At 46.5% G+C, this 243793-nt stretch overlaps 2 protein-coding genes across 2 annotated transcripts; one reads left to right on the top strand and one right to left on the bottom strand.

Moving 5' to 3' along the window:
* Positions 1-2206: 2206 nt before the first annotated feature.
* Positions 2207-148935, bottom strand: PSMA1 (proteasome 20S subunit alpha 1). Its single transcript, XM_085648116.1, has 10 exons — positions 148749-148935; positions 132351-132395; positions 122530-122631; positions 119668-119771; positions 85484-85572; positions 60027-60097; positions 58870-58999; positions 45192-45271; positions 25309-25413; positions 2207-2451 (listed from the first exon to the last, which is right to left on the bottom strand). The coding sequence occupies exons 1-10, from the start codon at positions 148749-148751 to the stop codon at positions 2395-2397; spliced, it is 786 nt and encodes a 261-aa protein (XP_085504242.1). The 5' UTR covers positions 148752-148935; the 3' UTR covers positions 2207-2394.
* Positions 135836-137589, top strand: LOC146857559 (uncharacterized). Its single transcript, XM_085646747.1, has one exon. It carries the CDS (start codon positions 136510-136512, stop codon positions 137587-137589), a length of 1080 nt encoding a protein of 359 aa, XP_085502873.1. The 5' UTR covers positions 135836-136509.
* Positions 148936-243793: the final 94858 nt, after the last annotated feature.

The raw sequence follows: 243793 nt of genomic DNA, 5'->3' as shown, positions 1-243793 counted from the left end.
TGGTGCCAGCCACTTTCCTGAAGTTTGCAGGTTTCACATTCTATGTAGGTGCTTTTTCGACATGTATTTTTATTAAACGATAGGTCTCGCATTATTAAAGTTTAAGCTATTGGTGTCGCATTATTTAGCAATGCCAATAGCTCAAACTTTAATAATGCGAGACCTATTGCATTGCAAATGCTTGTTCCAAATGTTTCTGGGGGAACCACCCTGCCCTACCCTCAGATAACCCCCAATAGAATGTCAGGTTCACTGAAATCCAGGGCAAGTAGTACTCCTCACCACTTTCAAAGATAACAGATGCTACCAAGATAGAGTATGTGTTTTTCCTTATAAGAGTGAGGGGATAAAGCTGCAGTGCAAAGCCCAATGCCCTGCAGGACAAGCCACCACTGGCAAGAAGGTACTTGACGAATTAAGTGTTGATCTTAACAACTGGTTTTCTTTTTAGTTCATTATTCCACTGGATTTTGATGAACTTTTTGTGATCTTTAAATCCTCTGATACAGTGTGTGACTACAGGGGTACGCATCCCTCTTCCTACCATATCACTTAAATGGTTATTGGTTTACGGTAAGAATTACTGTGCATTTAAAAAACACCAATTGGCATCTGGTTTCATTAATATTTCACTTCTGCTTGCCGATATATGTCCTTCATAGTTACCACGTGTGTCAACATGTTTTTGTTTGCCCACAGCAGTTAGGCTTATGTGTACTGAGATAATCTACAATTGCTTGAGTTTATGGGTCACAGAGAAAAACGAGTGGGACTAGTGTCCGAAGTCACGACAGAGTTGCACGAATTTTGTGAAGTTGAAACCGTATGACAATGTATTCACGATTATGTATGTATGATTTGTTCTTTCCACAGGAACAAAAAGTGGAGATTGTCCACATACAATAGGCTAGTAAGCCTGTTTTCTGCATGCCTATATATCTTATGCTCATTTGTCCCCCATCTAAAAGTAACAGACAGGAGTGCAAAAAATCCTGGGCAAGATTGTGTCCGGACGAAAGCCCAAGGACCCTTAGTGGCCATCTTCTACGGGCTGAAACACATCAAATAGGCTAACAGGGCCATTACTCACTATTTTTACCCATCCTTTAGTTTTTAACCGTACCTGAGCAAACGATATTAAAAGGGGAACCTGGATCGCTAAAGGTACTTTTATTTTCCCCGACCCCGGCTGCTATCAATTACTCAAAGTGCTACCTGGAATATGGTTGAGCCCATCCTGGTTTTTTATGGCCCAGGGTGAGACCCGATGATGAAGCATGGCACTACTAGAGTGGGTGAGGGTCCTACAAAAGAAATAATTGTATTTCTTGAGCAGACGGTGATTAATCAGGTATTCCTGATGTAGAGTAGTGGGTGAGGATACCTATTAATGTTTTCTGATTGAAAGTGTTGGGAGAACGTATCGTTTCCCCTTAATTAATTAACTTGCACCTCCTGTGGGAGACTCATTATTCACCTCCCTATGTTCTCCTGGACAAGATCAACATCTACAGTTGCCAAAACACCAAATTTCTAAAAACTGAGATAAATACTTCCAATGCTAGAGTTTGTGTATTCCAATTCACTTTTATGCTCTAGTATGCATCATAAGGTCAGTGAAAAGGGAACTAAAAAGATCAGTGTTCAACTCAAAGGGGCCGCGAGCTGTGCCATGCACGAGGTACACTTATCACTGGGCTTAAATCAGATTGCAAAAATATGTTTGTTGTTCAGAAACTGAATGTATATTGGAGTCAGTACATTTAGGAAAGACATAACCTTTTCGGTTTTCTAGCATCATTGGATTTTAGTTTTAATAGCTTTAGCCACTGAACTCAAGGCAATTCAATGAACTAGGAATTTGATCGTTCTAAGAGCAAAAGAAACACTTTTACGTTCTGCAAAACAGCATAATGGTACAAGATATGCTGCAACATATGTTCATTTCTGGCATCGCTACTAGTGCAATATCTCATTGGTATTCAGCAAGTAGTTCCATCGTTATTATCAATCAATATCAGAAACACCCAAAATAAACGACACCCTCCCATGGCTTTAGCATAAGTATACCCCATATATACTTCATTATATAAGGTACGTTATTCAGTTCATATAAAAACATGTATATCACCACCTAAGGAGAATAGGAAAATATGTAATACTTATTATTTTTTTTTTTTAAAGGAGATAAAAAAAAAAAAAACAGTTCAAGAAAAACATTTATTCCACGATTTCCATTACAAAAAAGTAATATGCAGGTCAAAGAGAACGTGAGTAATTGGTGCATTTTTTTGCTAACTGAGAAATGGCCTTCAAAAATAAATGTGATATCATTAAATTGTAGTCGTCAGCGCTAGGATACTTTCTTCTGATACCACGCCTGTTGACTGAAGATTAGTGCTCCATTGGTTCTTCTGCCTTCTCTACGACTTCTTCAGCAGGCTGTGCAACCTTAAGCATAAAATAGTAAGACAATGCAATTAAAACTAAAATACTTACAATTACACATTCAAAATAGTTCGTATTTAACAGGACAAAATAGCTTCCAACATTCTCCTAACGGTCTTACAGATATTTCAACCGCTCAGCATGCAGTGCTATAAGGCTGCATCCTCATTGGTTGTGGAGTCGGTCAAGATCAACTTGTGAGAGTTTGAGTGCAGAGCTGTTGAAGCATTTCATTGAAAACAAAAAATGATAGGCCTACGGGAGAGAAAACTTTGAGGTAGATTGTGAAGCTTCAGCAACCCTGAAAACAACCTTGTTAAACTGCCTAGAAATGTACAGCCACTCATAGCTAAAGGTACACACTTTTCTTTATAAGTAATACTTTACAAAACTTTACCACAAACCTTTTGAATTACACCATGAAATTGAATCTCCTATGAAGCCCGGTTTGCTTTGATTTACCACGGTCATCCTACTCTCTATATCACTGTACAGAAGAATGACAAAGTAATATCATCCTTATTGGTAAGTTAAGGTCACACACTATGTTTTCTGGAAGCATACTCTAAACTGAGGGTGTAGCTGCCGGAATCTTGATATTCTTTTTCTACTTTGAAAATAGTTGTTTATGACGTCAGTTTGAAACAACCAATCGCCCTTCTCCAGTTATCTCCATGTGGGTCAAAAAAGTACAAGGCTTTGGACCCAAACTTAAATTTTTCAGTAGTCTATGTTCAGGGGGAACTGGACAACTCAAAATTTATATATAATAAAAGTCAAAAACAATTAGCTTAACCCCTTCAGTGCGGCGCGGATTTCCGCGCTGTGCTGAAGGTTCGGTGCGTGGGCGGGGCCATGACGAAGCGGTTCCATCATGCGCACAGCGCAACCGACGCGCATGACGGAACCGCTCCGTCATGCGCATCGAAAGGGTTAATGAAGCCAGGCAAAAATATTTATACATAATTGAGCATTTTTTAAGTCAGCTCTCCAAAACAAATCTAAAAGAACCTCCAAGAGGAATGGTAGTTTCCTGCGGGGTGTGCTGGGGCCCGCCCCATTGTGGCTCTGCAAACTGGGTCAAGTACAACTTCTTATGAACTTCTCTCTCAGGCTAATAAGGGTGAGCAGTCCCACTCTTCTCATGGGGGTGGGATGGGTGATGGGAGGGGAGATAGAGAAGAGATTCAGAACAAAAACTCATAATAAATCACTGCCTAGCCCAGTGTTGGTCCTTTAGTAAAACAAAGTATATTAACATCACAACAAAACAGAATAATATGCAATTATATGGGAGCATAAATGAAAGGTAAGTTATCGAACCCTAGGAATCTTAGCTAATCACTACACACTTTACAGTGACCCTCTCCTAAATCTATGATGAACCCCAATGTTTATGGTGACTTCCCGTGGTTCGTTCTCAGGCAAAATAAAGAGCAAGTTAAAGTTCAATAAGCCATCGCCACATTGGCAACTTGTAGGTCAGTCTGGATAGTACTTAAACCGAAAGAATTCTTTGATGGCAAGGGTAAGTTTCTACACGTATATATTTGTGCACTTGCAACAGTCTTCGAAGGGTAGCTGGAGCTGAATGATGCGATTGTCAGGCAACACTCTCAGGGTCAATCATTCGTAGCAGCATCCTTGCTCCTCGGACCAGGTAAGGGATTCAGCACAACAAGACAGTTTGACTGGTGCTATTCTTTAGAAGTTGGGGTGTCTGGTCCGAAGCAGGTCCCCCATTTCGGTAGCAACAATGGCTCCTCGGGGAACGAGTCCCAGATCTGCAGCGGACACACCATCCTCAAGCACACTGTTTGGCTTAAAGTTTCTTTACAGGGGTTGTCTGAGTCCCATTTGTATACTCGTTTTCTAGACAGGGGATGTGGAACCACAGTCTACGGTTCTGTTACGGTTTGGACGGTTGCCTTCAAATGTTTTTTGGCTGTAGTGCAGAAAACGTCTTTGTGAAAGGTGAAAGCTCTTGCAGCGGGTAGTGATGATACTGGTTCCAAGCAGGGGAATCCAAAATAGGGGCACAATGAAGTGTGAAATTTCTGCACTTGGCTTTCAGCAGCCTTCCTGAAGTAGCAATCAGGGAAAGAACAAAGGGCAGGCTTTGCCAAGAATCTCCACCTACGTTAACAGGATCTGCTGACTCGGACCCTCTCCCCAAAACTCCACCTGATGGCATTGCTATGGAAAATCTGATCAGCATTTCCTTGCTAAAGGGTCTTTATACAATTCTCTAGAAATGACCCTGTCTCCATTCTTCCTCACTTCAGTGTCTGGGACTCCACCCTAAAGGAAAGGGAATGCAAGCCATGTATTTCCACTGTCATGGGAAAACTGTATCCATCTTCACTCATGTGCCAAGCCATGCTAAACCAGCAGCCATCCAAAATTGATCCCACTGGTCCCAGCAAACACACTCACTGCACACTATCTGTCCCTGCAAATAATCGGCTACAAATGCACAATGTAGGCATACACTCGACATGGACACAGAATGTCACAACCACAAAGGGCAGTGGATGCCACACTGAAGCGGAAATTTCAGGTAGGTCTCATTCCTCAGACGTAGAAAAAGGTCTGTTCAGGACAATTGTTTTATAAAATAAAAAATATCCCACCACTGCTTCACGTCAACAACCCAGAACATGGACAGTAGTCCCAGGTCGACAAAAAAGAGCAAGTTTGGCGTGCTTTTAAAGTCACAGAACCAGTTCTGGATCTTGGCATTACTATGGGCAGGCTTAGGCCGCAGGGCGCTTGCTAGATTGGCGTATTAGCTGGGTTGGTAAAAAGTTAGGATACTTTACATGCATTTGCATCACTCATGGTAGGTTTGAACACCTGTATCCAATGCATGGGAAATTACCATCCCAAAAATGGCTTTACGGGTGCTATAAAAGAATCTACCTGGAAGGAACTGGAATAAGATATTTAGTGGCATGCTTAAACTTTCGATTTCCAGTGATCTTTACAGTTTGCATCGTCATCAGAACATCCCTCAAACTGAGGTCTTCATTAGGGAATTTTATTTATTTATTTTAAAGAGAAGCAATCAAATTATATTGGTAGAGAACTAAAAGACAACTTTAACCAAGGGTTTTTCATGGAGTTCCATTGGTTTTGTGTAGTTAGCTGGCACTTTTTATGATATATATTAAAAATCTGATATGCTGTGTAGAGAGTGCAGGGGTTCCCTTATGAGTCGACAGGCGCTTGCTATGCAATCCCAAAGTGCTCTGTTAGGGGGTAGTGTGGTCAAGCAGCCTTAGGCTTAATACAGAGGAGCAAGACATTTGCAAACACACAATAATCAATAAATAACATACACGACTCAAGAAGAAGATCCACACCAATTTAAAAAAATAGCAAATCTCTTTAAAATATGTTTAGGCATCAGAGAGAAATCTTTCAGTTATGTACGTTTTTATATATAAATTATTTTCAGATCAAACAGTTGACATGGCAATTTTTGGGTCTGCAATGTAATCCTACGGAAGGAAGAAAAAGTTTTGCAAACAGGTACAGTACAGCGACTTACGGGACCATCTCCAGGAGATAAGGTTAGTGGTGGGCAAGGTCCAAGGAACACCAAAAGTGCACCACCAGTGGCACAGGGGCAGCTGGGTGCAGGGTGCAAAACAGCGTCGGGAGAGCAATGTTTTTCTATGGAGATCGGTCACTGCGAAAATAGGCTGCAGGCTCTGGCTGGAAGGCCAGCCGGACTGAACCACCAGGGAGGCTTGGTCTTGCGATGCTCAGGGACGTAGAGACACACTTGGTCCTCTTCTCCAAGGCCCGGGGGCAATGGGTGTAGAGGTGACTTTAGGCGTTGGGTTTTCTTACCGGGAGGCCTGCATGCAGAGGCTGCAGGCGACATCGGGGAATTCACGAAGGGTGAAACCACAATGGACTCGAGCTCTAGTGGGCTGGGGGACCTTGTTGACACCGTTGGCCCACTTTGATTCAGGCTTGGAGGGACGGGTGCAGTGGTGGCTTCAGGTGTCGGGTTTTGGTGTTTTCTGAGGCCTCAGTCTTTGTTTCAGAGTTTTTTCAGGATGCAAGAGAACCAGTCAGCTGTTCACAGGAAGTCTTGGGTCTTTATCGAAGTTAAGCAGTCCTGCCAAGGTTCTGGAGTCAACAGCTGCAGGATGAGTCGACTTGTGTGCAGTTTTTCGATCAGGGATGAAGACAAGCCGGTAGGGCTGGTACCAGGTCAGCTGCATCTTCTCTTTTGCAGCTCTTCGGTGTCCCCTCTTAGCTTAGAGTTTCCCGTTCTGGGTCCTGGAACAAATGAACTTTGGCTAAGAGAAGCTCTAGTATATTCAGGTCGTCACGATCTGCTTCTCTGGTTCCAGTGACTCGCCTAAATACTGAATTTAGGGGCATTAGAGGAGTGTAGAGTAGTAACCAATTGGGCTAATGACCATTGGGGACATTACACCCCCTATATGACTACCTCTTGTGGGAAGTGGGCCTAACCCTGTCCCAGAATTTCTAAGCATGCGATCCCAAAGATGTCCACCTCAGGGGAGCCCACCCTAGGGGTGGTACTAGTCTGGAGGTGGCACGCCTAACTGACAAGCTAATTTTCCCACCTTTCCAGGTGCCATGGGGTCCTGGACAAAAGGGGGGGAGGGGGCGGTTTCCCCTCCTGCGAGGGGAACCAGATTCACATCCAAAGGTGGCAGATCTTTGAAGCTTGCCAGCCTATGAAGGCTAATCAGCATGTCAGTGATGCTGCCCAAATTCCCAGAGATTCCCTGCTCAGTTGGAGTCGCAAGGAGCTACTTGCCCTCAGACTTGCCACCTGCTGAAATCCAACTCTTCTTGCACATGGAGGTTCAATGCAGTCCTTTCCATGTCAGGGCTGTGGGTTTACCCCTACCACCAATCACAACATGGGGCGACCTAAGGGTCTTTGCGTTAACCTTGCTAAGCCCCCTCTGGTTGTGGACCTAAAAGCCTGCCTGATCAACTGTAGATCTCTGCCCAAGCACGCCTTGGACATACATCAGTCCCTAGTAGTTAACTGGGACCTTAAGTTTTTGACAGAGACTTGGCTACAGGAAGACTCCAATCCCACAGTAACACTAGCTATCCCCAAGGGTTATGGCATAGTTTGTGTTAATAGACAAAGCAAGAATCCAGGGGGGGGAGGGGGTTTAGCGATCATCCATAAAGTGATATGGGAGATCACCACTCCCAACTTTGAGCAGGTTGATAACATTGAAGGACTTCCCTCCTATATAAAACTCTCTGCCTCCACCTCCTGCTCAGGACTCCTGCTTTATAGACCGACTGTCTGCAGCCTTAAATCTACACCCTTCCCTCCTTGTGGACTATATCGCACAGGCCAGCACACGGTACTCTAACTTCACAATGCTAGGCGACCTTAACTTTCATGTGGATGATCCTACTTGCCCATACAGTACTAACTTCACTTCCTCTTTGGCCTGCTGCAATCTAACGCAACACGAGTTATTCCCTACACATAAGGCTGGCCATACACTAGACCTTACTTGCTCAAACCTCCCCCACCTGACAGTCCATCCTCCTGAACCTGTGATCTGGTCAGACCAATTCCTGATTCCGTTTGGGATACACTGGAAAAGAGAAGGGAGAACCCCCTCCATCCCAAAAGGTTTCTGAAGGAATTGGAGTAGGGTTACCGCAGAGTCACTCTAGGAAAACTTGCAGAACTCCCTTCCCTCCTTAAATAATTTAGAGACTAGCATCACGAATCTCAACAAATGGGTCAGTGATGCTCTCGACACAATGGCGCCTCTGAGACCAGTCAACTCTACAAGAACGTCCCCCTCCGTGCCCTGGTTTTCTGAGGATATCAGAGCAAAAAAAAAAAAAAAAAAAAAAAAAAAATCGGAATGTAAAAGATTGGAGCGCATCTTGAGAATAACCTACTCACAGGAAAGCAAAAGCGGTTATCGTGCAGCACTCAAAGATTATCATAAACTCCTTATCATAAAAAAAAGAGAATTATTCGCCGAACGTATTACTAATGCTAAGAACTCTTCTAGGGAAATCTTGAAAATAGTGAAGTCTTTCACGAATCCAGCCGCGCTCACTCACGCTTGTCCACCCTCACAGAAATTGTGTAACAAAATCTCTGATTTTTTCGAGGAGAGAAAAAAAAATAAAAAATAATAATAAATCGCTCCGATTTTTTCTTCCTTCCCCGCAGTTCCTTGTCTCTCTGGGATGACATATGCTCATAAACTTGAGCAGACTCCTAGGCCAGTTTTCTCAGATTTTGCTGGGATCTCCATGGCAGCATCACTGACAGAGCTTCAGAAATGCAAATCAAGGTCTCCGGGTGACCCATGGCCAGCCAAACTATACAGCTCCCTCGCTGAGTGTCTCAACCCCCACTTAAATACCATCTGGAATTCATCTATTAGACAGGGTGTCTTTCCCTCAGCTTGGAAGCACGCTTTTCTTCTTCCAATCTTGAAGAAAGCCAATGCTGACCCCAAAGTCACCAGTAACTATAGGCCGATTTCCCTGCTCCCTGCCCCGGCGAAAGTTTTAGAGAAACTAGTACACCAGCAATTGGCAGCGTTTATCGAGTCTAATGATCTCCTACATGAGTCTCAATCCGGATTTCGCCCAGGATTTAGTACTGAATTAGCTCTAATTGAAATGGCGGACTCCATACGCTGGACGGTGGATGGAGGCGCTAAGGCCATGTTGGTGCTGTTAGATTTATCTGCAGCATTCAACACTGTGTCTTATCCCATCTTATTAGACCGACTGAAGGACATAGGCATCCAGGGTACAGCTCTGAATTGGTTGACATCTTTTTTGCATGGCGGAAACCAACAGGTCCTGACCTACCCCTTCACCTCGCCCGCCAAACCTCTGAAATGGGGGGTACCCCAGGGTTCAGCCCTGAGACCGCTTCTCTTTAATGTTTACTTAACACCCTTGGCGGAGCTTACCACCAAAATGGGGATTAAGGTGACTTCCTACGCTGATGATACTCAGCTATTGTTCTCTTTTAGCGGAGTATCAGATTCCACCTTTGACCCACTAAAAGAATGTCTCAAAAACATCCCTGACTGGATGAACCGCAATTTCCTAAAACTTAATGCGGACAAAACAGAGGTTTTGTTTTTTAATCAACCGACCCCTCCCCCATCCAATGTATGGTGGCCATAGGAACTGGGCGATGCCCCTACCCCAAAGGACTCGGTCAAAAATCTGGGTGTGAGGTGGGTCAAAGATCTGTTCCTTACGACCCATGTACAATCGATTTCGGCGGTTTGTTTTGGCAAAATTAAAACCATCAGGAAATGTATTAACCTCCTGCCTGACTCAACCCGCAAAACCGTGGTCCATGCTTCAATCACTTCCCATCTTGATTATGCGAACGGCCTGTACATGGGTCTGCCGCTTGGACTGATCCATAGACTGCAGATCATTAAAAATTTTGCAGCCCGACTGGTCTGCGGGGTCCCGCTCCGACACCGCATCTCTCCGTACCTTAGACAACTGCACTGGCTACCGATAGCCAAGCGGATTGAATTTAAGACACTGACATTTGCCTTTCGAGCAGACAAAGGGAGAGGGCCTATCTATCTGAGAAGGAGACTCCGCCCGTATCAACAAGACAGATCTCAAAGGTCCAATCACTAACGCTTTCTCGTCACACCGCGCTTTGTGAAAGCAAGAATGAGAGGCAGAACATTTGAAGTGGGTACCACCAGATGTTGGAATAACCTCCCCCCTCACCTTCGCATGATGCAGTTCGAACTGGAATTCAGAAGGGCCTTGAAGACCTGGCTTTTTATTCGAAATGACTAGTCTAGCGCTGCTCTCTGCCTTGATCACTGTCTACTATAGCGCCGGGACACCCCATTTGGGGTAGCTGCGCGCTCAACAAATGACTTTTATTATTATTATCCTGTGGGAGGGGGTGTTGCACCCTCTTCCCGGACAGGCTTTTTTTCTGGGCGCCCTGAGAGCAGAGGCTCAGAAAAGCGTGGCAGGCTCAGTATCCAGCAGGCATGGCGACTGGCCACAATGATACTAGACATACGATACATCCCTTGTCCAAGGAAGGTACACAGTCCCCATGCATGCAGTTCATCAGACCACCGGGCCGGTCTGTTTCAATTTAAGACTACTGCTATCTTCAAGAGATTGAGGAAGTACGTTTTTTTTTCTCAAAGGTGTTTTTATTAAGATATAAACAAGGGAAGGGAAAAAAGGGGGAAAAATACATTTTAAAAAAACACACGCGGCAATCCCGCAACAATTCCCACGCAGGGGAAATACACAAATTGGGGCGGGGGGGCGCTTTGACTAGCAAATGTCCTGCTGTCCGGCCCAGCCAAGCTAGAAATTTAAAGGAGAATAAGAGGGTCCAAGTCCAGGCCTCCAACACAGATGCAATACGGCCGTCGGAATCCCGCCCACCAAGAATGGACAACAGCAGTGAAGGTACCGGGGCCAGACCAGCCAATCCCAGTACCGCGGACTCTCCCCTCTTGTCGTTTAGAACTGTCACAGTAACCCAAAGAAAAACTAAAATGAAACCGGGAGGAAGGGGAAACAACCCCCCCACCACCCCAACACCCTCCCCACCCCCCAGTGGTGGCAGCACACAATCACACTTCAGCGATCATCCAATAATATTCAAACCTGAAACAAATGGAGGGCTCGGACCGATGGTGGGCAAACAGCGGCCGGTAACCCGCCAGACAAAGCGCACCAAGGGCCCCCAACAAAAAAACAACATTTTTAAAGTCCCCCAGAAATATGTCCGCCATGCGCTCCATGCTCAACAACTTCCACAGCCTCGCATGCCACAGAGAAATCGCTGGGGCTTCCCTCTTTTTCCAGGCCGCCGCTAGAGTGACCTTGGCCGCCCCTATGCAGAGCCAAAGGATCTTCTTGTCCGCTCGAGTCTGATGTTCTAGAAGCGGGTCCCGAAGGCCCAACAGCACATGCTCCAGGGAATCCCTGATCGGGTACCCCAAGATGTCCCTAATATGGGACAGGATCTCTTCCCAATAAGGGCGGATGACCGGGCAGTCCCACCAAATATGGCGGAAGTCCCCCAACAAACCACATCCCCTCCAACATCTGTCTGAGGAGCCGGGGAAGATGCGATGGAGCTTGTCAGGGGAGAGGTACCAATCCATCATAGTTTTAACATGTGCCTCTCGAAGTTCCATCGAGTGATTATGTCTGGCCAGGTCCCGCCACAGATGGGACCACTCCCCATCCGTGATGCCACGCCCAAGGAGGCCCTCCCGATGACCCATGTATCGTGGCCGAGGCGAGACCGCAGTGGTCAGAAGGTGTCTATAGATGAAACAGATGGCCCCGCACATGGTCGTGGCTCGAGAGAGAAAGGCCTCAAAGGGGGTGGGCGGCCGAGTTGCCACCTCTCGAACCGACGGAGATAGGGCCCAGTGGAGCAACTGAGCGTGGTGGAACTGCTCCGTCTCGGCAATCCCATAGTCCCGCCCACAATTCGGGAAAGTCAGCGGGGCATGGCCATGGAACAGATGCGTGAGGGCTAGGCAGCCTCCCTCCCTCCAGGCATCAAAAGGGCCCTCCCGATGTGCAGGCGGAAAGGCCGGGTTGAAATGTATGGGTGTTAAAGGCGATGGGAAAGTAGTCCAGCGCTCGTCTCCTGAAACCGAGTCCCAGACCTTAAGGGTGGTGCCGGTAGGGGTGCTAATGTAAGCATTCTTGGGCCTATCCCCCTTAGGCTTCCACACCAGGTCCCAGATCGTGCGACCCGCCACACTCCTATCCATGTGGAGCCAATGCTTCTCCGAAAGGGGTTGGGTCCACTCCACCAAGACCCTCAATTGCACTGCTTTATAACAGAGATGCACGTCAGGGAGGCCCACCCCCCCCTCCGCTCGCGGTCGCCGAAGAGTGGCAAAGGATAAACGAGCCCAGCCCCCCTGCCACATGAAGCGGAGCATGAGGGTCTTTATGCGGCGGAAGAAATCCCCGTCGAGGACAATAGGGAGGGCCTGAAATAAATATAAGAGCTTCGGTAGGAGCGTCATCTTGATCGCATGGATCCTGCCCAGCCAGGAGATAAACAACGGCTTCCAGCGCTACATATCAGTTTGGATAGTCGCCAAGAGCGGGGGGAAGTTGGCGGAATACAGCTTACCAACCTTGGGGGTCAAACGAACCCCTAGATACAATATGGAAGAGCGGGACCACGGCAGGGGCGAGAGCGGTCGGAGTCGGTCCACCTCCACCGACGAGAGCGTGAGATTGAGGATACAAGACTTGCCATAATTGACCCGAAACTCCGCCACCTCCTCAAAGTGCGCCAGGGCCCTCTGCACATGGGGGATGGAGTGCGCCGGATCCGCAAGGGATAGGAGGACATCGTCCGCAAACAAGGAAATCTTGTGTTGCTCCCCTGTAAAGGGCAGTCCCCGGATATCCGGGTGTTCCCGGATCGCCATCGCTAGGGGCTCGATACTCAGGGCGAACAACAAGGGGGAGAGAGGGCAACCCTGCCGCGTGCCCCGCGAATGCGAGAAGAAGGGGGATAAATACCCATTCACCGCGACTCTAGACCGGGGGCCGCTATAGTTGGCTTTAAGCATGGTCACGAACCTGTCCGAGAATCCAAAGGCGTGAAGGGTCCGGAACAGGAACTGCCAGTCCACCCGGTCAAATGCCTTCTCGGCATCCAGGCCAATCAATACCGCCGGGCTGTTAAACCGGTTGGCCTTCTCAATAAGGTGGACCACCCTTCTAGTGTTATCATGAGTTTGCCGCCCCTTGATGAAACCGGATTGGTCAGGGTGAATCAACGCCGGCATCAGGTCTTGTAAGCGCAACGAGAGAATGGAAGAGTAAAGTTTAGCATCGAGGTTGAGAAGGGAAGTACGTTTGTGTTTGTGGACTAGGTCTAGACATTCATTTACTAGCATGAAGGACATTTGTTTTGGCCCAGTCAAAGTATTCAGGACCAATAATGAAACCTATTTTGAACCAATACTCTAAGCACCCTTTAACTGGTTAGAATTGTGGTATCCAGTGTTGGTTTGTTTAACAGCAAGTGGGCCAGACCATTTTTAATACTAAAAAAGTGCAACTATATCCAGGGATGTTTATGATCACTAGAAAATACAGGTGTATATAGGCAAAATACAAGGGTTATCATTATGGGATTCTGCATGGGTACAGTATGCGGAGTGTGATTGATGCTTCAAGGATTTTTCTATCTCTGGATAATGAGATTACTAGCCTAAAAGCGTGAAAAGTTTAAAATTTCATTTGGAGGACACATACTTGTGAGACGATTTCTATCTAGTACTTTAAGGTACTAGATAGAACGAATGCTTGACTTTGAAGAGTTCAATGCCAAACAGCATGGGGAGAGAAATAAAGATGGAAATAAAGAAGGATGTCTGTTGACATGGTTGATTCAGTTGATCGCAGAAGCAGGGATTCACCCACTGGACACCAGAGAGGGGGGGAGCGGCCCCTTGGGCAAGGGCCTTTGCTCCCCCCAATTGGTCTTGGGGATATCCCGCATTGGGGAAAAAAACCCACTAGATGCCAGGGATTATTTTATTTTTGTATTTAGGGGTGGGGGCAGTCCGAGATGGGCATGCCAATGTCCCCACCACCGCAAAATTCCAGTCTTTCTGCCCCCCTTGGGAGGCAGATGGAGGTAATAGCCCCCAATCTGAAAGCACACTAGGCACCAGGTATTTCTTTTTATGTATATAGGGGTGGAGGTTGCCTGAAATGGGCATGCCAATGCCGCCACCACCACCCTCAAACAAAATTCCAGTGTCTTTCTGCCCCTACCCCCCTAGGAGGCAGATGGGGGCAATAGTCCCCTATCTGCCCCCCCCACCCCCCTGGGGGCAGGGCAGAAACCCCACTAGGCACCAGGGGATTGTTGTTTTTTTTTTTTATACGTAGGGGTGGGGGCTGCCCAAAATGGGCATGCTACTGCCCCCACCCACACCCCCCAAAAAGTATTTCTGCCCCCAAAACAGAAGGCAAATTGGGACTCCGGAAACCAAGGGGAACGCTGGGTGGTAGGCCTTTTGTGCCGGTACAGTGATCCCATACAGAAATGTGTGAAAAATGTGATTTTTTTTCAGCTAAATAGGAGGTTTGCAGTGGATTCTGGGTAGGAAAATGCTGGGGCGGGTGTCCAGGCAAGCCATACCTCCCTAGACTCCCCCGGGTGTCTAGTTTTCAGAAATGTTTGTATTTGGTAGGTTTCTCCAGATGGCCGCCGAGCCCGGGTCCAAAAACCCAGGTGCCCCTCCCCCCGTTGCAAAACCAGATAGTTTTGTGATAGGTAATTTTGATGTCTCCACAATACGTTTTGTGCCCTTGCCTGTCACAGGTGCTTGGACCGCTCACACAAGTGAGGTACCATTTTTATCGGGAATCTTTTGAGAATGCGGGGTGGGTGGAAGCTTGTGGATCCATACAGATTCCAGAACTTTCCATCACAGAAATGTGAGGAGAATGTGTTTGAGATTTGCAAGGGATTCTTGGTAACAGAACCTGGTGAGAGCCACACAAGTCACCCCATCCTGGATTCCCCTGGGTGTCTAGTTTTCAAATATGTATAGGGTTGCTTGGTTTCCCTAGGTGACGGCAGAGCTAGGGTTCAAAATTCACAGCTAGGCACTTTGCAGAAAAGGGTCAGCTTTCACTGTAAACATGTGGTGTGTCCATGTTGCGTTCTGGCCTGTTTCCTAACGCGGGCACTAGGCCTACCCACACAAGTGAGGTTCTATTTTTAACAGGAGACTTTGGGGAACACAGAAATGTAGAACAAGTGTTATTACCAATTGACTTTGTGTGCATTTCTGCCTTCCAAATATAAGACAATTTGTAAAAAAATAAGTCATTTTGAAACATGACCTCTAATTCACATGCTTGTATGGGTACCCAGAATTTTGGAGATGTGCAAAAAAACACTGCTTATAAATAAACTCTATATGTTGTTCCCATTAACGAAATATATTGGTTTTCTTGGTACCTATTTTTCACTCCTTATATTTTACCAAATGAATTGCTATATACTTGGTACACAATGAAAAAACATTGCAAGACGCAGCTCAGTTATTGGCTCTGGGTTCCGCTGGTTCTTGGTGAACCTACATGTCCTATATATCCCCACAACCTGAAGGGTCCAGCGGATGCAAAGGTATATTTCTTTAAAAAATGTGTTATACTTCAAAGAAGTTACAGGTGAAAACGTTGGCACAAATGGCTGTTTTTTTCAACTCAATTTAAATATTTTCTATTTTCAACTGTTAGTTTCTATAGAAAAAAAAAGTCAAGGATCTACACAAATGGCCCCTTGCTGAATTCAGAATTTTGTCTAGTTTTCAGAATTGTATAGCTTTCTGGTAATCATTATTGGTTTCACACCCATTACTACCACTAACTGGTAGGAGGTTAGAAGGACATAAATAGGAAAAATCGGCTATGCCCCAGTAAAATGCCAAAACTGTGTAGAAAAGTTTGGTTTTCTGACAAACGTCTGCCTGTGCCTCAAAGCTGAGAAGATGGTTATTTCAGCACCACAAACCCTTTGTTGATGCCATTTGCAGGTAAAAAAACCAGACTTTTTTCTGCAGCAATTTTTTCCCATGTTTTCAAAAAACAAAACAAAATTTTGCTGTGTTTTGGCTAATTTATGGGTCCCCTCAAGGGGAATACACAAACCCTGGGCACCTTTAGAATCCTCAGGGTGTTGGAAAAAAAGGGCGCAAATCTGACGTGGATACCTTATGTGCACAAAACGTTACAGGGGACTAAGCGCAAACTACCCCCAAATAGCCACAAAAAAAAGGCTTCGCTCAGGATGGAAAAGTCCTAGCAGCGAAAGGGTTAAAGGCACGGTGCCAGTTTTATCTCTTATGGTTTCAATGCAGCCTATTGGCTAACAATGCCTTTGGATTTTCTTGTCTTTTTTCTTTTCAAATAAAGGATATGTTTGGCAATTAAATGTGTTCATATTCTATGTGGCAGATATGTTAAAATGTACATAGTGATTTTAACTGAAAAATTGAATGTGATTGAGGCATTTTTTAGCCTATATTTTTAGCCTATATTTATCAGGCTGCATGTTTGTATAGATGCATATTAATATATATGTGGGTTTATGTATATATTGTTATTGTTAATTGATTTTTATATAGCGCTAATAACAGACGGGTCTCTAAGCGCTTTTGAGAGAGTTACCAGATATCGTGAAACGGATGCATGGCAGCACAGTGAGGCACGTTTACAGGGCCTCCCTGAACAGGAATGTTTTAATTTTTTTCCTGAATGGGAGGAGATCCGATTCCTTACGCAAGTAGTCTGGCAATTGAATCCAAAGTTGTGGAAGCAGGACGGAAAAGGCTCTGCCCCCTTTGGATGCGGTATTGCATCCTGGGGTGGGCAGGCGGCAGGCTTCTGAGGACCGCAGCATACGGCCCGGAACATAGTTCTTCAGGCGTTCCTTAATGTAGGCCGGGGCTTTGCCGTAGATCGCTTTATGGGCAATGCAGAGACCTTTGAAGTTAGCTCTTTGCTTGATGGGGAGCCAGTGCAATTTGCACAACAGAGGGGAAGCATGGGACCGTCTTGGCAGCCTAAAGATCAACCTGGCTGCGTCATTCAGAACCTCCTGTAATTTATTGATAAGCATTTGAGGAAGGCCGATATTGAATATGCTACTTACCAGTATGCATCTGTTCTTGGCATGTAGGGCTGCTGACATTCATATCTGTGCATAGATCGCCGCCTAGTGTTGGGTCCGGATGTTTGCACGTTGTTGTCCTGGAAGAGTCTTCGAAGTATCCTGAGATAGGTGACTCCTACCCTGGACCACAGTGCGCATGGGCATCCTCTCCATCCTCAGATTGTTTTTCGCCATTGTGGCAGGGATGGAGTAGATACAGAAAGTGATGACCATGCTATACAGTAATTCTGAGAGCTGCAGCTGCTACAGGCGCCGGGGAGGAGGGTGGGCGATATGAATGTCAGCAGCCCCACATGCCAAGAACAGATGCATACTGGTAAGTAGCATATTCAGTTCGAGGCATGTGGGCTGCTGAATTCATATCTGTGCATAGAATACATAGCAGTACCTCCCATTAGCGGCGGCTACCAGTGCCAGATGCAGCGGTCTGAAAAAGAGTTTTGAGAACAGCCTGTCCTACAGCTGCCTGCTGTTTTGATTGCACATCTACACAATAGTGTTTGGTAAATGTATGTGTAGTGGACCAGGTGGCTGCTCTACATATATCATGCAAAGGAATGTTTCCCAGGAAAGCCATGGAGGCCCCTAACTTACGTGTTGAGTGGGCTCGTGGGGGAATCGTTAATGTGCGTTTAGCTTTTTGATAGCAAATTTGAATACATTTAACGATCCATCTGGCTATACCTGCTTTGGAGATGGCGTTAGCTTTGTGGTGTGGGGCAAAGGCAACGAAGAGTTGTTTTGTTTTCCTAAAGACTTTAGTCATGTCTATATAGTACATGAGGGCTCTCTTTACATCCAGTGTATGGAGTGCTCTTTCTGCGACAGTTTGAGGGTTTTGAAAGAAAACAGGCAGTTCAATGGTTTGATTCATGTGGAACTGCGATATCACCTTGGGCATGAATTTGGGGTTGGTACGTAGTACGACCCTGTTGGTGTGAACCTGTATGAATGGCTCTTGAACGGTTAGTGCCTGGAGTTCACTAACTCTCCTCAAAGAAGTGATTGCTACTAGGAAAGCTACTTTCCAGGTGAGGAATTGAATCTCGCATGAGTGTAGAGGTTCAAAGGGTGGACCCATCAGGCGTGTGAGGACCAAGTTGAGGTTCCACATTGGAGCTGGTGGGTGGCTTGGAGGAATTACTCTTTTGAGTCCTTCCAAGAATGCTTTGATGGCAGGCACTCTGAACAAAGAGAGGTGCTGCCTGTTCTGGAGATAGGCTGATATTGCGGTCTGATATTGCGGTCAAATGGACACGTATTGAGGTGTATGCCAGATTGCATCGGTAGAGGTGTAAGAGGTAACAAATTATGTTTTGGATGGATGCGTCTAGCGGGTTAATGTCATTATTATTGCAATAAATGACGAACCTTTTCCATTTGGCTGCATAGCAAGCTCTGGTAGTGGGTCTTCTAGCTTCCTTAATGATGTCCATACAGTCAGGTGGCAGGTTTAGGTAGCCAAACTCTAGAACTTCAGGAGCCAGATTGCCAGGTTCAGCTGTTGCGGATCTGGGTGCTGAATCTCTCCATGGTTCTGCGTCAAATGCGCGGGTTTGATCCGCAGCCTTTGATGCGGCACCACGGAAAGTTCGAGAAAGGTGGTGTACCATGGTTGGCGTGCCCATGTTGGAGCAACCAGGACGAGTGTCAGTGAGTGTTGTCTGAGTTTGAGTGCCACCAGTGGTATCAATGGTGCTGGGGGAAAAGCGTACGCAAATCTGCCGGACCAGTTCATCCATATCGCATTGCCCTGCGACTGCGGATGTGGGAACCTGGCGGCAAAGCTTTGGCATTTTGCGTTTTCGCTTGTGGCGAATAGGTCTATCTCTGGATGACCCCACTGTTGGAAGTACGGTTGGAGTACTGACGGATGTAGCTCCCACTCGTGCATCTGGTGGCTGTGTCTGCTGAGCAGATCCGCCATCTGGTTGTCCTTGCCGGGGAGGTGTTCCGCCATGAGGAATATGTTCCTCTGAATGGCCCACTTCCACATGCTCTGAGCCAGATGAGACAACTGTGGAGAGTGTGTTCCTCCCTGCTTCTGTATATAGTACATGGCAATCATGTTGTCCGTCCGGATCAACACGACTTTGTTGCACAAGTGTACTTTGAATGCTTTCATTGCCAGGAAGATTGCCATCAGTTCTAGAAGGTTGATGTGCATCTTCTTTTGCTGTATTGTCCATAGTCCCTGCACTGTGTAATTGAGTACATGAGCTCCCCATCCCTGGAGAGACGCGTCCGCTGTCAGTATTATTTGTGGAACAGGCTCTTGGAACGGTCGGCCCTTGCAAAGGTTTTGTGGATTCCACCAATGCAGAGAGTTGTATGCCCGACCGCTCACCAACACTAGGTCTTTTAGTTGCCCTTGAGCCTGATTCCATTGACGTGCTAAGCACTCCTGAAGCGGGCGCATATGTAGTCTTGCATGTGGGACTATGAAAATGCAGGAGGCCATCATGCCTATCAGCTGCATGAACACTCGCGCGGGAAGGGAGTGTTGGGGTTTGAACTTGGAAATCAGCATTTGCATGCTGTTGATTCTCACTAAATTTGGCTGAGCTGTGGCTGCCAGAGTGTCTATGGTCGCACCTAGGTACTGTTGTACGTGTGCGGGTTGGAGATGTGATTTTGGGTAATTTAGTGAGAACCCCAGACTGTGAAGAAGGTGAATGGTGCGGGACATGTGGCCGGCACATTGCTGGGCTGACTTTGCCTGAACAAGCCAGTCGTCCAGGTAAGGGTAGACGTGAATGTGTTGCCTCCGTAGATGTGCAGCCACAGTAGCTAGGCACTTTGTGAAAACTCTGGGTGCTGTTGTCACGCCGAAGGGAAGAACCTTGAATTGGTAGTGCTGCCCTTGAATAGTGAACCTGAGATATTTTCTGTGTGAGGGGTGAATGGGTATGTGGAAATACGCATCTTTGAGGTCTAGCGTGGCCAGGAAGTCTCCCTGTTTGAGCAGCGGGAGGACTTGTTGTAGGGTGAGCATGTGGAAATGCTCTGAGAGAATGTAGCGGTTGAGGGTCTCAGGTCTAGTATAGGTCTGAGTGACCCGTCCTTTTTTGGTATTAAGAAGTACAGGGAGTACACCCCGTACCTTGCTCGTGGACGGGTACGACCTCTATTGCGCCTTTTTTCAGCATACTTAGCACTTCCTGCTGTAATAGCGCTAAGTGCTCTGAGGACATAGGACGGTGTTTTGGTGGTATTGTGGGTGGAGTGGAGGTTAATTCTAGGCAGTAACCGTGTTTGATAATATCTTTGACCCACCTGTCCGTGGTGATGGAGTTCAACGTGGACAGGAACCTTTGTAGCCTTCCCCCGACAGGTGTTATGTGGTCGGGAGGAAGGGAGAGGGCGTCATTGTTTGTTCTTGGGGGAGGACCTGGTATTGCCGTATCCGCGTCCTCTACCCTTTGTGCTGGAGCCACGATATCCACCCCGGGTGTTTTTATCGTAAGTACTTTGTGTGTTGCCCTTGTTGAAGGTTTGCTGTGACCCCTGTCCTCTACCTGCTCCTCTATTTCCGGGGCGACGAAAGGAGCCACTCCGAAAGGTCTGCGTTTGGAGAGCCCCCATGGACTTTGCAGTGACTGTGTCCTTTTTTATTTTTTCTAGGGTGGTGTCAACCTCTGGTCCGAACAAGTAGTCGGGGTTGACCGGCTGATTGAGGATGTTATTTTGAACCTCAGGTTTGAATCCGGAGATTCGTAACCAGGCGTGTCGTCGTAACATGACGCTGGTATTTATTGCTCTGGCAGCTGTATCTGCGGCATCCAGTGCACACTTAATGGATGCGTTCGTGAGGAATTGTCCCTCCCTGATGAGGATCTCTGCTCCCTCTTTGTATTGGTCAGGGAGATGTTGGAGTAGGGTTTCTAATGTGTCATAGTGTGCGCGATCGTAGCGAGCTAGGAGCGCCTGGGTATTGGCAATACGCCATATATGAGCTGCCTGGGCTGCAACCCGTTTGCCGGAGGTCTCTAGCACCTTGGACTCCTTGTCCGGGGGAGGAGCTTCCCCAGTAGTCTGCGAGTGCGCCCTTTTGCGAGCATTAGCGACTACGATGGAATCTAGAGGCAACTGGCCTCTAATGTACGTAGGGTCCCCAGGCGCCGACCTATATTTTTTGTCGATCCTGGGGTTTATTACTCTTGCCCTAGTGGGTTCTTTGAAAATGTCCTTTGCTGGTTTAAGGACACCTTTCAGCATGGGTAGAGTTTTGATATTCCTTTCTGAGGATGCGAAAGTATCCATTAGAAAATCGTCCTCGATTGTGTCAGAGTGGAGTTGCACACCATGATTGGCCGCAGCACGTTCAATGAGGGCGTTGAATGCGGCAGTGTCCTCTGTGGGAGACGTTTTCGCGCCATATAGCTGCGTGTCCTGTGTATCCATAGGCGCACCCGGGTCTACAGGGTCATCCCAAGCCTGGTCAGGGTCCTGTTGGCCTTCAGGGTCCATCTCTCTGGGGTAGGGGACATCGTCACCCATGTAGTCCTCCAAAGCATCGGTTTCGGAGGGTGTCGGAGAGAAGGGCTGTGGATCTAGGTAAGAGGTATGGAGACGTTCGTAAAGAACTGGTTCCGAATCCGCTGGCAGCTTTTTCTTTAGCGGGATCCGGTAGGAGTCCAAAGCCTGCTCGGAAGATATTCTCCGCTTGTGGAGCATAAGTCTGCCGGTGTCGGCATCGATGATGTGGGACGGTGACGTCTCCGTAGGAGAGCGTTCGGCAGGTGTGATCCTAGTTTGGGTGACACGTGTCCTGATTTCAAACAGTTTGGGCGCCGTGGATGGTGGCAGTCCAAAAGTGATGTTGGGTATTGCTGGAGAAGCTTTTTGAGCTTTTTTCGGCTCGGAGCCCGACGTGTCCTGGAGGGCTGCCTTTTCTTTGATGCGTTGCAAGGACGCTGCAACTTGTCGAACCTGTAACGCTGACGGTTCTTTGGCGCCGAGCGGTTCTGTAGAGGCAGGCGTGGACTTCTTCGGGGCCACGGGGTCATCGAGTCGAGGAGAGGTAGTAGCTGTCGACGACGTCGATGATTGGGCCTTCGGTGCTACTTTTGAAGCGATGTGCGACGCAGCGGCCATTTTGACCTTCGTGGCCGGAGCCGATTGTTTCGGTGCCGGGGGCCGAGGCGGCTTGGCGGTACTGATGGCCTTTTTCCGTGTGTCGGCTCCGACGTCGGCTGCTGCGAGTTCGGCACCGAAGTCCCGTTTGGTGCGGTCGGTGCCGACGGGTTTGGCTGGCGTCGAAGGTGTAGTGGGCTTCGATCCGACCAGTGTCAGTTTCACTTTCGGTTTCTGTGGAACCGATACGACTTTTGGTTTTGGTTTCGAGGAAGGGAAACCAGTCATTTTGGGTACTAATGGCTGTCGCTGAATGTCCGAGGCCGGGCCAGAGGGCGGGGCCGAAGAACTGCGGGATAGGTCTTGGGTAAGGCCCGAAGGCGATCCCTCGACCGGAGCCATAGACTGACGCACTGGGATATCCTCCGTCTGTACGGGTAGGCCTTGCTCGTCACCGGAGCTACTTTCTTCGGCCCCTAAGGCCTCATCGTAGTCTCCTACCTCGGTGTCGGCTTCTTCCTTGTGAAAGAGTTGTTCTTCGATGTCTTCCGATCCGGAATAGTGTTCGGAAGCGGGGCTGGAGGGTAGGTTCTCCATGCCTTCCACATCTTTGTCCTCGGCGCTGAAGATGTTGGTCGGGGCCGGTGCCGCTTGCTGCGCTTCAAGTCTCGCTGCTCGTCGATTCCGGAGAGTCTTTTTGGATCGGAATCGGGCACAGGCCATACATGTGGATTCGTCGTGATCCGGTGAAAGGCATTTGTTGCACACCGGGTGGACGTCGACATGGGGATATTTCGCATTGCAAACAGGACACCGCTTGAATGGTGTCCTCGATTCCATCGTCGATGTAGGGTCAATGGTCGGATACGATGCGAAAAAGTTGTTGTTGAAGTCAGTAAACTAACAAGTAACTGTCGATACCGATCGGGAACAGTACCGACGCGAACGAAAGGCCTTTTGGCCTGAAAAAAAGTCAAGATAAGCACATCCGAACCCAATGGCGGAAAAAAACAATCTGAGGATGGAGAGGATGCCCATGCGCACTGTGGTCCAGGGGAGGAGTCACCTATCTCAGGATACTTCGAAGACTCTTCCAGGACAACAACGTGCAAACATCCGGACCCAACACTAGGCGGCGATCTATGCACAGATATGAATTCAGCAGCCCACATGCCTCGAACATAAGGCATTGCCGTCATCTAGTCTGGAGACAATTGTGGCCGATACGATAGTTTGTAGGGAGGCAGTTGAGAGGAGGAGAACAAGTTTCCGTAGCTGTCTCATGATCCCTGTACAAGTACCGGCCACTGTGGTGACTTGGTTAGCCATGGAGAGCTCGGAGTCGATTTTAATGCCTAGGTTTTTCACGGCATGGGCTGGTGTCGGGGTGGCACCCAGCTCCTGGGGCCAAAATCGATCGCTCCAGGGGTTGTCTTTGTAGGGATCACAGGAACCTCTGTTTTATCAGGGTCGATTTTCAATGCATTGGTGGTCATCCAATTTATAGTGAATCTAAGGTTGTTTTGCGCCACATCCTGGGCATAGGGGGAATTGTCAATCCGGAGGATGAGCTGGGTGTCATCCGCATAGTTGAAAACACGGCAGTCCATGCGACCTAGGGCTATCACCAGAGGCTGTAAATAGATGTTGAACAAGAGCAGGGACAATGCCGAGCCCTGAGGGACCCCACATGTAAGAATACCTCTGTCTGATACCCGCTCTCCTAACTGGATCCTCTGGGACAGCTCCGTCAGGAAGGATTCTAACCACTGGTGTGCCGTCCCATGAATACCCAGGGCCGTTAATCCAGCAGCCGGGAGTGGTTGACTGTATCGAACACCGCTGATAGGTCTAATAGAATCAGGGCGCTCAGATTTTTGTCAGCCATCATTCTGAGGTCATCAAGAACAGAAAGCATCACCAGTTCCGTGCTATGATGGGCTCTAAATCCTGCTTGTCGCATCTGGAGGAGTTGGTGTTCCTCCAGGAAGGATGAAAGTGTTTTGAGAACATGTTGTTCTAACAGTTTCGCCAGGAAGGGGAGCTGGGAAATATGCATCTGCTCCTGGTTTCTTTAGGAGGGGGTGACTCTGGCCTCCTTCAGGTTGGAGGGTAGGTGGCCGGTCTCCAAGGAATTGTTCAGCAATGCGAGGAGCTACTTTTCCAGGCCGGGAAGGGCCATTCGGAGGATCCTCGGAGGGCATGGATCTGCAGGAGAGCCCGATTTGATGCGATTCATCAGTTGTGTCAAAGACGTGGAGTCCAATATAGGGAGGGTCGTGAGATGCTTGTCGGGGAGAAGGGAGGGGGGGGGGGGGTCTGGTTTTCGGCTAGGGAGCTCTGAAAGATGGGGGTATTGTCAATCTAGGAGATAATGTCCTTGACCTTTTGAATGAGGATATATATGTTTTAGTGTACTTTGTAAAGTTTAAAGATACATATATATTTTATATGTTATGTGCTCAAGGCTCCGCACGTGGGTGAACTATTCAGTGCTTATGACTATTGAGGAGTATCCCCTGGAAGAGAACCCTTTCTACTGTAAGCAGACAGACATAAAAAACAAAAGACATTTGTTTTAAAGTACAAAACCCTGCATCAACATTCAAACATTACCCAATGCAAATGTAAAAAAAAATCACAAGCCAAGTTCACGCCACTAACACAGCCCAAATGAGGTTTTATTAAGTAGGCAGTGTTTTTATTAGCTTTTATTTATGCAACGGTCGTTATTGGCCAAAGGTGACGAAAAAACAGAAAGCAGAGTGGAGTATTGCAAAGTTGACTAATCAATAACTGAAGGCTTTTTTTTAAATGGATAGGCAACCTTTTAGTCACAATTTGCAAAATGCCTTGCAAAATGGTGGCTCTGGATATACTCAGAAACTTTCAAAACTCAGAGCCCATTAACAGAAACTGACAATACAGTCAACACTCTAGATCAATTACCTACAACAAGGAAATAAAGAAAAGTTTAAAACTAGAATCTAATCCAACAAAACTGTAAATTGCTGCACTTTTGTATTCATTACCTTTCTTTGTGGCCTTTCTTCAAGGCCTTCCAGGAATGTGGCTACATCATCATCATCATAGATTGCAAATTCCATTTCTTTACCAACGATGCCAACGGAAACATTCTGCAAAATAACAAAACAGACAATTGTTGGCCATTAGTGTTACTCTCGTTTAGGAAATATCAGCTGGACTAAGGTTTCCTACAATGGGAGCAGTATGCCAAACAGGAAGTTTTGTAAAGGAATAATGTTTCACTTGCAGTGCTTTTCCTTTACAACATATGGTTCTAGTACATAGAATTAACAATTCTGATCCATTAATTGAAGTTTGACCATATTTTGCAGCTGAAATGGATCACGACATGATAGCTAAAGACCATACTGAAGATTGAAGTCACATACTACTCTGCAAATGTACACCGTCCTGAATAGATCTATTCTATTTATTTCCAAAAGGCATGTATTGAGCATGTTAAAATATTCAAACTGTACCTATGAATTTTTTCTGGCAGTCATGTACCATGCATTTCAAAATTTTCAAAATGTACTCATGGAAACGGGCAACTGAGAAACAAAATGAGAACTACCAAATCTGTACCAAGTTGCCAAACCAATAGGAGCAGACCTTCTTTAACCACATTGTCTCTTTTTACCTTGAAATGCATTCATTACTGATAATGAAAGTGGAAGTTGTGTGGGAGGAAATTCTATGAGGCCAGGAGAAGGTCTCCTTACGAAAACTAGAAAGAGGAAGAATCTCTAGGAGCTAAGGAAAGTACTTGGCACACAAGGAGGTGTGAGGAGACTAGGGTGCCACAAGGTAGGCTGATTCACTCCTGTACTATCCGCGCTGCCCTTCCCTGTTAGGGTAGCAGCATACCAAGTTCTTAGTGTCTTTAGTGCACAGTGCCAGTCTGGTTAGGGTCTGAGCCACAAACCAATTTGGGTTTGTCCACCGTTACCCTTTGGCATCCTAATACTCCTTCCACAACATCTCTGCCTGGCACGTTACCATATGGATTAGTGGACCTTCTTGGATTAATTTATTTCTGATGTACAATACTTCAGCATATCCCTGGTGCCCCTATAGGTAATCTGTAATTGCCTCTATGGGTTAGCCCTTATTACAAATATAATTCACACATCTAGCCCTTACAAATTCTTACTTATTGCACCACCAGGCACTCCATAACATAGCAGCACCTAACTGGTCGTCACCCACGTCATGAAAATACTTCCCCCACATAGGCTCAAAGTAAAAACAAAAACTATACCCTTCCAAACACAAGGTGTAACTTCCTATCCATGAGGGCAAGTGCTTCAGCGCTTTATAAGTGCTGCAATACAATAATATAACAATATTTAAGAATTATTATTATTATGGAAATTTATAAAGCGCATGGTTACGTACACCGACGTGTCCCTGCGCTGAAAGGAAAAAGAGAGGCAGCTAGAAGCAAGGAGGTCACATCAGTGCAGAGCGGAAAAGGTGAGTTTTTAATTTTTGTCGGAATTTAGTCTGAGGGTTCGAGGCGCAGCTCCATCGGGAGCAAATTCCAATTCTTGGCCGCAAGAAATCTAAAAGATCTCCCTCCCATCCGAGCTTTACGAATTGTGGGGACAACTACAAGTCAGGTGTCTGAGGATCTGAGCCACCTCTCCGGTCTATAGGGAGTAATGAGACTGTAAAGGGGTGAGGGCGCCCTACTCATTATAATGCGATGACACATGCAGAGTGCCTTGAAGATAATCCTCTCCCTGACCGGCAGCCAGTGAAGGGACTTCAAGGCAGCTTTAGAGGGTGATCTTCTAGGAAGCCTCAGTACCAGCCGGGCTGTGGCATTTTGAAGTACCTGAAGGCGATTTAGGCTTTTTGCTGTGGCACCCAGATACAGGAGATTAGAGTAGTCAAGTCTAGAGGTGACCAAAGCATGAACAAGGGTCTGTCTGGCATTGGCTGGAATTATAGCAACTAGATACAACAACATCTAATGAATAAAAACAATTTGTCAACTAGGATACATTTTGCATTTTACAATCAAAAGGTTTTTTTCAATTCTCAACTTAATGGAAGCACTGGAGTGTAGCAACAGAACGGAAAAGGCACATGCTTTTCACCAGATACGGATGTGACCTAATGTATCGCCACGTGCAGATGAGTTTGGAAATGTTGAAAGGACCAAAGGGTACTGGCTATGATGATTAATGTTAGGTTGTATTTTATTATTTGTATAGCGCATCACACAGCTGGTGAGGACACAAAGTGTTCCAATTGCCATCAGATTCCTGGTACACCTGAAGTGTGTGGTTGGCAGGGTGTAATGTAGATGGCCCAACATTTAGTGCAGTGAACGGAGGAGCCACTAAGATGAGAGGCCAATTGACTGTAGTAGGTCACATGCTGCTCCACCAAACAACTAGATTTCAATTTTGGGTCTAGTGATACAGAGGAGGCCGTTATCTAGTGGAACGCATATGCCTGTTGCGCCTTGGGGGCACAATGTATAATACGGGTCCCGGAGGTTAACTTCATGTGGCTGAAAAAGATGGGCCAAGAGAAACACAGACACTGTAAAGCATGGAACATAAGGAGTACCGAAGAGGGCCTAATTAGCTTTTAATCTGATTTTAAGACCTAAAGAGGCAGCCTTCTAGAACACATTTTCCCAGATGATGAACTGCAAGCCAATTTTCCCTCTAAAATGGTCTTTACATGCTTTTAATGTTCAGCAATAAAGTCCTTAACTGATGACATCTAGTCACTGGCCGCCTTTTTCTGCAGCCATGTGAGGGCCTTCCCTTTCACGAAGGGCGTTCGAGGAAAATGTGTTCAATATCTTACAGTATTCCGATGTATCTCGGATTTAAGGCAGTGAATACAGTTTAAATGCGGTCCATTCACAAAAAGTCTTTTTGCCATATGAAGAACATGCACACAAGAAAAAGGTTTCTGGCAATTCAGCCACAATGAAAGAAAGGATTATGTTACTTTCCCTGTAAGCATCTGTTCTTGGCATGTAGTGCTGTAGATTCCATGATTAGCACAAGTCTGCCATCTAGTGTTGGGCTGGAATGATTGCAAATTATTTTTGTTCAAAGACGTTTTTCGAGTCACAAGGCTGTTTGACTCCTCCATTTGGTAATACTGCACCTAAGCATCGACTCCATTATTAGATTCTTTCGCCGCAGGCGGGTGAGAATGGAGTTAAAGTGTCAGTGATTTGAGGGCCATGCAAGTAATGTGAATGAAGGTAAATTTGAAAAGTAAACTGACCAACGCAGGAATCCGGGGAGAAGGGTGGGTGTATGCCAATCCACAGCACTACATGCCAAGAACAGATGCTAGTAGGGTAAGTAACATAATCCGTTCGAAGCATGTGTGGCTGTAGATACACAGGCTTAGCATAGCCTGTAAAGCAGTCCCTCTCCCAAAGCGGTAGCAAGACGGTGGGGCTCACAGTGATTTGAAAGAGAGTACATAGCACTGCTTGTCAAACCTGGATTGTTGACATGCTAATACATCCACACAGTAATGTTTTTGTGAAGGTGTGTGGTTTGGACAATTTTGCTGCTTTGCAAATCTCAGCAATGGGTATGGTCCCCAGGAATGCCATAGAGGCCCCTATTTTACGGGTTGAGTGGGCCTAAAGGAGAACGAGAAGTTTCTTACCTGTCGGTGTAGTTTTGCAGCTTGAAGATCTTTCTGGATTCACTATGCTGTGCATTATTCCGCGATCTTGTGGTTGGGTCCGGATTCGTAGTCTTTTCTTTGTTTTTTTTTTTTTTTTTGTAGCCCAGGTGGGCGTCGACGTCCACCATTTGGTGCACCTCCCGTGACGTCGTCGTGCTTCCTGCGGAAGTCCCACCTTTGGGGCGCCATCTTCGGGTTCTTTTTTCCCTGTTTTTTTTTTTTTTAACCCTAGGCGATTGATTAATCCTTTTGTCCATATTTCTGTACGTTTCCACTTCTTTGATCCTATCCATTTCACCCCCTCTTCCTCCAGCCTCATCTTCCTGGCGGAGGTGGGTGGGTTCGCTAGTGAATCCAGAAAGATCTTCAAGCTGCAAAACTACACCGACAGGTAAGAAACTTCTCGTTTTGCAGCGTGAATCTTTCTGGATTCACTATGCTGTGCATAGACTTTGTAGCGGTTTTCCTATTTTTGTGGTGGCTGGGTGGAAGATGATCGCTGGTCGTTGAAAATGTGTTGTAGCACCTTCTGTCCGACCTGTGCTTCCTTATTCATTTGAATGTCCACGCAGTAGTGCTTTGTGAACGTGTGCACAGATGCCCAAGTTGCTGCGAGACAAATGTCTTGGATGGGCGTGTTTGCCAGGAAGGCAACTGTGGCCCCCTTCTTCCTTGTGGAGTGAGCTTGGGGCCCCTCCGTTAGCTCCTGTCCAGCCTGTTTGTGACAGAATTGAATAGTGAGGGCAATCCACCTAGCGATGGTGCCCTTGGTCACTGGTCTACCCATGAAGCTAGTAGCAAAGGACACAAACAGCTGCTTCGACTTCCTGAGTTCCTTGGTTCTTTCAATGTAGTGCATCACCGCTCTTCTGGCATCGAGGGTGTGCAGGGCCTTTTCTGCGTTTGTAGTCGGGTTTTGGAAGAAACTCGGTATCTGGATACTCTGATTCATGTGGAACGCCGACACTACCTTGGGCATGAAGTGTGGGTCCGTCCTCAGGACTACCCTGTCTTTGTGAATTTGAATGTAGGGCTCCTGTAGCGTTAGTGCTTGAAGCTCGCTCACCCTGCGTAGTGAGGTTATGGCCACTAGAAAGGCAGTTTTCATCGTCAACATTTGTAGAGTGGCCTTGTGAATGGGTTCAAACGGCGCCTTCATGAGCTCCGTCAGAACCACGTTTAAATTCCATGCCGGCGGCGGCAACCTTTTCGGGGGTGCCATTCTTTTGGCTCCCTCCATGAATCTCTTCACCACCTGCGAGGTGAAGAAACTTCCACCCTTCTCACCTCTGGTGTAGGCAACGATCGCTGCTAGGTGTACCCTTAGGGAGCTCGAGCAGAGGTTACTCTTTAGAAGGTGTGTGAGGTACCTCAGCACAGTTGTCTCTTGTCATTCTGTTTTGCAGGCCCTTTTTCCTGCACCACACCGTGAATCTCTTCCACTTTGCGCTGTAGCACTTTCTTGTAGTAGGTTTCCTTGCCTCCCGTAGCACTCGCATAGTGCTCTGAGGTAACCTTAGGTGTGCGAACTCTAGGTCTTCAGGAGCCATGCTGCTAGGTTGAGTGTCTCTGGCTCTGGGTGCAGGACCTCCCCGTTTTGCATTGAGAGCAGGTCTTTTCTCCTCTCGAACCTGTACGGATTGCCTTGCGCCATTTCTTGAATCTGTGAGAACCATGTCTGCCTCGCCCACTGTGGAGCCACCAGGATCAGAGTCATGTTGCTGGTTCTGCACTTGTCGAGCACTCTGTGCAACAGGGGTATCGGTGGAAAGGCGTAGGCAAATGTCCTCCACCAGCTTATCCATAGGGCATTTCCCTTGGATTGCTGATCTGGTTGCCTGGACGCGAAGCTTTGGCATTTTGCATTGTGGCGTGTTGCAAATAGGTCTATTGTGGGAGTCCCCCATCTCTGGAAGATTTTCTCCGTTTCCTGGCCATTGAGCTCCCACTCGTGCGATGCTGAGGTCTGTCTGCTCAGCCAGTCTGCCTCCACATTGTCCTTCCCTGGTAGGTGAATTGCCAGTAGATCTATCTTGAGAGGTATGGCCCATCTCCAAATCTCCTGAGCTAGGGATGAGAGGGGAAACGACTGTGTCCCCCCTTGTTTGTTGATGTAGAACATCGCCGTGGTGTTGTCTGTCTGTACCAACACCCTCTGGCCGAACAGGTGTCTCTGGAATGCCTTCAGGGCTAACAGTATCGTTTTCAACTCGAGGTAGTTGATGTGGCGGACCGCGTCTGCTGGAGCCCATAGACCCCTCACTCTGAGGTTGTCCATGTGCGCTCCCCATCCCTTCTGCGATGCGTCCGTGGTAATGGTCATTGTTGGGCTTGGTGGTGTCAGGCTTCTCCCCGTTGTTATGTTGTCTCTGTTCCACCAAGTTATCTCCTCCTGCACTGCGTGCGTAACAACCACTAGATCCTCCCAACTTCCGTTTGCTTGTGACCATTGCTGCTGCAGCCATTCCTGGAATGGTCTCATGTGCAGGCGTACATTCGGCACCAGCTGGATACAGGACGCCATCATCCCCATCATCTTGCTCACCGCCCTCACTGTCAGAACTCGCCCCTTCTGGTAGAGCTGCGTCTCCTTCAGTAGAGCATCTGTCCTCCTGTCGCTGGGCACTACTGTACTGTTGAGGGAGTTGATCTTTGCCCCCAGGAAAATCTTTACCTGTTCCGGTTCCAGCGATGATTTTCCCCAGTGGATGGAAAATCCCAGATTTGTGAGGGTGTCTGTTACGCGTTTTGCGTGCCTCTCGCACTTCTCGCGTGAGTTTGCCTTGACCAGCCAGTCGTCCAAGTAGGGGTATACGTGTATTCCCTGCTTTCGTAGGTGTGCCGCTACCGCCGACAGGCATTTTGTAAAGACCCTTGGCGCTGATTTTAATCCGAAGGCCAGGGTTGTGAACTGGTAGTGTTCTTGTTCGATGTTGAATCTTAGAAGGCCCTTGTGCCTTCTGTTTATTGGGATGTGAAGGTAGGCATCCTTGAGGTCCACGGTGACCATGAAGTCCCCTTCTCTTATCTGTGGCAGTACCTCCTGCAGTGAAGTCATTTTGAACCTTTGCGTTCTGATAAACTTGTTTAGGTAACGGAGGTCCAGTATGGGTCTGAGGTCTCCGTCTACCTTCGGAACCACGAAGTAGTTTGAGTAGACCCCTCTGTTGCGTTCCCTGAACGGCACTGTCTCTATGGCTCCCTTTTGTAGGAGTTTCCTCGTTTCTTCTCTGAGTATTGCCAGTTCTTGGGCCGATCTCTGTCTTCCCTTCGGCTTCCTGTTTGGAGGTCTTTTCTCCAAGTCTACGCAGTATCCGTACTGCACAATGTTCCGTATCCACTTGTCTGTGGTTATACGCCGCCACTCCTGAAGGTAGAACCTCAGCCTTCCGCCTACTGGTGACGTATGCTCGTAGGCTCTTGAATCTTCTCTTCCCCCTGATGACACTTTTTTGCGCCTCACCCTTGGGGACCTTACGAGGGTAGGCGTCTTCTTGCGTGCTGAGTCACTTCGAGGAGGGCTGATCGCCCCCTCTCCTCCTTTGGCCACGTCCGTTCCCTCTCCCGCGAAAGGACTGGCCCCGAGGTTGATATTGCCAGCTTTGCTTCTGCTGACTTTGTCCGTGACCTTCGCCCTGCTGACCTTGTTGGAACGCCTGGTGCGACGTCCCCTGTTGGCTTCCACCCCTACCGTAGGGTCTCCTCGAGGGATTTCCTCGTCTCATTCCCCTCAGCTGTAGGGCCCCCATGGACCTCGCTGTCTCGTTTTCCTTCTTGAGCTGGGTGAGCTTTTCGTCCACCGTTGCTCCGAACAGTGTCTCTCCGTCGAAGGGGGTGCCAAGGATGTTGTTCTGCACTTCCGGTTTGAATCCCGAGATTCTTAGCCATGCATGCCTCCTCTCTGTGACCCCTATGGCCATGAGTCTTGCTGAAGTCTCTGCCCCATCCAACGCCGTCTTTATACAGGAGTTGGCGATGTTCTTGCCTTCATCCACCAGGTGAGAGGCTCTCTGGCGGTATTCTTCGGGGAGGTGCTTTACTAGCTCCCCCATCTCATCCCAGTGTTGGTATTGGTGTCTATTGAGGAGTGCATTCGAATTCGCCATGCGCCAGTGCATTGCGGCGTTCCTCTCGACCTTTCTGCCTGTGAGGTCGATCCTCCTGCTCTCTTTATCCGGAGGTGGGCCCGAAGTTGCTGGAACGTTGGCCCTTCTCCTGGCCGTGGAGGCTATGATGGAGTCTGCGGTGACGCTACCCTTGATGTAAGGTGGGTCCAGGGAGGAGTGCTTATATTTCTTCTCTGTCCTGGGCGTGATCGACCGGCAGGTGGCAGGCTCCTTGAAGGCTTCTCTCCCCTGGTTCATCACGCTTTGTAGCATGGGGAGGAACTGACTCCTAGTCTGGATGGGGAGCAGTGTTTCGACGAGAAAATCGGCTTTCGGCCTCTCCTCGTCGAGTTTGACGCCGAAGGCCATTGCTGCGCTCTTCACCACCATATTGTACACCCCGATGTCGTCGGGTGGCGAAGGCCTAGAGGGGTACGTGTCCACGGCCTCCTCCGGGTTTTCGGTGTCGAGATCGTGCCATTCGACGTCGTTGCTGGTAGATGCCGCCGATTCGAAGAACGACTGTTGGTCTTCTTCCTCGGCTTCTTCCTCATAATAGGGCTCCTCTTCTTCCTCGAGATCCCTTGTCAGCCCTTCGGCGTCGAACTCGTCTTCGACCTCGACGACGTCCGCCGATGAAACCGTTGGAATCTTGAATTCCTTCATCCTGGCGTCGAACTCCTTCTTCCTTTGAAGGATGTTCTCCATTTCGGCCTCGAGCCGCCTCTTCTTTTTCTCCATTTCGGAGATGCTTTCGGCGTCGACCGCGGGTCTTTTCGATGAAACTTGCGTCGACGTCGAACGTTCTTTCTGCGTCGATCGGCCCGTTTCATGGGATGATTTCGACGACCCTTGCCTTTCGGCGTCTTTCTGCACCAGGGAGTCCTTTTGTAAGGATCCGCTGGGCCTTTTGTCCGAAGTTCCCCCTTTGGGCGTCGAAGTTTTCGGCGCCGGGGCTCCCTTCGTGGACCTTGACTCAGTTTTTCTCGAGTCACCCTCGTGTTTTCGAGGTGTTTTTTGATTTGCGCTCGACGATTCTCTTAGCTCGTCTTCTTTTTTCTTGTCGGTCTCTACGACCGTGAAGTTTTCGGCTGTCTCGGCGACGTTGTCCTCGTCGTCCGTGTCGAGGCCCAGCTCGTAGAGTGTCGGGGGTTTCCCTTTGTCATCCATGTTGGCGTTGGCTCTTCTCTGCCTCTCTCTCACCCTGAGTGTCTTCGGCACGAAGGCTGAGCAGGCGTTGCAGTCGATACTCTGGTGATCCACCAGTAGGCAGAGGTTGCAGACCGGATGCTGGTCTTTCTGCGCGAACTTGTGGTGGCAGTTTGGGCAGAACTTGAATGGCGTCTTGTCCATTTCGCTCAGGGTCTCTGAGCGTGCATTCTCCAAGGCTGTCGAAGAAAAAAGGTTCGCTGGTCCTCTTTCTTCGCGCTCCTGATGAAATCTGTTCTATTCCTGATGTCTTCTCTTGATTCTATCGATGAAACTCGCTTTTCTTCCTTCTTCCTCCGAGTGAATTTCTGGAGCTTCCCGATGACGATCCAGACCCAACGGCGGAAAAAAGAATCTGAAGATGGCGCCCCAAAGGTGGGACTTCCGCAGGAAGCACGGCGACGTCACGGGAGGTGCACCAAATGGTGGACGTCGACGCCCACCTGGGCTACAAAAAAAAAAAAAAAAAAAAAAACAAAGAAAAGACTACGAATCCGGACCCAACCACAAGATCGCGGAATAATGCACAGCATAGTGAATCCAGAAAGATTCACGCTGCAAAACAGGTAAATGTCTTTTAGCTTTAGCAGAACAAGTTTGAATGCATTTGACTAGCCATCTGCAAATCCCAAATTTCAAAATTGGATGTCCGGTAAGGGGAGGTGAGAAAACAACAAATAATTGCTTAGTTTTTCCGAATGTTTTGGTTCTGTCAATATAATACATTAAAGCTCTTAACATCTAGCGTATGAAGAGCTCTCTTCCCAACAGAATCAGGTTGTGGAAAGAAGACCGGTAATTTCATTGATTGGTTAATATGGAAAGCCGAGACTACTTTGGGAAGTAACTTTGGGTGGAGTTGGACAAATGGTTTTTCTGAAGTTAGTGCTAGGAGCTCACTGACAAGTGACATGATCGATATTAAAAATGCTACTTTCCAGGAGAAGTATTGCAATTGGTAGGAATGTAGTGGTTGTAGGGGAAATTACTCTTTTAAGTCCCTCCATGAACACTTTAATGACCGGTATCTTGAATACAAGATACAGGTCTGTTTTGCAGATAGGCTGCAAGGTAGAAGCGTATTGGAAGTGTAGACCAGACCTGAGATTTGGTGATACAGGAAATAACAAACAATGGTTTGTACCTGTGCATCTAAAGGGTTTACTTTTTTGACCCTGGCAGTAGATGGCAAATAGTTTCCATTTGGCAGCATAGGACTTTCGAGTAGGCATACAAGCTTCTTTAAGAATATCCATGCATTGCTGTGGCAGGTTTAGATACCTGAATTCTACGACTTCAGGAGCCATATGGCAAGGTTCATTTCCTTGGACTTGGGATGTCTGATTGCGCCATGGTTCTGTGTAAGAAGGTCCTGGTTGAGGGAATGTTTCTTGTGGGGAACTTGTGAGAGTTCCAGTAGTGTAATGATCCATGATTGATGAGCCCAGGTGGGAGCTATTAGTACTAGGGTGAGAGACATGTGCCTGAGCTTTCTGACTAAAAATGGAAGTAGTGGGAGAGGTGGAAAAGCGAAAGGCAAATGTCCCTCACTAGTTCATCCAAAGAGCATTGCCCTTGGATAGCGAGTGTGTAAACCTGGATGCGAAAATGTGGGCATTTTGAGCTTTCTGGGGTTGTAAACAAGTCTATTTGTGGAAATCCCCACTTGTGAAATGTATGGTAGGAGGACTCCGGGGTGGAGTAACCCATTTGTGGACTTGCTGCAGGGTCCTGCTGAGGAGGTCTACAACTTGTTTGCTTATCCCTGGAACGTATTCTACGAGGAGATGAATGCTGTGATGTAATGCTAAGCACCAGTTGGTATAGGCTAGGTGCGATAATTGTAGAGAGTGAGTCTCCTCCCTGGTTTCTGCAGATATTACATGGTTGTCATGTTGTTTGTTCTGATCTGTACAACATTGCCTATTAGGTGAGTTAGGAACGCTTTCAAAGCTGAGTGAACAGCTTAAAGCTCTAGGTAATTAATATGGAGATCATGGTGTTTGGGGTCCCAGACACCCTGAACTGTAAGATCTTGAAGGTGAGCCCGCCCAACCAGTCAGGGAAGCGTCCGCTGTGAGAATGGTGTGGGGAACTGGGTCCATTGAAGTAAGAGCCGTTCTTGCATCTCATATCTTGGCAGGCATATTGGAATTCAGGACGCCAGCAACCCTAAAAGGCGCACAAGTGTCCTGTCTGCGAGTTGTTACCCGGTTTAAAACTGTTGGGCTAGTGTTTGAATGTTTTGTATTCTGGATGTATTTGGGTATGCTAACCCCAAGTGCACATAGAGGATGGCCCCTAAATACTGTTATATTTGTGATGGTTGTAGGTGCAATTTCTACATGTTGATAGTAAACCCTAGTTGATGTAGTAGGGCGAGTGTTTACTGGGTATGTTGGCTGCGAATGAGGAAGCTGTTGGCTTTTATAAGCCAATCGTCCAATTAAGAAAATACGGGAATGTTTTGCCGGCGTAGATGTGCTGCCACCACTGCTAGGCATTTTGGGAATACCTATGGGGTAGTCGTGACTCAGAAGGGTAGCACTTTGAATTGATAGTGCTTTCCTTGGAAGACAAACCGCAGGTATTTGCGATGTGAGGGATGGATGGGTATATGAAAGTAGACCTTTAGGTCTTATGCGGACATGAAGTTGCCTTTTTGCAACAGTTGAATTACTTCCTGAAGGGTGACCATGTGGATGCGCTCCGACAGGATGTAGTGATTTGGGGCCTAAGGTCAACAATAGGTCGAAGTGCCCCGTCCTTTTTGGAAATTTGAAAGTATAGTGAATATGAAAATTAGCTACTTACCTGTAACTGTGGTTCTCCAGTATTGGTATCTTTCATAGATTCACATGCGTGAATCATTCCCCATCATCGAATGAGAGCCCCATGGTACTATAATAAAGCAATGTATAAAATCACAAAAGGCCATAATGACAATGAAAAATTGGCTTTTTAAAAAATGTTAACCTTTTAAAAAAGGACCAAACTGCAAACTTTAACCAATCACACTCTCAAGAGAGACTGAATCCCTTACACACAAGTGTACTACAAGAGTCTTAGATTTAAAGGAAAAAAAAGGGAGCCTTTCAGAGGAGGAAGGTGGGTGGCATGTGAATCTATGAAAGATACCAATGCTGGAGAACCACACTTAAAGGTAAGTAACAAATTTTCTTCTCTAGTATTGGATTTTCCATAGATTCACAGATTGGCAGATGTGTTGGAGGCACACGAGCAAAAAGAGCTGTGGAGGTGGACACAGCTCTAGTGGAATGAGCCTTTACTTTAGCCTGCAGTAGTCTTCCCCCTTGTCCGATTCGAAACCGAATAGTGGATGCAATCCATCTCGAGAAAGTTTGTTTAGTAATCGGGAAACCCTAAGTTCTCTGTAAGCAATGAACAGTTGATCGGCCTTGCATTGTGACATGTCTGGCTCAAATAAAATTTGAGACATCTTTTTACATCTAAAGAATGTAAAGATTTCTCTACAACTGATTGAGGATTTCAGAAAAAAAGTACGCAATATTATAAGCTCATTTAAGTAGAAGTCCGAGGGGGCTTCAGGGATGAACTTAAGATTTGTTCGTAGTATTACACTGTCTTGCTTGAATTGCAGGAAAGGTGCTTTTATTGTTAAAGTCAATGTCGCTTACTCTCTTGACAGATGTGAGAGCTGCAAGAAGCGCTGTCTTCCAAATGAGATACTTCAACTCAGCTTTGTGAATGGGCTCAAATGGGGGTTTCATGAGCTGCCCAAGCAACACATTAAGGAGCCACGATGGAGGAGGTTTTCTCACTGGAGGCAATGTCCTGAAGAGGTCTTTGAGGAATTGTTTTATAATTCTATTAGACCATAACTAGGATGAGTTACTAGATAGTCTAAATCTATAAATTGCTGCCAAATGAACTCTGATGATAGAGTAGGTTAATCCAGATTTTGCTAGATGGAGTAAATATGGAAGAATTTGTTCTGATGTTTGTTATTGGCTGGCTCACCATATACTATACCAAAAAGAGATGTAGTGTGTAGTGATTCTAGAGGTTCTACAGGGACTAAACAGAGCACACTGATGCTCTATTTTGTGGCAGTGTGGGCAAGCTTATCAGAGGGTACAATGCATTTGTTGTACACGCAGTGATAACAAATAAGAGACACACTCAATGAATAAATCCAAGACCAATTTATAAAAATAGTACTTTGGTATATTTATTTACTAAGACCACAAAACCTTCATAGAACCAAATAGGTTTTTAAATAAAAATACTTTTCAGTTTCAAAAGCGGACACTGCAATGTTAACCTCAGGGTTACTTGGGAACCTTTTCTGTACCAGTGGGCCACCTGGACTCAGGCTGGAGGCAGTGGGTGCAGAGTGGTCACAGAGTGCAGTACCGGAGGGCACCGGAGTCCTTTGTCTTGGTTTCTTGTGGACAAGTCTGCTGGTTTTGGTGGTTGCTGGCTGCAGGACAGGCATAGTTTTCTTTGCAGGGTCTTTGAAGCTGCAGACAGACCGGTAGGACTGGGGTCAAGTCAATGGGTGTCTTCAGGCTTCTCTGCACAAAGTCTTCTTCATCCTTTCTCTTTTTAGGTTGGCAAGAACTGGTTTCAAGGTCTGGGGGGAGCCACCTAAATACTAGATTTAGGGGTGGTACAGGGGAAAAGCAGGAAGGGACCAATAATTCCTTACCTGGGGTGGTTATTATGCCACTCTCCTGTTAGAGGGGGCATAGTCCTAGCCCGGATTGGTTAAATCCTACAATCTTCAAGATGGAGGGCACTGAATAATGTGCTTTACTTTGCCTCCTGTGCCTGAGGGGTGGAGTCGGAGAATGGGGGGGGCACACCTCCTATTCTTCCTAGGATTTCCCGCTGGTTCTCCTGCCAAAAGTGGGGGTTTAAACAGGGGCCTGCCATCTGCTGCTAGCAGAAGAGGCTGGGTTTGCATTATAAAGGAACATGCCTTTGAAGCTTCCCTCTCGAGCACTCTGCTCATCCTGGGGGAGGAGGTGTGACTGCTCTTCCCAGGACGTGCTTTGTTTCTGGCCACAGAGAGTAGAGGTTCTCGACCCAGGGGTCCATAAACATGCCTGGTGGTAGCAGGCTGCCTAAAACCATTCAGAGTCCTAACCAGGGTTGGTAGATTTTTAGGGGACACCTCTGAGGTGCCCTCTGAGTACATGGTTTAATAAATCGAACACTGGCATCAAGGTAGATTTATTAAGAGGAGTCGTTTGGTACCAAACACTCCTGGGTTCAGCAAAGACATCATGGTGCTGGGGAACTCGAGTTGTCGCGATTCCAGCCCATGTACTCTATGGCTGCTCTGGCTCTTACAATATCTAAGAATAAACTTAAATATTGTAGGGGCATATCTGCTCATGTAGATTTTCCCACACCTGCGATATAGTGCGCCCTGCCTTAGGGCAGTAAGTTCTGCTAGAGGGGTGACTTACCTATACTTTAATCAGTGCTTGTTGGCATGGCACAGGCATTGTGCAACATCGACTTTGATGTTATTCACTGCACCAGGGCATGCCAGCTGCAGTGGCATGGCCTTGGTGAGGGGGTCCCTATGGGACCCTCTTCAGTTCCCATGCGCTAGATAGCAAGGGTACCATTTACTAGGGCCAAAGTTACCAAATGGGGAATAGTTTTAGGGAAGAAGCACTGGCACAGGGGACCCGGTTCGCAGGAACCCTGTGTACTACAATTGAAACATCATTATCCAGGCAAAACATGGGGTGCTAACAATGTCAAAAAAGGCACTTTCTTGGTGAAAATGCATGGTGCTGAGTTCAGTCTGAATGGAAGCACACAGAACTGGTAGTGGGTGCCCGCGGTCTTGAAATGCAGGAATTTGCTGTGTTTTTGGTGGAATGGGACAAGAGTACGCATCCTGGAGGTCTAGGGCCATCATATGATCTCCTTTGTTGAGAAGGTGCAGTACATCCTGGAGTGTCACCATGCGGAAAGTTTGCCTCTTCAGGAATTTGTTTAGTTCTCCGAGGTCCAAAATAGGGCGCCATTCTCCTGACTTTTTGCGGACCAGAAGTTCTGTAGTTTTGGAACCACTTCTATTGCCTGTTTTTTCAGCATGGTTAATAGTTGAATTAAGAGCTGTTTTAGGTGGGGTGAGAGTGGTCCTTTTGGCGAGGTGTTCAGAGGTGTTTTGGTGAACTCTAGGGTGTGTCTCCAGGTAATAACGTCGAGCACCCACCTGTCGGAAGTTATCTTGCACCACTGACAGACATGGTTTGAAATTCGGCCATTGAGTTGTACTGGGGATTAGAGAGGGGCAGCCGGCACCATGTATAGGTCACTTTCTGTTAAAAGTCTCTGCCTCGAAAAGCAGATTTTCCGCTAGCGTGTTTGTATGTTGTGGCTGGTGGAGGTTTGTACTGCCGCTATTGGTGAGAGTACTGTGGCCTGTATGGAGTTTTACTCGACTGACAATGTTGTTGATAGATCTGGTAAACTCCTTTAAAAGAGTAAGCCCTTCTGCCTCCTCAAAAAGTCTGCTTACGAAAATGAATGTTTCTGAAGGACTTGGCTGTATCCATGTCATCCTTGATGGACTGGAGTGCGTGGTCTATGTTTCCCAAACAGTGACTCACTATCATAAGTCATGTCCAGTACTTTGCTTTGGATTTCTTGGCAGAAAGAGGTAGAGTTGAGCCATCCCCGGTGACTGAGTACAGCAGCCCCTGGAAGCTGCCTGAATCCTGCAGAGGATATGTCGATGGGGGAATCTATGATCTCTGCCAAGATTCTTTTCCTCTTGTAGAATCTAAAGCTACACCATGCATGACCTAAGTATGACAATTGTTTGGAATGGCATGCCATTTCCTGGTCATCCACTGTACGAGTCTCAATCTGATTTACTGTTCACTTTGCGGCTATTATCTGGAGCCTTCCCTTGCACACAGGGTGGCTCTGATGTCTCGTGTGGTGTGTCCACCATATTAGGTAAGTTTGGATTTATTTAGCTAAAACTTCCAAGAAGAAATCAGTCAAAAGAGACTTAAGAACTAGGGATCTAATGTACGAAATGTTCCTGGAGCACTGCCTACACACTTACAAATTTTGATTTTAACACACATTCGTAAAGGGGACTAGGTCCGGTTGGCAATGTGTTTCTGCGCCAACTCAGCAGTAAGTAACTCTTCAATCTTTTGCGACCCAATTTCAATAGCAAAACATTGATACTTACAATAACGAATTGCTATTAGAAGGATGCCCTAAACACGCCCCTTCAAAACAGAGATTTTCTATGCCTTTCTAAACCCATTTTGCGATTCGGTAACTGTAGGAAAGTGCCACTTTGTCATCGCCACTCCCACTTTTTGCCACTGATACTGATGTGCACTGGATCCCTGCTAACCAGGCCCCAGTGCCAGTGCCCTTTCCCTAAAAACAAGGTAAAATGGTATAATTGTCACAGAATAGGCACACACTTTAGTACCCATGTAATTCCTAGGTAAGTGGTACCCCTGGTACTTAGGGCATGTGTACTAAGGAGGGTCTCTAAGGGCAGCAGCATATATTATGCCATCCTAAGGTACCCCATACAAATTACATGCAGTCTGCCATTGCAGACTGTGTGTTATGGTGCAAACCATGAGTGAAAACATGACATGGAACACTCACTGTGGGCCATAGCAAAGGCACTGCATGCAATATATGCAAGTCACCTTTACAGCATGCCTTGTAGCCCTAAGGCAGTGTGTATTATTTTACATGAGCAGCTATGCTCCTTTTCGGTCTAGTCCAATTACTAGATGGTTCAAGTGAACAGGAAAGCAATCTTAAGTATGTGTACTGGTCATTACGAGTTCCCCAGCTACATGATGGTTTTACTGAAACCTATGGTGTTTAATATCAAACACCACATCATAATAAGTCTGTACAGTTTCCAGTACTAGATTTATTATGACATGTACCCAGAGGCACCTTGGAGGTGCCTCCTGGAACACCGACCAGTATCTAGTGTGCTGGCTGATTGGAATCTACCAGCCTGCCACCACAGACAAGTTTCTGACCCCCCCCCCCCCCCCCTGCAGGTGAGCACCCATGCTCTGAGGCCAGACAGGATGACTAGCGATTTAGAATATCAACTCCAGGTGCTTCAAAGCCCCTGCCGCCTTTGATATGCCACCCCGGCTTCGCCCAGCCCTGGGAGATGCTACCTCCCTGCCCTGAGGTCCATTTGGCACCAGAACTCGCGGAAAACTAGCTATGCAAAAGGTTTGTTGCACCACCAGATTAGCCACACCCATATGGTGGACTACTTGATTTTCTCCACAAAAACAAGGATGCCATCATTTTGTTTTGTTGGAATTAGAACTGTGCAATAGGATTAAGCCCACTTACCACAGCAAGGGTAAGCAGCCCACTGGCTACTACCCGTCACTCTACTTAACGTCCCTAAATTGAATATATAGGTGGCCCCCTGACACCGGGAACTCAGATTTGCCAGACTGAAGGACAAAGGAGAGTCCAACTGTGGAGTAGCTTTACACTTGGCACCAAACCCTGCCTCCCTGCTCGTGTCTTGACAATTGCAAAAACTCGACTCGTCCTGCAGCTATAAATCCTCCAAAAGCTTCAGAGGACAGTCAGCATTTCACCAACCAGCCAGTATCTCCCTTGAAGTGGAGGAGTCACTTCACTGAATCCTGCAGGCACCGATCGCGCAATGCGGATCACCGACCTGCTGACCTATGCAGAGTGTCCAGGAGGTCAGCCCCATCGACCCATCCAGTCTTCAAGATGCTGATTCACTCCAGAGGCTCCCTGCACTAATACCCGGGTACCGGAGCATGATGAAAACACCAAGGCTTGTTTGTGTTCAGCCTGAATACCACTGTTGCCAAAAATCGACCTGCACGACCAAGGATTCCAACAGAGGCCAGCTCCTCACCAGAAGTAGTCTTGCTGTGTTTCTTCTCCCTCTTCTACAGGTGCACCAGAGAACTGAGAGAGCCTCAAACTAACCGACCCGCCAGAAAAGCACCTCACTTCCTTCTCTTCCAATGTGCTCAACTTTTATAAAAATTACAAAATTACTCTTAGGCACATCAAACATAGGGGATCATAGAAAGAAATGAAGATTTCTTTGTATAAAGAAAGCAAAGGAGATAGGCGATTTATGTGTAGGAAGTGGCCAGTTAAAATATATTATTAACAATGGGATGCAGAAAAATGAAAATGCTTTCAGGTAACCAAACAGCTCATTTTAAAAATATATTTGTGTCCGTGTCAATCAGCATAAAAAAATACTATCACAAAAAATTAAAAGGTATGCGTGCACTCCTACTCTAAGTAGCATCTTCAGCAAGCATGTTACAAAATGGGTGTTCACAATTTAAGAATTACACCAGTAATAGCCCCAAGACTGCAAGTGGGCACAATAATAGCTGAATCTGTTCTTTCAAAGTAAGAAAACATATTGTAAATGTAACAGAAAGACTCCAGAATTTTGGTCATTCATGCTTTTTCAGTTATACAGTACACCAATGAGAAATCCCGATATATAATTTTATTGTAATTGCATTTATATAGCGCTTACTACCCCTGTCGAGGCGTTGAAGTGCTTTTTCGGCGAGTAGCACGCTACTCTGGAACCCATAAAGGATTAGTGTTGAATTAGTATAGTGAAATATGAAAGCAATTTGAGTGGTGGATATTAGTCAGTTATTTGGATTGAGAAGGATAGCGGAGGGATAGAAGAGGGAAACAGGTTTGCATTTATATAGCGCTTGTTACCCCTGATGGGGTGTTGAAGAGCTTTTTTTGGTGAGAAGCACGCTACTCCGGAACTCATTAAAAGATTAGTGTTGAATTAGTATAGTGAAATATGAAAGTGATTTTAGTGGTGGGTATTAGTCAGTTATTTGGATTGAGAAGGATAGCGGAGGGATGGAAGAGGGGAAAAAAGGTTTGTATTTTATAGTGCTTGCTACCCCTGAGGTGTTAAAGCACTTTTTTCGGCGAGTATCATGCTACTCTGGAACCCATAAAGGATTAGTGGTGAACTAGTATATTGAAATATGAAATTTGATAAGTGGACATGTTAGTCTGTTGTTATGATTGAAAAGGATAGTGGAGGGATAGAAGAGTGAAGGATTTAGACTTATTTTTTAGGGAGGTCATAGCAGTAGTGGGAGGCTTGGGATATGTTTAAAGGGATGTGGGGGGAAGAGTCAGAGGGAAAAGTTTAGAAAGGCTTGTTTTGGGGATTACTATAATTAAAGAGGTATCAGATGGTGCAAGGAGGGGTAGAGTAGGGGAGAATCTAGAAAGGGCTATTTTGGGGATCATAGTAGTGGTCTAGAGTTTGAGATGAAAGAGAGTGGATGTAGAGGATATATAGGGTGAGAAATAGGGTAGTGCGTTGGAAAGAGTAGTAGAAAGAGGTTTGAGAGAAGATATATTGAATGAGGAATAGGGCGAGAAAAGGGTAGTGAATTGGATATGCTGAATTAGAAGAAAGTAATAAATATATAGATCCATAAGTACATGGAAAGTTTATAGATGCAAAAAGGTGGTAAGTATAAGTAAATTAAAGATATTGTTAGAAGTATAGGGTGAGGAACAGGGTAGTGAATTGAATATGCTTTTTTGTTGTTGAGGAAAGTAATAAATATATAGATCCAAATACATGGAAGGTATATAGATGCATAAAGGAAGTAAGTATAAGTAGATTAAAGATGCACTCGATAAACTCTGGTTTTCAAGTGTTGTACTTAAAAATGTATTTATTCTTTTTTTTTTTAATTATTCTACATGTTTATACAAAGCAATACATATATGGGTACATATCTATAGTACAAATAAATGCTTATGTAAGAGTCAATAACGTGTTCAAATGAGTAAATTTGACACTCTACCTTAGTGGTCAGGTCTTGTTCTGCTGGGAGGGTTTCTCTTAAAGCACGCAAGCCATGCTTCACCAATTCATTCAGATTGCCTGCAAGTCAAAAGAACAATTACTTTCACAGGATTAGTGAATTACAGTTCTAAACTTAAAGCTTGCAAACTCAAGGGGGGGGGGGTTTGTGGCCTGATTGGCCATGGACTAGGAAGTGCCTTTCGAAGCTCCTGTGTCCAACAGAGGCCCCAGGGTAAAAGTATCCTGTCCACCAGCAAGTTCTGCACCACTGCAGAGTGGGGCTGAAACCCGTGACATCAGAGCATAGATTGAGCAGTTTGGAGGCGCCCGCCGGCCGAGAGAAGTAGCCAAGCGGGCTTGAGTCCTCTGGAGCTCAGTGGCCAAGATGACGACCGCCGGGCTGCCCTGACCTGCCCGCGCACAGTGGCCGCCTGCAAAGGGGGGGTCATGGATAAGTAGCAGCTTGAGAAGAACAAGAGTGGGGCCGGGGGGCTGTTTTCACTGTTGAAGAGGGTACAGGTTGTCGGCATTAGTGAGTTACCCCCCCCCCCCTCACACTCCCTCCCCTCCCCCCAATCCCTGGACAGGTTATGGGGAGCTGAATGAACAGCCATTCAGGGGGCGGGGGCAACGGAGTATCAGCGCATGGTGTAGCGAGAAGACCTCACAGGCAGAGCTTGGCTTTGGCAACAAGGCCACCTGCCCCAGGACTGGTACAAGTACTGCAGAGCAGTTGAACACTGGTGAGGGGCTGGCACAGACGAAGGCCTGATATCATTGAAACACGCTGGACGCCTGAAAGTGACCACATGCTGGGTGGCTAACAGACACAGTATCTAACAGGTTCAGGTCCTGAAGTTAACAATGATATGCCTGCAGAGGCACTCGTGGATGTGCTATCTGCACAGCTTCAGGGAGGTCTGCAAACACAGACACTCCTCTCCCCACGCCCCCTGGCCCCCTTTAAAGCAGAGACACCGTGTTCTGCGGGACTTTTGGACCAGAGTCTACCTCACTGTAGAAAGGAATATGCTACTTACCAGTATGCATCTGTTCTTGGCATGTAGAGCTGCAGAGCCACACACTTAGGATAGTAGATCGCCATCTGGTGTTGAGCTCGGATGCTTGCAGGTTGTTGTTGTCTTCGGAAGAAGTCTTTGGTCACGAGATAGGTGACTCCTCCCTTGGACTACAGTGCGCATGGGCATCCACTCCATCCTCGGATTGTTTTTCGCCATGTTGGGAAATGATGGAGTTTGTAAAACGAGAGAGAGATGTCCATGTGTAATGTCTAAGTAAGACTATGCTGGAACAGATACAGGTCCCGGGGAGGTTGGTGGGCGTGCGTTTGTGGCTCTGCAGCTCTACATGCCAAGAACAGATGCATACTGGTAAGTAGCATATTCCATTCGAGGCATATGAGCTGCAGATCACACACTTAGGATAGACTATATAGCAGTGTCTCCCCTAGCGGTGGTCACCTGTATCAGTTGCAGCAGTTTGGTATAAAGTTTTAAGGACAGCCTGACCTACAGAAGCTTGTTTTTTGCTTGCACGTCAACACAGTAATGTTTAGTGAAGGTGTGTGTTGTAGACCATGTGGCTGCCTTACAAATATCTTCTATGGGAATGTTTCCTAAGAATGCCATGGAAGCCCCTATTTTGCGTGTGGAATGCGCTCTAGGGGGAACTGTTAGTGTGTGTTTAGCCTTGTGGTAGCATATTTGGATACATTTAACTATCCACCTGGCTATCCCGGATTTGTAAATGGGGTTGCCTTTATGTGGTGGAGAGAAAGCAACAAACAATTGTTTGGTTTTGCAGAATGCTTTGGTTCTGTCAATGTAGTAAAGTAGGGCTCTTTTAACGTCTAAGGTATGAAGAGCTCTTTCAGCTACAGAGTCCGGCTTTGGGAAGAACACGTAGCTCTACTGATTGGTTGAGATGGAACGGAGATATGACTTTTGGCAGGAACTTCGGATTTGTTCTAAGAACCACTTTGTTGCGGTGTAATTGTAGGAATGGTTCTTGTATAGTGAAAGCCTGGATCTCACTTACCCGTCTAAGAGATGTGATAGCGATAAGGAAAGCCACTTTCCATGTGAGGAACTGTAGTTCGCATTTATGCAGAGGTTCAAAAGGGGGTCCCATGAGCCTTGTAAGAACAATGTTTAGATTCCACACTGGAGAGGGTAGTAATCTGGGAGGAATAATCCTCTTAAGGACTTCCATGAAGGCTTTGATCGCAGGTACTCTAAATAGTGACTAGTGTTGTCGATTTTGCAAGTAGGCTGCTAATGCTGCTAGGTGGAGAAGTATGGATGAGTACGCTAATTTACATCTTTGCAAGTGTAGTAAGTAGCAAATGATGTTCTGTATGGATGCATCCAGTGGGCGTATATCATCGTTAGTGCAGTAAATGGCAAATATTTTCCATTTTGCAGCGTAGCAGGCTCTAGTGGTAGGTCGTCTGGCCTCTTTTATAATATTCATACAGTCTGGTGGTAGGTTGAGGTAACCGAACTCTAGGACTTCAGGAGCCAGATCGCTAGATTCAGTTGACCTGGATCTGGGTGTCTTATTTCTCCATGGTTCTGGGTTAGTAAGGACGGGGAGAGATGCAGTTTTTGGTGTGTAACTAGAGAGAGTTCCAGCAGTGTTGTGAACCAGGGCTGGCGTGCCCATGTGGGGGCTACTAGGATCAGTTTGAGAGACTGTTGCCTGAGCTTGCGTACCACGAATGGAATGAGTGGGAGAGGCGGAAAAGCGTACGCAAATCTGCCTGACCAGTTCATCCATATCACATTGCCCTTGGACTGTGGGTGGGGAAACCTGGCGGCGAAGGTTGGGCATTTTGCGTTTTCGTGTGTGGCGAACAGATCTATGTCTGGTTGGCCCCATTTTTGGAAAAAAGGGGAGTAGGACTTTTGGATGCAATTCCCATTCGTGGATCTGTTGAGTCTGTCGACTTAACAGGTCGGCAATCTGATTGTGAACCCCTGGAAGGTGTTCTGCAAGCAGGTATATGTTCTGGGGAATGGCCCATCTCCAAATGTTCTGTGCTAGCTGGGACAGCTGGAGAGAATGTGTGCCTCCTTGTTTTTGTATACAATACATGGCTGTCATGTCGTCCGTCCGGATGAGGACAGTTTTGTTCTGGAGATGTATTTGGAATGAGTTTAGTGCTAGGAATACTGCCAGTAGTTCCAGGTAATTGATATGGAGCACTTTCTGTTGAGTGGTCCATTTGCCCTGAGTGGTGTGTCCTATGAGATGGGCTCCCCATCCCGTGAGTGATACGTCCGTTGTTAGCACTATTTGTGGAAGAGGCTCGAGGAACGGCCGCCCTTTAAACAGGTTTATTGTGTTCCACCATTTTAGAGAGCGATGTGAGCGGCTGTCCACCAACACCAGATCTGTTAGTTGTCCGTGAGCCTGATTCCACTGACGTGCTAGACACTCTTGCAAGGGACGCATTTGAAGTCTTGCATAAGGCACAATGAAGATGCAGGATGCCATCATGCCTATCAGTTGCATGAACACTTTTGCTGGAAGAGAGTGATGGGTTTGAAATTTTATGATGAGAGCTTGTATATTGGCCATCCTGGCTGGGCTGGGATATGCTAGGGCTTTGGAGGTATTTATGTTGGCTCCCAGATATTGATGTATGTGGGAGGGTTGGAGATGAGATTTGGGGTAGTTTATTGTGAATCCCAAGTTGTGTAAGATTTGAATAGTTTGGGGAGTGTGTAGAACGCATTTGTTGAATGAGTTGGCTTTTATTAGCCAGTCATCTAGATACGGGAAGACATGAATTTGTTGTCTTCTGAGATGCGCTGCTACTACTGCTAGACATTTGGTGAATACTCTGGGCGCAGTTGTTACCCCGAATGGACAGACTGTAAACTGATAGCGTTGTCCGTCCACCACAAACCTTAGGTACTTCCTGTGAGCAGGATGTATGGGAATGTGGAAATAAGTGTCTTTGAGATCTAGTGTGGCAAGGAAATAGCCTTGTTGTAGGAGTGGGAGCACTTGTTGAAGAGTGATCATATGGAAATGATCTGAGTTTATGTACAGATTTAGGAGTCTGAGGTCGAGTATTGGTCTTAGAGTCTCGTCCTTTTTGGGGGATTAGGAAGTACAGTGAGTATACCCCTGTACCCTGATGTTGTAAGGGAACTGGTTCTATTGCGTGTTTTTGAAGCAATGAGAGAACTTCTTGTTTGAGGAGTGTAAGATGGTCTGGTGACATGGTACGCTGCTTGGGTGGTATGTGTGGAGGGGTAGTGGTGAGTTCCAGGCAGTAACCATACTGGATAATTTGTCTTACCCACTTGTCTGTTGTGATGGAGTTCCAGACAGGTAGGAACTGTTTGAGTCTTCCCCCGACTGGAGTGGAATAGTGTGGGGGTAGTGGAGGAAAGTCACTGTTTTGTGGTGGGGGAGGTACGAGTGTTGGTATTGCCTCGACCTCGTCCCTTGTTGTTGTTTCCTCTATATCCTCCTCTAAAATATCCTCTACTAGGGGATGTTTGTGTAGAGGTTTTGAACTTAGAGGAGGTGTCTGCTCCCATATTCTTGGAGGCTACTCTGTAGAAGGAGCATCGAAAGGAGCCGCATGGTTGTGGAGACTGCAATGCTCCCATGGACTTAGCAGTCTCGGTGTCTTTTTTCATTTTTTCAAGTGCAGTGTCAACTGCTGGCCCAAACAGCTGTTCTTGGTTAAAAGGTTGGCTAAATATGGTACTTTGTACTTCTGGCTTAAAGCCTGAAATGCGTAGCCAGGCATGGCGTCTAAGGAGTACACTTGTGTTTAGTGCTCGAGAGGTGGTGTCTGCGGCGTCAAGTGCACATTTAATTGATACATTTGAGATAAGTTTTCCCTCTTATATAAGGTCATTTGCCTGGGTCTTGTATTGGTCTGGCAGGTGTTGTAGCAGATTCTCCAACCGATCGTCGTGAGCCCTATCGTAGCGTGCTAATAGGGCTTGGGTGTTGGCAATACGCCAATGATTAGCAGCTTGTGCTGCTACTCGTTTGCCCGAGGCTTCTAATAGTTTGGATTCTTTGTCAGGGGGTGGTGTATCTCCCGTGGTTTGGGAGTTGGCGCGTTTCCTTGCGTTGGAAACGACCAAAGAATCCAGAGGGAGCTGTCCTTTGATGTAACAAGGATCTTCTGGGGCAGGTCTATATTTTTTGTCAATTCTTGGGTTAAGCACCCTGGCACGGATGGGGTCTTTAAATACTTCTGTGGCGTGTTTTATCACCCATTTAAGCATAGGTAAAATTTGTACTGACTTCTGAGACTGTTCAAAAGTGTCTAAGAGGAAGTCTTCCTCGGGTGCATCAGAGTGCATGGTGACGCCATGGTAAAGTGCTGCTCTGTTTACTAGTTGTCCAAACCCCAGGTGGCCATCTGGAGGTGATGGTTTGGAGGGATATGGTGTAGGGTCAGGTATATCTGGTAGAGGGTATGCCCAATCATCCAATGGTGCGGTATCTGGATCCGTGAACGGATCATTAGTATTATAAGGATCACCCCCTCCCCCTAGGTCATCATCATCATCCTGTGGAGGTGGTGTATGTGATGGAGATGGTAGAGGTAAGGGTGGTGTAGGCAGAGGGGGTGGGGTAGAGGGTCGTATGGGAGAGGAAGGAGGAATAGGTGATGTTGCCGAGTCCTTCTTTTTTATAGGAACTGGGGCAGGTGTTGTGTCCAGTTTCCGTTTCTTACATGGCACTGCAGTGACATGTCCAGTCTTTGGATTAATATAGATCCTTTTTTGTGTTGGATCTGGATGGAAAAGTTCTTGTTCTTCACGAACAGATTTTGGCGCCGATTTTTTCGGTTCCGATCGAGGTTTTGGTTGATCGGTAGAGTCTTTGGCTTTAGGAGGTGTATTATAGTCCTTAGCCGGTGGTTTCGGTGCCGATGAAGGTTTCGGTGCCAAAGTTGAGTCTTTCGGCTTGGGAACTTTCGCTGCAGGTTCATCTATGGGCCTCGATGTTTTCAGTGCCGAAGGTGTCGGATCCGATTTCGGTGCAGAGAGGTCTTGTCTTCGGTGCCGAAGGTACAATGACATGCGGCTTACTCGGGCCCGAGCCACCGGAAGGCTTATGTTTCTTCGGAGTCTAGCCCAGAGGCGGGGCTTCTGAAGGATGTTTTCGGTCTCGACTGAGGCCAGCTGGCGAAGTCTTAACCAATGCCTTTGGTTTTGGAGGGGTTGGGGCAGGGGCAGTGGTACTCACGCGTTGCCCCGGAGTAATGGGGTTGTCTGAGTCGTCTGTTTCTGAGATGATTTGAAGTTCCTCGGAATCCTCTTCCGGGACATCGGGACCCTCATCGAAGATGTTTACTGGTTCCGGGGCTGATCTGTGTGCCATGATAAGGCGTCGAGCTCTTCGATCCCGAATGGTCTTTTTGGATCGAAATGCTGCGCAGGCTGGACAGCTGGCTTCGTCGTGTTCCGGTGATAGGCACAGGTTGCAGACTTTGTGATGGTCACTGTGCGGAAATTTTGCTCCACACTGGGGGCATTTTTTAAATGGCGTCCTTTCCATGAGCCGAAGGCCTCACGGCGCGGATAGGCCCAGCAGCCCGCGGCGACGTCCGGAATCGAGCCGATGAATTCGATGTCGAGTGAAGGTGCTTCGATGTAGTTGTAGAAGTTTTTTCGCTTCGAAAAGCTTGTATTTGAGATTTTCAACCGGAGTTGGAAAAGTTACATCCGAACCCAATGGCGGAAAAAAACAATCTGAGGATGGAGTGGATGCCCACGCGCACTGTAGTCCAAGGGAGGAGTCACCTATCTCGTGACCAAAGACTTCCTCCGAAGACAACAACAACCTGCAAGCATCCGAGCCCAACACCAGATGGCGATCTACTATCCTAAGTGTGTGATCTGCAGCTCATATGCCTCGAACACTGGGTTTTTGTTGCAGTATACCGCCCCCACTCCCTTTTTACTTGGTATTTGATGCAACTTTGACTGAAGTGTACTGGGTCCCTGCTAACCAAGCTCCCAGTACCAATGGTCTCTCCCAAAAATGTACAATTATTTACCCAATTGGCAAAACCTTTAGCCCCCTCTGCAAGTGATACTTGTAAGTCACGTCTACAGCAGGCCTGACAGCCCTAAGGCAGGGTGCTTAGTACTACATTTGAGGGCATAACTGCATGAGCAGATATGCCCCTGTGCTGGTTAGATCCATTACTGCCAGTACAAGTGACCAGGGAAAGTGTCATGCCCAGGGATCCCGCTGGTCGCAGGAGCCGACAGTCTACTCTGAATGAGACTGAGAGGCAAAGGCCTACAGACTGCCGTGCATGTGAGGACTCGGGTTGTGTTCCAACGAAAGAAGCAAGAAACATTGTTGTAATTTTGTTTGGGGTCAGACGTACCATGAATTTGTGTGGGGGGGGAGGGGGGGAGCGGGGGGGGGGGTGGTGATGGTAGGAGGGGGAGAGTAAGTTTCAGGACCACAGCACATTAAGGTAGGGTGGTGGGTAGTTTATCACATTAGATCACCAGGGTATGCAGGGAATGATGACCTCAACACACATTTAGAGATTGGGCCTACAGGAAGGGAGGAAGAAACCCACCCACCATGACACAAGCACAGACACTGACATTGTTAACTTGGAACGTTAATGGGCTAGGAAACAAGGTCAAGAGGGGTCCGGTCACTAAGGCCCTCGGGAGACACAAAACAGCCAATTTTCCTACAGGAAACACACCTCACCAGAGGACAGCATTGCTGCATGGGGAAGGGCAAATACAAAATGGCCTGCGACAAAGTACACTTCGGGATCAAGGGGAGTGAAGATCATCATAAAGATGACCGTGCCCCACCATCTGTCCCACACATGGATAGATGCTAGTGGGTGCTTTGTGGCGTTATTGGGGGAACGCGAAAGCGAGACACTTCTGTTGATTAATGGACATGATCCTGTGGATCTTCAAGCTGCAACATTCCTGGGGAATATTTCAATGGAGGCTCCCCCAGTACTTACAATTATTGAAGGGAACTTTAACCTCGAACTAGATACTTGGTTCGATAGAATGAGCATAAGAATAGAGGGAGAGAATGTAGCGAGAAGATGGGAAGCGATAGAGCTACCAACAATAAAAGATTGGAAAAACGATCTAGGTTGGTTAAGGACAGGCAGAGCAGACAATATATAAAAGCAGGGGGTGTCCGAAGAAGTGGGAAAAGATATGGGGGGGGCCTGGCAGATCTACAGAGGCCTATGAGCAGGGTGGGAGAGAAACAGAATAGGTAGAGATTGCGCTGCAAACAGTTAATTTATCTGTGTTCATTTGCTTGTACTGTGATGCAATGTAACTATCTCTGGATGAATATATTGACTGAGTTGTTAATTAAAAGATTTATATATAAAAAAATAAAAAAAAAGAAGAATAGAGGGCGAGACGACCAGAGGGAAACTGGAGGCATCTGCACAGGCAATGGGGGTGTGTGATGTTTGGAGAGCTCTTCACAGGAGCGAGAGGGATTATTCCTATTATTTGAATGCACATGACAAGCATTATAGACTTGACTATTTTTTCACTCCCGGTTGCTGCCTGAATAAGTTCACAAAGGCAAAGTATCTACTCATGGGGTTAAGCGATCACTCGCCTTTACGACTAACCTCTTTCACTCCACTGGTAGATGGAGGGAAAAGGGAGCCTAGATGATGGGTATTTGGCGACTCTTGAATAGGCAGCGGTCCAATGGTTGGACACGACCACCAAACTCTACTTTGAGGAAAATAATGGGACGGTACAGAGTCCCGTCATGTTCCGGGAAGAGTATAAAGCTACAATCTGGGGAGTAATTTTCACTGTTGAGATAGGCAACAGGAGGGAAAGACTTAGCAGATGGATGCCCTGGAAAAGGTACAGACGCAGTTAGAGGGACAACGCGACCTTCCCCATGCCTTAATTGAAAACTGACATGGACTTGAAGAGTACATGACTGTGGCTGGACAGGAGATAAAAACACACTACCTAGCAATAGGTAAGCCGGAAATGGAGTTGGCAAATTACTGGCGTGGATAGGCAGCAAGGAAAGGGAAGGAATATTCGTTCGTCAACTTCGGGCAGAGTCTGGGGAAACGGTGAGAGACAGTCAACACATAACAGAGGCCTTCGTGAGTTATATGGAATCGTTCCACAGCTCACAGCTGCAGGTCACCAAGGAGAAAGTACTGCCCTTCGTCAAGGATAGCCCGGTGAGGCACCTAGGACCACAACAAGCGAGAGACCTTGAGGTAGAGAAGGTGTCAATGGCCATGGGAGAGATGCAGGAATCTGGTGCGGATGTGTCGCGCTTCTCTTAGTTGAGTCTCTTTTCCAGCTCCCAACAGCAGGAACAACCTCCAGAGGCCCAACACAGCAACATGCACCTCTTGGCAGGTCAGTGCTCCCAGAAAGGAAGTTCAGGGGAGCTGGTGGTGAAGTCTTCAGAACAGGAAGCAAGCTCGACTTCAAGCCGTTGGAGATCTTTTTCAAGCAGGAGACACATCACACAGCAAAGTCTTTATGCTCCTTGGCAGAAACAGCCACTGAAGGCCAACCGAAGACAGCACACAGCAAAAGGGGCAGTACTTCTCCTTCAGCTTTCCCAGCTCTTCTCCTTGGCAGAGGTTCCTCTTGAGTCCAGAAGTAATCTAAAGTTCTGGGCCCCAATATTTATATTCCATTTCTCTTTGTCGTCTTGTGGCAGAGAGGCTCTGTGCTCAGTCAAAACCAGTTCTATCCTCCCTGGCCCAGCTTCCCGGCAGGAGGTGGACACAGCATTGTGTAAAGCAGACCAGGCCCATTCAGGTGCAAGGAAATCTCCTCCCTCTACTATAAATGCAGTCCAGGTCTATGCAGCCCAGCCCTGACTCATCCAGAAAAGGCAGGACACACCTCAACCCGCCCAGGGGTTGTCTACAGTGAATGCACATTCCCAGCTCCTGTCACTTCAAAGCCAGACAGTCAATCCACAAACCAGCAGAGGCACACAGAATGGCTAAGCAAGAACATACCCACTTTGAAAATACCACTTTTAGAAATACACAATATATAAAACATCTTTACTAAAAGAAGTATTTTTATATTCTGAGTTCAGGCATACTAAACTCCATCTTTCTACCTTATCCCAATGGGATGTTATACCTATAAGAGGTTATAAATAAACTCCCATTCTATCCTATAGGACAGATCGTCTTTCAATAGTGAAAAACAAAATTCACTGTAGTTCACTATCAGGACATGTTACACACATCAGGACATGTCCTACCTTTCACATACACTGCGCGCTGCCCACAGGGGTACCTTGGGCCTACCTTTGGGATGACTCACACGTAATAAAAAGGTAGGACCTGGAAAGTGGGTGCACTTATCATGTATACATGGCAGAACCAACCTGCGCACAGACACTGCAGTGGCAGATCTGAGAACTTTTTTGCAAGGTTGCTTGTGTGGGTGGCACAATCAGTGCTGCAGGCCAACTAGCAGCATTTGACTTGTATGCCCTGAGCACACACAGTGCACTGTCCTAGGGACTTAGTAGTAAGTCAGACAAGCCAATCATGGTAACACCAATCCATATTAACAATTTACACAGAGAGCATACGCACTTTAGCACTGATCAGCAGTGGTAAAGTGCCCAGTCATAAAATCAACCAAAACAGGGTAAAAAACAGGAGGCCAAAAAGCACAAAGTCTGGGGACAAACTCGCTGAAAAAGCCAGGTCTAACCCATGCCCTTAAGGAATGTGTGTCACTGGAGGAGGAGACTCAGGAAGACTCCACATTGGAAGGGAGACTGTTGGATGGAAGGATGGAGAATAAACTAATCTCATTGACGTATGGCACTATATACACAAGTACCATTCTAAAACTGCAGGATAGATGGGAGCAGGACCTGGTGGAGATCGATGATGAAGACAGGCAGGAAGCACTGGGATTCCCCACATAGGTGGCAAAAAGGCAAGCGAACGGCTGATCCAACTCAAAATTCACCACCAAACATATTATACAAGACCCTTCCTGCACAGAATTGGTAGGAGGAAGAGCACAGACTGTCTCAGGGGATGGGATGTGGGATGGAAGACACACTATCACATACATTATGGAGTTGCCCCCGTCTGAGAGCCTTCTGGGGGTGGGGGCGTACAGGGTTTGCTGGATGAAGCCACTTGGGTCCCCTTATAGCTAAAGCCCCGCCTAGCGATACTGGGCACATGGGAGCAGACAGATGTCACGGTACCAGAAAATACTAGTGAACCTGGGCTGAATGATGGCAAAAAGAAATTTTGCCCAGAAGTGAAGTAGTGTGACTCCACCGCCTCCCAACCTCCCCTGCACCGTGACTGGGAACAGGGCATGGACCACTGTAAACTGGTGGAAAAGTAGATGTACAAGAGCCATGGCTGCCAACGAAAATTTGAAAACATCTGGAACAGTTGGGGCACAGGGCACATACAAGAGATTACATAGAGGCACTCGGCTGGGTTAAATTAGTTCAGAGGCCAGACAGTGGAGGGGGTAGCTAGGAACACCGATAAGGGCACACGTACGTATTTGTATTACAATTGCTTTACTTAATCGTTGGGTGCGGGAGGTCTGGGGATGATTGGGGAATGTACGGGGTGCAACATTATACAACGACAAAGTACGGTTGTTAGGTCATTTTCCCCCCAAAAAAATGGATAGGCACAACAATTCAAATGATGAAGCATTGAGAGACATTCATAAATGTAGGCATGACACAAATGGCAAGGGTAATGCTACTGTGTCAGCAGAAGCACAGCAGCTTAAAATATAATAGTGTGTGTATAGCATCACAAGCTTGTGATTCGCTGTTGACTTCCAAGTCTGTGTTATTGTAAAGAAAGCCAACTCTGTTTTTTTTCTTGGCTGTGCTGGACATTTGGTGAGGTTTAAACCCTTGGCAGGTTGTGATTTAGGTAATTCAAGTCTGTGAGAAAGTGCCCTCTTTCTTGCATGGTATGCCCCCACTTTTTGCTAAATTGCTGATGTTCTTTGACTGAGTGTGCCCAGGGCTCCTGCTAATCAGGTACCCAGGGCCCAAGTTCCTTCCCTAAAACTGCATTGAAGCCAAAACCCAATTGGCCTCTCTGGCCACATGTCAGCCCCTGGTAAATGGTACCACAGGTACCCAGGGCACTGTGACCAGAGAAGGCCTCTAAAGGCTGCAGCACTTATTGTGCCACCCTCAGAGGCCCTGTACCCTGACACTCACACACTGCCTTTGCAGACTGAGTGCCTTGGTGCAGAAAAAAGTGAAGAGTCGACCTGGCACACATCCCTGTGTGCCATGCCCACAAACCACTGCCCTGGCATACATCAGTCACCCCTCTAGCTGGGTGCCCTATGCCAGTGGTGAGTGTACAGGTGTATGAGCCCTGTACCCCCTCAGTGGTCAAATCCCTTCCTGGGCACTGTAAGTGCAGTGCTGCTATTAAAGAGTATATGATGCTGGGTGTTTGTCTTTACGAACTCCACAGCACCAGAATGGCTACATTGAAGACTGGGAAGTTTGGTATGAAACTTCTCAGCACATTAAGCCCACACTGATGCCAGTGTGGGATTTAATGTAAAATGCACAACAGAGGGCATCTTAGAGATGCCCCCTGAAATTCGACCAACTACTAGTGACCCGACTGAGTGGCTGCATAGGCTGCCACCACCAGACATGTTTCTGGACCCCTGGGTCGAGAGTCTGGTGCTTTCGGGGGCCTGAAACAATTAACACCCTGTAACAAGGTGCCATTTGTTGAACACTGTCCTCTGATACTGCCTTACTGCTTCACCAAGCTACCACTTTAGAGAGTAAGGTTCTATCTAACTTTAACCTCTGCCTACCTCTGGAGACTCTTGGACTCTATACACACTGTACCTCACTTTGGTGCAGTATATATAGAACCAGTTTCTTACAAAGGCCACCCACTTAACCAACATCAATGAAGGTGTAAAATATAAAAGGGAGAACAATTTCAAAATAAAATTATAATCTGTGTAGATTAGAAATTAAAATGGAAAAAATGGTGGAATCGGATATATTTTGAAAAACTGGTGAAATTATTGAGACCTGAAGGACATCAAAGGACCCTTGTAAATGATGATTGAGAAGGAAGAAACTAGATGAATTGTGTTGTAGTGTCGCTTAGCTTGTATTTCATGACTGACAGTGTTAAAAAGCACTCACAGGTACAGAAGAACTTGAGTGTGAATACTTTAGCGCACAAGCAGGAAGAGATAATCCAGGAAATCACCAGGAACTCCTAAAGGTTTGATTTTTTTTTTTTAGTTTCAGTAAAACTCTGCATAATTAAAATAGAGTACTTAAAAGTATTGACTTGTTGAATTACAAAGAGTATGGATAATGTAGCTTCTACAGATAATAATACTTTCCTGAAACCTACAACTAGCCCAGTTATAAATTCCTAATTTACTCATCTCAACTCATCTAGCTCTGCTGCATTTGACAGTTAACCTCAGCATTGTTGACTTTAGCATGGTGAAGTGAGCCCTCACTACTTCCACTTCTGTCATCTTGAGGTCACACTACATATTTTTACATTCCCAGAAGCATCTGTAACCCTGACAGAAAATAAAGCTGCTACGATAGGTGGAAAGCTTAAGCGTATCACTTACATTCAGCAAATTCTGTCATGTGTCTCTCCAAATATGTACGAGCGGACTGTGAACGAGCTCCTATAGACATGGCTTTGCAGTCAAAATAGTTAGCAGAGGGGCATGTTTGGAAAATATGAGGCCCCATATCCTGGAGAAAAAAAGAAGCATAGAGTAGTTGGCTGGCTTGTAGACATTTAGTTATATTAGATTGTGGAGATAACTAAATTAATGTAAGCATTTGTATTTTACATAAACTGCTCCTTCTAAAAATTACGAACCACAAATCTTTAAGTGCATGAATATGATACAGAAGATAAACGCTTCAGCATCATATTCATGCACTTAGAGCAATACAGCAAATTCAGGTATCAAGGACGTAAAACAGTAGTGAAGAAAAACGAATATCTGATAGAAAAATACAACAGACATTCTATGTTCAGCTAGTCCACACAACAACTAATATACGCATCATGTGATTGATGCTGAAATTAGTTGAGTTTATGCACAAACTAGAACAGCAAACCAGGAATCCAATAGTGGATTTCAGAAAACTATATTTATTAATGTATTTAGGAAAAAATAATTGTGTATCTATTCAGAAAATAGCACAATGAGCTGCAGTTCAGAAGTATAATCTCCCTAAATAGGAAAGAACACTATTAGCCTTTATCCTCATCTATCTATCTATGTATTTGGCAGTGGAGCCCTGTACAGGGATCTCACCATACCATGAGGCTTTAGACCACAACACAAAGGGAATGAGACTATCTTTATTTATATTATCTTAAATATACAATGCACATCAGGCCAATCCAAGGCACAAAGGATTTCTTTAACCATAAATAGGCTGCTATTAAGAGGATCAGTTCATTTTGTAAGATCACAGACCAATCAGATGAATTGCCAACTCCAGATTCTGTTGACACTTGCGCCTTTTGCCACCAAACACCTTTAGGATCACATTTCTTACCCAATCAAAATAAAACTGTTCTGTGTTGGATTAGAATTTGAAAACAGGCTAATAGCACAATAAGTTCCATTGTACTGTAATTTTAAAATGGATGCACAAAAATCATGTTAAAATTTACATGAAAAATAAAGTGTGGTCAATCAAATTATAACTTAAGTATTTGCAACAATAGAGAAAGAGGTACTACAGAGACTGGTGTGCTTACGTCAAAACCAGCTATCAATAATCCCACACCATATGGTCTTCTTCCATAGCGCTGTGTTGGTATTTGCGTTTCTAAAAAAAGGCTTGTTAAGGAATATCCATTCAAGCAAGCATGTAGTGTGAAAATATATATATATATACACACACACACACACACACACACACACACATACAAAGGTTAAGAATAAGTTAAAGTTAGGAAAACTGTAATACTTTTTATACAAAACTCATTTAAACTACACTTAATCTTAAGTTATAATATAGTTATAATTTGCACCCCACCCAAAACTTACTATGTGTTGTGCACCTCTGTGTAGTGTTGGGAACTCACAAACCAGACTACATGAACTGTAACTTGCCCTGCTACCATGCACAGTGTTCTCATAAATTATGCCATGAGTGATGCTTTGAATACTTGGATTTAACGTGGTATAAGTGATGTAATATGAAACGTTATAAGCTGTGCGTGGGGGAGATGTAAGTTATAGTTCATGTTGTCTGCCTACTAAACTAAACTCTTATCAAATGTTCCGGCTTGTGAAAATGCCTTAGTTCTGCCGTCAGCATTGAGTGACCATAGTATAGTCGGTACGACAGTGGTTTTGATTTACCCTGCACTGAATCCGGGGAACTCCGGACTGGGTATGGCCCTTTTTAACAAAGCAAATGGACGTTCCTTTTGGACATCAAAATATATGGCTGAGGTCAGTTTGAAAATTAAGAGGGCTTACACAGAGCAGTCGGGATATGTTCCTGACAAAACCATTCAGTGTTTTGAGGCCCAAATGGAAGAGATTCGCAATTTAAGCTCTAGCTCGGTAAGCCCTAGTATGTCTAAACAGGGCACATACTCTTTGAAAATATTAAATCAAGAAACTAATCGATTAGTTTGAAAACAGCATTTACAGTTCTCTATGGGTCATCAGCAGGAAATAAATCGCCTTAAATGAGTAAGAAGTCGCCGTAAACTCAGTGAAAGGAGAAGGGATTACGATTTTAAGTGGATTGGCTTGAGAGAAGCTGCAAGGGCCAAAGACTCTAGAAAGTACTGGCGCTTGATAGCAGAATATTGCGACTCAAGGCAGAAGGCTCTACCTATTTCGATCCCAGAGAAGGACTGAGTGGATTAGATCTCCCTATTATATAAGAACTATAGTCCAGTCGTTCCTGTGACGATTGGAGTGGATGAGTCCTCTTTTTCAGTATTTGGTCGTTCTTCATGGGAGTATTTAGTGAGGTTTATAAAGAACGCTAGACCATATGGCGCGCAAGTTCCGGACAGAATTCCGATCGTGTTAATTAAAAAGGAGGCGGTTGCCTAGGGAGCTCTTCTTGCCCCGCAGTTGCTTTCGAAGTGGGATACTCTCCCTTTCTTGGAAGGGGAGTGTTGTAGTCCCTTTGTATACAAAATGTCCCAAAACTTCTCCATCCAGCTTCAGACAGATTACTCGGCTGGATGCTTCCGGGAAATTATTTGCTAAAGGCATCCTCTGTCATCTGCAACAAATGGGCCCATGACCAGAATATCATACCTCCAGAACAAGCCGGTTTCAGAAAGAAACATAGTACTCTGGATAACATTGCGATCCTCCAGACTATTGTAGAGAAATAGGTCTTTTTAATGGGGCATGCCACTCTATACTGCATTTATTGATTTATCCACAGCATTTGACAAAGTGGACCGCCAAACGCTGTGGAGAAAGCTCCTTAGACTGGGTGTCCCACATCACCTTCTGGGACTCATCATAGAATTGCACTCAGATACCTGGTGTCCGGTTTTAATGGGAGGGTCGCTGGGATTCTCCATAAGATTAGAACACATAATGGGCTTAAGCAGGGTTGCCGGCTGGCCCTTCTCTAGTTTTCTTTATATAGATCTTGTCTTGCCGGCGCCTTAAATTTGGTGGGGGGGGGGGATGCCCCCAGAATTGGTACAATGTCCGTTGGCTCCCAATGATTTGCGGATGAAGTGGCCATCCTTGATTTAACACCGATTGGCTTGCAACGTCATCTGGAAGCCTTGACCAAATATGCCAAAGCAAATTTTTTGAAACTTAAAATCGCCAAAAGTAAGATCTTGGTCTTCCGTAAGAAAGGGCTCAGAATAAAGAGGCGATACCAGTGGATGTTGGGGTCTGAAAAACTGGAAATGGTTGATTCCTATTTTTATCTTGGAAAGGTCTTTTTAAAAAAACAGGCAAGATATAGAGCATATTAAACTCTGTGTGTGCAAAGCTGTTTCCCAGGCTAGTGCACTGAACAGATTCTACAGAATCTGCGGGAGATGCCACTTTGGCCATGTTTTGTCAATGTTCAGGGTTAAAATCCCCCCTGCTCTGTCCTATGCTGCTGAGGTGCTGGATATGAGCCTTTTGTTTTCCTTCGCTAAGGATGAAGATCGAATCCTGCACCAATACTGTAACCTAAACTCTTTGGCCGTCCCCCCGATGCTTTACATCTTGAACTAGGCTTACTCTCCTCATTTATCTTATCCATGGCAGCGGTTTCAAGGGGGGGGGGGGGGGGGGAGAGAGGGTACACTTAGGGCTGACTTGAGAGTGGAACTTTTTGTTAAGCTGAAAGAACAAATCGACAATTTTTAGGTCCTTTTAGTGAGCAAATGATCAATTTAGGCTTAGCTGGAACACGGACTCCCCCATGCCAAAGTCTGTATTGAAGCGGTTTATAAAGAAGTCTGTGATCTCCATTAGCTTGGCCAGAGATATTGCTTTAAGCCAGCACAAGTTGCGCAACAAGGTGGTTTGTGGGAGCGCACTGGGGTACAAACCACAGCCCTATTTAACTTGGAACTTACCTCACGGCATTAGAAGGCTGATGCTCTTGTTGAGACTCTATTTGTTGTACTTCAATTTATTTAAGGAAATGCATTTCTTGTTTTATTTGTAGTGTGTAATTTTGTGGAGCTCCATAGGACATCCATATCATAGTAAACTTGAATAACTAATAACAGACTAACAGTCCATGCATCTTCTTGAAACTTTACATATGAGTATACCTAAATCTCTAAATATATTAGAACGGTTTGTAGTTCTTGAAAACGTTATTCCATTTGGTGTGGTGAGAAGAAAATAAAGATTTGGCAATCACTGTCCAGAGATATTAATGGGAGTTAGGTTTTAAAATGTATATAGTGGTTTTAGGTATATATGAATATATTGTAAACAATTTGTGCATATATTCTTGTAACTGTGATGAAGTCCAAAGGGGAAGAAACGTGTTGGCTATGGCTAAAATCAAACCAATTTTATCAGAAGATGAAAATGAATATGCTACTTACCAGTATGCATCTGTTCTTGGCATGTAGGGCTACTGACATTCATATCTGTGCATAGATCGCCGCCTAGTGTTGGGTCCGGATGTTTGCACGTTGTTGTCCTGGAAGAGTCTTCGAAGTATCCTGGGATAGGTGACTCCTCCCCTGGACTACAGTGCGCATGGGCATCCTCTCCATCCTCAGATTGTTTTTCGCCATTGTGGCAGTGATGGAGTAGATACAGAAAGTGATTACCATGCTTTACAGTAATTCTGAGAGCTGCAGCTGCTACAGGCGCCGGGGAGGAGGGAGGGCGATATGAATGTCAGCAGCCCTACATGCCAAGAACAGATGCATACTGGTAAGTAGCATATTCAGTTCGAGGAATGTGGGCTGCTGAATTCATATCTGTGCATAGAATATATAGCAGTGCCCTCTTATTAGCGGCGGCTACCAGTGCCAGCTGTAGCGGTCTGAAAAAGAGTTTTGAGAACAGCCTGTCCTACAGCTGCCTGCTGTTTTGATTGCACATCTACACAATAGTGTTTGGTAAATGTATGTGTAGTGGACCAGGTGGCTGCTCTACAGATATCATGCAAAGGAATGTTTCCCAGGAAAGCCATGGAGGCCCCTAACTTACGTGTTGAGTGGGCTCGTGGGGGAATCGTTAAAGTGCGTTTAGCCTTTTGATAGCAAATTTGAATACATTTAACGATCCATCTGGCTATACCTGCTTTGGAGATAGCGTTACCTTTGTGGTGTGGGGCAAAGGCAACGAAAAGTTGTTTTGTTTTCCTAAAGGGTTTGGTCCTGTCGATGTAATACATGAGAGCCCTCTTTACATCTAGTGTATGGAGTGCCCTTTCTGCGACAGTCTGTGGGTTTTGAAAGAAAACAGGCAGTTCAATGGTTTGATTCATGTGGAACTGTGATACCACCTTGGGCATGAATTTGGGGTTGGTACGTAGTACGACCCTGTTGGCGTGAACCTGTATAAACGGTTCTTGGATGGTTAGTGCCTGGAGTTCACTAACTCTTCGTAAAGAAGTTATCGCTACTAGGAAAGCTACTTTCCAGGTAAGGAATTGAATCTCGCATGAGTGTAGAGGTTCAAAGGGTGGACCCATCAGGCGTGCGAGGACCAAGTTTAGGTTCCACATTGGAGCTGGTGGGTGGCTAGGTGGAATGACTCGTTTGAGTCCTTCCAAGAATGCTTTGATGGCAGGCACTCTGAATAGAGAGAGGTGCTGCCTGGTTTGTAGATAGGCTGATATTGCGGTCAAATGGACACGTATAGGAGGTGTACGCCAGATTGCATCGGTATAGGTGTAATAGGTAACAAACAATGTTTTGAATGGATGCGTCTAGCGGGTTAATGTCATTATTATTGCAATAAATGACGAACCTTTTCCATTTGGCTGCATAGCAAGCTCTGGTAGTGGGTCTCCTGGCCTCCTTAATGATGTCCATACAGTCAGGTGGCAGGTTTAGGTAGCCAAACTCTAGGACTTCAGGAGCCAGATTGCCAGGTTCAGCTGTTGCGGATCTGGGTGCTGAATCTCTCCATGGTTCTGCGTCAAATGCTCGGGTTTGACCCGCAGCCTTTGATGCGGCACCACGGAAAGTTCGAGAAAGGTGGTGTACCACGGCTGGCGTGCCCACGTTGGAGCAACCAGGACGAGTGTCAGTGAGTGTTGTCTGAGTTTGCGTGCCACCAGCGGCATCAGTGGTGCTGGGGGAAAAGCGTACGCAAATCTGCCGGACCAGTTCATCCATATCGCATTGCCCTGCGACTGCGGATGTGGGAACCTGGCGGCAAAGCTTTGGCATTTTGCGTTTTCGCTTGTGGCGAATAGGTCTATCTCTGGATGACCCCACTGCTGGAAGTACGGTTGGAGTACTGATGGGTGTAACTCCCACTCGTGCATCTGGTGGCGGTGTCTGCTGAGCAGATCCGCCACCTGGTTGTCCTTGCCGTGGAGGTGTTCTGCCATGAGGAACATGTTCCTCTGAATGGCCCACTTCCACATGTTCTGAGCCAGATGAGACAACTGTGGAGAGTGTGTTCCTCCCTGCTTCTGTATGTAGTACATGGCGGTCATGTTGTCCGTCCGGATCAACACGACTTTGTTGCACAAGTGTACTTTGAATGCTTTCATTGCGAGGAAGATTGCCATCAATTCCAGAATGTTGATGTGCATCTTCCTTTGTTGTGTTGTCCATAGTCCCTGCACTGTGTAGTTGAGTACATGAGCTCCCCATCCCTGGAGAGACGCGTCCGCTGTCAGTATTATTTGTGGAACAGGCTCTTGGAACGGTCGGCCCTTGCAAAGGTTTTGTGGATTCCACCAATGCAGAGAGTTGTATGCCCGACCGGTCACCAACACTAGGTCTTTCAACTGTCCTTGAGCCTGATTCCACTGACGTGCTAAGCCCTCCTGAAGCGGGCGCATATGTAGTCTCGCGTGTGGGACTATGAAAATGCAGGAGGCCATCATGCCTATCAACTGCATGAACACTCGCGCGGGGAGGGAGTGTTGTGGTTAGAACTTGGAAATCAGCATTTGCATGCTGTTGATTCTCACTAAATTTGGCTGAGCTGTGGCCGCCAGAGTGTCTATAGTCGCACCTAGGTTCTGTTGTACGTGTGCGGGCTGGAGATGGGATTTTGGGTAATTTAGTGAGAACCCCAGACTGTGAAGGAGGTGAATGGTGCGGGACATGTGGCTGGCACATTGCTGGGCTGACTTCGCTTGAACGAGCCAGTCGTCCAGGTAAGGGTAGACCTGTATGTGCTGCCTCCGTAGATGTGCCGCCACAGTAGCTAGGCACTTTGTGAACACCCTGGGTGCTGTTGTCACGCCGAAGGGAAGGACTTTGAATTGGTAGTGCTGCCCCTGAACAGTGAACCTGAGGTATTTCTTGTGTGAGGGGTGAATGGGTATGTGGAAATACGCATCTTTGAGGTCCAGTGTGGCCAGGAAGTCTCCCTGCTTGAGCAGCGGGAGGACTTGCTGTAAAGTGAGCATGTGAAAATGCTCGGAAAGAATGTACTGGTTCAGGGGTCTCAGGTCTAATATAGGTCGAGCGACCCGTCCTTTTTCGGTATTAAAAAGTACCTTGCCCGTGGACGGGTCCGACCTCTATTGCGCCTTTTAGTAGCATACTTTGCACCTCCTGCTGTAAGAGCGTTAAGTGCTCTGAGGACATAGGACGGTTTTTTGGAGGTATTGTGGGTGGAGTTGAGGTTAATTCTAGGCAGTAACCGTATTTGACAATATCTTTGACCCACCTGTCCGTGGTGATGGAGTTCCACGTGGACAGGAACCTTTGTAGCCTTCCCCCGACAGGTGTTATGTGGTCGGGAGGAAGGGAGAGGGCGTCACTGCTTGTTCTTGGGGGAGGACCTGGTGTTGCCGTAGCCGCGTCCTCTGCCCTTTGTGCTGGAGCCACGATATCCACCCCGGGTGTTTTTATCGTAGGTGCTTTGTGTGTTGCCCTTGTTGTATGTTTGCTGTGACCCCTGTCCTCTACCTGCTCCTCTATTTCCGGGGCGACGAATGGAGCCGCTCCGAAAGGACTGCGTTTGTAGGGCCCCCATGGACTTTGCAGTGTCTGTGTCCTTTTTTATTTTCTCTAGGGTGGTGTCAACCTCCGGCCCGAATAAGTAGTCGGGGTTGACAGGTTGGTTGAGGATGTTATTTTGTACCTCAGGTTTGAATCCGGAGATTCGCAACCAGGCGTGTCGTCGCAACATGACGCTAGTGTTTATGGCTCTGGCAGCTGTATCCGCGGCATCCAGTGCACACTTAATGGATGCATTTGTGAGCAGTTGTCCCTCCCTGATGAGGATCTCTGCACCTTCTTTGAATTGGTCAGGGAGATGTTGGAGTAGTTGTTCTAATGTGTCGTAGTGCGCTCGATCGTAGCGAGCGAGGAGCGCCTGAGTATTGGCAATGCGCCATATGTTAGCTGCCTGGGCGGCAACCCGTTTGCCGGAGGTCTCTAGCACCTTGGACTCTTTGTCCGGGGGAGGAGCATCACCTGTTTGCGAGTGTGCCCTCTTGCGAGCATTCGCAACTACAATGGAATCCAGAGGTAACTGGCCTCTAATGTAAGTAGGGTCCCCAGGCGCCGATCTGTATTTCTTGTCGATCCTGGGGTTTATCACTCTTGCCCTGGTGGGTTCTTTGAAGATGTCCTTTGCTGGTTTAAGGACACCTTTCAACATGGGCAGAGTCTTTATATTGCTTTCTGAGGATGCGAAAGTATCCATGAGAAAGTCGTCCTCGACGGTGTCAGAGTGAAGTTGCACCCCATGATTGGCCGCAGCACGTTCAATTAGAGCGTTGAACGCGGCAGTGTCCTCTGTGGGAGATGTTTTTGCTCCATAGAGTTGCGGGTCCTGTGCATCTATAGGTGCACCCGAGTCTACAGGGTCATCCCAAGCTTGATCAGGGTCCTGTTGGCCTTCAGGGTCCATCTCTCCGGGGTAGAGGACTTGGTCGCCCATGTAGTACTCCAAAACATCTGTGTCGGAGTGTGTGGGAGAGAAGGACTGTGGATCCTGGTAGGGGGAATGGAGAGGTTCGTAAAGAACTGGTTCCGAAGCCACTGGCAGCTTTCTCTTAAGCGGGATCCGGAAGGAGTCCAAAGCTGGCTCAGAAGTTATTCTCCTGTTGTGGAGCATCATCCTGTCGGCGTCGATGAGATGTGATGGAGACGTCTCCGCAGGAGAGCGTTCGGCAGGCGTGATCGTGGTGTGGGTGACCCGTATCCTAATTTGGAACAGTTTCGGGGCCGTGGATGGTGGCAGGCCAAAAGTAATGTTGGCCGGTGCCGAAGAGGCTGTTGGAGCTTTTATCGGCTCGGAGCCCGACGTGTCCTGGAGGACTGTTTTGGTGCGTTGCGCAGCAACGGGTCGCACCTGGAGCGCCATCGATTCCTTTGCGCCGACCGGTTCTGTAGAGGCGGGCGTGGACTTCTTCGGCGCCGGTGAGTCATCGAGTCGAGGGGTGGTAATGGCCGTCGACGTCTTCGATGAGTGTGCCTTTGGTGGTGCTGTCAAAGCGGTGTGAGACGCAGCAGGCAGTTTGACCTTTGGGGTCGGAGCCGATTGCGTCGGTGCCGGGAGCCGAGTAAGTTTGTTGGCACCGAAGGTCTTTTTCCGTATGTCGACTCCGACGTCGGCCGCTGCAAGCTCGGCACCGAAGTCTCGTTTGGTGCGCTCGGTGCCGACGGGTTTTGCTGGCGTCGAAGGTGTGGTGGGCCTCGATCCGACCAGCGTCACTTTCGGTTTCGGTTTCAGTTGAACCAATACAGCTTTTGGTTTCGAAGAAGGGAAACCAGCCGGTTTGGATATTAATGGCTGCCCCTGAATGTCCGAGGCCGAGCCAGAGGGCGGGGCCGAAGAACTGCGGGATAGGTCTTGGGTAAGGCCCGAAGGCGATCCCTCGACCGGAGCCATAGACTGGCGCACTGGGATATCCTCAGTCTGTACGGGTAGGCCTTGGTCGTCACCGGAGCTACTCTCTTCGGCCCCTAGGGCCTCATTGTAGTCTCCTACCTCGGTTTCGTCTTCATCTCTGCGAAAGAGTCTTTCTTCAACGTCTTCCGATCCGGAGTCATGTTCGGAAGCGGGACTGGAGGGTAGGTTCTCCACGTCTTCGACATCTTCGGTCTCGGCGCTGAAGATGTCGGCCGGTGCTGCTTGCTGCGCCTCGAGTCTCGCTGCTCGTCGATTCCGGAGAGTCTTCTTGGATCGGAATCGGGCACAGGCCATACATGTAGATTCGTCGTGATCCGGTGAAAGGCATTTGTTGCACACCGGATGGACGTCGATGTGGGGATATTTCGCATTACACACAGGACACCGCTTGAATGGTGTCCTCGATTCCATCGCCGATGACGGGTCGATGGTCGGGTAAGATGCGAAAAAGTTGGTTCTGGAAGTTAGTAAACTAACAAGATACTATCGATACCGATCGGGAACAGTACCGACGCGAACTAAAGGCCTTTTGGCCTAGAAAAAGTTTTTCCTAACTTGAGTCAAGATAAGCACATCCGAACCCAATGGCGGAAAAAAACAATCTGAGGATGGAGAGGATGCCCATGCGCACTGTAGTCCAGGGGAGGAGTCACCTATCCCAGGATACTTCGAAGACTCTTCCAGGACAACAACGTGCAAATATCCGGACCCAACACTAGGCGGCGATCTATGCACAGATATGAATTCAGCAGCCCACATGCCTCGAACATAAGGAATTGAATACAAACTGCAATGAGGACTCTTCTGCCGTTTCATTAAAACAGACAATTGATCTACATTGCCTGTGGAGTAATACTGCTCTGTGATCTGATTTGAAGTACTGCATAATATTTTATCATGTTAATGTGCAAGGTGATTGTGTGTGGAGGCTGGCCCCACATACTGGTGAACCCATTTTTTTCCCGTCGCTTTCCTTTTGGGACAAATTAAATACACTGAAGTGATGCATGTGTTAATGGCTGCTCAAGCCATCGTTTGTAAGGCATTTATTGGAGTCTGAGAAGCGAGTTCACAACTCTGTAAAGAGGAGCACGAGTCGTGGCGTGTTATACAGAGGCTTGTAGTAGAGTGGAGGAGTATACAGTGAAGTAGATTGTTGTAGAGTGAAGTAGCATAGCGTGGAGGGGTGTGTTATAGAGTAGTGTATCAGAGTAGAGTGGAGTAAAGTGGTGTGGAATGGCGTAGTGATAATACCATAGTGTGTAGTAGAGTAGAAGGTCACAGAGTGGCACAGAGCAGTGTTTTGTAGAGCGGTGTGGCACAGAATAGAGTGGAGAAGTGTATTTGAGAGTGGAGTGATTTCAATAGATATTGCAGTATTTCCTAGATAGTTTTGAGGAAGTACTTCGGTGCTCAGTAAACTTTTTTTAAAACAAATAAAACAATAAAAATACCCAACTCCTGACTTCTTTTTTTTTTTTTTTTTTTTTAAGCGTCTCATTTCTTTCTATATATTTGGGAAAAAAAACAGTAATAAGCTAGCTATATTACCTGCTGAATCCCAAAACAAACACAAGTGCCTCATTATGATATCAGTCGGATCACAATCCACAGGCCATCTGTTGCGGTCCGACAGACATTTGGCTCTGCAGTGCGACCGCCACATAATGATGCGGCAGTCGGAGGCACCGACCACTGCTTTTCCGATGGGTCAAGGCAGCGGTCGGAGTGTAATCTCTACTATAGGGGTGGTGCCAGCTCAGGTACCGCTGTAGGGATCACAGTGTCCCTTTCCAACAGCCTTTTATGGCGGACCAACCAACGTAGAAAGGCTGTTGAAAAAGGGACTTTGGGAGTCCCTAGCAGGGCACCTGTCACCCCTGGGCCTCCACTATGGGTCTGGGGGCACCCGTGGTGCCCTCCTAAACATCCATGTATTTTTCCTGCTTTGGTCCGCAGTACAAGCTGCATTGGGAAAGCGGCCCTCCGGCTACTTGTCGGGCAGTCCCGTTTCCGAAACGATGCTGGTCAGACACTCGTCCGACCGGCATCGTAATTAGGCCCAAAGAGTGGTATAAACAATATGGCTGCCTTTTTATTTTGCAAGGGCCAGCAAAATTAGATAATATAGTATTTTGTCATAGCCAAGTACTACGATATACTGCGAAATTATCACGGTGTACTACAGCCCAAAATATAATCACGTTTTTGTCCCTTCTAGATGAAAAGCTACATGAACCAATTCAGATCAAAAATCAACAAGCATTGGCATAGCCAATAGGTCTCAGCTTTGGGGCCTTATAAGTGTTTAGGCAGAGCTACTGACTTTGCCAATGTGTTTAAGTTGTGCTGTAGAGAAGTGTGGCTGCTGTGCAGCATGCTGAAAAATTGTAATAAAGTGCCAAAAGCATTTTTGTTACCTTATATATGACCAAGAAGGCATTATGTCCAACAGAACGACCATATTAAAAAATGTATGTACAATAAAAAAATTGTCATTTTTCTTGTGTTCTTGCAATGCTAGTTAAAGTTTTTTTTTGACGGGGCATAAACAATTGGAGGTTGACGGTTGTGAACTAGTACCTGTATTATAACACTAGCAGCGGCCAGACACTAGGGGAGAATCAACAGATGGCAGATTCCGAGAGCAGGCTGAGGTGGTGTTGAGTGATGTAGAGGTGGTGTTGAGTGATGTAGAGGTGGTGTTGAGTGATGTAGAGGTGGTGTTGAGTGATGTAGAGGTGGTGTTGAGTGATGCAGAGGTGGTGTTGAGTGATGCAGAGGTGGTGTTGAGTGATGCAGAGGCGGTGTTGAGTGATGCAGAGGCGGTGTTGAGTGATAAAGAGGCGGTGTTGAGTGATAAAGAGGCGGTGTTGAGTGATAAAGAGGCGGTGTTGAGTGATAAAGAGGCGGTGGTGGTGACTGGTGCTGAGACGATGCTGAGGTGATGCTGAATGATACTTAGATCTTGCTGAGTGATGATGATGTGGTGGTGGACTATTGCAAAGGCAATGCCGAGTGATGCTGTGGTGGCGTTGTCAGTGAGAGAGAGTCAGTGAGTCAGTGAGTGAGAGAGAGTGACAGTCAGTGAGTGAGAGAGAGTGACAGTCAGTGAGTGAGAGAGAGTGACAGTCAGTGAGTGAGAGAGAGTGACAGTCAGTGAGTGAGAGAGAGTGACAGTCAGTGAGTGAGAGAGAGTGACAGTCAGTGAGTGAGAGAGAGTGACAGTCAGTGAGTGAGAGAGAGTGACAGTCAGTGAGTGAGAGAGAGTGACAGTCAGTGAGTGAGAGAGAGTGACAGTCAGTGAGTGAGAGAGAGTGACAGTCAGTGAGTGAGAGAGAGTGACAGTCAGTGAGTGAGAGAGAGTGACAGTCAGTGAGTGAGAGAGAGTGACAGTCAGTGAGTGAGAGAGTGACAGTGAGTGAGAGAGAGTGACAGTCAGTGAGTGAGAGAGAGTGACAGTCAGTGAGTGAGAGAGAGTGACAGTCAGTGAGTGAGAGAGAGTGACAGTCAGAGTGAGTCAGAGAGTCAGTCAGTCAGAGAGTCAGTCAGTCAGAGAGTCAGTCAGTCAGAGAGTCAGTCAGTCAGAGAGTCAGTCAGTCAGAGAGTCAGTCAGTCAGAGAGTCAGTCAGTCAGAGAGTCAGTCAGTCAGAGAGTCAGTCAGTCAGAGAGTCAGTCAGTCAGAGAGTCAGTCAGTCAGTCAGAGAGTCAGTCAGTCAGTCAGAGTCAGTCAGTCAGAGAGTCAGTCAGTCAGTCAGAGAGTCAGTCAGTCAGAGAGTCAGTCAGTCAGTCAGAGAGTCAGTGAGTCAGTCAGAGAGTCAGTGAGTCAGTCAGAGAGTCAGTGAGTCAGTCAGTCAGAGAGTCAGTGAGTCAGTCAGTCAGAGAGTCAGTCAGTGAGTCAGTCAGTGAGTCAGTCAGACAGTCAGAGAGTCAGTCAGTGAGTCAGTCAGACAGTCAGAGAGTCAGTCAGTGAGTCAGTCAGTCAGAGAGTCAGTCAGTGAGTCAGTCAGTCAGAGAGTCAGTCAGTGAGTCAGTCAGAGAGTCAGTCAGTGAGAGAGTCAGTCAGTGAGAGAGTCAGTCAGAGAGTCAGAGAGTCAGTGAGTGAGTCAGTCAGAGAGTCAGAGAGTCAGTGAGTGAGTCAGTCAGAGAGTCAGAGAGTCAGAGAGTCAGTGAGTGAGTCAGTCAGAGAGTCAGAGAGTCAGTGAGTGAGTCAGTCAGAGAGTCAGAGAGTCAGTGAGTGAGTCAGTCAGAGAGTCAGAGAGTCAGTGAGTGAGTCAGTCAGTCAGTCAGAGAGTCAGTCAGTCAGTCAGAGAGTCAGTCAGTCAGTCAGTCAGTCAGTGTCAGTCAGTGAGTCAGTGAGTCAGTGAGTCAGTGAGTCAGTGAGTCAGTGAGTCAGTGAGTCAGTGAGTCAGTGAGTCAGTGAGTCAGTGAGTGAGTCAGTGAGTCAGTGAGTCAGTGAGTCAGTGAGTGAGTGAGTGAGTCAGTGAGTCAGTGAGTCAGTGAGTCAGTGAGTCAGTGAGTCAGTCAGTGATTCTGAGGGAGTGTGAGTCAGTCAGTGAGAGGGAGTGTGAGTCAGTCAGTGAGAGGGAGTGTGAGTCAGTCAGTGAGAGGGAGTGTGAGTCAGTCAGTGAGAGGGAGTGTGAGTCAGTCAGTGAGAGGGAGTGTGAGTCAGTCAGTGAGAGGGAGTGTGAGTCAGTCAGTGAGAGGGAGTGTGAGTCAGTCAGTGAGAGGGAGTGTGAGTCAGTCAGTGAGAGGGAGTGTGAGTCAGTCAGTGAGAGGGAGTGTGAGTCAGTCAGTGAGAGGGAGTGTGAGTCAGTCAGTGAGAGGGAGTGTGAGTCAGTCAGTGAGCGGGAGTGAGAGAGTGTCTGTGAGCGGGAGTGAGAGAGTGTCTGTGAGCGGGAGTGAGAGAGTGTCTGTGAGCGGGAGTGAGAGAGTGTCTGTGAGCGGGAGTGAGAGAGTGTCTGTGAGCGGGAGTGAGAGAGTGTCTGTGAGCGGGAGTGAGAGAGTGTCTGTGAGCGGGAGTGAGAGAGTGTCTGTGAGCGGGAGTGAGAGAGTGTCTGTGAGCGGGAGTGAGAGAGTGTCTGTGAGCGGGAGTGAGAGAGTGTCAGTCAGTGAATCAGTCAGTGAGTGAGTCAGTGAGTGAGTCAGTGAGTGAGTCAGTGAGTGAGTGAGTCAGTGAGTGAGTGAGTCAGTGAGTGAGTGAGTCAGTGAGTGAGTGAGTCAGTGAGTCAGTGAGTGAGTCAGTGAGTGAGTCAGTGAGTGAGTCAGTGAGTGAGTCAGTGAGTGAGTCAGTCAGTCAGTGAGTGAGTGAGTGAGTGAGTGAGTGAGTGAGTCAGTGAGTGAGTGAGTCAGTGAGTGAGTGAGTCAGTGAGTGAGTCAGTGAGTGAGTCAGTGAGTGAGTCAGTGAGTGAGTCAGTGAGTGAGTCAGTGAGTGAGTCAGTGAGTGAGTCAGTGAGTGAGTCAGTGAGTGAGTCAGTGAGTGAGTCAGTCAGTGAGTCAGTCAGTGAGTCAGTCAGTGAGTCAGTGAGTGAGTCAGTGAGTGAGTCAGTCAGTCAGTGAGTCAGTCAGTGAGTCAGTGAGTGAGTCAGTGAGTGAGTCAGTCAGTGAGTCAGTGAGTGAGTCAGTGAGTGAGTCAGTCAGTGAGTCAGTGAGTGAGTCAGTGAGTCAGTGAGTCAGTGAGTCAGTGAGTCAGTGAGTCAGTGAGTCAGTCAGTCAGTCAGTCAGTCAGTCAGTCAGTCAGTCAGTCAGTCAGTCAGTCAGTCAGTCAGTCAGTCAGTCAGTCAGTCAGTCAGTGATTCTGAGGGAGTGTGAGTCAGTCAGTGAGAGGGAGTGTGAGTCAGTCAGTGAGAGGGAGTGTGAGTCAGTCAGTGAGAGGGAGTGTGAGTCAGTCAGTGAGAGGGAGTGTGAGTCAGTCAGTGAGAGGGAGTGTGAGTCAGTCAGTGAGAGGGAGTGTGAGAGTGTCTGTGAGCGGGAGTGAGAGAGTGTCTGTGAGCGGGAGTGAGAGAGTGTCTGTGAGCGGGAGTGAGAGAGTGTCTGTGAGCGGGAGTGAGAGAGTGTCTGTGAGCGGGAGTGAGAGTGTCTGTGAGCGGGAGTGAGAGAGTGTCAGTCAGTGAGTGAGTCAGTGAGTGAGTCAGTGAGTGAGTCAGTGAGTGAGTCAGTGAGTGAGTCAGTGAGTCAGTGAGTGAGTGAGTCAGTGAGTGAGTCAGTGAGTGAGTCAGTGAGTGAGTCAGTGAGTGAGTCAGTGAGTGAGTCAGTGAGTGAGTCAGTGAGTGAGTCAGTGAGTGAGTCAGTGAGTGAGTCAGTGAGTGAGTCAGTGAGTGAGTGAGTCAGTGAGTGAGTGAGTCAGTGAGTGAGTGAGTCAGTGAGTGAGTGAGTCAGTGAGTGAGTGAGTCAGTGAGTGAGTGAGTCAGTGAGTGAGTGAGTGAGTCAGTGAGTGAGTGAGTCAGTGAGTGAGTGAGTGAGTGAGTCAGTGAGTGAGTCAGTGAGTGAGTGAGTCAGTGAGTGAGTGAGTCAGTGAGTGAGTGAGTCAGTGAGTGAGTCAGTGAGTGAGTCAGTGAGTGAGTCAGTGAGTGAGTCAGTGAGTGAGTCAGTGAGTGAGTCAGTGAGTGAGTCAGTGAGTGAGTCAGTGAGTGAGTCAGTGAGTGAGTCAGTGAGTGAGTCAGTGAGTGAGTCAGTGAGTGAGTCAGTGAGTGAGTCAGTGAGTGAGTCAGTGAGTGAGTCAGTGAGTGAGTCAGTGAGTGAGTCAGTGAGTGAGTCAGTGAGTGAGTCAGTGAGTGAGTCAGTGAGTGAGTCAGTGAGTGAGTCAGTGAGTGAGTCAGTGAGTGAGTCAGTGAGTGAGTCAGTCAGTGAGTCAGTGAGTCAGTCAGTCAGTCAGTCAGTGAGTCAGTCAGTCAGTCAGTCAGTCAGTGAGTCAGTCAGTCAGTCAGTCAGTCAGTCAGTCAGTCAGTCAGTCAGTCAGTCAGTCAGTCAGTCAGTCAGTCAGTCAGTCAGTCAGTCAGTCAGTCAGTCAGTCAGTCAGTCAGTCAGTCAGTGATTCTGAGGGAGTGTGAGTCAGTCAGTGAGAGGGAGTGTGAGTCAGTCAGTGAGAGGGAGTGTGAGTCAGTCAGTGAGAGGGAGTGTGAGTCAGTCAGTGAGAGGGAGTGTGAGTCAGTCAGTGAGAGGGAGTGTGAGTCAGTCAGTGAGAGGGAGTGTGAGTCAGTCAGTGAGAGGGAGTGTGAGTCAGTCAGTGAGAGGGAGTGTGAGTCAGTCAGTGAGAGGGAGTGTGAGTCAGTCAGTGAGAGGGAGTGTGAGTCAGTCAGTGAGAGGGAGTGTGAGTCAGTCAGTGAGAGGGAGTGTGAGAGTGTCTGTGAGCGGGAGTGAGAGAGTGTCTGTGAGCGGGAGTGAGAGAGTGTCTGTGAGCGGGAGTGAGAGAGTGTCTGTGAGCGGGAGTGAGAGAGTGTCTGTGAGCGGGAGTGAGAGTGTCTGTGAGCGGGAGTGAGAGAGTGTCAGTCAGTGAATCAGTCAGTGAGTGAGTCAGTGAGTGAGTCAGTGAGTGAGTGAGTGAGTGAGTGAGTGAGTCAGTGAGTGAGTGAGTCAGTGAGTGAGTGAGTCAGTGAGTGAGTGAGTCAGTGAGTGAGTGAGTCAGTGAGTGAGTGAGTCAGTGAGTGAGTGAGTCAGTCAGTGAGTGAGTGAGTCAGTCAGTGAGTGAGTGAGTGAGTCAGTGAGTGAGTGAGTCAGTGAGTGAGTCAGTGAGTGAGTGAGTCAGTGAGTGAGTGAGTCAGTGAGTGAGTCAGTGAGTGAGTGAGTGAGTGAGTCAGTGAGTGAGTGAGTGAGTGAGTGAGTGAGTGAGTGAGTGAGTGAGTCAGTGAGTGAGTCAGTGAGTGAGTCAGTGAGTGAGTCAGTGAGTGAGTCAGTGAGTGAGTCAGTGAGTGAGTCAGTGAGTGAGTGAGTGAGTGAGTCAGTGAGTGAGTCAGTGAGTGAGTGAGTGAGTGAGTGAGTGAGTGAGTGAGTGAGTGAGTGAGTGAGTCAGTGAGTCAGTGAGTCAGTGAGTCAGTGAGTGAGTGAGTGAGTGAGTGAGTGAGTGAGTCAGTGAGTCAGTGAGTGAGTCAGTGAGTCAGTGAGTCAGTGAGTGAGTCAGTGAGTCAGTGAGTCAGTGAGTCAGTGAGTCAGTGAGTCAGTGAGTGAGTCAGTGAGTCAGTGAGTCAGTGAGTCAGTGATTCTGAGGGAGTGTGAGTCAGTCAGTGAGAGGGAGTGTGAGTCAGTCAGTGAGAGGGAGTGTGAGTCAGTCAGTGAGAGGGAGTGTGAGTCAGTCAGTGAGAGGGAGTGTGAGTCAGTCAGTGAGAGGGAGTGTGAGTCAGTCAGTGAGAGGGAGTGTGAGTCAGTCAGTGAGAGGGAGTGTGAGTCAGTCAGTGAGAGGGAGTGTGAGTCAGTCAGTGAGAGGGAGTGTGAGTCAGTCAGTGAGAGGGAGTGTGAGTCAGTCAGTGAGAGGGAGTGTGAGTCAGTCAGTGAGAGGGAGTGTGAGTCAGTCAGTGAGAGGGAGTGTGAGTCAGTCAGTGAGCGGGAGTGAGAGAGTGTCTGTGAGCGGGAGTGAGAGAGTGTCTGTGAGCGGGAGTGAGAGAGTGTCTGTGAGCGGGAGTGAGAGAGTGTCTGTGAGCGGGAGTGAGAGAGTGTCTGTGAGCGGGAGTGAGAGAGTGTCTGTGAGCGGGAGTGAGAGAGTGTCTGTGAGCGGGAGTGAGAGAGTGTCTGTGAGCGGGAGTGAGAGAGTGTCTGTGAGCGGGAGTGAGAGAGTGTCTGTGAGCGGGAGTGAGAGAGTGTCTGTGAGCGGGAGTGAGAGAGTGTCTGTGAGCGGGAGTGAGAGAGTGTCTGTGAGCGGGAGTGAGAGAGTGTCTGTGAGCGGGAGTGAGAGAGTGTCTGTGAGCGGGAGTGAGAGAGTGTCTGTGAGCGGGAGTGAGAGAGTGTCTGTGAGCGGGAGTGAGAGAGTGTCTGTGAGCGGGAGTGAGAGAGTGTCTGTGAGCGGGAGTGAGAGAGTGTCTGTGAGCGGGAGTGAGTGAGTGAGTCAGTGAGTGAGTCAGTGAGTGAGTCAGTGAGTGAGTCAGTGAGTGAGTCAGTGAGTGAGTCAGTGAGTGAGTCAGTGAGTGAGTCAGTGAGTGAGTCAGTGAGTGAGTCAGTGAGTGAGTGAGTCAGTGAGTGAGTGAGTCAGTGAGTGAGTGAGTGAGTCAGTGAGTGAGTGAGTGAGTGAGTCAGTGAGTCAGTGAGTGAGTGAGTGAGTCAGTGAGTGAGTGAGTGAGTGAGTGAGTGAGTGAGTCAGTGAGTGAGTGAGTCAGTCAGTGAGTCAGTCAGTGAGTCAGTCAGTGAGTCAGTCAGTGAGTCAGTCAGTGAGTCAGAGAGTGAGTCAGAGAGTGAGTCAGAGAGTGAGTCAGAGAGTGAGTCAGAGAGTGAGTCAGAGAGTGAGTCAGAGAGTGAGTCAGAGAGTGAGTCAGAGAGTGAGTCAGTCAGAGAGTGAGTGAGTCAGTCAGAGAGTGAGTCAGTCAGAGAGAGAGTGAGTCAGTCAGAGAGAGAGTGAGTCAGTCAGAGAGAGAGTGAGTCAGTCAGAGAGAGAGTGAGTCAGTCAGAGAGAGAGTGAGTCAGTCAGAGAGAGAGTGAGTCAGTCAGAGAGAGAGTGAGTCAGTGAGTGAGTGAGTCAGTGAGTGAGTGAGTGAGTGAGTGAGTGAGTGAGTGAGTGAGTGAGTGAGTGAGTGAGTGAGTGAGTGAGTGAGTGAGTGAGTGAGTGAGTGAGTGAGTGAGTGAGTCAGTGAGTGAGTCAGTGAGTGAGTCAGTGAGTGAGTCAGTGAGTGAGTCAGTGAGTGAGTCAGTGAGTGAGTCAGTGAGTGAGTCAGTGAGTGAGTCAGTGAGTGAGTCAGTGAGTGAGTCAGTGAGTGAGTCAGTGAGTGAGTCAGTGAGTGAGTCAGTGAGTGAGTCAGTGAGTGAGTCAGTGAGTGAGTCAGTGAGTGAGTCAGTGAGTGAGTCAGTGAGTGAGTCAGTGAGTGAGTCAGTGAGTGAGTCAGTGAGTGAGTCAGTGAGTGAGTCAGTGAGTGAGTCAGTGAGTGAGTCAGTGAGTGAGTCAGTGAGTGAGTCAGTGAGTGAGTCAGTCAGTGAGTCAGTCAGTCAGTCAGTCAGTCAGTCAGTCAGTCAGTCAGTCAGTCAGTCAGTCAGTCAGTGAGTCAGTCAGTCAGTCAGTCAGTCAGTCAGTGATTCTGAGGGAGTGTGAGTCAGTCAGTGATTCTGAGGGAGTGTGAGTCAGTCAGTGAGAGGGAGTGTGAGTCAGTCAGTGAGAGGGAGTGTGAGTCAGTCAGTGAGAGGGAGTGTGAGTCAGTCAGTGAGAGGGAGTGTGAGTCAGTCAGTGAGCGGGAGTGAGAGAGTGTCTGTGAGCGGGAGTGAGAGAGTGTCTGTGAGCGGGAGTGAGAGAGTGTCTGTGAGCGGGAGTGAGAGAGTGTCTGTGAGCGGGAGTGAGAGAGTGTCTGTGAGCGGGAGTGAGAGAGTGTCTGTGAGCGGGAGTGAGAGAGTGTCTGAGCGGGAGTGAGAGAGTGTCTGAGCGGGAGTGAGAGAGTGTCTGTGAGCGGGAGTGAGAGAGTGTCTGTGAGCGGGAGTGAGAGAGTGTCTGTGAGCGGGAGTGAGAGAGTGTCTGTGAGTGAGTCAGTGAGTGAGTCAGTGAGTGAGTCAGCGAGTGAGTCAGCGAGTGAGTCAGCGAGTGAGTCAGCGAGTGAGTCAGCGAGTGAGTCAGCGAGTGAGTCAGCGAGTGAGTCAGTGAGTGAGTGAGTGAGTGAGTCAGTCAGTCAGTCAGTCAGTCAGTCAGTCAGTCAGTCAGTCAGTCAGTGAGTCAGTGAGTCAGTGAGTCAGTCAGTGATTCTGAGGGAGTGTGAGTCAGTCAGTGAGAGGGAGTGTGAGTCAGTCAGTGAGAGGGAGTGTGAGTCAGTCAGTGAGAGGGAGTGTGAGTCAGTCAGTGAGAGGGAGTGTGAGTCAGTCAGTGAGAGGGAGTGTGAGTCAGTCAGTGAGAGGGAGTGTGAGTCAGTCAGTGAGAGGGAGTGTGAGTCAGTCAGTGAGAGGGAGTGTGAGTCAGTCAGTGAGAGGGAGTGTGAGTCAGTCAGTGAGAGGGAGTGTGAGTCAGTCAGTGAGAGGGAGTGTGAGTCAGTCAGTGAGAGGGAGTGTGAGTCAGTCAGTGAGCGGGAGTGAGAGAGTGTCTGTGAGCGGGAGTGAGAGAGTGTCTGTGAGCGGGAGTGAGAGAGTGTCTGTGAGCGGGAGTGAGAGAGTGTCTGTGAGCGGGAGTGAGAGAGTGTCTGTGAGCGGGAGTGAGAGAGTGTCTGTGAGCGGGAGTGAGAGAGTGTCAGTCAGTGAATCAGTGAGTGAGTGAGTCAGTGAGTGAGTGAGTCAGTGAGTGAGTGAGTCAGTGAGTGAGTCAGTGAGTGAGTCAGTGAGTGAGTGAGTCAGTGAGTGAGTCAGTGAGTGAGTCAGTGAGTCAGTCAGTGAGTCAGTGAGTGAGTCAGTGAGTGAGTCAGTGAGTGAGTCAGTCAGTCAGTCAGTGAGTCAGTGAGTCAGTCAGTGAGTCAGTGAGTGAGTCAGTGAGTCAGTCAGTCAGTCAGTCAGTCAGTCAGTGAGTGAGTGAGTGAGTGAGTGAGTGAGTGAGTGAGTGAGTCAGTCAGTCAGTCAGTCAGTCAGTCAGTCAGTCAGTCAGTCAGTCAGTCAGTCAGTCAGTCAGTCAGTCAGTCAGTCAGTCAGTGAGTCAGTCAGTCAGTCAGTCAGTCAGTCAGTCAGTCAGTCAGTCAGTCAGTCAGTGAGTCAGTCAGTGAGTCAGTCAGTCAGTCAGTCAGTCAGTCAGTGATTCTGAGGGAGTGTGAGTCAGTCAGTGAGAGGGAGTGTGAGTCAGTCAGTGAGAGGGAGTGTGAGTCAGTCAGTGAGAGGGAGTGTGAGTCAGTCAGTGAGAGGGAGTGTGAGTCAGTCAGTGAGAGGGAGTGTGAGTCAGTCAGTGAGAGGGAGTGTGAGTCAGTCAGTGAGAGGGAGTGTGAGTCAGTCAGTGAGAGGGAGTGTGAGTCAGTCAGTGAGAGGGAGTGTGAGTCAGTCAGTGAGAGGGAGTGTGAGTCAGTCAGTGAGAGGGAGTGTGAGTGAGTCAGTGAGAGGGAGTGTGAGTGAGTCAGTGAGTGAGTCAGTGAGTGAGTGAGTGAGTCAGTGAGTGAGTCAGTGAGTGAGTCAGTGAGTGAGTCAGTGAGTGAGTCAGTGAGTCAGTGAGTGAGTCGGTGAGTGAGTCAGTGAGTCAGTCAGTGAGTCAGTCAGAGAGTGAGTCAGAGAGTGAGTCAGAGAGTGAGTCAGTCAGAGAGAGAGTGAGTCAGTCAGTCAGAGAGTGAGTCAGTCAGAGAGAGAGTGAGTCAGTCAGAGAGAGAGTGAGTCAGTCAGAGAGAGAGTGAGTCAGTCAGAGAGAGAGTGAGTCAGTCAGAGAGAGAGTGAGTCAGTCAGAGAGAGAGTGAGTCAGTGAGTGAGTGAGTGAGTCAGTGAGTGAGTGAGTGAGTGAGTGAGTGAGTGAGTGAGTGAGTCAGTGAGTCAGTCAGTGAGTCAGTCAGTGAGTCAGTCAGTCAGAGAGTGAGTCAGAGAGTGAGTCAGAGAGTGAGTCAGTCAGAGAGAGAGAGAGTGAGTCAGTCAGAGAGTGAGTCAGTCAGAGAGAGAGTGAGTCAGTCAGAGAGAGAGTGAGTCAGTCAGAGAGAGAGTGAGTGAGTGAGTGAGTGAGTGAGTGAGTGAGTGAGTGAGTGAGTGAGTGAGTGAGTGAGTGAGTCAGTGAGTGAGTCAGTGAGTGAGTCAGTGAGTGAGTCAGTGAGTGAGTCAGTGAGTGAGTCAGTGAGTGAGTCAGTGAGTGAGTCAGTGAGTGAGTCAGTCAGTGAGTGAGTCAGTCAGTGAGTGAGTCAGTCAGTGAGTGAGTCAGTCAGTGAGTGAGTCAGTCAGTGAGTGAGTCAGTCAGTGAGTGAGTCAGTCAGTGAGTGAGTCAGTGAGTGAGTGAGTCAGTGAGTGAGTCAGTGAGTGAGTCAGTGAGTGAGTCAGTGAGTGAGTCAGTGAGTGAGTCAGTGAGTGAGTCAGTGAGTGAGTCAGTGAGTGAGTCAGTGAGTGAGTCAGTGAGTGAGTCAGTGAGTGAGTCAGTGAGTGAGTCAGTGAGTGAGTCAGTGAGTGAGTCAGTGAGTGAGTCAGTGAGTGAGTCAGTGAGTGAGTCAGTGAGTGAGTCAGTGAGTGAGTCAGTGAGTGAGTCAGTGAGTGAGTCAGTGAGTGAGTCAGTGAGTGAGTCAGTGAGTGAGTCAGTGAGTGAGTCAGTCAGAGAGAGTGAGTCAGTCAGAGAGAGAGTGAGTCAGTCAGAGAGTGAGTCAGTCAGAGAGAGAGTGAGTCAGTCAGAGAGTGAGTGAGTCAGTCAGAGAGTGAGTGAGTCAGAGAGAGAGTGAGTCAGTGAGTGAGTGAGTCAGTCAGTCAGTCAGTCAGTCAGTGAGTCAGTCAGTCAGTCAGTCAGTCAGTCAGTCAGTCAGTCAGTCAGTCAGTCAGTCAGTCAGTCAGTCAGTCAGTCAGTGAGTCAGTGAGTCAGTGAGTCAGTGAGTCAGTGAGTCAGTGAGTCAGTGAGTCAGTCAGTGAGTCAGTGAGTCAGTCAGTGAGTCAGTGAGTGAGTCAGTCAGTCAGTCAGTGAGTCAGTCAGTCAGTGAGTCAGTCAGTCAGTGAGTCAGTGAGTCAGTCAGTGAGAGGGAGTGTGAGTCAGTCAGTGAGAGGGAGTGTGAGTCAGTCAGTGAGAGGGAGTGTGAGTCAGTCAGTGAGAGGGAGTGTGAGTCAGTCAGTGAGAGGGAGTGTGAGTCAGTCAGTGAGAGGGAGTGTGAGTCAGTCAGTGAGAGGGAGTGTGAGTCAGTCAGTGAGAGGGAGTGTGAGTCAGTCAGTGAGAGGGAGTGTGAGTCAGTCAGTGAGAGGGAGTGTGAGTCAGTCAGTGAGAGGGAGTGTGAGTCAGTCAGTGAGAGGGAGTGTGAGTCAGTCAGTGAGAGGGAGTGTGAGAGAGTGTCTGTGAGCGGGAGTGAGAGAGTGTCTGTGAGCGGGAGTGAGAGAGTGTCTGTGAGCGGGAGTGAGAGAGTGTCTGTGAGCGGGAGTGAGAGAGTGTCTGTGAGCGGGAGTGAGAGAGTGTCTGTGAGCGGGAGTGAGAGAGTGTCTGTGAGCGGGAGTGAGAGAGTGTCTGTGAGCGGGAGTGAGAGAGTGTCTGTGAGCGGGAGTGAGAGAGTGTCTGTGAGCGGGAGTGAGAGAGTGTCTGTGAGCGGGAGTGAGAGAGTGTCTGTGAGCGGGAGTGAGAGAGTGTCTGTGAGCGGGAGTGAGAGAGTGTCTGTGAGCGGGAGTGAGAGAGTGTCTGTGAGCGGGAGTGAGAGAGTGTCTGTGAGCGGGAGTGAGAGAGTGTCTGTGAGCGGGAGTGAGAGAGTGTCTGTGAGCGGGAGTGAGAGAGAGTCTGTGACAGAGCGTCAGAGTCTGTGACAGAGCGTCAGAGTCTGTGACAGAGCGTCAGAGTCTGTGACAGAGCGTCAGAGTCTGTGACAGAGCGTCAGAGTCTGTGACAGAGCGTCAGAGTCTGTGACAGAGCGTCAGAGTCTGTGACAGAGCGTCAGAGTCTGTGACAGAGCGTCAGAGTCTGTGACAGAGCGTCAGAGTCTGTGACAGAGCGTCAGAGTCTGTGACAGAGCGTCAGAGTCTGTGACAGAGCGTCAGAGTCTGTGACAGAGCGCCAGAGTCTGTGACAGAGCGCCAGAGTCTGTGACAGAGCGCCAGAGTCTGTGACAGAGCGCCAGAGTCTGTGACAGAGCGCCAGAGTCTGTGACAGAGCGCCAGAGTCTGTGACAGAGCGCCAGAGTCTGTGACAGAGCGCCAGAGTCTGTGACAGAGCGCCAGAGTCTGTGACAGAGCGCCAGAGTCTGTGACAGAGCGCCAGAGTCTGTGACAGAGCGCCAGAGTCTGTGACAGAGCGCCAGAGTCTGTGACAGAGCGCCAGAGTCTGTGACAGAGCGCCAGAGAGTCTGTGACAGAGCGCCAGAGAGTCTGTGAGAGAGCGCCTGAGAGTCTGTGAGAGAGCGCCTGAGAGTCTGTGAGAGAGCGCCTGAGAGTCTGTGAGAGAGCGCCTGAGAGTCTGTGAGAGAGCGCCTGAGAGTCTGTGAGAGCGCCTGAGAGTCTGTGAGAGCGCCTGAGAGTCTGTGAGAGCGCCTGAGAGTCTGTGAGAGAGCGCCTGAGAGTCTGTGAGAGCGCCTGAGAGTCTGTGAGAGCGCCTGAGAGTCTGTGAGAGCGCCTGAGAGTCTGTGAGAGAGCGCCTGAGAGTCTGTGAGAGAGCGCGTCTGCGAGCGAGAGAGAGTGTCTGCGAGCGAGAGAGAGTGTCTGCGAGCGAGAGAGAGTGTCTGCGAGCGAGAGAGAGTGTCTGCGAGCGAGAGAGAGTGTCTGCGAGCGAGAGAGAGTGTCTGCGAGCGAGAGAGAGTGTCTGCGAGCGAGAGAGAGTGTCTGCGAGCGCGGCAGGGTCTGCGAGCGCGGCAGGGTCTGCGCGCGCGACAGGGTCTGCGCGCGACAGGGTCTGCGCGCGACAGGGTCTGCGCGCGACAGGGTCTGCGCGCGACAGGGTCTGCGCGCGAGAGGGTCTGCGCGCGAGAGGGTCTGCGCGCGAGAGTGTGAGTGTGCGCGCGAGAGTGAGGTAGAGGGGTAGAAGAGAGGTAGGGATATATAGGCAAATGAAAAGGAAGCTATCGACTTCAGGAATATGAAAGAAAGCTCTCCTATCTTGACAGCTGATCACAAGCATCTCCTGAGAAACGTGGTGAAACTTTCAAACCACGGAGTCGTTTGAAAGTTTCACAGCATTTCTCAGGAGATGCTTGTAAACACGAATAACCTGATTCATTTAACAGTTGGCTCTGCCCAGGCTTGCCTAGTAACGCAAATGACAAGGAAGCTATCAACTTCAGGAATGTGAAAGAAAGCTCGCTTATCTTGAAAGCTGATGACCCGTGACGAGAGAGGAACCCCATATCGCGCCTATGCTCGTAAGCGTAACCCGCGCGCCCAGCCGCAAGCTCTAGGCCACAGTGATAACATTTTCTGAAGCCCTTACTAAAAGTCTCGCCAGAGCAGCGCATGCGCTGGCTCAGGCGAGACCTAAAAAGGACCCTCCTTACCCCATAATCTATATTCCTGCCAAATGTCATGTAAATCATTTCTGCCCCTGAGTCGCTACATCGGAGTAAAAAGTCTGTAGAAAATGAATTGGTGGAAAAATACATTTTGGGACCTCTTTTTTTCACCCCCTTAACTTATCACCATGGATCTTTGTATTATCAGCCAAAGCTGAAAAATGTATAGGTCTGCAAAGTTCTGTGGCAATTCATCAAACAGTGCTAAAGTTATAATAATCAAAAAATCAGAGGGATTGTTATCGCTCGGAATCCTATCTATAACTACAGAGTGGCGACAGACAGACACACACACATTCCATATGAAAAAGTAAGCCGGTGGGTGAGGTGGTGGTGTGATGTGTTTCACAGTACATCTACATATCCCAGGGAGGACAACAATATAAGTGGCAGTTTCATGATAAAAAGAAAACAAGATGCCAGTTTTTAAGCGCAACTTCATAAATAGCACCCAAATTAATAGAACATTCCTACAAAGGCCAAAAGTAAACATTGCATTTACAGTTTTTACAAACAAAGGATACTGCTTCCAATGAGGGACACTAGACGAGACACTGGAAGAGGCCGGTCAAAAATAAAGCGTGAATCCAGACACTCTTGACGCATGAAGTTGCTGTTTGAAGGGAACAAAAGAACAAGTATTACAGAATGCTTCTCTGTATTCTGTCAATCAAAATAAAATTAAACACTGTTGGAATCAAACCAAGGGTTGTTTGATCGGTTCGGGGAAGAACAGGAACATGAGCTAGGTTACACATGTAAATCGGTAAGAGGCTTTATTGCCTACACACTGCCAACCACTACAATAATGTTTAATCCGCACTGGATTTTTGCGTGTTCTGTCAAATACTATATGTCTTGTTCATTCTTTTATTTAGAACAAAAACACTGACAAAGAGTTTTAAAAAAATGCAAACTGCCAACCTAGCAAAAACTCTTCTCCAAAAGTAACTAGCAATATGTATAAGCCCCTCCATTACCAACTCCTTCAAACTGTATGCCCCTTAAGACTTTACAATCGTGCACAATTATGTCAGCCTGTTTGCCAGACCAAGTAGATTTTCAAAACAGCTCCTGCTCACATATTTCACTTTGATAAGGAGTGTAGGATGCTGGCTCTTTGTATAGTTGACCAAAATGAGGTACACTGTGTAAAGAGTCCAGGCAAACCAAAACTGGTTTACAGAGGCACAAATGATAGCCCAAATGCTCTAGTTTGTGGTACAGTGGGTGAGCCATTATGCTTAGCTGAGGGCAGAGCTAAGCATTTACTGCACACACAAAGGCAGTAAGTGAGAGACACACAAAGAAATCAGACACCAATTTATAAAAATAACAGATTTTTATAGGAATTTAGGTACCAAAATCAGCGGACTCATCTAAGTACTTTTAGAGATATACATTTTTTACAGGTTTCAAAAGTTCACACAGTGCAATTTCTGGAGTGGAAAGGTTATTCTATGGGGGAAAAACATACTGCATTCTGGCACTTAGTGACTTACTGGACCCGTCTCCTGGACTTAAGGTGAGTTTGGGTCAAGGTCCAAGGAAATATCAACAGGTCACCTTAGGAGGCATTGGGGCAGCTGAGTATAGAGGTGTAATTTCAGCATCAGGTGCCCGTTCACTTCAATGGGGGATGGTCCAGTTTAAAAGAAGCTGCACGCTCGGAATGGGGAGCCAGACCGGGTGAACCCACATGGAGGCTTAGTCCTGGAGATGCTCAGGCACATACGGACACCATTGGTCTACTTCTCCTTGGGCTATAAGGATTGGGTTCAGTGGTGTCTTTAGGTGTTGGGTCCGTGCTGCAGGAGACACTTGCAGTTGAGGGGTCCTGCACAAAGAGGCTGCAGGCAGCGACTGGGAGACAAGTTTAAGCAAACCGAAGGGTGGGCTCAGCCTTTGATGGTCTCAGGACCCCATTGGCACCATCACCTCCCTCGGACTCGGGCTGTGGGACACAGATGCAGAGGTACTTTGAGGTGTCGGCGGTCTGAAGTTCATTCTTGGTCCTGCAAAAAAGGGGCAAACAGGGCAGCTAGGCCACTCTCGATGATGGTCTCACTGTCTGAAATCTCTTGATGTACATGTTGTCTTCCTCACTGTTGATGTCTGGTCAAAACAAGCCTTTGCTGTTGCAAGGGGTCCGGTATTGGTACTGTGAAGCTCTGGTCAGTCCTGTCATCCTCACACTCGGACTGATCCGAACTGTGGAAGCATGGCAGCCTCTTCCTGGGCAACTGCAGCATTGGTAGTCCTGGCAGTATGGTGAACCGGACCTTGCTACTTTGAGGAGTAGGTCCTCCACTCCAAACGAGTTCTCTGGCAATTTGTGAAGCACTGGCAGCCCTCCGGGTTTCTTCGAGCCTGCACAGCGGCTGGACGAGTTAGTTTCTGCATTATGGTCGGGTGCTGCAAGCAAGATGGCAGGGATGGCGCCAAGTCAGTAGTTGCTCCTCTGTTCTCGTGTCAGCTATCTTCTTTGGCCACTACTTCTTTGGGTCCATCGAATCTGAGGTCCTGTCATCTGGTGTGCCACATAAAAACTGTATGTAGGGGCGTTACAGTGAGTGTAAGGTAGCAGTCAATGGGCTACATACCTTTAGGGTGACTACACCCTCTACATGACCACTTCCGGTGGAAAGTAGGCATAACACTGACCATGAGGACCTAATTCCACCAAAAACCAAGATGGTCGAATTTTCCCAGTCATCTTCACTTCAGGTAGCCCCACCTTAGGGGTGGTACTAACCGGAGGATGAACACACTTCCTGACTAGCTAATTTTCCTGCCTGTCCGGGTGCCAAATGAGCCCCAAGCAGGGGGTGGCATTTCCCCCGTCTAGGGAAAGCCAGGCTCGTATATCAAAGGCGATGGAGGCAGTTGAAGCCTCCTGTCTGGATATTCTAATTACTGGTCATCCTGCTAGGAGGAGGTGATAGCACTTCCTGCCAGGGCAGGCATAGTTTCAGACCTCAGAGAGCATGGACTCTCACCTTCAGGGGGGGTCAGAAACCCATCTGTGGTGGCAGCCTGGACGGAACTAGTCATCCAATACATTGGAGGTAGCAGGTTTTCAGGGGGTACCTCTAAGGTACCCTCTGCGTGTATGCATTAATAAATCCATCACTGGAATCAGTATGGGTTTATTAACAGGAGGTGTTTGATACCAAAAGTTTCAGTGAAGCCATTATGTAGCTGGGAAACTGGTGTTGACCAGTGCTCAGTACATACCTTAAAATGGCTTCCCTGTTCACTTGTACATTCAGAAATGTTGCTATGCAGATATGTCCTCACATGTAATATAATGCACACTGCCTTAGGGCAGTAAGGCTTGCTGTAAGGGTGACTTACAAATATTACATGCAGTGTTAGGGGCCATAGCACACAGGTTGTGTGCCATGTCGTGTTTTCCCTTTTTAGAGCACCTCATCACGCAACCTGCATGGGTTTGGTGCTGGGTCCTTTAGAGTGGCACAAGATCTGCTCCAGCTCATAGGAACCCTCTTTAGCACCTATGCCCTGGGTTCACCACTAATTTTGGACTTACAGAGGTGCTATAGGACTGGCCAAATGGGGATCAATTTACCAGTTACCTTGTTTTGGGCAAAGAACACTGGCACTGGGGACTTGGTTGGCAGGAACCCAGTGCACTCCAGTCAAGTTGCATCAAATACCAGGCAAAAAGTGGAGGGGGAATACTGCAACAAGAAACCTGTTTGCTACACTGAGGTTCTCCACACAACAGGAATAGATGAGCTCCAAAGAACAAATAGAACACAAAGGTACAAAAACCCAAATTAAACAAGCATTTGCAATGCAATAGGTCTCGCATTTACGCGAGTTTAAGCTGTTGGCATTGTAAATGACAAAGCCTTTCATTTAGGTTTTAAAAACGAAAACAAAAATAAAAGGCAGTCATTTTTGCAAGCTCTATTCGTACCTTTGCAGCTTTGGCTCTTTGTACCAGTGGGGGAAAATCCATTACAATGGCATGATAGTAATTACCTTGGGAGTAAACGCCACACCTTCACAAACCCTCGGAACCACCGGAGGCTTTTGGATTGTAGCTGCGGGTCACTGAACAGCGCTGGGGCTTCCTTTGAGTTAAAAGGGGTCTGCACGGTCTCCGGCGGCACAAGCGTGAGTTGAAAGCAGCCTCTTTCTCTTGGAGGCGGCACCCTGCACTGGATTACAGTGAGCCTCGAGCCGTACTGCCTACGGGAGCTCTCGAATTAAGTTACCGCCATGTTGCTCTAAAGGCGCCTAGCATGGAGAGCAGAATATACTAGCACTCTCTGGGCGCTGTAAAGTCGTTATCATGCAATTAAAAACAAGTGCGCCTGCTAAAGTGACAGCGACCGCGCTGCAGATAAAAACAAGCATCTCTTATCTTTATGGGGCCATGTGTTTCTAATTAGCGTGGAGGCACGCACTACCCCAGACTTCTCAAAGGAAAAAAATCTTGACAATACCAAGATTTGTTTTCCTTTGAGAGGTTGGGGGCAGTGCGCTCCTCCATCCCAATTAGAAACACATGGCTCCATAAAGATAAGAATGTGATTTGCGACAGCCGTAAAGCAGACAGCCAGTAAGGATCAGCCGGACAAAAAGACGTCACCAAAAAACCCTCACTTCCAATGGCAGGCCGCCGTTTAGCATAAACTGTGACGCCAGCCGATGAAAATGAGGGGCGGGGACTTTAAGTCCCCTTCTCAAATCTACTCTCATACAAAATCTCTCGTCCAGCGAGCAGCGCTTTGCGCTGCAACACCAGGCGAGATTTAAAAAGTGAATACAGATTGCAAGTGAGGTAGATACTCCTTTTAGCTTCAAATTCTGTATGGAGGTCCTATTAGTGTTCAAAATACAGTCAATACAGGGTCATGAAAGGGATTCAGTATAAACAATCTCACATGTTAGGTTATTAACATTTGTATCGCGCGCAGATACTCGAGTGTACCGGCACGACCTTGAGAACGGAAAGAGCCAAATTAGATGAAGAGAAAAGTTTTCAGATTTTTTTTAAACTGAAGAGCGTCCTGAATGCTGCGTAGGGCAAGAGGCAGCGCAATCCGTGCTAGAACAGCCTTTAAAGCAAGGGAGCTGCCACCCGTCCTTTGCAACTGAAAGCGTGGGACATGAGCCAACAATTGAGATGACGAATGCAGTTGTCTTGGGGGCATGTAAAAGGAGAAACATTTTTGAAGATAGGTTGGTCCAAGGCCATAGAGGGCGTGATGAGCTATTACTAATGTTTTAAATTTAACCCGTTCTGTTACGGGCAACCAGTGTAGATCACGAAGATGATGTCCAACACTGCATTTGGTAGGAATGCTCACAAGAAGCCTAGCAGCGCGTTCTGAACCACTTGCAGCTTGTTCAACAGATAGCCTGGAGAGCCAGCATAAAAAGTGTTGGCATAATCTAAGCGCGATAGGATAAGGGCTCTGGTAACCGTTTCCTTGGCAGCTCTGGGAAGAAGGGGTAAGAAATTTCCTAAGCATTTTCAGTAGTCCAAAGCAAGTCCCGGACAGTTTTTTGATCTGGGTCTAGAAAGTAAGATTCTCCTCGAACCAAACCCCTAATTCTTAACGGGTCGCCCTACTGAAGCTGACAGAGCAGAGTTTGACGGCCAGAGTGTATCTCTGAACTGGGGGGGGGGGGGGAAACTTTCCAAAGAGGAGGATTTTAGATTTCTCCGCGTTGCATTTAAGTTCTTCGGAAGCCAGCCAATGAAAGACTGTCAGGCAATTTTTTGCGGCAGCAGTGGAGCCCTCATTCTTCCCCCATGTAAACAGGAGCTGGATGTCATAAGCGTAGGCAATGATTTTTGCCCCCAAATCCCTCGCCAATTGAACCAAAGGGGTGACAAATATTAAAAAAGAGGGGACTCAGGGAGGATCACTGTGGAACCCCAGTGGACACTCTCTGTGGTGAGGAGGACAGAGGGAGCCAAACCTGTTGCGTCCGATCCTCCAAAAAATATTTAAGCCAGCCCCAGGCTGAGCCCGATAGACCTATCTCAGCAAGTCTTGTAAGCAGCAGGGAGTGGGGAACCGTATCGAAAGCTGCCGAGGGGTCAAGTAAAATCAAGGCTGCCCTCCTGCCAGAATCCAAACAATCTCGGATGGCCTCCGAGACTTCCACCAGAGCTGATTCGGTGCTATAGGAGGCCCTAAACCCAGATTAAGCAGGGTGTAGAAGGCCTGAGCTTTAAATAAACTCAGTCAGCTGTCTGGTGACCACTTTTTCACACACCTTAGCCACACTAGGCAAAAGGGAGATAGGACGGTAGCTCGCAAAGCACAGAGGGTCGAGTGATTTTTTTTTTTTTTTTTTTTAAATAGAGGTAAAATCTTGGCCTGTTTCTAGACTGTTGGGACGAGAGCCGCCTGGAGAGACATATTATTGAGTCTGTTGACTTCTGAGTTGACAGTATCGGCTACGACCGCCAGAAGTCTGGCAGCACAGGGCTCCAAAGGGGAGCCCGATTTCAGACCTTTAAGAATTTTAAGTGAACTGGGCAAGTCAATAGGGGTAAAGCGACTAATGATTGGAGGGGGCGGGGGGGGGGTGAACTGGTATAACCCCTACAACTAAAGGGGCAACTGTAGCTCTATTATAAGACGTGATGGATGCCTGTATTGCGTGAACTTTTTCCCTAAAAAAACTAGAGAGATTGTCACACCAGGAGTTTGAAGATGGAAGTGCTAGATTGCACTTTGGGGTCAGGAAACTCTGGACAATGGAAAAAATGTCTTTGGAGTTATTCCTCGCGGAGTCAATTCTGGTCTCGTAATAAAGGTTTTTAGCTTGTGCTATGGCCGTAATTTTTTTGTTTACCTCTCAGTGTAAATTTGGTCCTAGGGCATATAATCCTTGCGCCAGTCTCTCTCCAGTTTCTTACATTCCTGCTTTAAAACCCTCAAAGCAGATGTAAACCAGGGTTTAAAGGGAGAGTCCCTGGAAGGTCTGTGCCGAATGGCTGGGGTTAAAAGATCTATGGTATTAGAGATTCAGCTTGTGAAACAAGCATGCTCCCTTTTGAGGTCGCCAGCAGGAGTGGGTCCGGAGACCTCCAAGGCCTGGTTGAACATTAGTTGGTCGATTCTTCCAAAAACCGGCTCACACTTAGGCGTGGCCAATGGGTTAACATCTGCCGCTCCCCAAGAGAAGTAGGTCAAAAAGTGGTCCAACCAGGGAACCGGAATAGGAGCTTCAACCATGATGGGAAAGTTAGAGCAAATAGGGTCGAGAATATGGCACCCTGAGTGCGTCAAGAGCCTGACCCATTGGGTGAGCTGGGCAAGGTTCAGTGCATCAAAAATCTCAAGGGTATCCCCCGCAGCTGTCTGCTCAAGGTGAATATTCAAATCCCCAAGAACAATGTAGTTGGAGAAGCAGAGTGCTCGGGGAACAATAACGTTCCCAGTGCTTTAAGAAAAGCACCTGCCGGACCTGGGGGGTCTATAAATCAGAGAGACTCCCAGTGTAAAATGTGGCGAAATGTTAATACTAAAGTCCAGCATTTCGCAATCCCCCCACACAATGACGTCACCCTGTTGGAGGTCCCACTTGTCTCTATATATGATAGACACCCCTCCTCCTCTACCCGATGTCCTATCAAGTCTGGCAAACCTAAAGCAGTCAGAGATGGCCAGCGTAACTATGAGGTTAGAGAACTCATCTAACCAAGTCTCTGTAATGAAAAAAAGGTCAACTGGTTTGTCCACAAGCAGATCAAATACATCCAAATGATGTTTCTTGAGGGAGTGTGTATTAATTAGGGCAGGGTGAATAAATGGCTCTTTCTGGTAGGGGAGCTAAAAAGGTACAGGACCGGCAGAGCAAACACCCAGCGTGAAGCCACAGGTAGGGCAAACAGAGTCACAGCATTCTAACACATCCCACTTACTAGTGTTGGAGCAAGGGGGCAGACGAAGAGACTGAAGCAGTGTCCCACTGTAAAGCCACCATTTTCCATGTTGGGGCGCATGGCGGGCAGCATAACTGGCGGTGGACACTAACGGGCGCAGACGGGTTTGCCTTAGGTGCACCGCTACGCACGCATATTTATAATCCAATTAGGCCAACGGCTAGAGTGCGCTCATCCCCAAGATGGCGTCTCTCCTAGTAGAGTGGAGTAATCAGCAAGTAGTGGCCCCGCGTGGGACTGGCAACATCGAATTCATGCAATACAGAAGAGATGGTAAAAATGTGGTGACTAAAAGACTTAAACCACTTTTAACAAGAATGCAAAGCAATGCAAAATAACAATCAGCGTCCGAACGGACGGAACAACCTCTTAGATACACCATACCGATGGTATCAACGAGATCATAAAACGCAAAAATAAGCATACAAGCCAGCACACCTTCTTAGAGCTACACTTGGGAGAGCAGAGCCAAAAGATTGTGACCAGTGTTTAGATTAGAAGTTGGACTGCACATAGCAGTTCCAGTTGATAAAAGAATTGAGACAGAACAATGAGCACACATACAACACAGCTCATACATTCCATATATTTCGTTATAACCGAGCTCACAATAACACTAATCATATTTAACAATCAAAAATGTAATGTCATTTGCTGCATGCAGGTACCTCAAGCCAAGTAATGCCTTTACCAGTACTTCAGATCGCACTCTCCTTAATTAGCCAAGATCTCGGACACTGAACAGCACATCATGCTGCAGCAAATAAACTCTGAAAATTACCAGCCCCACATTACTGATACTACTCAAGCAGAAAATAGTCTCAGGTCTGTGATTGAATTCTCAAGATCTGGGTGTGAATAGTGCCTCAGCCCCAGGGTTCTGCAAGGCTATACTAATTGCAAAACAGCACTACCCAAATCTATACAAAACTCTGCTAACAGAAGTACAATAATTAATTTATTGATCCATTCAAAAAAATAGATCACATTGTTCTTGATAAAGTCATGTCAGAAGGGGGAGAGTGCAGGAGTGTTGGGAGTAAAAGAACATAAGGAGACAAAGTATTAAACTGCAGTCCAACATTTCTGGCCTTGTAACCTGGCTTACAAAGAAATTTAATTTCCCACACCTCTGCAAAATATAAATCAAAGCCCTCATTAAAGCCACTGCAATTACTTCAATTTGGGGACACAAATAGGAATTCTGAGATTTGCGGTAATTACCACACTTGCTAAGCTTTTACCTGCACAATTTCCATCACATGAAACTACAATTCATGCAGATTAAAAAATGCACATTCACAGTCTGTAAAGCTTAAAACAGGTAAACATGCAGTGCCACTACGTTATCGCCTACGCATAGGTCTGTGGCTCAGAATGTTGCAAAAGAACCACATTCAGTACATGCAAACACACCCTGGCAGTATCAATATTCAATGGGTGCGGAATACCTATATTTGTGTAATTAAAGCTTCACAACTCTGCAGACTGCATCTATACTGTGAATCCAATAACTCAAAATCACGCAGTTTCTCAAGTTTAAGATATTTTACTCCTACTACATGAAAATAAGAGTGTAGACCTCGTAAGTATAGCAACTTTGGTTAGATAACCAATTGTTCCTGTTACAATTTGTTTATTTTTCCATGGTCTGGTATGCTATAGTATGCAATCCAGTACAAGCATTTATTCTAATATCAATAAGCCACTCCAAATTCTGACACCCATCAATTCGAAAGCATCCAATACTGACATAACTGTACATTCTTAGTGGTAACTGTGTATGATTTTCTTAACCTCTTACAATTCTATTTAAATCTAATTACTGTATGCCTATAAAGCATATGCACAATGAAAAATAAATACTTCTGTTCTTTCCAAAAACATTTAGTAGAAACGTACCCTTAAGTCAATGACTTATCTCACTTGTAAGGCCCCAGAACATTCTCGAGCAGCCAGCAGATATAAATGTGGCCAAAGAGCCAACAACAACCAAAGAAAACGGGCTTTTACTTAGACACAGCAACATCCAAGCCAGGCACTAAGCTCCCAAACACCACAGCCTCAGCAGCAGGTCCTGGCTGGAGGCAAAAGCTTGCTGCGCAGAAAGCACATGCATGGCATGTCCAATCTTGACACAAACACTGAAGGTATCATCTGAAGGACCCAGATTTGGTAAACAGCCATGGTGGGGCAAACTACGGGTTTAATGACCTTCTGTAAAAGGTCAATCAAGAAAGCCCAAATAGTAACACAAAAATAGAGCAACAATGGTGAGGTACGGCTTTGGTAAAAGACTTCAATATTCTGGGTATAGTTAGGAGTCTTTGTTATATCCTAAATAACCCGATACCTTCAAACTTCTTTTCATGGGAGTGAAGCATGGTTCAGAGGAAATCATCTGTGTGACATTTAGCAGAAGCAACAAGGCACAAAGATGGATTATGGCGATTTGTGTATACTACATTAGACTACTAAAACACAAGATCCAGAAAAAGGAAATCATTCAGACCATAACGAGACACAATATGAACTTACTAATAAAATCATCATTCAAATTCATCATTTTCTAACTTATTTCTGACCTGCCTACAGGATGCCGTGATGGTAGATGAAGTCTTTATTAATATAAGGTGGACACGTCCCTTGTATTCCATCAGTAGGAGGATGGCTAAGTATATGGTGACACTTATCTAAGTGAAGCACCTTGCACTAATTCAGGCACCCCTTATGGTGATTTCAGTGGCCTCAGACAACCATAGAAAGCTCTATAAGTGGTAGCTGTGGAGAACAGCCTTCAGGTTGATCTTGAAGGAGTGTTAAGCAGCTTGTTTTACCAGATCTAATCATGTAGTGTAGGTCAAATGAAAAAGACTCGCACAGTGTAATATAAAAATGGCTATTTATTACACAACACTCATTAACACATTGGTATATCTCCTAACCGGAGATATCAACACAAATACACAATAATACTTTAATTGCAAATAGGTAACTAAGCACAATACGCAGTGGTCTCCAGGGGGGGACCAAACCATATACTAAAAAAGCAGAATGCGAACTGCAACTGAAGTCAGGACTTAGACCAGGAGACTCAGAGGAGCTGGGCACACAAGGAGCCACCCAAGATAAGTATCTAGGAACCCACACGGAGGCTGTGTGCAGAGTGGAAACACAGCTGCATACTCAATAGAAGTCAACTGAAAAGTCACGGTTGCAGTTTTGAAAAAGGACCCTTCCCAGTGGACCCTGAAGAAACCCTGTGGAAGACAGAATGTGGTACAGTAACCCCACCCGTGGATACACCAAACCAGGATACCTTCACCAGGGAAGCCGGGTGCATAGGTGTGAAGCGACGTCAGAAACCGCTGTAGACCACAATGGAGGACTTGAGTAAAGACTGTGCAAGAGTCTAGTGGAATCCAAGGATGGATTCTTGAAGAGGAGAACCTGCAGCAGAGGGGACAGAGTCTATATCACTCGGAGGTGACCAGGAGGCACAAAAGAGCAATGCCATTCGATGTCGGAAGGTTCAGGATGAGGACAGTGACCTTGTTGCTGCAGCTGTGAGGACAAGGCGACGCCGAGGAAGACCAGGAGCCGTGCAAGAGCTGTTCCACGTCAGAAGTTGAGAACCCGGGGGTCGGTGTCCAGCAGGAGCACCAACAAGCCTTGGCAGCTGCAACAGGCATGGAAAGCAAAGAAGCGACAACGTTGGGACCAGCTAGATCCAAGGGGCTCACCACAAGCAGGAGAGTCAGAGAAGGCCCCGAACAAGCAGGGGAGCCCACTGAAGCAGGATAAGACCCTTGAGAGGACCCACAGGCCGAAGGTAAAGGAGTCACAAGAGGACCTCGAGCAGCTCGCCAAAGATGAATGCCCTCGGTGCAGAGGTAGCAGTGACGAGCTGGTCTTGGCAGGAAGAGAGCCTGGAGATACTTCTAGCCCGAAGATCTCTAGAGTGCAGAGCAAACAAGCCTTGGCAACGTTAAGTAAACGCGGTGCACAAGGGTTCGGTCACAGTGGTTCTGCTGATGGTACTGGCCTCAAACATGCTGAGAGAACAGGTCAGGTCTCGAGGGAGTTGCAGAACCATCACCAGTGTGGCTGATCATTTCGAAGTCCGTTGGACGTCAGGAGCGGCAGACTGGTCAGCTTTGTTGCAGTGCCTGCAGATGCAGGGGAGTGACTCCTTCCATCCAAGGGAGATTACTTCGGGTGTCCTTAATGCCAACAGACCTGTTGAACATCCCAGAAGAAGTACAGACACAGATGACAAAGAAGACTTGTGGAACAGCGAGACCAGGAGCAGCAGGAGTCTTCCGTGATGCAGTCTCGGTTCCTGGCGAAGTACAAGTGTCCAGATGGTCGAAAGGTGACGTGGTTTCAGGCTTGAGTCTTGTCCCATGACGAATCTGAGGACCTACCCACAGCCCTTAAATACCCTAGGAAAGGGGTTAGGACAACTCTGGGGTCCCTCCCAAAGTAGAGACTGAACAGAGGGGTGGAAATTCCCATGTCCAATGTCCAGTTTCGCACCACCAAGGGCTCCTTGGACTGGCTCAAACCGGAGTATGCAAGGAGGACACCAAATGTGCCCTTCAAAGCAGTCTCTGGTGAAGTTGGCAAGCAACCTCCACCGCAGACCAGTACACTAATCCTGTCTGGGAGGTGGTCACACCTCCCTGTGACAGGAAACCTATTGTTCTACCTTCCCCTGCTCGAGCTCAGCAGCAGAAGGGCAGAATAGTTTCTGTGGTCGCCAGCAGCACTAGCTTGCTAGCAGACCCAGAAAGGCTGTTACTAGGAGTACTGGGGGCTTTCCGGAGGTGACCCCCAGTGCATGGATACATACCTCCAACACTGATAACGATGTTGAGGTCTGCTTCCAACATGTTTGATACCAAACATGCCCAGGTTCAGCACAGCCATTATATAGTTAGCCATCGCGTAATGATGGATGGCTACTATATGTATTAAATTGGCTGGCCGTACTTACAAAGCCTGGAGAATCGACTCTGGGGTTTGTAGGTGAGTCCTGCTCATGCAGGGGTACCCTCACACTTATAACCCAGTACCCTGCCTTCAGGATTAAAAGACCTGCCTTAGGGGTGAACTATAGGTTTTGGGTGTAGCGACCTCAGATATAAGAAAACTTATATCTGGCATAAGTGGTGCTAGCACCAGCTTACACAGGCTGTAATCGCAGGCCTGTGGTCAGTTTGAGTGGTCTCTCATGGGTGGCGCAACACATGCTGCAGCCCCTGGTGTACCTATGCCCTGGGTAACTTAATACCATATATTAGGGGCTTACAAGGGTACACCAGTAGCCAATAGTGGAGGTACAGAAGTTCTTACCAGGGTCAAATTTAGGGAAGAAGCACAGTGACTGAGGTCCTGATTAACTGGATCCCAGTCAGACTAGTCAAAGACACACTGACACCAGGCACAAAGTGGTGGTAACCATGCTAGAAGAATCCTACCTTCCTACACCATCCATGTGAGGGGGTACAGGGTGCTTGGACAGGCAGCCTTGCCAACTGCAAACCCGATTAATTCTAGACAAGTCAGCTGAGATATCCTTATCCATCGCATATACACCAGTATAATGGGCTGGAGACCTTGGCACCCTTGTTAGGACTCCCTAATCGTTCCTTCCAGAGGCAGGGGTTTGAGTTCAAACAGCCTGAGTCACCTAAAAAAGGAGCCTATGAGTGTAAGAAATGATGGGAGACCTTGAGAAAAGCATGCGTCCTAGACACATCCATGTCCAAAGAACAATATATCTAGGACTTAATAAAGAAGCCTTTAGGATAAAACAAAAAGGTACTAAACACTTCCGGGGAACGAGTTAGGAACCACATCACACTACCAAGAGGCAACAGGGGGGCCATTCCTTTGAACCACACAAGGTCATTTAGACAGGAATAACAAAATCTAAAAGACTTTGGAATAGGTTACAATCCTAATCTATCGGGAGAAATAAACATGTAAACTACGTAATGAAAAACCCTTTGAGAACATCATTGGTGTCTGTGGTGAAGGATGTCACAGTTACTTTATATGGCATTTCATACAGGAATGCAACTGATCTTTGTATTAAACACTTCTAAACTATAGCTGACCACAATAAAAATTGGAGTCAGCCCTACCGAAGTGAAACACCACCAGATAAGTGAAACTTCACCTAGTGGTCTACAGATGTTTTTTATTTGTTCCTGTTGTAAGCCGAAGATTTTCCAACTGGGGACATCACCACTGACAACACAAGACGTATATGGGGTGTCCCAGCCACACTCTGCTGGACAGTACCAAAAGTGCCATGGCAAAATACTTTTTCTTGGGATGCATGTCCTCAAGGTCTGCGCCCAGTGCCTCTTCTTTTTCTGGTGCAATTTTGAGAAAGGATCAGCTGATGCACCCACATGCAATGACTCTACTGTAGAGTCCATTGTGGGGCCACAAGGTAATCAAGACTAGTAAGAATAATGCTCCAACCTTTCATGGAGAATCTTGTGCTTGTGTCAAACTAAACTGAATAGCAGCCGTGAAGTCCCCTCCCTCTGATTTTCACCTACCCCGATGCCAGTAGCCAATTCTTTGGCATTTAACTTAGAACTCAAAATCTCTAAAACGTTATCAGACACCATGAGAAATTACATCAAATAGGCTAAGGCACATCCTGGCTAAGTTAGTGCCTGTGTACTTCTGGCAAACATTTCTGCTCTTGGTCATTTTGACTAACAGAAGGACAGACAACTCACTACTGCACTGCTGAAGTCACTGCACAGATATGTTTTTGGAGAACACTGTCCCCGATTTGTTTTTGTGAAGGCTAGAAGCGCTGTGCCAAAGGAGAGAACCCAAGGCCATTGTTATCACATTCTGTAGTCTGCTGGCAATAAAGAGGAACGTGAAATAATGTATGCACCAGATAAGTGCACAGTCCAGATCAAGTGGCATGTTGGCTGGGTGAACTTTATTAACTCCGTCAACTGTGGGCATGTAATTTTGTACAGCAGTTCGTAGCCTGGTGATATATGAGACACTGGAAAACATGCTATTGAGTAGGCAGTTTTTACCTCATCATCATCATCATCTTTGTGCACCAAACAGAAATTAGTAAGAAGAGAATGGAGCAAGAATGGCCTTGCCTTTTCTGAAATGCATCAGACAGATCCCCTGAATGGAATCTGGCACTACTTGCTGATGCATCTCTTCCAGATCAGGTAAAGAGTGTAAGAACTCATGGTGACATTTATTGGTGTCATCACACCCTGATAGGGAACAAGCTTGAGCCCATTGTGCCACAGATCACAACCACCAGTCATGGAGCATTTTTTGCAAATGCTTTCCACGGTGAAGCAAAAGAAAAACCAAATAAGGTGTGCCAGATAACCAGAAGCCTAGGTTCACTGAACACTGGTCATCTGGCAAGAAGAAAAACACAAAAGACAACTAGGGTCACACATACTGATGGTATCAGCTACACAATGTCTTTGGGTTATACTGGTTTTCCACTCGCAATAGTGTGTTCTGCCTGAACTGACACCGTCACGCTACAGGAGTAGCTTCAACCACCTATTCTGTGCCCTGGGAGCCGCTGGGACGCCGGAATCAGCTGTGCAACAGCAGAGGAGGGAGAGGCGCAGGCCCCGGGACTGCGAGGACCAGCATCCAACTGCTCCAGCTGGTCCTCTTCCCGCGTGAGCCGCGCCCCCTCACACCGCCACGCCCCCAGCCAAAATCCTTCAACAACTCGCGGCACCCGCTTCGCGGGTGCCACTCGCAATAGTGTGTTCTGCCTGAACTGACACCGTCACGCTACAGGAGTAGCTTCAACCACCTATTCTGTGCCCTGGGAGCCGCTGGGACGCCGGAATCAGCTGTGCAACAGCAGAGGAGGGAGAGGCGCAGGCCCCGGGACTGCGAGGACCAGCATCCAACTGCTCCAGCTGGTCCTCTTCCCGCGTGAGCCGCGCCCCCTCACACCGCCACGCCCCCAGCCAAAATCCTTCAACAACTCGCGGCACCCGCTTCGCGGGTGCCACTCGCAATAGTGTGTTCTGCCTGAACTGACACCGTCACGCTACAGGAGTAGCTTCAACCACCTATTCTGTGCCCTGGGAGCCGCTGGGACGCCGGAATCAGCTGTGCAACAGCAGAGGAGGGAGAGGCGCAGGCCCCGGGACTGCGAGGACCAGCATCCAACTGCTCCAGCTGGTCCTCTTCCCGCGTGAGCCGCGCCCCCTCACACCGCCACGCCCCCAGCCAAAATCCTTCAACAACTCGCGGCACCCGCTTCGCGGGTGCCACTCGCAATAGTGTGTTCTGCCTGAACTGACACCGTCACGCTACAGGAGTAGCTTCAACCACCTATTCTGTGCCCTGGGAGCCGCTGGGACGCCGGAATCAGCTGTGCAACAGCAGAGGAGGGAGAGGCGCAGGCCCCGGGACTGCGAGGACCAGCATCCAACTGCTCCAGCTGGTCCTCTTCCCGCGTGAGCCGCGCCCCCTCACACCGCCACGCCCCCACAATTTACCATCCTTCAAAGAGCGCGCTCCGGACCGCGTAACGCGGGACGCGCGCGGGACGCAGCCCGGGGCGAAGACCGGGCAAAGAGCGGGCCGTTTGAGGCCGTTCGAGAACGTGAGAGCCCGGCCCGGCCCATCCTCCAAATCCTTGTTATCGAGAGCATCACACTGCAGGTACTTATTACTTCCGTGTCTTCCTTCTGCTAATTCTATAGCTGTCTCAGAAAACACCCCTTGTTCCTATCCCGGCAAAAATGAATACGAGATCCAGCAAGCATAAAAAATCAAAAAAAAACGGTATAGGAGAGAAATTGCTAGGCCCAATGGATGACTTTCTCGCAAAAGCCAATACATTCATAGACCAAAGTTTAAGTTTAATTGAGGGGAGGGTCTCAACAGAACTTGCAATGGCGCGCCGATCCTCAATGGGTCTATTGGCAAATGTGAGATCTCCGGTCATACAGCCTCGGATACCGCAAAGGGATACAGCTGCAAACAGACCTAGCCTCCCTAACACTGTAGACCTATCAGCTTCTCAACTCAGTATATCCCTTGCAGAAAGTGATCTAGAAAAAACCCCAAACATTTTTCTCGATCCAACCCCCGAAGAAGTAAGGCAAAAGAGAGGGAGGAGGGAGGGGGCTATAAAGAAAAGAACCGTTAGGAAAAACTTAAACCAAACTGAAAAAACCAAGCCAACCGATCATCCAACTTTGGTCGGAGATACAGATTCTCTCGAATTGCCCCATGATTCTGTCTCCTTAATTAAAAACGTGATAGAAATTCACCAGCCTCCACATGCCCTCCAAGATATTACTACGCCAGATTCCCTAACCCCACCTCATCAAGGCAAAGAAAGAGACTTATCGAAACTAACTAAAGAAATAGCTTCCCTCTTAAATTCCTATATTCGTCCATTAGAAAGCAGACTGACCAACATCGAGAGTCAATTAATAAAGATCTTTGGCTCTATCAAATCTATATCCTCTCAAGCCCTTCCAAAACCAGCTTTAAATCCCACGACTGCTCCTCCGACACTTAATCAACCTGCAACTCTATCCCTTCCACACCCCAAAAAACAACCTTCACTAATACCCCCAATAGTACCAAACAACCGTAATCCACAAAACCCAATTCCCAAACCCTTGAATATTCCCACACAAAATAATCCCCAGGTTTTGTCATCGCCAAAAACGCCAAGCATTAGTATATCTGCCCCCAAAAATCTAGCTACAACAAATACGCAGCCATTAAAAATCAAAGGACCCCTGAAAGGGACCACTGAACAAAGACCCAACCTAAACATGCCACCTGAGGCGTGTCCATATGTGGTAGTCATGACAGGGGTCCCGGAGATTACAGGTGAGGGGACCGAACCAAACTGGTCATTGAAAAACAAGGTCCAGTATTGGTTGAATACAAATCGTCCGGTTCCCCCACCTTGGAAAGCAAGAATAGTTTCAGTCACTAGGACCTCGTGGGTGGGCCACAGAAAAAAAACTATTCGGGGAGACTGTGTCGTAATTACATTTGAGGACCCCACAATAGCTGAGTACATCTGCTCCTGGGAACATAGTAACACCACAGGGGTGATCACTATAAGATCGTTGTCTTACTTTTACCCAAAAAGACCTAGTAACAATAACATCTTACACGACACCGATAATATCTGGCGGAAACCCATTCCACAGCCCTGGGAATTAGAGTTCATCGGTCCAAATCTACCGCTACGACATTGTGACCCTCTCAACTCCTGGTGGCCTGTAAATCAGAATCTCCAGCAAAGAGAAGCCCCATGGCAGACTATGGGCCCACAAAATAGACCCAGAAATTGGGAGCAGTGGGAGAGACCGCCCCACCAATTACATGGACTTAACTACAGAGATACCATCAAGGGGCAAAACTGGTTAGGCATTCCGACCATGAATCGCTTCAGCGGTCTGGAAATGGTCGATTGACTAACGACTAATTCCTCGGAGTCCTCACAAATAACCCCGGCACCATCTATCCCTATTATAGCGGCTGCACAAACAGAAGCTATCATTCCAGATTGTACCTCTTCACAGCTTTCTGTGATCTTTTGGAATGTGGCGGGTCTCCGAAACAAAATAGAGGACGGCTCTGCAGCAGTTTTTTTTTTGAAGGAGACACAAATCATCTGCTTACAAGAAACCTGGTCAACTACATCTATACATTTCGAGGGATACAAAACATTTACATCGCCTGCCCTCCCTAGTACTTCAGGTAGACCTAAAGGGGGATTGGCCATTTATCTAGCAAACACAATCCCTGATCTGAAGATTTCCAAGATAGACCTTCTTTCAAACTTTCAGCTCCTTACGCTCAAAATAGGGAAAAAGCTCTCCGTAATACTAATTAACATCTACAATAATCTAACGGATGACAACTTTTTGATTGTTCTTTCCCAAATACAAGGAAAAATAAATGAACATAGGCATCCCAACCAAATCAATGAATATGCTAACATAATTTGGGGTGGTGATTTTAACCTACATCCCTGCACCAAAAACGATATTTGTGGAATAGTGGATGAATTCGAGAACCCTTTACCCCACTTTATTCACTCAAGCGTGGGATCAGCCATGAATAAATTATTTTCCGAACTGGATTTGCAAATTATAAATCCCATGCATCAATCAAACAACAAAATGGAACCTACCTACAGAGGAAGGGGCTACAACACCACCGTTGACTACATAATAGCAACTGAATGCCTCAAAGAACAAATTAACAACTTTAAAATCCTGGAAAACACCTTGAGCGATCATTCCGCTTTGAAAATAAATTTTCAAACAAACCACCTAAGAACACATATGGCAAATATAGCAAAATCCTTAACACAGAACAGGATTGAATTGGGGAAAAAAAACGGATTTACCATAAAATGGGAAAAACTGGACCCCAATACCATTACAAAACAGTTAGTAGAATCCACTTACAACAACATCTTGATCTGCCTCGATCCACATGCAGGGATGCATGAAATCATCGAAAACTACAAGATAATAATAGAGCAAGTGAGAAAGCTACTAACCAAAACACCTAAACGAAACACCATAAGCTCTACAGGCTGGTTCAACCAAGATTGTACCAAGGCACATATCAAGCTGAAAAAAGCTCTCGGAAATCCACTCAGAGATATTACTAATATCCAATCTCTTCGACGGGAGTATAACATCGCCAGAAAAATCAGAAAAAAAGAATTGAAACAATCTTTGTGGAAGGCTTTGCACAAAAGTGCATTCCAGAAAAACAGCCAGGCATTCTGGAAAATAGTCAAATCCCCTCTGTTAATGGAAAACAATGGCCCAAAAATAGATGTGGCCATTGAAGAGGATGTGTGGGTAAATCATTTTTCAAAAATCTTCAAACTGACATCTACGAGCAAAGAACACCATTCCATTATCAACCCAGTTGTATATCCAATCTTAATGGAGGTAGAGCTCCAGGACATTGATACGGCCCTATCATTAAGTAAGAGTGGGAAAGCTCCAGGTCCTGATGGGGTCCCAGTAGATCTATTTAAACATCTTCCAGATCTCTGGGTACCAATTCTCACCAGAGTTTGCCTTGCAACAATGAAACTTGGGCTGTTAGAGTCATGGTCATCCTCTATCATGGTCCCAATCTTTAAGAAGGGGGACCGACAAGACCCTAAGTGTTACAGACCAATTTCGCTCCTTGACTCTGTGGGCAAACTGGTTGGCAGAGTCCTTCTCGAAAAGCTACAGCAATGGGTAGAAGACAAAAACATTCTATCAGACTTACAGTTCGGGTTCAGGGAGGGCTTTGGAACCGTCAAACAAGCCCTAAATCTGAGCCTGTTAATTTCAAAATATACCCATGCAAAACCTGGTTCCATCTATATGGTTTATGTGGACCTGTCCTCCGCATTCGACTGCGTCTCGCATGCAAGGCTCTGGTCACTGTTGAGAGAAATGGGGGTAGATCCCCCGCTTTTGGACTTTCTGAGAGAGCTATACAGTGAAGCCACGGCGAGAGTGAGGTATGGGACACAAGGAGAACTGACATCGCCCTTTAGGGTAGAGCGGGGTGTGAGACAAGGCTGCGTTCTTGCCCCCTTCCTCTTCTCTCTGTACACCAACGGCCTAGAAAAATCTATGCTGAGAGGAGGGAGAGACCTTCCAAGAGCAAAAGGTCGCCCGATCCCCGCTCTGCTCTACGCGGACGATGCAGTTATCCTAGCACGTACCCCCATTGAACTGCAGAAATCTCTATCAAAATATGCAGACTTCATGGGTGCCCTGGACCTCCATATAAATGTTAAAAAAACTTTTGTTATGGTAGTTGGCGGGTCAAGAAAAACAACAAAGCCCATCTTCTTAAAGGAACAAAGAATCGATAAGACCTCACAGTACCCTTACCTAGGCATTATGATCGACGACGCCCTGAATTGGAAAGCGGCAGTTGAGGCCAGGAGACATCTTTTTAAACGAGCAATTATGGCATTGATCAAATTCTCCAACAAACTGGGCAAAAGACCATCGGTAGAATTGTTACAGATCTATGTTGCAAAATGTCAAGCCACTGCTCTATATGGCGCAGGGCTCTGGGGACATGTACCCACCGGCCCCGTCCAAAAAGAGGAGAACATCTTCATGAGGTTCCTTTTATCAACTCCAAGAGGCACTTCCATCTATGCCTCACACATAGAACTTGGAATCCCATATATCGAAGACTTAATAAAAATCCAACCTATTTTGCTCTGGAGGCGAGTATAGGTATCAGAAAAAAATAGTCTGACTAAAACCATCTTACGCGACACTATGGATCTGGACCATGCTCACAAAATAGCCTGGCTCTCCTACGTAAGAGACTTTTTCTGCGATTTGGGCCTAGAAAAATACTATCAAATGCCGGAAAAAGTGAAGGAAATATCCAAAAGGGAATTGAAACTAGCTGCTTTGAGTCACCTGGAATCCCTTAGACTGACAACAGTGATTGCGAAAAAATCAGCCACTCATGCAATAATGACACAGCAGTCTCTGAAGATCCAGCTATATTTGACCATGGAGCTTACAACTTATGAAAAGATGCTCCTAACAAGGTTCAGAATGAATCTTTTTTTCAGACTAGTTACATTCCCGGAGAAAAACAACTGGAAAACCCAGATGGAACCATGTCCATGTGACGATCTTTCACAACAGTCTAATCTGCATACACTACTGTTTTGCAAATTCTTTCATTCCCATCGAAAAATTTGGTTATTTCCTTTATTAAAGAAATGGGGCTATAGACAATGTCGTCCTGCTATGCTGGCTCTTCAAACTTTGGACTCTGAATGTACAGTGTATCATGTATTGAATTTTTTAAAGTGTATTATGAGGCACAGAAAAAACTTGTAAAATAGTGAAATCATTTTTTATCTAACTTTTTACAAGTTCTTTTTTTAACTGTTTTTCCAAACATATTTTTCTTAACAAATTTTATTGCGAACACTTGTTTGTCATGATATCTTTTATGGTTTTATAATGTCAAAAACCGAATAAAGATTATTATTATTATACTGGTTTTTCCAAAGCAGTTTCTGGTGAACATACACAAACCCACTGTTTGGGAACAGGAATAGCTTGTGGCTATTGGTACCTATAGGATTTCAGCACTTCAATAGGAAAATACATTTAGAGTTTGTAGGACCGGATGTACAAGCATTTAAAAGAAGGACAACACATTAAAGGTGATATAAGCCTGTTCGTATGACCAGCGTAAAGTTGCTGTGGCTGGTATTTTTTAAGACCACAATCAAATATCAGACGGTGGTACTTCGTCTCATTTTCAGCCAGATGCATTTGGCCAGATACGGAGGTAAAGGGCAATTGAGTAATACCACAAGGCATTCATTGCTTTGTCCCCCATCAAAATGAGAATAGTGGGAAGGACATCTATACATAATGGGTGCAACTTGCGGGACAAACTTGTGTGTTCCCACCAACACTGTCACTTCTCAGTTAAGTAATGGCTGAATTTATCTGAGCCTCAATAGCCATTGCTTGAAAGCTTCTTTCTCAAGAGCCTCCAGTACAGTTGATTTACACCCATATTAGTTACATCTCACTGTAAAGTCCCTGGAACTGTTTCGAATAATTTATTTTCCTCTTGTCACTGTTTATAGCTCATGTTACCAAGCACAAATGAAGAAAGTCAGACATGACTGTTAACACAGACTAAAAGTGCTCCCATCTTCATGTTTCATGAATGAAAGCAATAACTATCATTTAGCCAATGTCCAAGACATCCATTTGGTTTAACGAATAGTTTACCTGTCGGTGTAGTTTTGCAGCTTGAAGATCTTTCTGGATTCACTATGCTGTACATTATTCTGCGATCTGGTGATTGGGTCCGGATTCGTAGTCTCTTTTTTTTTTTTTTTGTAGCCCAGGTAGGCGTCGACGTCCCACCATTTGGTGTACCTCTCGTGACGTCGGCGTGCTTCCCGCGGAAGTCCCACCTTTGGGGCGCCATCTTCGGGTTCTTTTTTCCCTACTTCGCTCTATTTTATTTTTTTTAACCCTGGGCATTAAGTAATTTCCTTATATATATCCTTTCAGTATTTATCTTGTTATTTCAGTCTTTGTCCTTCCACCCTTTTTCTCCTGCCTCATCTTCCTGGCGGAGGTGGGTGGGTTCGCTAGTGAATCCAGAAAGATCTTCAAGCTGCAAAACTACACCGACAGGTAAGAAACTATTAGTTTTGCAGCATGAATCTTTCTGGATTCACTATGCTGTGCATAGATTTTGTAGCGGTTTGTTATCTCTGTGGCGGCTGGGTGGAAGATGAGCGTTGGTCGTTGAATATATGTTGGAGCACCTTCTGTCCTACTTGTGCTTCCTTGTTCATCTGTATATCCACGCAGTAGTGCTTGGTGAACGTGTGCACCGAAGCCCATGTTGCCGCCAGGCATATGTCTTGAATGGGTGTATTTGCCAGAAAGGCAATTGTTGCTCCCTTCTTCCTTGTGGAGTGGGCCCGTGGCCCCTCGGATAGTTCTTGCCCCGCCTGTTTGTGGCAGAATTGTATTGTTAGTGCAATCCATTGTGCAATGGTGTATTTTGTCACTGGTCTACCCAGGAAGCTCGTTGCGAAGGACACAAAAAACTGCTTGGTTTTCCTGTGTTCTTTGGTCCTCTCTATGTAGTGCATCACCGCCCTTCTAGCGTCCAGAGTGTGCAGTGCCCTCTCTGCGCTTGTTGCTGGGTTCTGAAAGAAACTTGGTATTTGAATTGTTTGATTTATATGGAGTGCTGACACCACCTTTGGCATGAAGTGTGGGTCCGTTCTCATTATGATTGTCCTTGTGTATCTGGATGTAGGGCTCTTGCAGCGTTAGCGCTTGCAGCTCGCTTACTCTGCGCAGTGAGGTTATTGCCACCAGAAAGGCTGTCTTCATTGTTAGCATTTGAAAGGAGGCCTTGTGAATGGGCTCAAAGGGCGCCTTCATAAATTCCGTCAGGACTATGTTGAGGTTCCATGCCGGAGGCGGCATCCTCTTTGGTGGCGCTTTTCTTTTTGCCCCTTCCAGGAATCTCTTTACTACCCGTGACGTAAAGAAGCTTCCTCCTGTCTCACCCCGTGTGTAAGCTACGATCGCCGCTAGGTGGACCCTCAGCGAGGATGAGCATAGTTTCGCCTTTAGAAGGTGTGTGAGGTATCTAAGCACCGTTGATTCCTTTATCAATTTATTTTGCAGTTTATTTTTGCTGCACCACATTGTGAACCTTTTCCACTTTTCCCCATAACATTTTCGTGTTGTTGGTCTCCTTGCCTCCCGCAGCACTCGCATAGTGCTTGGAGGTAGTTTAAGGTGTGCGAACTCTATGTCTTCAGGAGCCAAGCTGCCAGTCCGAGGCTCTCTGGCTCTGGGTGTAGAACCTCTCCGTTCTGCATGGAGAGTAAGTCCTTTCTTTTTGCAAATTTGTGTGGAGGTCCCTGTGCCATCTCCACTATTTGTGAGTACCATGTTTGTCTTGCCCACTGTGGTGCCACCAGGATCATTGTCATGTTGCTGGTCTTGCACTAGTTGAGTACCCTGTGTATCAGTGGTATTGGTGGAAAAGCGTATGCAAATGTCCTTGACCAACTTATCCATAAGGCATTCCCCTGGGATTGTTTTTCTGGTTGTCTGGATGCGAAGTTTCGGCATTTTGCATTCAGGTGTGTTGCAAACAGGTCTATTGTCGGTGTACCCCACCTTTTGAATAGCCTTTGCGTTTCCTGTCCATTGAGCTCCCACTCATGGGATGCCGAGGTCTGCCTGCTGAGCCAATCGGCTTCCACATTGTCCTTCCCTGGTAGGTGTATCACCAGCAATTCTATTTTGAGTGGGATTGCCCATCTCCAAATCTCTTGTGCCAGAGTGGAAAGGGGGAACGATTGTGTTCCACCCTGCTTGTTGATGTAGAACATTGTGGTAGTATTGTCCGTCTGTATCAACCCTTTTTGGTTGTATAGCTGACTCTGGAAGGCTTTCAGGGCTGGCAGGACCGTCTTCAATTCCAGGTAGTTGATTTGTCTGACCGCATCTGCTGGAGTCCACAGACCCCTCACTCTGAGCTTGTTCATGCGCGCTCCCCATCCTATCTGGGATGCGTCTGTGGTAATGGTCACAGTTGGGCTTGGTGGTGTCAAGGGCTTTCCTATAGTTATGTTCTCCCTGTTCCACCATGCTATCTCCTCTTGCACTGCGTGCGTAACAACCACTAGATACTCCCAACTTCCATTTGCTTGTGACCATTGTTGTTGCAGCCATTCCTGGAACGGTCTCATGTGAAGCCGTACATTGGGGACTAGGTGGATGCATGACGCCATCATCCCCATGACCTTGCTCGCTGTTCTCACTGTCAGAGCTTGCCCCTTCTGGTAGAGGCGCGTCTCCTTCAGTAGGGCTATTGTTCTCTTCTCGCTGGGCCTCACCGATCTGTCTCTGGTGTTGATCTGTGCCCCCAGGAATATCTTCACCTGCTCTGGGTTCATTGATGATTTCCCCCAGTGTATTGAGAATCCCAGGTTCATTAGTGTCATTGTGACCCGCTGTGCGTGTTCCTCGCATTTTTAGCGCGATCTTGCTTTTATTAGCCAGTCGTCGAGGTAAGGGTACACATGAATCCCTTCCCTCCGCAGGTACGCTGCTACTGCTGCAAGGCATTTTGTGAAAACCCTTGGTGCGGACTTCAGCCCGAATGCCAGGGTTTTGAATTGGTAGTGATCTTTGTTGATTGTGATGTGCAGGTAGGCGTCTTTGAGATCCACTGTGGACATTAAGTCCCCGTCTCCCATCTGTGGGAGTAGTTCTTGTAGGGACGTCATTTTGAATTTTTGCGTCCTTACGTACTTGTTTAGGAACCGTAGATCCAGGATGGGTCTTAGTGTTTCGTCCACCTTTGGTACCAGGAAGTAGTTTGAGTACACTCCTTTGTTCCTTTTCTTGAAAGGTACTGGTTCTACGGCCTCCTTTTGGAGCAGCTGTAGTGCCTCCTCTGCGAGTTGTGCTAGCTCCTATCTCGAGTGTTCCCTTCTTTTTGGTTTTCTGTTTGGTGGGCTCCTTTCCAACTCTATGCAGTATCCGTACTGAATGATGTTGAGTATCCATTTGTCTGTAGTAATTTTGTGCCATTCCCGGAGGAAAAGCCTCAGTCTTCCGCCTACTGGTGTTGCATGCTCGTGGGCGTTTGGTTTGAGTACACCCTCCATTTTGTTTCTTTTGTGCTCCATCCTCGGGGGTATATTGTGGGTGAGCCATCTTCTTCGTGCAAAGTCACTTAGAGGTGGGTTGGTCTCCCCCTCTTCTTCTTTGTCCTCGTCCGTTCCCCCTACCGCGAAAGGACTGGCCTCTAGGCTGGTACTGCCAGTTTTGTTCCTGCTGCCCCTGTTGGCCGTGGCTCTCGCCTTGCTGGAAACTTTGATGAGACGTTCCCAGCTGGTTACCTCCCCTTCCGAAAGGTCTCTGAGTCGGGGTACCTCTTCGCATCCCCCTGAATTGCAGGGCCCCCAAGGACCTTGCCGTCTCATTCTCGAGTTGGGTGAGCTTCTCATCCACCGGTGCCCCGAACAGTGTCTCTCCGTTGAAAGGGGTATTCAGTATATTATTCTGGACCTCTTGTTTGAATCCTGAAATTCTGAGCCAGGCCTGCCTCCTTTCAGTGATTCCTATCGCCATCAGTCTGCTTGAAGTCTCTGCCCAGTCTAATGTCGTCTTAAGCCATGAGTTAGCTATATTCTTCCCCTCTTCCACTAGATGGGAAGCCCTCTGTTGGTATTGTTCAGGAAGATGTTTGATTAGGTCCCCCATCTAGTCCCAATGTTGGTACTGGTGCCTGTTCAGTAGCACATTTGAGTTCGCCATGCGCCAGTGCATTGCAGCGTTCCTCTCTATTTTCCTTCCAGTGAGGTCCATCCTTCTGCTCTCCTTGTCAGGAGGTGGCCCCGAGGTCGCCGGGATATTGGCCCTTTTTCTGGCCGTGGATGCAATAATGGAGTCAGCAGTGACAGATCCCTTGATATATGGCGGGTCCTGTGAGGAGTGTTTGTATTTCTTTTCTGTTCTGGGCGTGATCGATCGGCATGTTGCTGGGTCCTTGAACGCCTCTTTCCCTTGGTTCATCACACTTTGGAGCATGGGGAGGAACTGGCTCCTAGTTTGGATGGGTAGCAGTGTTTCGAGTAGAAAATCTGCCTTCGGTTTCTCCTCCTCTAGTTTCACGCCAAAAGCTGCAGCTGCGCTTTTGACGACCATGTTGTACGCCCCAATATCATCTGGCGGCGAAGGCCTCGAAGGATATGCCTCTACGGGCTTGTCTGGGTTTTCGGCGTCGAGGTCCTGCCATTCCAGCTCTTGCGTCGTCGACGGTGCCGAGCCGTAGATAGACTGCTCCTCCTCCTCCTCTTCTTCGCCCTCATAATAGAGATATTGTTCCCCTTCTTCGGGAGCTTTCGACTGCTCTTCGGTGTCGAACACTTCCTGCTCCTCGACTTCGACGATAACCGTCGCCGGTTTCGCTGGGATTGTGAATCTCTTCATCTTTTCCTCGAACTCCTTCTTCCTCTGAAGGATGCTCTCCATCTCCGCCTCGAGCCTTCTCTTTTTCTTCTCCATTTCGGAGGCATGATCGGCGTCGAGCTCTGGTCTTTTCGACGGAGCTTGCGTCGACGCGGCCTTGACTTTCGAAGTCGAACGCCCCACCTCGTGGGCCTGTTTCGACGAACCTTGTTTTTCGGCGGCCTTCGGCACCTGGGAGTCCTTCTCGATGGATCCGCTGGGCCTTTCGTTCTTGGATCCACTCGCGGTCGTCGAAATTTTCGGCGCCGGTGTTCCTTTCGAGGACTTAGACTCTGTTTTTTTCGAGTCAGTGTCTGGTTTTCGGGGCCCTTTCGGGTTTTTTGTGCTCGACGTCTCTCCTACCTTGTCAGACGTTTTCTTATCGGTCTCTCGACCGTGAAGTCATCAGGTCCCCTCGGCGATGTGGTCTTCATCGTCGGTGGAGAGGCCCAGGTCGTACAGAGACGGGGCCTTACCCTTGCCTTCCATGTTGAAGTTGGCTCTTCTCTGCCTCTCTCTCACCCGGAGGGTCTTCGGCGTGAAGGCGGAGCAGTTATTGCAGTCCTTGCTTTCGTGGTCGATAGGCAGGCAAAGGTTGCAGACCGGATGTTGGTCCTTCTGCGTGTATTTGTGGTGGCAGTTACGGCAGAATTTAAACTGTGTTTTGTCCATTCCTGCGCTCAGAGTCCCTGAGTGAGCATTCTCCGTCGAAGATTTCGATGTTCTCTTCCTTCTTCGTCGTCCCGGCTCTATGTTCTTCCTCTCTGTAGTCTTCGCTTAACTTCCCTTCGATGAAACTCGTGCTCTTCTTCTTTCTTCGTTTAAACTCTGGAGCTTCTCGTTGACGATCCAGACCCAACAGCGGAAAAAAGAATCTGAAGATGGCGCCCCAAAGGTGGGACTTCCGCAGGAAGCACGCCGACGTCACGAGAGGTACACCAAATGGTGGGACGTCGACGCCCACCTGGGCTACAAAAAAAAAAACAAGAAAGACTACGAATCCGGACCCAACCACCAGATCGCGGAATAATGCACAGCATAGTGAATCCAGAAAGATTCACGCTGCAAAAATAAAGAATATGCTACTTACCAGTATGCATCTGTTCTTGGCATGTAGAGCTGCAGATCTACACACTGTGCATAGATCGCCATCTGGTGTTGGGCCCGGATGTTGCAGTTGTTTTTCTCTTGGAAAGTCTTTGGAAGTCACGAGGTATGTGACTCCTCCTTTGGATCATGTTGCGCATGGGCTTCGGCTCCATCCTCCGATGTTTTTCGCCAGCGGGGAAACGATGGAGCTTTGTAAGAAAGAGGAAAGATACCCATGTGTGCTGTATCTAAATAAGATAAAACTGGAACAGATAAAGGTAGCCGGGGAGGCGAGGGGGAGTGGGAGTGTGTAGATCTGCAGCTCTACATGCCAAGAACAGATGCATACTGGTAAGTAGCATATTCCGTTCGAGGCATATGAGCTGCAGATTACACACTGTGCATAGATTATATAGCAGTACTCGCTCCTAGCGGCGACAACCAGTATCTGTTGCAGTTGTTTGAAACAATGTTTTGAGGACAGCCTGGCCCACACTAGCGTGTTGCTTAGTTTGCACATCTACACAATAGTGTTTAGTGAAAGTGTGCGGTGTAGACCATGTAGCTGCTCTGCAGATATCATCTAAGGGGATGTTGCCTAAAAATGCCATGGAAGCCCCTATCTTACGTGTAGAGTAGGCTTTAGGGGGAACAGATAGCGTTAGTTTTGCTTTGTGGTAGCAAATCTGTATGCATTTAACAACCCACCTAGCTATCCTTGATTTGAGGATGGGGTTGCTTTTGTGTGGTGGTGAGAAAGACCCGAATATTTGTTTGGTCTTACGAAAAGGTTGTGTTCTCTCAATGTAGTAGAGTAAAGCTCTTTTGACATCTAGGGTGTGCAGAGCTCTTTCTGCAATGGTTTGTGGCTGCGAGAAGAATACGGGCAGTCCCACAGATTGATTGAGGTGAAAGGAAGAAATGACTTTAGGAAGGAATTTTGGATTAGTGCGGAGAACAACCATATTATGATGCATTTGCAGAAAGGGTTCTTGAATGGTGAGTGCTTGTATCTCACTTACCCTTCTGAGCGAAGTAATGGCTACAAGGAAAGCAGTTTTCCATGTTAAAAATTTAAGCTCACATTTATGTAGAGGTTCAAATGGAGGCCCCATTAGTCTCGTGAGAACGATGTTTATGTTCCACACAGGTGAGGGTGGCACTCTGGAGGGAATTATACTCTTAAGGCCTTCCATGAAGGCTTTTAAGCAGGTACTCTGAAGAGTGATCGATGCGGTCTATTTTGTAGATACGCTGCTATGGCAGCAAGGTGTAGTCTAATAGACGTCTAGGCTAGGTTGCATCTTTGTAGGTGTAGTAAGTAGCCTATGATGTGTTAGATAGACACATCTAAGGGATTGACTTTATTGTTGTGACAATAGATCACGAAGCGTTTCCACTTGGCTGCGTAGCAAGCTCTAGTGGTAGGTCGTCTAGCTTCTTTAATGACGTTCATACAGGGGGAAGATTACGGTAACCAAATTTTAGGATTTCAGGAGCCAGATCGTGGATCTGTTGTATTTGACGGCTCAACAGATCTGCAATGGTGTTTAGGACTCCTGGGACATGTTGGGCTAGGAGAAAAATGTTTTGAGGTATGGCCCACCTCCATATGCTCTGTACTAGCTGAGAGAGCTGCAGAGAGTGTGTGCTGCCCTGTTTTTGGATGTAGTACATGGCTGTCATGTTGTCGGTGCGGACTAAGACAGCCTTGCCTGAGACGTGTGTTTGAAAGGCTTTTAGGGCTAGTAATATGGCCAGTAACTCCAGATGGTTGATGTGGAGTAACTTTTGTTGAGGTGTCCACCTGCCCTGCATGGTGTGATGTAGTAGGTGAGCTCCCCAGCCGGAGAGCGATGCGTCCGCAGTTAGAACTATTTGAGGAACCGGCTCTAGGAACAGTCGCCCTTTGGAAAGGTTTTTGGTGGTCGACCACTGCAGAGAGCGATGGGCACGACCGTCTACCAACACCAGATCTGATAATGGACCCTGAGCCTGGTTCCATTGGCGTGCTAAGCACTCTTGGAGAGGACGCATCTGGAGTCTGGTATGAGGTACTATGAATATGCAAGAGGCCATAATCCCTATAACATAAACACTCGGGCTGGAAGAGAGTGTTGTGGTTGAAATTTGGCGCGAAGAGCCTGTATGCTTGCTATCCTGGCGGGACTGGGGTAGGCTAGCGCTCGAGGGGTCTATGGTGACACCGAGGTATTGTTGTACGTGGGACAGATGCAGATGGGACTTGGCGTAGTATACTGTGAAGCCCAGGTCGTGAAGTTGTTGGATCATGGCGTGAGTGTGTTGTACACACTGGTTGTATGAGCCAGTCGTCTAGGTATAGGAAGACGTGGATGTGTTGTCTTCTCAGGTGTGCTGCCACTACCGCTAGGCATTTGGTAAACACTTGTTGTGCTGTGGTGACTCCGAATGGGAGTACTTTGAATTGGTAGTGCTGACCGTCCACTACAAATCTGAGAAACTTCCTGTGAGCGTTGTGAATGGGAATGTGGAAAGAGGCATCCTTGAGGTCTATGGTGGCAAGGAAGTCGTTCTGGGAGAGCAGAGGAAGTACCTGCTGGAGTGTGACCATGTGAAAGTGTTCTGAGTGTATGTATTGGTTTAGGGGTCTGAGGTCCAGAATGGGTCTGAGAGAGCCGTCCTTTTTTGGTATGAGAAAATATAGTGAGTAAACTCCCTTGTTTTGTTGGTGGGTAGGAACTGGTTCTATAGCACTTTTTTGTAGGAGGGAGATCACCTCCTGCTTTAAAAGTGACAAATGTTCCTGTGACATTGGGTGCTGTTTGGGTGGAATGGTTGGGGGGGGGGGGGGGGGGTAGATGTTAGTTCTAGACAGTAGCCTGATTGAATTATCTGTTGCACCCATCTGTCTGAGGTGATGGTAGCCCAAACAGGAAGGAAATTGTGGAGTCTGCCCCCGACTGGAGTGGAATAGTCTGGGGGGAGTGGAGGGAAGTCACTGGGTGGAGGCAGAGCGGGAGGCGTTAGTTTTGCCTCTGCCTTTGTTGTTGTTACCCCTGTAACCGACTCTTTGATAACCCCTAGTGACGGTGGATTGGGTAAGGTCCTTGTAGGAAGTGGAGGCGTTGTCGGAGTAGCCTCTGGTGGTGCTTCTAAAGGAGGAATGGCGAAAGGAGCGCCTGGGAGCTTGCGACTGCAAGGCTCCCATAGATTTTGCCGTGTCTTTGTCCTTTTTCATTTTTTCGAGGGCTACGTCGACATTAGGGCCAAACAGGCGTTTCTCATAAAAGGGGTGGTTGAGGATGTAACTCTGAACCTCAGGTTTGAACCCTGAAATGCGTAGCCAGGCATGCCTATGCAGAAGGACGCTGGTATTTATTGACCTGGAGGCGGTGTCAGCTGCATCGAGGGCACAACGATTGGAGGTATTAGTGATGGTTTTACCCTCCTGAATTAATTAGTTGGCCCTATTTTTGTATTTGTCAGGGAGGTGTTGCATTATGGACTCCAGCTCGTCATAATGTGCCCTGTCATATCTGGCTAGGAGCGCTTGGGTGTTAGAAATGCGCCATATGTTGGCCGCTTGGGACGCCGTGCGCTTGCCAGAGGCGTCTAGGAGTTTAGATTCCTTATCTGGCGGTGAAGCCTCACCTGATGCCTGGGAATTGGGACGTTTCCTGGCATTGGAAACTACCAGGGAGTCTAGTGGTGCGGGGCCTCCAATGTAGGTTGGATCTGTTGGTGCGGTTATATAATTTTTCTCAATGCGAGGGTTGATGACCCTGGCCCTAACCGGGTCTTTAAAGACCTGTGGTGCGTGCTCAATAACCCCCTTAAGCATGGGCAGAATTGAGGTGGACCTCTGTGCAGTGTCAAATGTGTCTAAGAGGAAATCCTCCTCCACGGGGTCTGTGTGGAGATCAACCCTGTGGTGGTGGGCAGCCCTATGGAGTAGCTGGTTAAAGCCCATTGTGTCCTCTGGAGGAAGGGGGGGGGGAAGGGGGGTGGTATGGAAGGCTAAAGATCGTCCTGTGGGACGTCTGGGATGTTGTAGCCGTCCCATGGGTCTGGGGAGCCCGTAGGAGTAGGGTCACCTATTGGTTGGTCGTCCGCTCCATCCCCTGTGTTGTAGCTAATGTCATCATCATCTGGAGTGGGAGTGGGAGGAGGGGGAGTGGGAGGAGTGGGAGGAGTGGGAGGAGGAGGAGGAGTGGGAGGAGGAGGAGGAGGTGGAGATGAAGGAATCCTCAAAGGGGAGGTGGCAAAGTCACTCCTTTTTGGTGGTGGAGCTGGTGCAGGCTTGTCCAGTGGTCTTTTTCTGGTGCTAAGCGTCAAATGCCCAGTCTTTGGATCCTTTACGAGGGTTTTTTGGTAAGGATCGGGTTGAAACAGCTGATCTGTAGGGGGCAGATCCTTCGGTGCCAATGGTATTGGAGCCGTGGGTTTTTTAGGCATTGATTCGGCACTGGTTCTTTGTTTGGAACCGTGGGGTTTAGAAATGTCTTTTGTCTTCCTCGGTTACGAGGTGGGTTTCGGCGTTGAGGTTCTTCGGTTTCTTGCTCGGCTCCGAGGAGGTTATCGGTGCCAGTCTTCAGCACCGAGTGCTTCGGTGTCGAGCTCGGCGTGGACGAGGAAAGGGGCGTTTTCTTTTTCGTTGCCGGTGAGTGTTTTTCGGCACCGAGGGTAGGTTGGCTCGAGCCTGAGCCACCTGAAGGCTTGGTGGGCTTCTTAACTGGGCCCGGAAGAGAGGTATGGGAAGCAGTCTCTCGGTGTATACCTAGGCCTGAAGGCGTGACCTAAGCCTTTTTCAATGGCGTGGAGGGGGGTTTGGGGTCGATGTCTGTACTCGCGCCCCTCTGTGTCGGAGTGATGTCCTCAATGACGGAGTCGTCAGCTTCGGAGGCGCTGACGAGGCCTTCTTCGGTGTGCTGTTGTTCCAGAACATAGACGCCTTCTTCGAAGATGTCGTCGGGGATCGAAGTCGACGAGTGAGCCATAGTTCTCCTTGCTAGTCGGTCCTAAATCGTCTTCTTCGATCGGAAGGAGGCGCAAGCTGGACAGTCCCTTGCCTCGTGTTCTGGAAAGAGGCAGAGGTTGCACACCTCATGTAGATCGGTGTGGGGAAACTTCGACCCACATCAAGGACACTTCTTAAATGGCGTCCTTTCCATCAGCCAGGACAGGAGGCCCAGGTAGGCTCGAAGGCCTTTGTCGACGACCGGAATCGAAGACTTCGATCGTTGAGAGTCGAGTGGAGTGTGGAGAACACGATCGAGACAATACCGTCGAACGGGGAAAGATTGCGCACCGAACAGGAAAACTGGAACAGTTCCCAACTGGAGCGCGAAGAACACATCCGAGCCCGATGGCGGAAAAAAACAATCTGAGGATGGAGCCGAAGCCCATGCGCAATATGATCCAAAGGAGGAGTCACATACCTCGTGACTTCCAAAGACTTTCCAAGAGAAAAAAAACTGCAACATCCAGGCCCAACACCAGATGGCGATCTATGCACAGTGTGTAATCTGCAGCTCATATGCCTCGAACAGGACGTTTCCCATGTTAAGCCCACATCATAATACCTATTTCGGCAGGTTTTTATTATTCTGTTTTATTATTAGGGTTACCGTTGTACAGCGGAAGACACTGCACAAATAGCAGCTGGAAAACAACAGCTCTGGCTACTTTGTGCAGGCTACACCTGTGGTGGCCATACCACAAATTGACTACAAATATTTTAACTAAACACTAATGATAAAGTGTGACCAAACTGAAATGCTACCTAGCAACTTTTGTGATGGTCTATGTTGAATGAAACAGCCCTCAACATAAAATCACTATCACCAACTGGGACAGTTTGTCCGTCTCAATTAAGAGGGGAGATATTAAATGTGTAGCTTTTGAACTATAAGCCACTTGTAAGTAGAATGAGGATTCTTGCATTAGGGGTCCGAACTTCAGTTTCCACAAACCGGCTCCTTTAGTGTGGATGGAAATACAAGCAGTACATACGTACTTCAAGTTGTAATGTGTACTAAACTGGATACCTATTTGTATCAATGCAACATTTATTTAAAGTGCTTACCATAAGAGCCTGGCATCTGCAGTCAGACCAGCAATCGAGATGCCAATGTGGTTGTCTACATTGAGAATTTTCTTCTGATGAGCGGCAAGTTCAGACTGTGCTCTCTTTATATACAAAGGAAAAGACATTTAGTCAAGATATCATTGGAAATATCTTTTACACATCCAACACCCAGTCCTCTGACCACTAACATATACAATGTTCCACAAGGAAATAGTATAAATTAAAACTTTAAAATACACCCCAAGCTCGCATATTCTTTTCGGGAAGAACTAGGTTATGTTTTGGTGAAAATATTCATGTTCTGCAGCCTCCTCAACGCTTGGGACTTTACACTGGAATAGTCCTAAGGGATTTTAGTACAGCAGGTTGTTTTGCCATATCACAAGTGATATTTTTGAAAAACTTTATTAATGTATTGACTAAGCGGATAGTAAAACACCATAGGTAAGAGTTAAGATGTTTGATCTGCCTTCCAGTCCCCAATAATGCTCTTTAGAGTACAGAGACAACAGCAGCTTTTCTACAATGTGCAAAATGTATTTTACATTACCATTCAGTTTTGTCCCCTTTTGGTGTACTTTTGCAGCACTGTCCTGAGCAAGCAGTTGAAGGTGAAGATTCTGTGTTGTACAGCCTAACACAGCTTCTCCTTCCGGTTAGTTTTGTCTTTGCATTAAAAAAAATAATGCTAAATTTCTTGGTTAAAAAAATGTAAGTGGACAACAGTTTTGTTGCTTTTAAATATCTCTTTAAATGCCTGCATTGGTGGAAAATTTGAATCGTTCAATATCAATCCGGAGTTTGATGACTGGATAATGGGGATTTTCCTCACTTCGTTGTTTTATTTATTTAGTCATGTATTTTTACTTGAATTCAATTGGCAATACACAGCCCAGAATAGGTCTAAATATTCAATTGTGATCTTCTATGTCTGTAAGCAGCTTAAAAATTGCCGTGCCAAGTTTCAACTGTCACAATTTTTAAATTTGAGATTTGGCGAAAGAAAATACCCAAAATTAAAGGCAACAATTGAGATTTTTCTGTACAGGTCCAAGAAAAGGTTTCAATTCCTGAAAAAGTTTGAATTAAAAGACAAAAAAAATAGACTGAACTACCATTTAGTAAAAGGAAGTAATTTCTTCAAGTTTCTATATGTTGAACAATATTGTCAACCTAGAAAGGAACAGTATTAAAAGATGTGCAATTCAGAAAACAGAGATAAGTATATCGCTCAGTTACGTTTTACTCAATTCCGCTCACAGCAAAATATAAAAGATGGGAACATATTCGCAGGTGGAACTTACATTTATGGAAATGCTCTAACATTCAGCATTCTTCCTAACAAAAACAGGATCTATCAATCAGCTAATGACGTAGTATTGGGATAGGAAAAGTACATAACTGCGTGTATCCAGGGAACATTTACAGACACATTACAAACACTGTACAAAAAACATGTCTGCACTTACTGGCCCCAAGTAGCACAAAACGTACAACTATTAGTGTTGTATTTAACTGCCAATTATAGTGGTGGATAAGCTACCATTCCGCCAACACTAATGCTCTGCTGTGATTACCACTCCGAGGAATTGCAACTATATATTAGGGAAATACAGTTACCTCACCCATTTTACCTTCCTGGAAATTGTTAAATTGTGATGATGCTTAGGAGAGGCATCCTTAGAACCTCCATCACAAAAAGACACCAACCAACAATGACAGCAGGGAAGGTAACCACCAGTATGCTAGGCTGATGTTAATCTGGTTGGGCCACACCCGCAGATAACAAAACACGTAACGCTGTGTAAGTAAGAGCAATTGGCAGTTCTGCAGTTTTCCTTTTTTGACATAGCGCTTGGTGGTAATATTTTACAACTGTTGTGACTATACTTCAGCATGTCGGTAATAGGGGGCAAAAAGACGCTTCCTCAAATAGCATGAAGCGTATGAGAAAATATGTGGAGTTGTCACCAGCTAAAGATCAAAATATGTATACATGCATAAACAGGCGCATATGACGGTCTAAAGATTATAATATTGTGTGCAGGTGTTTATAATTCCAAACAATTGAAGTTTGAATTCAATGGTTTGTGTTAAATTGCCTATTTTTAAAGAAAGCTTTTTTATAGATTAGGAAACAAAATAGAACTTAATATTTGTGTGAAATATTTTTACTGCAACTTACATCTGTGTATACAATTTTGATGGTTCTCCATTTCACTGGCCATAACCATTTCCTAAACAAAAGAATGTAATCTGTATATTAAAATAACATAGGTATGCATATAGGTGCATTAGGTTTGCAGAAGCCACGCTAAATACAGCAAAATGGATGCCTCAGGAGTATTAAAATGATTCAACTCCATAAAGGGATAACCAGACAAAAGCGAATATTACTAAGTTTGTTCTACAGTGCTTCTGACTGTTAAAATGTCAGACACTTAGCAGACTAGAGTGTTTTATTAAACCAGTAACTATTCTGGAAAAGTTTAAACTTTTGTTACGAACTCACTGCTCATCTCTCTCCAAACTGCTCTTAGGACAGATGATGCTGCTCTCAAGCCACCACCATGGAAGGAACCTAACTATCTAACCCCTCAAAATCTGGTTACAGCAGTGTGCTTCAGTTTTTCAGAAAACAGGACATTTTAACAGCAATGGTGGGATGAGCACAACGGAGGTCCTGTTACAAAGCTTCCACATAAGTGGCATAGCACGGAATCAAAAAAAGTATCCTGCCATAGTTGAAATTGATTAAGGTTTAGATTTTCACTGGTGTTAGAGGGGGAGGGGGGGGGGGTGGAGAAACTACTAAAGCAGCATTTACCAGAAAATATTATCTGCAATTTCACTCCATACCTTTAGGGCTACCAGAACAGCATGGGTTTTAGATTTCAGTCCTACAGTCGCAGAGCCTTGCTTCACAGCTTCCATAGCATATTCGATTTGATGAATTCGGCCCTAATGAATCATAAAAGTAGAACTTTAAAAAAAACAACAACAAAAAAACACAAACATGGAAATATTTTTTAGACCCATCCCAAATCCTGTGCAAACCACATCCAAGCATATTAATGATGCAAACTTTGGACATTTTTAGACAATGAGAAGCTGCCTTTTAACGGCTAATTGAGCTTGTATTATTTGTGTCCAGGCACAGGTGAAATAGCGCCAAGACACATCTTAATTTCCCGCATTCATGCGAGCCACGTAAGCCTTAAAACTGCAAATAATGTTATCTTCCACAACTGGACACATACCAGGCTTGGTGGCAAAAGGTAGCTGAATAAGAGAAATGGCTTATTTTAAATGAAAGTGTCAACAAAGAGTTAACACAGCAGGTTTATGTTTCAGGGCACCAACAATAGCAATTCACAAAAACTTGGCACTTAGGGCCGGATTACAATCTTGGCAGATGTGATGCTCTGTCACAAACGTGACGGATATTCCATCTGCCGTATTACAAGTTCCATAGGACATAATGGAACTTGTAATACGGCAGGCGGGATATCCAGCACGTCTGTGACTGAGTATCCCATCCGCCAAGATCGTAATCAAGCCCTAAATATTGGGTGCAGATCAAACAACATGCACAAAAAAATCTAACTTTTAACAGAGCCAGCCTGGGTACGTGATAGAACCATATTAAATTTTAAACTCACAAAATAGGCTACATCATGCCCATGACCTCATACTTCACCTTAAAGTATGCTTTCATGAGGCTGGCCTGTTAAAGTTGGCAAAGTCCAGAAAAAATCAAATGTGTTAATACAAAGTAGAATGTATGCAAGCTAATTCAGACATAGTTGGATTACAGATTTTTAACTCATTTGAGCAGATAGACCCCAAACATCATAAGAAGTTGCATTTCCCTGCCTTCTGAAATATAAATCTGTGTCACAATGTTGTTGTTCAGAAAGATCTTGAAAACAAAAAAGTTCTCATGCATGTCTTACCTTCTCAATTCAAAAGGATTCCTAGTTCTAGATGTTCAGAGGTAATATAAAACTATGCTCATTCTCTTTTGTTCTTTAATTCGTTTTTGTAAGCTTTCATTTTCTTTGCCACTGGTTTGAATTATTTACATTGAAATGAATACTTATCTTTATCGGCATAATAGCCTGCACATCTTTTTGGGGGTTGGAATTTTACTTGTGATCCATAAAAAACAAATAAATCATATAAGCAAGTAGGGTATTATTTTAGTGTTGGAGTGTGATCCATTTACTACACAGAGCTACAGTGCCCTGTATGTAGCAAAAAATATATATATATCTATAACTGATTTAATTGTGCACAAAAGAAACGTATTTTTCAGGTAAAATTCACCTGCAGGCCAAGAAGTAGTGCATTTCCATATTCTACTCTGCTAATGTGCCTCATGCGCACTGTTAATGGCCATGTGCACAGATGTGACAAAAGAGAAACGAGAACTGGTAAAGCCAATAGGTCTAATTTTGGGACCTACTGGCTTTGCCCAATGCTGTGCAGCATGGCTAAAGAAATAAGAAAACAAGTTACTTACCTGTAACTGTAGTTCTCCAGTATTGGAGCCTTTCATAGATTCACATGCCTGAATCATTCCCCGTCGTCGAGACGGGAGTCTCCGGTACATAAAAAAGCATTGCTTAGTATCATAGCAAACTGAAAAAAGGCCTAGGCCCATTTTCCTTGGCAACCCATAACCTTCGTTATTTAAAAAAGGACTAAACTTGTCCCTGAACCAATCAGAGCCTCTCACCCTCTAGAACACTCCTGAGAGAACCTTCTGCCCTCAGATTTTCGTGCACTTGTGCAATAACACTCTTTGTGCTAAATCCGAGGTGAGCTTCTCAGGGGAGGAGGGTGGGTTGCATGTGAATCTGTGAAAGGTCCAATACTGGAGAACTACAGTTACAGGTAAGTAACTTGTTTTCTTACTCCAGTATTGGAGCCTTTCATAGATTCACATGCCTGAATCAGAATAGCGAGCAGTAAATAAATGCACATTTTTTGTTACCTAGAAAGTGAATCCAGGAAACATATATAGTGTGATAAAAATGGTATCTGTAAACCAAATTCCACATATCAAAAATACTTTGCAAATGGTAATGCAATAAACAACAATAAAATGTGCCAAAGGGATGGTAAAGAAGGCTCTCCGTTACTGGATAAGGTTCCTCAGCACCGCTTCTCCCACGGCCACATCTCTACCTGTGGCTGCATCCAAGCAGTAATGCCTGGTGAAGGTGTGTGTACTCGTCCAGGTCGCCGCCCTGCAGATATCCTGGATCGGTACTCCTGCGAATAGAGCAGTAGAGGTGGAGACTGCTCTTGTAGAATGTGCACGGACTCGTGCATTCAAAGGTCGGCCAGCTGCCTGATGACAATACCCTATGGCACTTGATATCCATCTGGCAATTCCTCTCTTTGACAAAGGGAAACCCTTCCTGGGTGCGCTGTAGGCAACAAAAAGCTGTGAAGACTTGCGGAAAGAACTTCAAACAACGCTGGACATCCAGCGAGTGGAGAGCTCTTTCCGCCGCTGTTGATGGTTGTGGAAAAAATCTTTTGAGAATTAAAGGTTCGTTCAAATGAAAGTCAGTTGGAACCTTAGGGATGAATCTTGGATTAGTCCTGAGTATTAGCCTGTCCTCTTTGAACTGCAAGAAAGGCTCTTGGACCGTGAGAGCCTGAATCTCCCCCACTCTCCTGGCTGAAGTGAGCGCAATGAGAAGCGCAACTTTCCAGGAAAGAAATTTCAGTTCCGCCCTGTGAATTGGCTCAAAGGGCTGTTTCATCAACTGGGAAAGAACGACGTTCAATTGCCAGAGAGGTGGTGGAGGTTTTATTGGAGGGAAAACTCGGAACAGACCTTTCATAAATTGTTTGATGACTCTAGCAGACCACAGAGATGGACCAGAAGCCGTTCTTCTAAAGCGTGAAATTGCAGCTAGGTGTACCTTTAGAGATGCATGAGCCAAACCTGACTTAGCCAAAAGCAAGAGGTATGGAATAATGTCGTGAGCTTCTGACAGCAGCGGATGAATGTTAGACCTTTTGCACCATAAACAGAACCTTTTCCACTTCATCCGATATGTCTTGTTTGTACTATCCGCTCTGGCTCTAGATAGAATCTCCCTGCACTCCGTAGGGATATTCAGATGCTGAAATTCACAGTATTCAGGAGCCAGGCTGCTAAAAGCAGAGATTTTGGATCCGGATGCAGAACTTCCCCCTGGAACATTGTCAGCAGAGACGGTATCGGCAGCAGGCAAATCGGGCGCTCTTCCGACAGTAGAAGAAGCCCCGCAGACCAATGCTGTCTGGGCCACCACGGAGCTATCAGGATTAACCTGCATGGTTCTTTCTTGATCTTCATAAGAACCCGTGGCAGGAGGGGAATTGGAGGAAAGGCGTAGGCAAAGATGCCTGACCATGCCATCAAAAACGCATTCCCCCAAGATCCCCGTTGGGGAAGCCAGCTTGCGAAGAACCGGCATTTTCTGTTCTCCCTTGTCGCAAAAAGATCTACTATTGGAGTTCCCCATGTCTGGAAGATGTTGTTCAAAATCCCGTTGTCGATTTCCCAATCGTGACAGACAGACTTTAGTCTGCTTAGAGTATCCGCTTTGGTGTTCTGGTCCCCTGGAAGATGTTCCGCTGTAATGGATACTTCGTGTCGTAGAGCCCATTCCCATATCCACTGGGCTTCCCGAGACAGGGAGAGTGATCTTGTTCCTCCCTGTTTGTTCAAATAGTGCATTGCTGTTGTGTTGTCTGTTCTTACCAACACGGCTGCACCTTGAATCCTTGGCAGGAACGCCAACAATGCTAAGCGGACGGCTCTGAGCTCCAAAAGGTTGATATGCAATTGCTGTTCGTCTGCTTTCCAACGACCGCTGACCTGCAGACCCTGAAGGAATGCTCCCCATCCTTCCAAGGACGCATCCGTCGTAATCACCAATGGAGCTGGCTGAGTCAGGAAAGAAAGACCCTGCGAGATGTTTCGTTTTCGGGTCCACCATTTCGCCGCGTGGATCACGATCGGCGTCACTTCGATTATATCCTCGAAGGATCCTTTCGCTTGATGCCACTGAAGATCCAACTGCTCTTGTAACGGACACACCCGTAGCCTGCAGCAAGGTACGAGGGGAATGCAAGATGACATCGTTCCCAGCAATGACTTGTACTTGCGTACTGAAAGAGACCTTTTTATAAACGCCTGGGATAGAGATATTATTCCCCGCTGTCTCTCCTCGGAGGGGAACGCTCTGTTTACCTCCGTATCCAGTATTGCTCCCAAGAAAGTTATATTTCTTGACGGTTGCAGAATTGACTTCTCCTCGTTTAGAGTGAGGCCTAATCTGGCAAATAGTTCTATGCAAGCCTCTGTTGACAACTGGGCTGACGCTTTCGATGGTGCCTTGACTAGCCAGTCGTCGAGGTAAGGAAACACTTGGTGTTTCTGTCTCCTTAGAACCGCTGCCACTGGAGCCAGGCATTTCAGACCAAAAGGAAGCGCCTTGAATTGGTAATGATCTTCGGCCAAAACGAACCGAAGGTACTGCCTGTGTGAAGGATGGATTGGGATACGGAAATACGCATCCTGTAAGTCCAGTTTGGTCATATAATTCCCTGGGTTTAACAGCAGCAGAATATCCTGGAGGGAGATCATTCTGAAGGTCTGATCCTTGAGGTAAGTATTTAGGGATCTGAGATCCAAAATGGGGCGCCATTGAAGAATGTTTTTCTTGATCAGAAAAAAATGGGAATAAAATCCCCTTCCTTTCTGGGAATTCGGTACCGGTTCTATTGCTCCCTTTCGGAGCATTGTCCGAATTTCTTGACGCATCTGGGTAAATACTTGACCTCTTGAAATCTTGGAGGTGAACAAGGGGGGATTTCCAGAAACTCTAGAGTATGACCGAATTGTATTATGTGGAGGACCCATTGGTCCGTCGTTATCTGCTGCCAATTTTTATGATGATAGGAAATTCTTCCACCCAGGAGAATATGCGACATATGAGGAGTAAGTGTCACCAGAATGTCATTGTCTTCGGGTGGTGTCTTTCCCTTGGCAACCTCCTTGACCTCTAGGAGTAGATTATGTGAAACCTCCTGTCTGTCTCTGTGAATATTGTTGACGATATGGTTGAGATGATGTGGAGTAGGAAGAATAGCGACCTTGTTGATAACCTCCTCTATAAGAAGGTTGGCCCCTACCTCGTGAACCACGAAAAGGAACTTTTCTATACTGTAATGTTCCCCGAGATTTCGCTGTTTACGTATCCTTCTTGATACTCTGTAAGGCCTCATCCACATGCTTTCCGAACAGATCTTCCCCATTGAACGGAAGATCCAAGATCTTATTCTGGACTTCAGGTCTAAAAGATGTTGCTCTCAACCATCCTTGTCTGCGTAAAACAGCCGCTCCTCCCAGGGATCTGAAGGCCGTGGTCGCAATGTCCATTGCACAATCTATGACTTCAGCCGAAGTCCTTTCACCTTCCTGGAGGATTTTCCTGGCCTCTTGTCTGTCCGCTTCCGGTATGCTATCAATGTATGGTGATAGGCAGATGTGGTGCGACCTATCATACCTGCCCAGGATGGCTAGGGCATTTGCTGCCTTGACCAGAAGAGCAGACATGGACGAAAACCTTTTCCCTGCATTATGCAAGCGCCTCCCCTCTCTGTCCGGCGGCGGTGAAATTGGAGCAGACGGATCCTCGATTTTTGCTGCGCCGCTTGAGTTATAACCGAGTCCGGTTTGGGGTGACCTAATAAACAAGCCGGAGCATCGGAAGGCGCTTTGTATTTTTTGTCCAGCCTAGCAAGCACTGGAGTAACCGTTGCCGGCGTCTCCATCACTTTGAGACCTTCCTCCCATAGATGACTCACAATTGGAAGAGATCTAACCGTCTTGCGAAACGTTCTTTGAAATCATACAAAAAGCATTCTGCTTTATCTGATGACATATTGAGCGCAAATCTCTGCGCGGCTCTTTCAATCAGATTATTGAACCTTCCAATGTCCTCCGGAGGGGAGTCCACAGGTCTTGGTGACGGAGATGAAGGGGACGGAATCAAATACTCATCCCATTCCTTACTAGGATCTGTTATCTCCCCTTCCTCCTGCTCTTCAACCTCAGATGTGTTCAGAACCGGCTGTGGCAAAGGTGATATTGGCCCCGGAACCGGTACCTCCTGTCTTCGCACTGGTGTACATGGAACAGAGTGCGCCGGAGCCACTGGCATCCTTTGGGTAGACTGAGGCAAAGTATGCCTTCTCTTGTAATCATCCAACATGAACTGCAAACCCATCAGAAGAGAAGCTGGAACACTCACCATCTCTTTCTGATCATGTTGTCGGGGGCGGTCCTGATAACCCCCATACTCATCCTCCCAGTCATCCTCCTGACATTTAACATGTAACTGAGAGGGGCTACTTGCATAGCCAAACGGACCATCATTATCTTCCTCCTGCGAATCCTCCTCCTCCTCCAATAAATGGGATGGAACCAGAGGCGTTACCTTACTAGGAGATGTAATATCCGGGGTAATCCTTCTTTTCCTGGCAAAATACCGCTTTTCTGGGGTTTTTTCCCTCGTCGACGAGCCCGTCGACGAGATTGCCATAGTGACCGCCGACGATGCCGTCGTCGACGCTGAAGACATAGTCGTCGTTGTCGCCGTCGACGATGCAGTTGACACAGTCGTCGACGGTGCCGTTGACGATGTAGTTGTGGTCGTCGTCATGGTCGTCGACGTCGACACTGCCGTCGACATTGAGAGTATAGGTTTAATAATGACTTTTACTTCACTCTTCTTCGTCGACAACGCTACTTTCTTCGTCGACGATCCCGTCAACGATGTAGATTTTTCTAATTTCTCCTCAGGTGAAGTAGATGCTGGCTTTTTAAGCGTATGTTTAATTTTAAGGGGTGATTTTGAAGGCTCAGAACTTGTTTTCTTTGACTGTTTCACCCCTGAAGCATGACCCTTGCTCTCCTTTTCTTTAGTTTTAGGAGATTTGGAGGGACTGCGCTCTGAAGACCCAGAAGTGGTCTTTTTAAGAGCCTTCTCAGGTTTCTCCCCTGAGGTATGAGCCTGAGGAGATCTGCTTCTCTTCTGAGATCTCCTTGAAACAGTTGACGCCTCATCACTGTCACTAGACACAACGTCCTTCCTGGTTTTAAGTTTTTGGAGCCAAATTAACAGTCTGCCTTCACGATCCCTCAGAGTCTTATTAGAAAAGGTGCGACATACCTTACCTCCTTCGACCGGTGGTGTGGGTAAAGGCAGTATATTCAGTCTTTATGAGGATCGTCAGTATATAATCTCTTCTTTGAACAGGTGGCACAGGCCCTAAACAAGCCTTTCTTTTCCTTATCAGCCATTCTCCAAGATGATGTAGAAATTTCAGTTGAAAAAATCTCCTCAATCTAGAACCAACTGTAGAATTTGAGCAGAGCTCAAAGGAGACTCCCTAGCACAACGTGCGATAGAAAATCTGAGGGCAGACGGTTCTCTCAGGAGTGTTCTAGAGGGTGAGAGGCTCTGATTGGTTCAGGGACAAGTTTAGTCCTTTTTTAAATAACGAAGGTTATGGGTTGCAAAGGAAAATGGGCTTAGGCCTTTTTTCAGTTTGCTATGATACTAAGCAATGCTTTTTTATGTACCAGAGACTCCCGTCTAGACGACGGGGAATGATTCAGGCATGTGAATCTATGAAAGGCTCCAATACTGGAGTAAACACAACTTATGACAAAGTTTGCCGAGTCATTTTGCAGATGCACGCACTATGCATGTGTGCGTCTACATAATAAGTGAGCAGAAGACAAAGATGATGGACGGAATGCAGAGCAAATCAAACATTCACCCCCAGTCAAGAGATCTGGGTTAAATCTTTCGTTCATGTGCTCACCATGCCACCCGAGTTTAGACCCAGTCATATGCAAATCAGTCTTGACCCTGTACTCATGAGAACAGTCCAGCCTGAACTGCCAAACCAGATCCTCCATGGACCGGACAGAAGCATCCTGGGACCGGTTTTGGGGCATCATCCCTCATCAGGCAGGCAGCTTGATTCCAGTGGCACAGTGAGCCTAGGGACCCACATCTGGGCATACCCAGCACACAAGAAAATAAAATGACAGATGATGGACGGTATGCCCAGACGTGGGTCCCATGCTCTCCATGACACTGGAGCCAAGCTAGCCTGGCTGATGAGGGGTGAAACCACGAAACCAGTCCTAGGATTCTTGTTTCCAGTCCAGGAAGGACCTGACTTGGCAGTTCGGGCTGGACTGTTCCCATGGGGAACAGGGTCAAGACTGATTTGCATATAGATGGGTCTGAACTGGAATGGCAAGGGGAGAAAAAAACCGATGGATTTAGGGCCAGATCTCTGTACTGGGGTGAATGTATGACATTGTTCTGCATTCTGTCCATCAATTGTTCTTTTTTCATAATTAGCGATGCAGCCGTTTTTTCCCGTTTTATTTACTCTGGATCAGTAACTAAAAAGATTTTAAAAATATGCAAACGCAATGTGGTGCCTAAGCAACACAGGCAAAAAAAAGAGGGCGCAGGTGAGGGCACGTAAGCAATACACATGATGAGTGGTCGGAAGTAACGTGTGGAGGCAGAAGCAAAACGGGGGACGCACTGGGGAAAGCAACACAAAAGGTGTGGGTGGACGGAGGTGTAACATAGCGGGAGTGTGGATGGGAGGGTGGAAGCAACACAGAGTGCCAGAGGAGGGAACAGGCAAAGGAGCAGCGTGGAGCTGGCGAGGCAAAACAAAACGCGGGGGTGGGGCGGAAGCACACCAGCAAGAGAGAGGAACGCAGAGCGAGGTGGAGGGTGAAGGAGAGAAGTACACAAGGGAGACAACTGGAAAGCACATGCACGCTCACATTTGCTTAAAAACAAAAGTTCCCAAAAAGCCTTCATGGAAGAATAGAAGGACCTATCAAAGGTGGTAAACAGGCTGTGATCCATAGAAGGGACAAAAACATACTGGACAGGTAAAGTAAATAAAGCCAGCAAACAGAAAGCAAACAAATGACACAGACAATGCATAGCAATGGGCTAAATGCGCTCCTAGGTAACCTTTCAGTATGTCCCAAATATGTCTTTGCAACCAGACAACTACGCTGTATGATAGGCTTCGACCTAAGAAAGAAATATTCAGCCTGCGCCACAGAAGTTGTAAAAGAACAAGATTGTTGGGCAGTTAAATGGGAGATTTTACGAATATACTCAGGGGCACCAATCAGGGGTTAGAAGGAAAATAATCTGAAAAGGATTTAAAAATCTAAATGCCTATCCTAATTGGTTGCCCTATTTGGATGGCCCATCCTTCCGAAGTTCTTTAAAAGGAATGCAGACACAAACTTGGTGATCCCTTTATTTTGAAAGGGGGGGGGGGATAGCATTACTTTGTCTCAATTTAATAATGGCAGGAAGCCAACTTGTAAATAGGGTTAACGACCTTTGTCATTGGAAAAATGGTCCATATTTTAAGTAAGTTGCTAAAAATAAAGACAAAACAAGCACTTTAAATAATTCATTCATGCAGGTCTGTGCAAACTGTTCCTAAATACCCAGCAAATAAATAGCATTTTTACAACCCTTCTAGACTCAAATCACTAGGCTCTCTGGTGAGAAAATGAAACCACGAGTTAAACAAAGTACCTGAGGGCTCCAGACAGTCACATCGTTGTCATACTGGTTGCGAAACTAAAATGCAATAAAAAACATTATTTAGTTGCTTTTGCAAAATATTTTTGCATTGAAATAAGAAAGAAAAACGTTCTTGTTTCTTCAACCTAAAGCTTCACTGTATGGGGATTTGTATAATCTCAGATCAGAAGGTAGATAATCATTTTTATGTGCGAGAAATTGGACTGGTCGGCGGGGAAACTGCTGCACATGACAAACATTTGCAGCTACTTAAAAAAGTGCCCATTGACCTTCAACCACCAAATAAACATCAGAACCTGTCTGTCACGGACATGGGAAAGCTACATCTGAACACCATCTGCGGTATTACACTTGATATCTTTGTTCCTGCAATAAATATTTAATATGTATAAGCTAAATGTAACCGTTTTTTGGCTATTACCATCTCCTGTAATACATAAAAAGCAAAACATGCAATTTCACAGATTAGCACCCACCCCCAATCACAAATGATGGCAAAGCTCCTCCCCTGAAAAACAGGGCAGTCTGTTCACAGAGCATTAAATCAACATATTGTAACTCAGTTAGGCTGATTTTACACTTTTTTGTTAAGAAGCAGATATTTTACATACAAACCCTAAAATACTGTGAAATCTACACAGCATACTCTTTAAATTGCAAAAGTCTTATGGTTATATAAATAAAGTTTGGTCTAACATGAGAACTGTAAAGCATAAGTTTGGATGCTGAATAATCTGACACCAAGATGCCTGAAATGTATCAAGTGTGATAATTATTATCTATTATGACTCTTTGAGAAAGAACATAAGAATTTTGGTGGTCATTGCATCAAACAAAGTATGCCATGATAAATATCAGGCTTTGCACCCTTGTTAAACACTGCCATGTTTGAGGTGCCAAAATGTAACTTAGGGTGTGGACATTTATAGCAACCTGTAATTAACAGGTGCTATAAACAACGCATCACGAGTAACTGTGACCCCTAAGCACACAGGTTTTTGACAGGGACAATGATAAAATGGGTCACTTGCAATTAGGCCTCCAACGTGTAATGTGTCAATGCTCAAAAGACCAATAAAACCATCAAGAAAATCTGACCACTCATCTTTCACTCCAACATACTGTGGCGCTAGGTTCTACTGTGAAAACGGAAGGGGTAATGGAGAGGCAAGGAGAGTTCACCACTAGTCCAACTCAACAGATACTGATGCACTGACACCATGTTCATTGAGAAGGGTGAGAGAGGAACACCTCCCCTCCAGATTAATGGGCCTCTAAAGGAGGGTCGGGCAGTTATCGGCCAAGGTAACATTCTGTATAGGAGGTCACAACCATGTGTCGAGTTCTAAAACCATTATACAGTAAGGCTACTAAAATACGATTTAGGATTAACCTGAGTCTTGTCAATCCTACAATTTCATACACAACGATAGCAGAGTACCCATTTGATGGAAGAGGGTTTTGGCCATGAAAGAACCTCTTTTATCAGAGCCAGAGAGCTAAAATGTTTTGCCTGACCTCTCGATAGGGAGAAGCGACATGTACATACATACTTATTTCCCACACTAATCCCAGCTAGCAAGCCAAGTAAACAATCTGAATAGAACGGGGCGGGAGAAGGGAGTGTCAGCCTGATAGGCATGAAGAAATGCTCAAACCCCAAGTCACTACTGGTGGAGGCATGTATAGAGCTGCAGTGACAGTTGCCATGGGACACTCCTAGTCAAGTTGCCCTTCATAAACGTTTGGGTAGGCAAAATCACAATTCTAGGTAAGCACCAGAGTTGTTTTAAAAAGAAAAGAAAAACATTGCATGCCGAGTTGAATTGTCGCTCTCGTGAGGGGTAGAAATGAAGGGAGCCCTTGACACAGGCTCAGTAAGAAGGGATGGACTTTGGAATGGGTGAGCTTGGTCCATGCCGCTGACATTTAGAAGGGCACACAGAGCTGTCTGCTTACAGGTCATGCAGCACTCTCCCTCCGTCCTGAAAGAAAGAGTGGTTGATCATCGATTCTGTATGCCATTATTATTCATCTAGTCTGCAATCTCATAATTCTTCCTTCACCATCCCATTCTTTTTTCAACACTCTTAAGAGAGCTTGAGGATGGTTAAGCAAAATGCACTGCCCGGTATCCTAAGTATGAAACAGAGGATGAGTGGGTGCAAATAAATGCTAGTGAAGCAGTCCACTGTGAGTCTGTGGTAAAGGAAACTACTTAAATGCCAATGCAGTGTTACCCGGGCAATACATAGGAACTAAAGTGAATGTCGACAAAGGAAAACATACAAATTCATCTTGCTTGTAGAGAATGTTACTGACCAATTTTGTCTTAAATAATATATTTTGAATCACTTTGTCCTTCAGAGAGGCAATTCAGATGACCAACATCTAGTCCAAAAAATTGTCTACAAAAATATAGCCTTTGGGGAGTAAGTAATAGAAAATTTACACCGAATAGGTGGATATTTATGTAAACAATATTAAGTTATTTAAAATCAGACAATAGTTTTGTATACAATATTCTGACATACAAGCAAGTGACGATACAGCTATAATTTCCTGCACTGGGGTTACTTTCATTCTAAATTCTATTACAGGACCGGAGGCTTCAGATTATGCTTCTCTTTCGTTTACTGCAAACCAACAGCAGCCAATGAGAATCATGATAACAGTATAACATAACATTCCCAGAATGCTTATGGTAAGAGAAATAACAACCATAGAGACTAGCTCTAGATAACAGTCAGTCAAACCGAAACACTTCCTCTTTCTTTGCTGCTCCTACACAGAGATAAGTGCTCGATTTGGCATATCTTGCTTTTTCTCTTGAGTTGTGTGTTACGGATGTTTGCAGCCTTTATTGGGGGATTACCATGTATTTGATGCCATTGTCTATTTGATACCATTGCCTTGTTGTGCATTATCGATTTGCGCGCTAGCTTTGGAACAGCGCTCTGCGCTGTAACGGCCGATTGGAAGGTGGCGGTGCCGCCTTTGAAGCGCGCCTCACCTTCCGATCGCCGTCTCCCTTGTGCCTGGTGTATTTCGCCGCATTACTGTGGCGGGCGGCGCTCCCCCTCATTTGAGCCCGCTGGAAACTTGAGCCTCGCGTCGTGTAGCCCAATTGGGCTCCTTTTGGGCTACACGACGCTTAATTCATATTCCTCCTCGCGTTTTTTCTTCGCGCGTTGGAGCTTCAGGTGTCCGGAGTGAGTGCCCTTCGTACTGACGCCTTCCCAGGTTGTAAAATAGTGGCAGGCCCCCAGCTGAGTGCAGGCTGGTTGGATTTTTAGGCTCACTATACCCTTTGGGTGCCCTGACTACAGCTTTGCTGAGGAGCATACAGTGACTTTGTTCTAGTGTATTTGCACCAGGGTGGCTCCCCCTTGACTGATCCCTTTGGGATTCATATATATATATATATATATATATATATATATATATATATATATTTTTTTTTTTTTTTTGAAGTCTTGACGTGCCGCCTTCTCCCTGGTGGACATGGAAGACTGGGCCTACTTTGAGGAGGATGAGTATGGGTACTAGGAGGAGGAACATGCCCCCCTCGAGGACAACCTTGTGCAGGCTTTAGACGCCTCTGTCCAGGACTCCGTCACTAAGGCGGTGGAGGTGGCGATCCCCAAGACCGTAAATAAAGCATTAGCTGCAGCATTAAAGCCCATTACAGCGCAGCTGGAAACTTTCGCCAAACGGCATGGATTGTTGCAACAAGATACCATACAGGAGTGTACTTCGTCAGGGGGTAAACCTAAATCTAAATCCTCCAATTGGCCTCATGCCCAAACAATCACCACTCTTCCTCCCCCTGCGTCCAGGGACCACCCATATTCTGGGGCACCTAATCCTTTGCCTGCGGCGTCCAGGTTGGTCACGGATACTGATACCGACACAGACACAGATTCCACCAGCCACACTCTGTCGCCCAAGAAGAAAATATCTAAAAAGTCAGGGGTGCGTTCTCAATCCCCCCCGTCTATCAGCCTTCTACACCCTTTGACTTTAATCCCCAAGATATAGTGCACGCTAGGTCTTCGGATTGGGCGCCTCCTCCGGAGGTGGCGGACTACATCCACCAGAATTTACGGCGCAGTTTCGATAGTGATGTCAGGAACCGCCTGAGGTCAGAATGCCCCCGTCCAGATGTTCTGGACATAGACCCAACATGTTAGCGTTCTTAAAAAAGTTTCAGAAGGATCCTAAGAAGGGCATCGACCGTGCATGGCGCGGATGCCAAGATAAATTGTTGGACACTATTGGCCCATTATCAAAAATTTTGGAGATGGCTCTGAGGGCCAAGGAGTCTGGAGCTCTGATTGACCCTGACATTTTGGCAGGTTGGACCCAACGTGCTATATGCTTCCTAGGCAATGCAAACTGCGCCATTTCGGCCGAGCGCAGGAAATCCCTCTTGATGCGCATGGATACTAACCTGACGGAATTGGCCGGGGCGGAACCAGGCCCCCTGGCGGACGGTTTACTCTTCGGAGACCGTTTCGTGAAAGACGTCTCTAAGTATGTTGGGACATTCACGAGTCTAGATAAAGCCCAGTCAAATATCAAAAGGGTGTTCACCACTGGCCTTTTTGGAAGGGCCGGACGAGGCAGGGGCCTCTCATCAGGCCGCCAGTACCAGCAAGGTCCCGCGAGAGGTGGTTATGGCCGAGGCCGCGGAGACTTTCAAGATTCAACAAGAGGTGGCACCTTCTACCCTACGAGGCGATCCAATCGTCGCGGGTTCCACCGTGGTGGCAACAGAGGAAACTCCCGTCCTCAGATTACAGCAGGTAAGCCCAGTGTCTTTGTCTGTCTATCCTCTGGGGGGGGTCGGATTCGCCATTTTCTTCACAATTGGCAGGCCCTTACTCAGGACGCTTGGGTTCTTCAAACAGTGCAAGGTTTTCACATAGATTTCTGTCAGACTCCTTGTCAGGAGTCGACTCCCAAACCCCTATATTTTTCCCAACAAGACGTGCATTTTATAGATCTAGAGTTAGACGAGCTGCTGCGCAAGCACGCGGTGACCTATTGCGAGGACGGCGGTCCTGTAGGCTTCTGCAGCACCGTGTTCCTCGTACAGAAGAGGGGTGGGGGATTCCGTCTGGTTCTCAACCTGAAGGGGTTCAATTCCTTTGTCCTTTATCGACATTTCAAGATGGAGGGTATCCATCTTCTGGCGGATCTCTTGAGATGGGGGGAAATTGGCTAGTCCGCCTAGATCTCAAAGACGCATACCTTACAGTGCCCATTTCCCCCCCCTCCCCCTCGAGATTTCTACAGTTTCAGTTGCGCGGCAGGCGCCTGGAATATTTGGTCCTACCTTTTGGTCTTTCCTCGGCTCCGTGGTGTTTTACCAAACTCCTGAAGCCAGTGGTAGCGCATCTCAGGGAGCAGGGCATTCGTCTTAAAATTTATCTCGACGATATTCCGATTATGGCTCCTTCAGCGCACATAGCATCTCTCCACCTGCAGCTGGCGATGTCGCTATTTGAGAGTCTGGGCTTTGTCGTGAAAAGGGAGAAATCGGTCCTCTCTCCGACGCAATCCCTGGAATTCCTGGTCAATACACAGTCGGCGCAGTTGCTTCTGCCCAAACACAAAATCAGGGACCTGAAAAAAGAACTGAGGAAGGTCCTGGACCGGCAGGTAATGTCTCTGAGGGAGATAGCACGTCTGGTGGGCCTGCTAGCATCATCCATACAGGCGATCTTCCCGGGCCCTCTCCACTATCGAGCTTTACAGCGCTTGAAGATCAGACATCTCCAGAAGGGCCTCTCCTATTCAGACCTTGTCCCGCTCTCGGAGGAAGCCCGAGTAGAAATCCAATGGTGGTTGACCCATGTGGAGGCATGGAACGGTCGGGCGATCTTCGGATCTCACCCCGAAGTGATCATAGAATCGGATGCCAGCAGGTCGGGCTGGGGAGCCCGTTGCGGGGAAGTCACGACGGGGGGCAGATGGTCTCGCCAGGAGTTGGAGCTTCATATCAATTGTCTCGAACTCCTGGCGGGCTCGTTTGCGATTCGCTCCCTCTTCCCCAGGAAGGTTTCTTGCTGTATTCTGTTGAGAATTGACAACATTTCAGCTGTACGCTATATCAACAAGCTGGGGGGGTACCAGGTCCCCGATGTTGACCGAGATAGCCAAAGACTTTTGGCATTATTGCCTAGCGCATCAGATATCGGTCATGGCAGAGTACCTTCCGGGGCGAGACAATGCGGTGGTGGATTGGCAATCACGTCACTTGAAGGATTACAGCGATTGGAAGCTCCATCCATCCCTGTTCCATCAGATCCAAACGCTGTGGGGCCCTTTTCACATGGATCTTTTTGCCTCCAGACTGAACTGTCAGCTCGAAGCTTTCTTCAGCTGGAGGCCGGATCCCTTGGCGATAGCAACAGATGCATTCACTCAGGATTGGTCTCTGAACCTCCACTATGCATTTCCCCCCCTTTCTTCTGATTCCCAGGGTGGCGAATCAAGTTTCTTGGCAGGGAGCGGAGATTGTGTTGATTACTCCAATCTGGAAGTCGCAAACGTGGTTCCCAGTTCTCCTAGAAATGACGTGCGACTGCCCGCTCCGCCTCCCTTGCTTCCCTCAGATGCTCCAGGACCCTCAGGGAGAGCTCCATCCACTAGTTCTAGCGGGGCAGCTGTCCCTGATGGCCTGGAGGCTTTCCGGCAACAGTGGTCGTTGCCAGGAATTTCGGAACAAACTTCCACCTTTATTCAACAAGCTTGGGCCCCTTCTACCAGAAAGAGATACGGTTCGGCCTGGAAGGCCTGGTTGGGTTGGTGCTTGGAGAGACATCTGGATCCCGTGGAAGCAGATCTCTCTCACATATTGAATTTTCTATCTCAAAAAGCCGCCGAAGGTCTATCCTACAGATCAGTGAATAATTTTCGTTCCGCCATTTCGGCAGGGCATTCACAACTAGATGGCCGGCCGGTAGGCATGCACCCAGTGGTGGGTAAGCTCCTGAAAGGATTTCGCGTTTCCAACCCACCTAAGGCTAAGTATACCTTTGTGGGATGTTTCTAAAGTTTTGACTCTGTTTGATTTATGGCCTAATAATGAATTATTATCTCATAAGCAATTGTCAGCTAAGCTTGCCATGTTGTTGTGTTTATCTTCATGCCGCAGGGTGCCAGATGTTAAAGTGCTGGATTTGGAGGGTAGGATTTTCTCTCCTGAAGGAGTGTCATTTGTTATAACTGCTCGCACTAAAACTTTTTCCAGGTCTATAGATTACAATGCTTTCCCTTTGAATGAAAAACTTTGTGCGGTCAGATGTCTTAAGGTATATGAGGATTGTACACGACCAATTCGCCCTTCAGGTTGTTCCAGGTTACTTATTGCCTTACAAAAACCATTAAAACCGGTGACTTCCGCTACTATTGCCAGGCGGCTGAGATTTGTTATGTCAGAAGCAGGCATTGACGTTAATGTGTTTGGGGCACATTCAGTCAGAGGTGCTATGGCCTCCAAGTCTTTTATGCTGGGTACCAGTATACAAGATATCATGAAAGCGGCAGACTGGTCTTCCAGCTCTACTTTCAAACAATTTTATTATAAACCTGTGGGCGATGTTGCCTCTGTGGTATTACATAAGTGTTAAACTAGCCTAATCTGAAGCCTCCGGTCCTGTAATAAAGTAAAAAATTAGCTAGCATTCGCGCCACAAATTTTCAATTCTATTAAGGACACGGAGGCGAGGATTATCCCGCCCAGGGACAATGAATATTGGTGATGATTCATAATGTCATGTTACCCACCCTGATTTATCAGTCGATGACAATTATTACGAGTATGGTATTTCTGTTTTCAGGCGCTGATCAGAAAGGAGATTAGACCAGACGGTGATCCTCTGAAGAGTGCGTTCCATGTTTTCACTTGCCGGTTCTACGATTGCTGGGGTTCCAGCCTGTTGGAGCGATTTGGATGTTCGCTGTGGTTATCGGACTTGTACTGATGGACTTGGACTCTGCTCGTTGGGCAAAGAAAGAGGAAGTGTTTCGGTTTGACTGACTGTTATATAGAGCTAGTCTCTATGGTTGTTATTTCTCTTACCATAAGCATTCTGGGAATGTTATGTTATACTGTTATCATGATTCTCATTGGCTGCTGTTGGTTTGCAGTAAACGAAAGAGAAGCATAATCCTCGCCTCCGTGTCCTTAATAGAATTGAAAATTCGTGGCGCGAATGCTAGCTAATTTTTTATTCCCCACAAACCCTTCCCGACACACCCCTTCCCGCCTTTCTAATCCAAGCCCCACACTTCCAATAAGAAATCCTGACAGAACCTTAGCTATGGGTAACTGTGGAAAAGATAAACAGACAAGGACGCAGGGAAACTGAAGGAGTGTCACTAGCAGAGAATGGGTGCAGTATTTTTCAAGTAAAGTCAGGGGGAAGGGACAAAGTTGGTTTTGCCTGGGCGCTATCTGGCCAAGGGGACAGCCCAGTTTTACAGCATTATGAAGGAAAGTGTGACTAGAGAAACATGCCCCATCTAGATTTTTCGCTCCGGTCTTTGTTCCTCTTAAGAATAAAGAGTCCAGTATGATTATTGTTAGTGTGAGTAGGGAAAAGTGGCCGGGTTATGTACTGGACTACTTTCTTTAGGGAAGACAAGACTGTCATGGTTAAAGTGACCAATCATGTACATAATATTCAGAGGTTCTGAAAATGTACACATACAAGCAACAAGAATCAAGACGTTTGCAATGTGCAAGATACGCTTAGTTTAATTTTATTAGGCAAATCTACAAGGTTTACTAAATATGAAGACTACAGTAGTTCACAGAATTAGATAGCCGCAGTAAGAACATAACAGGTTTAGTGTGGATAGCAATACAGGGTGTTTAAAAAACAAAAGGTCTACCTGAGAAAAATAAATTGTGCTAGTGGTCTTTTTTCTGGAACATCATAAGTGCCAAACTTCTACTAGTTCAACGTAAATTTTAACTGAATGTGTTTCACTTTGTATGGTATATTTTAGCATTGAGGCCTTCTCCAGGACAAAATATATTGTATATTCATTCACATCTTTCACTTACAGTGAACAAGCAGAGACCAATCCGGTGCACAAGCAGTTTTGCTTTGGTACAGAAGGTACAGTTTATTGTGCAAAGTATTAAACTGTGTTAATCATTTCACGTTTTCTGCATATGTTGAAATAGTCATGATTTGTTTCAGAAAAGTTACTTTCAAGTTATGATGTTTTTTTATGGTAAGAGCCCGGAAAGGCTTTAACAGATCAAATTAGCCATTTTAGTTATTGGGGATTCGTATACCAAATGCAAGTGATTGAGATGCTCAATAGGAGCTCCAAAGTTGGGGCTTTTATCACTCTCCAAATTAGAGGCAAAAGCAATTGTTAGTGGATGCTGGAACACGGTTACACATCCTGGTCGTGCTTGTTCAATTACATTCAGGTTGTCAAACGTTGAGAGACATTTGCATCAGTAAATCATTTGCTGTATTGAGGAATATATTGCTAAACGCATGAGACCTCCGATCATTGACATTTAAAAAAATATATATATTTTTATTGGTACATTTTCTGAGAACACAAAAATGTACATCATGTATGAAGAGTAACACAAGGCCATGGGTATATAGGACAAAACCACAAGTACCATGCTCACAGGTTAGTAGGTATCCTAAATCGGCCCTTCTTCCTGCGAGCACTGATCCCTTCGTGCCACAGGTAGGCAGTTCTCACACCTACCTTTCCTCCCCATGATGCCATCGTCCCAAGCCGCTCTGACACTTACCTCTTTTACACGCAGCAATCATCAATTTGGCTACCCGGTCCTGATGAGGATCCTAACTTGAAAGGATCGAAACGCCGTCGACCCTCTCACATCAGCAAAAATCCTTTGGCGCACACCGTACTTTGGTTCTCTGAATCGCTGAAAATTATAGCCTACCTACTCGAAATAATCATTATGTGAACTAATAACTATAAATTGTATATTACGCTTCACCTTGCGCCCTGCGCTGTGTTTTCCTCACGTTGTCACTTGCGCCGTCACGTCTTGTCACGAGCACAATGTGCACTTTTTTCTTTTGGGTTGCCACTGCATACATGCTTAACAGTGCTGTTACAACTGTTATGTATATTCCAGTCTTCTAAATATATGATACCTAAGAGCACATTCAGCAAATAATTTGGAGTCTCTCACCTTTGTTCCTCTACTGTAATGTCTTGCACATACAAGCATAATTATTTTCAATGAATCCGGTTGAGATATTGTTGCATATTTGTATTCACAGGTTAGTATTGGCACTGTCCACATTAGGCCGTTATATTTATTAAGCGTTAACCTCCACATTGCGGCTAGGTACATTTACTCGCACTCCCCCTTCCACAAACTGCAGTTGGAGGTTGGGATTCGCTCGGCATATCGCTCATTTCCAGTCCTCGATCTTTGGCATGCCATCTTATTTAAGGTTTTTAGTTTTCACTGCGTTTTACTTATAAATACCATTTAAAATAAATCTATTTCTGGGTATGTATTTATTTTTAACTAAGGAAAAATTGAAAATAGGTCTTCTCTTCAGTGAACTGTGATGCTGTCAATCAAGAATGCACGTCAATAGCTGTGCAGATTAACATACATGGAAGTTTAAGGGGACAGGTTTTCTTAATGTAATTTTAACAATCTAAAATGTGCATGTGCGCTAAAATGCCAATGTCTTGACTGTACTGCATATTAGTGAAGTATTACAAATGGCTGGCAGTAAAACCCATTAATCATCCAACTACAGGTGCGGGCACTTCGGTTGAAAGTAGGCAAATACTAGTTTCAGGTTCAATGTTTACAAAACAAACTAAATATAGATTAAAAAAAAATATATAGAGCAAAAATAAGTACAGATAACACAGGTAGAAAGGTCTAAAACAAAAATGCTACATAAATGAGAGCTTTGGATACATTGGGGGTTATCACTATCTGGGTGGAAAAAGGACCAAATTGGGATGTAGCAGAGTGGAACAGATAATGGATGCGGAGACTCAATGAGATTAAGATTACGTCTGACAGTTTTGATTTTATTGAAGAAGAATTGGTTAAGGGAAACAGATTTTTCGAATGAGTGAGGTTCTATTTCAAAGAGATTGGAGGTGTATGGTGTCAAGTGATATCTTGTTGAGGTATAATCCGCTGTAGCAATGTCAAATCCTAGCCTCTAGTACACAAACGTATGTTCAAAATCACAATCAGTATTCCAAAGTTGTTTTAATTGTTCGTCCTGTCAATCACTTATTTCTAATCACAAAGCCAAGATTACACACCCTAAATGCTTTACACATTGGAAAGGTGCAGAATTGGATGTTGATCTCTGGATTTATTAGACCGCTCCGGCACTACACGAAGTGATTACGGAACGGCGTTTGGATTTATGACACTTGAGGACATAGAGGAATAGGACTGAAAGGAGTACAATATTGATTTGATCAGGGACGGAAGTAAAACCGGCAATAAGAGGATACTCTTTTGAATTATACAGCCATGAGAATGTCGTGGGGTAATACCCAATAATGACGAAACATGTTGGCTTTGTGGCTAGAAAGTAAGACGTGATCGAAAAGGCTGAACAATTAAAAACAGCTTTGTAATACGGATTGTGAGTTTGAACATAATTTTGTGTACTATAAACACTTTATAAGAGTGTGCTTGAGGTTAGGATTTGGTACTGACAGTGATCTCTTGATCAAGTGATTGGGAAGTGAGAGCACTGCAACCGTATTAATATTGTGTCAGATATTGTGTGCAATAACTAACTGAGGGCCTAGTCCCAATGTGATCACCCACATGAGACAAAACAGCTGTAGCGATGTATTGGTTTTCTGCACAGACCGCAGATACGATTTTTAGATAAAAGACTGATGTGGCTTGCATTATTTTCTGTGAAGAAAGCATAAAATGTTTATGATGGGGATATCAACCAAAAAAATTGCAGAAACACGTGGATATTTGCTACTTCTATGGCTTTTTGTAATTTATAAAGAACTATCCAATACAAACAAGTGGAATATAGATGTTAAAGTTAATATGTAGATAGCTAACTCAGTAATCAAACATTCTAATGCTGCCTCTTTTGAAATTGGCTTACTGCTTCGGGTTATTCGACAAGGTAGGGAATGTTTTCAAAAACATACAAAATAAGCAAAACAATATTCAGGTGAGTGTCGTTAAACTCCCCCCTCCCTCACCCCACCCCAGTCTACCCTGGAAAAAGATTTACGCCAACTCTTGATAAGAGTAATCCTATGACCTTTTCCTAAATGAACATGGGTCAGGATAAGGACTGCGACTATCCACAATCATCTAAATATGCAGGTATACAGAACTGTTCATGATATTCTTGCCCTGAAGTATATTTACAAACACAAAAATATTTCGGGGAATAAATCTTCTTACACAAGTAAAACCACTTTCTGCAAACAGCAAAAATGAATTTACACTCATAGAAAAGAAAAAAAACTACCAGTGTATGTAGCTTAAACTTATTTGCACAAACAACTTTGTTTATTCAGGCCACCTACTACAAAGTGCTTCATGACTACGTATTTTAGAGCCAAATCACATTCAGTACTTGTATACTGGTAATACTACAAAGGGGTATACCAGTAATACTAGAAAGGGAAGTACATATTCTCTCTCTCTCAAGTTCATCTTACAGAAGCAAGAAGTCTTCTGTAAACCTACTCCAGAGAATGCGCAACGCACTATTTTATTAATTGCCCAGCGACTACAATAGTTCTTGTGTGCTTTTAGCTACATGTTTGGGACATTGCATGACACTTGAAGGATTACAAAGTAGATTTGGGGGTGAGAGAGAAAAAGAGTTAAAAATATGTACACCATATTTTTATGTACAACAGCGAAGCTCATCTTTACCCTCACCAGAAAGGGTAATCATTTCTCAAGTGCATTCAGGTCAGGACTGACCTACTTTATCATAATTCCAGCATGTGCCGGATCACAAATCACTTCTGATAGGTCTAAAAAGGCCTGGGGTGTATTCCCCAAGAAAGCAGTTCCTGAATCCTCCACTGTTCTCTTGGGGGTCATCCTTGGCTTGTACTGAAAACCCAAGAGTGGTGGCAGGCCTAAGGACGAGCATACGAAACAAGGATCGGGGGCGGAAATCAGAGGAACAACTGAGGAGAAAGGTAGGGACTAGGGTCAACAGGACCAGCACTTGAGAGAAAGAGAGCCTCAGACTGGGGTGAGGGAGGAATAGGGTGAAGCATCTAAGACAGCAGGATGGGACCCTGAAAGAAGAACACAAGAGGTGGGTGGGGCATCTGGGGCACAAGACTGCAATAGAAAAATACACTTGGATGGCAGAAAAGGCTGACCATGCTTTCAATTTGCCCATCAAAAGGGCGCACAACTGAATCATACAACCACAAACTTAACTGTAAACTCTAGTACTGGCTGCAGAAGTATGTATTTAACACAGTACCAATTAAGGAATCCTTAAGCACTTTATTTCAAACACACTTCTAAAAGAGATACCAGCATGCAGTAAAACCACTTCTTTGAGCTAGACTGCTGATCTTTTTGCCTCTCCCAAGCCCTTCTCAATTAAAATGCCCAAGTTTGGTCAGCAAGGGGGTACCAATACTTAATTCATACGTCACTGCAGGGATGATCAGTGCAAGAACTAGGGGTCGATCGAGACGGATCCCAGGACCAACCGCTATAACTGAATAGGATCCAAGCTGGTCCCAGTGAAATATGCTTAATGTGTTCCACTGTCATTTGCTGACACAGGACAGGTTGAGCAGGACCAACACACTGTCTGCTTTCCATCTAGAGTAGGGGTCTCCAATCTTTTCTGTAATAAGAGCTACTCATGTTCAATGAAAATCCTTTCGAGCTACTAATATTATTAGTGTTGTTATAATGACCACCTAAGACAAGATTATGTTTGTGGCCACTTTATGCAAGCCTACCAGAAGGGATCCACTCAATGCATCAGGCAGGGTAGCCACAAGAAATGTAAAAAAGGCTTTGTCACTTTGGAATGTCTTTACATAGTTAATACATAACAGCCAAATTGCAATGCTCAATGCACAAAAAGCATTATAAAAATCGTTAATATGGAAATCGATGCATTCAGCGGTGGAAAGGAAATCTCGCCCTTATTAACAGAATTGCCTACTGTGAACTGAACATCAACCTCCACTCACAAATATGTAGTCAAGCAGGTCCTGAGACCAAGGCCCTGGATTGCTGATTGATAGGTCACAGGTGGGAGGGTGTGTAGCTGGCAGACAAACGCTCTGGAAGTAAACTCTTCATTAATCCAATTGATAGGCGCTGCAAATTACAAGGGTCAAGGGAGCCTGCCCCACATGGCGAGCTCCTAAAACACCATAAAAAACCAGATGCCACACAAGTCAGGATCACATAGCCAATCAGGACCTAGCAGTGATCACACACTCCCAATGCCAGACATCTGGAAAGGTTATTCACTGGCCACATTGTGTTCACACGAGGTCGAGACTCAGCTGTGGTAAACATTAGACAATTTTATTTACGACTCCAAAGGCAGCAACCAACATTCCTGACCCTATATGGTATGTCACAATTTTTTTATAACCCATCATTTTTTGTATACAAGGACACATACTGATTGTAAATTGAGACAGTCCTCAGACAATTCCTGTTTTGCCAAATGCTTCCTTTATTCGGTTATTTAAGGGATTTCTAACTCAAGTATCAAAATAGTAACTAGTCTCAGCAACAACTCATTATTTATCACTCGAATATCAGCTTCAACAGAATGGGAAATTCAACCATTGCTCTTCAAACATCAGTTTTTAATATACACACATTTTCGTCTCAAAAACGCACACTTACATTTTTTGATACAGATATTCATTCAACCAAGCAAAAGCTTCTACTGGAGTAAGCTGAGCTGCACACAGGACAGCTATTTCTAGGTAGCCAGAGAGCTACCAGCAGCTTCCAGCCTACTTGTTGGAGAAACCTGGTTTAAAGCAACAACCTGTAGGAGGTCAGGAGAGGGTTCTTATTTTTACTCACAACACAAAGGCCTCACTTGAAGGGCCACCAGTTATACTTTATTGCAGTCGCATCCTGGCTGTGATCGATCCTAAGCCAAATAACACTGAGATGCCAACACAATGAAGGGGGGGGGGGGGGGGAAGTATTCCGGATCACTTAACAAGAGTTAAGAAGAAAAAAAAATTGCAGGCAGGTTTGTTAAATCCTTTTATGTAATAAATGTATCTGTTTGTATCAGTAATCACATTAATAATAAAGTGAATAGCACTTACGCACTTACTAGTGTGTTTTTTATAGCTACTCATCCCAATGTATGGTGCCAGAGAGCTTTACATCACTCTCACACACACACTATAAATACCAGTAGGCACTATATGTTAAAGAGTGAGTGGTCTGGAGAAAAAGTCAAGATTTCAAACTTAACACAGTGGTTATCTGCACTAAAAAGAGGTTATCACTATCAAGACGAGCCCTTTTTAACAACCTTAGAATAACAAAAGATTGAGGGGAAAAACGATAAGGTACTAAACCTTAACCTTGTAGTTTGTATGCAGCTGTGGGGTCTATTCATATCTCAATGTGCAATAGTAAAAGGATTGTAATTTAAGAACAGCAAATGACAAAGTTACCTGTAACAAAAGCAGTAACCCACTGAGCTACCTACATAAAATACAAATCATATCTCCTTCTAACACATTATGATATGCAGGAAACACATTAAACCTCTATGCTACTTTATGACGATTCAAAACTGTGGAAACCTAGATTTCTTGAGCAGGTGACTTAACTCCATCCCTGGTTATCAAATTCTTTGCAGCAGCGTATGTAAAACAAGAATGTGTAGGTTGACTGTAGGACGCCACTTGACTGTCTCTAGTGATTCCAACCCCTTTCAGGTGCCACACAATCTCCAGTTTATGGGATCTCGGAATACATTTTTTTCATTTTACTGGACTAGAGATGGTAAATATTAAAGTGCAAAACTAAACTTCACAGCGACCCAAGGACCGTAGTCTGAGAGTTTATCTTGGCTCTCTGTGGTCCCTTGGGTCTGGCCACTAGAGTCGCATGTAAAGAAGAAACCCGCTATACTGCTCCATGGCCCTCTTTGTGTGCAAATCCATGGCCGCCAATACACCGTGAGTCAGCAGCTACCAGTAGCATCACAGGAGAGACGTAGAGCTTTTACCAGAGACACATTATATACGGCCAAGAAGTCCCGGGCATCCGGCCGATGTGAGATTCCACCGCTGCGCAGTAACGGTCTTATGACACAGCCCCCTATTCTGATTTTCCACTGAGTTAACGCTTACCATGTTGCCGATCACTCGTGTAGAGACCTGCGGATACTGTCTGCGGAAGCGACCGGCCTCGGAACAGGAAACTGCAGAGTGCCGACGACAGTGTCACGTGACCAGCACGTATCATCTCCCTGAGCGCAAGCGCAGTCGGTTGCTGTCGTGTTAGCCTGTCTTTCTGCTCAAATTCATTGGGAACACCGGAAGTGACTAGAGAAAGTGAAAGCTCGGTCGCAGCACACGTAGTACTTGACGGATCACCAAAGCTTAACCCGAGCCGTAAAATAACTGTCTTGTCAATTTTACAGCAACTACGTAATTTTGGGTTATGTTAAAAAAAATACCAACCATACATGCCAACATTTTACATCAGGCAAGTGGGAGATCAAAAAAAAAACTCTCGGGGGAAATATATTTTCTCACTGATTTTTATTGAAGCAGAGGTAATCCGCCTGAATCGGGTCAATTCATGGTATGTATGGGGACAGACAATCAGTATTTCGTTTTTGGCAGTTGTAGTATTTGATATATATGTGTTCATTAATGTGAATGTAAATATTTTATATGTATTGTTATGTTGTTCTATGTTTATTTCCACCACGTTGGTGAGAGCGTGGAACCTTGTGCTCACTGTGAAATGTTCATGGGGGTTTCGGCAGTTGGGGAAACATGGTTAGGAATTCAAAATTTGCGAACATACGTGACGAGAATTTTCAATTCTATTAAGGACAAGGAGGAGGATTATGCTTTCTCATTTCTTTATTAGAAATGCTCAGCAGCCAATTAGAAACACAGTAGTTAAAAGAAAAAACTACAGTACCCATGAACACCAGGGTATCACGTGACCAACCATAGAGAGCATTAGTATAAAAGGTTGTGTAGAAAGTATTACATCCTCTTTCTTTGGTGAGGAAAACAGTTCAAGATAACCAGGAAGTCCAATAAAACACGTTGAACATCAGGGATAGAAAGTCCAGCAGCAGAAGTCCACTTCAAAGAACACAGGACTCGGCAGCAGTAGCTCATTGGAAACAGAAGAGCATCGACGAATGGATAAACTGGAAGGAACGGCAACACCTCTACTTCGGATCAGAACCTGAAAAGAGACATACAGCCATAATACACACCCAGTATACTGAATGAAGTCATAAATAGGGGGGGGGTTAGAGAAAAATGAATTGCATCAAACATAAGTGATATGTAAAAACAACAATATAAATGCATAACATGTGCAAAGAACAAAGCATCACGGGTGGGATAATCCTCGCCTCCTTGTCCTTAATAGAATTGAAAATTCTTGTCACGTATGTTCGCAAATTTTGAATTCTATGTCAGGACAGGAGGCTCCGATTATGCTTGTTCAAAGCTGATCTACCACCACAGAAGCAATATGAGCAATAGGTTTGTAATAAAAAGTTTTGAACACTGAATCAGAAGACCAGTCTGCGGCCTTCATGATGTCAACTAAAGTAACACCCATGGAGAATGCTTTAGAAGCCATAGCCCCACGTGCCGAATGAGCACCAAAAATGGAAACATCAATGCCCGCTTCTGACATGAGCCATCTAACCCAGCGAGCCAAAGTAGCTGGGGTAACAGGGCGAAAAGGCTTCTGCAAAGCAATCAACAGCTGACCATGCATATCTGAACGTAAAGGAGCAGTACATACCTCATAATCCTTGACACATTGAACAACGCAAAGATTGGGATGATTAGGAAAAGGAGGATAGGTAATCGTGGAAGTATTCGTTTTGGTACATTTGGAAAGACAAAAAGTGACACCCTCAGGAGGAAAACTGCGACCCTGCAAGTCCAGAGCACGAACATCAGACACCCGCTTGCAAGAAACAAGGCATAACGACATGGTCAGTTTGGCTGACAACTGCTTACGGGAAAGCAAAGAATTGGAAGGCCAGGCGTCCAAAAACTTTAAAACGATGGAATCATCCCATAAAGACCCATACTTATGACCAGGGGGTTTCGCCATGAATACCCTTAAGCAATTTGGCAATCAAAGGATGCTCACCCGCAGGTTTACCATCAATTGGAATGTGAGGCGCCGAAATGGCAGAACGAAAGTTGTTGACAGTGCGATAAGCCAAACCGGAAGAAGCAAGCGAGGCAAAAAAATTAATGATCAAAGAGACATCCGCTGAAGAGGGATCAGCCTTCCGTTGAATACACCAGTCACACCATCGCTTCCAGGACCCTCTGTATCGTTTATGAGTATTGGAAGACCAGGCGTCACTGATAAATTTGGAAGCGACAAGTGAAAGGCCTGGGACCGACCAGCGACCCCCGAGATTTGCCACGCTAACAGAAGGAGATTGCCTGATAGAATCATGGGATGCGGATTGCCGAGAGGGTCCAGCAACAGATTCCACTTCTGGGGAAGAAGGAGCGGCACTGCACAACACATCTCCAGGAGAACCGGGAACCACGCCTGAGCCCTCCACAGAGGAGCAATCAGAATTAAGTCTGCCTGATAACGTTTCGTGCAAGCCAAGACCCTGGGAATCATCATGAATGGGGGAAAGGCATAGCACAGAACCGACGGCCAAGTCTGTAGAAACGCATCCGTGGCCAGGGCCTTCGGATCCGGCCTCCAGCTGAAAAACAGAGGAAGTTGAGAATTCAGGCGAGAGGCGAACAGGTCCAAGTGGCACTGACCCCAGATCTGGAGGAGAGAGCGGAAAACACGGGGATGAAGCCGCCAATCGCTGAAGTCCCGAAGGTGGCGTGAATTCCAGTCCGCAATCTGATTGTTGCGACCGGGAAGATATTCTGCAATAACACTGATCTTCTGTTGCAGACAAAAGTGCCAAAAATCTTTGGCGATCTCCGCCAAGATCCTGGACTTTGTTCCCCCTAACTTGTTGACATACCGGACCGCCGAAATATTGTCCATGCGGAGAAGAATGCAACAATTGGATTGAAGAGGAGAGAAACACCGGATCGCAAATGATCCCGCCAGGAGTTCCAGGCAATTTATATGGAGGGACAACTCCTGGGAGGACCAGCGACCCCCCGTCGAGACGGGACCGCACCGGGCTCCCCAACCCCACAGGCTGGCATCGGACTCTATCACGAGATCCGGAGATGAACCGAACAGGGCTCGCCCATTCCAAGCCTCCATGTGGTCCAACCACCACTGCATCTACATCCTTGCTTCCTCTGAAAGAGGAATTAGATCTGAATAGCGAAGGCCTTTCTGGAGATGACGGATCTTCAAACGTTGAAGTGCCCTGTAATGCAATGGACCCGGGAAAATCGCCTGAATGGAGGACGCCAACAGACCGACCTCAGTGACACATTCTGTCTGGAAAGAACCGAATTCAACTCCCTCTTGATGTACCGAATCTTTTGATTGGGTAGGAGAAGTTGACATGAGAGAGAATTGACCTGGAAGACCAGAAAATCTATCACCTGCGATGGAATCAAGACCGACTTCTGAGAGTTCACCAGAAAACCGAGAGATTGCAAGAGGTCGATAGACCACTCCAGATGCGTCAAGACTTTGAGGGGACAGTCTGCCATGATGAGAATGTAGTCTAGATATATTATTAAACGAACACCCAGAGCGCGCAAACATTCTACGACGGGCCTCAGAAGTTTCGTGAAGCACCAAGGTGCTGACGAAAGGCCGAACGGGAGAACTTTGTACTCGTACCAATTCCCCTGCCAATTGGAATTGCAGGAACCGCCGATGAGGCGCGAAGATGGGAATCGACAAATACACATCTTTGAGATCCAGGCGAACCATCCAATCTCCCTCGCGAAGATGATCGCGTAACAGGTGAATTCCCTCCATCTTGAAGTGTCTGTACACAACACCTCCGTTGAATTCCTTCAGATTAAGAACCAGGCGAAAGCCGCCCCCTTTCTTCTGCACCAGAAAAACCGTGCTGATGAACCCCTGGGGATGGCGAACCGTCTGAATGATTGCCCCTTTTGCCAGAAGAGAATCGATCTCTGCAGAAATAAACTCCTGGTCTTGAAGAGAGAAAAACAGAGGAGAGGGAGGGAGGGTTTGATGTAGGGGTTGATAGAACTCTATTTTGTAACCCAGAACGGTTTGCAGCACCCAAGCATCTTTTGAGATTAAACGCCAATTGTTTAGAAAAAATTTAATGCGGCCCCCCAGAACCACATTGGAAGCCGGAATCAAGCTCACCTGAAGTGTTGGAATCCTGGTAGCCACCTTGGGTTCCGCCGGAACGCCCCTTCCTATATTGACCTCTCCCTTTGCGGGAGGGATAAAACTGGGAATGTGTAAGGATCAATGGTTTTTGTTCCGCAGGAGCGCCAGGAATCCTGAAGAGAAGTCCACTGTCGTCCCCCACGCCCCTTCCGCTCTATCAGACACTAGAGTCAGGAGGGACGCTAGGGAAAACAGGGAAACAAAACAAGGGTAGGCGGGGGAAAAAGGTAGATCTTGCAGCACACCACTTTCTTGATAGCCGGCTGTACTTCACAGCTGTAAGACAAGATACTTCGTTAATGTGCATAAATCTCCCCTCTTTCTATGAAACCTTATGTGAACGAAGATACACATACCATGCTGTTCTTGACCTTTGGGGGTTCTCCGTATGTATTCTAATGTAGATATCAAGACCCCTATGTGAATATGCAAAGATTATAACCACGTTCACCACCTTCTTGGACCAAACTTCAATAAATGTGATGGTGGCTCTTACCCCTATCTACTAATGAGTGTGCATCGGCGGGATGCTAGTCTCCTTGGGTGTTCACTGATAAGTGGAGATTAATGTAACAACGAAGAGCTGTAGGGGAGTATGAGCGGAAACAAAGGTAAGAGATATGCACGAACTACTGTCTCCCAAATATATTCATGCAATGACCAATGGTTACCGTGTTCGATGATGAATACCACCGTAACCTATGATACACCCCAAGGGTCCACGCCAGCTTCTCCCGCCTAATGGGAGGGTAATGAAATACTTAATGAGAAAATAATATGCTCTGGCCAGAAGAGACAGAGAGAATCCTTAAACGCAGGATTCGGGTAATGCCAACACAAGAAGTTCACAACAGAGAAGGGAACCGCCCCGTGAGTAGCACCGCGCTACTAACACCGAGGCCTTACTTGACCGAGGCTTCGGGACCTTGGGCGACCTCAGCAGGGAAAAGGGAATCAGCGTGCGACTATCGAGGATGTCATCCGACAACTCCGGGAACTGCAATCACTGCCGCACAAGGAACAGCACGGAGCCTGAACAGTCCGCGGCAAACAACGAACTGTGAACCGGAAACAGGAAACGCTACCAAACAGGAAGTCAGGCAACACAACAATGGGACGGAAACGGGCTAACAGCTAGAACGCTAAGCAGCGTTAGAAGCCCTCGATGCTCCTTAAATACCTTCCGCCTCTCCAGACGTGACCGCGGGGCATGACAGCACACTCCCCCTAAGAAACTCTCCCCTGGGTTTGGGTTTGTCAGGGTACCGACGATGGAACTGCCGTACCAACAGGGGGGCATGTACATCACGAGCGTATTCCCATGTGCGCTCTTCCACCCCATACCCTTTCCAATGCAACAGATATTGGAGAGAACGTCCCCGGGTACGTGAGTCCACAATGTCCTCCACTTCATATTCCTCTGCGTCCGAAACAAGGACAGGAGCGGGTGCGCTAGGGAGACTCGTGCCAGGCTCAACAGGTTTAATCAAAGACACATGGAAAACCGGATGGATCCGAAACGAAGCAGGTAACTCGAGCTTCACCGCCACTGGATTGACCACCTTAAGGACAGAGTATGGACCGATATATCTGGGAGTAAACTTGCGAGGACCCTTGAGTGTAATGTTCTTTGTGGAAAGCCACACTTTATCCCCTGGAGCATAAAGCGGCTCCAACCTTCTGTGCAAATCAGCCCCCTCTTTATATCGTGTTTTGGCCATGTCTAGCTCCTCCAATGTCTTAGTGTGTAGGTTCTGTAGTTTCAGTACTAGATCAGTGACAGCGGGAGTAGGACAGTCCATCGAGACCCCTTCAGGCAACAACTTAGGATGGAAACCATGGGAACAGAAAAAAGGTGTCATAGTGGTGGATGTATGTGGACTGTTATTATACGATATTTCTGCCAACCATACCCACTCGTCCCAGTCAGCCACTGAGTGCAAAGCTTGATTTCGTACATACTGTTCAAAACACTGATTGACCCTCTCGGTCTGGCCATCTGACTGCGGATGATGGCTAGAAGAGAGTCGCACATCAATCCGTAGCAGAGCACATAAGTATTTCCAGAACCGAGATACAAATTGAGCCCCTCTATCTGAGATCAGAACCGAAGGCAAGCCATGGAGGCGGACAATGTGTTGTAGGAAAATAGAGGCCAATTCTGAAGCTTTGGGTAGACCAGGTAAAGGGATGAAGTGTGCAGTCTTAGTGAAATGATCCACAACTACCAGCAAGGTGTTATTCACTTTCTTTGTTACTGGTAGATCCACTATAAAATCTAGGGAGACCGTATGCCAGGGACCCGGAGGAGAGGCAATAGGTAGGAGAAGACCTACGGGATTCTGATGGGAACTCTTGGTTTGGGCACAAACATGACATGTCTTTACGTAGTGTTCTATGTCTCGCAACATGGTTGGCCACCAAAACCGTTCCCGTATGGTCTTAATAGTCTTCTTTATACCAGGATGCCCTGACAGGGGATGTGAATGATACCAATCTAGCACCTGAGCCTGCAACCCGGATGTAGGTAACACTACTCCTCCCTGGACGCAAACATACCCATCCACCTCACGAGTCTCATGCGACCCTACAATGGCCCTCATGTCCGCCGAGAGCTGACACTCCTTAACCTGTTCCTGAAATACCTCTCCGGTGATCACTCCTCCAATGATGTAGTTCTCGGGAATGATAGATGGAGCTTCCACCGGATTTTCCAAATGTTGAAATCCCAGCCGGGATAAGGCATCAGCCTTGCCATTTCTAGATCCAGGACGGAACTGTATAGTGAATTCATATTCACAAAAGAATTGAGACCAACAAAGTTGTCTCATGGACAGTGCCTTAGTAGTTTTAAGGTATTGAAGGTTGCGATGGTCTGTGTATACAACCACAGGAAACCTGGCTCCCAGTAGGTACTGCCTCCACTCCTCAAAAACCTTCTTTATTGCCAATAATTCCTTATCACCCACAGCATAGTTGTATTCAGCCGGAGTAAATTTGTGAGAGAAATAAGCTACAGGATGACATTCGCCACTCTCTGGGTCCGTTTGACTCAGGACCCCTCCCACTGCCACCTGCGAGGCGTCTGCCTCCACCACAAAGGGCAAGGCTGGGTCAGGATATCGTAAGACAGGTGCACAAGTGAAGGCCGTCTTCATGCGCTGAAAGGAGGATTCAGCCGCAGCAGACCACACATACAAACTCCCCTTTCGCAATAGCGCAGTGAGAGGAAGTGCCAATTCTGAGAAATTCTGAACAAAACGCCTATAAAAATTGGCGAACCCTAAAAACCTTTGAAGCTCTTTGATCGAACCAGGTGCCGGCCACGAAAGGACTGCTTTGACCTTGATGGGATCCATGCGGAGACCTTGGGGCGTAACAATAAATCCCAAAAAGGGCACTTCTTGCGTATGGAAGGAGCATTTTTCCAATTTGCAGTATAGATTGTTATCACGCAAACGTTCTAGCACCTTTCGGACATGACCCACATGTTCAGACAGGGAAGAAGAATAGATCAATAAGTCATCAATGTACGCGATGACATGAACGTCCAGCATATCCCAGAGCACCTCATTGATGAAGAATTGAAATGCCGCTGGGGCGTTACAAAGCCCAAAAGGCATCACCAAGTACTCGAATAATCCATATTTCGTGCAGAAGGCCGTTTTCCATTCGTCTCCCTCCTTGACCCGTACCAAATGGTAGGCGCCCCTCAGATCTAGTTTAGTAAAGTACTTGGCGTTGCGTATTCTGTCAAGGAGGGAAGCGATCAGAGGCAAGGGATAACGGTTTTTGATGGTAATAGTATTCAGTCTCCTATAGTCAATACAACACCGCAAGCCCCCTTCACGCTTAGGAATGAAAAACAGAGCCGAAGAGGCAGGTGATCTAGATGGTCTAATAAACCCCTTTTCCAACATCTCATCCAAGTATTTTCTAAGATATAGGTTCTCCTTCTCCGTTAGGGCATAGACCCTACTGCACGGAATCCTGGCTCCAATCTCAAGGTCTATTCTGCAGTCATATACCCTATGCGGAGGAAGGACCTCTGCTTCCCTGGGATCAAAAACTGTGTACAAATCCTTGTAACAGGCAGGTAAGTCAGGAACAGGGTTGGTTACGTCAATCTCGAGCGGATGCTGCACCACTGCCACCCGAGTCTCACCGTGTGGAAGAGGGCGGAACGTGAGGGTCCCTTCTTTCCAGTCAATAATGGGGTTATGCTTGTGTAACCATGGGATGCCTAGTAGAACAGGTATTTGTGGTGACCGAATTAAATCAAATTCAAGGACCTCGTGATGATCAGGTTGTATGTGCATATCGAGATTAACTGTCTTATGGGTCACTGGCCCCGAGACAAGCGAGCTCCCATCTATCGTAAAGACATTGGTGGAAACGTCCTTCACGACACAGGGAATCAAATTGTTCCTTGCCCACTCCTCATCCATGAAATTCCCAGAGGCCCCTGAATCGATCATGGTGGATACATGGATACCAAGATTGTCTACGGTGAGATAGGTGGATACATAGAGGTGAGGGATAGGTGTCATGTCATGTTCAGTAGAGGAGACTGTTAGACCAGAACTGCCCAAGGCTCCCGTCTCCACGAAACCCCGGCTTTCTAGTTTCCCGAACTCTTGGATGTATTGGGTTTGACTGGGCAAGTTCTTAGGAAATGACCAGCCTTTCCACAATACAAACAGAGCCGATTTGTTCTTCTCCTTTGCCTCTCCTCCGCTGACAACGGCCCTCTCACCATCCCTATCTGCATGGGCTCACTGTCATCTGTACCCTTCACAGCTTCCACTCTCTTCCCTTTAGCAGGTATAAATCGTGGTTCCCCCTTTCCTCTTTCGAGCTTTCGTTCTTGGAGGCGATGTTCAATTTTCACCACTAAATCTATCAGCTCATTACAGGCAGAGGGCAAGTCAACAATTTGAGAGAGCGCATCCTTTAGATCGTCACGAAGCCCTCTATAGAATAAAGTGCCTCGTTTCTCTTCGGGCCAATTTGCCTCAACCACTAATCTCTGAAAGGAGGTGATGTAACTCACTAAATCCTGGTTACCCTGTTTCAAAGCCAGCAGTTCGGTGTCAGCTGAATGGGTGTAAGTATGCCTGTCGAATAGTTTACGAAATTCCCCTGTAAAGGCAGAATAATTATACAAGAGGGGATCATCTCGATCTATTAAGGGTATAGCCCAATCAGCGGCTGCTCCACTGAGGTAAGACACTAGAAAGGCCACGCGGGCTTGATCCGTGGGAAAGCAAGAGGCTTTACACGAAAAGTGCAATTGGCAGTGACTGAGGAAAGCCCCGCACCTGGAAGCATCACCCGAGAACCTCTCAGGAGGGGCCAGAGGGATGGAGGTAGGGGTAGTGACATGGATCACGGAGGGCGTATGATCGACTCCTCCCCCAGCAGCACCTGGCCCATGCCCGTGTTGCAGAGAGTCGAGTCTGGTCGATAAAGCCTGTGTCTCCGCCTGTAGATTACCCAACATGCCAGCTAAATCAGCTAGTGTGACCGCTCCCAGGTCCATGGCGCTCGGGCAGAACTATCTATTTTAGGCTTAGCGTTCTGTAAGGATCAATGGTTTTTGTTCCGCAGGAGCGCCAGGAATCCTGAAGAGAAGTCCACTGTCGTCCCCCACGCCCCTTCCGCTCTATCAGACACTAGAGTCAGGAGGGACGCTAGGGAAAACAGGGAAACAAAACAAGGGTAGGCGGGGGAAAAAGGTAGATCTTGCAGCACACCACTTTCTTGATAGCCGGCTGTACTTCACAGCTGTAAGACAAGATACTTCGTTAATGTGCATAAATCTCCCCTCTTTCTATGAAACCTTATGTGAACGAAGATACACATACCATGCTGTTCTTGACCTTTGGGGGTTCTCCGTATGTATTCTAATGTAGATGTCAAGACCCCTATGTGAATATGCAAAGATTATAACCACGTTCACCACCTTCTTGGACCAAACTTCAATAAATGTGATGGTGGCTCTTACCCCTATCTACTAATGAGTGTGCATCGGCGGGATGCTAGTCTCCTTGGGTGTTCACTGATAAGTGGAGATTAATGTAACAACGAAGAGCTGTAGGGGAGTATGAGCGGAAACAAAGGTAAGAGATATGCACGAACTACTGTCTCCCAAATATATTCATGCAATGACCAATGGTTACCGTGTTCGATGATGAATACCACCGTAACCTATGATACACCCCAAGGGTCCACGCCAGCTTCTCCCGCCTAATGGGAGGGTAATGAAATACTTAATGAGAAAATAATATGCTCTGGCCAGAAGAGACAGAGAGAATCCTTAAACGCAGGATTCGGGTAATGCCAACACAAGAAGTTCACAACAGAGAAGGGAACCGCCCCGTGAGTAGCACCGCACTACTAACACCGAGGCCTTACTTGACCGAGGCTTCGGGACCTTGGGCGACCTCAGCAGGGAAAAGGGAATCAGCGTGCGACTATCGAGGATGTCATCCGACAACTCCGGGAACTGCAATCACTGCCGCACAAGGAACAGCACGGAGCCTGAACAGTCCGCGGCAAACAACGAACTGTGAACCGGAAACAGGAAACGCTACCAAACAGGAAGTCAGGCAACACAACAATGGGACGGAAACGGGCTAACAGCTAGAACGCTAAGCAGCGTTAGAAGCCCTCGATGCTCCTTAAATACCTTCCGCCTCTCCAGACGTGACCGCGGGGCATGACAGAATGGTTGTTGTAGCTTGAATCTTGACCACCGCCTCTTTCGGACTGGAATCCCCTCTGGGAGTTGTGAGACCCACGGCCGAACGAGCGTCCCCGATGTCGTCCGGCCCTGACAAAAACCAGTCGAAACGCTCGCCGCAGCGAAGCCTGAGCCTTATCAAGGCCGCTGAAGGTGGCCACAAACTTCGTCAGTTCTTTTAAAAAGGGATGACCGAACAACAACCCCTGAGCTAAAGGGCCGGATTCCGATGAGGAGAGCTCCGCCAGTTTGGGGTCCAATTTAAGAAGAATAGAACGGCGTCGCTCACTGGAAATTGCACAGTTGGCATTACCCAACTGGCAAATAGCCCTCTGAGCCCACTCAATGAGTTCATCAGGGTCGACAAGAGCCGAAGATTCTTTGGCTAAAAATCCGAGGTCTAAAATCTTCGTGAGAGGCCCTAGCAAATCCAGCATTTTGTCCTGGCAGGGGCGCCAGGATCTGTCAAGACCCTTTTTGGGGTCTTTGGCATATTTTTTAAGATACGAAACCATCGTGGGATCCATCTCCGAGGTATCCGCTAAGTGGTCTGCGAGATCCGGACGCGGACATTCGGACCGAAGACGGGCCCTGACATCCTTCTCAAAGGGTTGACGAATATGAGCCTGAACATACTCTGCAACAGCCGGGGATGGAAGCCATGAAGATGAATGTGGATGAACAATGTCCGAAGGCTCAAAAGTTAAGACGGGAGGATGAGAAGGAGCATCCACATAATGCTCTTTACGCGACTTCTTACGCGGCGGAGAAACATCCTGATCTGTGGAAGCTGAGGAATGTGTACCATCAGTGTCCGTGACAATGCTGGTGGATGCCGAAGCGCCCCCCGATGTCAATTTGGAAGAGGTATCAGAGGTAAAAGTTTTAGCCAACTTCATAAAGTCTGACCTATGAGGATTAATAGGAGACATAGAAGACGTACGTGAGGAAGGCAACCAGCCCTGTTTTTTGGCATAATGAGTCAAATGACGTTTCAAGGGATTGATAGCACAAGCAAGTGCCTTATTGACTGAGTGTTGCACACCCTGATCCAAAGCTTCGACCAAATCATGCTCCGAAAAACCTGAGGCGTCGTCTTCATAGTAATAGTCATCTTCATCCAAATATTCATTCATAGTGACACAAAGTGTTACAATAAAGCCCATAAGATGACAAAAAATTCTGTAATGCCAAAGGCACAATGCAGGGGGAGTGATCGACCCCTCAGCAAGCCAACAGTACAGTTAAAACCTGCACACACTGGTATTAATTAAATGTGGAGGGAGGGCTTGCTGAAAATAAATGCACTCTAGGCAGAGCCTATGCTTTGTTATACAGCCCAAAGCAATTTCCTTTGCAAAAGGCGTCAATGGGGCTGAAAACGCGAGGCTGTGGGCAGTTGTTTGAGGAAAAACAACCTTCGTAATGGTAATCCCCGTGAAACACGGAAGAAACTCCAAAAAATGGCCGCCGCGCATGCGTAGTAATGGCCGCCTCCGTAAACATAAAGAGGAGCTCGCGCACAGCGCGCAAGTCCTCTAGCCCCCGTCTCCCACTCCACAGAATGAATTCCGACGCGGGCGCTAAGCGCCCGAGTACTGGGGGGGTGAGACACACGCCCCCACCACACGCGCACGGAGACGGTGAAACGCCAATAACAAAAGCCGATAACAGGCAAACAACAGAGCGCTCGAAATGCAAAGCGAGCGCGAGCGCTAACACAGCATTCAGCATAAAAGCATCAAATAAGTAATAAGAAAAAAACACTTAACTGGCTGTGGAGCAGCAAAGAAAGAGGATGTAATACTTTCTACACAACCTTTTATACTAATGCTCTCTATGGTTGGTCACGTGATACCCTGGTGTTCATGGGTACTGTAGTTTTGTCTTTTATCTACTGTGTTTCTAATTGGCTGCTGAGCATTTCTAATAAAGAAATGAGAAAGCATAATCGGAGCCTCCTGTCCTGACATAGAATTCATTCTACGTCAACTGAGCTGGTGAATAAACCTGCCTGCACTCTTCGCGTCTCCTGACGTTCCTACATGGGACATTTGGCGACTAGGATGGTAAAATCTTGTGGTATTGACTACTAGTAGTCAACTGGTACAGTTGCTTACGCTTTTCTTACTGAGTGACAGCGTCTCAAGTGGACTGCGCAGCGGATCCTCCCTGCAGGTCGCATTCTAGTAAAGACTGAATGAGGAACAGTTTTGTAATTGACGTTCCACGCACATGTCTACGATAGTCTGCAATAGCTTCAGTTTTCCTGCCTTTGGCTGAATGTTTCGGGGTGTGGGCAGTCCTACTGAAATACTCGTAGTGGGATGCGTCTTGTTTTTGATGGAGCAAGATTTTTGTAAATAAAATCTGCTTGGTGAAATCCACTCTATTGTATGCTTTTTAATAAATTGCGTGGAATTTCTAACATATAACACAAGAGTGTATAACATGTGAAATGTGCACAAGGCACAATAGTTTGATTTTCTTAGTCAAAATAATGAGAATAATGCTAACTGAATGTTATTCTGTCTTCCTAACTGCAAAAAATAAACGATAAAAGAAAAATCTTTAGTCTTCAAGAAAGTAGTATAGGCTTCTTAGAAATTATTCTCTGTTTTTTTATAATAATGTAGGCCTCAGAATTGTTAGGGGATATGCTTTCCGTGCTCCTGTCCTTCAAATGTTACAAATGCTTCCTTAGAGTACAGATATGTAGCCTGTTTCTAAAAATCTTTTAGAGTTCTTTCCTGTCTAAGCGAGGGTTGTAGATGACATGAATGTAACTATTTCTAGATAAAATACATTTGTAACCAGGTTCTTTTCCTCTTCCTCTCTTGGAAGAAGTTATGAAAAAATATAATCAGGCCATTACGTAGGGGAAGATTTCTCCGAAAGAAACAGATTGGGTGAAAATAGATAGAACTCCTCAAGAATTGAAAGAATCAGTGCATGCCTATTATGAAAGGCTTCTTCAAGTATTGAAACAGTACAGTGGTATATAAAATATCACAGAGAAAGATATGGGACAATTTGTGTATAGGTTTGTGTATGGATTGAGACAAGTACTATGATTCAGCAGCATTTGAATACTGTCTAGTCCTCCTGTGAACAGCTAGTCTCTGAAATCTGGAACAAAGACAAGAAGGTCTGTGTGCTACACTCGATCTATCACCCTCCTGATGACAATCTAGTCTTCACAGAGCAAATCATGGATGTCATTAGCTCGAGCTCGGATCAACCCTGCCATATATTCCTCAGAGACTTCAACCTTCATTGGAATGACACAAATGATCCAGTTGTCTATTCCTTTAAGACATTCCTCTCTGACCTAAATTTCTCGCAGCTCTGTAAAGGCCCTACTCACAACAAAGGCGCCACTCTAGACCTCATCATTGCCAAAGACAACTTCATACAAATAGGAGAAATCCTACCCTGTGACTGGTCTGACCATTTTCAAATTCCCTTCCTCATCCTAGACAAGGGAATGGGTAGACAGGGTCAACCCCTTAAAGCAAAACAAATGACTCACAATATGAGAGACCTCGACATTAGTTTAAAGACCTCAATCACTAAAAATAGACTACAGCCCCCCCTAATTTAACCAACCTTGATGATCTTTCGGAGCATTACATTAACACTTTTTCTAACATTCTTGACTCGGTTGCTCCGAAACAGCTCAAAAGGATCCCAGTCAAACTCTTTAAACCATGGTTTAATGGTGCCCTAAATGATAAACGGCGCAATCTAAGACTATCGGAGAGACTCTGGAGAAACTCGCCTTCCACCACAAATCTCTCTCAACTGAGGAAAATGAGAAGGGTTTACAACAAACACATACGCATGGCAAAAATCGATCATTTCAGACTTCAACTGGATGGACAAATCACAAAAATCATTAAGGAACAATCTAACCAATCCTCTAACCAGAGCTTGACTCTGTTATCCCTGCTCCCAGTGGGGATGATTTTACAGCTCACTTCGCGGAAAAAACAATGAAAATAGAGCTGAAGCTATTACCCACTACCCCAACTTTGCTATCCAAGATACTGCTGGCAGGATTAGGGGAGGTGGCAGAATCCTCGACAATGCACTCGCCTTTGGACCTCAAAAACGACGCCTCTTGGAGCAGTTTCCTCCTACCAGACAACACTGAGTTACTACGCAACATGGCATCTATCAAACCCTCAAACCATTTTGGTGATCCTCTCCCCGCCAAGGTCTATAAAGATTTAATCTCAGCCGTTCTCCCTCTTTGGTCCAGGATCATTCATGAATCCCTCTTACAGGAAAAGATTCCGGACTGCCTAAAAGTTGGGCAAGTTACTCCCATTCCCAAGAAGTCCAATGCAGACTTATCAGATCCAAACAACTTCCGACCTATCACCAGCAGCTTGAAAAATGCGTTCACTCGCAGCTCTGCAAACATATTGAGAAATATCAACTCCTGGATTCCCATCAGTCAGGATTCAGAGCAGGGCACAGCACCGAAACAGCACTAACTCACATTGTTGATGACGCCGTAAGAGCCCTCGACCAAAATGTCCCTTGTCTCCTGATCCTTCTAGACCTGTCCTTAGTCTTCGATACCATCAAACACAAAAACTTGATTAATCTCCTACAACATAGGATGGGATTATCGGGCCCGGTCCTAAACTGGTTTGACTCCTTCCTTCAAAACAGGACGCAAAGGATCAAAGTTAATCATGCCCTCGCTTCCAGTACCCCTGTCCTGATTGGAGTCCCACAAGGTCTACGCTCTCGCCCACGCTCTTCAACCTATTTATGGAACCTCTTGCGGTCATTTTGAACAGAGCCACCATCCAATACCACATGTATGCGGATGACTCGTAATTGTACCTGAAGATCTCCTCGCAAGAGGACATAAAAATGTTAAACACTGCACTTGCCCAAACTCAACAATGGCTAGCTCAGAACCATCTCCTACTAAATACTCTCAAAACGCAATTTCTGTTGATCACCCCACCTAATCACTCAGCTCCTACCCTAGACTGGATTAAACACCTAACTACTCTGAACTGCACTCCTCACGTTGTAGACTCTGCCAAATCTTTAAGCATCACCTTGGATAAACACCTAAACATGCAGGCACACATCAGTGCTACTACTAGGGGAGCCATTTTCAACGCACACACTGAAGAAAATCAAACCATTCCTCCCCCGAAGATCTCAGACCGGCGGTTCAATCCTTGATTATCCCTAGATTGGAATATGGGCTGGTGACCCTTGCAGGACTTACCAAAGCTAACCTGGCCCCTCTCCGAGCTACATTGAATGCTTCGGCCAGGCTTTTAACGGGTTCTAGGAAATTTGATCTCATTTCACCCGACCTTTTGCAACTAAACTGGCTATCTATTGAAGCAAGAATCCGACTCAAGATAGCCTGTCTGACTCATAAAGCCATACACTACAATACCCCATACTATCTAGCTAATAAACCTGAACCATCGTGCTCCAATAGGAACCTCAGAAGTACGTCCACCCTTCTCCTGAAACCTCCAAGATTAAAAAAGAAAAGATCGTACAACCGTGCGTTTTCCGGTCTTGCTTCCAGAATTTGGAACTCCTTGCCATCAGAGATCAGATCAAATCCTTCCACTATTTCCTTTAAAAAATTGGTCAAAAGACTACTAATGAACGAACGTTAAGTGCGCTGATCATGTTAGTGTGTTCTGTTAACCAAAATCTTGAAATATTTCTCACTGATGTTCTATAACATATTTTTCCCTCTTTTTGTTCTAGTCCTAGATAGCCCCTTTAACTGCATCAACTGTTGATTATAAGATGTTTTACTTGGAGCGCTAGATTGCACCTTCTTTATGTTCTGTATAATTGCTGACGACAACTCTGTACAGCGCTCTGATACCCCCTTGGGTCTTGATCGCGCTCTATAAAACTTTCAAAATAAAATAAATAAATAAAAATAAATTTCTTGGCAGGGTAAATCAGTTGACGAAATATTGTAGAGATGTGGAGATGATATAGAAATGAGACATACAAATTGAAGGAGAAATAATGTTGGCTCAGATGAAAGCAGCAAAGAAAGGGGGTTATTTAAGTACCGATTTCCCAGATGATTTTCAGGGCAATGGTCAGACTACTACTGAATTGAAAGGTGTGGTTTCAAATTGCAATACTGTGAAACAAATGATCCTGACTGAAGGACTGGGTTATTCTTAAGACCCAGCGGTGCCAGGGAACAACACCTGAAACCTTCGTGGGTTACCTGTTCTGGCGTACTAAACACAGAGACACGGAACACTTCCGGCGACGTCAGAGATCAGCGTTTATTTACTGCAGGGATACAGAGGTCACAAGAAGTACACAACGTGTAGGTTCTCGGAGACTGCTTCAAATTCGTAGAAGTGGGTCGGTCCTTTTATACAGGTTTTTGCCATAGCGCAGTATGGCGAACAAAGGTTACAACTCGGTTCCCACAATAAACTTCAAAAGGGTCGCGTTCATGTCTCAGGAGGCCGGAACATAATTACGACAGTCTTGCCGGTTCCCAACTGTAAAAACATATTTCCCTCGCAATAAACACATTCCATCCTAACCATAAACACATTAAGAGGAAGGACAAAAAACAGATGCAAGGAAAGGACAAGGATGCACAACAGGTTAGAAAAGAGTGTTGGGGGCAATAAAGGAAACTTGATAGAGGGGTCAAAGACCCCATGTCTAATGTATGCATGGCTGAAACAATAGACCGGCGCGGCAAGATGAGCCTCGAGCGGGGCCATCTGCCTTAGTCGTGTCGTTTCCCTCATCGTAAAAGTCACCTCAAAGAAACACGTGTCCTTCGTGTAAGCTTGAGAGTCCCAGGGTCACGGAGCGGACAAGAAGCCCGTTCGCTGGCTACCTGAGGGCAAGAAACTAAATGGATGCTGTATCTAAAATGGAACCCGAGGGTCCAAATGAACGAACCCAAAAATGAGACGAACCATACGTGACTGCATAGCGAAACTGCGTACACCCATTATACTCGTCATTTGCGGTTCGTAGATACCAAACTCATCCATATTCGTTACCACTCAAAACTGCGGTCCCGTGTCATACGGAACCTCAGACCCTCCTTTTGCCCTCATGTAGGCAAGCACTAGTCAAGATCTGAATCTATGTCAATATTCATCAGATCGTTCAGCTGCTGCTGGAACATCATCCTATTCATCAATGTCTCCTTGGTAACAGATGGCCGCCTTATACACGTCGCAGCACATAGGCCACATAAGGCAGGACCACACTGTACACAAAGACAACACGTGAACAGAAACGTTACAACAGCCCCTACGATCATTAGAATCTTCCAACCCCAGGTTGACATTAGGCCCCACAACCATCCTAGGAGCGTCCAATTACCTTCGTCCACGTGTATGGACTCGGAAATCTTGTGCAACTTCGAGATGGCTTGGTATACAGTTGGAGCATTGTCAGGAATAAAAATGCAACAACTCGAATGGATAATTTTACACACACCCCCTCTATCTGCAAGAACAACGTCTAGAACCATACGGTTCTGCAACGTCATGAGTCTATCCGCCTGTAGTTCAGCTGTTAGATTACCAAGGGCATTTGCAGTAATATTAGCAGTCGACTCAACTACACGGGTCAACTGTCTTAGGTTCCTACTATTAACCATAGGTCCCCAAAACGGCAAGAAACCTTTAAAGAAGTCTCCCGCTTCTTGACCAGCAGTGTCCTCTTTGCTAATAACGCCTCTCACGACTCTAGTTCTGTGGTAGTCTGAAGCAACTGTGAAAGTCGGAGGTAAAAGATTCGCAATATAACAGGTACCCGAAAAGTCGCGGGGTAACCATGTATATGCGCGTTCATAACATACAAAATAGGTGCCCTTAGCAGTCAGAAAAACAGGGGAGGAGAGCATGGGTAGAACATACGTATCAGTGCAAGCACTGTTCCCAAGTTGTGCTCTCGGATTTCGACCCAAACCTTTCAAGCAGAAATTACCAAGGTGCGGTACAATCCATATCGGGGACGAGCTCTTAAGCTGTCTATCACCCACTGACGTACTATACTCAGTCTCACTCAGATCCTTATAGGCCTGCACTTCTTCATCTGGAATGAGTGATGCATCAAAAACATCTCTATCCAGATCTGCTATGGCTATCGCCAAAGGCTTGTGGTACGGCCCAGGACCAAAATTGACAGACCGTGGCTCTCGACTAGGGTAGGAATCTAGTGCACTACGGAACATAGTTTGGAATGCTCGAGCTGAACCCTGGGAGCTGTAAGGAAGGACCAAATACGGAATACCCCTATCCATAGTGTGTGGCATTAAACCACATACCCAACAATTGGTAGTATTCACCACCAACTGATGCTGATGTAGAAGTTGAACAAAGGAATTATTCATGAATTCCGCACGTCTAACCTGCTCATGCTGAGGCAAAGGATGAAAGGAATGTGGGGAGACAGTGGTGAGGGAACTTAGGTTAGGAGAAAAGGTAGGCGAAACAGAAGGCAAGAACAACGATACTCCAAAATACACTCCACCCACCAATAGCATAGATAAAGTCAGAAACAGTAGAAACACCTGAAACAAAAAACATTTTGTTCGTACAACCCTCCATAACTCTAATCTCTGTGCCGACACCCTTTCTTCTTCCAACAGCTTAGAGAATGCCATCCTCTACAAACTGTCCGTGACGTACTTGACGCACTTCGTTCCGAATAGCGATTATCAATCCCCAGGAGTTCCCAGAGATCGACAAAAGTAACCGACCTAGCGTCAGAAACCTGCTAAACAGAAAGAAGTACCCGCACGGCCCTACGGTAACCCGGATGGAGAGGTTTCCTCGAAACTTTCAAATTTATTACAAATCTCTTAGCAGTGGAAAGGCACATAAAAACTCAAAAAGAAAGGATGTAATTGTCCATAATATTCGTAACGTCAAAAACCATCATACTATTAATTTTTATTAGTCCTTGAACGAAGAAAGTATCGATTTCTTCCAGGTCGAGTTTGCTCTACAAACAATTGTTCAGCTGGCGCAACAGGATTCGATGAAGTGGACAACGAGTCAGACCTTGGGTTTTCTGCTACTGATGACTCCACATATGGGTTTGGCAGTGACGAATCCTCATCCACAAGTTGAGCGTCACTAAACGGTACAAAGTGCAAAGGAGTCTCAGTTTCTGTGGCCGAAATCCCAGTCCTCACCCAACCGTCAGTTGGTAAAGGGATCGGTACCTTCTTTGTGTGGCTGGCATGGACCCAGTTTTTCCGGCCCTCCAGTCGAACCGCTGTCCTCGTCGTCAACAAAACTTGAAAGGGTCCAACGAATCTTGGCTCCAAGTTACGTTTCCGACCAAAATTTCGGGTAACCACCCAGTCCCCTGGCCGGAGCTGGTGTCCAGAACCCTCTGTCTGCGCCGGTAGAGCTTCAAAGACCTGTTGATGGATTAACCGTAGTTTAGTGGTCAAATCATGCAGATAATCAATCAACATTGGATACTCAAGACTATCAAAAGCCCTAGGCCTCGGGACTCCCCAAATATTCGCAGGGCGACCGAACACAATCTCATATGGGCTAAGCCCTACTCGAGAGTGTACGGTTGCTCTGGTCGATAGGAGAGCCAGAGGCAAGGCATCAGGCCATGACAGACCAGTCGTAGCTTGAATCTTAGCGAGTTTCAGCTTCAGGGTACCATTGTACCCTTCAACCAAACCCGCTGCCTGAGGATGATTAGCACTGTGGAATTTCTGCCGAATTCCAAGGCCCTTACACACACTCTGCATCACACTTCCCACAAACTCGCTTCCATTATCCGACCACACAATCCGTGGCATTCCGTACCTAGGAAAGTACTCCTTCAGCAGGATTTTTGCTGTGGACAGGGCAGTATTATCCTTAAGAGGATAGGCCTCAATCCATCTGGAGAACGCGCAAACCACAACCAAAACATACTTCAGGTTATTGCATCTCTCCATATGGATAAAATCCAACTGGATAACCTCAAAGGGACAAGCAGGAGGAGCGAAATGACCAGGCGGAGTGGGGGTACCTTTTCCGGGATTGTGCATCAAACACACCATACAATTCTTAACCACTCTTTCGGCACACTTAGCAATACCCTCATTCCTCCATACAGGGGACAAGAACTTACATATTCCTTTCGCACTAATATGTGACAACCCATGAGCCATCGTTACAACAGCTAATACATACGCATCTGGTAACATCCACCTCTGAAATTCCGTCAGGTCAACCCAACATCCATGCATATCCAATTTTCCTGTACTTTCTTTCCACTTGGTCTTTTCAGCTTCAGTAGCTTCATTCTGAATTGCTTTCACACTCTCAACAGTATTCTCACACATACCAGTCTCCGTCGGCCACCTCACTGAACTCGTGGCATACATTCGAGTCGCAAGATTTTTAGCCGTTTCCTTAGCAATCTCATCCGCAAACGCATTACCACGACCAACATCATCCGTCACTTTCCGATGTGCACTACATTTAACGATCGCCACTTGTTTAGGCAATGTAAGTGCATCCAAAAGATCATTCACAAGCTGCCCGTGTTGGATCTTCGTACCATGCGATGTCATAAATCCTCTTTCTCTCCACAACCTTCCAAAATTATGCGCAACACCAAACGCGTACTGACTGTCAGTAAACACATTCACTCGCTTTCCCTTCGACAAAACACACGCTCTTGTCAATGCAATTAACTCTGCCGCTTGTGCGGAGTTCTGATTCAATCTCGCAGTTTCCACAACCGTGCTCAACGTCACTACAGCATACGCAGTCGTCACATCGCCATTCGGCAATTTGAAGCAAGAACCATCCACATACAAAGTACCATCGGGATCTGCCAAGGGAGTGTTTTTCAGGTCCACACGACCTTTTGTTTCTTCCTCAGTCCGTAAATAACAATCATGTGGCAGCACATCATCTGATTCCATATTAATCGGCAACAATGTCGCCGGATTCAGTACATTACAACGTTTAATCTGTATATGACTTGCCAAAAGGGTCAGCTCGTACCCAGACAACCTTGCACTCATCAGATGTTGAGTCTTTGTCCGATTCAAGAGCGTATCAACTGCATGCGGAACCATTACTATGAGCATATTATCCATGACCAGGCCTGCGGACTGTCGAATAGACGCCGCCGCTGCCGCTGTCGCCCTCAAGCAACTCGGCAACGCTCTAGCTACCGGGTCTAAGGTCGAGGAAAAATATGCACACGGACGCTGTTTATCACCAAATTGTTGCGTTAAAACACTCAACGCACAACCGTCCCTCTCATGGACGTATAATGTGAAAGGCTTACTGTAATCAGGAGTACCTAACACAGGAGCCGAACACAATGAATCACGTAATTCAGAAAAACTTTTCTGACATTCCTCCGTCCAAGGCAAAGGAGTCGAAACGTCCTTGCACGTGAGAGCTACCAATGGCTTCGCTAACAGTGAAAAGTTCGGGATCCACTGTCTGCAGTATGACGTGATACCTAGAAAGGCACGCACATCTCTCTGAGTTGTTGGCACAGACATTCGAGCAATTGCTGCAATTCTTTCAGGGGTCAACCTTCTTCCCGCCTTTGACAATAAGTGACCTAGATAGGTTACTTCTTGACAACAATATTGCAGTTTGGAAGGTGACACTTTATGATGTAAGTCACAAAGATGCTGTAACAGTGACACTGTAGCAGTCCTACAGAGTTGTTCGGTGTCAGCAGCGATCAACAGATCGTCAACGTACTGAATCAAGGCTGCACCAGCCGGTAACACAAACGCATCAAGTTGGCTCTTAAGAGCTTGGCTGTAGATTGATGGACTCTCACAGTAGCCCTGTGGTGCGCGTTTGAATCTGAAGCTGCGACCACCTAATGAGAAACCGAACAAATCTCTGCTTTCCTCAGCAATTGGAATGCTAAAGAACGCATTCTTCAGATCGATGACCGAGAACCATGACGCAGTGGCTGGAATCAGAGTCAGTAAAGCTGTAATGTCTGGCACCACAGGAAACTGCGGAACAACGACTTTATTCACCTCCCGTAAGTCGATAACTAGACGGTACACAGGAGGCTTGGAGGGATCCGTTCGTTTCAGAATAGGCAACACGGGACTATTGCACACATTACCCCGTGTCTCCTCAATAACATCTTTACCGATCAAGTCGTAAATGATCGCTAATAGTGCCCTTTCACCATCAAGGGAAATACGATACTGGGGTATGCGTGGCAAACGCGCACCAACTTTCAGTTGGACAACATAAGGTGGTATATCCAACAGGCCCACGTCATTGGGACCTGTCGCCCACAAGGAGTCCGGAAGAGATCTCAATTCTGGTGGGAGCTTGTCGATCGATAAATACATAGGGGAAATCACGCTCTTACCCAACGTAAGCTCCACACCCGTAGGAGAACAGTACAAAGTCGCATGTAACCTTTTCAACAAATCCAGACCCAAAAGATTCTCACCACAACCAGTAGTCAAGATCAAAGGAGCTTCTAGCTCATGAGACCCAATTGTAAGGGGCAAAGGGCTAGAAACTGGATTGCTAACGGGGGCGCCAGAAAATCCAACGGAAACATTCGTTAAGCCAGACAAAGGCGCGCCAGGGAGTTTCGAATGCATGATGGAACTTTTTGCTGCACCAGTGTCCAACAGAAAAGGCTCAACGACGCCCAAAGTGGCTACTGCAACATAAGGCCCTCTCTGATCAACCGGAACTGATACTTCTCCCTTCCTTTGTCTATGGCTGTCCTAGTAGATACCATCCGTATCAACATCACACTCAACATAACAGTCATCCACATGATACTGTGCAGACCGACCGGACGATGGTTCGCGCCTATCGAAACAATTCTGCGAGTCCGAAGACGTTGCAAAGCGTTCGGCCTGATTCTGGGTAACTCCACGACCTCTACCACGGGAAGCCTGTTGAGGGCCACTACGTCCTCCTCGAGCCGACACACCATTGTTCCTATCACGGAGAACCGGACAATCAAACTTCAGATGGCCCTCCCCACGACAATATGCGCATTGATTATATCCCAGCACAAAACGAGGTGCGGGAGAAGCATTTCGCGTCTGCGATCTGGAGAACTGTGATTGTGATCTATTTTGCTGTTGTGTATCACTGAAATGCGAACGCGGAGGATAGGCTTGCTGCAATAAGACCTTAGTTTTAAGATCCTTCGTTTTCTTATCTGCACGCTCACTTTCCTCTTTTTCTCTGTTTTCGTAATATTGGGCCGTAGCCAATATTTGGGCAGTGGTAGAAACAGCCCACGAACTCTCAGAATTTTTCAACTTGTTGCTAAGGTCGGGCAGCAAGTTCGATACAAACTTATCAACAAACAGCCGCTGACCACCCTCAGATCCCATGTCCTGACCACTATGATCAACAAACGCTTCCTCGAATCTCGTAAAGAAATCAGAAACGCTTTCATCCCTCTTTTGCTTGCATGCTGATAATTTGTCCCAATTGACGCGCATCGCTGGCATAAGCGTTTTCATAAGGGTAATTATCCTCTGAGGCAAAGCCACAATAAGCTGTTCAGGTTTAGCCCCACCGACCTGCTGGGCATCTGCCGCCGTAAGTGCAGCCCAGTCACCGCCTAACTCGGCTGCGTGATTCTCGTGACGAATTTTTGCCCAAATCGGCTGAGGCACCACATTGCCAAACAACATATCAATATCGGCTAGGTTCATAACAGTAGCATCCACCAATTGGGACAGCTCCTTATAATAACCTGCAGGATTCTTACGGGGATCGGGCAAAGATTGCTTCACTTGTAAAACTTCCGATCGTTTCCAAGGGAGGTGTATCCACACTCTCTGGAAACGGCCTGGAACAGGAGGGTTAGCAGCAGGATCACCTGGCATCCATACCGGAGGAACTTCTCGCATAGGATATTGACCAGGTTGGGCCATCCACTCTGCGGTCTCGTCCTTAAACAACGCACGAGGTTGCACTGTACATCGAAAGGATAACAAGCGCTCTAAAGCCTCTCGAACTTTGTCGCCTACGATTACACCCGAGGCAAACCGATGCTGCAGCTCAGAAACCTCTGACGGTACATTATCTGTCACATCATCGTCCCACTCCTCCTTCAACGAGTTACACAGTTCTTCAAACACAAATCGTTGCGTAGGCACATTAAACTGGGAGAACGTTTCAAACACTACACGTGAGGTGTATTTAACAGGGTTACGAATCCATCTACGTGCCGTTTTCACCAACGATTCACGTTCCCTACCATCAGGAAGCTGACTGCGCCTTTGAGCGACATCTGAAAGAGTCGAGCCAAGTATCGGCCCAAAAAGCGGAGAATAAAGAGAAGCAACAGTAGTCAAAAGACGACTACGAACAGAAGGAGAAGAGGAAGAAGATGCGGGCGCAGCAACAATAGGGGTGGAAACAGTAGAAGTAGACGCAGCAGCAGGAGCAGCGGGAACAACAGGCTGTGGAGGGACTTGGAAAGGTGCAGTAGGGAGAGAAGCCGGAACAAGAGGGTGTACGATCTGGGGCCCAAGGGGATTCGGGAGTACGAGAGGAACGGCGGGCTGACCAGCAGCCGCCAAAACAGCGTGTTGAGGAAGAGGTGGACGCACGGGACCCATAACATCGGGAGCATAGGGAGGTGGCGATTTCATCAGATAAGACAAGAGCGGATCCTCCATCGCTTCTTCTCCTGTCTTATCGATATTAGAAGGTAGCACCGGATAACACTTATCCACTGCCATATGGTGTAGCCGAGCACTAACTTCCTGCTCTTTCTCATCTTTGTCTAATTGATATTGTTCTGCATTTCGCATCACTGCAATAACACCTTCTCTTTTATTTTTCTTATTCTGTTTGATTTCTTTCTGCTTGGCCTCTTTCCGCCACAACCGGAAGGAATCAAACATGGCCGGCCTAGCTTTCTTTTTAAACAATTTAGCTTCCAAATTATCTAAAACGGCAGTCTCGAAACTACCATGAGATGGCCAACTGAGGACGCCATCCTTTTTAGTGTAGCGGACCCAATATTCATTATATACGATAGGACCCACGCCATGACGACTATAGAGCTCGTAAATCGGAGTTCCAACCGGAGGTATCGGACATGAATCCTCCAGCCGGGAATCCATGCTGCAACATTTGAGAAACCCAAACAAAGTACTACGGCCAGGCATCGTGCACACTAACCGAGTTTACAAACTTCAAGGGTTATCGAATTACGATGTCCTCACAAAAATGCAAGACCCTCGGTTTTGGCAATTGCAATCGTCAAATAAAACCCAACTACTAAGAACCACGAATGCTATGGAACCATGCAAACAACAAAGCAACACTGGGAGCGACCCACAAATACTTAACTGAGAGAACAATGGCGTCACCAGGAAGGTCCGTCGATCGTCTCGCCGTACAAAGGACTACGCCAGGCGCCAAAACAGGTCGACAGTCAGGGCATCGGTCCGTCGCAGCCGTCAGGAGGCGGGGATCTTCGCGGGAAAAGACGTCGGGCCACTTATTTCGACAACTGGATCGATGAAGCGGGGTGCACCTTCCCTCGGAGATTTCACACGAAGTTCTTCACGATCGTCGGGCTTTGGACCGGTACCGTTGATGTCGCCCCACGTTGGGCGCCAACTGAAGGACTGGGTTATTCTTAAGACCCAGCGGTGCCAGGGAACAACACCTGAAACCTTCGTGGGTTACCTGTTCTGGCGTACTAAACACAGAGACACGGAACACTTCCGGCGACGTCAGAGATCAGCGTTTATTTACTGCAGGGATACAGAGGTCACAAGAAGTACACAACGTGTAGGTTCTCGGAGACTGCTTCAAATTCGTAGAAGTGGGTCGGTCCTTTTATACAGGTTTTTGCCATAGCGCAGTATGGCGAACAAAGGTTACAACTCGGTTCCCACAATAAACTTCAAAAGGGTCGCGTTCATGTCTCAGGAGGCCGGAACATAATTACGACAGTCTTGCCGGTTCCCAACTGTAAAAACATATTTCCCTCGCAATAAACACATTCCATCCTAACCATAAACACATTAAGAGGAAGGACAAAAAACAGATGCAAGGAAAGGACAAGGATGCACAACAGGTTAGAAAAGAGTGTTGGGGGCAATAAAGGAAACTTGATAGAGGGGTCAAAGACCCCATGTCTAATGTATGCATGGCTGAAACAATAGACCGGCGCGGCAAGATGAGCCTCGAGCGGGGCCATCTGCCTTAGTCGTGTCGTTTCCCTCATCGTAAAAGTCACCTCAAAGAAACACGTGTCCTTCGTGTAAGCTTGAGAGTCCCAGGGTCACGGAGCGGACAAGAAGCCCGTTCGCTGGCTACCTGAGGGCAAGAAACAAAATGGATGCTGTATCTAAAATGGAACCCGAGGGTCCAAATGAACGAACCCAAAAATGAGACGAACCATACGTGACTGCATAGCGAAACTGCGTACACCCATTATACTCGTCATTTGCGGTTCGTAGATACCAAACTCATCCATATTCGTTACCACTCAAAACTGCGGTCCCGTGTCATACGGAACCTCATGCCGGGTCAGGGAAGAGGTAGAGGTAACTTCAAAGATAAAGAGGAATTGAAAAAAAAGTATCCTTGTCATGTTTGCGGTAAATTTTGACACTGGCGACGCGAGTGTAAGAGTCTGTTAAATAATACAGGACAGGCAGTACATGGTGACCAAATGCAAATGCAGAACCAGGGTTATCAGACACAAATGAATCAAGCACAGATGAATCAGATGCAAAACCAGAATTCACAAATGCAGGTTTCAAATAATAGAGGACAGGGTTTACAAATACCACAAGCTCCTATGCCAAATCAGGATGTGAATGGTCAAATGCAAAGGTACAATACGAATGTGGGTTTTCATGCCAATGGTCAAATTTAATCAAATGTGCATGTGACTTCACAATACTTGATGCAGTCGAAAGAAAATGATTCAGATACATCACAATGACGGTGCCTGAGGGTGGAGGAAGTGTGCGTTCTTGGCGCATCTCTAGAGGTAGATCAGTTAGGTCCCTTTGTGGATGGCGAGGTTGATGGCAATGCCATTACATTCCTCGTAGATACTGGTGCTACCCGTTCCACTGTGAGAACTGTAGAAATCCCAAACCTACCCCTCTTGGGAGAAAGTATCCAAGTTGTAGGAGTCTCAAACAAATGAATTAAAACACCAGTGACAAAACCAATGGAAGTTCAAATTGGCAATTTCCAAGAACTACACAAATTTGTTGTGTGTGACACTAGCCCAGTTAATTTGTTAGATGAATTGTTCCATTTATTGTACTCCGGATGGAATAGCATTTCACACAGAGGATGAGAATGTGATGTTTAACATGTTAAGGCAGGAAACGGAAGTGAATTAATTATATCCGTTGTTTACAGCAAATGATTTGCCTGGTGAGTTGAGAGATACGGTGTTGTCTGATGTGTAGGATTTTACAGGGAAAGATATTGGATTAATGAAAGGAGTTGCACTGATTCAAATAACAGTAAAGCCAGATGAAGAATTTCCAAAAACACCACAATACAAAATGAGTCCTGAGACAATTGCAGGAGTGACTCCTGTGATTGATATGCTGATTGAGCAAGGGATACTAAAAGAAATCCTTGGAAGTCCATGCAATTCACCTTTAACGGGAATTCGCAAACCGAATGGGAAATATAGGATTGTACAGGACCTGAGAAAGGTGAACAAAATTGTTATACCTTGTTGTCCAATTGTAACGAATCCAGCTGTGATCCTATATCAAATCCCATGTGATGCAGAGTGGTTTTCAGTAATCGATCTGTGTCAAGCATTTTTCTCGATACCCTTACATCCGGATATCCAATATTTATTTGCATTCCAGTTCGGGAACCGTGTTTTGGCATAGTGCCGAGTTCCTCAAGGGTATACTGAGAGCCCCTCAATCTTCAATCAAATAGGGAATTTTTTTGGGGAGTCATTGGTAAAGCCTAAAGACTTAGTTCTGGTTCAATATATTGATGACCTATTGGTGGCATCGAAAATGAGAGAAGACTGTGTGACAGATACAATTGCTCATCTGAACCATTTGGCAGTAGGTGGGCATAAGGTGTCACTGTCAAAATTACAATTCTGTAAAAAAGAAGTAATTTATCTAGGCCATATCATTGAAAAGGGAATTCGGAAAGTTTCTCAAGATCGGATCAATGCTATCATGTGAATGAATCCGCCAAAAACACAAAAAGAAGTTCAAATGTTTTTGGGAATGGTTAGATATTGCAGGCAGTGGCTTATGAATTTTGCACTGATTGCCAAGCCATTACAGAGATTGACACACAAAGATGTGACAGATCCAATACATCTTGATGTAGAAGGCATGAAAAGATTTCTGGAGTTGCAAAACAGCTAATGTCGAGCATCAGCATTAGGAATGCCAGATTTTGACAAAGAGTTTGAATTGTTCTGTGATGAACGTTGCGCACTGTCAGTTCTAACTCAAACTCACGGACCAGCACAAAGGCCAGTGGCATATTTTTGTGCCACATTGGATCCAGTCACTACAGCATTACCGGAATGTTTAAAAGCAGTTGCTGCTACTTGTGTGAGTCTTGAACAGAGTGAGTCGATTGTAATGGGACGTGCTTTGAAAGTGTATGTGCCACATTCAGTTGAGATTTTGTTAATACGAACTCGCACACAGCATCTTGCGAGCAGTCAGCTTACAAAGTATGAACAAGTGATATTGGGAGCTGAGAATGTGACAAAAGCAAGATGTACAACTTTGAATCCAGCTACATTGTTACCAACACCCGGCTGTGAAGTGGTTTTGGATTAAGTTGATCATGATTGCCTGGATGTGACTGAATTGTGTACCAAACAAAGGCCTGATATCAAAGATACTCCATTGACTGAGTCTGATGTTGTCTTCTTTGTGGATGGATCATGTCTAAGAGATTCAGAAGGATGTTTGAGAGCTGCAGATGCAATATGCACAGTGGCAAATGTGAGTGAAGCATCATGGTTGAGGAGGGTGAGTTCTGCACAAGTGGCTGAGCAGGTGGCTCTTACTAGAGCATGTTGCTTAACAAGACAAATGAGAGTAACAATGTACACTGATAGCCAGTATGGCTTTGGGATTGTCCACAATTTTGGGCAGTTGTGGTCTCAACATGGATATTTGACCTCTTCGGGGTCTTCAATACGAAATGGAGAGTGTGTAAAAGATCTACTGATGGCACTACAATTGCCGGCACAATTTGGGGTGGTGAAATGTTCAGCACATAGGCCCGGTTGTGAGTATATCACACTGGGTAACCAATATGCTTATGAGATTGCCCGATTTTGTGCTTTAAATACATATTCAATTAATGTGGAACAATAAAATGAACAAATTGGCCAAACAGAATGCAGGTTGATGTTCTCATCTGTTGAAACTTAAGATGAGGTGAGAAAACTGCAGGAAGAAGCAAGTGATTCAGAGAAAAATGGGTGTATCAAATCAGGTTGTACACGCAGATCAGATGATGAAGTGTGGATCTACACAGACGAGAGACCAGTAATATCAGACAGTCTGTTATCACAGATGGCAAGGGTCTATCATGGTCCAACACATATAGGTAGAGATGCAATGATCAGATTGTTTCGTCAGGCATGGTTTAACCCTAAATTCAGGGTTATTGCAGAAAGTCTCTGTGAAAGATGTGTTGTTTGCCAGCAACAGAATGCTGGAAGAAAGACAATGGTCAGTATGGGAAGAATTGGCAACGCTGCAGGTCCATTCACGAGGATGCAATAGGATTCCATTGAGATGCCTCCTTGCCAGGGACTAAAATATGTTCTTGTGGTTGTTTGTCTGTTTTCTCGTTGGGTTGAGGCATATCCAATAAGACGTAATGATAGTCTAACAATTGCTAAATTGCTTCTAAGAGAGATAATACCTAGGTTCGGTTTCCCAGCTCTTTAGAATCTGATAAGGGAACGCACTTTAACAATGAAATAATTCGGATGATTTGTGCAGCATTACAAATTGAGCAAAAACTAACTGCACTGTGCCTATCGACCTGAGGCTTCAGGAGTTGTTGAACAGATGAATAGCACAATAAAATCTAGATTGGCTAAGGTTTGTGCATCCACAACACTGAAATGGCCTGTTGCACTGCCATTGGTGTTGATGAGCTTGAGAAGTATCCCAGACAAAAGACCAGGACTGTCCCCACACGAAATTGTGATGGGCAGGTCTATGGAAAAAAAAAAGGAAAAAAAAAAAGAAATGAAAACAATAATCAACAAACGTTGGGAGATGTTACAAAACGAACCAGATTTCAACAACATCTTCAAAGATCCACCTATGTTTTCATATCAACGATCGAAAAATATCAAAGAAATAATCAACACACCAAGTAAGCAACATCACACCAACTATAAAGGAATGACAAAATGCCTAAACTGCGTCCAATGTAATAATGTAATTGTTGGGAACATTTTACATCACCCACTTACAGGAGAAAAGATCAATCTTTACCACAATTGTGATTGTAACTCATCTAAACTCATTTATTATATCAAATGTCCATGTGGTAAATTATACGTTGGAAAGACAGAGCGAAAGATAAAAGTAAGGATTTCTGAACACAAGAGTACAATAAGAACACAGAACAAAAACAGCAGCCTAGCCACCTATTGGAATGAGGAGAAACACAACATTGCCCAACTTAAGTTCTCCGTACTTGAAACAGTGGTACAACATCTCGACACTGATCTCACCAGAAGCCTTCTCCAACGAGAGACATATTGGATCAAGCGTCTCTATACCTTAATTAATAAGGGAATGAATGATAAAATCGATTTTGCTTGTTATTTATAAATATTGTATTTTTTTGCATCTGACTATGGAAAGTTACGCATGCACGCTGTAGTTTGTTTCCTTGTCACAACTTAGTTTACACCACTCGGTTTTCTTCCTTTCCTACACCTATGTACATTTTTTCACCATTTCCCACGTTCCTCTCAGTCACTCCAAGATGGTCGCCTTATTTTCCCACCCTCTTCTATTGAGTTTATTCTTCCTTTGATATCTTTTCCGTTAGTTCCCTCATGTACATTGATATCGTTTCTTCACATCTTTTTGAAGAGCCCATTTTTCCTTTTCCGATAGTTTCCTCCATGCCCCCTCTTTTGTAGAGTTCTTTTCATGCGTTCCCCTCTGTTGAAGCCACTCAGTGATGGCTGCTCATTTCCCTTCACATTTTACGCGGGAGTTCACTGTTTCAATTTTTGATATCGCAAGACTTTCTTGCTCTCGTTTGTCTATCCGGAAGCGTTTTAACTTGCCTTTCCGTTTGAGCCATTACCGTCCGACGAAGATCTTCGTCCAGAACTTTTTCCATGCACCCGGATTGACTGCCGATGAAAGAATTTGAAGCCTTCCTGTACGTTCTTTGTAAGTCCACTGTCATCGTGACCTCTGATTCTTTTCGCGAAAATATTCTCCAGACATTTCCTTATTTACATTTTTCTTTTCCAGATAAAGCCCACCATTTTTCTCTTCTGGTCAGCATTAGGTATGCAACTGTTTCCTTTTTCGCTTGGGAATTAGCACGGTTTTTTTTCTATCGTCACTTACTTTCTGTTCACCACCCATTCCAATTTCTTGGTGGAGGTATTTCTGATGCACATCCAATCATATTACTGTATGACTTATTGATGAGTACAACATTTTTGTATAATTCTGGACATGACCTTGATAGATGTGACGCGTTATTTATTGCATCTTCATGATACAAGTTGATTGATTATTTGTTGTTTATGCTTTAGAAATTCAAGCCCCTGAAAAAGAGCCGAGCGGGCTCGAAATGCATTGGGCAACTTAACAAATGCATTGATCAAAAAAGAGTTCTTTCATTTAAATAATAATAACGAACATTATGGACATCCAATGAATAAAATTGTGATGAACCAATCAACAGAATATCGTTTTGTGTGCTACATCAGTTATGAATTTGAAGTTCAAGAGTTATTGAATTGAGAAAAGATTGAGTTTTGAAAATTGAAGGGACATTCTCATACCCTTGAGCAACTGTGCGCAGAGATAGGGTCCCATTGACCTGTAATATGCAGGTCTATGAGACAGCCAACACTCCCAGCAAATCAACTAATGAACATTACTGATGATTTGGTACTGGATTATTGCAAAGGATTGGCTGATGTGGTACGTTCTGTGTCTCACCAGGTTGGAGAAATTGCAACAACAACACAGCAAAAAAAGGACATGATCCATGTCCTGGGGACTAGGTACTTGTGAAAAAGCACATGAGGAAGTCTTGGCTAGAACCACGATGGCACGGTCCCTATCAAGTTTTACGACGACTGCTGTTAAGTGTGGAGATTTGCCGAATTGGATACACGCAAGCCACACCAGAAGAGTCCCAAGTCCACTTGAAAGTGAAGAACTTGCTGAAGAGGAACGACGAGAACAAAGGAATGTTCCAGGGCAAGTTGAGAATCAAATAGAGTGGTCACAAGTTACTGGGACTGATGAAAATGATGCTGTGATTGTCAATGCTGAGAATGAAGTGATCCCTATAAACAACAACAAAGAAAAAAGGAAAAGGGATTCGTCAAAAGAAAGCACTGAATCAATTGCAAATGACATTGAAAATGAAAATGGAAAAAGAACAAAGAAGGGAGACAAATGGCCGAAAGGAGTAAAAAGAGTAAAATACACTCTAAATAAAAAAGTTCCAGAAACAGTAATTGAGATATCTAGCCAATATGAACAAAGTGAGGTGGAAGAAGAATAAGAACAAGTGCAAAGAACAAAGAGAACTAAAGTACCAAATAAAAAATACAGAGCACCTGAATGGACATACGTGGTTAGTACTTCAACAAATAAATGGGAAAAAGAGTTTCTTGAATTTTGTTCAAAAATCAGTTGCTCATACAAGCCACCCTAGATGAACTGTTTTTCTGGAAAGGGTGCAGAAAAAGAGAGAGGAGATTTATGAAAATAAACAAATTCTGAAAAGTTCTGATGAAAATAAATGAATTCTGAAAAGTACTGAAGCAAAGGCTGAAGAAGAAGAGCTGAAGGAGAGCTGAAGGCTCTAAAAGGTGTGGGGTGCACAGCCTAAAACTAGTCTAGCAAAATTTAGTTTAATAATTTTTGATTACATTTTTGAAATATTTTTAATAATTTTTGATTTTTTAGAATCGATAGAACTGGAACTGAGACTGGAAAACGGAATCCAGGCATATGTAGGCAAAGATGTCTTAATGTTTGTCATTCATGTATTATGTTAACAATGATTGTATGGTTGGTATTAACATTCGTAGTACCACATTTTATGTTCATTAATGTAGTGAATATTACTAATAATAATGAGCACGTAACAATGAATGGTAAAAGAGATCTGAAAGAAGATCCAGAGACTAATATTAAGGAATTGACTGTTAGTATTCTACACTTAGACAAATCAATTAATGATTTTTCATTAAATATCTTTAGTAAACTTTTGTAAGAATATGTGGATACTATGGATGCGAGAGATTGTTATGTGTGCATGCAGTTACCTACGTCTGTGTCTGGGGGGGTGACTTATCATCACCTTCCCTTAACATATGGTATTTCGTGTAGGTACTAACAAGTTAATTTTATGGCAAGGAGATGTTTCAATATTATTATTTGAATTACGACTTAGTATTTTCAGAAGTACCTATTAGAAAGAAGATGAATATAGTGTATAGTGCTAGGAATGCTGAGTACATGGGAGATTTCTTCCATTTTACTAAAACAATAGACACAGTATATGCACATCGAAATAATCTGACTTGTAAGTTCCATAATGTAGAAATAGAATTCATTAATACAGTAGAAGATAGACGTAGAAATTTTAAGCAAAGAGCTGCAGAGCAGAAAAGTAGAGAACCACCATGGGCACATAAAGAAGGTGATTACAAGCAGGGTGAGACTAATGCTGCAATGACTCTGGATTAACCTCATAGAGGGAATCTTTGCTTAAGGCAGAAGACTGACTATAATAATTATTTCGTTGGTTCCAGTGAATGTGAACATACTTTCCTTATAACAGGAGGTTGGGGATTTAGAGGTGGTACTGATCCTGTACTTCCTGGAGTCTATTATGTGTGTGGGAAAAATGTCTACTATAGGTTGCCACCACATTGGTATGGGTGTTGTTATATGGGTATAGTCTTTCCAAAGATTTACCACATTGGTGATAAACATGGAACCAATTAAAAAAGACTAAGATGGAGTAAAAGGGGTTTAAGTGCTGCAGAAATTGTGGGAGATATTTTTGGAGCATTGATACCTTCAGTTGGGGTGATTCTAAATTCAAAAAAGATTAGAAAATTGTCTACAGTGGTTGATCGTTTATCAACGGATACTGCTGGTAAATAATGATTGATATGGAAATGGTTGCTATGAGAACCCTGGATTTACAAAATAGACTTGCCCTAGATGTATTATTGGCAAAAGAGGGCGGAGTCTGTAGTATGCTGAAAATTCAACAATGTTGCACATATATTCCAGATAAGAGTAGAGATCTAGAGGGATATATCAGCAACATTACTCATTTACATGCTGATTTTGCAAAACTGAAGGTTGATGGTGCTTGGGAGAAACTTGGTAAGAGTTTCTCTTATTTAGGTAATTGGTTTTCAACATTTTCTAACAGCTTATTAGGGAGGATACTGTCAACAATAGTTGCTATTGCTATTGGCATACTTATGGTATTTTTGCTTTATAAATGCTGCAAGAATAAAACAAAAGATGCAAAACGAAGAGCAAGAAAAAGGAAGAGAGATGAAATAGAAATGGAGGATCAAAAAGGTGTTTATTATAGTGTGATGAAAGATTTAGAGGGTGTTAGGTTAAAACATGCGAACAATGGACTCTCCATTCTAAAATTATGTTATCAGATAGTAATCTGATAAGGGTTATTGTGATGGTTTGGGATACCATCAGATGGGGGATTGATGGAGCATTTTTGCAAATAAAATCTGCTTGATGAAATCCACTCTATTTCATGCTTTTTAATAAATTGCGTGGAATTTCTAACATATAACAACACGAGAGTGTATAACACGTGAAATGCGCACAAGGCACGATAGTTTGATTTCCTTAGTCAAAATAATGAGAATAATGCCAACTGAATGTTATTCTGTCTTCCTAACTGCAGAAAATAAAAGACAAAAGAAAAAGCTTTATTCTTTGTGAAAGTAATGTAGGCTTTTTAGAAATTAATCTCTGTTTTTGTTAAAATAATCTAGGCCTCAGAATTGTTAGGGCATGTGCTTTCCGTGCTCCTGTCCTTCAAATGTTGCACATGCTTCCTTAGAGTAAAGATATTTAGCCTGTTTCTAAAAGTCTTTTAGAGTTCTTTCTTGTGAAAGCGAGGGTTGTAGATGACATGAATGTAACTATTTCTAGATAAAATACATTTGTAACCAGGTTCTTTTCCTCTTCCTCTCTTGGAAGTTATACAATATTTAGACAAAGGGTGTTTAGAAAACAGTAGTAAAGTCACTGTCAGTAGATTGTCATACCATCGTAAATAACCAATAGAGAGGCTTTCTGAAGAAAGAGAATGCAACATTTTAACAGAAGAAAGGAAGTAGTTTGCTATAAAGATTCCTGTGGAAAAGAGTTCCCCGGCTCGTTCAGAAGATTGGTGACCTGTTCGTGTTTTTGATGAATGCCATGCTGATCCCTGTTTATCTGGCTGGCGTATCCTGTAATTCCTAAGAGACTTTCCTAGAGACTTTGTACATCATCCGCTGGTGATGCTGCTTTTGCTATATCTAACAGCCGCGGGGTTAGCTTTTCAGACTAATTGCACGCAGTGCATTCGTATATAATTTTCCGTAAGTGAACTGTGTTTCGCTGATGTTTTCTCTTTCTCACTCCTCTATACCTGATGTTCTGATGTTTTCATAAATGAACTGTTATGATATTTTGAGACTGTCACGGGGACCACCCGGACTCCGTACTTGAAGGAGGAGAATGGTGGTCCCCTCCAGAACTGACCAATGACTTGTTTTGTGTCCCTCAGGACGACCCGTGGCCAACAGAGGCTTCAGACGGCACTAGCACGGGACTCTGTACCTTTAATTGGGATGCCTTCCAGGATAGCCCCGCCCTCTACTCCACCGTGGACGGCCGGTCGCCAATAAGAACCCGGGAAGTGAAGACCATGGCGTGTGACGACACCGGAGGACGGAAGGAGCCAGAGCACGACGGTGAACAGGAGGAGGACGGTGGGACAGAGCGAAGCGAAGGACCGAAGAGGAGCAGAGGACGCGAGGAGGAACGGAGGCCGGAGGCAGGAGACCGCGGCATTCACGCTCCGCCGAGCCACGCCCCAGGAGGAGGTGCGTGGCTATCCCAGGTACGGGATCGCTTCACGGGTTGGGTCGGGAGGCGGGAGAGGAGAGCGCGCCACTGAACGCCGCCGCTTACCGCTGTACCTAGAGCTGCACGTCCTCCCTTTCACTCACCCCCTTCACGACCGTTCGTTGAAGTGCACCCTATCACCAGTGTGTTACCCTCACTCCCCTCCCTTACCTATCGTGGTAATCAGAACACTCGTTCCTAACAGCCACCTCTCCTTCTTTCTTTACATTGGCGCGGCGAGAGCCCTCCGTACCAGAAGCCAGGCGCCAGGAAGAAGAGGGACGCTAGCCCACGAGGACCAAGAACACGACCCCGACCCTGACGTCCCACCACCGAGGGAGAACAGATCGCAAACTTTCGTTGTGAACCTTCAATAAAACACCTCACCACATCCTCCCGTGTTCGTGTCCTCTGTGTGACCCGCTTACAGAGACTAATCTGTATTTTTATGAACCGAGTAATGACATTCTAAATTGTATTTGTGCTTGACCATTCATATTATGAAATAACAAGAAAAACTAATAGAAAAGAATAGTGTTTGTCTTTATTACTGAGTTACTGAGTTATTTGGATATGTTTATAAATTACCAAAGTTTAGCGTATTTCTTTATTGTAGGTCCTCGTGGAGAAATAGCATTCCGTCTTTCATTATTCAGTTCCTTTTAGGTCTACCAAAGATTAATTGGTGGTCCTTTGATATTGCTATCTGAGTGATAATGACTTATGGGCTCGTCATTAGAGTTACGCTTCTGATTATTGTATAGTGGTTGGTGTGGATAGGTAAGCTAATGAAAAATACCCCAATGCTTCCACTGCATCATTTTCCTGTCAATTTCAGCAGCATGTGGCAGCGTGGCTTGGCCGGCTGCAGGATGGCCGCACTCTAAGTGGGCTCTGCCGGCCAAGCTAATTGTCCGCTGAAAATCCTGCAGATGACACACACATCTGTGACCTGGCTCCCTGCTCCTATAGCTTACCGGACCTTGGGGCGCTGATCGATCCGATTCTGGCTGCTCTACGTTCCCTCTGTGACGAGCTCCGAGGCCGCGTGTGTCCCGGGCCCTGGCTCTCCGCCTTGTGGTCCCGGCCTAGCTCGGCCTGCATAGCTTGGCCTCGACCTTCTGGCGATCCAGCACTACAGCTTGCACGGAGTACTCGCAGTTCCGACATAGTTGCTGGTGAGTACCGCGGCAGTGGGGGTGCTCCGCGGCGGGATTGGGAGCACGCTTGTCACACTGCCCGGCCCGGCCTGGTTGCGTATGGGCGCCTTGCTCCCGACCCCAGCGCCCGCCGACTAGGCCTTCTCACTCTCTGGCCTGGTGACAGAGGCAGCGCGCTCCCCGCGGCTCCCCGTGGCTCCCCGCTGTGTGCTCCCCCCTCCCGCTGCGGCTCACCGCCCCCTGGAGTGATTGCCTGTGGCCGCCAAGCCGTCCTCCTACTCTTCACCGCCCTATCTGGCTGGGGGCCTGCTTGCTGTGAGGTGTGGCCTTCCGGGGACTCCAAGACCTGCGGCTGTCTCGCCCCTGGGCTTACCTGCTGGCGGATGGACTCTGCTGCCGGTGTGCTGCGGCCACTGAACTCGGGCGCCTGCCTGCCCTCCCTGCTGGGCCTCCACCTTCCTCTCCACGACTGCTGCGGCCTGATATCATGGCTTGGGGTGAGTGCAAATACTCCGGGGCCCGTCGCGGCTGGGCTGGGGGCACGCGTGCACACCACGGGGCCTCCGCTTCCTTTTGTCGGCACTGCTCCATTTCTCAGCCTGGTGGTTTGTTGGCCCTGTGGGGGTGGTCCGTGCGGCCTCCGTGCATCCCCGCTGCACTCTCCCCATCGACTGCACTCCCCCTTACAGCCGCCCCTGGCGAGGGTGCGAGATCCTACTGAACGCCCACCCTTACAGCCCACTTTGCTGACGTGGAGGCACATATTCCTTGACGATCTCCCCTTCCTGGCTCGGGGGCTCCTGCTGGCGCTCTTCAGGACATGTGGGCGGCTGATACGGCTCCAGGCACTCTCCTTTGGCTCCTGGCATCCACCCCTGGCACCGCCCTCCGCTCCTTCGTCCGTCTACCTGGCCACTCTTCAATTGGTCACCACCACCCTGCCGCCCAGCTGAATACCTCCGGAGCGCTACCCCTTTCTGGTGATCAACATGGGCAAAGCAGACCCCAAACAACCGTGGATCACCTTTGACCAGCGCAGACAGACGCGATAGGAGTGCGCAGCCGTTGATGGGGGTTACTCCCCACCCCCCGCTGAGATGGCCGCCGCTCGGGAAGATGACCTCAAGTCCATCATGCTGGAGGTCAAAACGGCCATCTCCGGCATCGCCACTCAGTTGGATCAGCTGTCTTCTCACCTCAACGTGGTCAAGTCCCGGGTGGATTTCCACGACAACCGTTTGCTGCATGTCAAGTCGAGGGTCTCCAACGCTGAGGACGCCGCCACTCAAGACCATCAAAAACTCCTCCAAATGGATAAAATCCTGGATTTAATCCGCTCCAAGAACGAGGATTTGGAGGCACGCTCCCGTAGGAGCAATCTCCGCATCACGGGAGTTCCGGAGCCCACCAATATATAGCGGATGGAAGACTTTGTGGAGCAACTAGTGTGTGAACTGTTTGGTGATGTGCTCTCCCCGGTCTTTACTGTGGAAAGAGCGCACCGCTCTCTCGGTCTTCGCCCGGCCCCCGGACTGCCTGCTCGCCCAATCATTGCAAAAATCCGGAATTTCCGCGATCGCAACGCAATCCTCCGAGCGGCCAGGGAAAAAGGTGAAATCCGCCACCAAGGTAACTCATTGTCATTCTACCCGGACTACACCCTGGCGGTTCAGGCTGCCCGCCGTGAGTTTCTGCCTGCAAAGTGTATTCTACAAAAACATGAGATCCTGTACTCCCTTGCCTATCTGGCCAAGCTGCGAGTCAAGCAGGGCTCCAAAACACTGATCTTTCCGGATCCTAAGGACGCACTTATCTTTGCCAAGAAACTTAATCGCACTCACCATTCCACCCCAGCAAACTCTCAGGACTCAGATTCTGCCCGTCTCAGCGACAATGACTAATTCGACTCACTTTGCTTGGCTCGAGGTTGTTCTGTCCTCCCATTATAACGCTCCGGAGCTTATCACCACTGTATGTTTGTAACTCTTTTGCTCTCCTGCTGTCTGCCACTATGGTTTGCTTGGCCACCCTGCTTTGCTGGCAGGGGTGTACGCTGAGCTTCGCCATGCCCCCTCGGGATAGTTCCCACTTCAGAAACTGATTCTTCCCTTCCCAGTTGGGGTTCCCTGGGGTGGTTGTGGGTGGTTTCTCAACCTGTTTGAGGGGTTGGTGTGGGTGGGGGGTGGGTGGTTCGTTAGGATTTGTTGCCTCCATCTGAGGTGTTTGTTTTTGCCATTATGTATTGTTTTGTCATTCAGTCTACCTTGCTACACCATTCTGCACTTGCTCTGCTATGCTACACCATACTGCTCTGTGCACCACTCCAAGATTCTGTTCCTGGGCACTACACTCAACGGCAACCGGTTTGATGCTTGTGGTTTCCTCTTGCAGCTCAGCTATCGATTGCGGCAACCTCTAGATCATCCTTTCTTAGTTTCTATGTTGTTGCACTGCTTTTTACCTTCACCGTCGGATTGCACAGTCACACGCACCTGCACGTGGCCCTTACCAGCTTCACCACACTCTACATGGTTATCCCTCACAATGTGCTGGTATGACAGACATTATTCTAGGGCCATTGAGCATTCGTGATCTCAATGACCATCGCAGTGCCCAACTGGTTGGGTGGGGGGTCCCTGGGGTTTTACCACCTCCTTCTGAGGTATGTTGGTTTTGGTTATTCTGTACTGCTTGGTCCTTCAGCTTGCCTTGCGATGCCTTTCTATACTGGCTCTGCTATGCCATGCTGTGTCGCTTTGCGCACTACCCCAGGATCCTGCTCCTGGGCTCGTCACACCTCAGCATCCTCCTTTTGGGGTTTACAGCTTGCAGTTCCCCCGGACTGCCCCGTCACTTTCCCAGTTAGTTGGTACCACCGTATGCTCCCCGCGAAGACCCGGGCCATATTCACCAGCCCCCGTATGTTCACTCTCCACGGCATGACTGCATGGCTGACATCACTTGTTGGACATTGAACATTCGAGGTCTCAATGACCACCGCAAGGCCCGCCTTGTCCATGCGCATCTGGTCCAGCACAAGGTAGACGTCTGCCTGCTACAGGAGACCCACCAGCATCCTGCATCTGCCGCCAGACTGCACTCCCGGCACTGGAGAGAATCACACTCCTCTTTCTATTCCAACTATTCTCGGGGGGTCTCTATTCTCCTACGTAGGGGGCTCCCTTGGCAAACCTCCCGCGCTATAACTGACCCCGCAGGGCGCTTTGTTATTCTGCATGGCTCCCTTCAGGCCCAACCCTTCACAATAGCTGCAGTCCACGGCCCTAATAATGATGACCCAGATTTTGTCGCACAGGTATGGCACCACATTTCATCCCTTGGCCCCGCTGCACTCCTCTAGGGTGGGGACTTTAATGTTACGTTGTCCACCATCCTGGATCGCTCTGGCCCTCAGGCCTCCAACCCACGTGCTGCTGTATTCCTAAACTCCACCCTCGCCGAAAACTCCCTGCACAACGCTTGGCACCACACGCATCCCGATGCCCATGAGGGCACTTGTGTCACCGGCACAAGGCGTTGCTGGTCCCGGCTGGACCTCTGGATCTCCTCTCCTGATGTTCTTTCCTGGTTTACTTCCATTGATCACATGGCGCGAACTCTTTCCGATCACGTGCCAGTTCAGCTCGGTCTCCGTCTACCTCTGTCCCCCCGACGTGCTTTCTCCTGGCGGCTATCATCTCATGCTCTGCGTGATTCCGTCTTTTGTGACGAGATCCAGACCACGATCACCAACTACTTTGAGCTCAATGAGGGCTCTGTGGACTCTCCTTCCATGCTTTGGGAGGGTTTCAAAGTCGTCATTCACGGCGTTTGTATCTCTAAACAATACGGGGTCTTACTCTCTATCCGCAACACTCTTAATAAGCTGGAATCTGAAATCAAATGCTTAGACTCCTCTCAAGCTCTTGACCCTAGCCCCATTACACTCGCCCACCTTCGTGAGAAACATACTGTATTCGCTGAGGAGGCTAACAGAGAGTTCTCGTTCCTTGGCAGGGAGGCCCGGGCAAGCCGCTTCGGCGAGGGCGACCGACCAGGTAAAACCTTGGCCAACCTTCTCCGTCTGGCCCGTGCTGCATCCTACATCATAGCGCTCCAGGACAGTGGCCCAGTTCATGCCACCTCTCCCGAGGAGATCAAGGCGCGTTTCACGGATTTTTAAATGCAACTGTACACAGCAGGTTCCGCCCCCTCACATGAGGTCCTAGACCAGTATTTCGATACCCTCAAGCTCTTATGGCTCGAAAACCATCACCGGGAATATCTGGATGAGCCCTTCTCTAAAGAGGAAATACTCGCCGCCATCAATAGCATGCCTGATGACAAGGCACCCTGTCTTGACGGCTTGCCCGTCTCTTTGTATAGGACTTTCGCTCCACTACTGGTGCTGCATCTGGCCGCCATGTATAAGGAGTTCTTCGAGAGTGGCCAATTTCCACCTTCGCTCCGTGTGGCCATGCTGACCCTTCTTCTTAAGCCGGACAAACCCCCTGAACTGCGAGACTCCTATCGCCCCCTGTCCCTCATTAATATTGATAACAGATGCCTTGCGCCAATTGGAGAGACAATGGCGTCTGAAATACTCTTCAGAAAAAAAATTACGATACACTTCTGCTCGGAAAGATTACAAGGAAAGCATTCTTACCGCCAAAGCAGCCTATTTTTCCGATCGTATCCTGAAATCTAATAAAAACTTTAAAGAAATATTCTCTATAATAGATGAACTATCCAATCCTGAGCGCACTCTTTTGAAGGCTGTCCATTCTCAAGCTCTATGTAATTCGTTAAATGATTACTTTATTGACAAGATTGTTTCAATAAAAGCTAGCATTACTATCCATCTCTCTCCATTAGACCCTCCTGTGGTACATTGTAACAACAGAACTCTTAGCTGCTTCCCTATCATTAGTAACAAGATCTTTCAAGACCTATAAGTGGAAATTAAATCAGGCGCTCCATCTGACTGCTGTCCCCCTCACATTTTGAAAGACTGCCTTGCAACTCATTTTGGTCCCGTACTCGCATTATTGAATGAAACCATTTTATCTGGCATAGTCCCCTTGGCCTTTAAAAAAGCAGTAGTGCTCCCCCTCCTGAAAAAGCTTGGAGCTGACCCTGCGCTCCTTTCCAATTACCGACCGATTTCCTTGTTACCCTTTCTGGCTAAGATTCTAGAGGGCCACGTAGCGAAATGCCTCTCTAATTTTTTAGAGTCATCTAAATACTTGGACCCTCATCAGGCTGGCTTTCAGCCTGCCCATTTGACCGAATCTGTGATTCTGACGGTTGTGGACCTCTTGCGGGATAATGCTGATAGAGGCTGTCCCCGGGCCCTGGTCTTGCTGGATCTCGCTGCAGCCTTCGACACGGTCAACCATAGTATATTGGTCGACCGTGTAAGGAGGGCTGGTGTTCAGGGGACTGCGGCTAACTGGCTTACTTCCTTCCTAGAGGATCGTTCTCAGGCTGTTCGTCTGGGTCAGTTTCTAGCACCCCCACACAATACCACCTGTGGGGTACCCCAGGGTTCGGCCCTTTCTCCCCATCTATTCAACATCTATATGGCACCCTTGATCCAGTCTCTTAAAGACAGGAATGTGCTGGTTTCCACTACGCTGATGACCTTCAGCTCATCCTCAGGGTTGATAGCTCCCACAACTCTATCACTGAATTCCAGGTTACCATGTTCCAAGGTTGGAGGGATCTTAATCATCTTAAACTGAATCATGGTAAGACAGAGATAGTTCTTACTGGTGACAGCCATAAGCACTGGGGCCCCCACTACTGGCCCTCAGAGCTCGGCTCTCCCCCCGCCCCGTCCACGTCAGCTAAAACTTTAGGAGTTTTACTGGACAGCGACCTCTCCCTGAAAACTCAGGTTGGAGCTGTGGTGTCTAAGTGCTTTTTTCAAATGCGCAAAATTAGGAAAATTCATCGTTTCCTCACGACGCCTTGAATCAGGCCATGATTTCTACGGTCCTATCCCATCTAGATTACTCCAATTCTGTTTACTTGGGCATGCCTCACTACTTGCTTAAGCGCCTACAGATAGTCCAGAACCAGGCAGCACGACTGATTTATCGTCAACCTAAATGGCACACCACTACCCCGCTGTTGAGGAAACTACATTGGCTTCCAATATCATAGCGCTGTGCTTTCAAGACGGGTTGCCTTATTTTTAAATCCCTGCATGGCACCAGTCCTGAGTTCATTAATAGCATGATACTCAGGCACACTCCCACACGTGATTTAAGGTCCGCTCATCTCTCATTTCTTGCTATCCCGGTTTTCGAGCGGGTACGCCAAGGAGGTCGCAGATTCGCCTCTTTTGCCCCCAAACTGTGGAATTCCTTTCCGCTTGAAATTCGATCATGCACCGACCTTCTCCAATTCCGGAAATCTCTGAAAACATGGCTATTCACACAGGGTTAGCTTCTGTCTTTTCTGTCAACCTTTTGAGCCTTAGCGCCATGAAGCCAATCGGCGTACGTGCGCTCTATAAATCCCTACTAACATTACCATTAACAACATTTTTGCCAAACTGCTAGCGTCGCGCCTTCTTCCTCTCATGCCGCTCATCACTCGCCCAGATCAGTCTGGCTTCATACCGGGCCAGGCAACTTCGGACCATCTTTTCTGTTCTTCACCAAATCAACCCAGCACTTCCTGCGGTGGCCGTCCTGCTTGACGCCACTAAGGTCTTCAATACCCTGGAATGGCCCTTCCTATTCTCTCTCCTCCCACGTCTCGGCTTTAGTTCGGTTTTTATTCGTAAAGTCGTATTATTGTACACTCTCCCCACCGCTCGTCTACGGATTAATGGCATGGTATCTGATTCCATCCCTATCGGACGTGGCACCCGCCAGGGGTGCCCGCTCTCACCTTTACTATTCGCTATTGCGATGGAACCTCTGGCGGCTAGACTCCGACAACACCACACACAGAGGGTAATTGGGTTTGCGGCACGCGCCCTCTTGGTTTCTATGTATGCAGACGACATCACTTTATATGTGCGTCATCCCCATCTCAGTCCTTTAGTTCGCGAGATCATACGATTTGGTGGATATTCAGGCATACAGGTCAACTGGAACAAGTCGGTCCTCTTCCCCCTCACGGACGCCATCACTCCTTTCACCCCAGACTATCCTTTCGTCTGGGCATCAGGTCCCACTCGCTATTTAGGTGTCTGGCTGAGCAGGGACGTGGATGAACTCTGGAGGGCTAATTTTGGTCGTGTGGTGGACTTGCTTGAGTCGAAGATCCCCCTTTGGAGCCAGTTGCCCCTGTTGTTAGCCGATCGAATAGCCATTGTCAAGATGGTCATCCTTCCAAAATTCTTATATTTATTTCTGAACATAACTGTTCCCCTCATCGCTAATTTTTTTCGCAGGGTTCGCTCGTTGATCATCTCTCTTATCTGGACCAGCAAGCAACCCAGGATCGCTTATGACGTTCTCACTCTCCCTATGTCATGTGGCGCCTTAGCGCCCCCAACTTCAAGCTCTATGCAATGTGTGCTCAGGCCAGCTTCTTGCACTTTTGGCTTCACCCCACTCCTTTCCAGCCGCACGTGGCAGTGGAGGCGGATCTTGCTGCCCCGTGGCTGCTCACCACTGCCCTGTTTGCCCCGGCCAAACTCCCATGTACTGAAATAGACACAGTGGAGACCTTGCACTGGGCATGGGAGGGTCTTCGTGGTTTCTCCGGTGCCCCCTTGCTTTTGGCAAACTCAATGCCGATAGTTCGGCACCCGGCTTTTCCTCCTCTCCAACCATCCTGCATGGCTAAGCACGTCACCCGCTTGGGGCTGAATACGGTTGCGGATCTCTATCCGGGGAATACGTTTTATTCCCTGGCTGAGGACTCCGACCCCATGGACACACTGCTTTTTTATCAGCTACGGGCCATCTGTAAGAAGTTACACACAGCGTTCCCTCTGCCTCCCTCCTCGATGACCGCTCTTGAGTTTCTGTATTCGTCTTCCTCCCCTCGGAAGTTGGTAACCAAACTCTATGCCCTCACACTAGCAGCCACCTCCATCTCCACTGATCGCGCTCGTGTGGCGTGGGGCGAGGACCTCGGCATAGATATCCCTCAAGCTGATTGGCTATACTGTTGTAAGCAGACCAAGAGATTGTCACCTAATTATCGCCTGCGCCTTATCCATTTCAAATACTTGCACAGGCTCTACCGCACCCCCGTTCAGTTGAACAAGCTGAGACTTATTCCCAGTGACAGATGCCTACGCTTTTCGGCTCCCGCGGCGGATTTCGCTCACCTTGCCTGGTTGTGCCCCAAGGTCTCCGATTACTGGCGCGAGGTTTGTTCTGCTATATCAGAGATCACCTCCTCGCCGATTCCACCTTACCACCTGCTCTGCCTCCTCGGCTTTGTTAAATTTTGCCCGGACGTTTCCCGCCATCTAACTGCCATGTTGCTTGTCCTCGCACGGCGCAGGGTTTCCATGTGTTGGGGTTGCAAACCTGCACCAAAATTCGCTCAATGGCTCGATGCATCGCGCTGCCAGACCCTACTGTCTGAATTCTGGGACCTTATGCCAGCCAGATCTCGCCCACTCGACATATGGGGGCCCCTTGTCTCATACCTCCTTGCTCGTTCCCCCCAGCACCTGCTTTCCTCTCCTGCGCTCGCCGCCGGCACCTCGCCGCGGCGGCCGCAGGTGTAGGATAGTAAGTGGCCTCCCTCCCCCTGCCCCTTTCTCTTCTCAGCAGGGCCCACCTACCCTCCCGGGACTTATGCATTTCATGTCAATGACTGTTTCATGTCCAAATGTGCCTGTGTAACATTTACTATGCTGTCGCTTTCTGATGGTCTGAGCCATTGGTCCCCTTTGCGATTTATGCTTGTGCTAATATGCATGGTGCTTTGATTCAGTGCAAGATTGTACTTTGACTATGCATCTTTGTCAATAAAGGTTTTTGAAAACTAAAAAAAAATGTAAAAAAATTTCAGCGGCATGTAACCCCACCTCGCAGTGAAACGCTTGTGACTCCGCCCAGCCGAGAGATGAGTGTATCTTTCGTTCACCGCAGAGAATTGTTATTTTAAATGTGCTAATTCTTTAACAATTCATTAAAAACAAAGGAAGAAAAGAAAAAATAATGCAGAAACTACATTCTCATCCTACTGATCACAAGCCATTAGTAAGCATATTGAGTAAGTGCAGTACTGATAAGGTGTCTCCACATACTACCAAGTTGCCATATAAGTTGCATGAATATGTATTCAATGTTGAGTATCTGCCAGGAAAGCCTAATGTTACAGCTGACTACTTGTCTCTTTTGTCTTGTGATGACAGTGATGAAAATGACATGAATGAGATGAGTGAAGACTTGGCTATTGCTTACTTGTCAGTTGAATTGGAAGGTATGAGTGCAGTCAGAAAACAGCAGTGGCTTGAAACTATCAGTGATGATGTTGAATATCATCTTGTTGAATATCATCTTGTATCTGATTATATTGTTAAAGGATGGCCTAAAGAAAAGACTCTTTGAGACCATATTGGAAGGTTAATGACGAATTAACACTCACAGAAACTATCATTATTAGAAATGATAAACTGGGTACCACCCTCAAATGTCAAAGACAAACTTCTTAGATTGGCCTATGACGGTCATACGGGTATAACTGTAACAAAAAAAAGATTAAGGTCCGAGCATTGGTTGTCATATATGGTCTGTGATGTTGAAAAATATGTGGCGAATTAGTATGTTTGTCAAAATGCTGATAAAACTATGTGCACGCGGTCATGTCCCTTAACCCCTGTACCTTTACCTGATGGACCATGGCACTAAATTGGTATCGATTTCATTGGCTCATTGTACAAATTACTGAATAACATGAAATTTGCTATTGTGTATATAGATTGTTACAGTAAAAGGATTGATTTAGAGTTTCTGGACAATCCTACCACAAGGAATGTGATAAAGTTTCTTAAAACTGTGTTTGCCAGGGAAGGTATACCCCATTGTTTTGTGAGTGATAATGGGTCTCAGTTCTTATCAGTGGAAATTAAAGCATTTTTACAAGCTTCGGGAATTGATCATTGTTAGTCATCCTTTTATCATCCCCAAGGAAATGGGCAAGTTGAGTGAGGTAACCACATCATTAAAGAAATTGTTCAGCTGGCTTTGAGAAATAAGATACCTGTGAGGGAGGCTTTGCAATATCGTTAATGGGCCTACTATACCACTTCCCACAGTTTTAGAGGTGTCACGCCATTTGAATTGCTGAGGGAAAGAGTGCCTGTAACTAAGATGAGTACACATAATGTGGTCAAACCAAAAGGTACTAGAGTTGAAAGTGTTCAAAGTAAGAAAAATATGGTACAGGAAGCAGTATTTAGTAAACAAATCAAAATGAAGAGATATTGCAATCAGAGAAAGGCTGTGACTCAGACAAAAATAAATGTAGGTGATTTTGTAAGAATCAGACGTCCTAGAACTAGTGCAGGTGTAACTAGATTTGGAGAGCCACTTAGAGTTATTAGAAGATTAGGGTCTGCCATTCGGTTGGAGAATAGTGGGTGGTAGTACATGTCACGTGCCACTTGCATGGCTCCCAATGTTGTGGAAAATACAAGGGAAGCTGTGAGTAGTTAAGAAACTATCAGTGATCAGGAAGTACGTTTAAGTTTGTCTGACACACATACATGTTCCCAAGGACACGTTTATGGAACTACATCACCACTATTTACCCAAGGTTCAAATGTAAATAGTTATAGACAAATGGTGGATACTGAGGACGGACTGAATTGTAGACCTAAACGCAATGTGAGAATGCCTTCAAAATTCAAGGATTCGACGTATGGTTCGGAATTCATTGTAGGTGCGAATGAGGTGGTGAATAAGCCTGCCTACACTCTTCCCGTGTCCTGTCATTCCTACACCAGTTGAATAACATAGCGCAAACAAAGAGAGAGTTAAAACAGCCAAAAAATAAAATGCGAGGCCAAATACAGCCTCTATTAATTAAGAATTAAGGAAAAAGCGTTAACCTTTGATGTCAGAGGTAAATCTTGGAGAGGGAAATTAGTGTGTGTGTGACAGTCATCAACTCTTTTTTTCCTTACTGTATTACAAAACTCCGAATCGGATTTCTGAATGCATGAATTTGGAGGTGGAAGACTAGCCTTGAAATCGGTAGCCTCCTGCCTGAATTGGGAGGGTTGGCATGTATGCAACACACATTGAAAGGACAGAAATAAATGTATGTGCATGCTAACACGGATCAGGGGCAACATTTAAATAAATGTGGCTCAACCTTTAACTTTATGACCACATACAAAATAATGCTCTGTTTCCGCTCTGGCTTCTTCAGATAAATCACCTCCCGTGACGGATCTTTGCCACTTGTAGTCAGGAGCTATTTCATCATAACAAGTCAAATCTCATTAACAGTTTTAAGTTCAGTCAATGATGAGAGTTTGAAATAGTTTGAAACGTTTTATTCCTCACAAAGAGATTAGTAAGTATCTTTTATTCTTTTTATTCAAATTAGTCAATAAAATCAAGTAAGTTTACAGAAATCTCATAAAAAAGAATGGTTAGAACAAATAATCAAATAATGCATTAAGCGCATTGCATAAAGAACCAAAATTCCGATTCTAAAGAACAGGATCAGAATTTAAAGTTAGTAGAACTCATGAAGAGTTTGAGTTAAAAGGTAAAGAGTGAGATAAAGAGTATAAAGCTCACAAATCAAATCAAGGCAGCAGAACTTAACATGATTAGTAGTTTCTGAAACTCAGCCGAGTCTTACCAATACGAACAGTTGCACTAGCAATCTTTAACAAGCATTGGCATAGCCAATAGGTCTCGCCTTTGGGACTGTATAAGTGTTAAGCCATGCAACAGTTGATAACTAAATAGTTATAAGGTCCCAAAAGCGAGACCTATTGGTACAAAAATGAGAAAAAACACCAGTAGCAGACATTTTTCCCCCTTATCAGTACATCCTTTAACGTTTAACTAGCAAATATTAGAAGAAAATACTTTAAAATGTGTTCTACAGCAAAGACAGAAAGGTAATGTCAAAAACGAATACGGACGATTTAATTTCAAGTTTTACTTAAGAAGCATGTCCGGGCCTTAGCAGAATCTTAAAACGTGAACAGATGGCCGGTATTCTTCACTAGGAACGGTGGTAACTCTATAAGTTTGGATGCTGGATAAGGCAGATATAAATATGCCTACACAAATATGTGTATGTTAACACGTTTATCAATCAGTATGTACATGTATAAACGTACACCAAGCAAGTTGTATTCCCTATTTGTAATAGCTCTTGCTGCATTAACTTCCTTGTCAACGCCAGAATAGGTTGTCGTGCCTGTAAAGGTAATTCGAGCTGAATGTGTGGCTTCTTTCTGTTTCTATGGTCAAGACCGTTAATCAGTGATATGCCCCTACTAACATGGCATCCATACCATGATTGAATTGATGCCCAGCACAGTCTTGCGTAAAGTGGAAGTGCCAATGTTGACAGCTGCAGCAGCTGGAATGTGTTGAGCGGAGTTATGGCTCCAGGGGACTAGAGATAATTCTGGTAAGAAAGGGTCCCCGGTGCCCCAGTGACACCATGAATCCTTCAGAAGAATGTTCGGGTCGCAAGAGAAGTATCGAAGAACGATTGAAGCAGGTAAAGGCAGGGAGAGGGTGGCATAATAGAAAAGCGGGAAATGAAATGCTGCTAAATTCGCATAACAAACAAGAAGGATATCCTATTAAGTCAGTCAAATCGGATTACAAAACATGCCCTTGGGATGCAGCAGTGGGTACAATGTTACTAGTGCACATGCGTAAACGTCAAAAGTATCAAGTTGAAAAGTATGAGAAAAATATGTTTTCCTGTGGTGTTCTGCCCGAACCACGAGTGAAGTGATGCGCAACAGTGACGCACTTTAAGCAACGATGTAACACCTGAAGTTACAACAAAAAAATTGTGACATAGATTTTCCCATTTGCTGTTTAACTACAGCTGGCCTTACTAAACGTGAACACATTTAAAGACTTCATTTGGGAGTCTGACAAGCTTTGCTAGGTACCTTCTACAACAAGCCCGGCTTCAAAAGTGGTGCGCGCGCGACCTAAAGTGAAAGCAGCGCGTTTGCACATATGTTTATAATTAACGTGAGATGCGGCGGGGGAGGGGCGGAGGAGCGTTTAGAGAGCAAGCAAAGCAAAGCATCGGGCTTTGAAAGCTGGCGGCTGCGTGTGAACGCAAGCGGTAGGCCAGCAGAAGCCTGGGGTAGTACTTTTAAAAGCACACTACTAAATGTCTTGCAGAGCAGCGCATGCCCTGACTCAGCGAGACCTAAAAATCAAGTATCAAAAGTAAAGTAAGGGATTAACAGAAGCAGCAGTAGCCACAGCTGTCAGCAATGGACAAGGGGATAAAGGGTCTGGGTCTCAGCTTTTAAAGTGAAGAGTGTCTAAAAGTGTGTACTGTCTAGGAACATGCACTAGTACTAAAAGACAAAAATATGTTGTAGACATTGAAGCAGACTTCTCCTTCCTTGTATCCAATCCAGGGACAACACTCTTCTGAGAGCGAGTTCAGCTCTTCCTTTTCCATGAAATAACATGCAGCTCGCAAAGTTTTATCACAAAGTTTGTTACAGACATCTTGTGTATACCATCTTGATTCATAAGCCTCCATTCCGATAGGTATCAAACACAGTTTAACATTCCAATGTTAAATGTTTCATTGCGTAAATAATGAACTATGCTAAAGAAGAGACACATCAACTTGTAAAATCACTGTTTAGTAATGCATTTCATCAACATGAACAAGTATTTCTGTTTTAAAATGTACAACTAATCTATTCAAGCATTATGTGAAACATGGTGAGAATAGGAAGTTTAGTCATTACAAATAATATGTTGGTTAGTAAAATAATACATTTTGTTAAACCAGAACATTCTGCAGTTATGGCGAACCTTTCAAGCATGTCACATTAAGGGCAAGTTTCTAAATTGCCTTGTGCATATTTCAGCAATATCAAGTTCACTTCTAGTTAAAAAAGAAAACTCTGCAGCCTTTACGAATAACTATGGCTGCGTAGTGCAGCTTGCACATTTAAAATGTGTGTCATTTTCATCTCATTTTTAAGTTTTACGTTAATAATTGCACATATAGCTGTTATTTTCAAATAATTTTCATCTTAATTACACTATCCTTTTCAATCATATAAGTATGTGTAGTGTTCTAAGTTATTGTAAGGATTCTATGTTCTACTGCATGTTTCAAGTAACAAAATGTTATGAGATTCATTAAAGGTTTGTACAGCTGGTCAGTTGCTGTTTATGCTGTGTTGCCACCGGTCACTATTAAAGGAGTATTACCTAATTGTCTGTGATTATTCACTACACAAAATTGGCAACCGGATGCTCTCCAGCGACCGGATGAAGTGAGAATTCTCTTTAGAAAACTGACCCACATACAAGGATTTACAGTGCACAAGCACTACCTCGCGTACAAGGAAGGATACTTGTGGAATCTAACTAAGCGCTATTTCAGCGGTCTAAAATCTTAACTGCCTGCAAAGTTGTAGAGCAAGGTGTTTCTGAATTTAACTGTACCTTGTTATTTGCTGAGTTGGTATGACTGTTACAGTCCACTGGTGCATTCGAGGTTGAACTTGTGCACCAGAGATCTGCACGACCAGTTTATTCAATCAGACAGGGAAAAACCACCGCATGTGTGACCACATGAGTGTAAAGCAGGAGGTTATGCATCATGACCCTGAGGTCTGCCATCTGTGTTAGAGGAATAAACACCGCAAAGGATCGTGAGCCTTCTCTTTACTTTCAACCACAAATTGCATTAGTGGATTGATTTCTTAATGCTGCGTACGTCTTGGGAGCCTTTTAGTTCAGGTTAGTGAACAGTGTTATTTTTGGCTTGCATGCAGGTGAGGGCTCCTCTTTTTTATTTGTGTTTGCCACATTGAGCATTGACAAAGGGAAGGGGTGGTGAGAGCTACTGCAAAATTAGCACAGATATCCATAAGGTTATAGGATTTCACATACACGATGGAGTATATACCGGGAAGGAAAAATATAATTGCTGATTTTCTTTCCAGAATGCCTATAGACATCATTGAAAATATGGAAGCAAAATTTGAAGAGATCAAGTTGCATTTGTATGTCGCAGTTGGTTGTGTGCTTTTAGTAAGAGTGAAAAGAGTGATGGGAGCAACAATGATGACATTTTGAAAGAAGTCAGGACTTGTGTGATGAATGGTTAGCCCAAGAAATCTAATTTGAGTAAATGTAGAGCATTTTGGGAAGTACATTTTGAGTTGGCATTTGTAGATGATGTTTTGCTAAGAGGTGAGAAAGTGATACCTCCAGAATCTGTGAGATGAAAATTGTATCATTGTGGCATGAAACCCATCTTGGTATCGTAAAAACTAAACGAGGGGTGAAGAGTGAATACTGGTGGCCTGGTTTTGACAAGGATGTGGAGAAAGTAGTAAGGAAATGCTCTAGTTGTTTGGATTCTGCTAAAGCTTCAAAGATTTTACATCTGCCCATAAGTGAGTTTCAGTGTTTCAATAGTCCATGGAAGGGTATAGCTGTTGACATCATGGGTCCTGTGGGTGAAGACCAGAAGCATATTGTTGTTGTAATGGACGTTTTCTCCAGATGGCCGTGGGTCAAGATCGTAGATAAGGCAAGTACTGACAATTTTTGGGATTCCTGGATGAATTGTTTTCTGTGAGGAAGTACCTGTGTTTCTCTTAAGGGACAATGAGGTACAGTTTGTGTCAGATAAGGCAAAAATATATATGAAGGATGTGAGTATCATCCATAAGACCACATCACTGTCCAAGCACAAAGGAAACGGCATGGTAGAATGTTTAACAGAGTTTTGAAAGGGGTGATTCAATTGGCTGTGTAATAATTGTTGGGAGGAACAACTGATAAAAATGGTTTGGTCATACAGGACTACAGTGGTGGAGGTTACAGGGTTGTCCCCTTTAAGGTTTTAAGGGGTAGAAAGCCCAGATCTAAGTGTACTCCAGGATGGTTGGCTGGACATAAAATAGGCGTATGGCCTGTTTCAGACATTAAGGAGGGAACAATGGTAAAGCCTGGAATTTACAAGAGTTATTTTGACAGGAAAGACTGTACCAATCCTTGTATAGTGAAGCTAGGACAAAGGGTAAAAGTTCAAAACAACCTGGCACAGTTTCCAAGTGTGAGAGCATGTTTTATGACCCTATGAATGTAATTTAGGTGATGAAGAATTCCATACATCTTTCCAATGAGAAATGCTGGCATTTGGGTTGGATTGCCATTAGCGATAGTAACTGTGAAAGAGGAAACGTTTGGATGACTGTACTAGAAACAGTCGTCTTGGTTATGGTTATGGTTTTGATGAGAGATTTAAAGAAGGACATTCAGTTGGGAAGGATTCTAGAGATGAGGAAATAGATGAAAACGTTTTGGTGGTTAGTTCAGTCATTGGTAGACATACTTCAAGGTGTTCTGTTAATTCTGATCATGTAAGAGTGGAGAATGAGTTGAGTGAGAGTTTGGAAAGATGTGAGTGTAATGGCATTGGGTTGATGAATGAGGAGGCATGCTCCAGTGGACGAATAGATGGTTCTAATTGTGAGAGGTAGAGGTGGGGTATAAGAAATCCTGTGTAGTTTTCTGATTATATTTGTGGGTAGAGTGTTTTTAAGACCTCCTGTCAGGTTTTCTGATTATATTTATGGGAAGTTTGTCTTTTATTATACTAGTTATATTATTCTTTTATTTTCTTCAAGTGCTATGTATTTACTTATTTTAGTTCTCCTATTGTTTAATTTTATTTTTAGTCCTTGTATATAAAGGGTAGGGATGTGCAGTGTGTGATGTAAGTATTCTATGTTCTACTGCATGTTTCAAATCATAATAATGTTATGAGAGTCGTTAAAGGTTCCTAGAGCTGGTCAGTTGCTGTTTAGGCTGTGCCTCAGTCTGTCACTAATAAAGGAGTATTACCTAATTGTGTGTGAATATTGACTACAGACTGTAGGAAGCTGGCTCTGTACATACTATACCAAAATGAGGTATAGTGTGCATAGAGTCCAGTGGAGCCCCAAAGGAAGGCAGAGGTAAAAGTAGATAGCGCCTTACTCTCTATTTGTGGTAGTGACGGCGAGCAGTAAGGCTTTATCAGAGGGCAGTGTTAAGCTTTTGTTGTACATACTCAATCAGCAAATGATGTCACACAATCAAAGACTCAACTCAGACTAATTTTGTTTATTTCAAAATAATGTTAAGTTTTTTTATTTCTAGAACCAAGCCAAGCCTGCCACAGGTAAGTGAAATAAATGCTTTGCAAAATCTTATGCAGTGTTTACAATTGAATGCAGGTTCAAATGTAGTTTGATTGAAATACAGGTAAGTCAAGGAGTCTAAATTACTGTACAGAGTACTCTTCAGTTTCTTTTTAGATTACTTTTTAGATCACTTTTTCTACTCAGTGTGATATGCCTAGATATCACACTGGGACATTTCCTAGAGAAAAGGTAAGTAAAATCAGTTTTGCACAGTTGTAGTTCTTCAGGTTCCCATACAAATCAATTCCACACTTAAAACATTTTTCAGAGAAAAACAGTCAATGTATTCCTATGGAGAGAAATTAAGTTATCTGTTACAAGGTAAGTACTCAATCTTTGGTGTTGAGTTTCTGGGGTTAGAACAAGGGTTCCCCCAGCGTCAAGGATGCACTCTTGTTACACCCGCAGTGGCACTACGGCGGCCGGGTGCAGAGTGGTGAGGCCCAATGTTATCCAATGGGGGATAGTGGGCCTCCGGTTGGTGGCTGCTTACAAGCAGGCTACGGGGTTGTGGGAGCAAAGCTCCTGGTGTTAGGCTCAGGGCAAAGGGGGATCCAGTTTAGCACACCAAGTGCACACGCAGGGGTTGGAGAGGTATGTTGCAATGCCTGGGAATTCTGGGACACCGTCGGTCGAGTCACCCAAGGCCGTGCAGCTTCGAGTGCAGGGGTGTCTTTAGGCATCGGGTTTCTCTTACCGGCTCCGGTTGGGGGGAGTCTCCAGAAGGAGACTGCAGGCATCGCTGGGAGATTCGAGGCAGGTCAGAGATTACCAGATCTCGGGTCAGGATCGCCAGGGAGACCTCCTCGTGGTGTTGGGCCACTCAAACTCGGGCGACGGGTGCAGAGTGGTGCATACTCGCGGATTTGGCTGTAGGTAGAGTCTGTGGGTTTACAAATCCGGTGTTCACTGGAGACAAAGTATTTTCTGTGGAAGGCAGAGCAGGTCCTCTGGGTTCTTGAGTTTTTTGTTGTTGTTTTTTTTAGAATTTTATATATTGTGAACTAGACCCGAGGCATTGGATATCAGAGCTCTTTACATACGCATCAGTTTCGTTACAGATTAACACAATAATTTTTGTTAGGCACGGGGAGATTAGGTGATTTGCCCAGAATCACAGGATGTTGAGCGTCGTTGCCGAGACTCGAACCTGGTTTCCCAGGTCTGAGGTCGACCGCTCTAGCCGTAAGGCTACATCCCTTCCCTCTGAGGTTGCTCTCGGCAGGACACACCGGAGTTTTGCTTCTGCAGGTTTGAGGTGGGGGCAGGCCGGTAGGGCTGGGGCCAAGTAAGTGGGCGTCCTCCTCTTCTTAGCTTCAGCATGTTTGTTCGGTCCTTCTTCTTCTTTTCTTCTTGGTCGTTTCTTGTCTGAGGAGGCAAGGTTCGGGGTTGCCCCAAAATACAAAATTTAGAGGTGTTACAGGTAGGTAAAGGTTGGGACCAATGGGTCCCTTCCTTGGGGTGGGTACACCCCCTATTATGCCACCCTCCAGTGGGATGGGGGCATATGTCTCACTCTGGTTTGGCTGGGTCCCCCCATCTGCAAGATGGCAGGGACTGAGAGTTGTGCTCCACCTCGCCTCCCCCACCTGACGGGTGGTGTTGGCAAAGATGGGTACGCCTCTCTTCCTCACTTGGTTTTCCCACTGATTCTTCAGCCATAAGTGGGGGTCAGAACTGGTGGGGGCCAGTTGCTGGACGCAGCAAAGGGCCTGGGGAAGCTTGCAAAGGTGGCAAGCCTTTGATGCTTCCTCTTCATGGACCCTGCCCATCCTGGGGGAGGAGGTTTGGCACCTCGTCCCAGGATGTGCATTGTTTCAGACCCCTGAGAGCAGCAGACTCTTGACCCAGGGTTCCAGAACCAGCCACTCAGCCTAGACCCCAGTGTTAGGTCGTTTTTCAGGGGGCATCTCTAAGATGCCCTCTTTGTGCATTTTCATTAAATCTCACACTGGCATCAGTGTGGGTTTAATGTGCTGAGAAGTTTGATACAAAACTTCCCAGTTTTCAGTAAAGCCATTATGGTACTGTGGAGTTCGTATTGACAAACTGCCAGCACCATATACTCTTAATGGCATTACTACACTTATACTGTCTAAGAATTGACTTAGACACTGTAGGGGTACAGGGCTCATGCACCTGTACCCTCACCACTGGTATAGTGCACCCAGCTAGAGGGGTGGCTGACCACTGCCTGGGCAGTGGGTTGTAGACATGGCACACAGGGAGGTGTACTATGTCAACTCTTGACTTTGTTCTGCACCAAAACACACAGCCTGCAAAGGCAATGTGTCTGTGTGTGTGTGTGAGTGTGTGTGTAAAGGTACAGGACCTCTAAGGGTGGCACAATAAGTGCTGCAGGCCTTAGAGGCATTCCCTGGCCACAGTGCCCTTGGTACCTGTGGTACCATTTACAAGTGACTGACCTGTGGCCAAAGAGTACCAATTGGGTTTTGTTTTCAATGCAGTTTTAGGGAAAGAACATACGCCCTGGGTACGTGTTTGGCAGGAACCCAGGGCACACTCAGTCAAAACACATCAGCAGTGTAGCAAAAAGTGGGGGCAACCATGCAAAAAGAGGGTACTTTCTTACACAACCCAACTCCCCCAAACAAAAGAGGATGAGACTAACATTTCCCTAGAGAGTCTTCATTGTCTAAGTGGAAGAACCTGGAAAGTCCATCTGCATTGGCATGGGCAGTCTCAGGTCTGTGTCCCACTATAAAGTCCATTCCCTGTAGGGAGACTGACCACCTCGAAAGTTTAGGATTTTCACCTTTTATCTGCATTAGCCATTTGAGAGGTCTGTTGTCAGTTTGAACTAGGAAGTGAGAACCAAACAAGTATGCTCTCAGCTTCTTCAGGGACCAAACCACAGCAAAGGCCTCCCTCTCAATGGCACTGCAACGCTGCTCCCTGGGTAGAAGCCTTCTGCTTATAAAAGCAACAGGTTAGTCTTAGCCTTCAGCAATGGTCTGGGATAGGACCGCTCCTATCCCTAGTTCAGAGGCATCAGTCTGCACAATGAACTGCTTGGTATAGTCTGGAGCCTTGAGAATTGGTGCTGAGCACATTGCCTCTCTCAGGGTGTCAAAAGCCTTTTGACAGCTAACTGTCCAGTTTACCTTTTTGGGCATCTTCTTTGAGGTAAGTTCTGTGAGGGGAGTCACAATGGACCCATATCCCTTCACAAACCTCCTGTAGTACCCAGTCAAGCCAAGGAATACCCTGACTTGGGTCTGGGTGATTGGAGCTGCCCAGTCCAGGATGGCCTGGATCTTGGGCTATAAGGGTTGCACTTGGCCTCCACCAACAAGGTGGCCCTAATATACCACAGTTCCCTGCCCTATCTGGCATTTGGATACCTTGATAGTTAGGCTTGCAGTTTGCAGGGCTTTTAAAACCTTCCCAAGGTGGATCAGGTGATCCTGCCAGGTGGAACTAAAGACAGCAATATCATCCAGATAAGCTGCACTAAAGGACTCCAATCCAGCAAGGACCTGATTCACCAACCTTTGGAAGGTGGCAGGGACATTCTTTAAACTGATAATGCCCATCAGGTGTGGAGAATGGTGTCTTTTCTTTTGCTCCTGGTGTCATGCCAATCTATCAGTACCCTGTAGTTAAGTCAAAGGTACTTAGAAATTTGGCTGCACCCAATTTGTCCATCAGCTCATCTGCTCTTGCGATAGAGTGAGCATCTGTCTTGGTGACAGACTCGAGCCCTCTATAGTCCACACAGAACCTAATTTCTCTCTTTCCACCCTGTGGATGAGGTTTGGGGACTAGAACCACTGGGCTGGCCCAGGGGCTCTCAGAGGGTTCAATAACCCCAAACTCCAGCATCTTACAGACTTCAGCTCTGATGCTTTCTTTGACTTGATCAGACTGTCGATAGATTTTGTCTTGACATGTACACTGTCACCAGTGTCCACATCATGGGTACACCATTTTCTCTGACCAGGGGTTGAGGAAAAGAGCTTAGCAAACATTTGCAAGACTTGCTTGCAATCAGCCTGCTGCTGGCCAGAGAAGGTGTATGAGTAGACAACTCCATCCACTAACCATTTGTTGGGGCTGTAAAAGAGGAGGTCAGGTAGAGATTCTGTCTCCTGATCCTCATCAGTCACCATCAGCATGGTGATTTCAGCCCTGTCATGGAAAAGCTTAAAGCGGTTCCAATGGATCACCATTTTGGGTGTCCTGCTTGTGCCCTGGTCAACCAAGTAGGTGACCTAACTTTTCTTTTCTAAGATCGGATAAGGGCCACTCCATTTGTCATGGAGAACACTTGGTGCCACTGGCTCCAAATCTCACACCTTTTGCCCTAGTTGAAATTCTACCAGTGTTGTCAGGGTATGACTTTGTGCGCCTGCTCTACAGGCTGTTTTTTTTCTTGTTTTTATTACACAGGACTACATGTCCCAGAATGTCATGATGGGAGGAGTTACATGGTATTTGCAGAGGTAGCGCGCGTCGCGTTGCATGCGTAATTCTGTATGCGTGGGGGGAACCCGTCCGTCCTGATGTAAGGAGCGAATCTTCTCTATCCCCCGCTGCTGCCGTTTGAACCTTGCGAGCCATTCTGCGTTTCATGGCAGACTCGAGGTCTCTCTCCACACCGGAGTCTGCAGTGCCCGGTTTTCGAGCACCATTGGAGGCGTTGATTTGAGAGAGGCGTAGAAGCTTCTAAGCTGCTGATTCAGGTAAGATTGTGTCATATCTTCAATGGCTATTGAAGCAACAGTATGATTCAGGCATGTGGAGTGCTGTGGTGACATTGAACACGCTCCTGTTCTTAACATTTGACCATATCAGGTATTAAGATAATAATACCACAACCTATGTTAGTAATAGTGGATTCGGATTTCACAAGTTCAGGCGAATGATGCAATTGGCTTGATCATACATTCAGAGACTGCATGGGCTGTTGTTAACCCTCGAGACTTGAAAGCAGTATCTCTCTTTGGATCAGACAATTTCTCTCTTCTATCTCTGCTGGTGACATTAAAGGTTTTGGCTCATTTATGATTAGAGAAAGGGATTGAAACAACCAGGGTATGTATGAGTAATGGGAGGAATTTGATAAGACCTGCATGAGTGGTGGATGTGGAATAACCTGTGTGCTTTGTGTTGTAGGTGTATCCTCCTCCTGTGCGAGACGAATCGTGCCTGAGGTAGTAAGGTCTAAAAGGAACACCGAGGCCGGTGGAGCTTGTGTTACAGGTACTAGTTCCCCTCTAGTGAGACCTTTTGAGAGTAGCTATGATCATAGGCATGTATTAATCGATGTGTTTTTTGATTACAGGTTTCCCTTTCCCGGCTTTTCCCACCCTAATTCCTTTCCCTCACTTGATCGCCCCAAAACTCTGTAACTCAGGTTTTGGAGTTGGGGATGTTGAGGGGTGGACTCCTTTGAGCATCGACCAGATCCGGAGGAGTTCCTGTGGTTTTGACAGAATTATGCACCCATGAAATAGACTCCTCCCGATCCGAGCAATTCCCAAATATGGCGTCTATGGGCGAGGTTCTGCAGGTGTTAGTTGCGGTACAGCAGGAATTAGCTGCCTCTAGAGCTGAGACGGCTGCCCTTAGAGAAAGAGTGGATAGGCAGTCTAGGAACTCTTTTGATGCCTCCACCTCTCAGATCTAGGTACACATCCCTCTGCCTATACCTTTGGCAAGCCCAGAACGTTATTCAGGGGATCCTTTGACAATACAGACCTTTTTGACACAGATAGCATTGCACTTTTCATGCAAACCCGCCTCCTTCCCTACTAATCACTCGACGGTGGCATTTGCCATATCTTACTTGACAGGGAACGCTGCCAATTGGGTGGTTCCCTTGGTAAAAAGTGATGATCCGGTATTGTCTGATTGGAATGCCTTTCGTAGGGATTTCAAGAGGGTGTTCGATTGTCGGGTGACCACGTTCAGTGCTGACAGAGAGCTGTTGGAGCTGAAGCACGGAAGGCAGGATTTAGTCATGTACATGACTACTTTCACCAGATTGATAGCTGAAACTGCATGGCCTGAAGAAAAATGTATGTCACTTTACTACCAGGGACTACAAGACGACATGAAGGACGTGCTGGCTCAGATTGACCCCCAACCCACCACATATACTGACTTGATGAATTTAACCCTACGGTTAGATCACCGACTGGCCGAAAGGGGAGGGAGGGGAAACAGGACTAGCAGTTATGGTGAGAAAGGGAACAGACCGCTGAGCACTTCTCGTGAAGTAGGACCGGAACCGATAGAGATAGGGGCTATCAGAGCACAAGTTGGTCGCACACTGCTCGTCACACCAGCAAGTTGCCCCAAAGGACTGTGGTGAATGTAGTGGCGACGGCGGGTACGCCTATGCCACAATGTGTAAAAAGAAAAAAGTATGTGTTGCATTTAGCCATCCCTGGACACGTGTTTCGAGGTAGTTGCCTCTCGTCAGCAGGGAGCAGGACAATGTAAAGGGGTGCCGAGTAGACTGCCAAAATGTAATTAAAACAGGTCAAATACCTCTCATGGCGCGCAGGTGCAGAACCAGGGCTCGTCAGCCCGATAGCTCACGGGAGCCGTAATAATTTGAACACAAGTTGGTCGCACACTGCTCGTCACACCAGCAAGTTGCCCCAAAGGACTGTGGTGAATGTAGTGGCGACGGCGGGTACGCCTATGCCACGATGTGTAAAAAGAAAAAAGTATGTGTTGCATTTAGCCATCCCTGGACACGTGTTTCGAGGTAGTTGCCTCTCGTCAGCAGGGAGCAGGACAATGTAAAGGGGTGCCGAGTGGACTGCCAAAATGTAATTAAAACAGGTCAAATACCTCTCATGGCGCGCAGGTGCAGAACCAGGGCTTGTCAGCCCGATAGCTCACGGGAGCCGTAATAATTTGAACACAAGTTGGTCGCACACTGCTCGTCACACCAGCAAGTTGCCCCAAAGGACTGTGGTGAATGTAGTGGCGACGGCGGGTACGCCTATGCCACGATGTGTAAAAAGAAAAAAGTATGTGTTGCATTTAGCCATCCCTGGACACGTGTTTCGAGGTAGTTGCCTCTCGTCAGCAGGGAGCAGGACAATGTAAAGGGGTGCCGAGTGGACTGCCAAAATGTAATTAAAACAGGTCAAATACCTCTCATGGCGCACAGGTGCAGAACCAGGGCTCGTCAGCCCGATAGCTCACGGGAGCCGTAATAAGTTGAACACAAGTTGGTCGCACACTGCTCGTCACACCAGCAAGTTGCCCCAAAGGACTGTGGTGAATGTAGTGGCGACGGCGGGTACGCCTATGCCACGATGTATAAAAAGAAAAAAGTATGTGTTGCATTTAGCCATCCCTGGACACGTGTTTCGAGGTAGTTGCCTCTCGTCAGCAGGGAGCAGGACAATGTAAAGGGGTGCCGAGTGGACTGCCAAAATGTAATTAAAACAGGTCAAATACCTCTCATGGCGCGCAGGTGCAGAACCAGGGCTCGTCAGCCCGATAGCTCACGGGAGCCGTAATAATTTGAACACAAGTTGGTCGCACACTGCTCGTCACACCAGCAAGTTGCCCCAAAGGACTGTGGTGAATGTAGTGGCGACGGCGGGTACGCCTATGCCACGATGTGTAAAAAGAAAAAAGAATGTGTTGCATTTAGCCATCCCTGGACACGTGTTTCGAGGTAGTTGCCTCTCGTCAGCAGGGAGCAGGACAATGTAAAGGGGTGCCGAGTGGACTGCCAAAATGTAATTAAAACAGGTCAAATACCTCTCATGGCGCGCAGGTGCAGAACCAGGGCTCGTCAGCCCGATAGCTCACGGCAGCCGTAAGAATTTGAACACAAGTTGGTCGCACACTGCTCGTCACACCAGCAAGTTGGCCCAAAGGACTGTGTTGAATGTAGTGGCGACGGCGGGTACGCCTATGCCACGATGTGTAAAAAGAAAAAAGTATGTGTTGCATTTAGCCATCCCTGGACACGTGTTTCGAGGTAGTTGCCTCTCGTCAGCAGGGAGCAGGACAATGTAAAGGGGTGCCGAGTGGACTGCCAAAATGTAATTAAAACAGGTCAAATACCTCTCATGGCGCGCAGGTGCAGAACCAGGGCTCGTCAGCCCGATAGCTCACGGGAGCCGTAATAATTTGAACACAAGTTGGTCGCACACTGCTCGTCACACCAGCAAGTTGCCCCAAAGGACTGTGGTGAATGTAGTGGCGACGGCGGGTACGCCTATGCCACGATGTGTAAAAAGAAAAAAGTATGTGTTGCATTTAGCCATCCCTGGACACGTGTTTCGAGGTAGTTGCCTCTCGTCAGCAGGGAGCAGGACAATGTAAAGGGGTGCCGAGTGGACTGCCAAAATGTAATTAAAACAGGTCAAATACCTCTCATGGCGCGCAGGTGCAGAACCAGGGCTCGTCAGCCCGATAGCTCACGGGAGCCGTAATAATTTGAACACAAGTTGGTCGCACACTGCTCGTCACACCAGCAAGTTGCCCCAAAGGACTGTGGTGAATGTAGTGGCGACGGCGGGTACGCCTATGCCACGATGTGTAAAAAGAAAAAAGTATGTGTTGCATTTAGCCATCCCTGGACACGTGTTTCGAGGTAGTTGCCTCTCGTCAGCAGGGAGCAGGACAATGTAAAGGGGTGCCGAGTGGACTGCCAAAATGTAATTAAAACAGGTCAAATACCTCTCATGGCGCGCAGGTGCAGAACCAGGGCTCGTCAGCCCGATAGCTCACGGGAGCCGTAATAAGTTGAACACAAGTTGGTCGCACACTGCTCGTCACACCAGCAAGTTGCCCCAAAGGACTGTGGTGAATGTAGTGGCGACGGCGGGTACGCCTATGCCACGATGTATAAAAAGAAAAAAGTATGTGTTGCATTTAGCCATCCCTGGACACGTGTTTCGAGGTAGTTGCCTCTCGTCAGCAGGGAGCAGGACAATGTAAAGGGGTGCCGAGTGGACTGCCAAAATGTAATTAAAACAGGTCAAATACCTCTCATGGCGCGCAGGTGCAGAACCAGGGCTCGTCAGCCCGATAGCTCACGGGAGCCGTAATAATTTGAACACAAGTTGGTCGCACACTGCTCGTCACACCAGCAAGTTGCCCCAAAGGACTGTGGTGAATGTAGTGGCGACGGCGGGTACGCCTATGCCACGATGTGTAAAAAGAAAAAAGTATGTGTTGCATTTAGCCATCCCTGGACACGTGTTTCGAGGTAGTTGCCTCTCGTCAGCAGGGAGCAGGACAATGTAAAGGGGTGCCGAGTGGACTGCCAAAATGTAATTAAAACAGGTCAAATACCTCTCATGGCGCGCAGGTGCAGAACCAGGGCTCGTCAGCCCGATAGCTCACGGGAGCCGTAAGAATTTGAACACAAGTTGGTCGCACACTGCTCGTCACACCAGCAAGTTGCCCCAAAGGACTGTGTTGAATGTAGTGGCGACGGCGGGTACGCCTATGCCACGATGTGTAAAAAGAAAAAAGTATGTGTTGCATTTAGCCATCCCTGGACACGTGTTTCGAGGTAGTTGCCTCTCGTCAGCAGGGAGCAGGACAATGTAAAGGGGTGCCGAGTGGACTGCCAAAATGTAATTAAAACAGGTCAAATACCTCTCATGGCGCGCAGGTGCAGAACCAGGGCTCGTCAGCCCGATAGCTCACGGGAGCCGTAATAATTTGAACACAAGTTGGTCGCACACTGCTCGTCACACCAGCAAGTTGCCCCAAAGGACTGTGGTGAATGTAGTGGCGACGGCGGGTACGCCTATGCCACGATGTGTAAAAAGAAAAAAGTATGTGTTGCATTTAGCCATCCCTGGACACGTGTTTCGAGGTAGTTGCCTCTCGTCAGCAGGGAGCAGGACAATGTAAAGGGGTGCCGAGTGGACTGCCAAAATGTAATTAAAACAGGTCAAATACCTCTCATGGCGCGCAGGTGCAGAACCAGGGCTCGTCAGCCCGATAGCTCACGGGAGCCGTAATAATTTGAACACAAGTTGGTCGCACACTGCTCGTCACACCAGCAAGTTGCCCCAAAGGACTGTGGTGAATGTAGTGGCGACGGCGGGTACGCCTATCAGAGCACCTTTATCCAGAGCTGAAAGAGAGACGCAGGGTACAGGGACTTTGTATGTACTGTGGGAAGAAGGGACATTATGTGAGGGAATGCCCTAATAAACCCAAGGGGTCTGGCCTATATTGTCCCAACAAGAAAGTGGCAGTCATGACTAGCGTTAACGAGAAAACAAGTCTGGTGGGAGCAGTGGTAGAGGGATCACTGAGAAAGGATGTACTGTTGCCCTTGCTGGTGGTTATTGACGCAAAGAATACTGAATTTCACCTGGTTTTATCCATGATTCTCACCGCTGGTCACCAAACGCACCAGGTGTGGGTGATGATTGATTCAGGGGCCACTGGGAACTTCATTGACACTGGGTTGGTAGACAGGTTAGAGTTCAGACGCATACCCAGAGAGACCCCGGAGAAAGTGTTGGCAGTGGACGGGAAAACCCATTAAGTCAGGACCCATTATCGAACAGACGGAGAGGGTAGGGTTGGTTTTGAAGGGGGAGCACAAGACCACGTAGAAGACATCATGTTGAACATCATTGAAGCACCTCAATATGAGGTTATTCTGGGTATGCCATGGTTATGGCAGCATAACCCTTTGGTAGACTGGAAAAAGATGACGGTATCGTTTCAGTCGGAAGAATGCAGGATGAATTGTTTGCATGCTCCTGGTTCTCATCTTCTGGCTCTTTCACAGAGGTTCCATATAGCTACTGCTGCGGAACAGGAGACAGTGCTTCCTTACGTATACGACTGTTACAGAGAGGTTTTCAGTGAAGAAAAGGCAGAACGACTCCCCCCTCACAGAACCTATGTGTAAAGAAGAGCCTTCACAGGTTTCTTGTATCTTCCTTTAGTTTATTGATTATCAGCATCACAGCAGAGAACAGCCTCCTTACTTAAATTGCTCTCTTCACAACTGTTCCTCATAGAATCTTCCTTTACTCTCATTCTACACGTATCTAAGTAACCATATCTATGACATACTAAAATGGAGATCTCTACATATCTCCCTCTTATACAATACGAATAAATAAATATAACACATACTATAATAAAATTTAGACAAGTAAAAATTATTTAACAATAGAATAATAAAATCATTTGATCAAAACATAAGGAAATATATACAGTGAATACTAAGAATCTATATCTGATATTTGCAGCTATTCCAAAATTCTTTTCTATGGCCTACATACTTTACAAACATTTCCAAAGCTCCAAGTTGTATCATCTTCCAAAACCACAACATTGGATTTTACATTTTTAACTTGTAGAGGTAAATGTATTTGCTTTCACCCTTGCGAACCCATTCATTTTTCCGTACTACTACCCAATCACCCACTTGAATAGACACTTGTTTAACTCCTTTTCTGAAATTATGCGTACTCTTCATCCTTTCTTGACCTTCCTCAACTGTTTTAAATATTTGATCTCGATCAATCCATATTTTCTCTTTTTTAAGACAACCAAACAGAAAATTCTTTCTTTCCTGGCTCCCTCCCTTTAAGAGACACAAAAGGAGCTACACCTGTAGTAGAATGGGGAGTAATTCTATGCATCCACATCATTTTCCTTAATTCTTGTCTCCAGGACAGACCATTAGCAAGAGATAACTGTATATTATCCATGATGATTCGATTAATTCTCTCTACCAAAGCATTAGCCTGAGGTCTGAAAAGAGCTACTTTTTAATGAGTAATACCCATTCTTTTGAGATAATCCACCATCTCCTTAGAAACAAATTGCACTCCGTTATCAGTTACAATACTAGCAGGTATTCCTTCCTCAAGGAAAATCCTTTCAAGAAACTTTATAATATTACAAGTATTGATTTCTCCCATAGTCTCCACCACAAACCATTTGGAATGATAATCAACCAATACAAGAATAAACCTATCTCTCAATCCTAATTTGCTAACTGGTCCAATAAAATCCATAGACAATTTTTCCCAAGGTTTAGATGGAAATTTTACGCATTCCAAAGGAGGTTGACGCACAACTTTATATTTATCACTGTTTAAACAAATTTGATAGTCCTTCACTAACGCTTCAACCTCACTATCAACTCCAGGCCACCAGAATGATTCTCTGACTCACCGTTTTGACATTCCCTGACCCGGATGACCCTCATGAATAATCTCAGGAATATGTTTTATCACCCCTCTAGGAGGTATAATTTGCCACCTTCTCAAAATATTTCCATTACTTAAACTTAATTCTTCTCTCACATTAAAAAATGCCATCAATTCCATATCCTTACTATCATTGAAACTCCAACCTTCAAAAATTTTAGATTCCACTTTTTTTAATACAGAATCATCTTCCTTGGCTTTGCTCCATTCCTCAGACAACAAAGCAATCACTCCTGTGTTAACATCAATGTTACCATTTATATCACCACAAACTTCATTACAATCTGTATCTAGAGGCTTCCTCGACAGATTATCGGCAATTACGTTTTTCTTCCCTTTAACGTATTCAATTTCATATTTGAAATCCATGACAGATGATAACCATCTTGAGATTCTAGGTGTTATGCTACCTTCCAATCCCCTTCCACCTTTGAAAATGTACATTAAGGGTTTATGGTCAGTGCGAACTTTGAAAGTAAGACCCCATAAATAAAACTTAAAGTGACACATTCCCCAACAGCAAGCCAAAGCTTCCCTTTCAATTACCGAATAGGATCTTTCTGCACCTTGTAATCTCCTTGAGGCAAAACCGATGATTCGTTCTTTACCATTAACTACCTGTGATAGTACTGCCCCAACACCAACACCACTAGCATCAGTAGTTAAAAGCGTTTTTCCTACAATTTCAAAACGTCCTAATGTAGGTGCTTCAGATATTCTCTTTTTTATAAGTTCGAAAGCTTCTTTGCATTCAACAGACCATTCAAACTGGACATTTTTCTTCATACTATTCCTTAAAGGTTCAACAAGTTCAGTAAAACTGTTTACATACTTCACACAATACTCTGCTAACCCCAGAAAGGATCGAAGCTCATCTTTATTCGTGGGTTCAAATGCCATAGTAATTGCTTTCATGATACTTTTCTTAGGTCGTATACCCTCTGAACTTACATCATGTCCCAAATAATCAACTTTTGTTTTCCTCAATTGACATTTTTCTCTTTTTATTGTTAAATTATGTTTCTCTAGTCTTGTCATTACTTCTTCAAATAACCTATCATGGTCAAAATAATCATTCCCTGCAATCAAGATATCATCTTGGAAACACCAAACTTTTTTCATGTCCCCAAAAATATTTTTCGTGGCTCTCTGAAAAACGTCTGAAGCCGACGCCAACCCAAAAGGCATTCTCTTGTATCTAAATGCACCAAGAGGAGTTGCAAAGGAAGTCAAATGCCTAGATGATTCATGCAATTTAATTTGATGATACGCTGCGGACATATCTAGAACACTAAAAATGTTCCCACTGCCCATGGTTGATAACATTTCAGATATATTGGGCAGGGGTTCTCTATCAACCCAGATGTTCTTGTTGAGATCACGCAAGTCTATGCAAAGACGAATTTTCCCACCATCCTTAGGAGCAATCACAACTGGAGCTAACCATTCGGAAGCTTCGATTGGCTCAATGATGTCTTGTTTTAACAAATTGTCAATTTCCTGACGTAAGGGTTCCAACATTAAATTTGATACATTTCTTATCTTGTGAACAACCGACTTAGCATTTTCTTTTAAAATAATTTAATGCGAAAATCCCTCTAACAGCCCTAACCTCGAGTTGAAAACATTAGGATATTTTTCAAACAACTTATTATCATCAGATATATCCTGTACAGACGTCCTTTCTAGAACCATAACAGGTTCCTTCCTTTGGATCTATAACAATATTTATATCTTTCTGATGACGCCATCCAAGGAGATCAGAACCAAAATCTGTTATATATACTCTGCCTCTAACTGCCTCACTCTTAAATTTTAAGGTCATCCAACACATTCCCAAAATTTCTATTCTTTTTCCTGCATACCCCATTGCAAAAATATCAGGACTGTATATAATTGGAACACATTCTTTGGACCAATTACTTTCAAAAGATTTGTTGGAAATAAGAGTATATAAACTTCCAGAGTCTGCCAATACTCTTATCTCCTTTTCATCAAGTAAGATATTACAATGTGGTTTTTCTAGTTTATCAGTACTTTCCATTTTCACATTATGGGAACTTAAGTCATCAGTTCTCTCTATTTCAACATCCTTTTGATCTCCCTCAACTAACAATAAAACATCATCAACATATTCACAAATATCTTCCACTTCTTGAACTTTGTTTCTTCCAATTCCTTTTGTACGTCACATTTTAGAAAAATGTCCCCTTTTCCCACAACTTCTACACAATGTTCCTCTAGCCATACAATTGAGACTGGTAGCTATATGCCCTGGGGCGCCACATCTAAAGCATTTAATTTCTCTAGATTGATAATTTCCTTTTTCAAGTTGGGGTTGAGTCCTTTTAACATCTACATTAAGTTTTGCTTCTGTTTTCTTCTCGTATTTCTTTTCAATAACTTCAGTCTTTTCTTGTTTCAAGTTACTAACAGAACTTTCTATTTCTTTTATCCACATGTTCCATTCCTTTAGCAATTTGTATTGTTTCATCCAAAGTATATTCTTTTGTCAACAACTTTTCCTTTATCCTTTTGTTGTTAGTACATCACACTATTTTATCTCTTATTAAAGAGTCGTTTAATTGCTCAAATTTACATGTCACACCTAATCCTCTTAAAGTAGATATGTAAGATTTAATGTCTTCACCCTCTTTTTGGTACCTAGTAAACAATTTATGACGTTCAAGCACAACATTAGTTTTGGGCGTGAAGTGTAGTTCTAGCATTTGTAATGACATATCCTAAATGTTAGAAGGTTGTCCATCACCCATTCCCATAGAGATTTCTGTTATTTCTTCGTATATTCTTCTTCCTTCAACTCCTAAATGATGTAAGAGGATTGCTTGGCGCCTCCAATGGCTAACAGATAGGTTATAAATAATTGTTTCCATTGTAACCAGGGTATGGATGGTTCTCCTGGTGACATTAAAAAAGGTGGTGGAGATGACATTGATTGATCTGACATGGTACCTGTAAGGAAGAAATAAAAATAAAAATCTAAAATAACATTTTTAAATAATTGCTTAAAATAATGAAAAGTAAAATTTGTGTCTAAAAACTTTATATTATATCTTCTTTAGTCTGTTTATAGTTCCTATTTCTTATTTTAGTCCCTTTTCATTTTTATTTTCTCAGCACAGTAAATGTCCCTTTTCAGTGTTTATTTTCTTAGTACAGGAAATGGTTAACCAGTCTTGTGTGAAACTTGGAGCTAATGATCCTCAAAATATGCCAAGGTATGAATAATTATGTATAGTGATAATTATCCTTTCTGTTTGTGAAACACAGCACAGCAAATCGTCGTTTGATCGTGTGACAGGATTTCTGACGACGTATTGGAATCTCCTATCCTAGCGGAGAACCAGCGTCATTTTTTTTTTTTTTTGCCACGCTGCAATGAAATGCTCCTTGAGCACAGAGACCGGTCAAAGTCGAAATGTCGAAGTGTCGAAGTTGCGTTTCCGCGAACGCGAACGAGTTGAAACCAAGACCTTCTTTTATTTCACAAGTGTGCCATCTGGTAGATTTTCAAATGAAGTCCTTTTCTTATCTGCGCTTAATAATTTTTTTCCGATTTAAAAAAAATTTAACACTAAAACTCCTCGTATGTTAGCAGTGCAAGTTTGTTTTCATTACACGATTAATTTCATATTTGGAGATCGCGTTTATGTTGCTAGGTGACCTCGCGCTTGTGGTGGGTTTGCGCATGAAGAATGGTGACGCTTGAACAGGCAGCGCGAGTTTGAGATTAGTGTTTGAAGATTAGTTTTAAATCGTATTATCTGCTAATAAAAGTTATAGTCTTTACCACACTGATGAACAAGAGAGTGGTAAAATAATATGTAGCGGTGAGAGTCAAATTAATAAGACTTTGTACTCACGAAGTCGTGTAAGATCTTGATTTTGCCTTAATCTTTTGTTTTCAATCCAAGGGTGAGATGCTGATTCCTGCCCCTTGTGCAGGCTCCCGTCGCCATGTAAAGAAGAGCCTTCATAGGTTTCTTGTATCTTCTTTTAGTTTATTGATTATCAGCATCACAGCAGAGAACAGCCTCCTTACTTCAATTGCTCTCTTCACAACTGTTCCTCATAGAATCTTCCTTTACTCTCATTCTACACGTATCTAAGTAACCATATCTATGGCATACTAAAATGGAGATCTCTACACTATGACTGCCAAATTGACCTAATCGCTGGGGCTACCATCCCTTCTTGTCATGTATATGCTTTGTCAGAGCCGGAGACAAAACACCGAAGAGAGTACCTGGACCAATATGTTGATATTGGTTTTATTAGGCCTTCCCGCTCTCCTGCGGATTCGCCTCTTTTCTTCATTTCTTAGGTTAATGAAGATTTGAGGACATGTATCGATTACCGCATGCTTAACAAGAACATGGTAAGAAATCAATACCCTCTACCACTTATCTCAGTGTTATTGGACCAGGGGAGGGAAGCTGTGGTTTACACCCGATTAGATCTACGGGGGGCTTATCATCTGGTTCGTATCCGTGAGGGAGATGAGTGGAAGACGGCTTTTAAGACGCGTTATGGATTGTTTGAGTACTTGGTCATACCCTTCGGGCTGTGCAACGCCCCGGCGGCCTTTCAATTCTTCCTAGATGATGTGCTCAAAGACTTTGTAGATAAGTGTGTGGTTGTCTATATAGATGACATCCTGATTTATTCCAACAATCAGGATGTACATGTGAAACATGTTTCTCAGGTTCTTCAGAGACTCAGGGACCATAGCCTGTATTGTAAGCTGAGCAAATGTGTATTTCATACATCAGAGGTGGAGTTTCTGGGGGTGGTTTTGAGTCCCTATGGTTTCAGTATGGCTGAATGAAAGGTGGCAGCGGTGCAAGAGTGGCCTGTTACGAAGACTGTGAGAGAGGTGCAGTGCTTCTTGGGATTTGCCAATTATTATCGAAGGTTTATCTCGCACTTCTCCCTTTTGTTTTCTCTCATCACATGCCTGTTGAGAAAGGAATACCTTTCTGTTGGAGCCCGGAAGCCATGAACGCTTTTACATACTTGAAAAAAGCCTTCACCACAGCCCCTATACTGAGACACCCACAAAATGAGGCTCCCATTTATCGTAGAGGCCGACGCCTCCAATGAAGCTATAGGGGCAGTACTATCACAAAGAGACAGACATACAGGACAGTTACATCCTGTGACCTTTCTGTCTAGGCGCTCTCATCTACACCGTGGCCGAAAAGGCACTGTTGGCCATCAAGAAATCATTTCAGGAGTGGAAACATTACTTGTGAGGGGCCCAATATCCAGTCATGGTATACACCGACCACCGAAACCTGCAGTATATGAAAACGGCCAGACAACTCACACAAAGACAATTGCGCTCGATGTTATTCTTCGCGGTCTATGACTTTGTAGTTACCTTCCGTCCTGGGTCGGAAAACCGAAAGGCGGATGCTCTTTCGCGACAGGATGAGGTCATTGAACCGCAACAAAGCATCACATAAGCGATAGTCAATCCTAGCAAGGTGCTTTGCATGGTAACAATAGATCATTTTCTGGACTAAATAGTAAAGCATAAAGCCCCGGCCTGGTGGCAAAGATGAGCTGATCAGGAGGCCCACCATTCTCTCAAACATGGAATGCCATTATATAGGAACAAACTGTACCTGCCAAATCAAGAACTTAGGTTGAAAGCGTTCAACTGGTGTCACAACTCGCTCTTGGCAGGCCATCCAGGAGGCACTAAAACATTACACTTGGTGAAACGACAATTCTGGTGGGAAAAGATGGCCCAGGACGTAACACAATGGGTGTCACAGTGCGAGACATGTGCCCGCAACAAGAGCAAGACAGTTAAGGGTAAAGGAAAACTGATTCCCCTTCCCACACCGGAGCAGCCATGGCAGACCATAAGCATGGATTTCATCCTCGGCCTACCCAAGGATCAGGGGTATGATAGTGGAGGACTGTTTGACCAAAATGGGACACTTCATTCTGTGCAGAAACTTACCAACAGCAGGGCAGATGGCTCAGCTTTTGCTGTCACATGTGGTTCAGTTACATGGGCTCCCAAGGGTTATTGTGTCCGACAGAGAATCGCAATTCATCGCAAGGTTTTGGCGGATGTGGTGCAAGGCCCTCCAGGTTGAGGCATCTCTGTCAACCAGCTTCCACCCTCAAACTGACAGGCAGACGGAGAGGCTAAACCAGACATTAAAGAAATATCTTCGGTGCTTTTCCAAGGAAGCCAACGACTCATGGGTATCCATGCTGTGGTTAGCCGAACTGTCCTACAATAATGCATGGCACTGCTCGATCAAAGAAACGCCTTTCAAGGCCAATGCCAGATTTCACGCTAAGATGTTACCACTAACTATCCCGAGTGAGGTGGTGACGCAACCTACTGTGATGTAGCATGTTAAAAACCCACAGAGAGCTCACAAGAAGGTGCAGGACAGCTTAAGGCTTGCCAAATAAACGTACCAAAAATGGGGACGCGCACCGTCAAGAGGGACCCTGTTATCAGCCGGGTGATCAAGTATGGCTGTCCACCAGGAACATACGCTTCAGGATACGCAGCATGTTCCATCCAGGATTTATTGGCCCGTACAAAGTGCTGTGCAGAATCAACCCGGTGGCTTATAAACTCCATTTGCCCGCTTCCTTGAGGGTCCATCCTGTGTTCCATGTCAGCCTACTGAAACCAGCGGGAGGGGCACGGCGCAAAGTGGTTCCTCCGGTGCTCTGGAATGGGCAGCTGGAATATGAGGTGCGTCGGGTACTGGACTCCAGGTATCATCAGGGACGGTTGTGGTATCTCATTTCCTGGAAGGGATCATCCTCGGAGGATGATTCCTGGGAGCAATGCACGAATGTCCACCCTCCTCGTGCGGTACGCAGCTTTCACGCACGTTGACCTGGCAAGCCTGGTACTAGGAGGCGCTTGGGGGGAGGGCGTACTGTCAGGGTATGACTTTGTGCACCTGCTCTACGAGCTGTTTTGTTTCTTGTTTTTATTACATTGGACTACATGTCCCAGAATGCCATAATGGGAGTAGTCACATGGTATTTGAAGAGGTAGCGCGCGTCGTGTTGCGTGTGTAATTCTGTATGCGTGGGGGAACCCATCCATCCTGATGTAAGGAGCGAATCTCCTCTATCCCCCACAGCTGCAGTTTGAACCTTGCGAGCCGTTCTTCGTTTCATGGCAGACTCGCGGTCTCTCTCCGCACCGGAGTCTGCAGTGCCCGGTTTTCGAACGCCGTTGGAGGCGTTGGTTTGAGAGAGGCGTAGAAGCTTCTAAGCTGCTGATTCGGGTAAGATTGTGCCATATCTTCAATGGCTATTGAAGCAACAGTATGATTCAGGCATGTGGAGCGCTGTGGTGACATTGAACATGCTCCTGTTCTTAACATTTGACCACATCAGGTATTAACAGTGCTATTTAAAGGTGCTTATCAGAAGCCATTAAAATATATTCGAAGGAGAATAATACCGGAACCTATGTTAGTAATAGTGGATTTGGATTTCACAAGTTCAGGAGATTGATGCAATTGGCTTGATTATACGTTCAGAGACTGCATGAGCTGTTAACCCTCGAGACTTGAAAGCAGTATCTCTCTTTGGATCAGACAATTTCTCTCTTCTATCTCTGCTGGTGACATTAAAGGTTTTGGCTCATTTATGATTAGAGAAAGGGATTGAAACAACCAGGGTATGTATGAGTAATGGGAGGAATTTGATAAGACCTGCATGAGTGGTGGATGTGGAATAACCCGTGTGCTTTGTGTTGTAGGTGTATCCTCTTCCTGTGCGAGACGAATCGTGCCTGAGATAGTAAGGATGTGTATTTTGATTACAGGTTTCCCTTTCTCGGCTGTTCCCACCCTAATTCCTTTCCCTCACTTGATCGCCCCAAAACTCTGTAACTCAGATGTTGGAGTTGGGAATATCGAGGCGTGGACCCCTTTGAGCATCGACCAGATCCGGAGGAGTTCCCGTGGTTTTTACAAGGGTAGACTTTTGTTCATACCAGTGCTTTTGGAGCTCCTGGCTGGCCTCGATATTTCTGGAAGCCTTTTCCATGTACTCTGCCATTCTGGAACTTAGGTCTAGTACATAGTCCACAATGTCTTTTTTGGGTTCTTTGAGAGGCTTCTCCCACCCCTATTCTTTAACAAGACAGAGTTGTCCCCTAACAGGATGGCCAAACAGAAGTTCAAAGGGGGAAAACCCTAATCACTTCTGAGGCACCTTTCTGTAGGCGAAAAGCAAGCATGGTAAGAGGACATCCCATCTCCTTTTGAGTTTTTCAGGGAGCCCCATAATCATGCCTTTCAATGTCTCAACAAGACCATTGGTTTGTGGGTGATAAGGTGTAGTAATCTTGCACTGCACTCCACCCTCTTTCCACATATCCTTTAGGTAAGCAGACATGAAGTTTGAACTGGAGGAAGACGGACGGACCTGTTTTCATAGTGGAGGAATTCCTTGTTTCTAGTCATCATACTTAAGGGTCATGGTGCAATACAGCATGCTCTAAGAAGATTTACCTTTAGATGAAACTATAAGAGCTACTCTCCAATTGAGTTTTGCCTCGTTTTCGCCATATCGACCTAAAACACCTTCCATTCTTGGAGTGTCCTAGGTAATCACGACAGCTTTCTCCTGGTTACTGACTTCTTTGGGTGGGACCACCGCATTACGGTTGGATCCCGTTCTCTTTTCAAGATATTGATTGGACGCTCTTGTCTGTCACAAACAGCTTACACTTGGTTGCTGAACCTGTATGGCGGGGCCACTTCACCACATTTTGACCCACTCTTCTTAGATATCTGGGGGAAGTAGTTCCTGCTCTACACAGGTCTACACAGGAGCTTTTTGGCCTTTGGGAAGGGTCACAGATTTTAATAGCATCAAGCTCTACCAACTTTTGCTGACATATATTTCTCAGTGTGCTCTTATACAGGACACGTTTGTTTGCCCTGAGGAAGCTCCCTATATGGGAATGAAATGCGTTGGCTGGATTGTCTAAACCCAATGATTTTTATAAGAAATATGTTTTGAATAAAGAAGTTATTTTTCTACCTACATTGGCCTAGTGGACTTCTTGAAGCTGCGCACCCCCATTTGTTACAAGACATGAAGTTTGACTCTCTGTCTGAAACCACCTCTTTAGGAAATCCTACCCTGGTGAAGACACCAGTGAGGGCCTTGGCTACTGCAGGAGCTGTAGTAATCCTAAGGGAAATTGCCTCAGGATACCTAGTGGCATGATCCACTACCACTAGTATAAATGTATTTCCTGATGCTGTGGGAGGTTCAAGAGCACCCACTATGTCCACACCTACCCTTGCAAAGGGAACCCCAACCACTGATAGTGGAATCAATGGGCCTTTGGCAGGTTCACCTGTTTTGCCATTGGCTTGACAGGTGACACACAAGCTGAAAAACGTCTTTACTTTCTGTGACATCTGGGGCCAGTAAAAGTGGCTAACTAGCCTTTCCGAGGTTTTGGCTTGGCCCAAATGTCCAGCTAGGAGGGTGTCATAGCTAAAGTTAGTAGGAACTCCCTGTATTATTGAGGCACTACCACTCTCCTAGTGGCTCCAGGGTTGGGTCTCTGGCCTCAGTGTACAGTAGACCCTCCTCCCAATAGACTCTGTGGGTACCACTGACATCTCTTTCCAGTGCAGCAGCTTGCTGCCTCAGGCTTTCAAGAGTTAGACAGTACTGCTGTCCAAGGCACAGCTCTTCCTAGAGGGTCCCCCTGGGCCTAAGAGCTCAACCTGGTAAGGATCAAGTTCCATAGGCTCAGTTCCATCTGGGGTTTGCAAGTCCTCTCCCTGAGGAGAGGGGTCCTGATCCTTTTGCTGTACAGAAGCTGGTTCCCCAGTCTTCCTACCATACCTCTTGGAAGGTTGGGCCACTCTTTCAGGCTCCAACACTTCTTTTTTACCCTGCTTTCTGCACTGAGCTCTTGTTTTCACACACATAATCTCAGAGATGTCCAGCATTGCTGCATAGGTTTTTAATTCTACCTCAGCACATGCTGAGGTTTCCAGGTTTCCAGGTCATTAAAAAGCAGACATGCAGCTGACAGCTTTGGAGACACCACTACCTGTTTCATAGGAGTAATCCCCCCAGCCTAATGTTACCATAGCCATGGCATGGTTAGTGGTAACACTGTCAGCATTGGTGACTGGGTAAGTAAACCAGTATATCTCTCACCATAGTGACACTGGCACCTGTATCCCTCAGGGCTTCTATCCTAGTCCCATTGATCCTGGGGTGTTGCAAATACTTCTTTAAGTTGGGTGGCCACACAGGTAAAGTGGCAACCTCAACTTCACCCTCTGTGACAGAACTGCTTCAGTGTGCACCCTGATTTGCTCTGGGCACACTGTTGATCCCATCTGGAGACTGACTACACCAGGGAGGACTAGGGGGCTTCTTGTTAGGACACGTAGCATCTCCAGTTAAGTGTCCCAACTTCTTACAGTTGTTACACCAGGCCTTTAGGGGATCAAAGTTATTTCCCTTGTACCTATTATTGGACTGGGAAGAGTTTTGGGACCCACCCCCCGGTGCAGGTTTTTGGGGCCCTTTTGAAGACCCAGATTTTTTATCTTGAGAGTTCTTACCCCCTTTCCCCATGGGAGGTTTTGTAACCCCTTTCTTTTGGTCACCCCCAGTGGTTGTTTTTGTTACCCTTGTCTTGACCCAATGGTCTGCCTTTTTTCCCAATTCTTCGGGAGAAATTACACCTAGGTCTACCAAATGCTGATATAACTTTTCATTAGTGCAATTACTCAAAATATGTTCCTTCATAAACAAATTGTATATTCCATTGAAATAATGCACATTATTTCCAGTTAACCAACCATTTAGTGTGTTAACTGAGTAGTCAACGAAGTCCATCCAGGATTGGTTTTGGGTTTGTGAGCCCCCTTGAATCTAATTCTGTATTCCTCAGTTCTGAGTCCAAAGCCCTCAATCAGAGTCCTCTTCATGAGGTCATAAGACCCAGCATCTGCCCATGAACAGTTCCCAAAGGAGTGCCCCCCCCCAGTGTGACTTCTTCACTTTTCTCATTTCAAAAGGCCTCTTAAAGGCTGTGAACCATTTTGTGATAACATCACCCTCTTCAAATTTAGGGACAATCCCTTTGGGGATTTTAGGATCATAAGATTGCTCTTTATCCTTATTTAGTAAATTGCAACTGCAACCATTGATGGGTGCTAGGTGTAACGCCCTGAACGTCTCAGGATCGTTTAACAGACACGATAATGAGAACGCAACCACTTGTGAAGGTTTAGTTATTTTAATGAAGGCAAAAATAATACAAGGAATAAACAAAGGTTATAGTCACTGGAATCCTCCAGGCTAAGTACGTTACCAGCCCACAGCACGGATGGTCCTAACCGTCCTCTGCATATACGCCGATCCCGGCGTATGCCAACAGAGGGCAGAAATGAAATGGCCGACAATGCCAATCGGTAGACTGTGAGGGGGCACGAAGAGTGTTGGGGAGAATCGAGGAGTCAGGGAAACACCCAGCCGGGGTCTCTACCTGAAGGGAGCAGCCGCTCAACCTCTTCCTCAGACTGCACCGGGACGCGGAGTCACCTCCTGGTGATGCGTCACCGATACCCCAATCACAAGCAAAGAAGACTGAACCGAGAGCAGCCGCTCGATCGATCCTGTGGACTTCCGAGTCTGTAACGCGGCAAACACCTCCTGGTGTGCGTTACAGCTGGCAGTCCCTGTATCTCTGGTCGGGCTGGGAGTTACGAATCCAACCAGCAAAAGCGCCACTGCGCTTTGACTCAGCCGAGTCAAAAAGCGAAGCTCAATGGTTATCCGGTAGAGCTTCCGGGTCCTTCACAGGTGACGATGGGGCAAAACACGGCCCAGGGAGTAACGACTCGACCTACCTCCGTTCTTGCCTTACTGGAGCACCCCTCCGGAACACTGCTCTTCACTAAGCAGGTACGTCGGTGTAAACACAATATCCGACAGCGTTGTACCTCCCGGTTCCTCCCTTTATAGGGCGTGTTTTCCTTGAGTTATGTAACAGCTCTCCTGTTTACATAAGGGCGTGTTTTCCTTGAGTTATGTAACAGCTCTCCTGTTTACATAAGGGCGTGTTTTCCTTGAGTTATGTTTACATAACCTCTCAACCGCTAAGCATCCTGGGAGATGTAGTCCATTTTCGCTGGTTACCGTTTTCCTCCCCTCGCATGACAGGAATTCTTGACAGTACATCCTCCCTCTCAGCGGCTCCCCACGGGTCCAGCGCTGGCAGGAAAACGCCGATTGAACAAGGAGACCAAGCGCGGAGCATGAACCCCTTCAGCCGGTTCCCATGACTGCTCCTCCGGGCCATAGCCTTTCCACGCAACCAGGTACCACAGCTTCCCCCTGCGCCATTTGGACGCCCGTATGCCCGACACTTCATACTCCACCTCCGACTCCACGCATACCGGCCTAGGTGTCCCAGACGGCTTGGAGGGTGCTGGTTTGAGCAATGATACATGAAAGACAGGGTGTATCCGCAATGACTGGGGCAAGCACACCTTCACGTTCACGGGACCCATACACTTGGTAATTCGATAGGGGCCCATGTACTTGGGATGGAACACACTGTTCTTTCGAAACCTCATGTTTCTTGTGGATATCCAGACGTAGTCTCCAGTGCGGTACAGTGGCCCGGGCCTTCTCTTCCTGTCTGCCGCAGCCTTGTATCTTCTCTTGGCCTCTATTAGGACAGCCCTTGAGCGCATCAACGTGTCTTTTATGTGTGCCACCCTGTCCGCTGTGGCGGGAATCCTGTCCTCTCTGAACGGATGTAGAAATGGCAAGAACCTGGGATGTTGGCCATAGTTGCTATAGAACGGAGATGACTGTGTGGAGCTGTGAGTGGCGTTGTTATAGGCTATCTCTGCAACCCATAGCAAGTCGACCCATTCTTCCCTGCCCTGGTCCACAAAACATCGCAGATACTGTTTGAGCGTTTGGTTCAGGCGCTCGGTTTGGCCGTCCGTTTGAGGGTGGTAGCTGGTGGACAGGGCGGTCTTAACATGCAGCGCAGTGCACCAAGTCTTCCAGAATTGCGCAGTAAACTGCGACCCCCGGTCCGACACGATCACCCCAGGTAATCCATGCAGTCGTACCACATTCTTTAGGAGTAGTGACGCCAATTCCCCGGCCGTAGGGACTCTCTTGCAGGGGATGAAGTGCCCCATTTTCGTCAAGTAATCCACCACCACCAGTATTGCCGTTATCCCCTGGTCTACCGGTAGGCCCACCACGAAGTCCAGTGATATGCTATCCCATGGTCTATCCGGGGTCGGAAGTGGATGTAAGAGCCCTTGGGTTCGGCCATGGTCGGCCTTCATGGTAGCACACGTAGGACACTCCTGTCCCCACCTCCTGACATCCACTCTCATGGTTGGCCACCAGAAATGCCGTCCCATGCTAGCCACCGTTTTTTCAAAGCCCAAATGACCTGCGCATGGAGAGTCATGGCACCAGATGAATGCTTGTTTCCTTAGCCTAGGCGTGGGTATCAATAGGCACCTGCCCTTCAGGGGTATCCCGTCCTTCAGCTGCCATTCTCTGTGACTGAGGAGCCACCTCCGCCATGCGAATGACCTGATCCCTCTCTTTATTCCCCTCAGGAAAGTATCCGGTTGGATAACCCCCAATACCATCCTCGGGGAAATGATGGAATGCTCGGTCGCAGGCAATGGTTCCTTAACTGCAGATTGACGGGACAGGGCGTCCGCCTTCCGGTTTTCCGTCCCCGGCCGATATGTGATGCGGAAGTTGAACCCCGCAAAGAAGATCATCCACCGCAGCTGTCTGGGAGAAAGGTGTCTTGTGGCCGTCATGAACTGTAGGTTCCGATGGTCCGTGTACACCGATACCACATGTCTTGCCCCCATCAACCAATGCCTCCATTCGGTGAAGGCGTCCTTGATTGCGAGAAGCTCCTTCTCCGCAATATGGTAGTTGCGTTCGGCGTCGTTGAGTTTGCGGGACATGTACGCAACGGGATGAAGCACCCCTGTGTCATGGTTGCGTTGGGACAAGATAGCCCCCAGCGCCACATCCGATGCGTCCGCTTCCACCACGTAGGGGAGATCCGGATCGGGGTGAGCCAACACCGGCGCCTTACCAAAGGCGCTTTTCAGGGCCTCAAAGGCTTTGTTCGCTTCAGGGGACCAGACAAACTCCTTGGACTTCCTCAGTAGCTGTGTGATTGGGGCCACCAATCCTGAAAATCCATCTATAAACCGCCTGTAAAAGTTGGCGAAGCCAATGAAACTTTGGACGTCCTTCACGCTTTGGGGCACCGGCCATTCTTTCACCGCCTTGATCTTTCGTTCTGCCATCTCCTGTCCCTCTGGACTCAGCATCACTCCGAGGAATTCCACGGATGTGATGTGGAAGTCACACTTGCTGAGTTTACAAAACAGCATGTTTTCCCTCAGCTTTTGGAGCACAGCTTTGACGTGGTGTACGTGCTCCTCCACACTGGACGAATAGATGAGGATGTCGTCGATATATACGACCACGTAGATATCCAACTCCTCTCTGAATACCTCATTCAAAAAGTACTGAAAGGCTGCCGGGGCGTTGCACAGACCGAACGGCATGACGAGGTACTCAAAAAGGCCGAACCTGGTCTTAAAGGCGGTCTTCCACTCGTCTCCGTCCCTCATGCGCACCAGATGGTATGCCCCTTTCAAATCCAACTTGGTGTAGATACGAGCTTTCTTGACCTGTTCCAGAAGTACACTGATGAGAGGCAAGGGGTACCGATTCTTTACGGTTATCGCATTCGATGCCCTAAAGTCCACACAGGCTCTCAGCTCCCCATTAGCTTTCGGGATGAAGAAGAGTGGCGAGGCGGCCGGAGACTTGGACGGGCGGATGAATCCTAGCTTGAGGAGTTTATCCAGGTACCCCCGGAGATGCACGTTTTCAGGCTCCGTCAGGGCATACAGCCTGCCGCTGGGAACGCTGGCCCCTGGCACCAGGTCGATCTGGCAGTCAAACTGTCTATGTGGTGGTAGCACTTCCGCCTTCACCTCATCAAATACATCCTCAAAACTGTGATAAGCCTGGGGGAGAGCCACATCTTTTTCTGCCGCTGTAGCCACCGTCTGACTCCCGCTCTCATCTGCGTCAAGGGATTCCGTTCTTATTCCACAATGCAGGATGCAATACGGTGACGTCAGTTCGATGCGATGTGTTGGCCAATCCACAGAGGGGTTGTGTTTCTGTAGCCACGGCAATCCCAATATGACGCCATATTGGGGCGCTCGGATGATGTTAAAATCGATTTGTTCCAAATGGTTCCTCCCACATCTCATCGGAAGGACCCCCGTGTGCTGCCCGATGGGCCCCGTCACCAATCGCCTTCCGTCTACAGCATAGACGTCTTCAGGTACAGCTTTGGGAAGAAGCACTAGCCCTAACCTGCATGCCTCGTTGTGGTCCATAAACATGCCAGTGGCCCCTGAATCCACCATGGCCACAACGGGTATCCACTGGTCATGCACTCCCACGTGCACCGTGAGAAACAGGTGTCATTGTCCCTTAGTGACCGAGTTGGAAAGTGAAGGGATGGATGAGTGACTCCGAGATGCCCCTTCTTTGGTCTGGGAGTCCTCTAGTTTTCCGCCGGTACGTCCACCACGGCTGTTACCGACCGGTTGGCCCGATAACGTGACGTCTTCGGTTTGGCAGGGCATTCACGTACATAGTGGCCTTTTTTGCCACAATATAGGCACAATCCTTGTTTACGGCGTGACTCTTTCTCCGTGGCTGTGAGGCTCGCTCGTATTGCGCCGATGTCCATGGGTTCTCCCTTGGATGCGGTGGAAGTTTCAGGACTTCCCACTGTCACATAGGATGGAAGGGATTTTCCTTTTCTCCCATGATCCCCCTTTCTTTCACTTAGCCTATGTTCCAGCCGTAATACCAGGTTGATAAGGCCCTCACATGTCTTGGGTTGTGGGTCAATATGAGCCACGGCGTCCTTGAGCTCATCGCACAGCCCGTGATGGAAGAGCGCCGTCTGTTTAGCAACAGGCCACTTGGTTTCCGCAACCAGCCTTCGGAACGCGTTGAGATACTGCACCAGGTCGTTGGATCCCTGTTTCAACTCAAGCATTTCACGGTCCGCCGTGTACGAGTCAGCCCTTCTGTCGAAGACCTTCAGGAATTCCTCGCGAAAAGCACCCCAATCACATAAGATGGGGTCGTCCCTGCTCACCAGAGGTACGGCCCATTGTGCCGCGTTTCCAGCCAAATAGGATATAAGGAAAGCCACACGAGCCTGACTCGTGGGGAACGCCCTTGGTTTGCACGATAAATGTAGCGCCACTTGTGTGAGGAATACCTGCACTGTGTTAGGATCCCCACTGTACCTCTCTGGTGTTGCCAAGGGGACGGCTACCGGCATTTCCACTACTACCGCAGGGGTCTGGTTCGTGAGGGAGGTGCTGGGCGTGAGCGGGTCCAATTGGATAGCATCCAGTCTGGCTTTTACATCGGCTGTTTCTTGCCTGGAGGCAGCCAATTCAATTTGCATGGCCGCTAAAGCAGCCAGCACATCATCAAGTGTTGCCATGTCTGTTATCGACCGGGAGACAGTTAGTGTTATTAAGGTCGGATATTTTGTAACGCCCTGAACGTCTCAGGATCGTTTAACAGACACGATAATGAGAACGCAACCACTTGTGAAGGTTTAGTTATTTTAATGAAGGCAAAAATAATACAAGGAATAAACAAAGGTTATAGTCACTGGAATCCTCCAGGCTAAGTACGTTACCAGCCCACAGCACGGATGGTCCTAACCGTCCTCTGCATATACGCCGATCCCGGCGTATGCCAACAGAGGGCAGAAATGAAATGGCCGACAATGCCAATCGGTAGACTGTGAGGGGGCACGAAGAGTGTTGGGGAGAATCGAGGAGTCAGGGAAACACCCAGCCGGGGTCTCTACCTGAAGGGAGCAGCCGCTCAACCTCTTCCTCAGACTGCACTGGGACGCGGAGTCACCTCCTGGTGATGCGGCACCGATACCCCAATCACAAGCAAAGAAGACTGAACCGAGAGCAGCCGCTCGATCGATCCTGTGGACTTCCGAGTCTGTAACGCGGCAAACACCTCCTGGTGTGCGTTACAGCTGGCAGTCCCTGTATCTCTGGTCGGGCTGGGAGTTACGAATCCAACCAGCAAAAGCGCCACTGCGCTTTGACTCAGCCGAGTCAAAAAGCGAAGCTCAATGGTTATCCGGTAGAGCTTCCGGGTCCTTCACAGGTGACGATGGGGCAAGACACGGCCCAGGGAGTAACGACTCGACCTACCTCCGTTCTTGCCTTACTGGAGCACCACTCCGGAACACTGCTCTTCACTAAGCAGGTACGTCGGTGTAAACACAATATCCGACAGCGTTGTACCTCCCGGTTCCTCCCTTTATAGGGCGTGTTTTCCTTGAGTTATGTAACAGCTCTCCTGTTTACATAAGGGCGTGTTTTCCTTGAGTTATGTAACAGCTCTCCTGTTTACATAAGGGCGTGTTTTCCTTGAGTTATGTTTACATAACCTCTCAACCGCTAAGCATCCTGGGAGATGTAGTCCGTTTTCGCTGGTTACCGTTTTCCTCCCCTCGCATGACAGGAATTCTTGACACTAGGCTCATTTCTGCTCTCTCTTTCTCTAGAGCCAGGAGTCTGGTCTCTAGATCCAATCTTTGGTCAACCTTGCCAACAGGTTGTCCTCCTCATTGAGGCTGTCCTCAATGTCCTCAGTAGCACCCGGTCCACCTGTGTGGGGTCTAGGTGCTGAGAGGTTTATTCTTGGAGTCAGGGACAGTGGGGCCCTTTTTTCCCTATGAAGTAGGGGGCGGGTGGTAGCTATCCTCATCCCCTCCATTTCTTCATCTAAGGGGTCTTCACCATTCTCAGATGAATGGTCCTTAGTATACCCTGCCAATAGCTCCTAGAGCTTTTGTTTGGAGGGATGGGACCCCATGATTATATTTTTAAGCTTGCATAGATACCTTAACTCCTTGAATGCTAAATAGAGATAAGGGGTGAGGTTGAGCTCCTCAACATGGTCCTCTATGATATTGTGTTATCTTCCCTAACAGCTGGGTTCTTGTTAAGAGACATTGTTAAAAAAACCTTCTAACCCCTCTTATCCCTAGCTAAAGTGAACTTTTATGTTTCTAAAATTCTAAAGGGACTTAACCAAGACCCTAACAAGACTTTTAGTAATTTGTAAAATTTTTGTCAATTCAAAAATCAGAATTCTAAAGACAATTTAAGAGTTCTGTCATGAGATCAGGTGGTGACTAAGTTAGTCCAACAAATGCAAAGTTGTATGTCCCACCACTGATCCACCAATGTAGGAAGCTGGCTCTGTATATACTTTACCAAAATGAGGTACAGTATGTACAGAGTCCAGTGGAACCCCAAAGGTAGGTAGAGGTAAAAGTAGATAGCACCTTACTCTATTTGCGGAAATGTGGGCGAACAGTAATCATTTATCAGAGGGTAGTGTAAAGCATTTGTTGTACACACTCAATCAGCAAATTATGTCACACACTCAAAGACTGAACTCAGACCAATTTTGTTTGTATAAAAATATTGTTAATTTATTTTATTTCTAGAACCAAGCCAAGCCTGGTACAGGTAGGTGAAATAAGTGCCTTGCAAAATCTTATGCAGTGTTTACAACTGAATGCAGGTTCAAATGCAGTTTAATTGGAATACAGGTAAGTCAAGGATTCGAAATTACTGTACAGATTATTTTAGATTACATTTTAGATTACTTTTTCTACTCAGTGTAATATGCCTAGATATCACACTGGGACATTTCCTAGAAAAAAGGTAAGTAAAATCAGTTTTGCACAGTTGTAGTTTTTCAGGTTCCCATGCAAACCAACTCCACACGTAGAACATTTTTCAGAGAAAAACAGTCAATGTATTCCTATGGAGAGAAATGAAGTTATCGGTTACCAGGTAAGTACTCGGTCTTTGGGGTTGAGTTTCTGGGGTTAGAACAAGGGTTCCCCCAGGGTTAAGGATGCACTCTTGTTACACCCTCAGCAGCACTAAGGCAGCCGTGTACAGATTGCTGAGGCCCAATGTGATCCAATGGAGGATAGGGAGCCTCAGGTTGGTATCTGCTTACGAGCAGGCCATGGGGTTGATGGGGCAAAGCTCCTGGTGTTAGGCTCAGGGCAAAGGGGGATCTGGTTTAGCACACCAAGTGCACCCGCAGCGGCGCAGGGTGCTGTTTTGGCGTCAGGTGCCCTGTTGGTTTCAATGGGGATTCTCCGGTTTCAACAAAGACTGCAGACTCAGGGACGAAGATCTTATGGAGGTGACCACTGTTTGGAGAGGTAAGTTGGGATGCCTTGGGATGCTGGGACACCGTCGGTTGGCCCACCCAAGGCCGTGGCGCTTTGGGTGCAGGGTTGTCTTTAGGTGTCAGGTTTTTCTTACCAACTCCGGTCGTGGTCGGGGGGAGTCTCCAGCAAGAGGCTGCAGGCTTCGCTGGGAGATTCGAGGCAGGACAGAGATCACCAGATCTCGGGTCAGGATTGCTGGGGAGATCTCCTCATGGTGTTGGGCCACTCGAACTCGGACGGTGGGCTACAGGTGCAGAGTGGTGCAGACTCATGGATTTGGCCCAAGCCAGAGTCTGTGGGTGAACAAATCCGGTGTTCACGGGAGACAAAGTCTTTTCTATGGAAGGCAGGGCAGGTCCTCGGGTTCTTGAGGTTGCTGGCTGCAGGACACACTGGAGTTTTCCTTCTGCAGGTTCGAGGTGGGGACAGGCCGGTAGGACTGGGGCCAAGTCAATGGGCGTCCTCCTCTTCTTAGCTTTAGCATGGCTGATGGATCTTTCTTCTTCTTTTCTTCTTGGTTGTTTCTTGTCTGAGGAGGCAAGGTGTCGTTTGCCCCTAAATACTAAATTTAGGAGCGTTACAGGTAGGTGAAGGTTGGGACCAATGGGTTCCTTCCTTGGGGTGGGTACACTCCCTATTGTGCCACCCTCCAGTGGGAGGGGGGCATATGCCTCACTCTGGTTGGCTGGGTCCCCCCATCTGCATACTTTTTTAAAAATCAAACTTCATTGGGCATTTATGAATCATATACCGTACAAACAATGATATGGGTATGAGATAGGTATGAGTATTCTTGTGATAATCGTTACGCTGTAGTTTCATCAGTCTCTGTGTTCACATAACATTTTCTCCAAGCGTTGTAATATTTGGCACATCATATGACAACCCATGTGGAATTTGCTGCGTCTACTCACCCTATACTAAATGGCAACCCTTGCCCTCCCCTCCCACCCTCCACCCCCCCAGGCGAGTCTTGGGTTATTGTGCTTAAACTTTCCTTTCAGGACAGTTCGCTAGGGTCTGCTGCCCAGGTATCCAAGTCTCTATTCTCCCTTCATGCTTCTGTGGTCTGGACGCTCCTCTCTCCCTTCCCACCTCTTTCTACTCCTTCCGTGCTGTTGGATCAGTGTATTCTATGCCTCTTGGCGCTCTTCTTCTGGGGTATCCTCAAGCCGCTTGTGGTCTGCTGTTAGTGCTTCCCATGCCCTTGCCGCTTCTAATGCCTTTTCGCTCCCATTTCGTTTGGCTTCCCTGTGACTCACAGTTCGTTCATATCCTGCCCAGCGTGCAAACTCCCCTCTCCATCTACCTATATGGGGACGTTGCCTTCCAGCAACTAGTGATGTCCCTCTTTGCCAGTATAAGACCTAAGTCCTGACATTAACTTGTGATCTTATTCCTAGAGGTATGTGGGAATTTATGCAACATGCAGTATCCTTGGGTACATATTTGCCTCTTTTTCTGTTATTTCAGCAAGTATTTCCGTCACTTCCTTCCAAAAGTTCCCTATCTCTGGGCAGTTCCAGAACATATGTAAAAATTACACGCCCTCCTCCCCACAACGAGGACAAGCCGCCGTTGTCATGTTGAAGTACTTGTTGATACGTCCTGGGGTAAGGTACCCCCTGTGAAAGACATAACAATTTAGAAGCTGGAATCTAGCATTCCTAGTGATCTTGCTGACCCGCTCTGTCAGTACACCTCATTCTTTCTCTTCTATTGGTTCCCCCAGGTCCCCTTCCCATATCGGTTGTAGTTGAGTGAGGGGGGTGAGTGTTGCCCGACTCAGTCTCCTACACAGGTAAGTTACCACCTTAAAAGTCCCTATTGCCCTTACCACATATTGGCACCCTTCGGCCAATGGTGGCTCGGTGAGTCCGCTCCCCCCGTGCTTACGTATCTCTGCAGTCAAGGCTACATGTAGCAGGAAGTCTCCCCCCGGTATCTCAAACCTCCCCCCGGTATCTCAAATCTCTCACTGAACACATCAAAGGGCAATACATTGCCCTCCTCATAAAGCATCCCCACTGTGGTCACCCTGCCATCTCCCACATCTCCAACCTCCTCCAGTCTGCTCCATGCGGCAGTGCCAGGCAATATTTTAACAGTATCTCCGGCGCGTATTGGCATTTCACTTTGGCCCTACGTAGGCTTTTGACCTAGCATTTGTAAGCCACTCGCAGCTCTGCAGTCATTTCCCTTTCCTGAACGGGTAGCCTTAATACTACTCTGGAAAGAAGATCTGGGGTCGGGCACCCATCTCCCTGCTGCACAGTTCCTCGTAGCTGGCTTGCGAACCGCTTCGTCAGCCATTGGGTCTGAGCCTCAATATAGTAATATTCGAAGTCTGGTGCCACCAATCCTCCCTCCCTTTTTGGCCTCATTAAAGTCTTTAGAGCTATTCTGCATCTTCCAGTTCCCCACAAAAATTCTATCACTATCATGCGGAGTTGAAGAAACCTCTCTGCTGGTATTGATATTGGCAGGACTCAAAACACATACAAGAGTCTCGGGAGTGTTACCATCTTCAGTAATGATATCCTGCCACTTAACGACAAGGGGAGTTTAAATTGGCCTTTGTCCCCCTGATAACCTTTCCTACGTTGCCCTCTAGTAGATCTACTTTATCGTGGTAGATTTGTACCCCAGGGACGGGATGCATCTGCCTTCCCACTCTATTCCATCTGCTCTTTGCGGTTTTTCTCGCCCCTTTCTGGTGGGGAACAGACACGACTTTCTCCAAATTACCGTGAGGCCCGCCACTCTCTCTACTGCCAACAGCAATTCTCTAGCTCCTTCTAGTTCTTCTCCCGAATTTCTAAGGAAAAGAAGCAGATCGTCTGCATACAAGGCTATATGATGTGTACGCGCCTCCTTTTCCACCTCTTGGTACGAGGCTCCGGTTCTGGCTTTAGCGGCCAATGGTTCCTTAGCCAACACAAACAGCAGGGGTGAAAGTGGACACCCCTGTAGTGGTCCTCTCTCTATGCCATAACTGTCCGATATAATCTTCCCTGTTCTAACTCGGGCTGTGGATCCCTTGTATAACAGAGCCCTCTGCAAGATGGCGGGGACTGAGAGTTGTGCTTCACTTCGCCTCCCCCACCTGAGGGGTAGGGTTGGCAAAGGTGGGCACGCCTTCCCTCCTCAATTGGTTTTCCTGCCGATTTTCCCACCCAAAGTGGGGGTCAGAACTGGTGGGGGTCAAATGCTGGAAGCAGCAAAGGGCTTGGGGAAACTCACAAAGGCGGCAAGCCTTTGAAGCTCCACCTTCATGGACCCTGCCCATCCTGGGGGAGGAAGCATGGCACCTCGTCCCAGGATGTGCATTGTTTCAGACCCCCGAGAGCAGCAGGTTCTCGACCCAGGGGACCAGAAACATGTCTGGTGGTGGCAGCTGCTGAGCAGCCACTCAGCCTGGACACTAGTGTTAGGTCGTTTTTCAGGGGGCATCTCTAAGATGCCCTCTGTGTGCATTTTTCATTAAATCCCACACTGGCATCAGTGTGGGATTAATGTGCTGAGAAGTTTGATACCAAACTTCCTAGTTTTCAGTAAAGCTATTATGGTATTGTGGAGTTCGTAATGACAAACTCCCAGCACCATATACTGTTAAAGGCATTACTGCACTTTCAATGACTAAGAATTGACTTAGACACTGTAGGGGTACAGGGCTCATGCACCTGTACCCTCACCACTGGTATAGTGCGCCCAGGGGTGGCTGACTGTTAGACTTGGGGGTCTCTAGTTGGCACAGGTATGCACTTGTGACAAATAGGGACCCTCGCCTCTAGTCAGGGTAAGGGGGTACACTCCTAAAATAACCCCTGCTCACCCCCTTGGTAGCTTGGCATGAGCAGACAGGCTTATCTCAGAGGCAGTGTGTAAAGCATTTGTGAACACATGCAGTAATCAAGAGACAACACTACAGATGGACACCACACAGGTTTTATATAAAAAATAAGTATTCTTTATATAGATTTACCACAAGACCATTAAATGACAAAAATACACAATACTGTTACTTTAGATCATAGGTACTCACAAACTTTATCTCGGGGGCCAAATTTACAGTGTGGTTTGGGGCCGAGGGCCGCACCGTGGGGGCGGGGTCATTGGGGTAGGGGCGGGGCTAGAGCAACAAAAAAAAACTATGACCATGAGGTGGAACACAGGCCCCTGCAGCGGACGCCTTCGTCCACTGAGCCACCGGACCCGGCATACACATCTCTCTCTCTCTCTCCCTCTCTCTATCTCTCTCTCCCTCTCTCTGTCTCCCTCCCTCTCTCTGTCTCTCTCTCTCTCTCCCTCCCTCTCTCTCCCTCCCTCTGTCTCCCTCCCTCTGTATCCCTCCCTCTGTCCCCTTCCCTCTGTCTCCTTCCATCTGTCTCCTTCCATCCGTCTCCCTCTCACACCGTCTCCCTCTCACTCCGTCTCCCTCTCTGTCCGTCTCCCTCTCTCTCCATCTCCCTCTCTCTCCGTCTCGCTCTGTCTCCCTTTCTCTGTCCCCCTCTCTCTCTGTCTCCCTCTCTGTCTCCCTCCCACTGTCTCCCTCTCTGTCTCCATCCCTCTGTCTCCCTCACTTTGTCTCCCTCTGTTTCCCTCTCTGTCTCCCTCCCTCTGTCTCCCCTTGACTCCCTCCCTCTGTCTCCCTCCCTCTGTCTCCCTCCCTCTGCCTCCCTCCCTCTGCCTCCCTCTCTCTGTCTCCCTCCCTCTGTCTCCCTCTGTCTGTCTCCCTCCCTCTGTCTTCCTCTCTCTCTGTGTCCCTCCCTCTCTGTCTCCCTCCCTCACCCTCCCTCTGTCACCCTCTGTTTCCCTCCCACTCCCTGTCTCCCTCTGTCTCCCTCTCCATCTCTCTGTCTCTCTGCCTCTCTGTCTCTATCTGTCTCTGCCTCTATCTGTCTGTCCCTGTCTCTGCCTCTATCTGCCTCTGTCTGTCCCTGTCTCTGTTTTCCCTGTCTCTTTCTCCCTCCCTCTGTCTCCCTTTCTGTCTGTCTGTCTCTATCTGTCTGCCCCATCCCTGTCACTGCTTCTGTCTGTCTCTATCTGTCCCTGTCTCTGTCTTTCTCTGTCTCGGTCTCTATCTCTGTCTGTCTCTATCTCTGCCTGTTTCTACCTCTATCTGTCTCTGTCTGTCTGTCCCTGTCTCTGCCTCTATCTAGCTCTGTCTGCCCCTGTCTCTTTCTGCCTCCCTCCCTCTGCCTCCCTCTCTCTGCCTCCCTCCCTCTGTCTCCCTCCCTCTGTCTCCCTCCCTCTGTCTCCCTTTCCGTCTCTGTTTGTCTCTGCCTCTATCTGTCTGCCCCGTCCCTGTCTCTGCCTCTGTCTCTGTCTGTCTCTATCTCTGTCTGTTTCTGCCTCTATCTGCCTCTGCCTCTATCTGTCTCTGCCTCTATATGTCCCTATCTCTATCTTGGTCTCTCTCTCTGTCTCTATCGCTGTCTGTCTCTACCTCTATCCGTCTCTGCCTCTATCTGTCTCTGTCTCCGCCAGTCTGTCCCTGTCTCTGCCTCTATCTAGCTCTGTCTGCCCCTGTCTCTATCTGTCTCTGCCTCTATCTGTCTCTGCATCTATCTGTCTTTGTCTCTGTCTCTGCCTCTATCTGTTTCTGTCTCTATCTGTCAGTCTGTCTCTATCTCTATCTCTATCTGTCTCTCCCTACTGCCCTCTGTCACCCTTTGTCACCTCACCCGACTCTCACACCCTGCTGTCCTCTGTTATTCTTTGTCACCTCACCCCCGCTTGTGTGGCAACTGAGGCAGCTTCCCTTCCCGGGCACACACACAGCCCCACCCGAGTACTTCACAGGTCTTTAAGAGACCATTTGCATGATAACGAGGCTTTGTTGTATTTCACCTCTTCTTAGCGCCCCTGCAGCTCCACTCGGACTATCACTTGAATCGCCCGTCCCCCACAGAGCAGAGTCTGTTTGCTGACACTGTAAAAAAAGAAAACAAACACCGGTATGATGTCTGCAAGGTCCGCGGGCCGCCAAGAAAGGCTTGTCGGGCCGCTGGCGGCCCGCGGGCCGTACTATGAGTACCCGTGCTTTAGATGGTAGAAATTTGCTTAGTTCTCTTTAGTTCTTAAATGCAACACTTTAAGTCAATGTACCTTTTTAGATGCGACAGGCAGGGCGACGGAAGTGTTGCAACAATGTTGATGCGTTGAAGATTTTGGTGCAAAGAAATAAAGACGTGAAGATCTTCCAAATGCGGCACGCTTCTCCGATGTTGCGAGAAGACTCGATTAGATGCTTCAGCTGCAGCGGCGACACACTTTAGGCGATGCGACGACAGCGGCCTTGGCAGCGACACTCTTCCCCAATGTTGCGAGACGCTTCCACTCGATGCGATGCTGCAGCGGCGACACCCCTTTACGCGATGCGATGACAACAGCTCCGACGGCGGCACGGTTCTCCGTGTTTGCGAGGCGCTTTTCTTGATGCGGTGCAATGCAACAACTATGATGGCTGCGAGGGCGGCACGCTTCTTCCTTGATGCGAGACTCTTCTCTTGATGTGGTGCAATGCGTCAGCTACGATGGCTGCGATGGCGACACGCTTTTTCGGCGTTGCGAGACACTTCCTGGATGATGTGAGACACTTCCACTCGATGCGACAGCTGCAGCGGCGACACACTTTACGCGACAACAACAGCTCAGACGGCAGCACGCTTCTCCTTCTTGAGTCGCGCTTCCAGCTCCTTGCGACACGCAGTCCCTCAGAAGGCCCAACAACATCAGCAGGCACTTCCAAAGAACTCTAGGGAGCTGGTGGGTGAAGTCTGTTGTTCTTGAGACTTCAGCAGGAGGCAAGCTCTTTTCCAAGCCCTTGGAGATCCTTCACAAGTTGATCATAAGTACACACAAAGTTCCTTTCTCCTCTCTTTGGCAGTAGGCAACCCCTGCAGCCAATCCCCCAGTTTCAGGGATAGTCTTTCCTCAGTTTCTTCTTGGTTCCCAAAGTGATCTAAAATCTTGGGATCAGGGTCCCAATACTTATACCCCAAAATCCTTTGTCCTCTGAGGGCAGAGGGCCCTTTGCCTTGTTCAAACCGGTTCTGGTCAGTCCTGGAGCACTTTGTTTACCTGACTCCTTCTTTCCTTTCAGAGTGCAGGGCAGAGACATCAGACGCACCACAGGAGGTGGAGCCAGCATTGTGGAGGGAAGGCACAGCCCTATTCAGGTCCCAGGTGCAACTCCACCCACCCATCTAGATGCAGATCTCTCTGTTCACCACTGGGACACCTCACCCTGTCTCCTGGAATTCCCCAGCCCTGTCACTCAAACTCCAGACAGGGAATACACAGCCTAGCAGAGGCAGGTTTGAATGGTTAGACAAGAAAATGCCTACTTTCTAAAAGTGCCATTTTCAAACCCAGAATGTTAAAACCAACTTCACTAAAATATGCATTTTATCATTCTGAGTTCAGGCATTCTAAATTTGAATTTCTACCATGTTCCCTGAGCCAGTTAGGATTATAAGATGTAATAACCAAACTGCCCATTCTGGCCTATGGAGAACAGATAGCCTTGCAATAGTGAAAATGAAAAT

Source organism: Triturus cristatus, chromosome 3_2, assembly GCF_964204655.1.
Source record: "Triturus cristatus chromosome 3_2, aTriCri1.1, whole genome shotgun sequence".
Classification (NCBI taxonomy): domain Eukaryota; kingdom Metazoa; phylum Chordata; class Amphibia; order Caudata; family Salamandridae; genus Triturus; species Triturus cristatus.
The sequence above is the reverse complement of the archived record's forward strand: the minus strand, read 5'-3'. Positions and strand labels throughout refer to the sequence as shown.

What these genes read in the sequence shown, in the direction of transcription:
- PSMA1 (XM_085648116.1), bottom strand. An exon ending in AGTGTCCCTCATTGGAAGCA is followed by an intron (nt 60,098 to 85,483) that starts GTATCCTTTGTT and finishes GCCTTTTTTTAG; the next exon opens with AAACGCAAATACCAACACAG. An exon ending in TATTGATAGCTGGTTTTGAC is followed by an intron (nt 59,000 to 60,026) that starts GTAAGCACACCA and finishes TTTTTTCTCCAG; the next exon opens with GATATGGGGCCTCATATTTT.
- LOC146857559 (XM_085646747.1), top strand. Translation starts at nt 136,510, where the DNA reads ATGCCCCCGTCCAGATGTTCTGGACATAGACCCAACATGTTAGCGTTC.